Below are 288,358 nucleotides of genomic sequence, written 5' to 3' on the forward strand. Positions count from 1 at the left end.
ACGTTGCTGGTCAAAGAGCAATTTCAAAAAGGCCTTTGGAAGCATCAGCAGGTGGTGAAGGACAATCCCCTCAGTTTGTCCTCCCAAAAAAGAAAGAACTCTCATTCCTAAAATCATCTGTATTATTTCTTGTTTGAACATATCCTGCTCGAGCTTCCCCTTTGATGTCCTTTCCCTGCAGGACCTGCCTGGTTCATGAGCCCTGCCCAGGGTTGTCCTCTGTGCTGGGGAACAGGTTCTGGTGGGTTCTGCCTGAGCCCCCCATGAAGGTGCTTCAGTGACATCCCTGTTTAATGGAGCCCCCTTTCAACAGGAAACAAATCAAGCCCTTGATTTCCCATGGAGATGCATTTACCTCCTCCAGTGAATTTCTGCTTTTTCTCAGATTATATTTCACAATATAATTTCACAACTATACCTCATGAGAGCTTGGCATGGATTTACATCCCCTCTGACTGCTGCAGGTGCCTGTGAGGATCATGGAACTCTTTCTGCTGGTTCATCCTCTCAGAGCTGCTGTCCCTTTGCTGTGTGGGAAACTAAATCATTCCCACTGGGATAAATTCCAAAGTCCCAACCTAAATTTAGCATATATGGCCTCATTCTTGTTTTCTAAACATATCTTTGGGTGTGACTGTCCTAAACATTCTCATTCTGGAGGAAGGTTAGTGAGGGATCCAGGCTGCTCTTTATTGTTTCTCTGCTCTCATGATTATTTACCTTCACATCAATCTTCGTGTCATCTGAAACTTTTACAAGCCAATCATTACTGAAGATGATTAATAGCAGCAAGCAGATACCAGCAGAATACCAGCACTGCACTTAATTATGATTCCCCTCTGATGGCTACATTTCAGATCCATTAGCTTGCCCATTTTTAATAGATTCAACCTCTGTTTCATTGTTATTGAATAATCTTAATTTTTAATCGAAATATTCCCAAGGCTGAGGGAAACACCACACAAAAGTTGTTTAACATCCTCAATAGTTACTAGATGACTCCTAAATACTTCATCCCCATATTTCTTCCAAAAGTAGGAAACAGGAATGTTTATGGAGCAGTTCCCCTTTCCCTGCATCATTATTAACAACCTTGTAACCACTACTGTGAAGTGATAAACTCAGAAAATCACCAGGATTTCTTTTGTACAAAAATATATTAATGGCATTTTATTTTCCTCAGCTCTTAGGAATGGATTTATCCTGAGAATTTTAGCTTTTCTTTTCAGCTTCCTGTACTTCCAAACTCCTTCTACTTTCTCATGCTTATATACTGGATTTTTTGATTTCACACTTCATATCTGATTTCATTTTATATGTTCCACACAAGGTCCTTTTTCCCCCTGGTTAAAAAAATCAGCTTTTACCAACTTCTTGAAAAATGCCTGGCTTTCTTGGCTTGGATATACAATTAGGCTGTTGGAAACCTCAATAATGCAAACTTAGGAGCAGTGCCTGGAAGTGAGGTGGAAGGTAGGAAACATTAACTACAAGTTTTCAGCAGATAACCTGGAGTAGAAAACCCAGCCGAGAAAACTGTCAGGTTTTTTTTTGGGGCAGCTCATGCGAGGAATAAAAGACAGGATTGCAGCTGACAAACTGTTTGTTGTGATTGTGTTTCCAGTTCTGCTTGTAACTGAAAACAGGAAAAAAAACAAACCAAAAATTGATTCCCTTTAACATTTTGTCAGTTGTGACCACGGCCCAGTTATAGAGTCACAGAATCTCGGGATCATTCAGGTGGGAAAAGCGCTCTGGGATCATCGAGTCCAGCACTGCTAAAATGTAGATGTGTGGAAATAATTTCATGGCTTATTTTCCCGGTGTTATCATCTCTCATCCTGATGGTACTTCCACACTAGAGGGTTGCTGCATGTTGGAGAAGTTGCAAGGTCTGACACCTCTCCCCTGGAGAGGAAGAGCTGAGAAACAAAGCGCTTTGAGGAGTCTGGAGAAGAGCAAAGGGAGAAACAGGGCTCATAGCAAGGAAGGAGTGGTGGCTTCTCCACGTCTATCCCATGGAACAATGACCTTAAACTGAAAGGGAGATTTGAGTCAGCCAAGGAAAACTTTTCTCAGTGTAAAATGAGTTGATCACTGGAGGAGCATCAGGAGCCTTTGAAACCTTGGTAGCTGGAGGCTCCTGGAGCTGATTCCACAGCAAACACCATCAGCAGTGGTGAGGAGGGTGGATAAATTAGGTGACCTCTGAAGATGAACCCAAAGTCCCTTTCAGAGCAATTTTCTGTGATTTCATGTTGCACCTTGAAAAGGTTGTTTTTCCAGAGCGAAACCTCCGGGAAACCAAAGAGGGAAAATGATTTCAAGGCTCAGGGACATTTATTGCCAACAACAAAACATGACATGTCATAAAAACTTAGTGAATATATATTAAATATGTCATTATATTTATTATAACAATTAAAGTAGCAAAAGCTCAGTAAGTAATGAACATAGAGAGAACTCTGCTTTCAAATATATTTGGTGATAAAGGATTATTTTTGACAGCAGCATTTATCACGGGCTACCTAGAACTGTTATAGCTATTTGTTGTACTTAATAAACAATGATAAATATATCTTTGTGCAGGAGAGCAGCTTAAATGTGTGTTGTGCAATCTTCTCCAGAAATTGTAGCCAAGACTAATTAAATGATTCTAATTAAAATTGTGTAGATAGAAAGGAAATTAATGGCTTCATTTGTACTATTTGTTTATTCCATTGTCAAGTGTACTGGATATAATTGCAGTGCAAAGAAGAAATCATCAAAATTATTTTTTCCTCTGTTGATTCCCCGTTCCATCAATTTATTGTAGAGGCTTCATTTTCTCTGTCTTTACAGAGAAACAATGCTGGCAAAATGCAAAACCTCAACAAAGTTATTTTCTTGTTTGGAGCTGTTAGATGGAGAACACATTTATTGAACAAAATAAAGGTTAAGCTTCAATTAAGCATTCTAAATATATTTAGTGAGTTATTGAAAAGCCATAATGTCTCAGCCCACGTGGTTCACCCAAAGCTCTGAACAAAAGAAATGATAATAGAAGCAGAAGGAGGGCTCAGATGGTGAGTCCCTAACACGTGACTCACAAAAGATTGTGATGTTACACCAACCATCTATTATGCTGGGATCAGATAACGTAGGAACAAAATCCTTGTTAATGATATTTTCTTTGTTTAACTGCAAACAGGGTCTCACACACCAAAGCAGAAGAACACCTGATTGTTTTTCCCAGGGTAAGGTTTTTATTTCACTCGTTCTGCTGGGACTCTTCAGATTCAGGGGCCAATAAATCAGATTAATAACCCAGCTCTCACGTTCTGTTTGCTGTGCCTGGAACACCTTCAGCTGGGACCAAGCTGGGCTTTTCCAAGCAGTTTGGAGCAGTGTCACCTCTCATTCCTCCTTCCCTCCCCACCCACAGGTGACACAGAGGGAGCTGTGGCCACCCTGGAGCCCACTGGTGACCCGCGGTCACCATCCTGCCCTCCTCTGCACCAGGGAGTGGGGCTCTGCACACACAACTGCTAATTCACTTTAACAAATTTAAAGAGAGGCAGAACTGTTTGAGAATTTCATTTCAGCTGCAAGACACGGAAAGGAAAGATTCCGAAATTCATGAGCTTAAAATGCGTTTATATTTGGCTGGACTGTGCCCATGAAATCCGTTTCTCTGACATGTCAACATTTCCTACAGAAAGCAGATGTTCTTCGTGGAAGTTTCTGATTAATCAAAAATACAGTTTCCTTTTTTGAATTAGTTTCAGTCGAGCAATTTTGACAAGTGAACCGTAGCTAAATCCTTTATGCTGAAAATAAAATCCGTCTTTATGTTTTTTGTCTAAATGTGCTTCTGCAATGCCACACACAAACTAACTTTTATAGCCTTGATAAGTGGGAATACGTGGGAAATGAGAGCATATTTGAAAATACTTCCATTAGAGACATTTGTTAGAGCTAGCCAGACTAATGGCTTATTTTCTGCCTAAATCAGAGAGATTAATCTATATCTTTAAAATCAGAACAAAAGGAGTCTCTGCTGAAATGTAAAGTCTTCAGTAAAACAATTTTCTTGGAGAGTAGGAGACTCATTGTCCTCTCAGTGAGTGCCTTTTCTTTCCCTCCCCTTCTCTGCAGCTCACAAATGCCAGTGTGCTCAATGAAAATCCTGGCATTCCCTGCTCCTGGTGGTGTGGGAATGTGATATCTTCCCTCCATGGGAGACCCTTTTGGGATGCGAAATAGAGGCCTCCTGTTTCCCAACAACACGCTTCCAGAAATTAGAGGTCCTGGATCTGGGTGGGTTGGTAAAATAACTGAAAATGAAATTAAAATGCATGACAGATGAGTGTGGAGGTGTGGAACAGCACCCTCACAAAGCCAGACTCACCTTCTCCTTCCCCACGATGTGATGAGCTCACATGCTCATAACCTCCCACATGTGCCGTGCAGGAAACCTCCAGCTGCAAAGTGAGCCACACACTTTGTTTGAGTAACTTGGTAAGGTGCCAACAGGCAAAAAACTCCTCTGCAAGTGTCAAGAGAAAGGCCTTTGGCTTTGTGTCACCAGCTCCTGCTCAGACGGAGGAGAAAGGTGAAACCGAGTTCTCAAACCTGGGGATGTTTTCCTATTAATTAAAGTTATTGTGCTAACCAGCTTTTTTACTGGCAGAAGGGTGGAAATTACACCCTGCACATCCAGGAGCTGTTTCCTACCAGCTGAGAGGAATAATTGCTCAGGAGCAACCACAAGATCTTACTCCTGCTTGTTGGAGTAGCTGTGATGAGCTGCAGTCCTAAGAGCACACCAAGTGTTGTGTCTTGAGAAGCAGAACAAAACCATTATTGCAAGGCCTCCCTATTTTGACTGGAGAATCTGCAACAACCAATTTGCTTTATAAATTTTTCCCCCTCTTAATTGTTTGAAATCTTTCCAAAAATCAAACAGATTTTCCTTTTTTTATAATTCTTTTTGGCTCGGTTTATTAATCCACTTGCCACTCACTGTTCTGCACTGAATATTTCCTACAAGCCAGCTTGGGAGTATTCCTTTGTATCCGTTATGATTATTCCTTTAGGCATTTATTGTTCACCATTCAATATTGGAAGGGGTGGATTTGACACCTGGGTCAAATGGAGACCTTCAAGAAGCCACAGACCCCTCTTTTCTTGATGCCAGCCATGAGAAACCTCCCCAGTTTGAGATGTGGCTGGAGGGGGTCAGCAGATGCTCTGAATTCTAAGAATACCCTGTGTTTACTATGAACCCAAAGGCAGCTATTTTGGAGCAAAAAAGGACTCCATTTTCTATAGATAGACCTGCATGAGGGCATCCAATAAGATAAAAAAAAAAAAATCCCTGGTGTTTGGGAACCAACTTCTGATGGCACAGAATTGAGGGGCCAATACACCTTGCTGTGGGATCACCTCCCCTGACCCCACTGGGAGCTTCTGCCCTATTCACTGCCCTATTTTGAGAAGGGAACAAAGATGACTCAAAAGAAAAACTGGAGTTCCTTAAGAACCAATGTTACTTTTCCTGGATCCTTAAAAGCATCAGAGGTAACTTTAGTGTCTGCATGGCTGTAAAAAGAACAGCAGGGATCAGATAAAAGGAGGGCACTTGCTTTTAATTGTCCCTTCACCCTCTCCCCACCCTTATTCCACAGCAATATTGTCCAGCTGAGTGGTTTTTTTTTTTCTTTATATAACTTTTTTTCTCTGATACTGGATGACAGAAAATAGTATATTATAAATACAGTAATCTTTCCACTTTCCTATTGAGCAAGAAAAACACGGAAGGAAGGCAAAATGTGCCAAATTAGCAGCTTGCTGGCAGGACTCAAATGCAGGTTTGTGTGCCAGGTACCACATCCCTGGTTTTGTGCCTCTGTGGGGAAGGGGCACTGGAATAACCAGGGAATACTGTGGTGCAGAAAAGTAGGAAGCTGCCTGAGTATTAAATAAGAGGGAAATCAATGCAGTCCAAAGGTTGCCTCCAAGGAAACAAAGCAACATATTTATAAATAAGTCCCTCTTGCTTTTTTCTTGCTGCCAACTCTGCTGGTTTTGCTAAAGCACCTCCTAGGAGATGGATGTAGCCCCCGTGGGCTGCTGTGGCCAGAGCTCCTCCTTGGCCAGAGGTCACTGCCCCTCCATGTCCTGGCCAAAATACTTGTCTGTGCTCTCCAAACTCGATTTTGATCAATCTGAGCAGATCTGGCTGAAGCAGCAGGTGGGAAATGGGTTATTGGGTGGGCCAGAGGAGAAGGTGGGTGGTGGGACAGGGAGGAGGGACCATGGAGGAGAACCCACAGCCCCTTGCACAGAACATCTCCAGGCATCCCCCCCAGCACAGGATTAACACCAGGAAGGACAGGCTCCAGGTTATCAGGGATAAAGTGGTCCCCACGTGCCCCTCAGCCCCTTTATCTGTCATCCCTTTTCCCTTTAGGCACCTTCTCTCCAGTTCTGGGGCTGACTGGTTGTTGTGAACTCATTTTAGACTTCCTGGTTGCCACGTCTGGGCCACAGGAATGGCTTCAAAGGCCGCCCACCTGCATGAGTTCATGGCCAGGGGTTTGCTTCCCTACAGGTTTTCCAGGTGGGAATGAAATGTGATGGAAACCAAGCAACCCCAAGTCAATTTATCTCCATCATTTTATTTTATTTGACTAGGGAACTGCCTAAATACAGATTCAAGGACTCTGAAATCTTTCTTTGTGGCTTGGCCTCAAAGCAGATTTACATTTTATTACATAGATCATATTTTTTTTCCCTCCATGTTGATGACCATGGAGTGTGAAAGTGAGAGAATAACACTGACAAAACAAATACATAGATCACTAAAGCTGCCTCAATCCCACAGTTCAAAACAAGCCCCTGTTCATATGCAGCTCACAGGTAGCACAAATTTTCATAGGCATTTTTAATACAGATGATATATCACCTAATTACATAATTACATGATGCTTTGTAATGGCTCAGTGATTTGGGGGGAGATAAAAACTTCCCTGGCAAGCTCTGTGTGATCATAAGCTTTAAAACTCCAGAAGGGATTGCCAGGTTCTGTATATGTTTTTGTCAGCTTTTTAATTTGCTATTTCCCTGAAATCATTAGACTATAATGGGCTATAAAGCAGGAAACACACTTTTTTTTTTTTTTTTTTTTTTTTTTAATGCAAGCATCTAAAATAGATTACCAAAATAAAAGTTAGTTAAATTTGATATAAAAGGCCAAATTCATCTTTTTTTTGTCTGGATAAATAGTTCCAGGATAGTAATTAGGACAAAGCAGAGAAAATATACTGAATGGAACAGTCCATCAGAAATTAAGGGATAATGCTGTGGTACAAACTGGCATTTAATCATTGCAGTACAGGATAAGTGCAATGGAGAACGAGTTAGTTTTGTAAAGGTCATGTCATACCTTGGGACCTTCTTGCCAAGCTCTTTAGTTGTGTGGATGACCCCTCCAGGCCATCAGCTGGGGAGCCCACCAGTGGCAGCAGAGAAAAATCTGTGCCATTCAAGGGTGGCCAAATCTCTTCTGCAGTTTTAACTGTACAGTAATGTTGCTTTTTCCATGTCACACTGTCCTGTGTCACATCTCTGCTGGTTCACAGCCCTGAAGATGCCTGAAGATGAACTTCCCATATCCTGTGAGTCTGCTGAGTAACGGGCTCTTAAATGGCACAGTGCCTTGGAATCAATACTTTTCACAGAATGATGGAGTAGTTTGGGTTGGAATAAACCTCAGAGGTCATCTTGTTGCCCTCTGCCATGGGCAGGGTCACTTTCCACGAGCCCAGGCTGCTCCAAGCCCCTCCAACCTGGCCTTGGACACCTCCAGGGATGGCGCAGCCAGCACTGCCCGTGGTGTGCCCACCACATTTCTTACAATCACGCTGTGATAAATAGGCTGGTAGATGTTGAACTGTCTGTGTGGGAGATAGTTGTTATCTGCTTTGACTGATAGGTTAATTAGCACTGAAAGTGGTGGGTTAGTTTGGGGGGGGAGAAGAGGAGGGTTCTGATTAACAGATTAATGGTGTTGGGTTACACACTTTCTTAGATGCTTGCCTCCATGGAACCCTGAAATGATCCATTAAATCATGCCTGATCCTAAAGGTCTGGAGGTCCCTTCATGCTCCTGAGAGAAGCCAAAATCACCCTGGGCTGCCAGCCTGGCAGGTGCCATGCAAAGCCCTCGGTCCCTTCTGTCACCTCTGTGGTGAGGAACGGGCAGAGTTGGCTTCCCCACTGCTGTTGTGTGTTTGCCACTTCAGCAGAGGTTTGGGAGAGCTCATGTGGGATGTTAAACTGAAAATAAGGGGGAAAAAAGTTGCTCTACTACTGGGAAATACATTTTCAAACGAATGTGCCACCAGGAGAGTGAAGGGCCTGGTTCCTCGGCAGATATTCAAATACTGCCACTTTCGTGACAAGTCAAGGCAAACCTGTTCACTGGGGCAAACACAGGCTCGTTAGTGCCTGGGAACTTAATTTGCTGAGGGATGTGCTGCAGAGCCTTCACCAATTGCACCCACACCTTCCCCAGCTCGGGATGGCACATCCTGGAGCGAGGGGCTGGATTGTAGGATGCTCTGGGCATGAGGACTGTTCCCCTCACAGACACCACAGCACCCAGGACACCCTGAGCCTTGCCAGCACTAAACCTTTTAGGGAATTAAAAGTGAGCTCCTGGGGGGAGTTAGATACTGCTTTGTCACTCAGATGCATTTCTGGGTGTATGACAAACATGGGGCAGAAACTATGATTATTTCTCCTGATATTAAAGTATTTCTGGGTTCATTTAACAGGTCTGTAACGGTGTCTGATAAATTGAGTTGCCTTTTGTGCAGCTGCACCGTCCTCATGTCTCCTCCAGAAAGCTGAATTTTACTGACAAGTGCATGTCACACTTCCATATCTCACATTGATTCTCCATTAATCTGCATTTCCTTTCACACTTTAAAGGGAAGTAATGCAGAGCTACATGGTGTCCTGATTAACACCTGAGTGCAGAGGCATTTGTGGCGTGCTTGATTATTAATAGAACAAGTGGAGTTAATTGCACTGGTCGAATCGTCCCTGTCACTGATTAATGACTAAGTGCACTCCTCGTGTTTTCAAGATGGAAATAGAAAAGCACAGAGATTCATGTACTATCTGAAAGGAATTTTTTTTTTTTTTTAATGATAAAGACAACTGTTTGGAGAGAGAACATTTGATGTCTTATTATAGACTGTAAACATACACCATCTAAAATTAAACAATTTTAGTCTTGGCTTTTGTTGCAGTCAGAGCGATGTGTGACTGATGCAGCTCAGTGTGATACAAAGTGCTCTCTGAAAGATTTAATACAGCCCTTCTCCTATGCCTGAATTTAATCAAACTGCATTTTAAACAATGCCTTGCCAGTCATGCAAATCACTGGAAAATGTAGGAATGAAAGTGTTCTATGTGAGGCATTTATGCTACAGCAGCCTCTTACAGAGCCTCCCTCCTCGCTAGTGCAGTGTATGTTAATACCATCATCTCTCTTTGAATTTTAAAGCTCAGGGAAAAAAAAAAAAAGAGGTGGGTAAGTTCCCCACAGAACTGCTGCTATTTTAAATTGTCTTCTTTTGCATTTTCAACAATTGCCCTCACTATTCAGTGGTATTCTTTGTACAGCCCTGCCAGAGTTAAGTACTTGCATTTTGGAAGGTGCAAAGAAATCAGAGGAGCGACAGCGAAAACCTGAGTGAAGAGCACATCAGCCTGGGATATGGGGCACCAGGGCTATGGAAAAAACACTGCCTGACAAATAACTTGATTCAGAATGGGAAATAACTGAATGAAGGAAAATGCAGGCCAAAGCTGAGGCAATTGCACCGAAACCACAGAGATACCCGAAAAAAAGAAAGATGCCATTGACACAGGGTACGAAATCCACGTAATTCAGGAGTCAGGGTGTATTGAGAGAAGAAAATACAACTTCAGTGGTGTTTTGGCTGAATTTGACAGAAACATTTCAGCAGATGGACAAGGAACCACAGCCTTGAGCAGCAATATCTACATTTTCAGGGATGATTCTAAACCTGCTGAGGAGCCATTTTTGGAAACGCTTTAGAATTTACCTCCCTTCATCATCTTCAGCTCATAGCCCTGCACAGCAATTATCCCTCCAGCGCTGGAGATCTTGGCTGTCTGATGTCTGCTGGGGAGTCATCTCATCCATCAGGTGCCTGTGGTCTCCAAGAACATGCCATAACCTCTTAGAGGCAAGTTCTATTGGGAATATTCCTAATTTCCCACTGCTGAGGAGCTGCTCCTGCAGTGCTGGATCCTCACAGCCGCGATTCCTTTGGGAATCCAGCGTGACTTTTGGCACAGCTCTTGGCAGGAGGGTACAGAGGAAGGTCCCATATTTGGGGCACGCTGTGGTTCACCTCCCTGAGGAGGGATTTGGGCTGGCAGAGGTTTTCTCCTGGTTCAGCAGCAAATCATCCTCCTGATGGTACATGTTGGCATTGTCGGGGTGTCATGTGCAGAGCCAGGAGTTGGAATCCATGTCCCTTCCAACTCAGGATGTTCTATGATTTTATGAAACTCTTTTCCTCCCTTCTGTTCATTATGTTGCCAGGTGAGTGGGGAGAATAAATCTGTTTTTCTGGCCAGCTCCTGACTACCTCTGTGCACATTCTTTAAGTGAAAAACTCATTCCCAGAGGCTGGTGAAGTTCCTACACCCAAACCAGCTCTTGGGCCTATCGAGTGGTCTCAAATATAAATTCACAGGCACAACAGTGCCCAGAAATTGCTGTTTTCCAAACTGAAACCTAAGCCTCCCTTTTCTCCCCCAAGGGATGCTCTTTGTGCATTTCTGTTGTACCTCCATGATTTTGGTGCCTCAGCAGTGTGTGGTGTTATGGGAGCCACATGACAGAGAAAAAACCTCCAAATAAATGTCAAAAGCTCAGCAGAGAGTGACTCAGAGCAGGAGAGTTGGAGGAAGTGGGTGGAGAATTACCAAGTTTCCACACATTTATCAGGCTTAGTCATAATCCTGCTGCTGAGAAGCCAAACCATGACAAAGCCTGGGGGAAAGGTGGGGGTGTGAAGTGGCACTCCAGGTGCCTCAGCAAACTGAGGAACACCAGAGCTGGTGGCACCTCTGGAGTGCAGGTGGGGGCAGAGCAGAGTTCTGAATGTCTCTGCTGGATTAAGGTTAACCCTGACATGGATCTACCCAAATTAGGCACAGGGAGACCTTCACCCCCTTCAAACTTCACCTGAGGATGGGGAGACACCAGTGGTTTGGCTTGGGATCACAGGGGCAGCAGTTCAGCTTGCTTCCAGCAGCAGCTTGAGGAATGTTGGCTCTCACAAACATCTCCGTGGAAAATCTAATTCTTACAGAAACTGTATTTCACATTGAAGAAAAATTCTGTTCTGCCAGGAAAAGAAAACTTGTGGGAGAAATTTCTCAGCATGTTGGTTGGTCCTCATTACTTATTTTATATCCATGGCTTCTTTTTTTCACTGGAAAAGAGATCTACAGGTTTCTGAATGTTTGTTTTGTTTGTTTGTTTGTTTGTTTTTTGTCATTAGTGGTAGAAAAAGCTTGCAGTGGAGACTCAAAGCAGACGGAAGGAGTGGATGGAAGAGGTGATGGTTCATGAAGAAAATGACATGCAGTGATAATTATTTAGACATGACCCTCCCTTTTTTGCCAGGTGCAGGGGTGTGACTGCACTGTGTCACATCACAGACCCACTGCTCTCTCTCCTGACCCACAGGGAAACCCAGAGATGTTCTGGCTTTTCTGCTGATGCTGAAATTTTCATTCCCATCCCTTCAGCAAAGAGGAGAAGGGTGCAGAATACTAATGGAGCTTGTGGAGTCCAGGATCAGGGCATCTCAAACCCTGCAGCTTCCTCTGATGGATTTTGAGGGCTGAAGGGGCTGTTTTGGTTGCTGAGTTTTGCTTTGTGAGCAGCACAAGTTGGCAGGATTGCACCCAGCACTTCTGTCATCAAGCCAATAAATCCTCTTTGAGCTACAGCATCCCAGGACAGTTTGGGAAATCAGTCCATGCATCAGTCAGGAATTCCAGAGCGGGTTTTGAGGTCTGTGTTACCATGACCTGGATCTTTACATGTCCAACCCGTGGCTGGTATTGGATCCAGCTGGGGAACAACCCACAGGTGTCCACCTTGGAATGAGTGGGTTTTTAAAGACATTGTGTGGAACAGACCTAATTTGGGGAGAACAAAAGAAGAACAGAATTGTCGATATTGCTGCTTTTCTCTGAGCTCTCTGCAGGGTTCTGAGAGCTGAGAGAGCCTAATTTCACCACATCCATGCAAAGAGATGGGTGATTAGTTCATGCCTGAAATTCAGGAAGCCTGCAAAACTCAGAAGAGATGCTCAGAAAGAGGGGGAAGCAGGAAAGAAAACTGGTGGGTTCTGGTTTTAGGCTCCTTCAGCGTTGGGATCAGACAAAACAGAGAAGTTTCTTTGTAACTCTGGGAAAAGGAGTGTTTGTATCTTTGTTTATGAACCTCTTAGGCTTCTCTTCAATTACCCAAATACATTAGCGAAGGCAGACAAAAAAATCAGTGGCAAATTCAGACTCCATGAAATGCTTTTTAATTCCCGAGTCTCTCTCCCTGCATTCAAACACAGACAGCTGCAGCTCCGGGCTGAAAACATTCGGCGCTTTTGAAATTCATGGAAATTGCTGAGAAATTCATGGGAACTGCTCCCTCCTGTGGAGCAGCTGCTGAGCAGGAGCTGTTCCCACCTCCTGGGATTGCAGCCACCACCCAGGGACCACGGGCCACCCTTGGCATCATCTCTGTGCCACGGCCAAGGGGCCGGGGTGCCGTGGGTGGGGATGAAACTCCAGCTTTGGGAAGGGCCATCGTGTCCAGGTGGAGAGCTCAACACAGCGACACCCAAGAGCAAGCAGGTGGAAAAGGGAGAAAAAAAAAAAGGAAAATGGCCTTTACTGTGTGGCAGCAAAATGATTAATTCCTCTGCAAGAATTAAGCAAAACCATTGTGTTTGCCAAATCCAGGCAGGAATGGACAGGGCAGCTTCCACCTCTCCGAGCCAGGGGTTGTGCAGACCTTGCAGTGAATTTTAAGGCTGGTTTTGCCATGTGAAAGGCTGGATACAAATTGCTGTCAAATGAAAATATCAGATTTCACAGCACAGTTTGGTGTCATTGTTCGCTGGGGGGAAGTCAGAGGGCTGGAACTTCAGGAACAGGTGGGTTGAACGTGTCCAAAGGCACAGTCCCACACATTCCCCAGTGGCAATGCTCTCTTGCCCTCCTTTATTGTCCAGTGACTCCCTGTGCCACCCTGGTTGTGTCCATGGCAATACATGGTGCTTTAGGGAGCATAAAAATGCCCTGATGAAGGAAAAAACTTGAAATCCAGAGCATTTCCAGAGCTCACACACACTGTCCCTTGAGGGGGGTGCTCAGTGAAGTGGGAACCCTCTTGCCATGGGGGATGCTGCATCACAACATCCTCCACTTGCTCAGTTCCAGTTCATTCCTGAGCTCCCAGTTCAGGGTGCTGGGACAGCCACATCGTGCAGGGACTCTGTGCAGGTTCTGTCACTGCAGCACAGCCCTGGTTCATCTCCTCCCCACCTGCAGCTCCTGCTGCTGCATTAGCACCCCACAACTCCTCCACCTCATACCAGGGAGCATCCTCTGAGCAGCCTGGCCTGTATTTAGGATTTTATTACATATTCCCCTGCCTGAGGGAACTGGGAACCTGCCACTGGCTGAGCAGCCTGGCAGGGAAAGCCACAGTGAGCAGTTCAGCTGATGAGGAGCCACGAAATACAGATGTGCCAAGGTCACCTTCAGCCTCAACAGCCCCTCCTGTCTCAGCACGTTTCAGGCTGTCCCTGGTACCAGATGAGACCGGCTTGGGAGTGTAAATCTGTTTCAGAGAGGTGACCAAATATCACTGGACACATGGAAGTTGTCTGATCACATTAAATACATCATTATTACAGTCAACCTGCTGTTGAATCTCATCTAAACAGGTTCTCTCTCCACCCTCTCATGAGCAACAGATCCTCCTTGGGCAAGTTCGAGTGTAAACTGGGCAAGCTGAAAGGAAAAACAGTGACTTGAAGCAAGGTACTCTGATTTCTAATTCATTTTCCAATTATTCTTTCCACTTCCCCTCCTCTTTCTCTCTCCTCCCTGAGCAGCAGTTAATCAGCACCTTTGAGCATTCATTTCCTCCATTCCAGAAACTCTGTGGAAAGGCAGAAGTATACAGGGAGAAAAAATAACACAAAGGAAAATATATGATATCAGCATCCCTGTGCCCAGCAGCATAATTCCTAATGTATTCCTGCTCTTGTCAAACACAAAATTCAAATTTAGAAGCGTGTGCAAGAGGCAGGATAGGAGAGAACTTAATAAATATATCTTCTCAGGGGCAATGAAGAGACCAGCATGTCCATGCCCCACAATCTAGTAAAAGAGTCCAGGCAGAGTTAAAAGGCAGCAAAGCAATTTTCTGTGCAGAATATCATGGTGGGAGAAATGGTGGGAAACAAATCAGAGTGCAGGCTCGTGGGTTTGCAGTGGGAGCTCTGACAGACCTCTGGGCAGAGGCAGGGTTGGAAAAAAGCTTGATTGCTGACTAGGGAGGATTGCAATGATTTTGAGACTCGTGAAATGAACTGGAAGGATTTCAGGAAAGTTGTGTGTCCCTGGGAAAGGTCAAGAGCTGTCCCAGTGCTCAAAGTGTCAGACAAATGCCAGAAAGAGGTGGGTTTTTCAGTGCTGAGAGGAATCAAGGCTCAGCTCCCAGACTATCAGAGAGAAGAGGTGTCTAAAGTCATGGAATTCCAGAATCCCTGAGGTTGGAAAAGCCCTCCCAGCCCATGGAATCCACCCTGTGCCCATTCCCCACCTTGTCCCCCAGCCCAGAGCACTGAGTGCCACAGCCTGGACCCCTCCTGGGATGTGAAAAGCTTGAAGATGATGTCCTGTCCAGGAGCTGCTGTAAAAATTAACAGCTTGAAAGGGGAAACTCAAACATTAAATTGGAAAGTAGCTGGTTGACCTCATTATTTAAAAAAAGAAAAAATAAAAATCAAGGTGTATCCTAAAAAAAAAAGGATCAGAAAACTTCACATAATTTTATATAGAAATGTTGCCAAAAGTTATTTGAAGATCACATAGGGAAAAAAAAAAAAAAGCAGAGGAAAGTCTACAGAATTAAATACAGTCAACAAGATTTCAGCAAAGAAAGGTCAGGCTTCAGTAGGTTTTGCAAATTCTTCAAAAGCATGAATCGCCCTGGGGGTTGCAAGGACCAAATGTTCAGGTTTTCATAAAGACATTACCAAAGGCTTATCCTGGGAGTTTGTGTCGAAAGTGTGAAACCAAAGTCAGAAAAATTCGAAGCAGATGCCATTTTACAGGGCTTTGCTCTTAACTGGGGGGAGAAGCAGTGAGTGCCTTCAGCAGAGTGACAAATGGCCAGGGACAGCAAGAGGAGCTGAGCCCTCCAAAACCCAAACAAATACAGCAGCAAACAAATCTCTGAGTTGTTTACATGATGTGTTGTTGTAGACTTCAGAAAAAATCAGTGAATTCCATTTGAAATGCATTTGAGAGGCTGAAGGATTCAACATAAATTTGGGACACCTGTGGATTCTGATGGGTCAGAACGTGCACAGTGCTCATATTTATCATATATGACATCAGAGCTACATGGAAATAACAGTGATTTAATTGTGTTCTTCTCTGTACTGGATTGTGGCAACCCCAAATTCTAATTAAATAAAGACCTGGAATCAAACTGGGATCGTGTCAAGCACATGGTCATCTTGAATTTTAAGTTTTCATTACTCATCTGGTCCTTACAAATTTCAAAAGGAAAGACGATTTCAGATTAAAATTCCAGTTGAAAAACGAAACATTTTACTCAGAGTGTGGAGTGGGATGTCTCAACAGCTTCAAAACCAATTCTTTTTTGTGGAACAGGGAGGTTTTTCCATGCTTGGTTGGCCACAGCCCCTGCTTTCTGAGGGCTCAGAAACTCCTGAATGATCTACACAGCACTGGCAGTTTATCCCAGGCTGCCAAGCTCATCCCAGAGCACAGGGCAGGATTTCCTGGTGACATTGGCCATGCCATCAGATGTTACACACAGGCCTTCAGGGCTCCAGCAAGGTCTTTTGGGCTTTTTTTTGTTGTTCTGGCGCTGCTTCTTGGAGCTCAAAAGCTCAAAGCTGCTGGCAGTGAACCCAAAAATTCCACCTCTGGTTGGTGTGGGGGGCTCAGTGAATGCCACAGCCCTGAGCCCTATGGATCCTTCCTTCCCCATGAGAATTCCATCCCCAAGGGCTTTTCCCACCTGTAGCACAGCTGTTGGCAGTGTTGGCAGTCTCTGGGTGGCACACACGTGTCCAGGGCACGAGGCAACAGCCGGGCAGCTCCACACAGGGTACATGGGATCATCACCCGGGCTGTGCTCTCCCAGTGCTCCATCCCAGCAGAAATCATCGTACAGAACACATTTCTGCTTCAAAGCCTCCTGCAGACGCAGAGTTTTGTTCTCTCCAGGCATCTCTTTACCCACCTCTGTCCCTTCCCCTCAGCCAGAGCAGGCGGTTTCTCCGTGTTGTCCCAGAGATGACTGGAAGCAGATGGAGGAGGGCATGGAGTCGCCCTCGTTTTCCATCTGGCACCATCTACTTTTAGCTCCACCACTCCCTGGAAGGGTTTTAAAGCCTCCTGGCTGGCTCTGTCTGCTCCAGCACGGCCGTACCCCCCGGTGCCACCGTGCCTCACGCACCCCACGCTGCACAACTCCAAAATTCCCAGGTCCTCTTGGATGTTTTATGTTAAAATAAAAGCACAGGATGGATTGAAGGTTGCTGCACTTACATAAAAAGTGACAGGAATTCTTGCTAGTTTTCTAAAATACATTCGATTGTGGTGCAATAAAACCCAAAATCTTCTCAAGGGGAGATTCTAGAAAGGCACCTTTTCTTTTTGTCTGCCACAAATGCAGACCTGTTGTGTTAGAGCAAGAAGTAAATACAGACAATAGAGACACTTGGATTTCTGGATAAATATTTACAAATATCCTCATCAAGCCAAAATTTATAATATCATGGTGGGACCTGCATTTACTAAACCAGAGCAGTCTTGAAATGCCTCTTTTTATTTCACTGTTGTAACCCAGTGAAACATTTATTTATGTTAGTGGGAGGGCATTCATTTGAGCAGACTCTCAATGACTACACATGCAAAATTATTGTTTATTTACTCCTTTGTAGCTGATTTACCCATTTATAAACTCATTTGGAAAAAAATCTATGTATTTCTTCTGGGTTTTGCCAGCTGAGGACTGATCCTTATTTAGGGAATATAATGATAAACACTTACAAGCTTATTTTCTCATGTGTTTTTTCGTGGTCCCATGGAAACCTAGACCATGAGAAGAGAGAACATAAGAGAACATGAGAGAGAACAAAGCAGGAACAATCAGGAACAATCCTAGTGGTACTTAATTCTAAAGTTATCTACAATTCAGCAACCTGGGAACACATAAACATGTAAAAACCCTCAGCAGCACTAAAAGGCTTGAGTTGTAACTGTTGAGGTATTTATGACCAGGACTGTGATTATTGTCACTGTTGTCATCAATTATTTGGGGTTAGGAACAGGTTTAAAATCCCACCTTTTAAATTTGGGATTAACACGGTGTTTGACACATGTGGTGCCTGCATAGTGTTTATATATACAACTAATGTTATATATACAACTAATGTTATATATACACAACTAATGTTATATATACAACTAATATTATATATACAACTAATATTATATATACAAGTAATTAACTGGCACAATTCTTTAAAGAAATGTATAGAAGGACTGAAACCTCATTCTGCTTGGATTAAACTACAGAAAATCACACACTGAGGGTCTTTCCCCACTGGAATAATTGCTCCAAGTGTAGACAGTACCCAAAAAGCAGGGTATTTATGAAGGCTGGACCCAAAGTTTGATTTTTATTTAGGCATCCTCCTTAAAAAAACGGTTTTCTTATAAAATTTTAGTTCAGGATCCATTTTCAGGTGGAACTATTCATATAGTTTCCTTCCTTCCTTCCTTCCTTCCTTCCTTCCTTCCTTCCTGTTCCCATCTCTGAATATCAAAATAATTTCAGTCTGGGTATCATTAATAGACTTTAAATTGGAGTTTGGCTTAGATTCTTTTTAAGTATCACTGTTCTAATAAAAAAAAAAATAAATAAAAGAAAAAAAAAAGAAGAAGAAAAAAAGGAAAAAAAAATTAAAAGCCAATTTATTTTGATCTCTCCCAACCTGAGAGCACCCAGTGCATGTGCACAGGTTGAAGTGGCCATTTTCAGGCTTTCCCATTTTCCATCATTCAATAAAGACCACGTTTCATTCCCATCCCTGATCCACATATTTATCACTCAGTTTTTCCTGCTCCAAAACAGGGGAAGCAGCAGCTCGAGCTGGGAAGTGGCAGCACAAAGAATCCATGAATTCTGCCCAAGGGAGGCTCCCCCTCCTCTCCCAGGGTGACCCTTGGCCACTTTGTCACCTCTGTGATCTCCGGAGTTTCACACGAGCGTGGCTGAGCAGAAAACGCTGGTGTGTCCCTGCACATTCCCCAGCTCAGCCACCTTTTGGCAACTCTGATAAACCCTCTCTCTTCCCAGGCTCGTGTTTAATTTAGACACAATGTGTGAGGCTGAAAGAAGGAGAAGAAGAAGAGAAAAAAAAAAAAAAAAAAAAAAGGAAAGGAAAACAGGTTTTGGCTTCGAGAACGTCAATGTGTGAAATTGGGCTCCTGGCTAAAATAGGACATAGAATTTAAAATCTTCCAAAAGATGAGTGGTGTTACAGTCATTTAGTCCAAACAGAGCCACCAGAGGTAGGTGGGATAGAAAATTTTCCCTATTTGCTGGATAAAGCAAAAAGGATAATAAATGTTTTTCAGAAGGGCTCTTTCCCCTCATTAAAATATGGGTTCAGTTTTAATGCCATGAATTACAAATTGTGCTTTCTTTGTCCTAACGACTGCTAAGATTGCAGATTTCAGTGACACTTCCAGAGCAATTCAGATTTTTAATCTAATACCTTTTTCTTAGTCTGAGTTCAAGAGAGCAATGAAAATCAGAAAACAACAGACTGAACATTTAAGACCGATGATGCTGGATCTCATTAACCACACATCTGTTTATGACACCTCTCCAAAATGTTTTTATTAAGAGGAAAAACGCGATTTGAGAACAAGTCTTCAACCTGGAGTTTTAAATCTGATCATTCGCAATTTCTTTCAGCTGGGTTCCTTATCCTTAAAAATCCTTCCTGCAGATTAAACAGTGCAGGTTTCTCATGACATGTGGGAGCAAACATCACAATTTCATGCTCATAATTACAGGGAACCTGTTTTGTTTGGTAAAACTATGACACCCTGGACAGAACACATAACCCATCCTGAAATATTACAGGAGAATTTGCAACGACTCCAGGAGTGGAAAGAGCTTGAAGAAGAAACAGCCAAAACCAGACTCATAACACAGTGAAGCCAGTTAGATCCTTTCCCTACTGATCTCTGAGTTTTTGGCCAGCATTTGGTTTGGTCAGATATCTTCTGATATTTGGAAGATTTACCTTCCCATTTTCTACCTATCCATTTTCCTTTTCCTTATTTTCAAGCTATGTGAGAAACAGAACAAAGATCCAAGATCTCCTCAAAGTGTCTTGGATTTTTATCACAAATCCCTCAGTTCTTTCATAGAGTTGGTGAATGATGGTTAATGATGGGTGAATGATGATTGATTAATTTATTTTGAAGGAGCCTGAGGTTTTTTTAATAAGACCAATACACCTTTCAAAGAGCCAGTTTAACAGAAATTAGGCCTGCAGATTTACCAGTAGAAACTTCAGGAGAGGTGGGTTTGTTCAGCCTGGAGAAGAGAAGCTTTGGGGTGACCTAATCACAACCTTCCACCACCTGGAGGGAGATGACAGTAAAGATGAAGAGAGACTATTTACAAGGGCCTGGAGTGACAGGACAAAGGGGAATGGCTTAAAACTAACAGAGAGTAGGATTAGATTGGATATTAGGAAGGAATTCTTGGCTGGGAGGGTGGGCAGGCCCTGGCACAGGTTGCCCAGAGAAGCTGTGGCTGCCCCATCCCTGGAAGTGTCCAAGGCCAGGTTGGACAGGGCTTGGAGCAACCTGGGCTGGTGGAAGGTGTCCCTGCCCATGGCAGGGGATGGGATGGATGATCTTCCAACCCAAAGAGTGGGAACATCCCCAGCACTTCAGGACAGCCTGGAGCAGGGCTGTACATGAATGTCCACTGGAGAATGCAAGATAAAGACAAATAATCCTGAAGGCTGGAGCAAATGGTGCCAGGTGATGACTGCTGGGTGTCCTGGGAAGTGAAAAGGATTTGAACTCTGTGAGATGATCATTTCTAGCGCACATAAGCGATGTGAGGAGGCAGTGGTTGGGTGGTGGGCAGATGAAGAAGGATGGCTCCAGGGAGCTGCTGCTGAGTGGGAATGAGGAGATCCAGACTGAGCAGTGTCAGGGAACTGCTGCTTAGTGCAGATTTGGGGAATGAAGATGAACAGTGTCAGAGGAAAACTGCGAAGGAAATGTAAGTCAAACAAAGATATATAATAGCAAAGGATTATTACAGAGACTATGTAGGGAATGAAGACAAATAAAGTCAGTCACTTGCTGAGCAGATATTAGACAAACAAAACTGAATATAGTGAGATAAGAAAGATCTACAGCACAAACAATGTCTACAAAAGATTCCTTTGAATTAGTTAAAGAAAAGAACAACTGGTCTCTCCTTACAAACAGATCTTTCTTTCCTTCCCCTCCTGTTTCCTGCACAGATTTCCATTTCACTCCTAAATCTACTAGTTTTTACAATTTTCTTTCTCACTTGCTCAGTTGCCCTCAGATATTTACATATGGTCATATTTGGCCAAGAAAAGATCCATAATTTGGGACCAGTTTCTTTTTCCCTCTGTTAGTAGCATCACTGTTAAAGTCATGATGCACCAAAACCAGAATGATGTGACTGAGAATGAGATTTGGCACAACTTGCTTTGGACAGAAGTAATGAACAACAGAAAACACAGCAAGAGCAAGAAGTGCCAAATAATTATATCAGCTGAGAGGAAAAAAAGAGAGAAACTAATTGCACTAATTACAGAAGGCTCCAAAAGAACAAAGTGGAATCACATCTAGATTCATCTGTCCCACACATACAATATTTTCTCCTGAGTTTACAGTCAATAAGAGATATTAGATCCCAGGTTTTAGGGTTTAGAACTGGGTTTGAATGAAGTTCTACTGTGCAGGCAGGATTAAAAGGTGCCCAGAAATAGCTGGATTAATCATTGCTGGGCCAGAGGAAATGGCTGCTGTGCCAATGTCAGGGTTTGTCAACAATTCACGGTCAGCACAGGAAATGGTTCAATTATATACAATCATCTGCTATATATTGCCCTTCTGAAGTGCAGCAGCCCAAAAGAGGACTATAAATGACATACAAACCAAGTGAGGGTTCTCATTGGCTGCCTAAACAAGTGACTTTTGGTTCCCCATGGTAATTTAGTTCATCTGTTATTAAGGAACAGCTCTCAGGGATGTGCTGGGCCAAGTGCAAGGCTTCATTTGGAGCCTTGGGGACAGAAGAGCTCATTATCAGCATCTCATCTGACTTTTCCTTGAACAAGGGCAAACACTTCCCCCGATCACTTCTCCTGGTTTGGATTTAGATCATCATCATCCTCATGGTTCATTCTGTTTTTAAGCCATCAGTGTCTGGGGAAGGAAGCTGGGAAGCAACAAAGAGGGGCCATGAGGGGGGAACGCTGTGAAGGAAGGATAATTGAATGGGGGATCCAGGTGAGGTCAAAACTAGAGGAGCCAACTTCTACCTTAATAACACAAACTTGTTGAGATAATCAATAGGAGCTCCAGAGATTTTCTTGCAACTGGACCTCCAGGTTCTTTGGAAAAGATCAAGTGCTGTCCCTCAGAACAGCAGCCAATTAGTATGAAAGAATAAAGATTTTGGAGTGCAAAGTTTTTCTTCTATATTCATTCCAAATTGTGTTTTCTTATAAATGATTTTACATCTCTATCAGCAATGCAGAATGGAATTTTACGCCACAAATTCTGTGACTCTTCGGGCTGAAACAAACTTCCCAAATTCTCTTCCCGACAAAACACAGAGAGTTCAGATGCGTCCTCTGCGCTATCAGTTTTTTAAGATTACTCAAAAAGCTGATATATCCACACCTCCAAAGACAAGAGAGAGGCAGAGCTTTAATCGTGGCCCAATTAAAAGGAACCATCCTCTAGACAAGGCTGGCTTTGAGCTTCTCATTGTTGTACCACTTCTCTCTTGAGGGCTTTCCCCTTTCTTCCTCAGCACAGCTGAAATCTGTGCAAGATGAACTTTTGAACCTCTGTCTCATAAAAAATAAAAAAAGCTGGAGATATTCTCAGCTTCGCTACGGGGAAGACAAGATATTTGTCTCAGTGCAACATGACCTACCCAGAGTGAGACCTTGCAATGTTTCTGCCCTGAACAGAGCACAGAAGGCAAAAGTGGGACAGATTCACTCAGTGTGTGAGTGAGATGGATGAAAACTGATTCATGTGAAAATGCCTTTTGCATTTGCTTTCAATACACAGCAATGAAAAGGAGTTTGCAATTGGACCCCCAAAGGTTATTCTGACCATTTTCTAGTCTTCCTCTACTGCAGAATCAGAAAAAAAACCCCCAACACAGAACTCAGCTCCCCAAACCCAATGGCCCAAAATTTGAGCTTCAGTGAGCTTAGGGTGTTTTGTTTTGTTTGTTTTTTTTTTTTAAAGGTTCACTGTGCAAATAAAAAGAATAATTCTGTGCATATGTGACACCAGAAGGACCTGCTGCAACCAAACCTGCAACCACCAACACCGAGAGAGGAACCAGGGATGCTCCAAAATGTTTACAACTGCAAGGAGGAAGCTGTTGCACTCACTCAGTGCACTCTTATCACCTATATACAAGATAATAATGAGATTAAAATCCAGGGAATTGTATCTGTTATTATGGAAAGGAGAAAGGCAACTGTTGCACAAAGAGAATGGCTGCATTCAAACAGAGCTGAGCATCAGTTATGAGCAGACAAGCCTTTATTGTTTGGTCTTAAAGAAAACTCTCTAGCTAAGTGGTAAATTAAATAGTCCCCACCTCAAGAAACTACATGGAAACATAATTATATTTATTCAGGCAAATATGTCATGCCCACATTACTTTTTCTCTACTGTTGCTGCTGAAAAAAGCATCTCAATGAGATGGTGTGAGGGCCCAACAGTTACTGAACATCACTTCAAGACACGTTTAATAAAATACATAAAAATAGATGGGAGCACACAACAGCTTTGCAGATTTTTAGGTCCAAAGATTCTTGATGAAATACTGTGGCTCACTGCTCCTCAAGGGTGATTTTTATGTGATGTCAGATCAAAGCTGCTCGCTACAAATAAAGCTTTTGATAGGCACAGTATTGAAACGGGTGGGGAAAAAAAAAGTTTGGGTTTCCAATCTTTAAAAGAATATTGTCCCTGCATAAAGGGAAATCATAAAGCCACTTCTCTCAGTGATGATTCCCTCAGAAATATATTGCTTTTAATTCTCCTGAACTCTCCCCCCACCGCCCATCAAACTCCAGAGCAGTGCTTTGTTCACGGTGTTGTGCGTGTCTCGGTTCTCGCACTCAGGAGGAGTTTCTGTGCTCACCCAGCAAAGGAATGAATGATTTGCTGATATTAATTAAAGCTGACTGAAGGGAGAAACAGCATCTGCCCGAGGTAGACTGCAGGGGTACACTTTTTCTACCAGTTTGACAAGAATGGCCTAAGTAACTCATCAATAGGTTCTTTTAAAATGACCTTTTAAGACTGAATTTTAGCCCAAAGCCTTTTTCTTTGTATCGTGAGCACCTCAAAGAGCAATGCTAAAGGACTGGGGAACTGCTGCACAGAGTTCTTTGATATTTGCTCACCTTGCCTCTAAATCTCTCTTTACTTGAGGTTTACTTTCAGGCAGGGCTCAGATTAGTCTCAGTGAGCAGCTCCTCAGATCCATAATATATTTGTCTCAGCAGGATTCAGGATTGGTTCTCTGCTCCAGAGGCTAAAAATGACCAAATGACTTCATCTTCTAGCTGGGATGTCCATAGCTATGGACCTGGACCTCTCCTCCCACAAATAAATGCCTGGATGAGACTCTTCAGGACTGTTTGTCCATCACAAATATGAAAGAAATTTTAGCGGGTGCCAAATCAAATTGACCCTTCACAAAAAGTCTTCAAATATGGAGATTTACATTACAGATATAGAGGAAATCCTGTATTACAGAACTGCAGCTGTGGAGTTTCATACAAGTTTCTTTTGCCAGAAATGCTAATTTTCCTTCAAAGCACTGCTGGGGAAGTTTTCCTGATGATGTGTGTCCAAGACAACCGATTATTCCTAATGGAGGCTTTTTATTTTCCCAAGTAGAAGTTTATAGACAGTTTTCCAATCAATGCCCCTGATACCAAATGCTTCTCTCAAGGTCTGTTAAGTTCCATTTCACTTTCAGTTGGGAATATCCTGGTCCATCTACTATCAGAGGAGAAGAACTGACTGCTCTGTTCCTGCACTTGCAGAAGAGGGAGCAGATTTTATTTCTTTGCATCCCATCCATCCTAAAAGAATTACATTAATGTGTCCCAAAGGAAAGAGAGGATAAAGAGAATTTGTAGCCATTCTTCCTCACCACTTGTTAGCTGTGGAACCTGATTAATAGATTATGAGACAGCGTCATGTGAGTATTTTCATTCAAACCGGTTGAATTTGGAATTGATTTATTTTCCTGTACTGCACACAAGGTTTCCTTCCCAACAGACCCATCACTGAGGATATCTGATGAAAATCTCTCACTGCCTGGTCCGTGTTCTAATCCCTTTGTTTGCAGGCTGTGCTGTGGTGGCAGTTCCCTCCTTGCACCATTGTTATTTGCCTTGTGCTCCATTGTTTACTCCTTGTTTACTTCTGCTTCGTGTTTCTTACTGAGCCCTTCAGAGACTTTCATGAGTTGCCAAGAAGACCTTGAGAATTCGCTTTTGTCAGTTTGGAGCTTAAGTTTGAATTACTGTTTAACTTCTCCGTGGCTTCTGTACTTTTATTCTGCAGGTGGAACAAACAGAGCTGTCCTTGTCTTCCTCTCTTTATTTGAGATTTAACTGCTGGTAAATCACCTGACACGAAAACGACTCTGTGGAATGTGCTGAGGTTTAAATGAACCAATGAATGCAAAATGCACCAGATCATCTGAAAACAGGAAATGAAATTTGAAATGGTTTTATTTGGAAAGACATCCAGAGGTCAAGGATATTCTGAGTTTTGAAGGGCTGAGTGTGGGAGGGTTGGTTTTGTTGTTTGTTTTGGTTTTTTTTTTCCCCTAATTTCATGATTAAATCCAATTAGAACAGAGATCTTTGTCACTGTAACTGCTGTTGTTCAATGCAATATGGGAAGGAGGGGAGCAGAGCAGCCTGTTCACGTTGCTTTGCCCAGCCCTGGTGGGATGAACAGGCTCAGCCCAGCATCATCCAGGTCTCTTTGAAGGGTGTGCAATCCTTGTGACAGCCCTGCTCCCCCCTGCTGAGCTGCAAATCAAAATCTGGTGGCCAAGAAACCCGGGGAGCGGCTCTTTCTCTGTTCCTGGGGGTCTCAGGGCAATATTGTGAGCGAAGCATCCTTGGCATGTCTTTGTTTGGAGTGCAGGAGGCCAGAGGGTGAGAGGAGCTGTTGTCAGCTCTCTGTGCGCAGTGTGGATGATCCACACCTTGCCAGGCTGGGTCACCTGCACTGTCTGGTGTGGAGGTCACTGGTGTCCTCTCTTCAGCTCTGCTGAATGCTGGGAAAAGACAAAACACCCTCAGGTTCTCAACTTTTATCCTAAAACAACAGGGGAAGTGATTTATTACAGGGGCGGACAGTGATGGGAGAAGGGGGAAGGGCTTTAAACTAAAAAATGAGAGATTTAGGCTACATGTTAGGAAGAAATTCTTCCCAATGAGGGTGGGCAGGCCCTGGCACAGGGTGCTGCCCCATCCCTGGAAGTGTCCAAGGCCAGGTTGGATGGGGCTTGGATCAATGTGGGATAGTGGAAGGTGTCCCTGCCCATGGCAGGGGGTGGATCTGGATGGGTTTTAAGGTCCCTCCCAACCCAAACCATTCTGGGATTCTCTGATCCCACAGTTTGGGCCTTTTTGGTAATTAGGGAGTAGAACTGGAGGAAGCCCCTTTTGACCAGTTTTGGTCCTGGAGGGGCTCCTGATGATAATCTATACGAGACTGCAGGAATAAACACTCCCTGTTTGTGCCACAGGTCACTGGGAAACAGAGGATTTCAACCAAAACTCTACAGGTAGAGATCTCTCCTCTAGTGGAGAGGTTTGCTCTGTGTGAAGGGCAAAACTAGGCATTTACTACCAAATCAAAATTAAATTGGAATGCAGACCTTGTTGGAAGATGTTTTCAAGGAGACCAATAGTTCCTTAGGAGGTGAATTTAGATCTGAAACTCTTGGGCTTCTAATGGGTTTGATTTTACAGTTGTGCAAATATTAATAAAAAAATGCTGCGACAGTTTTAATCTAGAAACAAGATGTATTAAAACATTCTTCTTCAAGAGAGGCAAAAAAAATTATGTAATTAAGACAATATAATCAGTAAGTTCAAATGGTGAACTGTGAAAATTAGGCAAAAAATTACCTGCAGTGAATAGTTTACAATGCACAGATTATGTGGGTGTTGGTTTTTTGTAAGATCTATTAATTAAACCATTGCAATTAACGAAACAATTGAGAAAACCCACTTCTTTGACACCTGGGTCACAAAGAAAAAAAGTACTAAATAGCACATTATTTATTGCAGATTTTCCATTGGGAACAGCTTTTTATGCTTCATGGCTCCCTTGGATGCAGCTCCACCTTCCAGCACTGCTTGTTTGCTGCCTTTTTGGAAACAGGCATCATTTCTGGTTAAAGCCAAAGCTCAGTGTCCATCAATATTCATTTAGAGGGAGTAGTTCATGCTGCATGATCATTTTGACTGAAGTCTTAAACTGCCTATCCATTAATTAATTAAATTTACTCATAACTCTTCACTTCTCCTCATCCTCCTTAATTACCTGCACGTGGACTGAAAGAGGAATGCTTTACAACTTGGAGCTGAAAGACTTTTGGAGATGAATTTGGAAGCTTTTCACCCCAGCTGAATGTCACTCACCAAGAAATTTGCCGTTTAATAAATGACCAATAGAATGAAAACCTTTTATTTCCCCTTTTTCCCTCTATTCCAAGGACTCCTATTTTATGTAGGTAAATATTGCTGCCATGTTTGTTTTATGTCATACCAGCATTTTTTTTCTTTGTTCTCCTGAAATACCTCGGCCCAAGTTGGTTAGAATCAATCCACCTATTTTTTTTTCTTGCACACAGGCATTTATAAAATGGCAAAAATTAGATGATTAATAAAGAAATGATAGTGGGATTCAAAGCAAACCCTCATAACCTTTGCAGCCCTTTACAGCAGGATCTTGAAATGAGTTTTTTAAAAAGACCTTTAGAAAACCTTCAACGAACAAACAATTCAGGTAATATTTGTTGGCAGAAGAATTTGAGAGAAGCAAAAAAACCTAAATGAGCTATTTCAGATTCCTCATCCAGTTTTCATCAAATGGGCACTTGACCTAAACAACCAAAGAACAATTAACTCTGTTCTCAAGTTGGTTGCATGAAAACTTGTCACATCTTTTCCTTTTCAGCTCATTAGATCTATATGTCTTCTAAAATCCAAAATGCTACCTTTTCTCTTCTTATTATTTATCCAGATTTAACTCTAATTTATTAGATTCTTACATTACATAATCACTATTCTCTTCCCCTTATTTACCCAGATTTTGGCTTCTACTGGCCACCAGTATGGGAACCAACAGCTTTTAGGAAAATCAGCTCAGGAATGGAAATGGAAATCTCACCAAAAAATAAATGGATACAGGAGTTAAAATGAAAGGACCAAAAAGCAGCAGCAGCTCATCATGTCAGAGTGATCACACTGCCAAGCTCAGTCCTCATGGGGCTGGGTGGCTGCACCTCCAACAGCTCCATCAGTGGTCTGGGGGAATTTGGAGATCAAGTGGCTCTTATCAGTGGCCATCCCTAAAAATGTGAGTCAAAACAACAGCTCAGTGCAAGGAGGGAGCTGGAATGAAGGCACTTAGACAGGCGTTGAGCCAGTTTGTTAAGTGCAGCCTAACTAATCCTAGGACTGGTTCCTAAGGAGGTTGGCCCATGGCAGGAGGTTGGACCTGGATGATCTTTAAGGTCCCTTCCAACCCAAACCATCCTGTGATTCTCTGGTAATCTGTCCAGGATCTTTAGTTATCAGAGAAATAACACCCTTAGGAAGACAAAGAGGTGCCAAGTGTGGGGTTGACACCTAAAGAACTGCTCTCCCATAATCCCTGGATCCATGGGATGCATGGCAGTGTCTCCCTGTCTCCAGGACTTTGGAATCCTTGACAGCACCACGAGGCAGCTGTGCAGCTTCAACCCAAACACAGAAACTCCTGCTGAAGCAGTGGAATTAAGTGAAGAGAATACAAATTAGCCACCAGATTTATTTCTCACACTGACACAATAAACAAATATTGATGGTTTCCCGTGGTGTAATACATCCTTATTCACTGCTTCACAACTCACTTGGAGCTTCATCATTTTCCCTTCGCTGCTTCTAAATGGCTGATTTATCCCATACTTCTGGAAATATTAGTCTGTTTACAGTCTTCAGATAGCAAACAGATTGTGCATCACTGGAGTAACAACGTGGAGACTTGCCATGGTTGATTGTTGTGCTGTTCACCTTCATTTTCTTCCTTTTTTTTTGTGCAGCAGAGTTTTAAAGATGAGAAGCAGACTGCATCAGCTTCATCATGAATGGAGAGATTGGGACTGTGGGTCTTTGTAATGACTTTGGAATGACTTCAGCACCACAGAACGGCTCCTGCCTTTGGAAAAATAGGATTTTATAGGCGCATGGCTCAGAGGAAGAGCCAGCTTTGCAAACCCCACAAAGAATGATGGGCCCCAAGCTGTAAAGTGTGATGTCACAGTGTAAAACTGAGCCTGAGGTTTCAAATGAATAGGATCATGGGATCATCACAGGATCACAGGATGGTTTGGGTTGGAAGGGACCTTAAGGATGATTTGTTCCACCCCTGCCATGGGCAGGGACACCTTCCACCAGCCCAGGTTGCTCCAAACCCCATCCAACCTGGCCTTGGACACTTCCAGGGATCCAGGGGCAGTCACAGCTTCTCTGGGCAACCTGTGCCAGGGCCTGAGACATTCATGGATGATAAACATTATTCCCAGCTCTTTTATTTGCCCTCAGAATGAAAAATACCCTCACACATTAAGCATTTAATACTTCTCTTTCATAACCAATTTCCCCTAATGTTGAGAAATTCTTGGCAGAATTTGTAAATGGAATCTTTGTGTCTCTGTAAGTTGCCTGAGTTTCACTGTGAACATTCCCAAAGCCTTCATGGGAATGAAGTGGCAGAGTGGTTTTAGTCCAGCTCTGGACCTGCACAATCTCACTGAAATTAAAACATTCCCAGTTAAGACCCATAACCATAAAATTAATTTGAAGGTTTTGTACAATCCTGAGATTTTAAAAAAATAGAATAAATCTCCCCTGTGATACAGTATTATTGAAATTTAAATAAATAAAATGCAAGAATGCTGTAAGTTTTCTGTGCAGAGAGAATAGTGCTCAGATAGCACAAGTGTAATGGATTTTGATTGAAGTTATTTGACAGATTTTATTCCACTGTTTTCACCTTATTATGTAGAATTGCCTCCAGATTTCTGATTTAATTTCTCAACATTAACACGGAATATAAATTAGAAGTCACTTTATAAAGTGAGTTCTGCTGAGATTTGAGAGTTTGGAATCAAACTCCACGCAGATCAAAATACTCACAATTTGCTCTGTAGCACTTGAGTTTTACTAAATGAGTTAAATGCCTAAAAAGTTTCTCCCACACTTCCAAAACTTCAGACATGAAACTGTGCCTAATTGTGTTATTTTGTGCTGTATTCTAATATTGTCTTTTGAGTTGTTCCATGTAAGATGTGAAATGAATCAAAGGCTGCCAACAGGTTTAATTTGCTTTTGGAGCATTTTTGGAAGCAATATGTTAGGAAGTGCAATCCACACTTTGTTTTAAATGAGGGAAAAACCAGATATATCAACAGAAAGTAAAACCATTTTGCCTTGATTACTGATCTCAGAAAGAGGAACATTTTAATTAAATCTTCCATTTGCAATGTAGAGCTCCAGTTTTGCATGAGCAGTGGTTGGTATGAGATGAAGGATGTCTGTGGAGATGTGCAAGTCCCACTGCTCACAAATGTGGGGCCTCTTTGCTGCTGAGGAAGAAAAGAGCCCCTCGTGGCAAAGCCTGGGAGCCACTGTTTCCTTAACACCTGCTTAGAGTTTTTTGGGCATTTTTTACCTTGCTTCAAGGGCTGAATGATTTAATCCACTGAGAAAATTAGGGTTGGAGGAAGATTCTTCCTACCCGTTCTCATCCTTCTCCAGGACAGCAGGGACATCCTCACCAGCACCTCTGTCCTGGCAAGGAGCCCAAAGCCCAGTTATTTCCCTTATTTTTTTCACTGCAGGTGACAGTAGCTGGGATTTCTGGATGGGTTTCTGTCAAGAAATACAAATGCACATCTTCTGATGTAGCCTGAGGGAAACACATGCCCTGGACTGAGCTTTGGCAGCTCTGCTTTGGCAAACACCTCCAACAGTCCCTTTGGCTTCACATCCCCCTTGCTTGGTTGGACAGCAATCCTCTCCTGAAGGTTTTTAATCCACAGGAATATTCCAGTTTTAACCTCCCTGTGACTCTGCCCAAAGCCCTGCTGACAACTCTGATCTCTGCAGGGGTTGTGTTGTGGCAATCCCACATTTCCTCGCTCAGAAATCTGCCCTGATGACTTCGAGTTCCACAGAGCATTCTGTGCATCACCTATAAACCTGTCCAGTGGTTTTTTTGGCTGCTCCTTGGTCTGAGGGGCCTCTACAGTGCAGTTTGATTTGATGAAAACCACATTTATACAGCAGGGACCTGATCTGATCTGATCTGATCTGTTTGTTGGAGAACTGGGCACATGAGACAGACAATTTTACCTTCATCATCACTGTAGGCAGGTAAATCTGCTTACAGGGGAGAATCTGTCCCTTAAACATGCAAACCAAAACATTTAGGACACTGAAACTGTTTTGGCAACAAGTACAAAAGCCCAAGGAGTTTAGTGATCAACAGGCTCATTAGTGCTGATTCTCTTACCCTAAAATTTTCAGGTTGGAAAAGCCCTCCAAGATCATCAAGTCCAGCCATTCCCCCAACACTGCCAAGCCCACCACCAATCCATGTTCCTAAGTGCCACATCTACAAGTCTTTTAAATTCCCCTGGGAATGGTGACTTCCTTGGAAAGCTTTTCCCAACACTTCTGGTGAAGAAATTGTCCCTGATACCCAATCTAAACCTCCCCTGGTGAAGCTTGAGGCTGTTTCCCCTTGTCCCGCTGCTTGTTACCTTTCTCTAAAGCCCATAAAAACTCCACCAGCTCCTTCCCAGCTGCATTTTTCATTTTCTAGGGCAGAACTGAAAAGAAACTTGCATTTGCAGCAGTGCCTGTGCTGTGATGCTCCCATCATACATTAATAAATATAATGGGATTGCCAGGAGCCCAAATAACATCTGTCAGTACATCTTTGTTTGTAGGAGCACCTCTTCCCCCCACATATTTTTTGCTGCAGGATTTAGTTACAGCCTTTTTAGCTGCATTCCTGTTCCAGCAGATTTAATCCCACAGGTACCTTGTGCTGCCTGAGGAGCACAGTCCATATCCATCAGGAATTATTATTTTGGACACTTTGGTGGCTGCTTTCAGCCTCACCCAGCAAACCCCACACTGCAGGAGATGTAGGGATACATCTGTAAATTGTCACAAAACACCCAATTCCATCCTTTCCCTGGTCTTTCTCATATTCTGCAGGGAAAACCACTCAATTCCCAGAACTGCTGAGAAGGTGAAACTCCCCTGTGATCAAGTTGGTGCCCATTTCCCTGAATTATTTCAAGTGGCTTTTCCATTTCTGCAGAGCTGTAGATTTCCAGCTTCCCTGTACAAGCCCTGCCAAACATAATAATCCTGCTGCTCTCCAGCCAGCTTAATAACACCACGAGATTGGCTACTAAATCTCCTTTTTGAAACACAACACATTCCTGGTTATTTTGATTTGCTCTCTCCTTTTCTAGATTCGATCTCTCCTCCTTTACATTGCAGTTTTTCTTTTCTCTCTGTATATGTGGGACGGGAAAACACTTGTTTTTCTTTAGGCCAAAACTGAGATTTAAGTGAAAAATCAGCAGCTCAACCTGTAAAGACAAAACCAGTTGAAATCATTAAAGCTGTGGAATATTGCAGTAGTGGAGACTGTTTTCACAGTCACAGAAATCTTTTGATAAAATGGTGTTTCAACTCATTTGCAACAACACATTTGAAGCCCAAATGTCTTTTTTTTCCCTCCTCCAATCTAAATCATGAACATTTGTGATTGGAACCCATGGACTGAATCTTTGGAAATAAATTATTCAGGGAACTGAGCTCCTTTTCTGCTCACGAATTCCGTGATCTGCCCGGGGATTGCTGCAGGTGTATTTATTATTAAGAGCTGTTAATAATATGTTAATTAACAGGCCAGACCTCTCCCTGCACTTGGCTCATGCAATTATTGAATATTTGCTATTTAGGGAGGAACTGGTCACCTGAGTTACATGGGTTGCTCTCATTTGATAACAGACAATGCAGAATAATAACTAAGAAGTGGAAAATATTTTTTTACACAGGAGTAGAGACTTATGAAGCAAGAACACCCCCATCTCAATGATGCACAAAAATTATTCATAAAAATATTAATGAATATTGAATGATTAAAGGACTGGAATAAAGCCAAAACCAAACTGGTGTTTGGAATTCAAAGGAGCATATTCAGAATTTGTTTGCAGCAAGCCAAGAGCCACATTAAGGAACTACTGGCGGCTTTTTCAGTGTGTAACATCCCTTGTAAAATTAGTTCCTGCATATGTGAGCTCATGTGCATCCAGAGGAAAGCCAGTCCTAAGTGGATACCTCTCACTCCCTGATTTGCTGCTCCGTGATTTTTCCTGAGTAACGGCACTTTATCAGCAAGCAACACACCAGGATGAAACCCCACCACGATGCCAGTGCTTCCCCACTCCTCAGGACGAGCATTCCCGGGCTCTTCTGCACTAAACTGCTGTGAATCCCTGTCCCTGACACAGCCCCTGGCCTCCAGATTTTAAGGTTCCATCACACCCCTGTATTTAAGTTGAACACAGAACTCACATATCTATTTTTCATCTGATTTTGCAGCACTGAGGTGGAAGTGAAGAGCCTGGAAAGGAGCAAATCTGACCTCAGGTCTCCTGGTATTTTCTCCTGTGCTCACTCTGGGACTTCAACCCAGTTACACTGCATTGATACTTGAAAAAACAAATTTGGCTGGGATTTGGTTTCCTCTTTTGGGGGGTGGGAGGGAAACAAGTGAGTTATTGCTCTGGTAATATTTGTAAATGTCTAGAAATGAAAAACCAAATAACTCCCTTTGAATTGGAGGGTCTGGATTTTTCTGAGGTTTGCAGGAGGTTCCCACTGACAGCAGAGGGTCAGGGGCTGCTCCTGGAAAATGTGTTTTATACCCCAGTGAATAACTGTGGTATCCAGCTCCTACTGGGATGAAACCCTGGCAACAGGAGTTGTCAGATATATCTAATTGAAAAGCAGGAGAAACAGTAAACAGCATTCAGCACCTGTGGGAACAATTCCTTCCCATGAACCACAGACAGGGAAAAATCTGTACCTGAGCTACATTTCTGAGCCAGTTTTCTATGGAAACAGATAGATCCAGGTGGATACCAGAACTGCATCTCTGGGGATCACTGAGCCTGCACACAGAGGGCACCTGGAGCCAGGGGCTCTCACAGGTCAGACCCCAAAGATATTGGCACTGTGGGTGTGATGTAACCTTGACTTAAATATACCTGAGCACTTGGAATGTTTCTCTGCTGGTGTTTCTGATCAAGGGGCACCATTACTGTGTAATTCCCCTTTTTTAGGGTTAGGACCGCCAGGAATGGTTTTAAACTGAAAGAGAGTAGGTTTAGATGGGATTTTAGGAAGAAATCCTTCCCTGGCACAGGCTGCCCAGAGAAGCTGTGGCTGCCCCATCCCTGGAAGTGTCCAAGGCCAGGTTGGACGGGGCTTGGAGCAACCTGGGCTGGTGGAAGATGTCCCTGCCCATGGCAGGGGCTGGGATGAAGGGCTTTAAGGTCTCTTCCAACCCAAACCATCCTGTGATTTTATGATCCAGACCTGTTTGACATCAAAGCAACATTTAATTGAAAATGGTATTTATCCAACTCTCACCTCTGTGCAATCCCCAATTGGGCTTCAATTCATCTGATTAGATGCCTATTTAAAAAAAAATAAATTAATATTTCTGGGTCATCTACTTGTGTTCATCGACAACACTAAACATGACCTCTATTCCTGAATGTGCTGAAATCAATATATCCAGAATCAATGCTGCCATTCACAGCTCTGAGCTTTAGAAATGCAGCTCAAGGTTGCAGTGGACTAAAAATTTACCTGTTTCCTTCTCTAAGTTGGCTCCACTCTGCTGATATTTCATTTTGGCTCTGCACAAACTGCAGAGGAACATTCCAGAGCCCACATCTCCCCACCAGCCTCCACGAGCCATGTGCTCCTGGAAAGGATGACAAAATCAGTGCATTTCAGCTTGTTAGAGGTTATATGCAAAAAGTTAAAGGAGATGAATGAATAAAGATTTATTTTTTCCCCCTTGTTCTGAATTCCATGGAGCAGGAAGAGGGGCCATTTGTTATTTTGTGGCTGGAATAGAGCTGGCAGCATTATGGAGGCAGGACTTAGATAACCCCCAGGAGAGAGAAGCAATAAAAAGTGCCCTGCAAGCAATATTGCCTCCTAAAGCACCATGGCCAGATGGATATACAGCTGAATTTCATAGAGCATCAGTGATAAATTACTTCCAATTTCATGTGTGATTTACAAATATTCTTTGGAGACTAAAGAAATGTCTTCTTATTTTAATTAGCCACCATTTCCGTCTTCTCAAAATAGGGTGAAAATCTCAAGTGCATCTGATCCAAAAGCCTTTCACAAAAATTTGAGCTATTAGCTCAGAGAAAGTCATAGTTATGCCTCCTTATCTTTCTCAAACTGGATTTGTTCTGGGCAAATTTTTAACAGATGGTTCCCAGTATCTAATGAATACAGCAGACCATCACAAATGGGACATGAGATACTCTCAGATAAAGCAAAAGGAGTTTGAAAGAGTCTTTCAAAAGACTTCAGAAGTTTAGGAAAATGTGGAGAAATCAGACCCGGCTACAACTAATGACATGAATCAAAATAAAAAGACATAAAATGTTTTCAATTCGAAATGAAACTCATTTAGCACATCTAATTATCCTCCCTCTTGTTTGAGAGCTTTGCCAGAACTCCTGGAGTAACTGAACAGGAGCTCACTTTGTCCTTCCATTAAATACTCTGGGGGGAAATGGAAGAGTAATTTCCTTTTTTAAAGAGAGTATAAAGAGATGGGGGGGTGGAAAGAAGGAAATTTGAGTCATAAGAGTCTATTCTTTAAAAAACACAGAAATAAAGATTTGGGGTTAAAAAAAGGGAGCAGAACTGAGGAGAACTTCCCAGCTGCAGGAATAAAAGAGGTTTCTGAGCAGGTGTTCCCAAAATGCCTGTGCTGGGCTCCAGGTGCTGATGGTCAGATGGAAAGGGACAGAAGTGAAGGATGTGCTGTGCCCCAGGGGTGGTGTGAAGGGTGGCCCTTGCTCTGGGACTTGTGTTATCATGGTACAGGTGGGGATTTCCCCTAATTTACCCCAAACTCTTTCAGTCTTATCCTACATATCAGTGGTGAGTAGAGCACAAAATGAGCAAAAGGCTCAGGATAAAACTGTGTGTGAAGCAGCTTCTCTTTAGGCATCCTCAGGATGTGAGGACTTGCTGTTGCAAAGTGCCAACAGGACTGCTTGGAAACTCTCTCTTTTTGCAGCCTGTGTTAAAAAGACCATCAGAGGCTCGATGGTCTTTTGCTGCCTGGTGGAAACCAGAAAATGAGGAAACTGAGCTTTGTACCTGCCATAATGAGCACCCAGATGGGTCTCCTGCAGCTTCAGGGGAGAAACTATTGTTGACATAATGAAATATAAACTCTTGGAAGACTTTCCAGCATGGAAAGATGTCATTAAACTACTTTAAACTCCTCAAACTTCCACACAGGACTAGTGGATACAACTCAGCTGCTGTTTGGGCAACACTTCCCTCCAGGGAGCTGTAGAGGGCAAATTCTGTGGCTCCTCCAAGACCAGGCAGCCCTGGCTTGGCCAGGCTTGTTGGAAGCCTCAGTTTGAAAATTTAGCCCTGGTTTAACCCCGATGATGATGTCAGTACTCACCTCAGCGTGGCCAAAACCCGAGCAGGCAGGAACCCTCCTGCTGGGACTGAACAGAGCTTGGGGAATGAATTAATGCTGCCCTCTTTAGTCTTGCTGGCAATTAATGCTGCAAACCTTGACTGACACAGCAGCTCTTAGAGATCCACCCCATTTGCTGGGACTGTTTGCTCCTCTCAGGCACATCACTGTGCTGCTGTTTAGCTTTTTTTTTTTTTTTTTTCCCTCTCCTTCCCCCCTCTTTTATAACCTTTTTGGTTATAAAGAAGTCCCAGGGCCCTGCATGGAGTGTTGCCTTGTTGGAGAGGCCCCTCTAAGGGTCCCAGACAGCCCCAAATAAAGGGCTCGAGGCAGCGCTTAAACCATCTGCACGTGTCACTAAGCATTTGTGTCATCTGCAAGTGACACTGGAAAACTGATAATACCTGCTTAGAAAAATGAATGGCAGAGGTGTAGTGCATTTTTAATGACAGCAGCTGGAATTTTCTAAAGAGATGGCTGCAAAACCTGCCACAGGGGAAAAAAACCCCCAAAAAAACCAAAAAAACCCCACAAAACCCAGTAGTGCCTAATTTGTCGTTTCACATCTTAAAAAGTCTTCAGATGAAAAAAAAAATCCCGGTGTGGTGTGTGGGATTAGAATCTCCCATTGAAGTGTATTGACAATGAAACTGGTTTAATCAGTTGAACTATCATTTTGCACAAAAAAGAGACAGATTTGCTTAATAACCTCCCTGCTCTGGGGGAGAAAGAAGAAATTGTCAATAAAAGCAATTACATGTTATGTGAGAGAGTCAAGCACAGTACAGGAGGGGTCTGGCCTTTTTTTAATTTATTTATAATTGCAAATAATTGTCCTGCCACAAAGCAACTTCCCCTGTGTCTCATACAACAGGTCAATACTGGGGGATCACCATTAAGATAAATATAGTCAGGTAGAAAAGGAAATCTAAGTGATTTTTCTTGGACAGGACTCTGTGCAAGTGGGAAAGATTTGATTTGGCAGGGATTGGCATAAAAAAAAAAGGTAATTTTTATGATGCCAGATTTAAATTACAAAGGAGGGAGACTTCTTGAAGGATTTCAGGCATTACTATTAACACAAACCCTAAAAGAACACATTTTCTTGCAGTTCATAACCACTTTTTACCTTGGGAGCTGCTTCCTCAGCAGGTCCATCCCTCCCCTGCCATTGGGAATTCCCTGGAGTGCCCAAAACCTCAGTTTAGTGATGCCTTTGGGCTGATTTCAAGTGGAAAAGAGATGATACCTCTGTAACCTGAGATCCCATACGGAGAGCAGGACTATAAGAACCAGTTCAATCAGCTGTGGTTATTGTGGGATAGTATTCCATGGGGAAGGAATATTTCTGCAGCCTTTGTGGCAGCTGAAATCCGTGTATATATAGGTGAAAACTGGACTTCAGAATCGTGGGCTCCACTTCAGCTGCAAAAATCTCCAATTTCCAAGTGAGCAGATGACAGGAGAGCCTCAGATGCTGATGAGTTTATGTGCATAAAGCACTGAAGTGCAGATAATTAGGAACTGCACTGATCACAGGGCTTTAATGCCACTTCAAAGTGCAGGGGGAGGCTGCACAGACACTTCCCCCCCACCGGCAAAGCCTCTTTAAGCCTTTCCTGGCTCCCTCCCTGCTGCAGCCTCAGTCCCCACGGGGCAGATCTCGCAGGTTTGGGGGCTGTGCTGGGAGCAGGACAGATGTAATTACGTGGATTAAGAAACTGAAAGCACAACAAACCTTCAGGTTGGGTTTTTTTAACTCGGATCATTTGCTGATCCAATTTCCAGCACAGCCTTTGAGTTATGGGGAGAGGGAAGAATCAAGGGAAGGGGGGGAGGAGAAGGAAGGACCAAGAGCTGATGGTTCAACCTGAGAAAATGCCCTTCTACCCAAACCCTTGTCTTAAACTCTGCCATTAAGACATAGATACTGGGGATAACAGCTGGGCTTTTTTTTGTTTGTTTTTTTTTTTTTTTGGGGGGGTGAGGGTTTAGATAGTTTCAAAGAGCAAAATTCCTCTATATGCTGGAGTTTTTGGACTGTCTGTCTCTTCAAGGCCAGGTTGGACAGGGCTTGGAGCAACCTGGTTTAGTGAAAGGTATCCCTGCAGTGGCAGGGGTTTGGAAAGAAATGTTCTTTAAGGTCCCTTCTGACCCATTCTGTGACTCTTAAATGCAATGTGGGTTTTTGTTTTTAGCTCAACCTTTGCACACCCATTGTTAGAGTCAAACTTCTACCCCTGTGGAATCAGAAACCACGGGGAGGATGAGGGGGTGAGGGATGAGTGGGGTAGGGGCACTTTCCCCACATCTGCAGCTGTGACCTCCCTTCTGGAGCACCACGGGCTGTATTTAAGCAGAATTTATCCTGTGAAAAATGTCCTTCTCAGGGTAATCCTGCCAGGTGGCTCACAGGAGATGGAAAACAGCTTTGGATGTCTCAGATTCTTCTGTTTCCAGTATATTCAAACCCACCGGAGGATTCTTTCAGATAGCTCAGAATGAATAAGTTTCCATTCCAGGTGGCTTTTGCTTTTTTTGATTACAAATGAGTTTTCAGTCCACCTGAAGCAGATCAAACATCACCACTGGGAACTGTCAGTGGGGCTTGGGCACTTCTGGAAATCCTGCTGCTGTGAGTATTATAAGAGCAAGGCAGCAGAACTGCAAACCCTGATTGACATTGGTGAACAGAAAAGGGAAAAATAAACTATTTTTTAATAAAATTGGAAATGAAGGTTGAAAGAAAGCTGTATGTTCCTAGCAAGGAAAAAAAAAAAAAAAAAAAGGCATGAAAAGAATACCCATTATAACAGAAACTATTGCAAGTCCAGAATATTTGTTCTCAAAAATAGAAAAGATGAGCTGGCTCAAAGCTCTGAGCTGGGCTCCCTGTTGATGGATCTGTGTCTTTCCTTGCTTTGTTTTCCTCTTAACATTTATTATCCCTTTAAATACTGGGGGAGAGAATTTTAAAATTTTTTTTTTCTTTTTAAATTGAAGCCTCAAAGTGAGAATGTTTGGACAATTTTGAATCTACAGCTCCAAGACCAAACGTGGGTTTTTCACAACATTAAGATTGAAGGGTTGGGCAAAGAAAAGAGATTTTTCACCACCTCAGCTCTTAGCCAAGGTGATATTCTCTTCCCAGCTCCCAGGAGTGCTGGGAGCCTCTCCAGCCTGGTACTGGGATGGTGTTGCAACACCAGTTTAGCAGTTTAGAGCCTTCTCTGTGCCCCCCTCACCCCGAGTGTCCATCACTGCTGCCTTGGCAGAAGTTCCTGCCCCTCCAGATCTTCCCCTAGAGCTGCAGTTTTCGTCATCCCTCAACCCAATTCTGTCAAGGAGATCCAGTTAATTTGAGCACTTTTAATAGTAGAGGTTTTTGGTTTCCTTTCCCAACCTGGGTGATTTTGACAGACTGTGGAACTGAGTGGGCAGGGAACGAGTTACACTTGGACAGATGGTCCCTCAGCTCCCGGTGCTGTTGCTGCTGCCACGGTGGGGCTGGGACTGTGGCTCCACAGGAGAGAGGGAAAGAAATCCCAGCTTGGGAAAAATTCCCTCCCTGAAGATAAAATATCCAAGAGGACAGAGAACTTTCCCTTTCCCTCTTTTCTCTTCTCTTCCTTCTTGGAATGGTGCATCAACCTCAGCATCACAAGCAAGAGGGGAGTCCAGATCCTATAGGAAAACCCCAATAAGAGGAGGAACTCCCAGATTTTTTGGACAGATTTGAGGGGTTTGTCACCATGCTGCTTTATCCTAAAAGATAATTATAAATTAGGCTCTTCTGGACAATTCCCTGGGTTTCTCCTGTTGGTGCTGCTCGTGGGGCTCTGCTGCAGGGATTAGTCCCAGCTCACAAATGAACCCTCTGACAGGACCAGAAACTGAACTCATTTCTACATCTACTGCCATAATCACAAAGCCAGCAGTTCCTGTGGCCAGCAGAGCTCTTCCAAAGCTGGATAAATTCATTTGACTGCATTAAGGGGATGCAGGGATATGAATACAATGGATAATATTCTAATTATCTTCATTGTACCTCAGTTGGTTTGGGTTTTTTCTTTCCCATTATCCCCTAAGCTGTGTTACACTCCCAGAATGTGTAATCCTTCCCTAATTGCTGATTGATCACTTTGCCTTTATTCACAATTTGGCCCTAGGAAATCTCTCTCTGTTATCAGGGAAGGGGTGAAAACTTTGCTAGATAAGGTCAGGAATTTCTTTGACAGGTCTGTGTACCTGGAATACCAATCCAGGCACATCAATGACTAAAAGGGGAATGGGAATAATCACAACAAATACCATATCCCAGCAGCTTCCTTGGTGGCTTCAGCTGGGTTTTCTCCTTGCACTGCTGTTTAATTAATGCAATGCTATATGATGCTGTTAGCAGGGTTTCTTGTTCTTCCTTTGATATCTCAAAGCAAACAAAGCAGGTTGTGGGGGTTGAACAATTATGCAATTAATGGCTCAGTGTGGTTGGCAAAAGAGGGAGAGAAAATTACTGTTTTCCAGGGAGAGAAAATGACTTTTTTAATTTTTTTTGTTTTTAATAGGGCTGTAATTCCAGGAGTGTCCTGAGGAGTTTTGGAGTTCCCACCTCGTTTGCTGTCATCCTGCTCCAGATGTCATAGTGAGACAACCTTGCTCATGTTGTTTTGAGAGCACAAAGGAAGTGGAGCAGAGAACATCTCAGTGTATTGATTTTCACTTGTTTTTGCTTTTTTTTTCCATCTTCCTAAAGAATTTTCTGGCCTTTAAATTTCTCTCTGTCATCATGTTCTTTTCCTTCCTGTTGGAATAGCAGTAAGATGGTCTACATAAATATCTTTATTATATAATTCCCTCAGTCATGCTGTTGTCTGTAATTATTTTCTGCTCTTACTCTTGTCTGTAAACACCAGCAGGAGGTTTTCTCTTAACTCCTTTACATTAACAGGGCTGTAATTTTATTTCCAAGGGTATCAGGTTTAAACACTCCTGCTTAGTATGACACAGAGGGTTTGTCCATGACTGTGGAAAAGCTCAGCTTTAGAAGCTGCTGACTATAATTATGCCCAGCCTAGGACAGGTTGACTCCTGTGGTGGCTCAGGAATAGGGAATAGAGGGGATGCCACCCTTAAAGGTTCCTACAGCACCATCCACTCACTTCTGGCTTGGAATTTATTATATATGATGCTTAAAGCTTAACTTTGCAATTTGCACTCCTTTGTCTTCTGATTGCTCTGAGAACTTCGGAGGAATCTAAAGAGGACTCCGAGGAGGCTTCCCAGCAAATTCCCCTTTCGTTGACCTGCTCTGCATTTGCAATTCCACTCTCTCAATTAGCAGGAGCCTCCTGGCTGATGGTTTCAGGCTCTGAGGGACTTGTTTGTGAGACACTGAGGCTCCTGCTCCAGGCATCCTGGGATTCTGTGGTTTAATGACATGCCAGAACGATGGTCTGGGGCAACAGAGAGCCAAGGACAGGGGGGTTTTGTGCATTGAACATTTTCACAGCGTTTAAGGCACTCACAAAGATTGCCTGTAAAACCTGTCATATTTTCCAGCAAAAGTTCTGACTTTTGGGAAATGAAATTTCTACTCTCCATCTAGTCCTGGGAGGTGGGATAGAAAGTGAGGATGGATGGAATGGATGACACTGAAGCACCTCAAATCCACGATTTGGAGGTGGGATTTGAGGTGCCAGGAAGACAATCCAAGGAGAGATTTTTGCAGATTAACACAGACCAAACTACAAAGGGTCATAAAGCTGGGGGTGCACGTCAGTGAAACACCTGAACATCCACTGCCACCTCAGGGGTTTTGTTTTCATTGTTTTCCTTCCGAAGGTACCAGAGAGATCAGAAAGAGAACTGCTGGAGGATGATTTGGTATTTCTGGACAATGTGGAGATGACTAATGCAGCTATTTCAGATGTGAGCAAACACATCCCATGGACAGCAGGAGCAGCCCTAGCCTTGATTCTTTCTGTCAGGGCTCGGTGGGTGCCCAGATCGCTGGGCTGTTTGATTTTAAATGTCTCTCATCAAGAGCTGTGAGCAGAACAGGGCCAGACCCTGGGATGAGGAACAGAATCCTTGCGTGGAGGAGTCCCCCTGTAAATGACAGATGAGTCACATCATTTTGATCTTAATTGATCTTGTCTTGTGTGTTTGTTTATTAACAGGAAACCACTTCCTGCTGTTCCCAGTTTGCTTTTGTGTGGAAATGAGGGTTGCAAGTGGTTAACAGCCAGGTTGCTGTGGGACTGCACCACCAGGTGCTTTCAGGTGGATTTGTGCTCAGACAATTTAAACAGCTTTTTTTTTTTTTTTTAATGGCAAGCTAAATAATAATATATATAAATAATAATTCTAGGCAGTCACTGCTTGGGGTTGAAGGTAAATCTGTGCAAATGGTAGTGTTTCCAAGAGTCTGGACTACACCTAATGCCTCTACCTCCAGGCATCTACCCACAGCACTGCCCCTGACTCAGGAGCTGGCTGTCCTTAACTCCTTTTCAATCTGCATCAACATTTTTCTAAGTTCTAATACCTAAAAACACCTTTTTTTTTTTTTTCTTTTCCTGAATCAAAAGTGGTGAATCTCCACTGGCCAAATGGATGCTCAGAGAAGGTCAGTGGAGCTGGGAAGGGGCTGGAGCAGCAGGAGGGGCTGAGGGAGCTGGGGGGGCTCAGCCTGGAGGAAAGGAGGCTCAGGGGGGACCTTCTGGCTCTGCAATCCCTGACAGGAGGGGGGAGCCGGGGGGGGTCGGGCTCTGCTCCCAGGGAACAGGGACAGGAGGAGAGGGAACGGCCTCAGGCTGTGCCAGGGGAGGGGCAGGTGGGACATCAGGAGGAATTTCTCATGGAAAGGGTGGTCAGGCCTTGGCAGGGGCTGCCCATGGGGGGTTTGGAGTGCCCAGCCCTGGAGGTGTCCAAGGAATGCCTGGAGTGGCACTCAGTGCTCTGGGCTGGGGACAGGGTGGGGATGGGGCACAGGGGGGATCCATGGGCTGGGAGGGCTTTTCCAACCTCAGTGATCCTGGGATTCCCTGATTGTGTTGCTGCAGTGGTGGCACAGCACAGAAATGCCCCAGAGCTGTCCTGTTCCACTGAGCTGCAGCAGTTCTGCTCCACTCGGTGTCAATCCCACCCTCTGAAATGGGATAAGAAACAAATACTCAGCTCCAATTGTCTGTGTTTCTGAGGGGGAAATGACATTCCATAAATACTCAGCTATGCTATTCTCAACATCCAATTTCCTATATTGGATTCATTTCTCAAATCTCCTTTCTTCAGGAGGCTGAAATGTTAATCTAACAAGTCCTGCAGTTTTAGAAGCAGCGTGGAGCTTTTCTTTTCATCTGACAGTTGCATTTAAATGACCCCACAGCTTTAGGGCATTGAGACGACCATTATTTCATTATAACAGTTCTGTACAATAATAAATAACTCCATGCATGATAACTCTTGAAAGGAAACACCGTGCATATGGTATGGCTGGAATCAACTATGGAATTAATGTGTGTTTTTATGACAATTTGTCTACAAGCACCACAGGAAACCAGTTCCCAGAGGCCAAATATCAAGTGTGCAGTAAAGCTGAGCTGTTCCTCACACTATTTCCCTTTTTGACCTCTGCATTGGGACTGCCAGAGAGAGAAAAAAAAAAAAAATCTAGTTAATGACAGCTCTGGTAGATTGTAGCATTTGCAATTTCGGAGCTGTACTGAGCTGTGCACCACTGAGCACTTGTCAGCTGTTAATCAGCCCAAGTCAATTAGTGCTCTTGCTATGGATTTGTTCAGGGTATGACAGCGCTGAGTGGTTCCATGGGACTGCAGAGCAGCGGAGAAAGAGGAACGAGACATTTCCAGAAATTCCTGCGCCGCAAAACTCAGGACGCTCGTGAGAAATTTCGACCCCAGCTTGTAAACTGGAAGTTCTAACTGGTGCCAGTGGGCCTTTTTATTTAGAAATCTGAAAGGAATTCTGAATCCTAAAGGATGGGGCAGTTGGTTTATCCTTGGAATTGTCATCTCCAGTTTTTCCCTCCGAGTGCTGGGAGAGGGATTGCCCAGCAGGTGAATGTGAGGGCACCTCAGTGCTTGCAAAACACCTTTATCTCCACTGGCTTTTTTGGGGTCATCTGTTGCACCCAGGACTTGTCTGTGCCCAGGGATGCTGGGGAACACCAAGGGGCTCCAGCATATGGATAATGTGGAATAAGAACAAAAAAAAGTGTTGGGCTAAAAGTTTTAATTTTGTTTCAAAGTCCCTCTTTTCTTCTCTCAGGAGGTGTATTCTGCTGAATATCTGAGTGTACAGGGACAATGGTGGTTCATTAACTGGATGAAGTGTGGGGACTTTGCTCTGTTTTGTTGACACTTCCTTTCATATGGAAAATCCAGTGCCAAGTTTCCATCTATTCATGTTGTGTCACCTGTTGGAAAAGTCGATATGTCACTATTTTCTGTATGTCAGCTGAGACTGATGGCAGTGCTGACTTTAAAGACAGGTCAGGAAGGCACTGGGAGAAAAAAAAAGCACCAACCTTTGCTGGAGCAGAGTGATGCTGAATGTCAGAGAACAAAGGTTTGGATGCAATTTAGAGAGCTGACATGCAAAATGTGTGCACTGAGGACTTCAGTGGCCTGGTTGAATCATAACTAAACCTGCAGTGTTACACCCAGGTACCTGATTGTTCCTTCATTCTCCTCCAAAGCTCTGAGACACCTTTTAAGGCCCTGAGCTCTCTCCTAGTGCTGCAGCTCTGCAGCAGCCAGGGATATGCTCAGTGGACTTTGCAGCCTGTTGTTCAGCTTTCCCATCAGCTGGAAGTGTTTCTACCCATACCCATACCAGGATATTGTCTCCTTTTCCATTAGCCCACTGGTCCCGATGGATTCAGACTGAAAGTTTGGCTTAAAACTGCTTTTGGCTACTCAGATCATCATTAGAGCAGCTTGAGGAGAGAGCAGAGACTCCCACTGGAAGTGCTTCCGAGCTGGGAACTCTCTGCTGGCGTCAGCCCCATTTCCACCCCTGTCTCCTGCTATTTTTTTTTTTTTTTAAATTCATGCATTACCATAATGGTGCAAAGTACTACAGAAATGTGTCCTTCAACACAAAAAAAAGTTTAGTCTGAGAGCTGAGCTGGAAGAGCCTTATTCATCCGAGCAATTGTCATCACAAAGACCTTTCCTCCCTGCAGAGAATGGGATGGAGGGATTGGGATGCAGATATCTTTGCCTGTCACTCTCCAGAGGTCACTATTTTGGATTGATGAATTGGGAACCAGAGGATCAGCCTGTGTACAGTTTGAGACCTGATTTTTTGTCTGTTCTTCCCTGTGACCTCTATTGTGATGCCTGTATTGCGACTTCAGTGCTGGAAATCAAAGGCAAGCACAGACTAAAATATACAATAAAAAAAAGAAAAGAAAAGAACTTTAATAACTTGGTCTTACCTTTGCATTTCAAAGGATCTGTCACATCATTCCAAGAGCCCCTCCTTTATAGAGATAATGCCACCTATGCCAGAGACACTCTTTTATTCACACCAAAAATTATTGATATTTTAACTGAATATGAGTGAAAATACAAGTGAAATAGATACTCTCCAGTCCGGTGATGTGCTGTAGAATACACCAGTCCCAGGTCACTTGATTTTATATATTTATTTAAAGGGATATATTCCTTCTTTCCAATGTTCCTCTGCTTTGAATCACTCACATGGAGGAGCAGCTTTTTGGTCAGGTATGTCCAAATTTCTCCTGCTGAGGTTCCCAAAAGATTTCCCCAATAACCCCTTCCCAGGGCATCTGGTGCTCTGAGTGCTCAGAACTTGTCTCAGATTTACACACACAGGTCCTGGAGCTCAAAAACTCATTAATTCACATCTCAAAGCATCATTAAATCACAAAGTTTTCCTGGCTGTTAATGGAGGGTTTTATGAGAGCTTATTTATAGGAGGGTGAAATAAATGAAAACAATATTCTGTCATTTCCAGTTCCACGCTGCACCTTTTCTGGAAAGTAGGAAAACAAAGCAAACCTGTCAAAACTGTTTAAAACTAAAAGATTTTACTTTCAGCTTCTGATTTTCCAAGCTGCTCCTGGGGAACTTGTATCTTACATCCAATATTTTAAGAACTTTGATCAGCATAATAACATGGAGGAGATTTTCTAGAATTGGAGGATAATTTCTTGCTTTCTTAATGTACAAGGGTTCAAATAATTGTGAGTGACAGCCATAATTATTTAAACTATTGCACTGTGTAGCCCCACCTCCCCTTTAATGGTTCAGGGAAGAATATATGTATCACATTAGCATAAATTTCATTTACTGTCTCATATAAAATGCAAATCAAGAAGGCTAAACTTTAAGTAGCATTCATTTAGTTTTTCATGCAGGACAAGGATCCTTACTGAGGGGGAGGGAGAAACAAATCAACATAAAGCTACAAAGAATTTGAATTAATCCATGAAGGTAGAGCACAGTCCTGAGTGTCCCTTTGATGCTGGTTTAGGTATCCTAATTTTTTTTTTCTGTACCTGCCAATTTTCTCAGGTGAGATACAGCCCCCCTCAAATTCTGTGCTAAAAAAACCCTTATTTACACTCATTTTGAGGGCAGCTCTTCAGCAGTGCCAATGAACTGTGACTGAGGGTGTGAATTCCTCAAATATTTTCAATCCAAGACCAAGATCTTTCTTCTGCTGTAACTCTGACCCCATAACTCCTCAGTGGACGATCCATTTCCTTCCTTGGGATGATGAACCCAACAATTATCACGGATATGAGAGTCAGGAGCCAGCCCTGGATCAACATCTCAGAGGTTTGTGCCTCCAGCACTCAAACCAGCCCTCTGAAGTGCTGCTCTCCTGTGCAAAATCTCCCCTTAGAACCTTGTTTTCTGGCAGGCCTGGAAAAATAAACAGGCTTTGAAGTATTCCCTAAAATTCTTTCCAAACTGTAAGTCAAGTGCGACTTTCTACGGCGTGACAAGAGTTTAACACGATTCCTGTGCTTATAAATATATATATTTTAAGTCAGAGTTCTTTATTTATCATAGGAGTCGAGAAACAAAGGTCTCCTGCCTTTGATTTCCTGAGAGAAAACATTTTACAGATGCCTCTCCGGAGTTCTGAGGGTTGTTTAAAGAAATCTGCTTTCCTCAAGATGGGAGTTCAAGGGAAATGATTTCAAAGAACCTCAGAGGGGAGAAGCTGCAGTTGGCAGATCTTCTCATTTGTATATTCCTCAGCTCTTTTTTGAAAGAAGAAGAAGAAGCCTGGTTGTTCTGTGGAGACAGAACTGAGATGGAAACTGCCAAAAACATAAATCAGCTCGGAAGGGATGAAGGTTTGCCCTGTCACCTGGACGTTGGTAACACAGGTGGAATTGTAAGCAGAGGTTAAAGCCAGAATATAACGGTTAAACCCCTTCAACCTCATCAACCCTCTATTAAAGATGCAATTCAAGGCATTTGAATCAAATGTCTTGGGGAAAATTGAGTAAAACTGGAATATTTGTGGAAAAAAAAATATGGAAAAGTGTCATTTTGATAATTTTCTTACCAGTTTTAACTATACATTTCTATTTGTGTTCAAAACAATGCTCTGTCATTATTTGCCCTTTCTTTTTTGAAGGTGTTGGAAATAACTAATAATATCTAGGACATTTTCTGGAATTGGAAGGTAATTTCTAGTTGTAACTTGCTTTTTTTTTTAGCGTGCCAATAACATTCCTGGAGCAGCAGAAGTCAGAAAGAGCATTCTGCAATCCCTTTCCCCAGGAATCACTTGACCTTTTGAACAGACACTGTCTGGGAATCTGCTGCTTCTCCTCAGGGCTCCATTTAGAAACAAATCCTGCAAAAAGGCTGCACCTTTACTGAGAAATGTTTGTTTTATTCACCTACTGAAAAACTGAACCTGCAACAGCAGCAAGAGACTTCGTAAACAGACTGCAACAGGTCTTGCTGATGATTTCTGCTTACAACATGGTCTGAGATTATTTTATCATATTGAACTCACAAAAATAAGACAAAGCTTGAGTTAATTAAAATAAATTGATTGCTTTTCATTTGAGTGTTGACAGGTCCCTCATCTGTGGAACTCCCTCCTGAAGAGTCCTCAGCAACATGACACAATAATTTCAACCAGGATGAAGTGATTATGTGATCTAATTTAGGATACAGTTGCATCCTGGGAAGGCAGGTTATCAGACAAAATGGTGTGTCAGCTTCGTTCACAAGAAAGGAGAATTCTAGAGATTATTTTGCCTTCAGATCTAATATCTCCTGTTCACAGTTAGTGGCTGTATTTTCTTCTTGGTCACAGTGAATTTTCTTTCTGTTTTTGACATATTTTCCTGGTTTTCAGAGAAATACCTTGTGTTATTCTACTGAAATATCTTGTGTTATTCTGTTGTCTATAAAACCAGGTTCTGTTTAAAGGTAGTCCCTCCATTTCATTTATTTTTGTCTTCATCCAGCTCTACCTTTTTTCCCAAAGTATTTAGGGCTCAATGTCTTAAGAAGCCTCTCCAGAACACTCCAATGAAAGTATCTGACAGCTCATTTTAGGCCTCTCTAAGCCAATCTTCTCCAGCCTGCACATCAGATCCCTGCTCAGCCAGAACTCTTGGCTATCAGCCTGGATCAAGCCAGACCCTCTCTGGATTTAAGTTGTAGGAAGACAAGGAGAGGATAAATTACCCTTGACAAACGTGAAATAATTTACTATGATGATCAGAATAGAAAATGAAGAATTATATGTTCCCAAACGTCACTTTACTGATTAATTTACTGAATTGTTTCAGTAGACCAAACTCCAAAGGGGGTGTTTTTGCTCAGTGTCCTCGTTCTTGTTGCTTTTCTGCCCCTCACACTCCCCATCTCACCCTCTGGCATTTGATGTTGGATCAATATTAGCAGAAACCTGAAACACCAGCAAAACTTTCTTTTATTTCTTGACTGGAAACACCACCAGGCTCAGATTTTTTTGGTATTTTAATTACCAGGAGGTTTTAAAAATGAGCCTCAATCTATCTGACTTCACTTAATCTGTGTGGTGACCCTTCCTGGTGCCCTCACGGCCACGTTTGAGAGCCTTGAGGTGCAGGGAGAGCCCTTTCCATGAGGCCAGAGGAGCAAAGCAGTAGAAGGACAAAACCCCCAGCTCTGAATATGCCCCCAAAACAACAAAGAATCCAACTAATTAGATTACTTTATGCTATTGAATCTTTTCAAGAGGTTTGAGATCTGTTTTCCACCTCCCCTCCCTGGTGGTTTCTCTGAGCTCTACAACATCCCTGTGCTCTTTGTAGCTGCTGTTCCCCAGACTGAATAAAACCCTGGTGAAAATGGCTAAGCCTGACTTTGTTAATCCACTGGGGCAGCCCAAGGTCTAACCTGAGCTCTGCTTTCTGTCCAGCCTGCCTGGCATTCTCTCTGCTGTTTTCAATGCACCTTCATATAATCACTGGTCCCAAAGAAAGGATTAATCTGTCATTTCTTGAGATTAATTCCTCTTATTTAAATCCTTCTTCGATAAATATTTGAAATTAAGACGAATGTTGTACATAAGGGATTTAATTGACAATGTGGTTTTAGTGTTCTTTTCCTTTCAGGTTGGGTTTGGTCTTTATGCTTTCTGAAGTCTGGGGAGATTATTCAGTTTCTCTTGCAATCTTTTAATCTCTTCTATATGAAATATTTAAACTTTCAACATGTAATAATTATGAGTAAGATCAAGATTGGAGCTTAGAGCAACTTAAGGGAAATTCCTTCATTTCAGCCTGTGATGGCCTGAGAGCATTAAAGGTACAAAATTAACATTCTCCTGTTTCCTTTAAGGCCATATCGTTGCTGTCCTTTTATATTGAATTTTTTTTTTTTTTTAATGTTCTTATCATATTTTAGACTCCCTGACTGAAAGATCCAAACTCTACCTGGTTGATTTGCCTATAAAATATGGTTCTTCAGGTTGTTATATCTGAGCTGTGGGTTTAGGACTGACTTTAGGTCTTTGGGTTTCTTATTTGAGCAGGGGATAAGCAGCTGTGTCCTGTCCGTGGGCCCCACACAGCCTTCAACCAAATCATTGGAAAGATTAATTACTGAATGGGAGCAAGTGTTGAGGGACAGCAATCAGAGGAGGAACTGAGGTATCTATCACAAACCTTCCCCAGTCCTAATCTTTTAGACATTTCAGAGAGCCCAGGTTTAAGCGGATTGTGAAAGAGCACAGCAAATTCCAAAAATGGAGCTGAGGGCCTCAAAATTCCAGGGCATCCCTCAAACTTGGGCTTGGCAGTGCTGGGTTAAGAGTTGGACTCAAGGATCTTAAGAGTCTTTTCCAGCCTAAATGGTTCTTTGCCCCTATTTTAAAATGGACCAATGGCTGTGTCTAACATGAATGGCTTTAACCCTTTCCTTTTCCTTCCCTTGTTCCACTTTTTTCCCTGAAAACACCTCATTATGCCAAGATGAGGCTCCTCTGATGCTCCTTTTTATCACCCCAGAACTTTTTAAAGCTAAAGCAGCTGCAGGTTGCTCCTTCAGGAGGAGCCTTGGTTATTGCAGCTCTGAGGCACAAACGCATCGTTGGCTTTACGGATGGTTTGAGCTTCTTGTTTGTTCTCCTTTACCTTCTTTTCAAATTGGGGATGTAAAACCAGCAAATGTCTTCCTTTGGTTTGTGCTGATTTCATCACTACAGGAGCAAATTCTTCCCAGTTTTGTGGTTTCATTTTGTTTCTTAGTCAACGTTATTTTGCTGTTTGATCTTTGTCGGTCGATGGAAGAAGCAGTTTTGGTGACAATCTCCCTGTTCCATATTATAATGTTTATTAGTTATAATGGTGTGGCTTTCCTGCAGTTGTCTCAGCAAATATGTGATGGACAAGGTGCAGAACACTCAGAAGGCATCCCCTGTCCTGGTGGGGCCTTCTCCTCCCTGTGCCCACAGGAGCACAGGAAAAAATGGGAAAAAAGGTCTGAAAGTTTCCTCTTTTTTCCCCCTTTTTTTTTGGTAAACTTTGTTTCTCCCTGCCTGGCAGGAGGGAGAAGCAGCTAATGTCTCCCTGCTGAAAGCATTAACTGATTGCATTGTTGCTTGAGCACAGCAGCTGTCCTTATACATTTAGACTCCCAGTGACAACAAAATTAAGGCAGCCTCCCCTTCTGTCAGGCAATAAAATGATTTTCTCAACTTCTTTATCTCTTCTGAGAACTTCTCAGTGCCTGCCTCTCTCTGTCTGCTCCGTCTGAACTGATAATAACGGAGGGCACCTTTTACTCAGTGTTTTCCAGAATGAAAAAAACAAACAAACAAACCAAAAATAATCTGTATTCTGGCGTGTCCTGAGGGCTGATTTCCTCCACTCTTCCATTTGCTTTGAGCTGGTTGGTGGTGTGGGTGGGTGTTTAATCTTATTTATGTTCAGCAGTTGGCCGTGGCTTTTGTGATGAAACAGCTCTTGTTGTGACACCCCTGGCAAAGCTCGGTTCCCTGGCTGGCAGGAAGGAGGGTGCTCCTGCAAGGGCTTCACTGCTGAATTTTGGAGCCTTCTGTTGGATAACAAATCTAAATTAGCATCCAGAATGTTTCTAGCAAGCTTTCTGGGTGTTGTCACTGTCCCCTGGCAGGTGAAGGGCTCCCAGGTGGGCGTTGGAGCCAAACTCCATCTCCTCTTGCTCTCCAACAGGGCTGGGTGACACCAAGGGGACAGCCAGGCTTTGGATGTCCTGCAGCAACTGTGCTGATCTTCTACCACTGCTCCAACCTCTGCCAGGATCCATCTCATCAGGCAATTCAGGATTTCTGTCGGATCTGGAGGAGGGAGAGGCCTCAGGGAGGCAGCCCAGGACAGCCCTGGGCTCATAAACCATCTCCAACAGCCCCGTGGTCCTTCTCAACAATTTTACACTTCTATTTTCCGGGGCCAAGGGCTCCCTCTGACTCATTTTTTTCCCATTTTGCCCTTTGTACAGTGAGGTGGCATCCAGAAGTCCCACATAGTTCCCCCTGCCAGGATCTTAGGATGACATGGAAGCAACCAACTGACTAAGAAAATAATTTTAAACTCACTCTTTTCTTCTTTCAGTGACCTATTTTGGACCCTTCTCTTGCAGCAGCCGTCCCACCTGCAATAAAAGAATCAGGAATTGAAGGTGTGTCACTGCTGCTGAATAGCAGATTTCTGGTGCGAGTATAGATCTAGATTCTTCTGATTTTATGTGTATTTCAATTTAAAATGTATACTTAAATGGAAATATGTATTGGTTTTAATGGCAGAATAACTCTTCAATCTTTTAATACCTTGTTTTGCCCAGAGCTGATCGTTTTTACATGCACTTGCCAGTTCCAGCTCAGTGTTCTAAAACCACCAACTCCAACTTGGAGGCTGCAGGGTAAAAGGCTGCATCATCCAAATTTACCACAGCAGGATCCTTCACCTATTTTCTGAAACATTTAGTTTCATTTTTTCCTCTCCATCTGACCCTTGCAGCTCAGCATTGGTAATTAGCCCCCTGCTTCTTCCAGAGCTACTAAAAACCAGGGAAAAATAAATGTTTCCATTTGAAACCATTATTGCAGAGGCAGCGCCGTGGAACACTGGAGACTCACTCCTGATGGAAGGGCAATTTTCATAAAACCACACTCAGGCATTTGGGTTCAAGCTTTCAGAATTAAGAACAATATATTTTCCTTTCTTTTTTTTTTTTTTTTTTTTAAATGAAAACTTGAGGCAGTGCCATCTCTGTGTTTCAGAGTATGAGCTCAGCTGTTAAAATCTCAGCTGGAGATGCTCTCGTCCTAAAATCCCTGATAGAAACCCCTCCAATCTGAAAGAATTAAAATTACTATTAATGGAAGCAAAGAAAAAGCCTTTGGGAACAACACCTCTTCTCCAATGGCACCCAAAGGAAATGATGCTTGTATGGGAGGATGGTGAAGCAAATAACTGATTTTTAAAAAATTGTTACTTGCATAATAATTTACCATCACACATAGTCCTAACAGTGCTTTTTGTAGGAGCTCCATCAACAAAATATCCCTCCATTTACTCCATCTTATGCCACTCAAATCAAATTCAAAGTTGAAAATATCCAAATCAAACCAGAATTTACCAAAATCTCCCAGGAAATATTGCACTCTGTAACTTGGAGTCAGCTGCTCTGCCTCTGGTTCAATCTATGGATTGAAATTTAAATCCTATTTTCTTCCTCCTGCAAGGGACACATTAGAACAGATGTTATTGACTGAGAACCTAATCCTGCAATGACACCACGTCCAACTCATCCCATTTTCTTATGAAATCTGATGGGTTTCTTTAAGCTTCAGCTGCTTGTATCACCCAGTTGTTTAAGGAGCTCAGCCTTTCATCCATTCCAAGAGAATTCCTGACAAGGAGGATTGAGGGCTGGAGGCCCAGAAAGCCCCACGTATCTAAATGTCAAGATTATTGCCTGTTTTATGTTACAGCTGTGATTTTTCCAATGTGTTCAGCCAGAAATAAAGGGGGGTGTTCAGGGATGGTGAGCAGGAGCAGCACAACCCCCACCTGCCAGGCAGAGGTGGAGGTGGATTTTTGGAGGGCACTTAAATGACAACCAGAAAATCATCATGGAGCAGCTCTGGTTGGAGGAAAGAGTGAGAGAACTGGGTTGTTCAGCCTGGAGAAGAGAACCTTTGGGGTGACCTCATGAAGTTTGCAGCAACCTGGGCTGGTGGAAGGTGTCCCTGCCCACTGCAGGGGGTGGCACTGGATGGGATTTAAGGTCCCTCCCAACCCAAACCATTCTGGGATTCCATGATCTTGCAGTGTCCACTGGTTTAGCTTGAAGGGTCCAACTTCCCCTTCCTCCCATTTCTCTTCTACACTTGTGATTTTCAGAGATGAATGGGAAGTAGTGTTGTCTCTTTGTGTGTTTTATGGAGTTCCCCTTCTCCTCTAAAGCTTTTATTTACTCCTCTCTTGACTCAGTGCCACTCTGCTTCAGAGATTCTCCTCAACTTCGACATCTCTTGCAGCACAAAAGCAACCTGAGGGCCCTTAAATCCATCATTAAAATGTTTCTTTTCGTGCCTTTCCAAGCCCCTGGAAATACATATTATAGTACTATGGCACTGTTGTAAATACCATTTCTCTTAATGCAATGATCTCAGCCTAATCTTCCAAGGGTGTGAATATGCTTAAAGAGATGGATGCTAAAGAAATTAAAATGAGCTAAGAGAAGATGCTTCATAACCCTGGAAATATTGCAAGCATTATTTAAAGCAGTTAATATTTTTACAGCCTCGTGAATGCTAATCTCTGGGAAATCTCAGGTACCAAATATAGTTTTAATTCTCAATTTTACTTATCACAAACTGGAACTGTAAATTAATTTCAGCACTATAAAAAGTAATAGAGACGTTTATTTTCTTAAGCAATCTGGCTTATTCAGCTGCAGACTAGAGCTGAATTAATGGTCCTGCTATGCTGAATGCAAAATTAGTGATAATGGGAAATGCATGTAATGATAATATCTGCTGGAAGAGTTATAATGCTGGGGTCCAAATTTTTCTCATTAATATACTCCATTACTATTAAAAAATGATACTCAGGTCCCTATCTGGCACTTGAGTGCTTTTATGGTGAGTTTTTTTATAAAATATGGCCCCTTTTGCAGTATCAGTACAGCCTGAGTGGGCTTCAATCTTCTGGGGGTGTGTTCAGGGTAGAATTATGGTGCCTGTTGTATTTCCATAATCCAAAGTCAAGATAAGATAAAACCTTTCAAAAGTCACTGGGTGTGACTCCAAACTTCAGTCTGCAGAGAAGGAAGGAGTTGCTAAGCCTTCTTTTGCTCATAAAAATTGAAAAAAGCAGAGATCCACAGTGGATCAATGAGAGCACCCTGCTTTCCCCATCCCAGAAGAGAAGTTCCTTGATTATAAATTGAGGATTTATGTGGATCTGGATGAATGTGTGCAGGAGTGCCAAGACAAGAGACAAGCAGCAGTCCAGAGAAGTGCATGAGGAGTCTGAAAATGTGGGCAAGAAAGGAAGCGAGGAGACTTAGAGACTCTGGGAGATACACGTGGAGCTGTGAGGAGGAAAAGCAGCTTCCCATGTTGGATCCTGCTGTGCATCAGAAACCAGAGAAAAACCTTTTCATTATCTATTTTATTTTATTTATTTTGTCTGTCATATTCCCTATGAGTGATAGGGTATTGCCAAGGAGATTTATTGCTTGGTTTCTCCCCCTAAAAGAAGCATCTCCCAAGACTTTCACCATCCCTCGACTCGCTCAGAGCTTGTTCTGAAGGAGTTTTACTGCAATGATGGTGTTTCTCTAAGTGTAGCTCTGACAGCTGCATGGAACAGGAGTGTCCAAGCATGGTGGGAGGTGTTGGACCTGCAGGAGGAGGTGGGATGAGCAGCCCAGTTCCTCACACCAGGCCCCCATGGTGAGCTGAGCCCTTTGTGCTCCAAGGTTATTTTCGAGCTGTTCCGAATGTGAATTGCCCTGAGCTTGTGGCATTAAACAAAAGTCAGAGCAAACAGCAGAGCGAGAGCAAACTGATCCTCCAGCATTAAAGATGACCAGCTTTAATGTGAGAACATGCAGAGAACCACAGAGTCATCTGAGCTGGAAAAGGTCTCCAAGATCATCGAGTCCAAATTTGGGTCCCCACCTTGTCCCCCAGCCCAGAGCACTGAGTGCCACTTCCAGCCATTCCTCAGGCACCTTGAACACCTGGCTCCAGTTCAGAAATACTCTCTATCAGAACAATTCTGCCAGGCCACTGAGTTTCACAAGGCTTTGAACATTTCTCTTAAAGTCTGACTCGTAACATAAACCTCATTTAAAAAAAAAAAAGCAGCCCCCACCAGTCGTTCCTTGAATACTTGGTTCCAGTTCCTTGAACACCTCCAGGGATGGGGACTCCACCACCTCCCTGGGCAGCCCCTCCCAATACCTGACAACCCTTTCCATGGAGAAATTCCTCCTGATTTTCAACCTGAACCTCTTCTAGGGCAGCTTGAAGCTGTTTCCTCTTGTCCTATTCGTTGATCCCTGGGAGAAGGGCCCGACCTCCACCTGGCTGCAACCTCCTGTCAGGTCATTTTGCTGTGGCCCAAACCAGCTCAGGAAGAATGCTGGGATGGAGGGGAGGGCATCAACCTGCTGTGGTGGTGGCACCTTCTTCTGCCTAGAACACAGTGGCTTCCAAAGGGTTTTGTATCTCAAGGTGGTTTTGTGGTGAACGTGAAATATTTTGTGCTCCTCAGCATTTATTTTGTTTTCTTTACTTTGGACTAACTAGCCTGAGTCAGGAAACCATGCAGGGAAAATCAGTATGCACAGTGCAAGCATCAATTTAAATCTACAAAGTTGCAGTGGGCTATATAAAGATTTATTAATCAAAACATTTGCAAAATATTGACTGTGTGTGTGCGCTGTTAGGCCTGAGAGATCATCTCCAAAGTAAAGCTTGAATTAATCACTTCTTCTCAGCCATTAATCTTTGAAGAATTAAAAAAAAAAAAAAATTCGTAGGAGATATTTGTGGATAATTTTCTAACTGTGTTTTTGGTAATTTCGTTCTCTAATTGAAAATTATTTCCACTCAGTTGTCGTGTAGAGCTCAGAAACAACAGCTTGGGGTAATCAGCCAAAATGTGGCTCATGGAACAAACGGACTGTGGTGATTCCTGGCTCCTCCCAAATCCCTGGAGGAGGAACCCAGGGCCTGAAGCTCCCAAGAGACCAACCATGTGGCTCTTTTGGCTTAGAGAGCCCTGTGAACACAGATCTGGGGAAATCTGGTGAGGAGGACCTGGCAGTGCCTGTTCCCTGCACAAATGGAGTTGGAGCACAAGAGTAAAGAAGAATAAAATGTGTTATTGTTGGGGGGAAAAAAACCCCGTGTTTTAATATCCAACCAAAGAAAAAAAACTCCCATTTTTCTTTTTAAAATTATGTTTTGTTTAAAATGTCTGTCTTGCATTATCTGGATGAGAAATATTATGCAAAAGCATGAATTAATAAATTCATTAATTAAAGCATGTAGTGACAGGACAAGGGAGAAAGGCTTTAAACTGCCAGAGGGCAGGGTTGGATGGGATATTGGGAAGGAATTCCTGGCTGTGAGGGTGGGCAGGCCCTGGCACAGGGTGCCCAGAGAAGCTGTGGCTGCCCCTGGATCCCTGGGAGTGTCCAAGGCCAGGTTGGAGCACCCTGGGCTGGTGGAAGGTGTCCCTGACCAGAGCAGGGGGTGGAACTGGAAAATCTTTAATGCCCCTTCCCACCCAAACCATTGTAGGATTCTGTGGTCCAGTAAATGTTCGAACAGGAAAACACTCTTTGCTGAAGAATGGGAAATTTTAGGTTTTATTCCCAACCAGAAACAAAACAATAACAACAAAAGGAAAACTGCAAAGGACTAAACCCCCACCTCTTTGTGGCCACATCGGGCACCTACACTTTGACAGCTCTTTACCAACATGAAGGCACCCAAATTTCTGTCTGGGAGTCTCTGCAGTCCTCTGGTTACCAGCAAATTGCTTTAATGAAGACTTTGCATGGAAAAATATGCAAATCTCTGGGTGTTTTGGTTCACATAGATCTCACAAACAATGCCATAAAAATGAAGTTTCTCCCATAAAGTGGACTATGATGTGTTTCCCATCCTCTGAGGGCTGGGAGAAGCCCATGGATACAGCACCCTGCCCACCCTGAATGATGCTGGAAGCCTTAATAACCCCTGATGCTGTACTGATTAAAAAGCAGTGGCATCATTTGGGCTTTAGTTATTTATTTTCTTTTTCTTTTGTATTTATATTTATTTTTAACTTTAATTTCATTAAGTGCCAAGGTCTGTGCCAGCCCAGCCCAGAGTGCCCATGAGTCAATAAGTGCTTATTTTATTTAAAGTTGTGAAGTGCCACAGAGCAGCCCTGCTGTATTTGATGTCTTTAATTTAAAAAAAAAAAAAAAAAAAAAAAAAGAATCAATTTGTAGGGCTGGCATGATGGGGAGCAACAGCCATGATTTTATTTCAGATGTGCCTTTTAGTGGCTTTATGAGGATGTTTTATAAACAAGGTTTTAAAGTGCAAGGCGTGTTGTTATTTTATTTCCTCCCAACAGCTCATAAGTGAGAGAGCCAGGGATGTATTTATAGCTGGATGTGTTTATGGAAGGAATCTTCCAGCCACTGGAGGAAGGAACACACATCCCCTAATGCAGAGGAATGATTGGGAGCTCCTACTCAGGAATGTGGTGCCAGAACTGAATTAGACAAATTATTACAGCAATGTCTGCTCTGCACTACCTGCTACTGCAGAATCACTCTCATGATTTTCAGTGTCAGGGAGAGAGGAAAAATAAGAAATGTGGTGCTATTTTCATTGCACAGCTCTCTATTTTCTGCTCCTCATATATACATATATATAAATATATTTGTGAGTGTATATATATATATAAACATATAGGTAAAGCTCACTTAGTTACTCTCTTTTCTTTTTAATTTTTTTTACTTTTATTTCTAATTTTATTCTTGCCAAGAGTGAGCAGGTAAAGCTGCAGGAGATGTTTGTGCCCCTACCACTGGGTAGCACTTCAGAGCTGGGCATTCATTCCTTGGAGAAAGAAATTCCTTCTGAGGAAAGGAGTGAAAATGTAAATCCATAAACCCAAACTATTCCCTGCATTCAATCCATTACTTAACAGAATAAGTTTCACCTTTTGCCAAAAATAAAATAGGTACAGAACAGAGTTCTCTCTTCTAACATATAATTGTGATACTTGGATATAGGGAGAGAGGTTTGTGTATATTAAACAGGAGCAAAGATCTATTTTAGGAGTCAGACTTTAAGAGAAGTTTTCAAAGCCTTGTAAAACTCAGAATTGTTCTGTTAGGGAGTATCTGCTAACTGGAACAGAGTGGATTTATAGACCTTCTCTATAAAGTGATTTATCCATCTATAGTAATTTTGCTTTGCATATTTCAATAGACAATGCAAATATACAAATATATCAATGTAATAATACTGATTTATAAACTGCATGCAGAACAGATCATGGGAAATAAGAGTAAAAATATCTCATGCTCCAGAAGGGAAACGGTGATTCTGTGGTAGGTGGTGGGGAGCACCTGGTTCCTCACCCCAATTTTTGTTGGGAAGTGGGATTTGCTTGGCCAGGCTGGCCTGTTGGGGCAGCTCAACCAAGACAACAGCAAAGAGCTGATGGGATGTAATTAGTCAGATGTTTTAGGATCGAGGAGTTCTTTCCTCAGTTTGGGAAAACCTCGGAACAGTCACCATAAAGGGCTGTTCCATGCACTTCAGGTCACTGCAAAGCCACGTCAGCACCTCCCGGAGCGCCGGGGAAAGCTGGAACCGCAGGAGCACATTCCCTAAAACAGCAGGAAAATCAGCATTCCATCCTCTGGGACCCCGGGCTGCCCTGAGCCCTTCCCAGGAGCCCAGCTGCAGCTCCCAGTCCCTTGCTGGGTGAAGGGGACAGTGACAGCAGCGTTGGGAAGAGCAATAAGCTCTGAAAAAACAAGTTCGCCAGTTGAAGTGAGAAGCAGCAGCACCAGGATAATCCTCCTCTTCAAAATTCAAGTGCCTGACTGCCTTTTTACCAGCCCAGCCAGCCAGTCTGTTACCTGGCTAAGGCTGGGGGCTGGATTTAGCCCAGGCAGGGTAATTCCACAGGGGTTAAGCCTTGTAACTTCTTTGCTCTGCTCTGCATCAGCATTTGTCTCCTACTTTTCTCTGCTGGAAGCAGGAATACAAAAAAAAGTACTTCCAGCTCAGCCAGTGGATGATTTTTATCAGCTCATTTTAGTCAATAAAGAAAGAAGTCAATCACTCCTGGAAAATAGCACTTTCCAGGGCTGTATAAACCCAGGCAGTACAATCACAGGATAAATCAATAACTGCATTAATCAATAGGATGTAAACTGCTGATCTCTGTGGATAAATTGTACGGGTGTAAGAAGGCTTTCAAATAAATTCTGAGCCCACTCAAACTGCACAGGCTTTAAATCTACTGAGGGCAGTGGGACCTGGGGAAGATTTGTGCTGTTTCTCTTTAAAATCTCTGGGATAGCAAAGCTGCAGAGTAATGTAATTAAATCATGTTAGTAATGCTCACACACTCACATACAAAGTTTACTGGAGTGAGAGCTCCAGAAAATATCCCTTCACTCAAATCTGCCTGGAACAGGAGATTTCTGGAATTGTGTGGCACCTGTGGAGGAAAAGGCAGGGTGAATAAAGTGGGCAGGCCCTGGCACAGGGTGCCCAGAGAAGCTGTGGCTGCCCCATCCCTGGAAGTGTCCAAGGCCAGGTTGGACGGGGCTTGGAGCAACCTGGGCTGGTGGAAGGTGTCCCTGCCCATGGCAGGGGGTGGAATGGGATCATCATTAAGGTCCCTTCCAACCCAAACCGCTCTGTGATTCCACTTCTGTAATTTCTATGAAGAGAAAGGAGTGCCCAGAGAAAAGAAGGGACAGCTGAGCTGCCACCTGGTTATTTGACAGCCCCAAGAGCTGTAGGAGGTTTTGCCTCTCCAGGCACCTCCTTTTCTTATAAAACCTCCAAGGAAGCACCTCAATTTTTATTTAACCTGTTACCATAACATGGTCCAATGCTGGGCTTGTAAGGGAAAAATCAGGTTGTACCCGAGGAGAGGAGACTCCTGACACTGGAAAAGAGGCCGGAAAACCACCACAAGGAGGTAAAACAGGGAAATAATTTGGGAAAATTTGCGTTGGATTTGTCACTGTGGGTCTGAGTGTGTTGTGCAGAAAGAAGGAGGTGATGAAAGCCATGGAGTTGCACACAACAGCAGTGGGAATGCAGCAGGGATGGGCACAGGTGGTGGGGATGGGCTGAAGGGAGATTTCAAGCTTTAGTGCAATAATTAATAGATCTGCACTGAGCAGGGCAGGGTCACAGCAGCCCGTTCTGCCAGAGCAGAGACCAGAGCCAGGCACGGCAGTGCCTTAATTAACCTGGCCCACCTCCCACACCGGCTGTGGGAAGCTGGATTTACTCAAGTGCAGCAATTCCAGAGCCTCAAACGTGTCTTACAAAAAACTTCTGGTGTCCTTTTGTGTTTCAGAATTGCTCCAATTCATCCTCTAAGGATGATAAACATTTTTATCTGTCTTTCAGTGTTTAAATATATTGGTGCTTATAGAGTGGATTAAGTGAAGAAACAATACATAACACATCACACATAACAGTGTGATTAGTATGACATTTTAATTGCTACGTCAGGCATATTTTCAGTGATTAAGTGCTAGGAACTGATAAAAAAAATTTTCATATTAAAAAAACCTGCAATGATTGAGGCCCTTTAGAGGCCCTTGCTGGACAATGCTGTCAAAATGTCCAACTGACCTTTTCCTCGTGGTAAATTTGTCCAAGGGAGATTTTATACAAGCTGTTTTAATTTGATTTCCCCGCCCTCCCCCCTGGTTTTTGAATTAGATAATGGTCAGAGCAAGAGAAATGTCAAATCCTTACATATACTCTGCAGATGGCCAGGGGCCATTCTATATGAAGTCTCTGCAACTTTATTTAAATTTTTAGAGATGTATTTCTGGATGCATCATTTGCCACTCCTTCACATTTTCAGTTCAGAACAATCCTGGAAGTGTCATCCCTCCATTAACTCCCAGTCAGGAGCAGGAGGGAGCATGGAGGGATTATCCCAGCTCAGTGGAGGTAGGATGGGTCACCCCTTGGCATCAGCAATGCACAGACCATGGGCAGTACATGTTGCTACACGACCTGTGCTTTGAAGAGCTCGTCATCCTTTAGAAACAGCTCAGTAGTCCACTGTTGGTATCATCACCCCTCAATCCACACTCACCCAAAGGCAAACACAGCCCTGGGAGTGTCCAAGGCCAGGTTGGACGGGGCTTGGAGCAACCTGGGCTAGTGGAAAGTGTCCCTGCCCGTGGCAGGGGGTGGCACTGGATGAGCTTTACAGACCCTTCCAACCCAAACCAGTCTACCATTCCATTTTCTTGTGGCTACAGTTACTTGAGACATCAGATCTGGGAGCACTGAGATGCAGCAGCTCTTTGCCACTTCAAGGGAAATTGTGAGGGATGATCCTTGGAGGGGATCAAAACTATTGGTTTATTCAGGACAGGGCAACCTCTGCCTTATCTTTTGACCAGGGAAAGAGAAGAGTTGGAAGTGGGTTCCCTGAAGAGACAAAAATCCAGGGAGGGGTGTGGGGAGGGAGCTGAGATCCCCTCGGCACATCCCCAGACCTCCCCGAGTAGGTGAATCCTCTCCTCCACACAAGCCCTGCAAGCCACTGGGGGGAATTCTCTGTCACTGAGGTACATTCACATATTAATACAATCTTTTTCCACATTTACAACACATTTATTCCTAAGTGTGATTTAGAGCTCTGTGTCAAGTCGTCACCAGGGTTGAATTCCAACGACACGCTGGAAACACAGGGAGTTTCTGCACTTCAGGATAATGTTGATTTAGGGGCTGGTGCAATAGCCCACATGGGCTATTTTATTTAGTTTCTTGCCATTCCTATTCAAAAATTGCCCTATAAAAAAGGAAGAAGGTGTTAAATAAAGTTTAAATGCTCATAAATCTCAAAGAAACATCGTGTTTGGAGTGAAGGGAAACGTTTGGATAGACTCAAAATTGCTTTTTTCATGGAGAAATATTTTGTTGATGTGTTAAATTTAAAAGGAAAATCTCTGACTGTGAGTCTCTTTCATTTTTTGGTACTTTGCTTAGGTTATCAAAAGAAAATAGGTATTACTGTTCCAGCTATTTGAAAACTTTGGCTGTGATTTGATCCGGTGCCTCTGAAGTGTGGTGATTTTAGATCTGGTGCCTCTAAAATCTGTTAGAACTGGGCCCAAGTTTTCCTAATTTGGGTATCTTTGAGTGGAGCTTTTAATGCACATAGCTTGGTGCTAAAAATCAGGGGCACTGCAGAGTTTTTTGTTTGACTTTTTCCGTAGTTTTCATTTTGCCTTCTGGTTTTAGGGGATTTATGCTGTTCCTATTTCTGCAGTTTTTCCTGCAACTATGAGTGACAAAACTGCTTTTTGACCCTTTTTCTTTCTTTTTAATGAAAGCTCCCAGCCACCTGAACTCTTCCAGCATCACCTGCTTTCATAAGTTTTTCACACAACAAGGAGAGCTGGAATTCCACTGCTTTGGGCAGTTTGACCTGGTGAGGCACCAAAAAGAGAACTGGGGAGCTGAAGAGAAGAAAATGGACCTGCACAAGTTAGAGGGGTACAGGGATTTAGGGAGGATGGGCTGTCATGATATCAATATTTAAAGGTATTCTCCTAAAGACTGGTTTGTACTCCTCTCTTGAGGCAGAATATTCCCTTGGAAGTCCTCTCGAGGGGAGTTCAGCAAGGGAAGAGCTTCACTCATGTTCGTGGTGTTCCTCGGCCATTCCCTCCTTTCCAAAGGGTTTCTCCCATGGGAGTAACAGAACAGGCCTGATGTAGAAATGATGAGCTTAAAGAGCCTGATTTGGCTCCTCCACAGTGAGAAAAGAACCTCAGTGCTGCTCACAGAAGTGAGCACAAATCTGAAGAGGTGATTCATTGTTTGCTTCCACCGCAAGGAAAAATGTTTTTACTTCATTAAGGTATTATCCACTTCTTTCTAAACCATTCTCTTCTTTTGAAAGCTGTGTTAAACCTCTTCCTAATAACTCCTGTGATTATCATCTTTGCAGAAATCCCAGAGGACAGCCTTCTAAAAGTGGTATTTTATTTCCAGAGCCTCCCAGTAATTAAGCATCTCTCAGACCTTCTATTCAGCTGCATGTAACTGCTCTGCAGAAAAACCTCTTTTCACTTGAAGAGAAAGATGTTTTGTGTACACTTAACAGAAGCATTTCAGTTATGTTATGAAATACAAGAGTTTTAGATGGAGTTTAATGAAGGAAAATAAAGTGTACTCTTTGCTTAATGGACACGAGAAGGTCTGTGAGTGAACAAAGGTCCTGCTGGAGACCTGATGGGAAGGGATGATATAAAAAAAGCTCTTTAAAACTCGAGCAAATAATTGTCACCTCTATAAAACATTTTATTGAGTTCAGTGTGGGGATTGTTGAACATCATTAGGTGTAAGTGATCTTTAAGGTCCCTTCCTACCCAAATCATTCTGTAATTCTATGATTCTAAGAAGTGATATTTGCTTCCTGTGTTTTTGCAATGTTTTTATAATTTTTGATTTTATTTTATTTTATGGAGTTATCTCTGGAAGTTCAACTTATGGGGTCTGTGAGTGATTATAGAATCCTAGAATGGTTTGGGTTGGAAAGGACCTCAAAGAAGGACCAAAGTTTTGGCAGCTTCCTCTAGGAATTCACATTTTAGAATTCACATCTCCCTGTTAATTTGGCCTCCCACATCCGTGGATGAGAAATATATTTATTATCCTCTTTGAATAATTATCATGTACAGATGAACCTCCTGAACTCATTCATGTGCTTGGACAACACCACCCCCATTCAAAGAGATTCTTTTAAAACTATTGGGGGGTATTCGATTCACTTGTGGTTCTAATCAGTTACAAAGATGACACAACATGGAGTTGACAGTGGAGAAAAGAAAAGCTACTTGAGAATACGGTGAGGAGGAAGAAGAGCTCTCCCAATAATGATATCAGGCAGAAAAACCACCTTTTATCAGCCGTAGCTCAAGTTGACAGGAATGGGACTTCAAGTTTCGAGCATCTACTGACTTGAAAGCCACACTCTGGTGTTTAATTTGTCATTCTAATAACCCAGTAGATTGAAGGCCTTAATTAGATGTTTTTATTTATATTTCAAAACGATAAAAACCAGTGTTCTTCTCATTTCCCTGCATCCCCTGCCCAAAGATGAAACCACACTTTCAAGCTCCAGCAAAGAACATCAGGTGAGACACCAACTGAACCTGCTCGAAGGCAGATGTATTCCAATCCTCATCCAATAAAATACATTCAGCATCTCTCTAGTTTCGTTGATCAGAGCAGTCTTTGCATGAAAAAGTCCTTTGAAATGTGTCTGAGAATGTGTAAGTGTCTGATATTACTAAAGGAGGTTTCATTCAGGTCTGGTTCAAGGCTTGCTGATGCCACTGAAAGACTTTCTCTGGATTTCAATGGTTTTGGGTTGGTACATTTGATTATTTTTGTTTAAGTTTCCCTTTTCTGTAGAAAATAATCCAAATAATGCATTTTACAGCACCCTCTCTAATGCAGACAAGTGTAAAAAGTAAACAAATAGCTTTTATTTAATTGAAAATTGGAGGTTTTTTAGCAGGTTACATTGAAGAAGAGGAGATAAATAATATCCACATCACAAGAAACTGCAACTCTCTTTTTCCCTCAGTTCTAACAGCTTAGCACAGCCTTTCATGTTCAACACACCATTAAATGGGGTTTCAATAAGAACTACTTGTAGAAACTTCGAGACCACCCTCCTTATAATCCCAAATTATGTTTGGCACCGCTCCACTTAATTAATGAATGCACATTTTATCCAGTAACTTCAAAGCTGATTTTTAAAAATTCGTGTCATATCAATAATATTTCCTTAATGACAGACCACTTGTGCCTCCCTCCCCCAGCCCCAGTTTGTTCTGTACCAGGAATGTTGGTCATGGTGAAGGGTTAAGATCAAATCTACATGTTTTATTGTTAAAAGTCCATGGCTGAGCACTGCTTTAATCATCAAGGAAAAGGGATAATAAGAGCAGAGCTCAATAGCAGGATCCCAGATGCCAATATATGGTTTAGCCTTTGGGCTGCTTTTATTGTTCCAGAGCTTAAACCTGTAGAAATAGAAGCAGATAGAGGTGATTTTGTGTCACAAACTGGTTTTTATCATGCAGTCTGACATAATAATAATTGTCCTGGTTTCAAAATGAAACATCGGCCACAAATATTATATTTATTTATGTATGAAGTTGTAGCAGCACTTCCATGGAGTGGAAGTTTATCTTTCCACCTTTCCTGAGAATATCTGTTTTTAGAAGGGGTTTGTTGCAAAACTATTTATATATATATATATATATAAAATACAAAAATGCTTTATTTTTCATGAAGAATAAGATATTTCTGAGAGCAGGGGCTGGACCCTGGGCCACCCCACCCCAACCATGGATCAGGGCTGAACTTCTCCATCCCAGCAGAGCTCCAGAGCAGATTTAGAGCTGTGTGAAAGCTGCAGCTTTGGCTTCTCATTTAGCAAGAAATCTTCTTTCTGTGCCCTCCCCTGAGCACTACAGGCAAGGAGAGATGAGGAACCACACCAAAAATAAGGTGTTGTGCAAAAGAGTTTCTCCTCCACTGAATCTCAGAGTATCAGAGATTCATCTACACGTCCCCAGCATCGGCGAGCACCAGCAGGGAGGACACCTCTGGCCACAGGAAGGCTGTTAGTCTGTTGTACTTTGAGGCACAGGTTTCTTCTTATGCAACAGCATTCAGAGGGGAAAAAAATGTCTCACTTACTTGATATTTTTGGGATCCTGATTTCCTCGCTGCTGCTGCCATCCCCACCATCACTGACTGTCCTTATTTCTATGAGATAATCTTCTTCGAACGGGACCAGAAGTTCAGCTGAAGTGTTGTTTGTCTCCAGGATGTGTGTTTTGCTGTGTCTGTTTTGTCTATACAGAATCTGAGGAAAAATGGAGTAGAAAACAAGAGTTATTTAATTTATTTTTAAGTTTTAATGGGTTTTCTCTTTTTGCCTGAGAGATTCTTCTGTCCCAAAGTTTTCAGAGCCCTTTCAGCCTCCTGAAGAGCATTAAAAGCAATTTAGAATATGGAAATATATTCTGCAGGATTTTTTGATGGATACCACAACAGCCATTCGCCCCAAATTTTATAGAATCCCATAGAATCATGGAATGGTTTGGATTAGAAGGGACTTTAGGGATAACCCAGTTCCACCCCGTGCCGTGGGCAGGGACACCTTCCATGATCCCAGGTTGCTCCAAGCCCTGTCCAACCTGGCCTTGGACACTTCCAGGGATGAGACATCCCCAATTTCTCTCAGCAGAGCCTGTGTCTGCACAGAAGTACCTTATTAAAATTAGGATTAGGAAATCCCTATGCAATACACTTGTGCTCTTCTGCAGCTATGGAAGTTGGGCACACCTTTAAACAAGACTTCACCTCTTCTATCCAGAACTCATCTGACCCCTCAAGAACTGCATTTTTAAGGTGTTGTTTTTTTTTTTTCTTAATTTTACCTGTTGGTAAAATTTACCTGTGGTGAGAATTTATAGTCAAATAGAAACATCCACATGGACTTTTGTCTAAAACTACCACCTGCTCATGAAAACCTGGGACCTTGCATAGTAGATTGTTAATAAAGACCTGAAGAAAGGACAGAAACATGGGTAGTAGCATCTGGAATTCCACATTTCTACAACTATCCACGATGGATCCAGTGTTTTTTTACACTTAATCTTTGTGCTAATGAGTCCTTGGGCCAAGGTTTGGGGAGTCAAGACAGGATCCCACCCACCAGAACGGCCTTTTTCCTCCAAGAGGAGTTTCCTCCTTGCCAGCAATTCCTGACAGTTTAACTTGACAATCTTGTGACATATTTCTGCCAAGAAGAGCAGCTGAAGAGCAAAGCAGAAGGAGAATCAGGGATCACAGAATAAATACCACAGCATGAGACCTTTCCACAGCAAAATGTGATGAATGAAGGGAGCCAAGGACCAGGGGGGTTAAACACAAAGGCAAAAAAAAAAAAAAAAAAAGCATAATTGTCAAGTTTTGTGGTTTTCCCCGGTGTGTGGAGCTACTCAAACACACTCACTAAGGTGTAAAAGAACATGATCTCAAGGAAAATTGCAAGCTGAGGGGTTTTGTGCCTTTTTCCTCCCCAGACATAAATAACTGTGCAGACACTGAAATGCCTGGGAACATGAGGAGCTAGATCCTGAGCAAATTTCCTCGTGTAAGAACCCTCCAACTCTATTTTTACCACCCTCCAGCAGCAAAACAAGTCTTTTCAGGAGGGTTTTCAGACTTTTCAGTGCAAACAAACTTTAAAATAAATTTTTATTTCCTTTAAAAATAGATTTATGGGGGTGCTCTTTAGTTCATTCACATTGATCTTTACCTGAGCATCTTCCAACCTCTTTTCAAAGGTACATTTACAAATTGCCAGAGAGAGAGAGGTTTAAATATGTTTTATGATTGTCTTTAATGTTTAAGAGACTTTTCTCTACTTCTTATATAAAGTGTGAGACTCCTTCTCTGGAGATGTGAAAGCAAAAATCTTTAGGAAAATAAGATTACAAGGGAAAGGGGCAAGAGAAATCTGGTGTTGGGGACAGAAGATCCCTGTGTTGGGATAAAGAAACCCTATTCTGAATGAATATTTGTATAAACATTAGCCAATGCTTTACATACATATATTTATATATATATATCCCAGTATGTCCAGAAAAGTCCCAGTTTTCCAGGTAATGAACACTCACCTTTCACCAAATCTCTGGTTTTACCTCTATTATAAATAAATTCTCTGATTACTGAGGTAAAGAAGTGACTTACTTTGTAGCCCAGCACCTCTGACTCGTTCTCCATTGTCTTCACATGTTCCCAGTTCAGGCAGATTTTGGAATTTGTCAGCTTCCAGGCAATGTTTGCTGGGGGTTGACTTGGTGCTTTAAAAGAAAAAGATGCTGATAATCACAAGCCTACAAATGAACATTAATTTGATGGTGTAGTCCAATGAGCTGCTGACACAAGAGTAGCAAATGCATGGCGGGACTGAAACCTAAAAGAGTGAAAAACCCACTTTGCAGTCCATCATTGCTCTTGTACTGCTCAGAATAAAGATCTATTCATAGCACAGAACCACTTACTGGGAGGGTTCATTTTCAAAATTAGGAACAGCCTGCGAGTGTCTGACAGTTCGAGTTATATTTGATAGAGTTGGTTGAAGTAAGATGTTGTTCCTGTCTGTATTTTAATACACAGGAGGAGGTTTTGCTTTATGGGTCTTGGTGAAAGCCAAAACTAAGAGCAAACAAGACTTTTCATCAGCCACGAGGTCGCAGAGAGCTGCACATTAAAGCCTCCACGTGATCCAGCAGGAAACATTGCAGGATTTTATAAATTCCCAGCACAATGGGCTGAGAGGAGCTTTTCAAAGGCTTTTTGTGCCTTAAGTGCCAGGGCTTTGAAAATTTGCCTACGAGTGACTGAAATCCCGTGTGAGCAGGGGAGGTGGGAGCTGTGCCTTTGAACTGCACCTCAGGTTTGGAACATCATCATCATCATCTGCTGCTCCATGGCCTGTCCTCCTGGACCTGCCAGAGAGGAGGATGGCACAGGGGGCAGGGGGGTTGTTACAGGAAATAAGGATTTGAAAAGAATTCAAAATAGGGGGAGAGAATTTGGAGAAACACGTTATGAGTAGCCCAGCCCTGACTTTGAAATGCTCAGCTTCTGGAATCGTTCTCTTCTCCCCACAGTTGGTGATTATTGGATGCAACTTGGAAAATACTGTTTGTTTGGTAACATTTCCCTAATTTCTTTCATTTCCCATGGACATAAAATAAATTGGTGGAGCCTGCTGTTTCGTGTCTCTCTGCCTCATGAGGGTGCAGAAGTTTAATCCATCCCACTGCAAGGGAAAGGAGGTGGTGGTGGAGCTTCCAGGGGAATATCCATGGATGTCCTTCCATCAGCCACACTGCCAATGTGGGACAAAGATTCCTTTTCTTTCTGAAGGCATTTGTATACATTCACACACAGAAAATAATGAATTTATTTAAATGTTGCTTCAGACCTCTCTGTTGCTTTCAGCACATGTTTTATAAAAGAAATTGGACAGCAAAATAATCACAAGAGGTAAAGAATGTCAAATGCTTCATTGTACTCTGAAAAGTCTTGAAATCACCCAAAAATGGGTGAATACTGCCTTGGTTGAAGCTCTTTAGCACAGAAATTTGAAGATATCCTAATTCATGGTCTTTGGGCTGAAAAGCCACCACAGTAGCATTTTCAAAACAAAATTACCTGTTTTTTTTAAGCCAGGAAACAGAATAAGTGGTAGCACAGCACTTCCCCAAATCCATAGTAATATCCTCAAACAGAACTTCAGTAAACAGGTCTAAGATTAGCAGATCATTTCCTCAATTAATTTCTTGTAATCAACATCATCAAAGATAATAGAAGTCTCAAGTATCTGCTTAAGTTTATTAAATTAATGAAGTTCCTCTAATGGTTTAGGTTACACTTGGCTTTGTTGCTGTACTGAGCTGAGCTTTATCCAGGCAAGTTAATTCTAATATCCATATAACATAGATATACTACAGGGATATATGTATATATTTGGAGAGAAAAAGGAAAAGCAAAAGGAATTTCTGAACCCCACCACTAAAGAGGCTGAAGAGAACAGCTCCTAATGGAGCTGTGTGTCCATGGAAGGACATCAATTCCACTTGCCTAAGTAGTTTTAACTTAAACCAGGATGTCAACTTAGACCTTAAATTGATCTTAGATAAGTATGTTTCAATCAGAGTTGCACCTACCTGGCCAGAAGGACCATTTTAGCTTTGCTTAGTCTCTGCAATAAATGGGCTGCAGAGAATGTTGGGATCCTGGATGCTGAGCAGGAAGACAGAGCTATTACTTTGGAGCTCCATCTCCTGCTGTAGATGCACGTTGTTTGTATTCTCCTGACGTATTATCTCATATTGAAAGTGCTTGCATCTTGCAGAGACAGAGCTTAAAAATTTAATCTATATATTTAAATATTAAAAAGGTTATTTTGACTTTAATTTTTAAATGAACCATTAGCACGATCCTGAATTTGACAGAAGATAAAGTCGATGTAAAACAAAAGCAAATTTATTCCTTCTATGTCTTGTCATTCCACTGCCTTGTCTTTAACTTGTCTTTCTTATGCACAGAAGAATAGAGAAAAATTTCCAGGGGTGAGTCTATTTTCCATTGAGAAATGGACTGTGAGAAGATTCATAAAATGATAGAATGGTTTGGGTTGGAAAGGACCTTAAAGCCCATCCAGTGCCACCCCCTGCCATGGGCAGAGACACCTTCCATCAGCCCATGTTGCTCCAACCTGGCCTTGGACACTTCTAAGGATAAGTCCTCCTTGAGTCCTTAAGAAATATCTTCTCTGGCTTTATTTGGGTTTATTTTGTCTACATTAAAGATGTTTTTTGTGGTAAGTAAAAGTCAATTAATTCATTTTACACTTGGAGTAATAACCTGGAACAGCACATAGACAAGAGGAAAACTGGTGAAAGCTGGGAGAAATATTTCCCTTTCATGCAAAAGGGCTAGTCAATTGTTTACTGGGAAAGTATAGTCCAAGGAAAGAACCTCAGTATGTGGTTTTGTTTCTACAATCGCAGAAAATTAAAAACAAATAATAACTAAATAGCATTTATATGAATTTATCCCTTATGCTGCCCTCTGTAGTGCAGTTTAGAGGTCTCAAAAAACCTCTGGCTTTGGAGCAGTCAACAGTTTTCTTTAAAAAACCCCAAACCAACATATTCTCACACCCAAATTTATTGTTTGACCTGTGGAACATCTTTGCTTTATTGACTCTGCATGTCTTTGAAACCCCCTGAAAGCGAGTCTCCTCTATTCCAATGGAAACACAAACCCTTCCCAATGGAAGAAGAGACTCATTTCTTAGCCACAGATTGTGTTGTTTAATTTTTATGATGGAATCTGGGATCCAGTTTTCTCTGATGTCGAAACATTTGACGGGGGATGGGCTTTACTGCCCAGATTAAAGTACTCACGTGACTTTTTGGTGGTGACATTCACCGGGGGGCTGGAGGGCCCTGTCCCTGCAGTGTTGTAGGCCCTGACTGTTGTAAAGTACAGGGTGTTAGCTCTTAGTCCTGTGATGTTTTTGGCTGTCACATTCCCGCTGACTCGGACTTTCCCGGCCGTGCTTTCCTTGGGATCGTCCGTCCAATACAACACCTGGAAGGCGAGGACAAAGAACAGGCGAGTCGTTGTTTCCCGGCAGTTAGAGAAAAATTCAAGGAATGTTTCAAGGAATATTTTTTTGCACTCAAAACCAGCAGGATGTAGAACCTGATGGATCCCTGAGCCCCAGGCTCACCTCGTAGCCCAGCACCCTGCCCGTGTGCCGGTTCCACGCCAGGGGCTGCCAGGACACCTCCACCTCCGCCGCCGACACGCTCAGCGCCGACACCCCCACGGGAGCGATCTGCGGCTCTGGGACAGGGGAAAACACAGCTGGTGGGACATCAGTGGTGTTACAGGGAGGGAGAGTCAATAAAACAGGGAAAGGTGTTGGGGAGCAGCAGGGAGAGGCTCAGGAAAGCCCGGCGTGATCTCTACTTATTATGAAATGTCAGCAAAACCTGGTTTTAAAATCGGTCTTTACCCGTCTGCTGGGATGGATTTTCAGAGGAGATCAGCTGCACTGAGTGGCCTGAAAAACTAGACCCTCTGAAAGCTACACCTTTGAAGGTCTCCTGATTTTCCCAGCACAGTCAGCAGGAGCACCCTGAGAACAAATCATTAAAATATGCCCTCTACTGACAATGATTCTGAAAATCTGCCCCTTGTTTTTTTAACTTCCATTTCCCATCTTCTGCCTCATGTATCTTGTCAATATTCAATGAGCAGGTTTAAACAGGCTCTTTAAATCCCTGATCACACCTGGGACCCACTGGTGCTACACACCCATTACTAATAAGAATAGCACATTACCATCTTCTCCTGAGTAGATGATGGATATGGAGCTCAGGGTCCCTTCTCCCTCATCGTTGTAGACACCAACTTTCACTTCAAAAGGAGACAGAGGTGTGATGCTCTCGTTCCTATAAACATATTTGCTTGATTCCACCGAAGCCACAGCTGCTTTTGTCCAGGTGGCAGAACCCAGAGGTCGGAACATGATGATGTAGCCAAAACCTTCCCCATTCTGGAGCTCCTCCGAAACTGGCTGCGGTGACAAGGTGGGCAGTCAATAAATGTTTGCAATTATACACTGCTTTAATTGAATCTTCATCCTCTGACTATATTTTCCTGGTATTGATTTAGTTGACTTGTGCCTTCGAGGAGATAATAATGTTTACTCCATCAGTCAATGGGATATTGAAGCAAAAAAATCAAAATAATAAATCTATCGAGGCAATCAATTCAGAAACAAAAGATCTGATCAACTCCATTAAAGTTATTCTCTTTCAGGCATGAAGTTTGCAAAATTAAAAGCATTTTACTCAGTAAATGTTGTAGCTAGGGTTTCTTTTTTCCCCAAAGGAGTATAGGAATGTTAATTTTAAATAAATTGTTTTAGAGGGAAAAAAGACTTGGGAAAGGAGCAAATGTATACACAGAAATATGTGTCAGCTGTATAATTGCTGCATAGGAGTACAGTACTTATGTCTTCTTTTTTAGCAGAGAGAAAGTCTCAAGTGCAGGGACACATTCTTATTTAAGTTTATAGAACAGGAACCTTACTGCAAGTCAACAAAATTAATGTTTCTATTAATAAAACCTCATGTCAAGATATGTAGGAATGTCTCATCCTGAACAGGCAATTACATCAACACCGTGTCCAGCAAGAGCTTCATTGTTGGCATGGGATAAAAATACTTCCACATGGGCTTCTCAAAGCAAGAGAACATTTCTGAAACAAACCCAGTGGGAGGAAAGAAGAGTTTCTCAGTAAAACTTCATTTGTTTCAGGTGCATGCATAAAAGTGAGGGGCATGGAAAAGCAGGCATGGAAAAGGGTGCAAAAGGAGAGGAAGACACAGGGGCAGAGTCTGGTTCCTGGCTCCAACCCCTTCACCTGCAGAGAAACTCCTGGGAGCATGAATGGGGTAAGAACACGGGAGAAAAACCATCAGGAAACACCTCAGAAGTTTTCAGAGCAATTATTTTATTCTTTTCTCCATAATTTCCTTCTAATTCTAATAACAACTCACATATAACAACACGTGTCTCTCCTTAAGTGTTTTGCAAACATTAATTCCCCAGTGTGCTCCTTTCCATCTCTTTTCCAGCCCTGAGAGAGTTAAGTGTGAGGGATGATGGTGCACTGGGGATTTATAAAAGTTCAAGCTACTTTCTAGAGCATTTAATTTGTTTCTGAGGCTTCTGTGACCTCAGATTTAATCAAGATGCTTAGTGAGTGCATCACAGAAAGCTGAGAGTCGTGTTCAGCGTTGTTAGCTGGGCATAATTAGTATTTCTTCTGACTATTTTTCACAACACACTATGGAGTCCAACAGGATAATTTGATTGAGATCTCTCAGGCTGGTTTTGATTTTCATGTTCTTTTGCTCCCAAAGAGTAAATCAGTAGAGGAGAAAAAAAAAAAAAAAAGTGTGAAAGATGCAGATGGAGGAGAACTTAGTCCAGGAAAAGTGAAGTTTCACTGTTTGCAGTGTGGGGAGGGCAAAACATTGGCACTGACATGGATTATTTTTTCTTTTGAGCTGATTGTTTTCAGTTTGACCAAGCACCTGTCCCATCAGTGCCCAGAGGCTGCCTGCCTTCCTCCCCACGCCTGTGGGAGCTGCTGGATGGCTGGACAAGGAGGGCTCCTTCCCACACCACCCACTTCCCACCCTCTGAAATGACCTGTGTTCACCCTTTGCCACTTGTATGGTATTAAATGTTCTAAAAATGTGTATTCTTTGCTCTCACTGGAGTGCTGGAGAATTAAAGGGCTCATCTCCTTTAACACATAATAGGATATGTCTTGTCAGCACAGCGTTCCAGAATGGGAAACATGTAAACAAAAGTGGGAAAAATGTAAATGCAGAAAATGGCCAAGCAGATTAGTGTGTTAAGCACCTGCTGTACAATGGAGATAAGAGGGTTATACAGACTTCTAAACATCTTCACAACATGCCTCTTAAAATGTTTATTTTTATAAATTGTTGGCTGTAACGCAGCAAACTTGCTGTATATCTTACAGGCTGTTTTCCCTCCACATGCAGGGGGAAATGCAGGCTCAGCCACAGCCAGTGACCAAAAAAGCCTTTGGATTTCAGCAGGCTTGTGATTTCACCCAGGGATTCTCCCCCATTAGCCATCTTAGGTTAATTGAGCTAATTACCTCCCATGTGATGACCAGCTCGGAGCGGCTCCCTCCTCCTCCGCTGATGTTCGTCGGTGCCACCACGGGAACTGGAGGAGAAAAGATGTTGGTACTTGTGACTGGTTCCCCAAGGCTCAGGACTGGGGCCAGTGCTGTTTAATAACTTTAAGGATGATCTGGACAAAGGAGTTGAGGGCACCCTCAGCAATTCAGATGGCACTAAGCTGGGGGGGATTGCTGCTCTGCTGGAGGGCAGGAAGGCTCTGCAGAGGGATCTGGACAGGCTGGATCCATGGGATGAGGACAACCTACAGCACTTGCATCACAGCAGCCCCATGGAGCACTCCAGGCTCGGGGAAGAGTGTGTGGAAAGCTGGAAAAAGTCCTGGGGGTGCTGGTCAATGCAGCTGAGCATGAGCCCAGGTGGGCAAGAAGGCCAGTGGCACCTGGCCTGGGTCAGGAATGGTGTGACAGCAGGACCAGGACAGGGATCATCCCTCTGTGCTGGGCACTGCTGAGGCCACACCTCAGTGTTGTGTCCAGTTCTGGACAAGGTGGTGATCAGTCAAAGGTTGGACTTGATGATCCTGGAGGTCTTTCCAGCAAGGATGATCAGAGCCTTTCCCAGCTCACATGCAGCTATCCCACCTTCCAACAGGTAGAACAGGGATTCTACTGCACAACAGCCTGTTTTAAATGAACTGAAATTATGTTTACACATTTTCAAGTTTCTAAGGCTGAAGCCACAGATGTATTTGATACATGAGTACCCTGGTTCAAAAAATTAATTAAAGAAGCTTGGAGCATCAAGTATCTGACATTATTATGCCTCATCAACTAATTGGCAAAATGATGTTCCATTCAGACTGTAGCTGCAACACTACTGATTTACTAATTATGCATTTGTTCGGTAAACATGTTGTTGGAGCAATATATTAATTTTTTTTAATTGGCTGGATGCTTTTCTTAGGAAATTCAAAGCTCACACTTTGCTTTTCTCCTCCCAAGACTGTAAGTGACCAAAAGTTGGTTGATTAGAGCTTGATCTCCCCAGCACTGCCCCAGGTGTTTGGCACCAGGGGTGCAGGGTTGAGATCAGGCTCTGTGTTGGTGTTGGAGGCTGAAGGGGCTTCTCATCACTCAAAAGGCTCTTGGGGGAGGGGCAAACAGAATATCAGCATTTCCTGCCTCTTGCTCTTCCCTGGGAGAGTTCAAGCCCACGGTGGATGGAGCTCTGAGCAACCTGGGGTAGTGAGAGGTGTCCCTGCCCATGACAGGGGGTTGGAACTGGATGATCTTTAAGGTCCCTTCCAACCCAAACCATGATGTGACTTTGTGATTCTGTGATACCATGTTTATTGTCACCTGCTAGAGAAGCATAAAAAAAGAGGACAAGCCTGGAACTGGCAGAGACAGGAACCCTCCATAAGACCTTTGGACTGGTGCTGTCTCCAAACCCTCAGTACTGCCCTTAGAAATTCCAAGATTGTTCTATCCATCCCTTTATTCAGCTCTCACCATTTAAAAACCTGACATGTCGAGCCAGGGCTGAAGAAGGGGCAGAAATAGGTGGGATATTTGTACCTCAGAAGTTTTTTCAGAGATTTTGGCAAGTTTTGCCATATCTGCTTGTCTTTCCCATTCATCCACCCAGTGTTAGCCCAGCCCCAGGGGTGGCAACGAAACCAACAGGACTTGAAGTTCACAGGAGTTGATGTCAACCTGCTATCACTTCTAGATTCCAGTTTCCATATATTCCAGATTCCACACACAAACTTTATCTGATTTCATCCTCCCTAAAAATGCAGGAATTTCGGGTAGTTTTGCTGTGCAGCCATAAAAGTGAGTGCAAGTGCAAACAGTCTGGGCTCTCTTGGAGGGTTTTGTCACTCACAATCAATGTCTCTGTGCACATCAGAGGCAAATAATCTAAGACTGACAAGAGCTGCATTAAAAAGGCAAAACAGACTTTCAAGCCTTGTGTTTCCCTGTTTCATGATCCAACTGATGCTCAATTAGCTCATGTGTTAAATGTGTTCAGTACTTACTACATTTGCATGGGGGAAATTTTGTACCACTGCTCAGTGGAGCCTCAACTGGGTCAGAGTTGAGAAACAGATGAAAATTCACAGCTGAATGCACCAACAGAGGCTCAATTAATTCACAGCTCCATTTTAATGAAATGAACAGTGGCTCATTTGCATCCACAAATCTACTAATGCTCAGATTTTCAGCTGGCAAAATTGTCATTACAACAGTGAAGCTCAAATTCTCCCCTTGTTGACCAGCTGTTTGCTGTCCCCACTGTCCTACTGCTCTCAGTCTCCTGTCCTGGCTAAAAAATCAGGATAATTTCACAGCAATGTTTTGAGACACAGTTATTTACAGCAGTGGAGGGGTTAAGCAACTCAAACCTGAAGAGAGGCTTTCTCTTCCTTTTGTTAAACTTCAGACAGTGCTACACTGTAAGGAAATAATGTTCCTTGTGTTATTGCCATGATAAATAATACTAATTTTATTGTCTCTTTCTCTTTGTAGCCCTAGCCTTGTGAATCCCTCTAATAAAAAATAAGCACATTAAAAAAAAGCTTTAAAAGTTGAAAGCTTTTGCTGACTTTATAGCTGGTTTTGAATGTCACATTTTACAAAGCCCTTGGTAAGAGCAAGGAAGACTAATTTTGGCTTCATGTGATGGAGAATATATATCTGTGATAATCTGCTGGGAAATTTAGGAAATCTACCCCCTCTGGAAGGTGACCCTACAAGAGTTTGGGACAAGATGGTTTCAAAGGTCTCTTCTAACCCAAACCATTCTATGACTCTACTTTGAGAAACAAATAGATCCCCCTTTCTAAGGAAAATGTATTTTCTTCTGTATAAGGTACAATACCCAATTTTGAGTCCTGTCCTGAAATGCAGTTTGCCAAACTTCAGGGCTTGGCAAATGAGAGAAAGAGAAAGGAGAAAGTGGCTTGTAGAAGCTGCTTCCATTTTAGTGCTTTCAATCCTACAAATACTGATTTTAGAGGTGGGAGAGAGTTGATAAGCAGGGGGCTGGAGAAACATAAAACAGACCAAAGGTTTGGGCATCAGATGAATTGTACCAAACTGAGCAGGTGACTGTGAGTCACCCAAAAATGAGTCTGCTTCCCATGAGTTTCCAAGCCCCAGAAGATAAATGGGTAGAGGTTAGACAGTAAGGATCCCGTGCTGGAGTCAGTGGGATTTGGATGCTGTAAGTTATTTCCTCCAGTTAAAGCCAATATCCTGCTCCTCCTGATGCTCAGATATCAAACAGAGGTGGGCTATGTCAGAGAGCTGGTGTTATCATTTCACATGCAGGTCCCTGAGCAGGGGATAAGCTTGGTTTTGATTGGGAGAACACAAATGTTGTTCCTCAACTGCTCGAGTGAAAGGTTGTGTTCAGGTTATGGGTTAGATATATTTTGGGACATGTCTAAAGGAGGAAGCATGGGCCAGCTCCAGCCTTTATCACAGGATGGTTTGGGTTGGAATGGACCTTAAAAACCTCAAGTTCCACCCCTGCCATGGGCAGGGACACCTTCCACTAGCCCAGGTTGCTCAGAGCCCCATCCAGTAACGTGCCCTAGGGGAAGGTTCCTCGCCCATGGGACACAACCCTGTAGGAGTGAGTAGCTCTGGTGCAGTGAAATTCCCACACCTGGAACCTGCCAACCTGTCTGGGTGGAAAAAAACTGCCAGAAAGCTGGGAACTGACCTGCTGCTTTGGTTTTCAGTAGAGCTGATGGTCTGCTTGGCTCCCCAATCCCAACACTGTTGCTGGCGACCACACGGAACTCGTACTCAACCCAAGGGCTTAAATCAACCACCGTGGCCTTGTGAGTCCTGCCATTAATGACTTCAGGGGCTAAAAAAAACCAAACATGACGATGACAGTGGATCTTTGAGGTACAAATTAATGGCATACATAAAAAATTCCAGGCAGCTCCCACATTTCTCACCTGTGGAAACCACCTGCCATCCCACCGAGAACGGAGTCCTGGTCTGGACGCTGTAGATCTGGACTGGACTGTTATTCTCTACTCCAGGCTTCCAGGATAACACAGCAGTAGTGCTAGAAACATGTTCAACTTTAACATCTTCTGGTGGACCTGGGGGGCCTGATATGATCAGCATTTTAAGATGAAGGCATTGGGAAGAGAAGGTTCGCTGCTGGAATGGGTTGGGCAAGTCTTACTCTCTCAAGTCACTGGAATTATTCGTGAAGCTGCGGTGTCATAAAAGCAGCACAATCTCTAAGTGATGGCTCCTTCCTTGCCTGAATTACATTTTTATAAGGAATGAGGGTGTGTGAGTCAGGAAAATTAATGTCTTTATGTTGCTAACATGAAAACTACAAACAAAGGAAAGGGGAGGGGGATTTTTCTGACAAAGAAAGTTCCTCAATGTGTCTGTTGTTGAACCATCCAGCATTCTCAGAATTCCTACTGAATTCAAACTGAGGTTTAGCAAGAATGCCGGATGGGTACCCTACGGAGATCTCTGATTTCTCTGAGGGTTTAGAAGGTCTACCCCATCCCAGCATTTCTCTCCCTGCTGGCACTAAAAGCTGAGTTAGTTGCCCATAGAAAATATTTTTCATATTATCTCCAAATAGGGGAAACAAAGGAATGAGGCCTTTTCATTTTCCCAGCCTGCACAGGGACCCAGAGACACCTGGAGGAAGTGAAATGAGGGGACCACCTGGACCTGTGTGGCCAGAAAATGTTGCCTTCCAAGGAGCCCATGGCAGACCTGCACAAGGTCTGGATGAATACCAGGACCATGTTGGCCACAGTCTGAGTCAATTCTGGGGCCAAGATACAAAATGTAAAGCATTTAACTATTGAAAGGTTGAATTGATATTGGGATCATTTAAACAAGAGCTGATGGTAGGAATTTCTGGTTCCTCCAGAAGATGGATGTGTCTCCATTTCACAGACATACCTCTCACAATGATATCTGCTGCTGCAGATTGACTGTCTAGAGTTGTTTGCACCGTGCACACATATTTCCCAGAATGATGGAGCTGAATATTTCTTATCATCAAATCCCCAGCAGATTCCTGGAGATACAAAAACCAACAACAACAACAAAAAAGTAAACTAATCACTCACAACGTGCTTTTCGGACTGGGCATTTTTATAAATTGCTCAATATTAATGAAAAATTCAGCTTTTAAATTAAAATATTCATAGCTCTCATCAGTTTCTTTCATGTGGACATTTTTATTATGGCTCCACAAATAACTCAAGCGCTTTTATGAAATTTAGGGCAGAGAAATAAATGGCTGCAGCCCTTGTAAAGGAACAGTGATTTGCCAGGCATATAAATAGGGATGGGAGAATTATGGTAAACATTTGTGTGGTCTAAAGACAGTGGCAAAGGGTTTCATCGAGGAGTTGGGGAAACTTACTCTTCCAATCCTTTCAAAGTGATTTATTCCCCTGCTCAGCTGGATTCTCTGGCCATTGAATGACCATGTGAACACCACGGCAAGGGAGGGGTCGTGGGACACCTGGCAGGGCAGGACTATGCTTTCTCCAACTGTTGCATCCGTGTCAGAAGGTGGAATAGTGATTACAGTCCTTTCTGCAGAGACAAAAACCAGATCATTTTGATTAAAAATGCTTATAAAAATAGTGAATCCCGAAGGAGTTCTGTCCCACTGCTGAAATTATTTCAAATTGGCCCAAACGTTCCATAATAAAGGGAATTGTCTCTAATACAATGATGATGTCAGAACACTCTTGCCTTGTGGTAGCCCCTTGCTTTGGCAGTACCAACCCAAGGAGCCTGGTGTGCCTCTAGGGGTGAGCAGATGTCCAGGGCAACATTCTGAATGAGTCATATTGTATTTTGCAAAGCCCATAGTCAATAGTTATGATCTCAGTTAAAAAAGTACAGGCTTCATTAAGACTCTTAAAAACATCTTCAAACTTGAAAATCTCTCCTGAGCAGAAACTGCAGCAAAAGCAAAAATTGCTGTTCATCTTCACTTCCTTTATACATGGACATCCTTAACCTACATTAATGTTAGTGGTGCTTTACTACACAGCACTGCTTGGGTTACAGCTTCAAAGATACTTTCCCAGGCAGGAAAACTATTTATTTGATCATTTTTAACCCATTACACTGAGAAACAGACTTGCAGCTCTTATTAAGGGAAGTATTAACTCGCTGAAGGGGAAAGAAATAGGTTTACATGGCTTCACTTGTGTTGATATGAGTGGCAGGCAGATTAGAGATAACAACCACTTTGTTGTAAGCAATTCCCTTGGATAAAGCTTTTGTGTGTGCAAGTGTTATAAAATAGGGAGAATTTAGACACCTGTATGAAATGGGAGCAGAAACAGCATTAATTTGTTCTGAAAATAATGTGAGTGGAGGAGAAGAAAATGTGCACAAGCTGTGTTAGTTCAGTGTCCTCACAGCTTAACTCTGTGTCAGAAATCATCAAATCCCAGGCTGGTTTGGGTTGGAAGGGACCTTAAAGATCATCCAGTTCCACCTCAGGGACACCTTCCACCAACCCAGGTGGCTCCAAGCCAGCCTTGGACACTCCCAGGGATGGGGCAGCCACAGCTTCTCTGGCCAACCTGTGCCAGGGCCTCAGGGGTTTGGTTTTCCCAAGGCCCTGGTTCCAAAGGGTTGGTGCCTGAAGGGGATCCAGCCCCTGACCTTCAAACCCCTTTTCAACCACACTGTCCCCATCTTTGAAGTCATTGATCAGTGTGTGAGTGGAGGTGGGAACTGGCAGGGTTTCTTCCCAGGATCTGGGCTGCACTGGTCACTGGGTGAGTGACTGGGTGGCAGTGGGCAAGCAGAAACAAGGGAGAGTGTTGCATTTTCTTCTAACTTTATAAAACAGAACAGGGTCTTCCTAGTTTTGGTGGTATGCTGTGATACAGCAGAGATACACTTGGTGCACTCATCAAGAAACATTTTCGAAGGAAAACAAAGAAGGAACTTGTCTGATTTGTATTATTATGGACAAATTAATTTGGGGGTTTTTGGTATCATCAAGAGAGTGTCTGAGGTTCCCCTCGGGAAGCTCAGCCCTGGAACACACAGATTTGTCTGCATATTCTGATTGCTCTTCACAGCCTTGTCATCATCTGTGGCATCTCCCCCAGCAGCTGAGGACAAGGTCTGCAGAAATGCTGTGGCCTCAGATGACTGTCTTAAAGATACTCCATCATTAGTTTAGAGAGATCTCTTCCTCTCCCTGGGAGCAGTGTGTCACATGCCATAAATTCCAGACGATTCCAGGGCCCTGTTCTCTCTCTGCTGGCACAGCTCCACCGATTTCAGCACAGGCTGGCAAAAAACTCAGCTCCATAAATCTCAAATGAAGTAATTCCACTGAGGAGTGCAAGGAACCTTGAATATATAATTTTGAAAAGTATCTGGGAACTACAGAGAAACCTCTACAAAGTTTTCTCCTCTTGCTTGTCCTCCTGCACTTCTTATCCTCACAGCTGAAACAGAACTGCATAAATGACACTTAGAGGGGAAACATTAATATTATTATGGTATTATCATCTTCTTGAACCTCTTCTTCATCCTCCTCACACCCAGTGATCCCACTGATGCAGTGTTCACTTCTGTGATATTTTCTGCTTCTTTTAAGGATTTGTCTCCATGACTTTCACCCCAAATACTTTTAAAAGCTTCTTAAAAGCTCTTGGGTCTGTGTTATCTCTCTTGCTTAGCAACAGCAGACATGCATTATATGGCAAATCCCATTTCAGAGGAGAAAAGGGAGAAGATGTTGTGAGTGCTGGAGGTGTAATAAAGACTTCTTCCACAAAGAATAAACAACTCAATGAGCAGCAATAAACTTAATTTGCACATTAGATATGCTTTTCCAAGTTCTGACATTTCAGTTGAAAATAATGCTGAAGCAATGAGGCCTATAATTGAACAGCCAAAACTTCTCCAGAGGGGAAACAAAAACAAATGTTCCCTGCAAACAAGATCATTTTTATACCATGTTGTTACTCAGTGTTTTAATAAACTTCATAAATGCCAAACTAAATTTTTTTTTTTCATGTTTTAATGTGATTTTTCCATAGTGCTCCAATGTATGTGACACGTGAAGTGGTACAGAACCTTAACAAAGAGCTGCCTAAACCCTAAACTTCTTGGTTTATTCATTGTTGGCTGTGCTGTGGCATCATCTCAGCTCACACCTTGTGCTGCATCAGTGCTAATTGATCTTTCAGAAGATGAGTATGGAAAAGATTTTCCATCACCAGCTGCAGCAGGCTGGGGAGGAGCTCACCCCTGCAGGCTGCAGTTACTCTGATAGCACTGAAAACAAGAATATTAAGGAAAAAAGAGAGTTGTAAATTCGAATCATAGAGTGGTTTGGGTTGGAAGGGACCTCAAAGCTCATCTTGTTGCACAAAAGAAAATCCCAAAGTACCTTTCACGATCAGGTTCCCGGAATTCCTGGCGGCTCCAAACTGGTTTGTTGCTACACAGGTGAACACTCCAGCATCTGCCCTGGTGATGTTGGAGAGCCTGAGGCTGCCATCCTCCAGGAACACCACCCTGGGGAAAACAAAGAGAAGAGAACCATGGAATCCCAGAATGGGTTGGGTTGGAAGAAACCTTAAAGTCCATCTCGTTCCACCCCCTGCCATGGGCAGGGACACCTTCCACCTGCCCAGGTGTCTCCAAGCCCCTTCCAACCTGGCCTTGGACACTTCCAAAGATGTGAAAACCATGGCTTCTCTGGGCAACAATAGAAAACCAGAATAGAAAAAGACTTTTGTTAGATGAAAATGCCACACTACTTTTAATATTGAAATGTTTCCACTTTTTTTCTCTCCCCCAGCCAGCTGAATATGTATCAACCAATTTTCACCTCTGCTTATTCTTGATTTCTGTATTAGCAATGTTATATTGACAGACTGGGATTGATCACTAACTTTTCCAGCTGACTTTCTGGCAGCAAAATCTGGAGTCTCAGGAGAAAGAAGGAAGTCTCAACTTGTTAGTTAATTGTGCTGTATTTTACCAAGGGGACTTTTTTTTTTTCAAGCCTTACTAAGGTTGTGTCTGAGCCCAGTTGTCTGGATAATTATTAAAGGATATTAACAGAGTGGCTGAAATGTTGAAATGCCACCCCACAAGCCAGGGAGCCAAATAAAACACATCATTATCTCACAGGCTCTCCAACCCCCTTTATCAGTCACCAAGATGTTTGCCCCAGTTTCCAGAGTATTGGGGAAATTGCATTTAATAGTAATTTCAGGACCATTCCTGGGTTTTATGGACAAAATTAATTTTTGATCTTGTTCCTAGGGTTCTTCAAGTCCATGAGATGCTGCTTTAGGATGTAAGTCAGTCCAGAGATTGGAATATGATTTCCTGGGATAAGCTCTCACTCTTTGCCTGGCACCTTCCAGCTGTTACCCACAAAGTATTCAGGATTTTGGGATCTTCTTCAGAACACACAGAACACACATCTTAAAGCAGAGAATTTGAAAATGAAAACTGAATTAGGTAAACAATGAACTTTTGCACAGAAAATATTATCCTGTGGTGGTTTGTTACTGTTTTTCTCAGTTCTTCATCTACGTGTTGCACCTGGTGGAGGTGGACGTTCTTGACCAAATTTTTATCTGGGTTTAGAAGAAATTTAAGACATGAAGCTCCTGGAAGTTTTATATAAATGGGTTCAGGATCCCAGCTCCTCTTGTCAGTAATCACACTCCATAAAAAAATCTGCCCCCAACCACAGAAGAGCTGCCTTCAAATGCCACACTTCCTGACACCTGTCAAAATCCAGCCACAAATCCACAGGAAACCAGGCTTCATTCATTTCAGCACTCACAGCAGCACTGCATCATTTTTTATATTCCTCTTTTAATTGACATTTAACTCTAATACAAGAATCCTTTTATAAAATAGAAGATATCTCATTCATGCATCACAGCTTGGGCATTTAATATTTATTACTAACAACATAAGATCGGGTGATTTAATGAATTATTAAAGGGAATGAACAATCACAGGAGCAGAAGTTGAAGCTGGCAGTAGAATCAGAACCATTAAACACAGAAAAAAAACCCATCACACTGTCTCCCTGCTTTCCACTCGGGGATTTATACACTTGTAGCTACACGAGGAACACACATCAGTCCTTGTCCTGCTTCCCTGTACACCCTTCCAGCCTCTCAGGATTGAAGACAAGCACTAGACTTGGATTTCTGGGGAACTTTTCACTTAGATCCCCCCCCAGATTCATGTCCCCCACACCCATCTGACCTTACCCTGCTGAAAGATCTGCCCCTGAGCAGGGCAAGGTGGATTTAGGAATGAGAGAAGCCGAGATGCTCCTGTTGTTCTGGGCATGCTGTGACTGGGCTGTGGAGCTGAGAGGGAAAAGGATTTAGGCTTCAATGGAAAATCTTTGTTTCCTTGGCAATAATCACCAGGTACTGCAGCAGCTGTTAGCTGAACATTTGTAGAACGGAGAGGAAATAAGTTCAGGTTTAAAAATCCATTGTAGATCCATAGTAAACTTGAGCAGAGCAAAATAGGAAGCAAAAAGAAAAAAAAAAAAAAAAGAATACACTCTTCAATCCGGTGATGTATCAAGTAAATGACATTTTCTTGGATAAGGAAGGATGAATGAAGCTGTGTCAGGGCAGGCTCAGGGTGGATCTCAGGGAAAGGTTCTTCCCCCAGAGGGTGGTGGGCACTGAACAGGCTGCCCAGGGCAGTGGGCACAGCCCCAAGGCTGCCAGAGCTCCAGGAGGGTTTGGATGATCCTCTCAGGGACAGGGTGGGATTGTTGGGGTCAGGAGTTGGATTTGATGCTCCTTGTGGGTCCCTTCCAACTCAGGATGTTCTGTGATCCTGTGATTCCATAATATGAGGAATTCTGCTGCTGGGACAACTCTGCATCAAGACAGGACACGTGGGTGTCTCTCCCTCTTGGCAGGGGGACACACAGTGAGACACTATTTTAAAGGCAGGCTTAAATATGAAGAAATTCAAGTATTCCACTCTGCCTCTGCCATATTTTTTTTGCATTAATGATGCATTTCTTCCCATCAGCTTTCACCAGCCACCAGAAAACATCATCAGTAGAAATTGCTGGTGATAAAATAGTGGATGCAACCGAGTGGTTGGGTAACATATGGTGTTCATCAAACAGCATCCAAAGAGATTCGAGTGTGAATCAGCAAATGTTCATAAATTGGATACCTGAATCATAAGTTATAACAAGCCACTGTGGTGTCTTTCTCTCCATCAAATATTGATGACCTGTTATTTTTACTGTAGTTGCACCTAAAAGCTCTTAGGTGCAAATTAGAATCCAAAAGTGAGCACGAGGCAAAAAGGGAAGAGAATCTCAGTCCCCAAAAGCTTCAATGGAGATAAATACAGAGGAAAAACGGGCTGTGAAATATAGAATAGCAAAGGGGACAAGCTTTGAAAGCACAGGCTCTGATTGCAGCTTTTCCACTGAAGTTTAGTCATGTCTCACTCAGATTTTTCCCCTCTGTCCTTCACGTGGATTTGAGCCCTGAATAATTCCCATTTTTCTAATTTATCCGCTAAGAGTGGTTTGTACCCACTCAAGAGCTGACAAAGGTGATGTTTGATCTGAAGAAATGCTGTTCTGAAACAATATTTCAATGGCTGGGCAGGCTGAGGATGGAATGGCTCTTTCAGTGGATCAAAACAGAGCTTAGCAGAGAGAAACCAGGTGCTAGGAAAAACCTGGGAGCTGTTTGAAACGGGTCAGGCTACCTAACAACAATTAGGGAGTGAGCAGTAAATAAGACACTCAGGCAGAATTTATCTTAGAGCACAAAGGGCTCCAGAGTGATTAGTGTAGTGGGGAAGGGGATTAAAGAAAATAAAAAAAAAAAAAAGTGAGAAATTTCCAGCTGTCCTGAGGTCTGGGTCAGGAGAGGGATGAGAAACAGAGCCCGGACAAAAGTCAAGATGATCCATTTCAGATGCAAGACAAAAAAAAACAAACCATGAGCCACGATTCGACACTCTGGGTGGGTTCAGAGGGGCTGCACTTTGTCCTCTTCCATTTGCCTTTCAAATAAGAGAGCTGGGATGCAGCAGGCAATGGGAATATTTCCTTTAATGGGCTTTGGATCAAGCTCTAACAAGTGGCTTAAAAAGAAGCTGTGAAATGCTGTCTCACCTGCTGAAAGGCTTGCTGAAAACCAGCGCTTTTCACAACATTTTAGGCTGTGTGAAGGCTGGAGATAATAATTCTTAGCAGCTGCATCAGAAGACAAGGTAATTCCAAGACAGAAAAGTTGAACTTGTCCAATACAATGCAAGGAGAGTATTTTGTCTGCCAGGAAAACTGGACTTCTCTCTATAAATAAATAAGTGCCTGTGGAGGGACAAAAAGCAGGAGATCTGAAGTGGATCTAATGAATGGATCTCCTCCCTGTGAAAGGAGGAGAAGGAAGATCTCAGGACACAGCTGTTCATAAAGCTCTGATGGAGCCAGGGATTGCTTGAGCACAAGCCTAAGTCTAAATCACCCTCTTCTAGATTAAAACTATTATATGTGAGTATTGAAAGTCCCCTCTGAGTGACTCCACCAGCAGAAGGGATGCACACCAAGTGCAGGAAGGGAAGACAAACAGCCTCCCCAGGACCTGCTGGAGTCAGAGCTCTGTGTGATGTTCAAAAAGAGGAGTCTGCAAAGTTTGTGCAGGAGACACCAGGCTGGGAAGAAGTGAGAGCTCATTAAAATTGTCACACATACTTTTTAAGTTAAGAACTCGAGAAATCAAGCAGGGATGATAGGTACAGCTTTTAATTAACCAGGCCAAACAAACCAGCTCCCAGTGTGTTGTCTCACGTGAACAAAAGATTGTTGATGGCTATTTGCTTTGATCTTAAGAGCACGAAAGAATAATATGTATTTAACAAGGCTGAGAGAACAGTAAAATCTGAGGAAAGAAAGAGGTGTCAGGTTATTAGATTTGGAAGTGCAGCAGGGGTAGGCTTGGGCACAGCCAAGCTGTTTTGGGGAGGGTTGGGATGTTAATTCATGGATGTGAAATGCATGGATCCAGTCCAGAAAATGCCTTTGAAATCCCCATCCAGACTGGTTGAGGTGGATTGGTGTAAACCTGGGGGTGAATCGAGCCCCAGATTCCAGCACTTCCAGGAGGGCACCGATCTCTCCAAGGGCGCAATTCCTTCCCAAATAAAGGAATGCTGATTCTTCCTGTAAAGATCCCCTCTCCTGGTCTCCTGTCTGCCTCTATCCTCTGACACCTCCCGAGGTTAGTGCAGCCACTGAGCAGATAAAAGGGAGGCATCTGATCTGATGGAATCAGAGGCAAAGTAATTTTTATTATCTGAGAAATCCCATTTGAAACCGTGTCTTCTCAGCCCCTCTTTGCTGCTCAGGAGCAAACCCACTCCTGCTTTCCAGGCTGTGCAAAGATATATTGTTTATAAATATCGGCAGACACGCCAGCAGACGCTGAGACAACATCTGACTTGTCTAATTTTACAAAGACTGAGAGGCAGGAGAGAGGCTGAATTAAAAACTACAAAGGGGAGAGAGTGAGGGGCAGGAACAGCACAGCTCCCAAGAGGCTCAGAATTACAGTGATTTATGCAGATGGAAATGTGAGCAAAGTTTGACTGAGTGAATGACTTGTCCCTGCTGATGACAGCCCTGGTATTTTTGAAAAGGTCCCACTGAGTCCCATCTGAGATCTGACTGTCTGTATCATATGTTAATGATCTTTGTACCTGTTTATTCTATTCTGAGGGTAATTTGTATGCTAATAGTATTGCCATTTAATAAACTATGCTTAAAAGATTTTCTTTATCCGCATGCTGATATAAATGAGCTTCAGGGTTGACTGACAATTAACTGGAAATAAAATAAATGCCATTATAATCTTTTAACTATTTGGATCAAAACAACATTACACAATCTTGCTGAATACTCTTATTAAAATAGTTGAGAAAAGAGCACTATTAGAATTTATACAAGGTGATGCTAAAACACTGTCCCTTCCTATTTCTAGAAATTCCCCTCTCTTCCTAAAAACAGAATTAGTTTTGCATCAAATCTCTGCAGTTTGGGACCACAAATATTTATTTATGTAAATATATACAGACATCTGAACTGAGCTACACTCCCTCACAAGGCTTCCAGAGAAAAGCCAGTATTTTTAGGAGCTGCAACTGCCTTTAACACAAACCAGCACACATTGTTTTGCCCTGTCTTTAACATACTCAAGGATTATAAGTGAGGCAGATGTTTTTATGTGATGACCAAAGAAAAAAAGCTTCAAAAATACCATATCTGTAGAGATGTGCCTAAATCTATTGTAGTCACACATCTCAGAACTTGCAGCCAGGGAATACTGGGCAACAGCACCTCTGTGTGTGTGGGAAAGAAAAATAGAAAGTGAACTGAATTGCCAAATAAAACAGTTGCCAAATTTCTGTCTTCCTACAAGTTCTGCTGGTTTTATGAAATCTTTTGCAACTCCACTACATCAGACAGAAGTTCTTTCAGCACAGGATGGTCTGGCCACACTACCAGGGTTCTAATCCACCATTAATCATCATTTGGATGCTCCAGACACCATTAGGAGCTCAGACACAGCCACTCATACAGCCAAATTCACTCCAGATGTAAAACTAAGCTCTTAATATGGGACTTAAGTGGAATTTAAACAGTACATAAGGCTCTGAATTACCCTCTGCATGGGAGTTTAATTCAGTTACAGGACACTTCTTCCCTATCTGCTTGTCAGAACCTGTCTCAAAAGGAAAAGCACAATAAAACCTGCTGTGAGGTTGAAAGGATTCTGTACAAACAAGGAGCTGACACCAGTGTGGTACTGCCTTGATTTCAGAAATCCTGGAAACTCACCCACAAAACAGAATCAGAGAATCCCAGGATGGTTTGGGTTGGAAAGGACCTTAAAGCTCATCTTGTTCCACTCCCTTTCAGGGACACCTTCCCTGGCTTGCAGAAAACCCTCCCTGGGCTGGTGAATTTATACCTAATTTGAGACACAATTATAGGCACCATATATAGTTCACTTAGACCCACATCCTTGCTCAAAATAGCACAGAAATTTTATGTCTTCCTAATGTGCGAGTCACGTTCTGTCACTTGTGAGCGTCCCTTAAGCTTTTCCTTTCCTCTCTCAGATTTCCCTCTTAGAGAAAAATCTGAGAAGAGTTTTAGTTCTCACAGCAAAGTATTTCCTTGTGATAAAATCCCGTGGCTAAAGCAGAGCTGTTGGTGTCCTCCTGCAAACCTCATGGCTTTGTGGCTGGTGCTTGGCTTTATGTTGGCCCAACATCAGCCACTTGTTCAAGGTGCTGTTTCTGTGCTGTCACTTCACACTCAAAATGACCCCAGAAACTCCTCCCTGGAAGACTCTTTGTTCACCATGCCCAGTCCGTGTTTGTCCTGTGCAGGGCCAGGAGTTGGACTGTGATGATCCTTGTGGGTCCCTTCCAACTCAGGGTATTGATTCCACGGGAATCAGTATCTCATTTTATATCCCCCCCTCAGCATACCCTGATCTGTCACCTCTAAATTCCATTTTGCTTCAAAATTTTGGGATCAAAATCTTTTATTTGGTGCCTGTGCCACACGTTTTCCATCCAATCCATCCAATTTTTGTATGCTACAGCAACACACCCCAGAAGAGTGCAGCAGTAATGATGTGCATGGCAGGACAGCTTGGACTGCAGGAGAAGCACAGAAGGCTGCATTCTCTCATTATTTTTTTTTTTGTACGAGCTCATAATTAGGAACCTTGATTCCCAGCCCACTGAAGTCAATGGAAAAACTCCAAGGAGATTATCTGGCTTTGGATGAAGTCCTGAACATCAATCAGAACATGTGCATGAGGCAGGGACAGGACAGGAGCTCAAAGGGAGAGAGGGCACAGCACTGGTGTTCACTGGGGCTGGGTTATTGCAGCTCCACGTGACATGGAAGAGGGACAGATTGCTTGGGCCAGCTTGGCATGCAGGACAGCCCCTGGAAAGGCTCACCTTAGCAAGGTTCCCAGGATGAGTGGGAACAATCTAAAATTGTAGCAGGGAGGTGTCACGCAGAGGGGAGCTGTAATAAATCCAGCATCAGGCAGGGTTTCATCCTTTCTCACACGCAGAACATATGGTTCATCTGCTCCCCCCGTGCTCACGCTCTCTCACGTGCTAAACTCGCTCTGAGTAGTCAGCAATAAACAGAGAAATTAGGTTTATTGGCTTGTTCCACTGTGAAACTGTCCAAGGAAGGAGAAAAGAAAGGAAAAAGCCCTTTTTGGGTGTCTTCCACTGCACTAACACCCTCTGCCTGCTGCCCTCCAGCGTTTCGTGGGGTCAGGTACCAATGGGGGTCCCCTCCTGCCTTCTTGTGTCTCTGCAGTGGGTTCACTTCAAATGCAAAGAGAGCAGAGAGAGGGGGGAAACAAAGGGAAATAAGATAAAGGAGGAAAAATAAAATATTGTCTTTTTCTTCCCCTCATCTGTGCTCATTCTTCCTTCTCCTCATGTCTCCCTCCTCGTGTTTCACTCATGTTTTCCCTTCCTCTGCCTTCACCCTCGGCGTGGGGGAGAAGACAGAAATAACTGGAAACGTGGAGAAGGGAAGACTGAAGGTAATTCAGGACAGTCTGAGGTGTTTTCTACCAACCCTTGCGTTGTAAAACTTTTCTTGTGCCAATCTCACTGGACCACCAAATATTCCTGTGAGTGCTGCCACGTGTGATGTGCCTGCTGGAGATTCAGTGACACTGTTCCAAAAGGAAGCACAGGCAGATGCCTACAACTGCCACAAGCAGAAAAACACCACTGCTGAGAGCAAATAAATACTCAGTAAATGCATTAGAGCTGCCTCACTGGCGTCTTGCAATACATTTTCTGAAGCTGAGAGCACTGCAATGTGAGCATGGGATATTTTTTTAGCTAGAACACAAAATATTCCTTGTAGCTCTCCCCATTCCCTCAGGAAGGGTGTCATGGTGGGGTTTGCCTGGTTAGAACCAAATGTGCTGCAGATGAAAAACAACTCTAAACAGCAATCTCAGGTTTTGTAGGAGTTTTGATATCCTAACATGGAAGTTCAGAGCAAGCCCTGAGAGCAGGAAGGTAAATCTGCTCTTTTGATTCCTGTCAATCTATCTGTCAGTAAGGAACGGGGCTGAAGTGATTAATCAAATTTAGCAGATGTGGAATCAATTCCATTGGTTCCCTAAGCAAAAGCAGAGTTTCATCAAGAGATAAGCTTAATTTGTATTCATGTTGACTTACAGCAGTGGTGTCTGAGATAACTGGAATTGCTCTGATTGCTGGTGCCCACACTTCAAGTGCTCTATTTAAATACTAAAATAGGAAATGAACTTCTTTACAAGCACACAGACACTGATAAGATAGAAGGGTTAAGGCAGCTCATCAAAGCTATGCAAAGCTTCTCGTGCTAGGAAAGCAAGAAGGATAAAAACACAGATACACTTAATCCAGGCTTCAAAAAATCAGACTTAAAAAATAAAATAATAGTCAAATTAATATCCCATTGCTATTCACCTGGAAAGCTGGGAATAAAATGGTAAGTGCTGGAATAGCATAAGAAAAATATACTCTATATAAAACTTGCTTCCAGCATACAAATATCCAGAGTGTTTTCTATGCACAAAGCATTGAAATATTTTTTTTTTTTGTGGCCAAATATTTTGGTTTGTGGCACTAAACAGCCTGACAACTAAAGCTTCTCTTTGCCTGTGCTGCTCATCAGTTTGACTTCAATACAGGCAGAGGGGTTTTTTTTTTCAGACACTGGGGAGAAGTTTCATTCCCCCAGCTTTGCTCAGCTAAAACTTCGGTGTCTCATTTGAGATGGAGGCACCTGCCAAGGAAAAGTAAATAACTCCCTTAGGCTGCATATTGACTTCAGCTAAAGAGAAGTTAAGTGACATCAATCTCCTCCTTTGTTAGCAGACTAGTGCAAATTTTGGAATTTTCCATCCATTTTGTCTCGATTCCTCCACAAGCAGAGGGGTTTTTTTTTATTTATTTTTAAAGATAAGGGATATTGTGGAAGCTGAACCAACAGAACTGACATTCTGGTAATTGAAACGTTTCACTGGAGTTTGCTGGACTGCCCTGACACATTTCTGCTCAAATTGGCTCCAGCTGAAATGCTGTTTCACAGGCAATATATTTTATATGTTGTATTTGATCAGTGGATTGAGGGCTTTGCCTGTTTACCAATAATTATAGAATCATGGAATGTCCTGAGCTGGAAGCGACCCACAAGGATCATCCAGTCCAACCCCTGGCTCTGCACAGACACCCCAACAACCCCACCCTGTCCCTCAGAGCGTTGTCCAAACCCTCCTGGAGCTCTGGCAGCCTTGGGGCTGTGCCCACTGCCCTGGGGAGCCTGTTCAGTGCCAACCACCCTCTGGGGGAAGAACCTTTCCCTGAGATCCAATCTGAGCCTGCCCTGGCACAGCTCCAGCCCTTCCCTGGGTGCTGTCCCTGCTCACAGAGAGTTTAAATTATCTTAATTTTTAGCTCCCTATTTGTCTAATTCCATCCACAGAAACACGACAAATTTTTTTTCTCCCCAAAAAATAACAAAAAATCTAAAAGTGTTACAACTCTCCTGTTTTTGGAACCTGGCTGTGGACAGGGGAGCAGCAGAGGGAAGGCAGGAGCAGATGGTGGCCAGAAGAGCTCAGAAGGTGGCAGGAGAAAGGTCCTGCCCAGGTGGGTCACAGGGCTGTGAGCAGACCCAACCCTTCAAGGAATAAAACCTGCTGGCTCCTTAGGTTTGCCCTGGGATCAGGAGAACCCCCCTGAGTCTGAGCCTCCAAGGGGCAGCTCGAAGAGCTCAGCAATCACCAGATAAATCCCCCACCCAGCCCCGACATCTGCACAGTCCTCTCTGCAGATGACTGGTTGCAGAATTAAATGTTTTGCAGAGGGTTGCTGAAAGACAGCTTTTCATTGCGGTGCTCAATCATTCTGCCCTGTTTCCTCTGAGTAATGGCAGCAACTTGAGTGTAAAGCACCAAAACCAAGTGGGCCACAGGAAAGAGAATTCACCACCTGGAGCAGCTTTATTTATGGCAGAGAATCCCCAACCATCCTTCACAGAAATGGGACTGAACTGTGTCCTACAAGCAAGTCTTGGAGCCAACAAGAACTGAGCATATTTAATTGATTCCCTAAATATCCCTCTTGCCCAGTCCCCCCCCCCCTTCAACACCTTAAATTATGAATATTTGCTTATTACTGATTATTAATGCATGGAAAGTGCTGTATATGACTAATGCACTCCTTCAGCCTCCCTCATGTCTCAGCTTTCCCTCCGCTGTCCTCATTGAAATTCCGAGGGAAGCGAATCCCATATGTTTGTGTGCATTCCCTGCAGAGCTCGGGGAGCCTCAGCCCGTGCTGGAGGAACAGCACCTCTCCCTGGCAAAGCAAAACGAACTCCAATCCCCCTTTTATTGAAATGCCTCAATCAAAAGGAGTTTTTGTGAGGTGACTTTTCCACGAGGGGCCTGATCCCGAATTCGCTGGAGGCGCTTAAGGCAGACGTTTGTGAGGGGAGCAGTGTCTAGACTTGAAAATTTGTTTTATTTAGTGTATGAATCGCTCCCTTCCAGCCTTTCTTTCCCTCAGTGGACACCAGATGATAGAAGTGAGGAGAGAGATGATAAAAAAACCCTCCCTTTGCACATACTGAGAATATGACACACATGAAAATTGCTGATGTCTGTGTCAGACTCCACAGGGAGGGAGCTGGGAGCGCAAAGCTCGTTCTTTGTTGCATTTTATTTCTGCACTGAGCTAAAACACCCCCAGCACAGGCCAGGAAAAGTCATTTCTTCTGCAAAGGGCAAACCAAGAGTTGACCATTTCATCACAAACCCCCATTTCTCAAGATTCTGACCCAAAGAAGGAGGTTAATTGCCCAAAAGAGCACCCAAAAGTGTCCTGGCAGATGATCCAGATGAACTGATTGGGGATCACGTGGAGAGGGAGCAGGTGAAACCAGCCAGGATTAGCCAACTGGGGGATTTCTTTTTGATTCCTGCAGCTGATAACCTTGAATTCCCTCTCTAAGGTGGCCAGCAGGATGGACCAGAGATAAATCCCATACTCAGAGATTAAACCATATCAGTGAGGGTGAAATGAAGCTATTTCTGAAAAATTTGAAGGAGAATACTCCATGGAGAGGGTTGGGAACAATAAGCAGATCTGGTACTGGTATATTTAGGCTTTGTTTCACTATCTAATATAAAAAAATTATTTATTTTGGCATTTTCTGAAGGACTTGCATGCTGCAAGTGCAATAAAGTATCTCACAGTAACCAGAGCAAACAAGCTGTTGAAAATCTGGGGAATGATGTGTTTGAGCTGCAGAGAAGATGGGAGAGACAAGTGGGGCTTAAGGAATTTCCAAGTGCCCCCAAAAGGGGATTGAGGACCTTCTCTGCTGGATCTGGCAAGAGATGCAGAAAATTATACTTCAAGAAATTTTAAGATTTTTTTTTTTTTTTTCAAATAGCAGGGGCCGAAATACAGCAGCTTCATGAGCTTAAAAATGATTGATTAAAAAAAAACCTCTGAGGAAATCCAATAAAAACAACATTTAATGGTGCTTTCATTAATGTGGGTAATCTATTTTAGAGTTTCCTATTTAGCACACTTCTCTTTACACACTTACCAACTAAATTTATTATAAAGCAGGGTTGTCTTGTCATATCAAGAGCCCAGCTGAGCAGGGAGAGCAGTCACCACATATTCAGGACTATCAGGAATAAAATATTGTCATGAATTAAAGGGAGAAGGGGAAAAAGAAAGAATGTTCTTCCCCCTTTGGGTGGAATAGTTTGAGTTGCACTATTTGTGTAACAAAAGATTGAATTTGTCTTAATTCTTCCAGAGAAGTTCCATGATCTGACTCATTTAGCAGTGTGTCCATCACAGTTTGGCTGCCAGAGCTGGGAGGGATTGGTATTTCCTTTTTTAGCACCTATAACCCAACCAAATATCTAAAAAAAGCCTACTAAAGGAGTCCATAAAGATGATAACTGCTGCACAATAAAATGGGAGCACAAATAAGCTGAGCTTTAGTTAAAATAGTTAATCTGTATGGGACATGGCAGGGTTTAATCACATATATGGAGAAAGGCAGAGCAGGTTCCTTCTCTTTTTTTATGACCAAAGGCCAATGTAAATGGAACACTTTAATTAGCCATGTATTTACAGCCACAAAACCCCTTATTTCACCGTGGTTTCTGTCACAGATCTCTGGAATAACAGTGGATAGATGATTTATTTCCCCTCCTTTTAAACCACAGCATTAGCTGTTTTGTCATTTGATAATCAAAAAAGCCTCATAAATTCCACTTTGCACCAGTGGACACCCTGGTAATAATGTTTTGCACACAGAGAGTTTAAACACTGTCTCCCTTTGTAAATCCTGCTCCTGTTGTTTACTCCTGCAGAGCTACAGGGGCCTTCTGGGATGTTCAGAAATTACAGTGTGCTTAGAATTATTGTTAGGAAATTAATACAGAAGCACAAGTAAATACTGTGAGTAATGTGTAAATATTTTTTAATAAGTAAATCAGATGGGGAATATCAGAGTACTGGAACCTCAAGATCTAGGCTTAGTTCAGCCTGTTGAATAGACCATAGAATCAAAATACAAATAAAGATTTGACTGAATACTAGTTACAAAAATATTTTTCATCATAAAATAAAATTGCCACTTCTGAAAGGGGAAAAAACACTGGGAAGTTTTCTGTGCCCTTGGCATGGATTGATCACTCAAATTTTTCTGTTTCATTGCCAGTACCAATGTAAACTTCTTCTCAGATTTGCACTGTCATAACTACTCCTCTGATTTACTTTTATCTGCATTGTACATTGGTGCAGCATACCATAAGTAAGATTTCTTTATGTCACAGCTTTGGATAATCTTCTAGTGAATTATAATAATTTTAAGTCTTCTGTGACCCAAACTGACCTCCTTGAGCAACTGGTCCTGTGTGTGTAAAATGTGGTGTTCAGCTCCCAGGGCTTTGTGAATTACTGACTGTGGTTTTCAAAGCCTGACAACAGAATGTGGCAAGAGAGCCTTGCTGTTATGTTGGTGATCTGAAGGAGAGGCTGAGAAGGATCCTCAGCCCTTCCCAGCAGTTCTGAGACACCCATATCATCCATCTGCCTGCATTTGTATGTGGAAATACCTTCAGGGCTGTGTGTTGGGTGTGATATTCACAGCCTGTGTCAGTGACCCACTCTGATTCTAATGTTTTACCATTTCTTTGGCACTGTTTGTGATCACAGAATCACAGAATATCCTGAGCTGGAAGGGACCCACTGGGATCATCGAGTCCAGCTCCTGGCTCTGCACAGGACAACTCCACGTGCCTGAAAGTGTTGTCCAAACACTCCTCGAAATATAACGATGTAGGTGGTGCTGGCAACTCAGAAATAAGCTATTGCTCATCACTGAAGGCCATGTGAGCCCAAACCAGTTGGTGAGGAGAGTACCACTCTGCTGGGCCAGGGGCTAAACTGGGCCTAAACGGGATTGACAGAACAGAGTGGCCGATTTCGCTGTGGGTTATTGCACAACCCACACAGCAGAGCAACCATGCCACAGCCTGGGGGTGTGTTTTGCCTCCCTGAAGCCTCCCCTGATGGCTCCCACTCTGCAGCTCCGTGTGTGGGAACCATCAGCTCTGCTGAGGTGCTGATGGACGGGATCGCACGGATCGCGCCATTCCCCGCGTGGGTTCGCTCGGGTTTGTTCTCCCCAGCTTCACATCCACCCGTGGCCACTGCCAGAGACAAAACAGGCCTCTGGCATCAAAGCTTTCTGTCAATGAGCTGTCAGAAGCAACACCAAGCCAGCTGTGCTTCAGTGAGGTTTAAATGATGTTATGAAAGCAGCAGTTTGTGACGGTACCTTTTGTTGTGGTGCAGAAGCTCCGAGCCCTTTCTCCAGGTGATGACAGCTCTGGGAGAAGCACTGGGCTTACAACCGATGGTAACTTCACCTCCCACTTGAACAACTGACGTTTTCTTCACGGGATTTTTGGAAAAATCGGGAGCTGCAGCTGAAAACGGAGAAAGAAGAGGAAAGGAGGGCAGAACAATATTCAGCTGGCGAGGTACTAAATGAACTTACTGAATTCTTCTCTCTGAGTTACACAGCAGGTGATGTCAATAATTGCTTTGCTTTTGAGGTTCCTGCAAAATACATATAAATCTACCATGAAAAATGTATTTGAGTACCAAAGAATTAAATTCATTGTGTCTTATGCAGTGACTTTATTTATGCTGTTTCTAAACTAGAAACTGGGTGGCAATCTTTCCTGAGGTTTATCTGGAGACTGGGAGAACAGGTCTGTGATGAAGAACTCACTCCTGATCCAGACACCTTTACTCATCTGCAGAGAATATTCTATTACAGCTTTACTGTGGCTTTCTTTTCACAAATATCCCCTGTTTCCTGAAAATATGCTTATTTTCCCAGCATTTTCTATGAAAATTCACTCTTGGAGAAGGAGAAAACACAAGACCTGTGCAACAGTTGGGTGCTCTTGGAGTCTGTGTTTTACTGGTTTCACTAATATTTGGCTGTTGAGCAAACTTTATATTTGGATATCTGGATGAGAATACTTTTATAAGAACAAATTCCATTTCATCTGCATCTCTGGCAAACATTAATGAGATTCCTTGTTACATGTTATTTCTTTATGTGCATATTTGCCATATGCTCTTTGTTTATAGCTAAAACTATTTTTCCCTCTTTCTAAAGTGACTTTTAAACCTGCAGAATAACTCTTAATAACTCAAAATAAGCAAGAAGCAGCATTCATTAAACTTGTGTGCATGTGATAAAAAAAGACCACACATAGATTAAATTCTACCCCCAAACGAGTCATGAAATTAAACTTAAAAAAAAAAACCAACACATTTACACGTGGGTGAAGAGCAAACAGCAAAGAAATATCAACAGGCTTGAGGTGCCAGGTGGAATTTCATCTATTCTTAAATTCGGATTTTTTTTTCAGAGTGTCCTTTAGACTCATTTTAGTGACATTTACTCACCCATCACCCTCAGCTCAGCGCTGGCATAAATCGTATCGTACTTGTTTTCTGCCACGCACTGATAGAGGCCAGAGTCTGACACATTCAGCACAGGTATGATAAGAGTTCCATTTTCTATTTGGATTCTCTCCTGACAAAAGAAAAACACAGCAAAACCCTGAGTGTACGAACCGACGCTTTTTTTATTCTCACTCCGATGCACCTGATTGCGATTCAGAAGCAGGAACGTTGCTTTTCTGGAAGCAACGCGGGTGAACACACCAGAAATGTAATTTACACCTTGCTGGGTGACGGTGGGTGTTTTTTCAGCCCTCTCAGCTCTTCGAACTCGTCAAGAAATCCAGGCACACGTTGCAGTGGTTGCTTTGGGCGGGTTTGCCCAGATGTTCCAGCTGTCCATGTGTCTCCCTGCACTGCTGAGCTGTGGATCTGTGGTGGTGCTTCACCGTGAAGATGACACAGAAGGAGCTGCCTCAGGGCAGGGACAGCTGTTCCTCTCTGGAGCATCTTCTACAGGGCTCTCAGTACCCCAAAAAAGATGATCAAAAAAAGGCTCCACGGGAGACAGAGGTGCTCCAGTAATGGGGGCATTTCAAATGTCTCCAGACCAAAAAGTCACAGAAAATTGAGCCACTGGAAAAGCTCTGCTGAAAGCCAACACTTAAATTCCAATTGGAAACCCACAGGAAGCCCCTCAGAGCACAGGGAGAGCTTTCTCCTCCGAGCTTGGATTTCTATACACACCACCTTTCCTCGGTGCAATTCTGCTGAAATAGAGGGGACTGCACAGTAGGTAAATTTGGAGCAGAGCTTGGAGTTTGCTGTATTAAAAGAAGTTTTATTTGCTCTACTTTGGAAAACAGAAGAAAGCCTGTTTCATGCTGCAATCATAACTTAAAGCTAAATATTTTGCGATTTTACAATTACTACCCTCTGGGGACAATAATAGTTCTGCTGCAAAGTGTAGCACTGAGAAAGAGAAAAAAAATCCCAACATTCCCCAAAACAGATGACTTTGGAAGAAACCCAGAGGGAGTATAAATTCCATCACCAACTGCAAGCCTGAACAACAGATATTACTGGTATGATTATTCTGCTCCTTTCGTCTGGCTCTCCCGCCTTGGAAGCAGGAGTGGAGGAGTATTGAGTACATTTTTAGAGTACACAGTGCAGTCTCTGATCAGCAGCTCCAGGCATCTCAAATGTCTTTGTGAACTGCTAAACTTATGCTATAGAATTCCAGAATGGTTTGGGTTGGAAGGGACCTCAAAGCCCATCTCATTCCACCCCTGCCCTGGGCAGGGACACCTTCCACCAGCTCAGGGTGCTCCAAGCCCCGTCCAACCTGGCCTTGGACACTTCCACGGATCCAGGGGCAGCCACAGCTTCTCTGGGCAACCTGTGCCAGGGCCTCCCTACCCTCACAGAGAAGAATTTCTTCCCAATATCCAATCTAAGCCTACTCTCTGTCAGTTTGAGGCCATTCCCCCTTGCCCTGCCAGTCCAGGCCCTTGTAAATAGTCTCTCCCCGTGTTCCTTGTGGCCCCTTCAGGCTCTGGCAGGACATAATTAGGTCACCCTAAAACTTCTCCAGGCTGAACAATCCCAGGTCTCCCAGCCTTTCCTCCCAGCAGAGCTGCTCCAGCCCTCTGATCCTCTTGGTGCCTCCTCTGGACTCTCTCCAGCAGCTCCCTGTGCTCCCTGTGCTGTTCCCAGGGCTGGAGCAGCTCTGCAGAGGGGTCTCCCCTGAGGGGGCAGAGGGGCAGAATCCCTCCCTGCCCTGCTGCCCACGCTGGGGGATCAGCCCAGGGCACAGGGTGGGGGTTCTGGGCTGGGTCATGTCCAGCCTCTCACCCACCAGCACCCCCAAGTCCATCCCCCCAGGGCTGCTCTTGATCTGTTCACCCCCCAACTTGCTGAGCTGCCTCAGACCTGGCAGTTCCACGACCTGTTGGGGGAATTTCTCTGCCTCTTGCAGAGGGGGAAATACCACATATTGAGCCCTGGAGCTCTATTTCCCAACACTTCAGCTTTTTCTTGGAGGTCTCCCAACCACGAAGTGACCCAGCCCAACCTTGTTTAGCTTGGAAATGTGATGAGAGCACAGCCTGGGGCTGCGTGGCTGGTGTGTGGCAAACTAATTAACAACATTACATTACTTAGCCACTGATAATGGGTTTTTTGAGCCTCTCACTCCAGATATCTTCTGCACACTTAGTTTTACCTCCAGGCTGTTTGCTATCCTCTCCATGCATTCTATTTTTACAAACATCCTTTGAATATAAACCCCCCTCTGAAGCAACGCTAGTGTTCCACATATATCCCAAATTCCCCACTGTTCTCTGCAGGCTCTTTTGAGCTGGGCATTCAAAGAGAAGAATAAAGCACCCCTTGTACACAAGCAGGAACAATGCTGGGATGACCAGGGAGGTGGTGGGGCAGAAAGGTTTGACAAAGAGCAAAAAACACAGTCACAACCAGCCCCGAGGTGCAAAGCATATGGAGTTATTCTTCCTGTGAGGATTCCAACCAGCAGGTGCTGTGACAAACTGAATATTTTATTACACCTCCCTTGTCCTTTCACCTCCAAACTGTCCATTTTGTCCACTGAGCAATAACACCCAGCATTTTTGTCGCCTGAAGTATTGCATTTACAGCACACTGTAAGTACTGGGAAAATGTTGCTTGAAAACACGTCCGTAGAGCATTTTATTCTTCTTTATCGAAACGATGCAATTGAAGAGTGGCAGATTCTAAACACTGCTCCCTTTTAAAGAGAGAGAAACTGGAGAATCTTGCTTAGGCAGAGGGGACAGTGAGTAGAATGATCAGACTCAGGAAAACTGCAATCCAAGGAAATCCTGGCTGTTCTCCTCAGGTGGAAGTTGGGTCTGTTTAGAACTAATCCATGGAAGATTGCCCCCCCCACACCCCAGCTTCTTCAAATAAGTACTACTAAATCCAGTGAGTGCTGGTTTTGCAACCCAGCAGGTGCTAAATTTGCCCCACATGTTTTGGAAATTATTCTGTGTCTGTTCTTGCTGAACAGAAAGGAATCACAATGTCGTTTTTCCCAACCAAGCAAAAATGCATTACAGGTAAGTCCAGGTAAGTCCTGCCATTTTATGCCCAAGAGATGCTGGGTGGATGTTTAATAAAGAGAGGAAAACTTGGCCTCACACAGTGCAAACCCAGCCATTGTCACAGAAGTCATTCTCCAGGAGGTTGCCAACAGCTGAGGGCTGGAGGGTGGATGTGCCAAAGCTTGGCCACCACAGAAATGGAATTATTGTGCCTGGAAGCTGGGCTCTCAAAGAGCTGGCTAATTAAGGATCTGATCATGTTTCTTAAGTGTTTGAGCTCCAACTGACTTCCCTCTCCTTCCACGCTCCCGCCACTTCACTAATTCCCTTTCCACTTAGTCCTTGGTTTGCTTTGAAGGGAGATTTTGCACTTATTCATCTTTTCATTACAACTTTATATGGTTTTCTATTGTCCCTCCACACAGCACCAGCAAATACTACCCTCAATATTCACTGATTTTCAGAGCTGACTGATTAATTAAGTTTAGGGATTAGCACAGCATGAGAGCAGCCCATACTGCAGGAGACCAAAGGTCCACCCAGCTACAGACTCAGAACAGAAACAGAAGAAAAGTGCAATTTAATGCTGATCATTTTGCAGTTCCAGCTCTGAAAAGCTCTTCCAGTCCATTGGCATCTTTCCAGTTCCCCAAATTACAGGTCAAGTCTAACAAATGTATTTAGTGTTTCTTCAGCCCCTCTTTCACCAATTATAATTGATATTTTTAACCTACTGCCATAACTTGGAGCAATTAGATGCCCTGTAAGATAAATTACACTGAGAAACTGTTGTTTCTATCTATAATGCAATAAAAATGAACTTTGAGAACCAAGGCTTTGTGTTGCAAAGAGTTTGCACTATTACACTTATTTTGATATATTAATCCTCACCTATTTTTTTTGAAACTAAATTAATGTACCGTGAAATGAATTTCATGACTAAATGATGGAAAAAAAAGCAAAAAGATAAGGAAAAAAAAGCCAAGAAGACAAGAGGAAGCTTACCTCTGACACCAGGGGCTGGCCATTTTTTAACCAACTGTAGGAAGGGCTTGGTTTTCCTTTTGCCTTACATTCCCAAAATAAACTGTCATAGAGAGACAGAAAGGCATTTTGGATTTTTTTATCCCATTCAGGGGGTGCTGAAAAGAATATGCAAATCATTTTGAGCAGGAGAAAAGTGATTTTGCTTGAGGTATGTTGCCATTAATTAATGAACTGAGCAAGGCTAATTAATATCTGTCCAACACATTCTTCTTATAGTGCAGGTGAATTCTGCACAACAATTCCTTGGCATTAAATTTCAGGACAAGCTTGGGAAACTGTTAGAGGTCAAGTGACCTGAGGGAAGGGAGTTTGGTTAAGATATTATCCATTTTTATAGCCAAAATTTACAGAAAGAGTGCTGTTAGATGCCTGAAATTCAAGACATTCTTGTCTTGACACACTGAGACCATTAACTTCTGACAAACAAACTTTCTCTAAATGAATACTTGTACCAGGGATATGTCAAAATCTTTGGTCAGTAGGTAATAAAATCAGGGATTGTGCAAAAATTACCTCCCTGTTTTGCCCACACACCTGAGACAGTGGGCTCAGAGCACGAGTTCTTGGGTTGTAATTCATACCACAAATTCTCCCCAGGGGAATTAGGGCTGCTCAGAGTGGAAAAACACCTCGTGGACACTCGGGGAACATTGACATCAATCCTCTGCAGCGTGAAAGGAATCACATCCCAGCTCTGCAAACACCTGAGAGCCCAGGGCTGAGCCGAGCAGGGATTATCTCGAGGCAGGCTGACATTTAGAAGACTTGTCAAGATAAAGGGGAATATGAGACCCATGGAGAATAATTAATATCCACCTAAATTTGGGGCAGATCAAAGCCACAGGGAAGGAGGGGCTTCCCTCTGCCTCTGGCACAGGTGGCTGGTGTCTTGACATGCCATGAGAAGTTTTTAGTTGGGTTATGAAATCATAATACTGAAGTCTCCATATAAAGTAATATATAAATACACACACACATACTTGTAGTTCTTACATAGAATAGTTCAATTTTAGGTGGAGAATTATTATCCCTTGTGACCACCAGAGCCAGCCTCCCTCTGGAGCTTGGCTCTGGGGGAAGATGATGATTGTACCCTACAAAGTACCTTCAGATGTCCCACACCAGGTTAATCCACTGCCAATGAGCTGCTTCCCAGAGCGGGAAAGGAGCTGGGAGAGGATCCCAGAATAGTTTGGGTTGGAAGGGACCTTAAAGATCATCCAGTCCCACCCCTTGCCACGAGCAGGGACACCTTCCACTAGCCCAGGTTGCTCCAACCTGGCCTTGGACACTTCCAGGATGGGGCAGCCACAGCTTCTCTGAGCAACCTGTTCCAGGGCCTGCCCACCCTCCCAGAGAGAATTCCTTCCCAATATCCCATCTAACTTTGTCTTCTGTCAGTCTGAAGACATTTTCCCTTGTCCTGACTCTCCACCCCTTGTCCCCAGTCCCTCTCCAGCTCTCTTTTTGCTCCTTTAGGTACTGGAAGGTTTTATAAGGTGCTATTAAGGTAGGGCTCACTGTGCCTAACAATAATTTTAATTCCACGTCATTTTGATTGCTCTCAGAGCCCAAAGCACAAGCTGGAGGCATCACATACAAAGCAGCAGAAAGTGTCCAGGAAAGGAACCCTATTTCTTGGAGACAAGCTGCATATGGAGAAAAAACACCCCAGCAGAGAAATGAAATCAATTATGTAGATAATCCACCAGCCCACGCCTAAAATGACCAAAAAAATCTCATGCAAAAGCTTCATGAGGCATGTTTATATATTTCATAATGAGCAGCTATTAATTAATGTACAAAGCACATTTAATAAGCACATTGGTTTAGATTGAATTAACTGATCATAATTTTGTAATTGCCTGTGCTGTTCTCAATCACGTCCAGGTAATCCACTGAACTTCATTTTAATGGAACTGCTGGATGGGTGCTGGAAAAAAATTAGTGTGCAATGAGAGCAAAAATAACCCCTTAAAAGCCAAGAAATAATTAAATATTCACACAAGCAGCAGACTGTTCTATTCCTGGCATATATCTTGATATCAGCCATGGCTGCAGGAGGCTGGTGGCTCATCAGCAACGCTGCATCTCTTCATTAAAAGAGATTTACTTTAAAAAAAAAAAAAAATACTTGCCAAAGTCGTCTCAACAGATGTTAATTGTAGGCTCAGTCTCTCTTTCTGTGATTTTTCTTACTCCTGTTAAGTTTAATTTTTTTTTCCTTCTCCTTTGAAAGATTTATGAGGTAAAGGGAAAAAACATCTCTCCTCTCGTTGCTGTCAAAATATGTTGCTTTCCATGGGTATTAACAATGGGACTAAAGAACATATAATTCACCTTGACCACCACGTGTGACTGTGATCACAGGAAATTAATGCACGTGGGAAGTGAAAAGGGGAGGGAGAACAGACCCCCAGGTAAATTATTCTGGACTTTCGAAGGGAGAGCTGTTTCCCAAATCTATTATTCTCTCCTTTTAGCCAAGCAGGAAGGAGAGGGAGGAATGGAATGAGTTTCTCCTGCTTTACCCTCATCTGCTGATGGAGCTGAGCTCAAATAGGAGGTGAAATAACTTTCCACTGCCATGAATAAAACTCCTGAACCCTCCCCTGATCTGCATCTGGGGCAGCACAAATTCTGCTGCTGGGAGTGAATCTCTGCCTTTAATGTTCCCTGTGAACGTACCAGGGCTTTCTCCCTGCCTTTTATTAACCTTTCCAACTTCATCATGGCACAGCCCACATCTCCAACCTGAGTTTCAGTGCAAGATATCTTTATTTGCTGAGGCTGTTGTTCAGTGAAGGTCACTCCAATCAGCTTTTAATCAGCTTAACTTGCCCTGCATTTTATGCCTCCAATGAGGGGCTGATAAGACCCCATCTGCAAAACCCAACTGAAGGCCACTGTGCTCTTTAAAAAGAATAAAACCAAAATTAATCTGCTTACCATAGACAAATAATTGACCTCTTGCAATGTTTATTCCTCGACTGTTTCCTGCAATACACTCGTAAGAACCTTCATCTTCTTGCTGAGCATCGGGGATTTCGAGAACTCCTTTGGTTTTGTTGGGTTGAATTTTCTTTGCCAGGGAATTTCCATCAGACCTCTTCCAGCTGATACTTGGGACAGGGCTAAATAATTGCATTTCATTAGGGAAAAACAGAGAACATTGGTTATAGGAGGGAAATAAAGAATGTTAAATCCTGTTATGAGAGCAATAATATTTTTAAAAAGACATAATTTCTGTTTCTAAGCATAACTCATAAGTCAGAGATGTTCTAACCTGCCCAACTTATTTAGGAGCACGAGTCCAACAGTGAGATGAAATGCACAGTCTATTCTAGAATTTCTTTTCTTTGGTCAATCTTTATTTTCCCCTTAGGAACTTACTTGGGGCTCAAACCTTCTTTTAAACACTGAGAGACTGTGAAACACCTTTACAAGCCAAAGAAACACCCCAGAAGCACCGAATTATTGACTGGTTCTCACAGCAAACTAATTCCCTGTAGCATTAGAGGTATTTTCTCACCCAAAAATAGGAAGTATTGGCCAAGAATTCAAAGGATCTAAAAATAACAACAAATCTGAGTGAGAAGAGGAAAGCACAAGACACTGAGGCTGAAAGGAGGTAGAGACAAAAGGGAATATTTCTTTTTTCATGTTTTTGTAGCTTTCTGTAATTTTTGTTTATATTTGGATTAATGCATCCTATAAAACAACAAAACACAGTGAAGTTTGAAGGCAGCTATAAATGTTTCCTGGATTTCTGGTAATATCCCAAACCATCCAAGCCTCACTTTCATGATCTATTATGTCACCAAAACACTTTAAAATATTAATAGTCTTGAATTTCACAGTTTCTGTTTCTGCAAGCTGAAGTAAGTTGCTTTTTCTAACAACTTAGATTTTGAACAGCTTTTTCCAGAGGCTTTGGCTAAATTTCCCCATTTCAGTTCAAGACCTGGATAGTTGTTTAAATTTCAACTCCTTCTGGCCAAGAGCTGTTGTCATTACCACCTTTATTAATTGCCCTTTGCTATGAGACCAAAAGCTATTTCAGGTGCAAACTTGTTTGATATGGTTTCCTGCACGACATTATTCATGCAGAATTTCTGCAAAGCCAAGTTAGTTATTTATAAAGCCAGATACCTTTAGTTATTTAAAAGGAGCACAGCTCCAGACTAGGTCTATCTCATGGTTGTCACGCTCCAGGCAGGAAAACAACCAGAGGAGCTTTGCAGCCTCGTGGTGGATTGCTACAGACTGTTGATGACATGAAGAGGAGCATGGCTGGCTTCTCAAATCCTGCTGCATATTAAACAGTGGGTGAACAGCTCCTGGAGAATTTCAGAATGCCAGAAGCGTTTAACTACTTACTCTAAAGGCATCTATTTGGGATTTTAACTTGTTTATTTTTATTATTTTTTTTTTTAATAAAGGAAGCTAACAGCCACATGGGAGAAGAAAACAATAATTAGATGCATTCATACCTGAAAGTGCTTCATCTCACTATCTCCTGTCCTGTCAGCCATTCGTTTTCTCTCAGCACTGACTATTCATAAACGAAGGGAGTCTGTGCTGACACCAAGGCCAGAGGCAGCGCTCGGTGGGAAAAGGCCCCTTCTGTCAACTTGTCAAGTCAAGTTTAGCAAGGTCTGAGCTGAAGGCACTGTCCTGTTTTCCTTCTCCACACCACAGACTCATAATGACATCCTTGGGGGTGTTTCAAGGCGAGCTGGGCTCTTTGGCTCATTTTTGGCTGGAGCCACCGGTGTTTGAAACACATTCTCTCTAAATTTCAGCTGCAGCAGGAGGGGCCACGAAACCCTCAGGGTCTGGTTCATCAGCTCTGCTGTGTCTGAAGGCACAACTGCAATAAACAGTTATCAGCTCTTTGCTCTCCTGCCAGGCAGTCTGGCTCTGAGGGCCCCAGGTTTGTCAGGAGAAGGGAGTCACTGGTCGGGGCAGCAGCTCCTCACCTGCCTGAGCTCCAGGTGGAAAGAGCAGAGTGTGGAGCATCCCCAGCTCAGCCACTGCCACCACCCACGGGAAGGACCTTCTCTAGAGATCTTTTCTCGTTATCACAGACTTCCCAGCATCTTCAGTCAGTGCATTTTGCAGAAAGCAGCTTTTTTTTGGGCTGGTTTCACCTTTTTCTGATGCTACTTTACGTCTTTATAACCCAGTTTCTTTGGAACATCTCTTACTACAGGCTATGTGAAACCTTTCAAGGTAAAAATAAAAAAATCCAAAACAACAACAGAAAAAAACCCACAACAAACCCCTGAATGTAAATTTAAAATTTAGATTGACTATATTGGGTTTTGGAACAACTAATCTATTAAGAAGCTGATGCTTTAAGAAGTGAAACATTCCTTTAAGCATAGGTAAATATATCTTAAAAAATAGTTCAATAAATACAGCCTTGTGAGTTTTTGTAGGATTCTGCTCCACAATCACATTGACATTGCAACACAGACCAGTGTCTTCCCATGCTGATTTGGGGTGTTCCTGCCACTGGAAGGTCTTTTTTTCTTTAGTCACTACCAATAACTAGATTAAAACAAATAACTGCTTGAGCCTAAAAAGTTTTGGAATATATAAAGAAACAATGAATGCTCTTCTCAAATTTATTACACTTCACAGCCAAAGTCTGGCTTTCACCTGAGCAAATAAGAAAACAGCACATAAATATGAGAGTGTCTTTGTACATAAATCTGCAGTTTATTTGAAACCTTCAGAGCATCTAGGAGGACTAATTTAATTTATATTCCACCATACAGGCAGTAGAATCGCAAAACCATAAGTTACTAACTCGGAGAGAAAAGGAGATGGAAAATATTTTGTGGTTGGTGACAAGTGTTGTCAGAGGGAACATGAAATTAATTTGTCTGCAGCATTAGAGCCCACGGTGATGAAGGGGCCACCTTTTTTTTTGCAGCCAGATGATGCATTGAGACTGTGCCTCATCCTTTGTCCTGTGCATCTGGGGGCCCTTCAAAATGAAATTAAATCTACAGTTTCAGTAATGAAGCCCATGGTTTGTCAGACAAATGAGACAAAGCCGAGGTCTGAAAGCTGCCCCAGTGTCTGCAGCGCTGCTGGCCCGGGGAAGGATCGGGATCTGAGGAATTCTGTAGTTAAAACACTCCATTTGGAATTATCTTAATGTTTTAGCTGGGAAACAGCAAAGTTTTTGAGGCCTGGTGGTGTGGCTCGTTCTCCTGGGGGCACAAGTTGCTCCCCCCAGCTGATCTGCTGAGCCCTGAGAACACAAACCTGCAGGCATTGGTTTTGTGGGGGATGACAGCAGCAAACTGCACTTGTGCTGGCAAAAGTCCTTCCCATGGATATGATTTTCGAATCCTTTTATAACCTCCTACATAAACAACTGGAGAATACACCAGAGGTGAAGCCTGGGCTTTTTATGTAAATTTAGTAAAGATGGTTATTGGAACCCCCCCCTGTAGCTCTGTGATTATCTCCTTATAACAACAACCACTGGAAAAACCCTGCCATGAATACATTTAGAGGAATAAGCGGGGCCTTCCCATGAAAAATGAATATTCTGCGTTGAAAGAAATCTTGTTTTATGTTATTCACATATGCTTTTTACAACCTTAGCTGGCAACAGCCCATCTGCAGGGATTTTGAACAGATTATTTCCCTACCTTCGAGGAAGGGAATGAAGAAAAACATAAACCACAGACAGAGTTTAATAAATGTGTGCACCAGACATGGGAAGTACTGTGCTTATTTTCATTCCAGGAACTGTTCTTATTTGTGCAACAGAGGGAAAAAAAAAAAAAGTTATTTTGGGAGAAATCTACTGATAGAAGCACAGGCAGTAAACTGAACATAATTCTTTCCATGGAGCTCAATCCCCTGAAAGACACAGGGAACAATAATTTGGATATATGGCATGATTAATGCAGCTTGATCCAAAGCAGAACTTTTAATACTGGCATAATATTAAACACTGTCAACATAATGAATATTGGTGCAGAACACAAAGTCTCATCTCTTCTATTAAACTGCCACAGGCTGCAGGATTTGAAATAGTGAAGCCACTATTTCATATTTCAGTTTCCCCCTTTTTTCTAAAGAATTAACTGCAAGGGGCATTTTTTGGCTTGTTTAGGTCATCAGATAGTTGGACTCAAATTAGAGAACTTTTTACTCAATTATATTTCCGTCCCAGTGAGGACTAATTTACTTTGCAAAATCTTCCCTTCTATATTCGTGGTGTCTGTTCTATAAAACAAGGTTCAAAGGCAAGAAGTGCCCCAAGCACATTTTGGGATCCATCCCTCCAAACCCTCATCCCAGGGATAAATATTGAGTCTTTAACCCTTTTATACTTGTTTTCCTCAGAACAAGAGTTTATGGGGCCGATTTGTGAAAATCAGGAATGATATTTTAATGTAAAATGCAAAACGAGCTTTTTGGAATGTACCTGCCCCAGGGTGCCCCACAGCCAGGTTGAAGGAGACAATTTTGAGTTCCCCCAAGGAAAAAAAAGAAGCATCTTTAAAGTGTTTTAAACGGAGTTTGAAACTCTGGCCTCTTGTACCTGCATTTGAAACGTGGAAGTGCCTTTTGAGCAGAGTCCAATAGGTATGATTTGCTGTTCCATACAGAAAAGAGATGCTATTTCTCTAAATACCACAAAACTACTTTCATTTAAGACTTTTGGAGCCCAAAACCCCAGCAGGTTGTCTATAATCTGCCTTTGATGTGAAAGATTTCTGTTATTCATAGAACACAGGTAGCAGCAGCCGCAGCATTGTCTGAACCACCGGACTAACAGTGTGAATATAGAAAATTATGGATAATGGGAAAGCAGTTCTGAAATCCAAGTGAGATAATAACCCTCAGTGCTTGTGGCAGATCAGAGGTACAGCTCAACAAATGCTGGGCTGAATTGATTTTAACATAAACAGACAATGGTAGGGGCCAGTTTTAGTGGAATTTCAGCATCCAAAGGTGCTCGTGGTCACGCTGCTGCTTTCAGATGGGTCTGACTGCAATTGCAAACAGCTGGAGGCAGGAAACTTCCAGCTTTTCACAATACCACTAATCACCTGCATACCTGTAGAAATCTGGCCTTATCTAATAAGTTACTTCACCTGCAAATCTGTTTCTCTTGCTTTATTCATATAGAAATGCCAGCTCTGAAATAAAGCTCCTGCATGCATTGATGTGTTGGTGCAAATGTGGTTCAAGGCTCTGTTCAGGGAGGAAAGAAAGCAGGAAAAGAGGAAAAAACCCCACATTTCTATGGGAGACATCCAAATTATAAAATATAAAATCCAAGAAGAGAAGTTCTCCAGTGATGCCACTGAAGGGCCCCTGCTCACAAACAGCCTCTCAAACTCACAAGAGTTTGTGGGTGATGGATTTTGGCCCATGGATCACTGGTGTTTCAGGCAGTAGAACTCCAGGGAGGTATGGCAGCACTGCTTGCAGCAGTGAGGAAGAAAAAAATACATATTTGAAGAACAAAAAGTACATTAAAGCTTCAATAACCCTCTCAGCAATTCCATTTCTAAGCACTACACAGAAAATATTGTGCTCCCTGAGGGATCTCATTGTCCATGTGTCCTTTCAGTCCTTTTGTCCTTAAGATGTTCTTAAAATGGTAAAATCTGTGCATCATTTTAACATCACCCATCTTTACCCCTTCAGTAAGGTATCACTGTTTCCAACATCTCATTTACTCTGTTTTTTAAACACTTTTCTGCAGCCAATATCTCATTGTTCCACGCTTTCCATGCAACAGATGGGAGTATGAAATGACAACTTGAAATGTAAAGCCTGCATGGACTAACACACAATTAAGGAGGTATTTAAAGAGAAGTAGCTTGACAGTATTTAGAAAAGAAAATCAGCTTTAACAGGACTGCTCCAGTCTGGTACTCGTTTTGAGCCAAAAAATGCACGTACCTTTAATAAAAATTAGCTGTAAAATTAGTTTATATAGAAATCTCATCTGAAAGGCGAGGCCATTTCAATCTTATTAACTTTTTATTTGCTTTATTTTTCTCCTTCCCAGCGTAGGTTCCAGAGGAACATTTGATTAATTTGTGCTGTCTGCAAGTCAGGCTTTTAACCTCTGGGAAAGCACTAAACACTTTAAAAGCTTACAGCCTTAAAAGGGATTGTCAAAGTGAACTTAAACTAAATAGAGGTCAACAATCTGAGGGTTATTCTGGCTTTTCCAGGGAAAAGGGATGAGTTTTTGGGAGCTGGTTACACTGATTCAGTTCACCACCTGCTCCTTGAACACAGAGCAGCCCTTGCTGCTGGGAATGGGGACAACAGGGTAAGTAAACTTGGAAAAGACTGCAAGGAAGGTGGATTTGTAGAAGGAAAGGCTGCTGTTAGGGCTTCCCAGGGCTCCTCAGCATCACTGTGAGACAAAAGTGTCTGAAGGATCTGTTGGATCCATCCTGCAGAGTCCACGTGCTCTTGAAACACAACCTGCTCCCCTGCATTTAATTCTTAGAGACTCCAGAGGAGGCCCCAGGATGATCAGAGGGCTGGAGCAGCTCTGCTGGGAGGGAAGGCTGGGAGGGCTGGGATTGTTCAGCCTGGAGAAGGGAAGCTTCAGGGTGAGCTAATTGTGGCCTGCCAGAACCTGACGGGGCCACAAGGAACACGGGGAGAGACTATTTACAAGGGATGGAGGGACAGGACAAGGGGGAATGGCTTCAGATTGACAAGGAGTGAGTTTAGATGGGATATGAGGGAGAAATCCTTCCCTGTGAGGCCCTGGCACAGGTTGCCCAGAGAAGCTGTGGCTACCCTTGGATCCCTGGAAGTGTCCAAGGCCGGGTTGGATGGGGCTTAGAGCAACCTGGGCTGGTGGAAGGTGTCCCTGCCCATGGCAGGGGTTGGAACAAGATCATCCTTAAGGTCTTTTCCAATCCAAACTGCTCTATCACTCCATGATGTCCCACAGACAGAAAGAAATCCTATTTTGCTGTATATCAGATGTGAATGTGCAGTTACACTGAATCTGGAGTCAGGTCTCATCTCAGAGTTAAAACTGCTCTCAAGGAATATAATCCTTGTTCTGGTTTCCCTCCCCTTCCCACACCTCCTCCCCCTGCTTCCAAGCTGCAGTCCAGTGAGCTGCAGTCACAGTGCAGTTTCCTTTCTCATTTCCTTGCGAACACATTGCACACAGACCACCAAACCAAGGTTAAACAAATAAGTTGCACGGAGTCACACTCCGCCCAAAAAAAATTCCAAGGTGCAAATTCAAGAAAACCAATATTTCTCCTCGTGGAAGAGTGCCAGAACCCCCACTTTAATGAAAGAAAAAAGTCTTACTTTCCAAGGGCAAAGCACTCCAGTCTGACGGACGAGCCCTTCGCCGCGTACGTCGTTTCTGGAAATCGAACTTCAATCTTTGGTTCATACTCCCCCATCACACCTGTTGAACATCAAAACAGCTCACTCCAGTTGAGCCCCAGACCTGCCTAGTACAACAGAATGTCAGTGTAAAAGAAAGGGTGGTATTAAGCACGTCAGAGCCTCATGTTCCACCCGTGGCAATCAACACAGGATGGAGCAGATTTAACCTTGCGGGTGGAATTCAAGCCCTACATCGGTAAATTCCCTGCATTTAGGAGTTGAGGAACGTGACTTTGTACAAGTCCTACATGCAAAAGAATTTAGTGATTAGGGTTTTAGAGATAATTTAGGCTTCACACCTCTTGCCTAGAGGTGTTAACAAGCAATGCCTTTAACCTTAGTCACTTCTCAGGACAATAAATAAGTTCTGGGTGCAAGAGAATTATAGAATTCTGCGTCCAAAGTGCTTGCAAAGCACTTCAAACTTCTTTAAAACACCCAAATGTGAGCTGCAGACTTGAGAAAGGCTGCTGTAATTAGATGGAATTATCACATTTGAAAATCTGGCTGAACATCTGATAAAGCCCAGATAATCCAGCATCAATTTAGGGCATTTAATTTTGCAGCAGATTTGGGAAACTAAACTTTGAGCTGAACTTCTTAAATGCCTTTTATGCATCTTGCAGTGGAACTCATTGCAACAGTAGGGATGAATATAAATCAGGTCTTTTCCTGCACAGTGTCTTTACCCAGACCCCACATTGAAGATGAACCAGTTCTTATTTTATATTCTCGTTTATATTATTTTATATTTTATATTTATCAGGCATCTGGTTAATAATGCAAATTTCCACTGTTTCTGCCAGCTTTGGACTCAACCCAGAGGCCATCAAATTGAATGGGAGAAGATAAACAGGCTGAGAGAAGGAGCCTGAGAAAAGGAATAGAGTCATGAAAAAGAAAAAGAAAGAAGAGTCAGAAAAGATCTCAAGAATTTACAATCACAGTTTGTACCAAATTATTAACTTTTGAGCCCGGGAATTCCAACTTTGCTTTGTGATATCTGATTGTTACAGAACAGCAGAGTCTCATAGTGAATGTATTATTCCATAATGCACAGCTGAGCTTTATTTATCCTGGAAATCCAACTCCACACAGAGTTTTGTTCCTGACTGTCGCCACTGCTTTGCCAACAGCGCAGGTATATTGAAATTTAGGTGGGCAAACTTTCAGAACACACTCTGTGTAAAGATTTCCCACGTCCGGGTTCCTCACTGCGAACATTTAACTGCAGGGGTTGCCAGAGAGGTATTTGCACCTGTGCAGGTGAGATTCTCACCTCAGCCACTCATTTCGAAGCAGCTCTCTGGGTTTGATATTTCAGCTCTAGTTAGATTACAAATTTAGAAAGCTTTGTCGGATTTAAACCTCGGCACAGGCACGAGATGAGAATTATTAATGTACCATGTGACACTGAGCACGGCTTCCTTTGCATGTGTTTATCTCATCAGCCCTGTCCTGCCAGTTCAAACCTCCCTTCAGTCCAGCACGTGCTGTGGGATCGTGTCCTGAGGCACAGCCTTTCCTGGGAGCCTCCACAGGGATGCTCAGGGGTATGAATTCCCAACAACCAGAGCAGGACCAATTGGTTTTGTGCAGCTGACGCCTTAAAATAGGAGAAATAATTTTCTGGACTATTTTTGAGTATTAAAAGACAAAAAAAATCCCTCCTTTATTATGGTGCCGAGGGTGCACAGGAATATTTTGCACACCCTGAGCTGCATAGGCTGTACAACTTTATACTATCATCTAATTACAATATTCAGATCCTAATTACAATATTCAAATTCTAAGTGCAATATTCGCTTTCTAATTGCAATATTCAAATTCTAGCTACTATGTTCAGATTCTAATCACAATATTTGGACTTTCCCTCATGTGTTACACCCCCTTCCAAAACCATCCCTCCCATAGCACCTCCCTTGCCACGCCACTGATGCACCTCCCAAATTTCAGTCAGAGGTCCCAGAAAGACCCCATTTTCACCTTCTCTTCCTCCTCCTCATCTCCTCTGACACAGTATCACACCTTCTGGAATGGTTTTAAAGCCCCTGAGTAGCTTTGACTACTCATACCAGGTGTTATATCTCTTCCTCAGTACGTTTTTACAGACAGAAAACCCTTGGCCTCGTTCTGCTGAAGCTTCACAAAGAATGATGATGCTGCGTTTTAGGTGGTTTGTCCAAAGGTAAAACAAGCTAAAGGGAGCAGCAAGCTGGAATAAAACTTATGGAGTACAGGTTTTATGGCTACACTGTCTGTTTTTAGGTAGACAACCCCCCCCTCAGTGTCTTACCATCGCTGCGGAGGGTGAGGGGGGTGGGAGGGCCCCTGGCACTCTGCTGTGCCTCCGTGTTGGTCACCACACAGGTGTAATTCCCCACATCCCAGGGCTCCACCTTGGCCAGGTACAGATTCCCCGTTTCCTGGGAGACGAAGCGGCGCCCATCTCCCCGAAGGTCCAAGGTGTCGTTGTTGAAGATCCACGTGTAGGACAGGCCTGGGAAGCACCAGACACGTGTCACACATCGCTCCCCGTGTCACACATCGCTCCCCATGTCACACATCGCTCCCCGTGCCACCCCTTGCCCTGCAGAGCGAGGCCCCCCCAGGGCAAACCACCGGGCACGCACAAATTAGCAAAGGCGAGGTGAGCGCCGCTCGGGTTTTAAACTCATTTCAAGCCACTTCGGGAGGTCACAGGAGTTTTTGTCCCCTGCTACTTCTCATTTCCCTGCTCTGCCTGTTTCTAAGCAGGAGTGGCAGCGCTGCAATGGCATTAGAAAGCTGCTTTGGGAAATAATGTCTGCTTATAGCATTTCCCCCTGAAAATCCAAGGGGCAAATTGTTGGGCAGTGCCACAGCTCCTTCCCTCACTCTGAGTGTGGAAAAATGAAACTGGGAACATGGAGCTGTGTCATTAGATTTTCATGAAGTGGAGAGCTCAGCTGCACACAAGTATTTGGGTGATTACTTTGTATGTGATCCTATCTCCTCATCTTCCATATTTAATTCTACTCCACAGTTTTCTTCCTATTCTCACTTCCTGGACTCCTTCTGCCAACTTTTTCATACAGTGTTTCACAATGCAAACCTCAATAATGTGTATTTACAGTCCAGGCTACTTAAACTGATTTATTTGACTATCCCACTCTGGAAAGGCAGATATGTCTGTGAGTTTGCCATCCAAGAACTCTGCATTTGGGCAAGATATTTTGGCCAAGGCTTGGGTGCTGAGGAGCAGGTTCAGAGCTCATCTCTCAGCTGCTGCAGGGTTGGGACATCCAAGGTGTCCTGCCAGCCCTGCTGTGCTGCTGCTCCACATCCCTCCAGCGGGAGCAGGGCTGAAATCCTGCCTCTTATAAGCCACAGTAAATCAGAAGTTTCAAAATCCACCAGTTTAGCTTTCCTTAATTAAATGCATAATTCATAAGCCAGCAGTGTTCTGCCAACAGCTTCATTTTTCCACATTTCCCCCATCAACAACCCCATTCGGAAAAGATTATTTACGTTCCTTCCTCCCCCCTCAGCTCCAGCCTGGGAACAGGATGGTAATAAGTCTGCAAACTCCACTAGTTCTGTGGAGTTTTATGTTATCAGCTTCCAACATTTTAGGACTCTCATTAGAAATGATGCATCTCCAGGGAGCAATCAATGACTCTTTCTATACTCGGCTAAATCCTGCAACAGGCGCTCTTTTATTACAGCTTAAAGTTTTTTTGTGGTCTACAGTAAACCTGGAAGATGGAATAAATAATTCAGTGCAACACAACACATGTGCACATGAACATGGGCTCACACACAAGACAACCCCCCCCTGTTTCCACATTTAATGCCCATGAACTTTCAGGTGCCTGGTTAAAGCATCTTTTTGCAGAAGAAAATCTGGAGAGGGATTTTCAGCCCGAAATAAGTGATGTAGCCACGAGCTGATACGTCTTCCAGACATATTTTGCTGTCTCAGGCACAAAGTTTGCTGACTAAAGTCTGTCTGGACAAACAGACAAAGTGACTGCTGTGGGCAAAACTCTGATTTCAACTCATTCTTGGAAGGTCCCTAAACTGCAAGTTGAGAACTCTACAGAAAATGCTGAAGATTTGCAAGGTAAATACTTTGATGTGTGTTCAATTAAACAGCTTGGGATTTCTGTGAAAGAAATATCTTGGATCTGCCATCTACTCAGATTTCACCTGATAACTTCTCCTGCCAGCTGGAACCCTTGTTTTCCTCCTCACACAGACCTGCACCAAGGCAAGAAATGGGCAATAAATCCCCCCTCAGTGGTTGAACCCAACAGTTGGATGCCCAGACTTCCAGGACAGGATTAGTGCATCTAATGAGAAACTGGAGATCATTTAAAAGGCGAGCTAATACAGCAAAAAGCACTTTGGATGTTCCTCTGCCCAAGTTCTGCTGGTGGCAATCCCAGGGCTGGAGGAAGGCCTGACCCCCTCTCTAACAGGGCATCCCTGCACCTGCCACGACACCAAAAGGATTCCCAGGAAGGATCTTGAAACCGTCTGATCTTATGCAATCAAAAAGCAGATTCCTGCTGTAGGACCTGGTGATGCAGCTGAATTCTCTGTGCCAGGGCAGATTATAATAAAACTCTATTAAACCCAACTTTATGCTGTGCAGACATCTTTCAGGAGGTCAATCTGTGAATTAATTAATCAGCAAAGGAGAACCAGACCTTTTCTGTCCTGATTTCAGTTCTCAGGGGGTTCCAGTTGACTTCATTTTCCAAAGTTTCTGTGACTCCCTCCCTGCCTGTGCTCCACCATTGCTTTAGGGCCTACTGATGAATTTTCCCATTAACTGGGAATAAGCACAAGCCCCTCCTTTTCATATTTAAATCCCTTTTCCCCCCAGCCTAAGGGATATAAACACTGTATCTCTCCTAACTGCAGGTTAATCCTCACCCATCCCTAGGCCATGTTTGCCTAGAGCCTAATTCAGCTCCACCAAAATCTGCAGAAACTCTGATTTTAATTGACTTCAGTGGGAGTTGGATGAAATCTCGAGAGAAAGGAACTAAACTTTGGAGATGGAACTTTTTTCCCCCAGCTCTTTTAAGGCACAATATCAGCAATCCCTTTCACAGTGTCATTTCTTAGAAAGTTAAGTGACTACATCAACAATGTGATAGAGTAGAAAATACAATGCTGCCCTGGTAAAAGAAGTTACTATAACTTAAACTTTTCCATTTGGGGTCGATCTGAAGAATTCAGATTGTGGCAGATCCATCAGATGAGCAAAAGAAAGGAGAAAAAGTCCCATGGTATCACTTTTAGGGCCCCATTCCTTTCCATCAGTGAATCAGAGCTGGGGGAGGTGGTGCTGAGCAGAAGGTGGAAGAGGCAAAGAGGGAAGATGACAGAGATCACAACCTGCTAATGAAGTAGCTGAAATGAACTTGGAAATCCCTTCTGCCAGCTGTTTTAGGGGAAAACAACTAAAGTTACTGCTATTTTTTTAGTTTGCTCTTCAGTTTCCATTCAGCCACAGGATTTCTGGGATGGACAGCAGATGGGATCACACATCATACCTGTGATGGGCTCAGAATTATTGAGTTTCAGAGACCAGTTGGAAAGGGCTTCAGCATAAAAGGGCTTACACAAGTCACCCAGTAGCAACAGCAAAGATTTTGGGGCCTTTTTTTCCTCTATTTCGTTTTTCTTTTTTGGCTTTAACCTTCCCTCTGGAGTCACCACTTTTCATGTGATGTTGAAGATGCCTGAAGCAAGTTTTTCTACACAGATGAATTATCCCAATTTTCTTATTGCTCTTTTCACTGTGGGATGGTTTACAAAAACAAATGTGTGAGGTACAGCTCTACAGTGGGAGAAGATGCTGGAGAAGGGAGGCCTTCCAGAGATGTGTGTGGAGAAAAGCACATTGGAGTAACTTTGGGTGAGTCTTTACTTGGTGGTGCTTTAGAATTTGGTCCCAGATGGTTTCCATAAATTTTGAAGGAAATTGTTCACAGTAAAAGTTGAGCTGGTTCCAAAGATAGAGAGAAACTATGATTTATCTTTAGGCTAAAAAAATTCTGATTTATAGCCAGAGAGAATCCCTCTGATATCTGGACCTATAAAAACTGACACTATAAATACCAGAGCACTGTGAAAAGTTTCAGGATTTAGTTCACACAAACTAATAGAAGCTATTATTATCAAGTAAAAAATTGAGGATAGAAATAAACACTTATGTGCCAAGTTGTTTTCCAAGATGGGCTTCAAAAACATTAATCAGGTAATAATTTCTTTTTAATTCTGTGTAGCTATGGGACAATCAATAGCACACTACCCTTTCCACGTGGTCAGCTGATGGGACTCAGCCCAAATTAACATATTTGAACACTGGAAAATGATGTTTTCTCTCAAAAGGCAGTTTCACGTGCACCTCCTTCCCCAGCCTGAGGATTTGGCACATCCCCCCCTCTAAGCAGGTCCACAGGGCTGCTACTTCCTTAAGAGTGTTTTATTTTCCTTATGCAGCCTCAATGCAGTGGTGTCAGCACAGAGAAATCCCACAGCCTCAGCTCCCAGCTCTTCTGCACAAATAAATGCAAATGCAGGAGTGATCCTGCTGCTCCTAACAAGATTAGCAACTTCCTTAAAGCTCTGCGGGGAGCCAGCTTGAAGGGAACAGGCTTTAGATCAGCCTTCACTTCTAAGAAAATAAATGAACACCAGTCCACCCCATAGTCTGGTGTCAAGTATTACCATTTAGGCAGCAGCTTCTTAATCAGAGTAAGGTCAGGCTCGTGCGTGGCTGCAGAAATTAAGGCTCCCTCCAGCTTCCTCTACCTCACAGCTCTCTATAAAACACTGTTTTTCAACAGTTAAAAATATTACTATGTGCTGATTACACAGGGAAAACCAGCTGACCTGAAGATCTCAAGCCACAGAAGTGAGATGTTTCGGGGAACAAAAAATACCATTTACCTGCCCACCCCTGAACTCCTGAGCCTCCCTAACAAGCAGAGGGACGTCAGACCTTGAACTTTGTGAGGTGTGTTAATGAGCCTCATAAATAACAACAGCAGAGGCTGGGGCAGAAATAGGGGAGGGGAGGGAGGGTTTAGGCTGGATCGGGTAACCTGGGGCAGCTTTGCTCCGGCTTTTGAGAGCTAATTAGAGGCTATGATTTTTAGCTCGTTAACTGTAACTAATTTTTAATGTCTTAATTGATCTAAGATATAAACGTAGGTGGGTCTTTTTTTTTTTCTTTCACGCTTGTCCTAATATTTGTTCACAGCAATGTAACGCAGGTTCTCTTTTGGTTTAAGGATTTTTTTAGTACAGTTCTGGAGGAGTTTTGTTCTCTGAGTGGTCGTTTAAGGTCTAAAGCTGATGTGAAAACTGCTGGCGCAGCCCTTTTGTATTTTTTTCTTAATTTTATTTTTTTTTAGCTGACTAATATATTCTTTATTTTGTCTTCAATTGAAATAACTCATTTCTCCTCTCTAATCAAGAAAAGGTTATCAATGCAGTCTCAGTTACGAAACGTGTACAGAAAAGAAGCAGCACATCTTGTCAACTATATTGGAAAACTAAGTGTAATGACACAGAAGCTTTAAATATTTGAAACAGTTTTTTGATCATGGAAAGTGCTTTAACAGCTGAGTGACCCAATATCTGCTGAGCTTTGCTGTGAGCCCAGCAGGGAGTTTAACCACAGGTTGCTGTGGTGGAGGATTAGATAAGCCTGGTCCCTGCAGTGAAGGGTAGAAAGAGAAGTGAAACACTTCTCCAGAGACCAGAGATAGCAGAAAAACTTCTTGAGCTCTCATTTCCACCTGCCTGTTCCTACTTCTTGATGTTATAGGGGAGGAAACTTCAATTAATGAAGCCTCCCTGTTTTTTGGGGCTCCTGCCTTTCTGTCACATCTAAAGTTAGAGGAAGCAGGTCCAGGTTTTTTTTTTTAGGTTGGCAGGAGGTTTTACTTAGTGTATCTTATTTCAAAATAACTGTATTAATAACAGCTGCTTCAAACAACTGCTGCACAGAGGTTTTCTGTCTTCCTTCAAGTCATTACATTATAGGAAAGGCAATTCTTTCCCTGCTGCTGTGGTTTATCTTCCAAATTCCTTGACATCTAATTCCTGCCAAATTTAAAGTACTGTACAGAACACTTGTAGTGGGAGCTGTAAGCACAGCCAGTAATCCTTTCTCCTGCAGGTATTGTGAGTCAGGCAAGGGTTCCAATTAAAAAAAAAAAAAGACCTAAATATAAAATCTTTTCAATAAAAACAACTTCCCAAGAGTCCTGAGATGGCATATGACTTGTCAGAGTTTACACCATGTACTTCCTCCCCATGGTATATAATTTTGAGTCCTAAATACAGTGTTTATGGATGACAAAAGAAGTCGGTCTCTGTTCTTTGGAGACTTGTTATTTCAGATAATGCATTTCCCAGGCCTGTTGGTCAGCAGCTCCAGGAACCCCGTGCTAAGGGCTTTGTTCCTGGATAGCACTTTGTCAGCTCAATTAGTGTGGGGGAACTCACCTGCTAACTATCTGTTAGTTCTGAATGTTTTCTTCTACTCCTTCCTCTTTGTCAAACCATAATTTCCCCCAAAGCAAGGGGAAAAGTATATAGTTCAGTGGCTCAAGGATGGATGTGTTGCTTTTCTGTCTGTCCCACTGATGCATTTCAGGGACTCTTCCCAGCTTTTTCTGCCCTTGAGGGCCAGTTTTCACTTCATCTCCTTGATTATACACTCCTTCCATTTGGCTGGAAACACTCAGTGTTTACCCCAGTGAACTGACCCTGCCTCTCTCTTCACCACTCGAGGGCTTTAAATTGATTGAGGGGTTTCTCTCCCTCTCTGATATCCTGCATCCTCTTTGCTGATCACTGTTTACCCTCTCCTGGGAATTGGTCTGATAACTGTTTCTCTAAGAAGAACTGAGGATTTTGGAAGTAGCACAGGTAAAACTGCAGCTCCTGTGGGTGTGTGGTCACTGCCAACAGCAGGACAGAAGTCATCAAAAAAATTGTGATTTTTTTTTAAGCCCAGGACAAGACAATTTGGTAACTGTGTAATTAATATTTCCCCTTTATTATTATAATATTTGCTATTCCGAATTTCCACTCCTCTTCAGGTAGCTCTGTTAGGAAAACATCGTTCTTATTCCAGACTTCCAAAGATCTGAACCGGTTTTGTTCCGGGTTCTAACACCCCCTAAGGAGGTTTGTGAAGGTATCTGGTTCAAAACATGTAGAAGTCAAAGTTAGGAGGGGGAAAATTAAGTCTCCAAAGATCACTCCAGAGTTTCTCACTTTTGGTAGGTGCAAAAAATATTAAGAAAAAAATCCCATACATGTTCAGGCTTTTGTATTGCTCTGGAAATGCTGATGTTGGAGGTGCTAATAGAGACATAAAAAAAGGGAAAAGGAAATTTCCACCCCATACTTATGGTTGCCTCAGATGAAAATTCTGGAACACCGTGCTCAGGCCAGCCCTGATTCATTTTGTGTCACCTGGGCTTTACCTCACCCAGAAAGGAAGATGTCAAAGGTCTTACAGTGAGGAAGCAGCAGTAGGTAATGCTGGCAGATGTAAGGCACCCCCAAATCAGTTCATCAGAAAACTCCCTTTCATTCTCTATCTGAAGCCCTGAAAATCATCAAGAAACCTGATCTAATCAGCCCTCCTTTAATCAGGCACTTTAGCTCTCCAGAAGCCCCTTCCAATCTAAATTTTTTTATGATGATCAGGAGGCAGAAAATCAGGTATTCAAGAGCAGAAGAGAAATCTAATGTGTGTAATGTGGGATTCCAATTAGAGCATTGAAGTAACAAGCACCAAAAGGCAAAAAAAAAAGCCTTTCCATTCAGACCTGAAGTGGTTTTGATGCAGGAGGAATTGCTGATGGCTTTTCTTCTGCCATTCCATGTGGGTGATATGGATATCACAGATGGTCTTTGAGGCCTCCATGCTTTCTTTGCCACGTCACACCCAAAGAACAGTGACACCTTCTAGCCCCTCAAGTAACCAAAGAATAATAAAAAGGGACCTCTAAGAAGTGTCATTTGAAGAAATGAAATCCAGATTTGTTGTAAACCCATGCACAACTTAAATTCCAGTGCTAGCCAGGCAGGGAATTGCCTGGGCTGCTCCCAGTGTAGATTATCCATCCTACCTCCATGGTGTGGGGGAGGCCCACAGAGCAGGACCACTCCTTGTCCTTCTCTCACCGACACCGTGCTCCTTGTCCTTGCTTCAAAGCTTTCCAGATCTTGAGAGAGAAGGGGAAAACAAGACCTGGTTATCATTCTGTCAGATTTAACTGCTAATCCCATCCTGATAAATCCATTAAAGCAACAGATCCACACATTCAGTGGCACGAGGTGAATTGAAACGCTGCACAGAAAAACAGCTCATCCAACCTCTTATCATGGGATTGTTAAGGTTGGAAAAGACCTCCAAGATCATCCATTCCAACCATTATCATCCAGTCCTTTGGTAGTCCCAAGATACTTCCTCATAAATCAGTTCTACTCTAACCCCAGGAGTCTGTATTTCTGATTTCTCCTTGCCAAGCCAGTGCATTATTCCATTACTTTCTCCAGCATCATTTTTTGGAACTCACAAGACTCTTAAACTACAGGAGTTAGGAAAAAAAAAAAGAAAAAAGAAAGCATTTTGTGGTGTTTCCTTTTGTATAGAAATAAGAAGCAGGTGTGTTCCTCTATATATACAAGTGATAATTAAACCTCACCAGGGCTCCCACAGAGTGGATGTTTAAGTGATGATAAAGGTATGTTGTCTTCTTAATGAGCCTGCTCTGTCCCAAACTGGCTGCAGCACCTGGATGGATTTTAATTGACTTGAAATTTAGCACTGGTTTTAAGGGGGAGAAAGAGGGTACTTTCATAGGAGATAATGTGATGCTTTAGGGAAATCTCCTGTAAAAACATGTCCATGCCCATGCCCCATAGGTGATTTTTTATGGCTATTAATGTCTATTTTTTAAACAAATCTAACACCACACTCAGTCTCTTCTGCTTTCTCACGTTTCACTGAGATGCTGAAGAATTATTGGTCTGATTCCCTTTAACTAATTCAATCACCAAACATGGCACAATAGATGTACTCTAAAAAAAGCGATTATTTCCTTTTCTCACCCTTATTTGTCAGAGTCATTTGGGAAACGACTGCTTGAAATACATTCAAATTATGCTTTAACAAAATAAATATCTGCTTCCCCTTAAATCTCTTTATACCACAGTGGCACAAACTGCTTGCCCTAAGCTTATTTTATTTACCTTGCTGCAGATTCTTGTTTCAAACAATTGTTCCATTTTTCATCAGCTGAACAACACCCTGATCCAGAGTTCAATAGGGAGGAACAGCTCTCGTTGGTCAAAGCAATAACGATTTCTACCTGCCCAGGCTCAGCTATTTATGTCAATATATCAATTTTCTCCCCCTTAGTTGAACTTTACACAGTTAATTTTTCTTTTTTTCTCCTCTTCGTCTCCTGGATATTGGTCTCCTATGAAGACTTTGTCTCCTCAGAGGGGACTGAATTGAATTAACCAGCTGTAGCCCCTCCTTGTGCTGTCACAGCCACAATAGATGGCTCCTGTCAATACACTGGGAAAGTGGTTGAAACTCTGATGTTCTTTTAATTGCCTGCTGGACAGTTCTCTGTCTGCCTTGCACTCTGGGTAGTCAAAAGAGGGGGGAAAAAAACCCAACAAGAAAGACCAAGAAAAATAGGGAGAAAAAAATTATTTAGTTGTATTCCACCCTGTAATACTAATTGAAAGAGAAAACTGTAATATGGTTAATTAGAGTTTGGTTTTGTACCCATCCTGGTCCAGCCTCTGAACTTGTGGATTTATTTATTTATCTGTTTTGAAAATTCAGTCTGAGAGAATTTACCATCTCATTCTTTTCTTTCCTGTGGGTTCAGTGTTTTCTGAGAAGGAAAAGGCCAGCACAAAATACTGGTGTGGAAAAGTGGTCCCTGGGACAACTGCCAAAGGCTTTGGATGGGGATTTGCTTGGGATGGTTGCCCTGAGGCTTTGTGCTCTGGGAGAAGGGGTAAAAGGACCCTCAAATTATCCTATTTTTATATTAAATTAAAAAAAAAGTTGGGAAGGTGCTAAGTATTCAGATTCTTTAGGATTCAGGAAGGGTCACGTCTCCTTTTGCCATCACTTTCCTTGAGCTGCTAATACAACACAAACTGCAATTTCTACTTAAAATGTGAGTTAAGAAATACCCAAAAAACCTCTTGAGCAGTATGGAAAATCTGTGCAGCCTAAATAATGCTTTCCAATACTTTTCACTAAGGAAAATCAGGCCTATTTTTTTTGCTGAGAACACAATTTCATTTATGAGACACCCAAGAAAGGAGGAGGGGGGGATAAAAAGGTGCTGTGCAGGAGCAGGAAAAGGTTTTCATGACAATTGAGAATTAACTATGTAATACTTAACTCTGAAATTGGAATAGGTTTTGGGAAGTAATGAGTTGCTGGTAGCAATTTTTAGTTTAATGGCCCAATATGTCATGTTATCATTTTTACTCTAATTTCAGGTGGTGTCACCTGTCTGTGTTTCTCCATTAAAACCGTGACAAGTGGCCCTGACTTGAATAATTAAAAAGCAGTAGATCTCTCAGGGGGTCCACTGTTTCACAGGTAACAGGACTACTTTTGGTTATCTCATAGATTCATGGAATGGTCTGGGTTGGGAGGGACCTTAAATCCCATCCAGTGCTTCCACCAGCCCAGGTTTCTCCAACCTGGCCTTGGGCACTTCCAGGGATGGGGCAGCCACAGCTTCTCTGGGATCCTGTGCCAGGGCCTGCCCACCCTCACAGGGAAGAATCTCTTCCCAAAATCCAACCTAATCCCACTCTCATTTTAAAGCCACGTGGGGAAAAAGTTGGGTTTGCTTTTTTGACCTCCACTTTTCAACCTTGAGCATCAAAATCTCTCTGCAGGAGTTTGAGCTCTTCCCCAGCATGTTTGTAGTTGAGTTCTGCAAACCATCTTGGATTTTCCAGGGCTGGAGAGAAGATTTTCATCCCTTAGTCAATCACAGTGTAAGAAAGGAGCTATGGAGGCACATAAACAGTTATTTAATCTATTCATCTCCCTCATGACAGGCACAACCACATGATTTCCTTATTTAACCCATTTTTAAAGACTTCTAGGGGTAGAAATTTTCTTTAGGCAGCCCATTCAAGTGCTTGACTCTGAAGTCTTCATCACACTGCATCTTTTACAAACTCTCACCCTCCCAAATTTCATAGGCTTAGATAGAGATTATCTTTTTTTCTATATTAAATTTATTTTGACAGATAATTGTGCAAAGTGAATTTATTCAGTGTCTGTCTCTGCAACAAAGAATCGTTGCAGAATAAAATTTAAAAAAAAAAAACAACTTCCAAGAGAGCAAAGCAAAGGAAAATAAAGGAAAAAAAATTCATTAGTGTTTCTTTGTCTTTATTGGACCCTTTATCCAGGCAGGCAGCATCTCCCGTGGATTATTATGACACCACATTCAGGTGGTTCAGTAATGAGTTATGGAATTGTGTCCCTTTGTTATGAATCCAGGGGGATAAAGAAGAGTTGGACCATCAGAAATAATGTTTCTATTTTGTCCAAAGATTCCTTCATCTGTTTCCCACCCCATGGGTTTGTGTGTATTTTCAATTATTACTTACAAGCTAAAATGTGTTAAGTAGACATAAAAAAATTACCTGAGTGTGAATATAAATGTAGATATTCTATTTTTTTCCTTGTTATCCTGCAATTCTGACTGCTCTCAAAACCACTTCTCTTTGCCCTGGGTGGGAATTTACCCCAACAGAGCACAACCAGTGATCTCCTGTTCCCTAGCACAGCTTTATAACATGACATGACATAATCTAATAAAGCATAATGTTGCTTGTCAAGAAGAGTATCAAATAAGAGCTCTAAGATCAGGTGTTTGGCACACATTTAGATTGCTAATATGCATTTAGGAATAGGCTGACTATTTAACAGATGGTATATTTGCTAACGTCAGTGTTTCTGCAGAGATCTATAAATAAATTATCACCTCGTTCCTACATAATTCCTTTCATTCTTTGTCTGTGTTTATCTCACTTTAAGAACAACGAGTTCTCTCGCACTCTGTTGCTCTCTCAGCTGCGAGTTTGAACAAAAAAACAACTTTTTTTTTTTTAATTTTGTTTTTTCCCCCCCAGATCTGCGCATGTTGGCAGACTGTTGGTACAGAACAATTAATCAGCTGGGTGTGATAATGAGGTCAGGCTGAGCAAAATGCTCAGATGAACAGGATTCTTCCCAGTGGAAGGTGGGAATTTTGGACTCAGCTGTGTGTGGCACGCATGGGAACTTTTGCAGAGCTAAGTGAGGAAGGGCTGTGCTCAGAACACCCAAAACAAGTGGCATTTTGTGGGAATGGAGTTAGGGAATGGCAGGGCTTTCTCTGATAAAAGTGGGAATACTCAAAGTGAGGGAGGTTTTCGGAATGAGGGGAGGGATGGGGAGAATGTGTAATCCAGTGGTACCTCAGTGGGGTCAAGGATGTTATTATGGAATTCCAGGATGGTTTGGGTTGGAAGGGACCTTAAAGATCATCCAGTCCCACCCACTGCCACGGGCAGGGACACCTTCCACTAGACCAGGTTGCTCCAAGCCCTGTCTGATTGCCGACTGTATCATTAATATATTCATTCTAATATCATCAACAACCACTATTACACACATCTGGGTTCCTTTTACAAACTTTTTTTTAACATAAAACTGCCTTGCAGATGTTCAGAGTGGCAGATTTAACTGTCCAGCAGAATGTCTGAAGATTTCCAGATGCCTGAAGATCCCAGTTTTCCTGGGATTAGGAGAGCTGCTTCTTAAATATATCTGATAGGAACAAAAACCTAATCGAAAGTAGCAACTCATCCATTTCAACCTCACAATCATGTGTTTGAAATTCCTGAGCTTCCTCAGTAGCACTTCCAAACCAGGCCATCTTAAGAAGGAACACAGGACAGCTCTGCATTACTGAGAAGCACAAAAATAAAAGGAAACTTGGGTGTTTTAATACATGAAATCGTTACAGACAATTAGAGAAACTCCAATTTATCACCTTGCATAATTACAACAGTTCATCTGAATTAATGCAATTTCATGCTTTCTTGAACTTTTGATTTTATTTCATTTTTTTCTCCCTCCTCATAAATGTTTCGTCATTGCATAATCCCAAATATTACGGTCGGAATTACTCGGATTTGGAATGTGCAGGGAATGTTAAGGCAGCAGCAGGAAGAGCTCTTTACAAATCAACCCTGCCCCCCCCCCCAGCCAAATCAATAACACTGCTCCCATTTCCACGTGGCTGGGGCAGATTGGGTCCTGTCACTGGTGTTGCAGTTTGTCCTGTGTCCCTTGCTGCCTGTGACATTTTGGGTGGATCACAACAGGAATTTTTTTTTTTCTTCCAGATTTTGGGTTTGTTTTTAGTTCTTTCACATACAGGAAGTCCCAAAAATTCTGGGACTAAAGCCCTTTTATATACAAACTGTGCCTGTTCACCCCAGAAAACCTCCTGAGCATCAAGACCTGTCTCTTGTTCCTCTTCAGTGTGGTTGCACTGAATTGCTGTGTAGGGGACCGGTACCTTTTGCAGGTGTGTGGTATGGAAATATCCTTCTTTCCCCTTATATCTCCCAAAGGAATGGCTAATCTCATCTCCTACAACTTTTCACTGGAAAGTAAACTCTCCTTTCCAGCTTTCAGAACTCGCTGAACAAACCCTCTGACAGTTCCTTTGTCTGGGTAATACTGTCAATACATTAATCTTTTCCTGTTAGCATCTAATCTCAATTTTTTAAATGTTCTAATTGATTTTCTGTGAATTCAATTCGGAGATGAAGAGGGGTGTTATCTCTAATTAAGGTGTCTGAAAGCCGCTTAGCAGCTCCCATTTCCTCCTCTTCAAACACTTGCACTTTCTTCTCAACACCTGCTGAGTTCTCTGCTCCTTCCCCTCTCTGAGCCTTGAGGCATCTCAGGTCTGCAGGGTTTGAAGCTCAATCAGCCTGGGCAAGGCCTGAGTGTCTCCTTTCACCAGGACAGGTTAAAAATCAACTGTAATTCCCACTTTTGTTCTCATTTTCCACCTGAGGTGAGCACTGCATCCCACTCTGGTTAAAAGGGAAAGCTGCCCTGTCCCCCCCAATTCCTGCTCCTCTCAGGCTGATGGAGCAGCTTTCCAAAACAAGAGGGAAAAGGACAATCACTGGGTCTTGTCCTTCTCCAAAGCTATGTAATCAGCCAAGGACCTTCATCAGTGCTTCTTTATTTAGTTAAATTGCTTTGGAGCTTCCAAGGGAGAGGACCTGTAATTTCCACATTAGGATGCACACGGGGCCCGGGGTCTTCAATTCAGCTTAAATGACATGAATAGCCAATCCAGGCACTAATTTTCAAGGTGGGGAACAATAATTTCTGCCACAGCCTGATTGTCTTTTTCAATTAAAGAGTGAAAATGCCCTTTACAAAGTAATATCAAGCTTCTCTAGAGGAAAAAATGGAAGGTCACAATTAAATTAAACAGGGAGGGTGAGGTGGGAGGAAAAAAATAAACCTTAGCTGGTTTGATTTTTGTTCATGCACCAAGAAACTCAGAGCTGGTCTACATCTGGTTTTTGTTATATTTCCCCCCCTTTTTACAGAGTTAGCAGCATAAAATATTAAAGTTCTCTTGTGAACTGAGCCCAGGACTTGCACTGAGCAGTAAGTGTTGATGCAGCCTTAGGGCTCTTACTCCAAAGCCCATCTGCGGGCCAGAGGCACAGCTGAGGAGCTGCCCCTCTCCCAGGGAGGGGGATGTAAGGAATACATTTTTAATATTTGATATTCCCGAGGAGTTTTCTCGCTTGTCACGGCACAGTTCACTTGGCACTTGTCAGCACCGCAGTCACTTCGCCGTCTGCAGGAGTTTGCTCCAGATTGGAGAGCTCTTAAAAGCAGATTTCTCTTCCTGGGCTGAACCTCCAGGGCCAGATTTATCCCTGCCAGAACTGCACCTGTTTGACTGTCTTACACAGGAGATGGCCCTGGGTCAAATGTCGACTTGGATGGTAATTCTTATCCAAAACTTTCTTTCCTTTATATTTCCCCTGCTCCCACCTGTTTTTTGAGTACCTGGAAATGAGTCATGAACTATTCCCTTCTCATGGACCTCGACCTGGTTGTTGGCAGGGGGGAGCTGTACCCTGGTCCTGCAGGAAGAACCTCTTGCCTCCATGTCCAAGGTTCTGATGGTCACAGGCTACTAATTCCTTTTTATAAAACTTGTGCCAACATGATAATAATACATACAATTAAAAAAAAAAAACCAAGGAAGAGAGAGCTTTTACACACTGCTGGAAGTGTGTAACAAGGATGTCTGTGCACATCCCAGCTTGTTTCCAAATTCCTGCCCAGCCCTTTGGAGATCTTGATCCAGCACAGGATTAGTTCTTGCAGAATCAGCCTGTGTTGCCTCCAGCTTTATCTCCCTCATCTCAGCTGCAAAGCCCTCCCAGAAATCCTTCCAGCGGGAATTTCAAGATTTCCCCGAGGGAAAGACGCAGAGGATTTTGGAATCTTGTGAGTGGGATTTCAGGTGTAGTGGCCATTATTTGTGGTTGTTTCAGGAGCGTTTAGAAATGGATATTTACAGCTCAGGGCATTCCCTGTGCCAGATGTGGTTTGCCTGCTGAGAAAAGCTGTGCCTATGACCTCATTCCTTCACTCCATGGAAAGCCCCAGTGACACCCTGGTCCCCCTTCTGCAACACAAGCTACAGAATAGAGAAGTTCATTTGTACCTTAAACCCCTGGCATTACACAGGATCAACCTTCACTGCAGAAATAATTGATGAATTTCATTATTTTTATTCCCTCAAAACCTCTGCCATGGGTTTTTTGTCACTCCAAAGAATGAGGAAGCTCAGGTGAACATCATGGATATTCCACTCAATAATTTCTTGGAATCTGTGTCATATTGTCTGCAATGAAAGCAGAGTAGATAAAAAAGAAAATCACCCAGACTGCAAATGCAGACTTGGTTTATCCTTCCAAAATATTACATTTTATCAGTCAGAATCTGGCAGCTGCAGGACCGGTGGAGGGTTTGTTACCCACCATATCTCAATCACATATATTGCTTTTTCAATACAGCCTGCAATGGGTTGATTTAGGATAAACACTTTTAAAGGAACTATGGGAGGGTAAGTAATAGAGAACTCAGAGATAATCTGGAAAGACTTATATGTTCCCTATTACTACTTTATCTGTAATGCTCCTATTACAGATTACAACACCTCTATAATGTATAGATACATTACTTATCTCCATAGATAAAACCCTTCCTTTTATAATAAGTTTAAGCAACTAACCTATGGAATAAAGCAGATTTAACCAAGTGTTCTGATACAGCATTGCCTTGAACTTTGTGGTTAAACACCCCGAGAGAGAGATGTTTAAACCATCTGAGGGGCAGAAAAATATAGTTTCTGATGCTGCTTGGTCTGCTAGGACATAAAACAAATGGGAAATGTTGTTACCACGAGCTGCAGGTTGTGTGTTTAACAACAGACAGCAGGCCATGAGTGCATTGAGTGTCCTGGGCTCTCAGAACATGGAGAAGACTCAAACTTTTAGGGAGTGATGGAAAAAGCAAACCCCCTTCGTTGTGCAGACGTGCCCACATCTTCTGTTTTAAAGATTCCAGGCTGTTCTTTCAGTCATCAGGGATGGCAGGAGATTTGCATAATCCTATTCTTGTGCTGTCTGAGCTTTAAAATAGAAGCTGCTATCACCCTGCCTTGTCCTGTCAGCAAGCAGGTGGAACCCTTCCAGCCTTCCAGCTCCAGCTCTGGTGAGTGGTGGATGCTCCTGCTTTTCCTGTGAGAGCCTCTGCGTGCACAGAATTCCACAAATAAATAAATCCTGGGGGGCTCAAGAGAGATGCAGCAAAATAAGCTGAGTGTAGTGAGGTCTTGCAGCCTTTGGGGTCTTTGAGTGCATCACTTCAGTGGTTCTCTGCAGATGTTCAGCTCAAAGTGGCCTTGAAGGACACACAGTGTCCCACTTCAGAGCAGGCAGGGCAGAGTACAGACCCCCTCCAGCAATGCCTGTCAGGTTCTCACCGGGTTTTTACATGGAAATGTTGTGAAAAAGAGGGGGGAAGAAAAGAAAATATGCCTGAGGCTGCTGGGTCTGCTCCATGGAGAGCATCCATTAAGCAAAGGCCTTGATGTGGACTCCCCACCATGGGAAGTGCTGCAGGGAGAGCTGGAGCGCTGGCACAAAGTGTCCACAGCAATCAGAACTGAGAAATGGAAGTTCTCTTTCTTTTTACTCCAGGCAGAAGTTCGTCAAAACACGGGGTTGATTTCCGAGTAACAAACTGATTTCTTGGAATATTCCTGGAACTCATTCCCTTCAGAACTTGGCACTCCAGCTCCCCACACCCAGGGAGGGTGGCTGCTGCTGCTGCTGCTGCACTTAGATTGGATTCTGTACCTGCAGTTAGAAGCTCAAAAGGCAATTTTGAGCTGTAAGTCTATTTAGTGACACATGGAGAGGTGACAGCAGCATTTCCACCCTCCAGACGGGATCGATCTGCACTGAGGGTCCCTGCTATGGGCTGCATTTTGTCCTCACCTGCTCTCAGGAAGATTCAGACCTTGAGGAGCTGCCAGGACCACCAGGAGGGCTGTGCAGAGCCTGGAAAGGAGACTTTAGTAGCTGATTCTCCATAGATCTGCAAGCTGAGATGTGTTTCTGCATGAGGGGAAGTGGGGTTGAAACAAGGTGAGCTTTAAGGTCCCTTCCAACCCAAACCATTCTGTGATTCAGAGTGGCTTTAAACTTATCCTAAAGAGGATAAGGGAACGCAGTAAATAGTGTAAAACTGGGGGATGTGTCTTTGATGACGAGCTGCTGCTGGCACTGCCAAGCTGAGCTCTTCCTCCTGTTTGCTCTTGTTATCAGCTGGTCCTCCCTGAGTGCTTGTTGAACACTGAACTGAGCGCTTTATGCCTCCTTTTGAAAAAGAAAGGCCTTTCCAGGGCTCACTCTTGCACCCCTGGCTGCCAGGTGATCAGTATGCCAGCCCTCACCCTGCTGATGAATTAACAACCAGCTCAAAGACCCAGAGAGCTTCCCTCAAGGTGGTAGTTACAACATCCAGCACACCTTTTAATCAAATACAATTGTTACACAGGGATTTCTGGACACACAGAACAACAGAACCAATCCAGGAGTGGTTTTTAGCCTAAAATTCATGCAAGGCCAGCCTTTGCAAATTCAGCCTATCTGATCTAAGCTGATTGATTTTTCCATTTTCTGTTTCAAAGCATATACCGGGAGTGAAAAGGGTTATGATACGTGGAGGCATTGCTGGATTGCTTTGTGATGTTTCTGCAATTTGTGTGCAGTGGAAGGTAAATAACACGATGAAGTAATCAGATGAAAAGTGGGCTTTCATGCTGGCTGAGCATCTCCCAGACATCCCTCTAACAGGGCTCTGCTAACGCTCAGCCTGTCACCATCCAGCAAACACCAAATGGATTTGATTGGGTTTAATACATTTCTTCCCTAAAATGGTTAAATGCTATTTTTTTTTTTTTTTTTGGTTCAGAATGGCAAAAACTCTGTCCTGGAGGAATTATTGCCTCTAAGTTGTTGTTTCAGCAAAACTGTGTCATCTGCCTACGACAAAAAGCAAGTGAGAGCTCTTGGGAGCTGGAGATTTTATTCCAAGTGCTCCAGCACTCTCATCCCCACTGCTACGAGCACATCATCACTGGCCAAGAGGAGGGAGGATGTGAGGATTAGAGAAATGCTGTTGAGAATAAGCATCAAGCAAAACCCTTGAGCACCACTTAGAAAACATGAGACTCTGGTTGGAGCCCAAAAAGTCCAAGGAGAAATCCTTTCTGGTCTGTAGCATTGTGGGGAGCTTTAAAATACATGGTCTAATGGCCCCACTGTGTGCCCTCCTGGGTGGTTCAGGGCAAAAGGACAAATTCTAGGCATGAATTTAAATTTTTTGTCGTTGTTACTCAGAATTCATGGTTAATAATGGGGGCCTGAGGTCTGAGAAAGCCACAATCATGGCAACTTCTACCAGTGATGGTAGAACAATTTGACTGTGAATCTTTTTTAAGATCCCTAGGCAACAAGATGCTTTCAATTAATATCAAATTTTCTGGGTTTATGCCCTGTATTATTATGAATTAGGTGCAAACATGATTCTTTTTCATGGTGGAGCACTTTTTTATCCTAGTTTAATTGCACATCCTATTTCTCCTGCATATCTCCTAATGTCTCTGTTACAGATGTGTACAGGAACTAAAAGAACAACTAACAGCCTGGACAGGCTGTTTCACTGCAGCTACTTATGGGGATTTCCCTCAAGACCAGTTGTTTGCACACAGTTATTTTTGCTTAAAACTGAGGAAATAATTAAAACAAATCCCCTGCGTGCCTTGGGAGGAAATTCTGGTTGAAGCTGCATCGAAGCATTTTCTCTAAAAGGTTTTTTTTGGGGTTTTCTGGTTTGTTTTTTTTTTTAAGGCATAAAATGCCTTAAGAAAAATGCCTTGGGAAAAATGTCATCACTGAAAGAGTGGTCAGGCATTGGAACAGGCTGCCCAGGGCAGTGGTGGAGTCACCATCCCTGGAAGTGTTCAAAAACCCAGCAGATGTGGCATTTTGTGCTGGGGTTCAGCAGAAAGGGTGGGATTGGTTGGACTTGGTGATCTTGGAGGTCTTTTCCAACCTTGGTGATTCTGTGAGCTGTGTGAAAGCTGAAGGAAATCCATGACCTCACGTCCCTGGTCTTGAATAATTCACAAACTCCTCTGACTTGTAGAGCTGGAGTTTTCTGGGTGACCTCGTGCTGGGCATCAACACTGAACCTGGAGCAGGGAAAGCCCTGTGTGGATGGCAGGTGGTGCCACCCTGGATGGGGATCCCTGTGCCTGTGTCAGGCTCTGGCTGCACCAGCTGGGCTCTGACACCAAAGCTTTTTAACAAGTTCCACATCAACAGCTCCAGCTCCTGCAGAACACGCTCGAGCTGTCCACAGTGGGTAGCGAGAGACATGCAGGATTTAGAGGGAGCTTTCAAGTTTATTTATGACAAAACAAACCTTCTGAAGGAAGCAGGGATGGCACAGGACTGCCAGCCCCTGCGTCCCGCTCCTGCATTTACGCGCTCTCTCTCTGCTCCCTCTCCCTGATGCTGCAGCTCATTTGCAGCTTGTAGCTTTAATAATCTATGCCACTGCCTTCTGTACAATATTCCTCCTGCAGCTTTCCTTTGACAGCTCTCTTTTTAATAGAGGATAAGCACGAAACTCCAGCTGAAGCCCAAGACATATTTCTAATCTGGCCCCGCATTTATTTTGCTCGGCGCAGAACTCACTCTCTCGAACAAAGCAAAAAGTATTTCTTACATATTAAGTTGACATCTACAATGGGTTTCTGGAGGTATCATTAATTCAAACCCAAACCCAGAGCTAGTTACCTCGTAGTAAAAAGACAAATGCAGGTAAACCCCGTTACTTGGATAATAGGCTTGATTCAATTCTTTATGGAGGGGTTTGTAATAATATGCCAGGAATTCCAGCCCAGGGAAGAGTCCCAGTTTTGTAGGTATTGAATGAAAGTGTCATAACAACAACAAGCCTGCCTGGATTTTAAGATATAGCCTGAAGTATTGGTTGAAACAAGGGAGTAAATTGGATGGCAACACGAAAACAAGAAACAAGGAAATGTTAACTGTGAAATGAGTGTTTCAAGGTAATTTGTTCCACTATTCTCATCAGGTCATTATGACATTTTCCATGTACTGTGAGGGTTTTTATTTCCTATTGCAAGACAACTTAAAACTCCCAGTTTCACAGTGAGGCTGCTAAATTGAAGCGTTTTCCTGTAAGTTTGTGTTTGTCACTGTAAAAAACAGGCTTTGATTTGTCTGTCCTCTCTCTTCTCTGTGGGAAAGGACATAAATATCTGTCACCACTAATGAAAAAGGAGTGCACTGCTTGAAAATGGGATATATTTAGCATTGTGTGGTTGTTAAGAGCTGGAGGGCTGAAGCAGGATGGCAGCTGTGGGCCAACCAGCCCCAGCTTTGCTGTGACCTGCTCCCTGCAGAGCTCTGGGAAGTGTCTTGGTGGGGTTGGAAGCCTAAATGAAGGCACTGCTTGATGTTTAGCCCATTTGGATTGTTTCACACTGGCATGAGACTTCCAGCCATCAGTGAGTTAAGTGCTTCAGAGGGAAAGGTCACCTGCACTGAGTATTATTAAAGGACTGGCGTTTTAACAGCTGAAAATACTTAATTTCATCAAGAAAGTCCATTTTGTGGCAAACAGGGCTTTTAGCAGCCAAGTGGCATCAGCTGGGTCTGGCTGGGATGAGTTTTGTCTCAGACAGGCCAGATATAAAACATTATCAACAGGAGTGGGAGTTGAGGATGGGGCTCTGCTGAACCCCCTCTCCATGGGGAGTTTCACACCCCTCTTTAGATCCTTGGGAAACTCAGTCTCAGACAGAAAGCTGGGAATTGTAGTGAACAGCTCCTCTTTTCTCCAAAGTGCTCCCAGGAATTTGAATTAGGGGTAGAATTTTCCAGGAAAAAAAGAAAAATTAAATCACTGATTACTCTAATATGCTGAACCATCATCAGAGCCTTCATTCTTCCATAGATATTCCTGTTTTTCCTTCCCCTCCCTGTTTTATAAATGTATTTTATACCTCCTTTGTACCTTCCTTTAAGGATATTCCTTTTCTTTAAGCCTTTTCCCAGCTCCATTCCTGTCCTGGCTCCTTTGGGGATTACAGACTCCACAGACAATTTTGAGGTGGTCACCTCCCCTTGCTTCATTCTAAAATGGGATTTGTTCTGCCACAGAACAATTTTCACCTCCAAATCTCGCAATAATTTCCCACACAAGGAAGTTTGGCTTGGAAAGATGTTTCACAAAAAAAGTGGGAAAATAATGAATCAACTTTTTTTATATTATTATTTTATATATATATATATATATATATATTTGACCAGCTCTTGGTCAAAGCTCTTTGAGAAATTCGGGGTAAAACATTATTAAATGAGGTTCTCGTGACACACCCTTTGATCAACTCTGCTGAAAGAGAATCTGTGAACCAGCCTGACCTCCAGTGTCTCCTTTGGATAACCCCGTGACACGAGGTTTGCTGGGAGAAATGGAACGAGATTAATAATTAATCCGCTTGCTGGTGTCTGAAACAGCGACACGAACTTGGCTTTAGACACATGTTTTATTAATGAGATTTGAAAACAACTGCAACACACTGCTCAGAGCTTCAGACTGGGGAAAGGAAAAAAAAAAAAGGGAATATTTGGGGTTTTTTTAGTTGTTGCTGTTGTTCCCCCTCCTCCCCAGGGCATCAGCAGAACTCGGTCACTGCCTATAAAGGTTGTGAAAAAAAAGATTGTGAAGTTGTGAAATGGGGAACAAAGATAAAATCAATTTGAAGTCATCTCAAGGCACAACGTGCTCGGCCTGATGGGGCTGAAATGTGAAATATTTCAGAGCTGAATTTTCAGAGCTCAAATATGGGACGTTTCAGAGCGTGGCTCACAGTTTTACACACTGTGGAAGGAGAGAGGGTTTCTTTGTTAATATAACCAACTATCACTGTAGCAATTAGAGGGACGATGTTTTTGTGCCTCAATTACACTTCAGGAACTATAAAAAACTCAAGAAATAATTTTTGCAACATTTCTCTCCCCCACAGTTGTAAATACCTGCAGGATAACGATAAAACCACTGTCCTAAAGGGTGGGAACACCTTTATTAAGTGAGAATAATTGTGCTCATCTTCCTTGACCTTTCAATTTTCAGATGCTTGTTCCTGAGGAAAGCAACCATCAGATGTCTGGTTTTGTTATTAATATTTACCAGGAATGTTGGGAGTTTTTCAGCAAAAACAGTGGAAGTGAAACCTTTCAAACAGCGTCACCCATGATATTTTAATTACCCAATTAATTACAGTCCATGTGCAGAATTAATAGGAAAATAATGCTCTAATAAATATGAGCTTCCCAACTTACATGCAAATTGGAGCTTGGCCTTCCTGCTCAGAATTGTTCCAAATGAATTTGTGGCCAAACACTGGTATGTTCCAATATCCTGATTTTTATGTGGGTTATTGATTGCCAAGCTGCCTCCAACCAACCTGTAGTGATAACTCATGGTAAGATCAATATCTGTGCCATTTTGCTTCCACCTTTGAGGGGAAAAAAATCAAATTATGCTTATAATTTACAGAGCCTATTCATATTCATCTTAAATAGTGTGCTGTAGCATACCTGTAATGATAAAAATGGAGTTAAATATCACCAAATGATATCATTTTTCACACCAGACTGCTCCTTACATCAATCTTAATGATAGCAATAATTGTATTCCTTGGAAAATCTTTACTGTTAGTCACCAGCGCTCACCCAAATGTCCAAAAAAAGTAATTATAACTTATTCATACAAACTAAGTTATCCATCCAGTTGGGAGGGGGGTTATACCTTGCCTACAACTGTATTTTATTTTTTTTTTTTACAGTATGAATGTGCTTTGCAGCCCTTGCAACTGATAAATCATAAAGTTGGCTACAAAAAAATGATCTGGTGATATAGATCAGGAAGGGTTTCACTTCAGAGGGCACAACAAAAGCTGAGAGAGAACTTTTTATGATAATTTAATGATGAGAACGCTGCTATTTTAAAACCTAATTTGCCCCTTAGTCCACTAAGCAGAAAATGGATTGTGTCTGCAACATTACACAGCTGCTTACAGACGTCAAAATCAAATCTGTGTCGCAAAGAAAATACTTATTCAAGAAGGGGGATTTTGTGGCTTTACCATCAGTCACATTAGGGCTGAATTTTCACTGCCCACACGAGGTCCAAGGGAAGAATGAAGGAGTCAGCCACTGACACCTGCAAGTTTGGGGTTTGTTAAAGGCACTTTTTACATTGTCAGCAACCCAAAGACTACCCAGATATGTATTTTTTTCCCTGGTTTTATACCCCAGCCATCTGTATCATTTCTATTGACCTCTGTGGGTATGACACCAACCCTTCCTTAGGATGAAAACACCACACAAGAGTTGCCAGGGGCTCACTTCGGGTTCTCTATCCCAGGCTCAGGATTTTGCCATATTTCAGGATTTCCATATGCTTCCTACTGTCTAAAGCTTGCCATTTTCTAATCTGAGACATTCTGGTATTTAGTTTGCCAGTTCTCTTTAATTTCAGAATCAATCACTGAAATAACTGCTGTCATCATTACACAGCTCCCAATTAAGATCTATAATTGTTTTTCCAAACAAATGCAAAGACATTGGCTTGGTTGTTGCAAATGAATTCTTCACAGTATCCCCATAATCATTTTAATCACCGTGGTACAATGATTATTAAACTTTGCATATAGATCAGGGGTTCATCTCCTGGTGTGGGCTTTCTCCTAATTAATATGTTTACATCACCAAAGGAAGGGAATTAATGAATTCATGGGGTAGGCAATGATTTAATGACTGTGTGTGTTTTGCAGTTTACTAAGATACAGAATTCTTTGAAGAGTTATTTTAGGGATGTTTTAGCAAAGCCCCGTTAAGGCAGGGATCACCTCTGTATTTCCCTAAATTTCTTCATGCAGCCATTGGAAAATACTTCCATCAGTTATAGAACCAGTTGTTTCAAAACCTAAATTTAAAAAAAATATTCTATATTCTGATGCTGAATTCATCAGTTCCAGGGGACACACGGAATGTGAGTGGATATGTATGCTTACATGATTCAATAAATTATTTTTCAGTGTACTACAATAAAAATATCTCTATTTTAAGGTTTCATTGCGTTCTACGTTTCTTAGATTATTTGCATTCAAATGCAATTGTCCTGCCAAGTCACCTGAGGCTTTCTTGTAATTGGGAAAAAGATTTGCAACCCCCCCCCTTAATGTACAACATTTCCATTGAGGAAGAAAAGGAGAAGTTTAAAAACTATTGACTGCAAAAGGCACAACAGAGGTTGAGGGAGTTTTTAATTCTACCCCATTTTTGAAGCAGAACCTGCAATAAGCCAGGGAATTTCAGTGAACAGGGACAGCAGAGCAGGGCTGCAATTTGTTTTTCAAGGCTATGAATAAGACAATTATATTTTGGAATTACTGGCAATCATTCTACGGCTTTATGCAGTGATTATAAACCTATGTGATGTCATTTGCAACCACTGTAGACTTTATCAAACACAAATGTGCTGTGCTTCCATTTTCCCAGGTTTTTTACCAGCTGTTCTGTGGATTCAGAATTAATTTTAAAATATTTTGGGGATGATTTTCAATGATGTGTTTTGGTTTAGTTTTGTTTTGGTTTTTTTTTTCCCCTGGGTGAATTTTCTCAGCAGCAGGACCAGACAAAATGGTTTTCCCTAAATTTACGAACATCCTTGCTGGGAGTGCTCCGTACATTTTGTGGGATGTAAAACTCTTCACTCCTGACTAAAACCCAGCTCAAATGTTCACAGGGAGACAAGACTTTCCCAAAGTTGACTTCACCTGTAGTGTGGGGGTGGATATCCTTCAGCTGTGCAGTTCAGCAGGAGCTCTGGGTTTGCTGAGCCCATGGAATAAGTGATATCATATGGCTCTTGGATAAAAATAGGACCACGAAGGGTTTCTTCCCCTGTGAAAGGAAAACAATAATTTCAGATTAGATGTCTTTAGTGTGTCCTTACACATAAAATTGCCCTTTGGAGTCCTTTACTCTCAGTCAGAAGTGAAGGTCTGCTCTGATATTCAGCTGAGGATCCACCTCCAGACTGTTAAGGAGGAAATATTTCAAGGCTGATTGATAATAAAATCACAAATCCTTGGTGCTGGTGATTTATTTTGCAGGTGACAGTGAAGATTGGCTTCTCTGCATATTTTCTATGGAAATTATGAGGCCAACTATTAAATGTCCCCATCTACCTCAGAGTTGTTCTTTAGGCAACAACAGGACAGGATGGAATTGGGGTTTCTGTGTTTGGTGCTCCCTCAGTCTAATGGAATCAGTCACCTCCTTCTCCTCCAACCCTTCACATCCTTTGAAACATTATTTTATATACTTTAAGTGGCCTGGTGTCAATATTTGGTTTGGATTTGTTCACTGAGATTTTATTCAGTTGTTCTGTTTGTTTGTTTGCTTATTGGGTTTGGGGCTTCCCTCCACCCCCCCTGCCCTTCCTTTTTGGGTCCCTTTAAAAAATAAGTGGCATTAAATAATCAACCTTCATTTCATACTTGCAAAATGGAATGATGGAACTATTTCTGGTTTTCATGGTAGTCTTTCTGGGTGTGGGGAGTAAAGGGCCATTTGTTCAGCAAACCAAGGGACAAAGCAGAGCAGCTCTCAGAGGTGGTGGCTGGGCATGGTGAAATAATCTTTTTGGGGATTATTTCATGCCACTCTTCTGGTTTTAATCCCTTGACAAATTTGAAGACTTCCTTTTTCAGTGATTCTACAACTGACCCTTTGACTTGTCTTTTCTTTGGGAGGAATTTTCTTCCCTTCTGGGTTAATTTGCTCAGTCCTTGTTACCTTCCCAGTGAAAAGCTTTTGTGAAGCATCAGAATGACCCAGAGATGATTATTGCACATTTTAAACCCATGTAGCTGGGTGGGCCAGGGCTGAGGTGCCTGATGTACATAAAAATCGCTGCTTCATCCCATAAAAATGTAAATATTTTGGTAAAGCTGGAATTAATTTCCCATGTTTTGTTCTAAATGGAATTTCGACTCATTTGTCATTTGTAGACTATTGAACATCTTAATTCTTGTTTCCCCTTTCCATGTCCTTAATACAGGAGAACCTTCATGTGTGGAAAAGGACACAATATTTTGCATGTGCTCAAACAGCTCCTTTGCAGTGTCACAGTCCCCATCACAGAAATACTCCCCATGAATTTCAGTAAAGGCACCTTCTTGCTATCAGTTTGTTTTCTCTTTAATATCCTTTTCTTATATAGCACCAAATTTGCGAGAAATGATGTGCACTTTCAGAGCCAATGGTGTCCTAGGAGTCCATCTCTTATTTATAGGAAAGGTCAGGCTGGTCATTTCTAATTTCCTGACACATCCTTTTGTGTTTCCTATAGAGAGTGGCCCTATATTTCTGCCCCATCCTCCAAATTCAATACAGTCCCCATGATTTCTCCAGAGATATGTATGACAAATGAATCTTTGCAGGACTGTTTTTTTTTTTTTTTTAAACTTTAAAGAATTCAGATTTTTTTTTTTAATCTCTTGGAATATTTTATTAAATGTCTCATTTTTATACATAAAAATTCTGTGAATCCTCAGCGTGGGGCTGGAAAGCAAATATAAACTCTCGTTATGAGTTGTATTATAAGAAGTTAAACTGTATTTCTTGATGATGCCAAATCAGTTTGATCACCATAAAGACCATAATTATGTCAGGCTGAATTCAAATGTAAAGGATGAAAATGAATCAACGTTCCTTCATTCATTACATGATATTGTCTTCAGCCAATGCAGAGATTAACACAGTGCCAGTGGAAGAGGAGGATCCCTGTTTTCTCCATAATTATGGATCAGCAGGGGAGATGACAGTGCTTTGTGGGCAGTGGTGAGTTGTATCAGGCTGTGATATTCATGGCAAATGTACTTAAAGAGCTTTCAGTTAGTCACAATAAATATTGAAATGTTTATCTGTTGTCTCGTCCAGACAAGGATTAAAAAAGCACAATTCACATTTAGTCATCTTAATTTCCAGCCAAATCCTTCTCCCTGCTCTTTCCCGTTGTCCAGCTCTGGTTGGCTTCAGATTCACCTTCTTCTGAGGGTTCTGCCCAGCTGGAAATGCAAAATAACACAGCCTGAGAGCAAATTTAGGCTGGCCCAGCCCCAGGCTCAGGGTGTGTATAGAATAACTCAGTGGAACAATATTATAAACCAGCTGACCCCTTTCCTACCACAGATTTCCCTTCCTATTATGATTTTTTTTTTTTGCAAAGTGGAGTTTTAATTACCATTATCCCAAACTAATCAGTAATACCAGAGAAATTTGGCTTGGTGAACCTGAGAGTGTCCTGGAAACAACATTCTCCATTTGAAGAGGAAGATTTTAGGTTTGCCTGGGTGAATCAGCTCCAAGTGGCCAAACTCAGGAGGATCCACTGCTCCAGGACCAGGAAAGGACAGATCTGTTGGGCTGACAGCTCCAAAGTCTGCAATATTTGCCATTTCTCTGACCATTTCTCTTGCCATGACGTTTTGTGGAGCTGGGGATGTTCTGCTGATGTTTTGTGGAGCTCACTCAGAGGTGATGAGCACTGGAGGGTGTAGAACAATTTAGGTTTGCATTGGAGAATCCCAAATTAGTGGTGGGCTGGGGCTGTTCTTGCCCTCCTTGGGCTCTTGCAGAGAGGGGTTGTGCTGCTGCCTGGGAAGGTGAAGATTGTGAGGGTGGGCAGGCCCTGGCACAGGGTGGCCAGAGAAGCTGTGGCTGCCCCTGGAATCCCTGGGAGTGTCCAAGGCCAGGTTGGACAGGGCTTGGAGCAACCTGGGCTGGTGGAAGGTGTCCCTGCCCATGGAACTGGATGATCTTTAAGGTCTCTTCCAACCCAAACCATTCCATGATTCTACATGTACTGTATCAGTGAATCCTCATGGAAGATCACCAGAATAAGGAGACCAAAATAACAGTAAGATCCCAGCTCTTAAAAGCTTCTAAATGCAAAACTGCTATAATTCATATAAGCAAACCAGATAAGGAGGAATTTATCCAGGCTATTAAGTGCCAGGAAGGCTGTAAATTCCAGGGGTAGTGAGTTTCTAATGAATCTTTCTTAATGTGCCTTAGATAGAGCTTCATATCTGATCCAAAACATTAATATGACTTTATGGGCCAAAGCTGACACCTGATTAAGAGGCCTCTTTTAAATCAGCTGGATAGTAAAACACCTGTCAGTTCTAGCAAAAAGGATGGGACAGGATAGTTAGGCACCTCCTACTCCTCATGACAGCAGAAAAGTTATGAAAAATCCAAATTCCTTCAAAATCTGTTGAATTTTCTTCGCAGTTGAAGTCATTGGTAATTTTTAATTGGAAGAGGGGGAGTTTATAGGGTCCATGTCATGGAGTCTTTTCCTGCAGATAACACTGGGGCTTTTGACTGAATCTTGTCAAGAGCAGAACAGGATGATTGTTTTCAAAGGCCTGGACCAGGGAGCTGAAGGACTTTAAAAGGAGCAAAAGGAGAGGCAGAAGATGAGACACTGTGTAAAGCAACACAGGAATTTAAGGCTGAAAGAGGAATGGGAAAGGAAGAAGCAGAAAAAGGCCACGGAAATGTTCTGTGAAAAGGAAAACAACTTGTCAGTGGAACAGGAGGAGACAGGAGACAGGCTCCCCTCCTCTCCCTCTCACTGACATCCAGCTCAGAGAGTGAAGCAGGAGACACACAAAGAAAGGGAGATTAGATGCTATAGGTTTGAGCAGAAGCAATCTAAAAACCTGTAGGATTTCCCCAAAGGGCCTTGGGCTTCCTGTGTTTTCTCCCTGCAGACACTGATGTGCAGAGCTCCAGAGCCACAGGGCTCCTTTCAAGTTGGAGCTGCTGCTGAAAGAGTCAAATTGGATGGAGTGGTGAAATTCCACATTGTTATCAGACACCAAACCCAGGGAGACACCTCTCTCCCTGTGATGTGGGGAGAAGGGGAGGCACTGAGGAGGGGCAGGGGTTGAAGTCCTGGCACTGCTGAAGTCAGAGGAACTCAGTAATGAATTGGAGTTTGGTGCTCAGGCCCAGGGTTTCTATCTGAAACTGTCTATAAAGTGACAGCCAACACTGCAAGGCCCCCCTTTCAGAGAATCAGAGAACCATGAAAGCTGGAAAATACCTCTGAATCATCAAATCCAACCCTCCACCGTGGTCACCACTAAACCATGTCCTCAAGTGCCACATCCACGTGGCTTTTGAGCACTTCCAGTGATGGCAACTCCACCTCTGCCCCAGGAAAGCTGTTCCAAGCCTTTACAACCCTTTGCATGGAGAAATTTCTCCTAATATCCAATCTAACCCTCCCCTGGTGCAATTAAAGGCCTTTTTATCCAGACCTCAGCAGGCTGATGGAAGGACTCCTTCCTTGAGATTTGAAAAATAGGAAGACCAGAAATATTTAGGGCTCTTCCAGCCCTGGTAAATGGCACAGAAAATTTAAATGTTTTCACTGAAAAAGATTCTGTATCCTCTCAGTTTTATCCCCTGAGGAATTAGTCAAATATCCCAGTGTTTTCCCTGTTATTCAAACAGAATCTGTGGGTGGTGCAGGTTCTGTGGCAAACAACATGCTCAGGTTAAGAACTGACTGCACGATTTCCTGAAGTACTTGAATGAGAAAACAAACAATAAAACTATAAAATATGACTTTAATTACTTACATAACCAGCCATTGTCAGACTCTAGCGTATAAAATTAGGGTGTAATATATCACAGGTAATAATTAAGGAAATATTATGCAAAAAACTACCACATTCTTGAGAATTATGAGCCTTTTTCAATTAAATATATTGAGTGACAAAAGATTTTGTCAAAATCTGATGCTTCCAACATATTTTAACTGTTCTATTATGGTAAGCAGTATTGTTTCAATACTTTCTGTGAATATAATTGGGTATCAGGGAATTTATCACCCATCTAACAGATACACACGTTCTAATTCCAAAATAATTAATGAGAGATCTCTAAATGCCAAAATGTGATGTTCCTCTTAACATCACCCTGAATTCAGCAATCAGACTCTTAATTCAGATTTCCACGATACTCTGTTGCACAAAAACCCCCAGATATTCCCTGGAGATTCCAGAGCAGGAGTTGAAGTTGCAGAGAAGGAAAATTGCTCCTGATGGGTTTGGAGAGCATTCAGTGGAGCTGCACTGATTTACACCAGAGTTGAGCACAGATTTATGAACAATTCATTTGGGGATGTGTGTAAAGGAACTACAGCCTGAGTCAGGGCAGGGGTTATAAATGTGTCATCTGTATTAATAATGCAATAATTTATTTAAAAATAAACAAACGTGAGTAACAATGCTCTGATTTTTTTTTTTTTTGGCTTTATGAAGAGGTTTTCTGATGGTTTTGTCCTACTGTGCAAGATGTAGACAAGGTAAATAAAAGGTGAAAATCACCTTTTCATTCGTGATTTCGTTTCTGTCCCAAACTTTGGCCATGTCCTTCAGTTTGAGAACTCTGTGGAACAGATATCTAATTATGGAGACAAATATCCCTGAGGAAGCTGAGGGGCTGTGCCTTTCTGATGTCCTGTAATCCTGATGTGCCCCCTTCCTTATTTCCTAATTTCAATAGTTTTTTGTGTTACCGGGCAAGATGAATAAATAATAATGAACAATTCATTGGGCACTGCTACCAAACTGACTGAAGGCTTCAGTTGATAATTTACAATACAGGAACAAGATAACAGCTGTATCAGTTAATATCCTGCCACTTAAATAAATCCACCACTTTGTTTCTCTCTCCCTTTGTTGGGTGCCAAATTGTGCTTTACTGTCTTAGAGGATGGTGATTCATGAAGCTCAGATAGTTTTTCCAGCTCTGGGGTTTTGTGTGGTGGCTCCAGAATTTCTTTGTGACTATTGAGAGATGTTCTGTGGAGGGGGAGAGAGTGGAACACCGACTGGAGCAGGCACAGCACAACCTGATAAACTGCAGTCCTGCTTGTACATAAAACAAGGCAAAAAATAAAGAAAGTTTGGGGAAAATTCTTCCAGCCTTTAATCTCCATCGCAGCCTCATTTGAGGCTTTTCATGGCAGCTCTTGCAGCCCTGCACTCCCACCCAGTGACTCTGGATGCAGAGGGAGACAAAAGAGGATTGCTCCATCCCCTCCCCCCTGGAGATCCTGAGCAAGCCAAGGGGACTAAAGGCTCTGTCTCTCTTTTCTCCATTTTTGTGTGTTAAAATAAACCCTCTGAGTGGTTTCAAGGAGGTTGAAATGCCTTATTCCTCCTCCCCTCTGTTCCTGGGCAGCCTGAGGTGTCTGGGACAGCCAAACCCCTTCACCTTCAAGGCCATTCACACAAATCTTTACCACCTTTCATGGCACTTCTCTTCCTGCTTTTTTTCTTTTTTTTTAATGTGCAAAGACTGAGCCAAAGTGCTTTGAAATCAGTGAAAACCTTTCCTAGACTTCAGAGGATCAACTTCTACTGAAACAAAGTACAAGCAACTGATACTCCATTTTTTCTTAGACTTCCCTGTGGGTGAAACACTATAAAATATAACCTGTGTTTATCTTATACTGTATATAAATATATAGTGCACATACATTTTTACAAGCTATTACACACTTGTAGTTAAAGAGGGAAGAGCTCTGCTGATAATTTCTCATTGCTCTTCTATTTATGTTGACTGCACCATGTAATAAATTACAGCTGATGGTCTAATATGCTGGTGTTGGAGAACTGTGCAAATTCCACGTGCAGCACCTGCTGGCAGCTGCCTCATTGTCAGGCAGGTATTTGGCAGCAAAGATTCAACCACTTTGGAATAAAAAAAAAAAAAGATACAATGGGAAAAGGCTGGCTTGGAAATAGTGTGAAGATACCAAAGCAAACAATGATTCCCGTTGTTTCCACACCTCATAATTGACATTTATGTTCAACAGGAGTCATGCAATGTGAAGTAGTATCATGTTTTTTTTACTGCATTGTGAGTCCCAGACCTTGGAGAAAGACAATCACCATTATAGGTACTATAATGCAGGTGGATGTTTAAGCTCTGTGTACACATAATTTAAATTTTGCTTATTTATTTTTGGGTAACTGGACCAAAATGGCTCCTTCAAGATGCTTGTTTTCCCCACTAAGGCTTAAATAAGAGGCATGAATAAAATAGTCAGGAATTAACTGTGAGAACACACCCCCAGAAATGATTTTATGTGTAGATAAAAAGGTTCATATTCCAGACTAACAATCAGAAATAATTGAGATCATGAAGATAATAGAAAACCATGTGGACACCATTTATTTTTGTAACCCAAAAATTACTCCCCCAATAAGAAAAATCCTCAGGACACAGGAAGATCTGATACAGAAAGTTCAGGCTGCCACCTACTTCTTGCTGGTGGATGATTGATAACTTGGGAAGAAAATCTTGGAAAATAAATCATCTTAAGCAATGATCCAGGCAAGATTAAAAAGGTCTTTATTTTCTTGCACGTAATTGAAGAGGAATACCAGGGGTATTTATAACATTTTAAATCTAAGGCAGGTCCTGATTTAAATTAGATTATTCAGGCAGGATATTATCAAAATATTTATTGTCTTGACTGCCTGATTTACATATATTTGTCATCACAGTATTGACATCCATTTAATAGATTGAAACTAAATTTAGAACTTCAATTTAAAGAAAAAAAAAGATCTTTCTTCACCAAAAATAAGATACAGCCTTCTGCACAATTGACTGTTGGCCAGTGAAGATTTACCCTTGGTGTGAGGGAGATCAGACCTGGCAGGGCTGTTTTGATGAGATGAAGTTTCCTGTCCAGCAGCACCTGCAGATCTGCTTCCCTCTTGGAATATTTCTGTTTAATTATTGTTTTGGCATCTTGGCCAAAAAAAAAAAAAAAAAAAATCACAACCATCATAAGCAGCAGAAAAAAACCAGTGATTTAAACAGCAAAATCTGGTTGGGGTTTCATGGAATGTAGCTTTACCTTTGGACACCTGCTCATTTCAGAAAACAGGGAGGTGCAAAAGCTCCCCAGAAAGGGCATCATCACCCTCTATTGTGGAAAATATTAAGCAAGCAAAATATAATTAATGTTGGATATTTTGTCATTGTGTCTGGCACTGAGAGCTCCCAGGCACTTTAAAAATAACCAGAATAAAGGGAGATGAATGGAAGTGAACTCTGCTGAACATCATCAATGAAGATCTGCTTTATTGCTGGCAATTAAGCAGACAAAGTCAAAACACAAGCTATCATTATCACTCATTGATTAAAACCCAGTTAGAACATTGCAATCCCCACTAACCCACTGCTTTCTGCATTTCAGCACAATATTTCAGCAATAATTAGGAACACAGTGTAAACCATCAGCCTTAATGTTCCCAAATAAAATTGCCAAAGCAAGTGATTATGGATCAGCCAAAAACCTCCATTTGAAACCATCATCTTTTGTGACTGTTTAATATCTTCCTGATGATCTTTTTTTTTTTTCCCCTCAGCAAACACAAATGAAGTTAAAGTCCTTCCAGTAATGGCATGCTAAAATTTAGCCTAAATAGGCATAACTTGGTAAATACTTATTTTTTGGAGGGAAAAAAAAAACTGCTGGCAATTGAGTTGCTCAGGCAATTTTTTGTCTCTAGTCTCTCTCTTTTTAAAGGATCTAATATCAACAGTTCTGATGTACAGCAAGCTGGGAATGTCTCACTGTCAAAATTACTGTGCTTTTCCATTCGAGTAAAAATGACCTTTATCTGATGTAGTCTCTAAAAAAAAATAATAAAAAAAAAATGACAGCATAAACAGCAAAACAAAACCCAGCTGGAAGAATGTCAAGGCTGCACTGAAATTCTGCCTTGGAGCAGGGGTGGGAAGGGAAGGGAAGGGAAGGGAAGGGAAGGGAAGGGAAGGGAAGGGAAGGGAAGGGAAGGAAGGAAGGGAAGGGAAGGGAAGGGAAGGAAGGGAAGGGAAGGGAAGGAAGGGAAGGGAAGGGAAGGAAGGGGAAGGAAGGGAAGGGAAGGGAAGGGAAGGGAAGGGAAGGGAAGGGAAGGGAAGGGAAGGGATCAGCAGGAAACTGGGAGCCAGGGGCACGGAAAGTGGAAAAGCTGCTGGTACGTCAACAGTCTGGAGAAAACAGGGAATATTGGGAAAGTGGATTATCCCTTCAGGGCAGTCCCTTCCCCTCCTGGTGTCGATGCCTGACACCACTTCAGTGCTAAACAGAAACATCAGTAGCCCAAAATACAGGGATTTGAGGTGTCCCTGTTAATCCTTTCCAAGGCTCTTGCTCCATGGAAGAGCCTGTGGAGTGTGGGATGAGAGAACACTGGGGGAACCTTGTATGGTTTGTCCTCTTGTACCTCCTGTGCATGTTTCCAGAGGGAAAACACAACCAGAAATGTTTTTATAAGTGATTTTCATAACTCTGGTACCCGTTCCACGGCCTGTGCCAGTTTAGCTACTTCACCACCTCTTTAGCTCATTCCTTTTACCTCATCACCTTCTTTTTAATCTCTACTTTCATTATTTATTGTAATCTGGCAATTTTGACAAACAGGAATGATTTATCAATAAAAAAACCCTTCTATTTTCATGCAGACCTTAAAAGCTGTCATTTCCAATCCAGCTTTTACCTCTGATATCATCAAAATTCTTTTGCAAACCCATTTTTTTCTGGCTGGGATTTGCAGCGATCCCTCTATGCTGCTCCTGTATTTAATGCTTAGGGCACACTTGGGTTTCTACCCTTTATTTCACTTAAACCTCCTGATTTCTAGGAATCTCCAAAAAATGAATCTAAGCTTTATGCCTTTTCCCCACCAGGAAATCTTCAGGAAGGACATGAGTGGAGGCAGAAGAACAGAGTCCAGGTTTAGGACCTCTCAGTCCATCGTGTCCTCTGTGATTTTGTAGAATTTTACAGCTTGGGCTGGCAGCAGAAATAGGATCAGGCAATCTGCATTTGGAACAGCCTGATGGGAGCTTTAGCACGGAGCCAAAAATGAAATGCAGGGAAAACATTTCATATCTCTTACTTTTGGGTAATTTTTCTCTAATCCAAAAAATCCCAAAAACGCTGAAATTCTGCAGAAACCTTGCGTGCTTGGATGGCATATTTTTGCAGGCTCTAGTAGGAACTGATAACAGGCTGCTGAATTACTGCTTAATAAACCACTAAATGAGTGCCATCCAAGATAACGGGGCATTAAATGACGGCCATTCAGGGAAAAAGGAGAAGTGCAGAGAGAAATGCAAGAGGGCTCTCTGCAGAGAGGGAAATTGGATTAGTTGTCTCATCTATGCCACTGCTGAAATTCAAACTGAAGCAGATCTGGAAAAAAAAATAAAAAAATAAAGAAAGGGAAGTGTTTTGATTCTGTGATGTGGCAAAGGAAGGAGGACACTCGATGGCTTGAGCTGGGGTAGGGAGTGTTTAATTATGGGGGAAATGTGAGCAGATGAATGTGATACATGCAAAGATAAAACAAAAAAAATATGCAAAGGCAGAATCCAACAAGCTAAAATAATGTAAAGATGATATTAGAAATAAAAATAAATCAGAAGAGGTGGAGCTGGTGGAGAATTTCAGGTTGTAAAGACAAAAGGCTGAGAATTACTTGAACTCAGGCTCTTGGTCATTGAATCATGGAATGGTTTGGGTGGGAAGGGACCTTCAAGACCATCTTGTTCCTGCCATGGGCAGGAACACCTTCCACTAGCACAGGTTGCTCCAAACCCTGCCCAACCTGATCTTGGGCACTTCCAAGGCTGGGGCAGCCCCTGATTTCAGTGGGATTTCGGTGTTTTAGTCCCTGTCCTTCCCTAGGGATCCTGATCACACCAGTGGAAAGGCACCACAGAGAGCTGAGGGACTGCTTTGTTCCAGCCCATCCATCACAACCTGGTGCCATCCATCTCCAGGAAAGCTCATCCCAGAAGGCTGGGAACATATTTGCTTGACTTGTAGCGGTTGGGAAATTGTATCATGGTGAGTGATGCTGCCGTGCCCGTGTGGAGCATCACCAGCAGAGTTATGACAAACCTGCTGAAGGCCATATTTCTGGGAGTGACATAATCAATGATAGATGCTGCTCTAATTTAGGCAGGTTTAGACTGCAGACTTTTAAAGGAAAGCAAGTAGGGTGTTACATGTTCCCTCCCTCTCAATAATTGTATCCAGCCGAGTTTACAACACGTTTTCTTTCAACACGTTTATTTTCCTCATGTTTGTGTTTTCCCATCTCTAATGTCTTGAAAGATACACAGATATTTAAGTAAAATTTCAGGGCAACACAACATATTGTTGTTTTATTATTTTGATTTGCAATGAATGTCCACCTTTGGACTCACAAAAATCCTCTTGTCTCAGCTTCTCCCTGTAAATTATGTAAATGCACAAGGCAGCACTTTGCACATAGACTGGGACATAAATATTGGTTCAGGTGAGGTTCCCTTAAAATTTAAATGAATTTCTGTTGATTTTTCCAATCATGGGGTTTCGGTTTTTTATTCCAAACTATAAACACAAGTTATTTTAAGACAAAAAACGTAAATTGGGCTGGATTCTGTTCGTAGGATTTCACTCTTTTCCACACAAATGACCTTACAGATCTGTAAAACACAGTGGTGTTTTTTAAAAATTAGGACTTGGGCATTTGTCTGGTGAAGGAATTCAATTCAAAACTTTTAGTCTGCAGCTCTATATCTCTGGGGGTGTGGAAATGCAGGTGTATCCTGTTCCTAAAGTTGTAATTCTGTCCCTCTCCAGAAATTATCAATTTAAACATTCCATCATGGAAAGGCACGACAACAACTATGGAAACAAAAATGAACCTGCAATCCAAACAAACTTCACGTGGTTTCAGATTTCAGAGGGGATGCTTGTTTATTATTTGCTAGAAAAGAAAACTTCCAAGAGCAGTTACAAACCCATGTCATTTAAGAACACAGAGGTTGAATAATATATGATTTAATGATGTTCCTGGTCTCTAAATCTCACTGTGCACTCAGTCTAATGTGGTAATTCCTAAATTCTCTGAAGTGAAGGCATTGTTGTTCCTCTTGCAAGTCAGTGGCATCACTGGCAATAAAAAACCATTTCAATTTGCAGTCAGATTGGTGGGATATTAATGAGCTTTACCTCTTTGAGGTAAATGTGTGCAGCACCCATTTAATTGCAGTACCACTCACACACTTTGGTGTATCATCAGCTTATCTCCTGGAGAGGCTGGGGGTTAATTGAGTGAATAAAATAAATGTAGACTAATTAAGAGATGACAAGTTATAGCTGATAAGGTCACTTGTCAGGCAAATATGAATTCAATATCTATTGCAGAAATGGTTACATTTTCTCTGCCTAGAGCAAACTATTTGTGTTTTGTAAACCCACACATGTTTACCGGAAAGACACAGAGAAAACTCTTTTATTTCCACTATATTCAGTGTAAATCAGAATAAATTTAAATAGAAAGAGTAGTTTGAGGTATCATGTTATATTCTGATTTAAGTTGTGTTGTACCATCAGTGATTTCAGTAGTTTTAGACTAATATGACTGAAATATGAATCTGATTAATGCTCAACAAGGAGTTACTAGAGATTAACCCCTGCAGTTTTGTTGTCATTACCTGTATTGATACACATTTTTTTCTAAGCTGTAGGAAAATTAATAAATCATCAAAACGTGTTTGGCATAAGTGTATAAAGTGAGACAACATTAGAGGATGATGAAATTGCATTCCATAAATCACTTTGGGGTTGGGGGCAAGGCCCTCTGAGCACGTGAGTCAGAGTTTGGGTAGATTTTAGTCTAAACTACAAAGTCATTTTCCGGGGTGAGCTCAGGACACAATCTGTGAGATGGAGACCATCCTGAGGTCTGGGAGGAGCTCAGCCTGGGTAGTGAAACAATACAAAGCCCAGGCTGGCCAAGGGCACGCAGCAATTCCACAAAAGAGAGGCCAATTCCAAAGGACAATGTCCTCTGATTTGATAACGTGCTTCTGTTCCCCCAGACAATCCTCCCAAATGATAACGAGCTTTGCATCTGCTTTTAAGGAAATCTTTTGGCACAAACACTGTACCCACAGAGGAGATCAGTGCTTATAAATAACCTCCCCCTGGCTTTGCAGGGATGCTGGAGTGCCTGAATCCATGCCTGCCTCAGAACCTAATTCTGTAGGATGCAGCTGCTGGTAGAGCTGGGGGTGCTGAGGCCCTGGCACAGGGTGCCCAGGGAAGCTGTGGCTGCCCCATCCCTGGAAGTGTCCAAGGCCAGGCTGGAGCAACCTGGGCTGGTGGAAGGTGTCCCTGCCCATGGCAGGGGGCGGGATGAGATGGGCTTTAAGGTCCCTTCCAACCCCAACCATTTCATCATTCTGTGATTTTATGATAAGAGAAAGATTTTTATGAGAAAAGCTCCAGCACAGAAATTTCACACAAACATCCACCACCTTTTTACACCTTTTTACACTCCACCAAAGTGCCTACACAAAGAATTGCACAGAAACAGTGGGTCTGATTTTCCTCCATCTGTTCAAAATGTCTGCAATGTCACATTGCTGTCACTGGAACAGAATCCTCCTCTCTCCGGACACGCACCAAGAAGCCCCCTGGCCATTAATGTGAGTTCTCCCTCCCGACTCAAGCATGACCTTTTTGTGTCTTCTGTTTGTTTGGCAGCCAAAGTGAATAATGTTCCTGGGGAAATAATGAAGTGATGCTGCCTCTTCTTCAGAAAAAAAAAAATATTATCCCAGGGAGGAGTGTGACAGATCTGATCTCACAGAGCCTTGTGGAGAGACGACAATTCAAAGCCATGCTGACTTTCCTCGCCGATGCCTCGAATAGTTGGATGACTTCAGTAATCTCTCACCTTTCCCTCCAAACCCTCCTCCTTCTACTGTGCCCAGTTTGGAAGTTTCAAGTGCAATTACTCTGTTTCTAAGGAGCTGCAGTGAAAGGTGAATTTGTCATTACAAATATGTCTGTCCACGAGAACTTTTCATTCCCACCAACAGCAGCTCCCACCACGGCAAAGCTCAGGAGTGGGGATTAAAAGACCTGACTTACAGGTAGAAGTGAATGAGTTACAGGGAATTAGAGCAGACTGAAAACCAGGAACATGATGTTTGGAGCTAAACAATGTCACAGATAGTGCCTTAATTAGCAGCAAAAGTGATTTAGCAAAGTAATATTCTAATACCAATCCAATTGCTACAAATTATTAATAATGATAAGCATGGAATAACCAAGATCCACTAACAGGGAGATGCAATATCTGTCAGAGGAAAACATAGTGCCCCTTTAATAATGAGATTGTAATTAGAATAGAACAATAAAGCTTGCATTAATATTGAACAAAGGACACAAGACCCTGACATTATGCTATGCAAAAGGAAAAAAAAAAAGAATCCTATTGCTGAAATTCTAAAAGAGTCTAAAAATCAAATATATCAAAATATAGGCACGGAGATTATAATTAAAATCTACAATTTTTGCCTCTCTGCTGCAAACCTGGGCTTAGACAGTGTCCTCCTTAGGATGACCTGTTAGGACAGGGATTGTCACCTCTGGGTGGACAAACATTGCTTTTAATTTTTAATTTTATTAACCCAAAATATGAATAAAATAATACAGAAAAGTAGTGTTCTGGAGGGTGAAAAACAAACATAAGGTCAATAAAACCAATCCATTTGCATTAGTTTTTGCTGGTTCAGGACTATGATCCAGTCTCCTGGAAAATGTGATTTTAACTGTGCTTGGAGCTGACAGAGCCAAAAGTAGGAAAACTCAAGGATGTGAACGTAAGAGCAGCGAGAGAAGTGCTTTGCAGATGGAAATAGCTGCAGGTTCAGGGCTATCTCAGATATTTCCATTCATCCAGCCCCTACACATGCCCCCACTAGGCTAATCCATCCGTATTTTCCCCAAATTACAGATCAGGATGTGTCTCAGAGCTGCCTGCCCATGCACACACACCAGCAGCAATTTTAGTGGCAATCACAAGAGTTCCTCTTCCAGCCAGTGATGAAAAAATGCCTCCCATCCCTAAGAGGTTTATTTTGTCGTGCAGGCACCAGAACCACAGCCTAAATAATACTGGGTGGTTTGGAATCACTCTGGGAGCTCACACTCTGTGACAGCCACATTTTCTGTCCAAGGCAAGTGCCAACTATAATAATAATACATATAAAAACCAGGATTTTGTATAGGAATCTTTTTTTGCTGCCAAGAGATTGGAGGAGAAGATGAATCAGAATTTTGAGCCCCCCCAAGTTAAAGTGGCGGTGGTACCTCAGGAATGTCAAGTGGGTGCGACTGCGGTGAATTCCAAGAAGTTTTCAGTGTTAATTCCTGCTCAACAAGAAACACACGCACATAAACAGCGATCAATGGGCTCTAAATGAAAAAGAAGTGGCAAATCAATAACTAGAGACGTTTTATTTTCCAGCTTCTGCAAACAATGCGGGGGATGATCGGCCTGTGATTACGGGGAAGCAGCAGATATTGCTGCAGCTCTTGAAAGCTGGTGGGCAAGATCTTCACCTGTGCCAGTGTGTGCAGAGCTGCTGGCTGGGAATATCAAACAGCATGGAAAATTCGGGCTGGGTTTCCATTTCTAAGTAAAACAGATTTTCTTTTCTTTTTCTTTTTGTTTTTGCATTTCCAAGGTGTGTTTTCTGCAAGCAAAATGGAATGAGATGATCTCTAAGATGATCTCTCCAACCCAAACTGTTCTAGGATTCCATGTCCATCATTCTCTCCATAATAAATTCTAAGGTTTTTGTGTGTCAATTCTTTAACTGAGGCATCAGTTATGAAGATAAAATATGATGGATTTGATTATGAAACTCCAAGGGGTTCCATGTTGTAAGTCTTTGATGACCAAAACGTGTTGGATCAAGGTAGAGCAGCTCTGAAGTGGGGGGGGAGGGGGGTCTCAAAATCCAGCCCTGTGGAATTAATTTAACATTCCCAAACAAAACACTCTGCTCTAAGAATGTTCTCTCAAGCAAATGTCTTAAAAGTCACCTGAAAAGGGTGACATCAAAAGCCATTACTTAAACCCAGCAATTTTGCTTTAAAATGTTGTGCTTCACTAAACTGTTTCAGTGATATATTATTGTGCCTTCTCAAGCTTAATTTTTTTATACTTAAATTTTCCATTGCTGACAATAGAAAACGCTCAAAATATTTGAAGTGCTTAATCACCTGCTAATTTCAACTTCTTGGCAGTGATAATAAAGTAAAATTGAATTATCTTTGAAGCTGTTGCAAACAAAAAAAAAGGAAAAAATAAATAACAACTTCTAAAGTACCAGGATGTTATTTTACAAAGTTAATGAGCCTTTTGTACAGGGAGATGAAATGGCTTGATATGAAACAGAAGAAAACCATGTAAAATTTAAATAATAGGGGGAAAAAATCCTGTAAAGTAACTAATTGAAGAGATTAGAAAGCAATAATTACTCAAACCAGTGTAAAAATAGGTTAGGTCTTTCAAACTATAGAAGAGACACATACACTAGAGCCATATAGAAAACATAAAGCTCTGGTAATGATTTCCATGAATTCCAGCATGCTCCAGTGAACTCCAGGAACTGTAAATACCAGCTTCCTGACAGCTAAATCAATGCAAGCTCCAATCTGAAAGTGCACCCTCCAAGCAGTACCTGAGCTCTAACCTCCTTTCCACCACGTGTCTGGGCACTCAGGGGGATTCAAAAAAGATGTTTTTCTTAGAGATGAAGGATAATGAGGAAGATTCTCCTCTAAGGTGAGTCCAGCCCGTGGTACAGAATATTAAACATCATTCCCTGTGTCCAGCAGGTGGTTTCCTTGGGAAACACGGCAGTGTTGCTCTGTTGTCCCCTCAGAACGAGAGCTTTGAGGTGGGTTTGTGTCTATTCAGGGAAAAAGCTTCAAATCCACTTAAATCCACTACATATAAGGGTTGAAGTTTTCAGAAGGGCTGAGCTTTGCCCTAATTCTTGGCCTCTGGAAGGAAGTGATCCAACTGCCCTTGGAATCTGAGCAGGCACAGCAATGCCACTGCTGAGCCCTTCTCAGGGTCACTCCAGCTCGTGCTCCTGATGCAGGCTGGCACTTCTTTACTGGGGTTATTATCATTTTTTGCAGGTACTTCGTTACCAGGGCAGCTGAAGTCACAAACTGGTGTGAACATCACAGAAGCACAGGATGGCTTGGGTGTGAAGGGACCTTGAAGCTCATCTCATTCCACCCCCTGCCATGGGCAGGGACACCTTCCACCAGCCCAGGTTGCTCCAAGCCCCATCCAACCTGTCCTTGGACACTCCCAGGGATGGGCCAGCCACAGCTTCTCTGGACAATAATATATCTCTCTTTGAATTGAGCAGTGAAGGAAATACCTGAAAACTCCCCAGGGCTCTGTAACATCCTCCTGGTCAAGTGGCCAGCAAGTGACAGAGCCAGAACTGCTTCCCAAGCACAGCCCTCTGCCACCAGAAGATTCCTCCTTTATTTCACCTTGCCCTGAGGTCAGAGACTCACTTTTCTCACATACTGCCTTATTTTGTCTGGGTTTTGCCCTCGAGCTAGAAACAGTTTTTCCTTCTGATAAAAGAGAGAAAATGCAAGTACAGAAATTGCTCATTCTCATCCTTGAAATGAAATACAGAGGGACCAGCTCTGTGTAAGACCTTCCAGGGCTGAACAGGGACAAGCCTCTCTGCCACTCACCCACTCTCCAGTTTAAAGCAATATTTGGGATGATATTTTCCAAATGTGATGCCTGTAAATCTGGGTGATGGGTTAGACAAATGCATTAATTTCCCTTCCTGTCTATGATGGCTTTTCCTCCACCTTGCATACATTCTCTTGTCTTTTTCTGCTAATAATATTTTCCTGGTAATTCCATAAGTATTAAGTCTTGCTTGTGTAAATAATTTGTTGTCTCTGAAAGGCAGGGAAGAGCTGCTGCCTCTCTGTGCTCAACACCCCTCTCCTGCCCGTGCCAGCACTGAATCTTCAGGGCATGGTGTTCTGTCTTCTGCTGGCTGGGGTGTCCCAGAGGTTGGTTGTTGTTCACTGATGCTGGGAAATGAACTGAACCCATGGCACCCCACAGAATGGAAACAGAGGCTTCTCTTTAAGTGTCACTCCTCACTCTCCTGAGAAGGTCACTGCAGTGTCACCCCCCTCCTGCCAGATGCTTGCAGGTCGTTTACAGAAATACAACTTTCAGGGTGGTTGTTCCCCCAAATCACGAGAACTCCCATGTTGTCCAAGGGAGACCTGATCATTATCATACTCTGACACATCAGCAGGTCTCTGAAGGCCTCTGGTTGTTCAGAGAACCCTGAACAATTCCAGGCTGGACTAGTTCATCTCCACAGTTTGCTGTTAGAAATAGCAAAGATGTCACTTGTCTTAAAATATATGGTCTGCTGTTCCCTTCCTAAAGGTGCTGTTATGCCAACAGTAAATCTGCAAGAGACTGCAGGCAGAGAGTGGGATGTGATGTACTCAATATTCATCAGGCTGTGACCCAAAGGAGGATCAGGACACTTCACATCAGGCAGTTTCTCTCCCCAGTTTAGCAGTTTCGAAATAATGGGCCAAAACACAACCCCGGAGGTTGCAGTTGCACCTTCAACTGATTTTAAGAAAATAAGCCAAAGGGCTGTGTAAAAACACTGCCTCATTTCCAAACTGCAGATCTGACTGGCTGGTTGGGCTTTGAATGTTTATATTGTCCGTAGATAATTTTAAGGGCCTGGTGGCATTTACTGACATTTTGCTTTTTCCTTATCTTTAACCCCAGAAAACCCATTTGTTTCCTTGATGGGGTCAGGACCCTCAGCAGTGCAAAGGACAGTTGCAAAGGCCACCTCTCTGTGTATCTATTTATTGGAAGCTAGCAGGAACCAGGTCTAAGAGGTTTCATTTCCCTGCAGAAATGGGAGGGGCACAGAAAATCTGGATAAGCTGTCCAGGAGGAAGACAAACTGCAGAAATGATAAGGTAACTCCTCCTCTTCCTGAGCAGTAAAAAACCTTGGAGATTTGGAAGAAGGAAGCAGGGAAGCTCAGATATTCACTGTGATGGGGATGTAAATTGGGATTTTACACATCCTGCTGAGTAGGGAGCTACCAACAGACCTCTTTGTTACCCCAATACCTGGGAAAATCAAGCAGTGCCTGTGTCCCTCCTTATCTAAGCTCTGCAACCTGTATTTCTCCTGCATCCCTAAACTGGGTGATAGAAAAGGGTGGAAAAATGGCTTTTGCAATGTATTTATGATCAAATTATTCCCTGCATTGCAGAATTGAACAGAATCCATGAACCCTGATTGACAGAGGAGAGAATGGAGGGACCAGAGAGACAGAGATGAGGGGGCTGTTAGTGATGGAGAACCAGGCCTGGAACACACATCCAAAGAACAGCCTGAGGGGCATCTGAGGGATGCTTAAGACAGCAATAGGAGGTTAAAACTTAAAACAAAATCTTCCTTCAATATGGTATTGTTGGCAACCCATGTTGCACAACAGCAGGAGTCAGGAGCAGCCACAGGAGGAAAACTCGAGACAGTTTTGGTGTGAAGAGACAATGATTTGATTTTATTCAGCACTTTGGACAGTTCTGTTCATTCCAGCTTCTCAAACCCCTGTCTAGATCTTTAATCCAGAAAGTGAGTGCTCTTTCTTAACATATTCCTATCAAATAATGTTTAAATTTCAGCAGCAGCAGCAGGAGCTGCTTTTCATATATACCCAAAGCAAGTACACAGGATTTAAAGTAATGATCTCTGAGTTTATCTTCATCACCCTTCTTGCCTCTGGTGTTGTGCTTAGATCAGATTATCTCATTTAAATAGCAATGGGTTATGGACATAAAAAAAGTCTAATCTGTTCCCTTGCTGTGTCACTGTGAATGTTTTACTCTATTTTATTTTGTCCCCTACGGCACTTGCAAGAAAACCCCAAAGACCCTTGTTGAGTCACATAAAAAAAGCTCTGCTGGAAAATAAGGGTTGGAGGGAATACTACTCTTTCCACATAAAGAGAATATAGAGGGTAGTTTGATTTCTGAGTGATTGAATTACCATTTCGAGGGGTAATAATACCCAGCTCTGCCTGTACAGGACGTTTAATCCTTAGATTTGAAATTAATTTATAGGTCAAAACCGTTTTCATTCTACATGTCTGGTGGAATTGAGGCAGAAGCAAAGAAGAAATGACTGACCAATGTCATTTAACAACCTGAATTACCTTTCAAAGCCCAGCCCACAGAACTGCTCTGCTCAGCATCGAGACTAGTTCCTAATTTTCCCACTCAGTTCTATTACTCCTAAATTGATGTGAACCATCCATGTAATAAATCAAAGAAGTTTTGCCCATAACTGCAGTTTGACTGTTGCCATCAAACATATTTCAGCATGTCATGTAGTGAAAACCAGCAGAGCTCCACTGAAATCAATGGAGTTAATTTATACCCAGGTATAAATTAACTTATCTCACTGAAGTCAGTGGGAGAATTTGCTGTTCCTTTAATTGACAGCAGGATCAGGACAAAAGGGCCGTTGTGATCTACCCCTGGTGCCTGGGAATAGGGAAGATTTAATTTTTTATCTATTTTTAAGCCTTCAAAAACCTGAACATGCTCATGTAAAAGTGAGCTCCCAGGATCTTTTAACTCAGCTGGCCCAGGACACTGGTCTGGTTAAAAGATGATCCCTCAGCAAGAAAATGATGAAGATGACAAAAAGTTTGAAAAATGAAAGCTTTGTGGAAAAAAAAAAATACTGAAGGAACAGGCTATATTTGGAGCTACAAAACATGGGTGTAAAAATATCTTGTCTATCACCAGGCTGTGCTGCTCCTCCAGTGATTCATTTTCCAGGATCACCATCGATTTCCCAACCTAAAGCAATCAAGGAGTTATAGGGGAATTCTTGTACCCTAAAAGATTGGTGAATTGGGAAATAAAAGGGAATGCTGGGGCACTAAACAGGTGTTTGTTGTGTTTAGTTCAGCAAATCTGGGCTTGAACGAGCCACTGCTTGCTTGAAATATTTTATATATCAAAATAATTTAATATGAAGTCCTGACCATGCTGGTTGTTTGTTACTGAAATGGGCATTTAGTATTGATTTAATGGAAAGTCTGATCCTGAGATTTACATTTTTTATCCTGAGATTTACATTCCACATTGAGATAAAATGGCATCGAGTTTAATTTAAATTGTGTTTTAATATACTACTGAAGTCTGCACTCTGCTCTGCTTCTTCATTTCAAACAGCTGCTGACTCATGCACTACATAATTAATTTAAGTATCATTTGAGGTCACTTTAATACAATTTCCTTGCAAGTACATGAGTAATATCCTGGCTATTTAGAGTTCAATACATTAATTGTAGACAAAAGTCAGTTGTCATGGTTTCTATCACAGCCAAGTGTGAGGGGTCAGTTCATCCCCAAATTCATTATAACCTCAAAGAGTTCAGTTCCCATTCTGTGCCTGTTTTCAGCTGGGGCTGTAATGAGTCACATGAGTTAATCCCATTTAGATGGTTTTATGAAGCAGGATTGTCAAGTTATATGCTTTTAATTAGAAGAAAGGTTGAAAAAAAAAAAAAGAATGAACTCAGAATACCAAACCCTCAGTGCGAGCAATGCCCAGCCAGGCAGAAAAGAACATTTTACCTCACAATATGTTACCAACTGTTGATATTTTAATTAAGCACAAGGGATATTCAAGGAGGAGAAGGTGGGAGCACAGTCCTGCCTCCTCCAGCCACCCCGTGTCCTCTGCATCCAACCTGGGCACTGTCAGGATGCCCAGCACTTGGATCAGGGACAGGGTGGGTGGGTGAGGCTCTATCATCACACCAGCAGGAGGCAAAGAAAGAACCTTTACACCCACTTTGGGTGTTCAGCAAGATTTCCTTTCATTTTTGTGTATTTATATTCTGATTGTCCTTATTCAACACTCCCAAACTGGGCTGGTTTTCAGCCCAGCTCCATTTGCTGACCTGGGGCGTGGTGATGTTGTGGCCAAGAAAGGGCTCTCATGGATGTTGTTACCCAAGTAACAGTTGTGTTTTAGACTGGGTTTTTTAAGCTTTTTTAAGCTGGATTTCACCTTTCTTATGATCTTGAAACGTGTTTTCCTGGTTCAAAGACAGAACCAGGAGTTGCTTAAAATTACAGCATGTCCTAATGAAAAGCTCCTTAGTCACCTGTTCATACAAATAAGTCCTGTTAGTTTTGGTAATTGCTTCTCCTTTCTTGAAGAATTATGACACTGATATAGATTTATCAATCACAAGCACTAATAGTGGAACATTTTACCTGTGCTGCAGCTCATGAATGGCAGCAGACTTATTAGTTTCCATAGCAACACCATCTCCACTTTCCAAGGTCAAAAATTCCTCCCATCCAATCAGTGGAAGAAAGTAAAGTGTGTCTTCCTGTGACTACCTTGATGTTCTGCAAAAACAGGAAGAGACATTGGGTAATTAAAGTACAGATTCCAAACAAATACCCCAATTTCCCCTCTGTAAAATCATGTTCTACCACACCATTTGAAGACTCAGACCCTAATAATGCAATAAATAGTCTAGCAGGATCATCCCAGCATAAAAATAATTCCAAAATGACACAAAGCTGGTGATGAGATGAGTGAAAATCAGGAAATGTTGGAGTTTCATCCACCCCTGCACAGAGATTCCTTGCACAGGAGGGAGTTTCTCCAATCAGGAAAACAAAATCTTCCTGTGGTTCCTCGGCCAGACATCGCTGGGGTAGAAAAAAAGGCGTTTGCAAAAATGGGCTTTTCTCAACTCCTGAATGTTCATCACACTTTGTGATGTTTCTTGTCCCATCTCAGGGCTGGAGCACCTCTGCTCTGGAGACAGGCTGGGAGAGCTGGGGGTGAGAGGAGAGGGTTCCAGGGAGAGCTCAGAGCCCCTTCCAGTGCCTCAAGGGGCTCCAGGAGAGCTGGAGCGGGATTTTGGATGAGGGCCTGGATGGACAGGACAAGGGGGAACGGCCTTAAGCTGGAGGATGGTAGATTAAGATGGGATATTGGGAAGGAATCTTTCCCTGTGAGGATGGGCAGGCCCTGGCACAGGGTGCCCAGAGAAGCTGTGGGTGCCCCATCCCTGGAAGTGTCCAAGGCCAGGTTGGACGGGGCTTGGAGCACCCTGGGCTGGTGGAAGGTGTCCCTGCCCATGGCAGGGGGTGGAATGGGATGACCTTTAAGATCCCTTCCAATCTTGTGATTCCATAATTCCACAGTGGTTTGGTTTCTGATCCCAGAAATGATCCTTTGGTGAATTTATTGTGAGCTGAGCAGACACTGATGCAAAATGTGATCTCACATGGGAGCAGAAGGTAACACAAGTCATGTGTGTACCATGTAAAAACCACACCTTTTCTGTGCTAAGCTTCATCATTCAGCAATGAAACATCCCCCCATAAGGATTTACATAACAATTTCCTTTAATTTCCTTTGACATTTCAGTCAACATACGATGAATTAAGCCAGGAAAAAAGATCTGTTTGGCCTGTAGTCCCAAAGGGCACACGAGTAGTTTACTGTTGGGAATCAGTTCATAAGCCAGCTGCAACCAGAAATCACTTCATCAAATGAGTTTACAAAATTGTGAAATCATTCCAAACCTTTTAAGTGCTGAAAGTTTTCTGCTGAGAAATTACATTTATGATCCATGTTTCCAGGTCCATATTCTCTTCTCACTTGTCTCACTTTTCATATCAGGGTGAAAAGATATCATATAGGATTATCCTGAAACTTATTGCTGATACCTCTGAGGGAGAGGCTTTTTAGAAAATTAAGGAATTCTACTCATTTGGAACGCATCCCTCTTCTGTAAGGGATCTCATTCTGTTCATATCTTTTATAAACTTCACTTAAAAATTTCAGGAGGTCTCAGAGGGAACACTTTTAAACCTGGGGCACCACTGAAAATGGCCATTTCAGGGTAGGAAACTTGACAAGTTTCTATGTTTTGAAAAAAGGATTGAAAAAACAGTTTCCTTCAGCCTTTTGTGATGTCCTACTTCACACACATCTGGGGTCTACTGAAGCCCATTTGCATCATTTATAGGTGTTTGAAAGGAAAAGTATTTAAAAAGTGCTAAATTATAATTCTTGAAAAGTAGAAAGAGAACAAGGAGCTGGATGGTACCTTCAGACATCAACCCTGCCCCAACAACAGTGACTGCACTTAAATATTCACTCAATACATATTTACTTTCTTTTAAATACTTTTTTTTGGTGTTTTTCTTCAATACTTGCATTCAGTTCAGGTTCCACTCTAACCCCTTCTTTAAACCACCTGTCGATACTGAAGGTGGGCATTGATTATTTCTGCTTAAGTGTAAAACCTTGTGCTTTTCCTTATTGAATCACATCATATTTATTTCACAGCCTTTCTCTTGCTTGTCAATATTTGCCTTGAAGCTGCTGTGCACATCTCTGATATTTAAGACAACAAAAACCACTTTCCCTTTTTTCCTCCCCTTGTCCTTCCTAAACAGAATGTGTCCCTTCGGATCAAAATGCAAGAGTTTTAATCATCCACTTAGGTGTCATGTTAATTCATCTTATATTACTTTTTTGACTATCCCTGTGTCACAATTTTGCCTTTTTTTTCCCTAACTGCAGGTCAGCAGGAGTGAAAAGATCCCCCAAACCACTATGACCTGAGTGTCCTGCAGCACTGCAGGTTGAGGAGGCTCAAATTGCCCATTTACTGGCAAACCCTCCTGCTGGGTGCCAGTGTTTGCTGTCAGTGGATAACAACCAGAATTTGCCTGCAATTTATCCTCTGTTGCTGCAGTTGTTGTGATGAATTTTGCACATTGCCACGTGTTTCCTTGGTGTTTCTGTTTCAATTCACCTCCTGTGCTTGGTATTTGTCTGTGGTTGCTCTTCTTGCCATGGACAGACATTTCCCTGTGCTGCCCACGTTGGTCCCACCCAACTCCTTTCCCTCAAGATCTCTAAAACTGATCCTTTTCCTGATTAAGCCACATTTGTCATGCGAATTATTTTGTGCAGATCACCTGAAATCCTATTTAAGGGTTGCCAGAGAAAATTATGGCTCAAAGGAAATGATTTACACCCTCCAGGATTACTTATGTACTTCCTGAGGGGAATATTCTCAACAACAAAAAATAACCAATAAAAGCCAATTAACTGACCATATCCAGTATTTTGCAAGATATTTGTACTCTCTTACAGGGGCAGATCCTTCTGAAAACCTTCCTGTTTTCTGTTCCCCTCCAGCTGAGTTATAGATGAGTCTTTTGAAACCGAGAAGCTTCTGCCAATATTTAGAATACATAACTCAGATTCTTTGTATTCATACAAGGTATTGATCAATCCTCAGAACTGTAATTCTCCTGCTTCTAGGACTGCAAATTATGGAGCATTACTGTAAATATATATATATACACACACATATTTCCTTTAAGTAACCCAAATGTTTTAGTCCTTTCCCCCTGACAAACACAAGGACCTAACTGGCAAGCAGGCACTTAATAATTTTTACAATGTCTTTCCAACAGCAGCTTCCATGGGATTATTTACTGTCAAACTAAATCAAGAATAAATGAAAAAACTGAAATATTTATAGCATAAGAAAAATCTGGTTCAGACCAGAAATCCCAGCCTGGCATTAAATCAAGAAATGTAACAAGATTCTGCCATCATACCCTTTGTTTGCTGGATGTGCTGCTATCACTTAGTTTAATTGTTATGCCACAGTTTGAGCAGAGAGATGGATGGAAAAGAAAACATGTTAAATATGATCATGGGGGAAACATTACATTTTCCCCTAAAATTACTGATTGGATGTCCATTTGTCCACAGGATGTAATTTATACAAATATGTTTGTTACAGGAGCAGTAAACATCACTTTTTGTTGTTTTGCCATTAGAGAAAACAAGTCCATAGGAAAGTATTCAATCCTCAGATAACTTTATACCTGTTATTTTTCCTTCTTATCTGTGGGGGAAGGAAAGATTTCTGTTCCTGAGACATCCAAATGTGCTGTGTGGGACATCCCAGGGTGTACAAGAGACGAACTGATGGAAGGAAGGTGGATGCAACAAGGCATGGAGGGGGTGTGCAGCATCTGCTTCTCATTGCAAACACTCTGGGTGGTATTATTGGAAAGAAAGCTCACAAAAGTATTCCTTTCATCAAACATTTCTTTCTGGATAGCTGGAATATTGAAAAGTTCGTTCTAAACATGGGATTTCAGTAGAGTATTGACTTAGTGACGTTGTGCTTAGCACAGAGGGGGAAAGGCTTTCTTGAGTGGTTGAAGCCTGAAGTTGTATTGCTGTTTCCTTGGCACTGGAATTTAGAAGGAGATATGTTATGGATTCATTTATTCATTAAAATGATCTGACATCTCTTTAGTGCATTAACAAAAGTGCCAATACTTCGTTCTTCACTGAGCTGAGGCTCAACCTGCTGCCCAGGCTTTGGCTTTCACGACTTCCACTCTCTCCAATGGCTTTTTTTTTGAGTAACAAAACACTTACCAGATCAAATCTGTGACAGGGGACAAAATGCTCTTGTGGTGTCATCTGAGCTTTTGTGAAAATAGGCCCCATTTCACATTTCTGCCACAACTGTGCTGGTTTTGTGAGAGCAAGAGAGTGTCAGTTCAGGTGGTGATCTGACATCGTGCTGGGGTAAAACTTGTCAGGCACTGGAATGATGAGATTTTGCTCTTAGCTAAATTCAAGGAAATGGACATTTTTCCCCATGGCAAAATGCAGCTGTGTTTGCAGAAATAGCAGCTTTCTGAGCTGGTGAAAGGAAAGATGTTTAACCACAGGGATTTGGGGCTGAATCCCACAGTGATGTCAGTGGTGGAGCTTCACTCCAGGGCTGGTGCATTGGTGTAGCCACCTATAGAATAAGTTCTGTTGAATGTATGTAGAAGGGAAGGAATAAAAATGTGAAGAGAAGAGGCTGAGATCCGGGGAGTGCATGGACAGCCTTTTTTTCTGCAGCCTCAGCTTTCCCTCCCACCAGCTTCCACACATCTATATTATCTTTTGAATTTGGCCTTACATACTTTCGTATTCTTCATCTGCCAGGAAATAAGCCAAGTCTGTCCCAGCCAGGCTTGAATTCTTGGCACACCATTGCTCCTGATCTCTATATTGTCTCCTGAGCACCTGATTTGAAGGCATCTAATGTGAATTTTCTCATGAATGCCAATGATATACAGCTACATTTTTCTTTTCAAACTTTTTATCCCTGAGGCGCTTTCTGCACTCAAACTATTTCCCAGATATCCATAACAGACTGAATAGCAAACACTTGCAACTACCAGAGCAGAAGCAGAAGAGACCAGTCTTCCAGGCTGCAGCAAGATTTACTTATGCTGCTGCAGTACTTACTGCTTATTTAGAATTATTGAACCATATTTCGAGGGAGAAAAGTGCCCCGTGTTATTTAACAAAGGTTTCCGATACCGATCACTCCTATTTTTTCCTCTTGCACAAAAGGGCTTGGATTTTCATTTGGTTTTCACTCCTGACTGCTATTGCTTGCTTTTCCTAGGGAAACAGAAAATATTGTGCCTCATTTGCAATTCAAATTCAGTACATGAAGCCTTCGGGGAGGGTTTAAATCTTGTGTTTTGGAAACATTTTCCTAAAATCCAAACAAACAGCTCGTTGTGTTTCAGGTGACATTGAGGCTCCTTCATGGTGGGACACTACAGAGGCTTTTCTTTCTTTAACTCCCCAAATTAAGGAGTCACCAGCACTGAATGGCCCTGGCACAGGGTGCCCAGAGAAGCTGTGGCTGCCCCATCCCTGGAAGTGTCCAAGGCCAGGCTGGACGGGGTTGGAGCAACCTGGGCTGGTGGAAGGTGTCCCTGCCCATGGAACTGGATGATCTTTAAGGTCCCTTCCAAACCATTCTATGATTCTAAAGACCCTGCAAAGAACTCCCACCTTCTCCTAACAGCCAAGTACAAGACACTGCAGGATTCAAACACCTTTAAAATAATGTCGAATTTTATTTTTACACGGTTTCATCTTCATAGCAACAATCAGAGAGCTTAAAATGAAAAAGCTGAGAGAGAAACCCTCCTCTGCCATCAAGGCACTGCAGGACATGCCCATGTGCCTTGGCATCCCACTGGCACTGCTGCTCAGTGCCCAGGGAAGGGTTAGTGAGGGAATCCTTTCATCAGAACATCGTGAACATATGAAGTGGTTTAGTGCAGAAGCACAAATGTTGTGTGGGGGGGCATCCCAAGCTGGAAGACACCTTGTCTCACCAGCAAAGAGCCAGTGAGAGAGTATATAATGTGTATATATAAATATATAAATTTATAGATATGTGTCTACAAGTATGTATGTGTATGATTCTCTGCACATACATAGAGTGCAAAGGTATCATTTGATTCTATAACCTCAGTTTTTGGTTGGGTTTTTTTGTGGATGTTTTTGTTTGTTTGGTTGGTTGTGGGTTTTTTTGTTTTGGTTTGGTTTGGGTTTTTTTGTGGGTTGTTTGTTTTATTTTTTGTTTGTTTTTTTAATATAAATGAATGTATATATAAATATATATAATTTTATATATATGAAGTTCTGGTGCTCCCTGCAGTGAAACCTATGATAAATAAATACAGAAATATCTCACCCAGAAGTTGGTTTTGTTTGATAAATGGTAAAGTCTTTTTTTATTCTTTATAAACTCTGGCTGGTCTCTTGGTCTCTCACTCTGGGCCATGTGGAACAAGAACATTAGTGTGGGGAATGTTTGGGTGCCCTTGCACAGCCAATATATTGCGATTTAAGGTGTGTTTGCACATCTGCAGCTGTGCCAAGGCTTGGTTTTAGTCCAGACCCATCAGCAAATCCTTTTTGGGGGATAAAATGTTCAGCCAATTCAGGTACACTGCAGTCAAGTAAACTCTTATCCCATTACCAGAGCTGTGGGCCTGAATCAATCATAAATAAAATCCCAATGACTACATTCCTCTCTATGACACCTTTTCCATGGCTTTTCTCCACTTCCCCTGCCTGGCTTTGGATACAAACATGTTTTGAGTCAAGTCAATCAAAGCCAATCAAAGCCAATGTATCAGTTGGCAGTGATTTCTACTCTGCAGTCCCTATCACACACAGAACTATATTTTGGAACATCATTTATCTGTAAGAATGTCCAAATTCAGGCTAATATAAAATATTTGCCCCTGATTTAGGTGAGGCACATCACTGCATGTGTCCCTTAAGCATTCAGTGAAGTATGTTTGTTAGTCACCCCATTTTACTCTGTGTCACATGAAGAGAAATTGTTTCAGTTGAAGTAGTTTAGAAACATGTCATGAGCATTACTACTCATTACTGATATTCCAGGAGGCAGCAGCCACTTACAGTGATTAGGTTCCTCATCTTTTAGATCCTGAAATGTGATATCAAGAAGCTGAGCTTCAGTTCCAGCTCTGTGTGGCTCAGTGCTGTGTTCTCTGTGTCTGGCAGAAATTATGCCTCTGATTTTTGGAAGATGTGTTTTCCACATTAAATTTGTAGCTGGGATAAGCACAGGTGCCTTTTACAGCACATTTCTAGCTTGCAAGTCTTTTCATAAACTAAGCAGAAGCGAGGCAGGAGTAAGAGTGGGACAAAATAGAGCAATAATTCATCTTATGTTGTTTGATAGATAGAAAAATGTCAGCCAAAAAGCTTCCTGGGGCAAAATGGATAACCTTAAAGGAAGATTTGCAGCAGTGATAGCAGCATTTAGCATTAAGTGCCATGTTTGCAGCAACTGAGGGAAGGCAAATCGGATTCAAGCCTCGGAGTGTCTGTAGGAGATATGTAAAGTGGCTCCCCAAAAGCTGATGTGCTCTTGTGCTGCCATCTCTTTGTGTCTGCAGATACACAGATCCTGGGGCGTGCTGGAAGAATTAACCTTGTATTCCATTTCCCATTTCACTTCCCTTTTTTGGGCAGTTTAAGCCTCTGTTGTATCAAGTGCAACAGGCAAAGCAGAATTTATTACATTTGTGATAAATAATTTGTAAAGAGAATTCTAGATAAAGCAGAATTCTCTATCAGAGCTGCCCAAAGCCCAAATTCTCAAGTAGAACCCGTTAATCAAAATGCTTAAAGACATGACATTTGCTACAATGGGATGGCAACTCCACCCATACCTTGGCTTAATGTAAAGGTTTGGGTTGTGACTACAGTATTCCTGAGTCATTCCATTCAGTCACCCTGCTATAGGAATTTCCAGCCCTCTGCCAATAAACCACAGGACTGCAAGAGCCAAACACAAGAGCTGCTGTCATTTAATCCCTAATGTGTGGGAAGGGACATTCCATCATCTCTGTGAAGTCTGTCCTCTCTGAGTTTTGGTGGGATGAAAACTTCAGCCTAATCTTCAGGGATTTCCATGAACTACAGAAGTTATCAATTGCCATGTAAATTAGAATTTTCAATTCAATGCATCATCAAATACATTTTTCTGAAGAGATCTGGAAGTGGTAAACTTACCAAACCTGACAATATCATCTGTAAACAAATTACCACATTCCTTCTAACGTGCTCACAAACACTAAAGCTGCTTGTCTTGATTGTACCCAAATACTGGGAGTGAAGAGCAGACGTTATTCTTCACAGATGAAAAGTTTAATATCTACTTCATATCTGTGAGTGAAAGCTTAAGAACTCTAGAACACCTCCTTCCAAACATTATCAGTGTAATGATGATAAAAAAATCACTCTATTTCAACTGAAGTTAGTACCAAAATTCCCATTTCTTCAGCAAAATAGGATCAAAATTAGAATGTCATCAAAAGATACTGTGCAGGTTTCTTCAAGGATATGGATGTTAATAAAGGAACTGCTGATAAACCTTTACAATAGTATCTTGAAGACTTCATCTCTCTCAAGATCTCACGCAGCAGTTGTTTCAATATGAGCCTCATATCACAGGAATGCTTTAATTTGGGCCACCCTAAAGTCTGCTATTCAGTGTTTTCACTTTAATCTTCTGCTTGCTCTGCATTTAATATCCCAGATCTTTTTTATTAAATCCATATTAAAGGTATTGTGATCTCTTTATGGTCCTCTCCTTTCAAATAAAACAATATCCTCGGTAACAAAGCCCTTACTCCTGAGTTTCTTGCAAAAAATCTCGACACCCTCCAACCCCTGAGTGGTGGAATAAAGTTGTGAGGAGCTGGAGAAATGCTCTTTTCAACCAGACAATTCAAGCCTTGGAGAAACACCCTCAGAAGGGCACCGGGGTGTTCCACCTGCCACTCCTGCCTCAGAAATTCATGGGGTGGAGTTAATATTTGCAAGCAAACAACAAAAAAAGTGAAACCAAAGCTAATTTTTGTATAAGAACCTGGAAATCTGCCAAATTATTAACAACTGGACTTCATCCTGGCAGGAAATATTAACAGCACCATCAAAGGAAATCATTAACTGTAGATTTCCCCAGAGAGCTGCCAGGAAATATTTAGATTTATTTTTTTTTAACAGCCATACATTGCTGTGCAGCAATAAATAAAGAGCCCAGGACCAGTTCTGGGGTGACCTGGGTGGGCATGGATTGAAACCATCTGGCAGTGAGATTAGGGTGAGTAGTAACTAATAAAAGCAGGACCAAGCAGGACTGGGGTGCCAGGGTGACTTTAAGATGAGCTGAACCCCACATGACCATTAATTTTGCCCAAAATGAAGCCTCCCCTCATTTTATTTGCATATGTGCCTGCCTGGGTGTCAGGAGGGAAAGTTAATTTCCAGGCTTATTGTTTAACAAGTAAATGATTCAGTGTGAAATGATGATCATTCCCTTCCTCCTTGGTGATGCTGTTGCTGTTTATTGCTATCATTTAGAATCTCTTTGATAATGAGGAGAAGAAGAAAATAATCAGTTGCTTTCTGGATGAAATTGGACTTAATTCAGCATAATCTATGTATTTTAAGATAGGGGATATAGCCAAGTGGAATAATCAGTGCAGCAAACAGATTGCTTTAGTGTCTAGACAGGTTTCAAGATGATCTGGAGATGGGAACAGGCATACAAATGATTTACCTCCTCTGCTCCAGCGAAATGTCTGGATGCTGGTGGAATACAGAAGGAAAAAAAAAGAGGAAGAAGTCCTTTAAACAAAAGCCAAGGAGAAAAGAGCTGGAGTTTCTAAAGGTCCCACCACAGCAAACAACTTTGCTGTGAGGTTTTGAGCAGGGGTTTCCTCTGAGCACATGGAAAAGGGTGATGCCACCTGAGGGTTGTACCTGCACATCAACCAAGCCAGGGAGGAGGAAAGGCAAGGATCTGGAATTTGGGAGATCCTTCCCTGCCCAGGAGGGTCTGAACAGGCTGAACAGAAGGTCCACAATTCCCAGTTAAAGCTCTGAAGATAAATGATTTATCAGGGTTTAATAAATGTAAATAACCTTGTCTGTCCTTAACAGCTTTAACAACATTAAACACTGTCTTGATTTTTACAGGATGATCGTGTTTCAAGTCATAGAATAACCTACAGATTTCTCTTTTTTAAAGTATCTAAATTGGTAGTTTGAAAAGAAAAGTTGATTGTGAGCTGTGCATTTGAATATATATGGAGAAGCACATATTAATGTGATCTAAATATAAGCATAACTTTAGAGATTTCTTTTATTGCAGAGAGTGATTTGTCACATTTAAAAACATCTATTTTCTTTTTCCTGTAATTGTGTTTTATTTTTTGTTAAAAGTTCTCTAGACACTTCTAAGTTCCTTCACATTCAGTTCACATAACATATATCAATTGTATCAAGTTGCTTAAAATTTATGATGTAATTTTAGGCCTAAAATGAATTGATTTGCAATTGTTTATTTGGTTGTTATTAATTAATATCTTCTGCAGTTCATGCTGTTTGCTAGGGTTTGTTTGTGAGCTGTTTGCTCCTTCAGAAGTCAGACTTTTACCAATGGGTGAAAGAAAGAGAGATAAACATTAACACATTTCATTACATTAATTATTACTAGAATCCTGCTTTGCTCATGGCAGATGATTTGTTCGATATTGATTTTATTTCTTGATAATTATCTTGAACTCCAAACAAGTCCCACAAGCAGGTATTGATGCATTTGCATCTGCTGGATATGCAGCAGACAATTCATATATACACTCAGAGTAGGTTAGAAAAGCAAAATGTTAGCTTGAATAATAATCAGTATTTATGGATGTTTTCTCTTCCTGGGTTCACTAAAGAGATTTGAGCTTGAACTTGCTATTCTGGAGGTGTTTTGGGGTTTTGACAGGTAAACAGGGTTGGCTGCTCCAGGGGTGGGAAACTTTGAGCTTCATGGAGAAATGCTAATTTACACCAGTGAGGAGCCAGGACCAAAGATATTTGGAAAAAAAAAAAAAAAAAGCCTTTAAAATTATCTATTTTATGATAAGAATCACAATTTTACTTAGGAGCCAGCTAATATTAAGGATGCACTTATTTATGTATGCACTCATTTAAAATATATCAATTCTAAACTTCTAAAATGGAAAGGGCCCTGAAAGGCCAGGACTGGATATAAATATTTAGCAAGAGGTTTTTACTGGCATTGCAATTTTTTTTCCAGAGCCAGAACTTCCTTTTCATTTCTGCTTTGTTTTCTCACCCATTAGACTGAACAGGGAAAGCTAATAGGACTTTAACTTGGTTTTTTTTTTTCTTTTTGTACCATCAGTGCTCTGAGAAGCCTCTTTCACACCCTTCTATTCAGCACTTTCATTTAGACTCTCTTTATGCACCAAAATATGTTGTTGGAATCACAGAGAATAATGGAGGGGAAATCACACAAAGCCAAACGATGTGTTCTAATACAGAAAAGAAATGGGAGGGAATTAAACACTCCCTGTCTCACTCAAGGCCGTTTGAGGAGCATTTACTTGGCAAAGCACTTCTGCAAATGATTCTGCTGATGAAATACCCCAGAATACACCCGGGTGCACTACAATTACAAGTAGAATAAGTGAAATGTTCTTTGGTTTCATCCCTGCATCCAAATGTTTGTTGTGAACTCTTGTGATTGTTGGTTTAACAGATTTTAAAGAATACCAAAATCTGTCTCTCCATAGTAAAATGGACATTTCCTTATCCCCTTATCATTTCTTTATCCCTTATCAACAGCAACTTTTGCCTCTTGGAGTCACTATTAAAGCAGGTGATCCCCCCAGCCCCCTCAGAAAGGTTGTCCTTTGTTTTAAGCCAAACCAACTACATTTGGAACATGAAAAAATGCTCTGTCACAATAAATCCCCGTGTCCATTTGTTAATAAGGAACCACAGTTGCATTTCCCACATCAGTGAAAACAAAACAAGCCCACAACCCAAATTTTCCCTGCATTTTGTAAAGGTGCCTGAGATAAATTGCCTTCAAAACTGGAGGCTGGCTATTTAACACTGCTAATATTTCCAGCCAGAGGACATCAAGAGCAACATAAGGACTTGCTCAAGGAAAACACTGAATTTAAAGGGTTTTTAGGCTGTAAGTTTGGGGTCTGTCCAATGCCAAGTTTGTGGAATGGTTGGTCCATAGCAGCAGCAGTTACTAATTAACATATTTTCAGTTGCTATCTTTGCTGCAATTGTAGGATCACTCTCACATTAACTGCAAAATATGTATTAAGGTGTTTGGCTGAATTGGGACTACATATTAAAGGTAAAAAGAACATTTCCTTTGAAACAGTAGTTTGATTGGTGAGCCTGAACAGTCAAAACCCCGTGGTTACAAACCTCCTTTGGGGAGGGTTTCCATGGGACAAGGATCCAAAACTTTCAAATAATGACATTTCCATTTGAGGTCTTTCCAAATCCTTTCCTGAAGGCTCCTGAAGGCTGGTTTTGCCACATTTGAGGAAGGCTCAGAGCAGTTCAGCTTTGACACCAACACCAGTCACAGCCCAGCCTTGGAGGGAGTTGTGCCTTTGCCAATCCCAGGACTGTCAAACCCAATGACTGCAGAGTGAATATTTTGTGAGCAGTCTTTCCAGTCTCACAAACCTGCAAAGCTGCTCTATCAACAAGTTGCTACACATTTCCCTGGAATTGCATTGGCAAAACCTCAAAATGGAGTTTGGTCTCTGATGGGCTTAAAAGTGCTTCTTGTTTTGAGGGAGAGACATTGAGGAGGGTCTCGAAGTGAAGTGTCTGCAGTTCTGCAAAGCTCATCATACCTTCACTGGAGTGATGTTCCTAATAATGCAGATTGTTTCCTGGGATACTGCAGCTCTTCCCGGGCTTCTTGTCATTCCCATGTCTGATTGAGCTCATAAATTGCCCATGGGCACTAATAACTTCTGCTGATGTTACTCTTTGTGTCGTTCTGAGCCTTGGCTCACCCTCCCTCCCAGTCCAGGGTGTGTTACAGGTTCAGCAAGAGTTTAGAGATTGAATAGGGATGATAACAATGAGATGGCCCCGCATTTCAGTCTTGGAAACATCCATTTACTGCTGCTGATCTAAACAATGGGCTATTTCTTCTCTTTCTTGACATATAAAACAATGTTGTTGCTACATAATCACACAAATCAAATTTTTCCCCACTTCTAGGCTAAGAGCAACACCCAGATTGATTATATTCCTTTCTTGGTCTGCTCCTCTTACTAAAATCTGTCATCCTTTAGGGGAAATAGCAAGTTCTAGGTCTGAAGGGATCCACTGCCTTTAGCTTTTATTTCTTTAACAAGCAAATCCGTCCTCATCAGTGTGCAAGTTCATCAACACCTATTTCAGTTTCTGTACAGTCAATATATCAGCCACAACTGCATCATGGGGAGGGCAAATCACACAGTAATTAATGGAGCTCATAAACAGCACACAAGGTCTGATTCAGGCTTGTGAAAGAGAAACTCATCCCAGGCATTTCAGCATGATTGAGATCAGCTTTCTGAAGAGTTGGCTCTACACTGAGCTTATGATCCAGCCACATGTTACAGCAAACAGGTTTTTACTCTCTGTGTATCTACAGGTCAGTGCACTCATATTTCAAGCAGGACCTACTGAGGAAAAGCTTCTTTTGTGTTTGTGTGTCTGGCTCAAAAAAAAAATATAAAACATAACCACCCCCAAAAATGGCATTTGCTGCAAAGTTCTGCTCCTTTGCTTTGAAATTACACTGGGAAAAATGATTTTGTGTACAGGCCAAGGGATATTGCAAAGAGAAAAGTTGTATTATTAGAAAAAGCACATCTTAGTCATAAGCACAACACATTGCAGTGTGTTCCCTGGGGATGGTGGGAATCATTCTTTGTGAGAGGTTTTCCAACCCCCTTGATCCAAATCAGCAGATGATGGTCTCTGAGCACCCCTCAGGCTGCTGCTCAGCTGGGCTGAGAAGAGAAGGAGTAAGGTTTCCTTCCCTTCCCTCTCTTTCTCCCATCCAGCAGAAAGTTCCTACTAGAAAATAAAACACCAAATATGCAGCTACCCCAGAGCATCTCTGCACTCACACCCTGTCATGTGGGATTCAGGGGTGAAAATATCCCTTTCACAAGCTTTACAGCCTCCTCATTTCCTTGGATTATTGTTCAGAGCATCTGATATTATCCACTGTCACATCCATGTGGCCAGCCTGGGAAGCTACAGGCAAAAGACTGATGGAAGTGAAAGTTGTCCCTTCAAGACAATTTCAGGCAGTTTGTTTGTGTTTCCTTTGGTCTCATTAGGCTGCCACTGCAAGATAAATGGTTTGGGTTAAGGGTAATTTAGTTTATGGCACAACAGGTATGAAAGGTTATTCCTTCTTCTGCCCTCCTGCCATAAAATCCACCTTAAAGAAAGGCAAGTCTTTATGTCTCAATAAACAGGAGCCACACAGATATTGTGTAACAAATTACATATTGGATAACCATCTATAAAATTTTAGTGGCTTATGAGGTTTGCATTGATTTGAATTTTACCCAAAGCGTTACAGTTCCTCCGAAACACTGAAATGAAAGGAAAACAGAAATATCTGTTACAGTGGGTTTTAACAGTTTAGCCACCAGAGATATCTCTGAAAATACAAATTACTGGCAACAGCCAAGAGATCAGGTTGTCCCTTCCCTGTTTGTGACACAGGAAACGCTGCAGATCAGCTCCAGGGAGGAGCTCAGCTCCACCTTCCACCAGACAAGGTTTTCCAAGCCCCATCCAACCTGGCCTTGGACACTCCCAGGGATCCAGGGGCAGCCACAGCTTCTCTGGGCAACCTGTGCCAGGGCCTGCCCACTCTCAGAGGGAAGAATTTCTTCCCAATATCCCATCTAAACCTACCCTCCTTCAGCTGAAGTCCATTCCTCTTGGGCTATCACTGCATGTCCTTGTGAAAAGTCCCTCTCCATCCTTCTCGTAGGCATGAAGGAAAGGCTTCATCCAGGGAAAGGCCATTGATTGGATTCCTAGGAATGTTTGTCTCTGACTGAATTTATATCTATATCTATCTAAATATATACAGATATCTTGAAAGTAGAAGGACTTTATATATATAATGTAGAAGGGCTGCAATTATTCTTTACAGAATAGCAATTCTTTACAGAAATGTGCAATAAAAGCCACTGATCCTTAAAGCAAGGAGGTGAGGCACAAACTGGCATTAATTAGTATTATTCCAACTAGAAAAAGGCAAGGCCAGGTGGGAGAGAGCTTGGAGCAACCTGGGGCAGTGGGAGGTGTCCCTGCCCATGGCAGGGGGTGGAACTGGATCAGCTTTAAGGTCCCTTCTCACCCAAACCATCCCAGGATTGTATGATTTTGGGGCAATAGTAGCTATGCATTTGACCAATGAGTCTGAGACACCAGTATTTCACACTCAATATTCCAGGATTCACTTTAAACAGCACAAAGCATCCCATCAACAGCAACCACCTTCCCTGCCCCCACATTTGTCGTGTTTGAACCTGGCTGTTGGACCAGGCCTTGCCCAGGGTTGATCACCAGGCCTGTGCAATTATCCACTTCAATAATCAGTGTCTGCTCCTGATGAATTATAGCTCTGTCCTTCAGAATAAATGAGCTGGGGGGAGAGGTGTGACAGGTAACATTGCATCTGTAATGGTGGATACAGCTATTAGGCTTGATGCAAAAAAAATGGACCACTAAAACACGTGGGAAAAAAATAAGCAGAAATTAAGCTAAACATCTATTTCAGGCCACAGTTGTTGACCTGGCACGAGAGACTGAAAATTAACCCCATTCTGCATAAATGCAGGAGGATTTCAGGCAGAACAATGTGGCCATGCTCAGGTCAGCTCTCAGGTCACTTGTAGTCTGCCACGGATAAGTTTTGGGCCATTTGAGGTGGTTGTTTGTCCTGTGATGGTGTAAATTTTGGCTGCTCCCTCAACTGCTTCATCCAACACTGATAACACTGCTCGGGCTGGCAGTGGACAAAAGGTACAAGAGATGGTTCCAGGATGGTCTCTGATAGTGCTACTGCCTTAACCAGGCCCCAGAGATTTGGGTTCAACTCTTGCTTTCCTCTGAACCCCTTTTATAACCCTGTCCTTACACCCCATTCCACGCTCAGTTAAAATATAGGATAAAACCAGTCAGTTAAGAAAGGGATCCCTTTGCTGCTGGGGAGAGGGTTGGGTTTAGGAAGCAAATTTAGCCTCTTTTTATAGTAAAAACAGCTGGATATTTGCAGTCCCCACAGAGGAGCTTTCACCCACCTCAGAGGAGCGAGATGGGTAGGAGGGCACAGCCTTGAGGAGTCTCCTCTTCCCCCTCTCTCACCCCCAAATGTGGGTCACTTTCTAGGGTGTCCCCACATACAGACAAAAAACATAGAATTAAGATTATTCACAAGGTTTTGTTTAAATTGTCCTTCTCCTGATGTATTTTCTTCATAAATTTTCCATTCTCAGCCTCCTGATTTGTCCAATATGGTTTTGAATTGTGAGGTCCCATAAGGAATGTCACTAAAAGAGATCTCACCTGGTTTTACTTTGGTGTCATTTGTACTTAGAATCACAGAATCATTAGGGCTGGAAAAGCTCTCTCAGACTGAGTCCAGCCTTTCACTCAGCACTGCCAAGGTCACCACTCACCCATGTCCCCAAGTGCCACATCTACACAGCTTTTAAACCCCTCCAGGGATGGAGACTCCACCCCTGCCCTGAGCAGCCTGTTCCAAATTCCATTTCCTTGCTACTTTTAACTCATTCAAGTGTCACAGGCATTCCCCAGGTATTCCTGATACCCATCAATGTTTCATGGTTGATTTTGGCCTGTTTGCCAACCACTCTGTGATTCTATGATTTTATGACCTCAAAAAAAAAAAAAAATTCTAAATTGGGTTTTATTCTCTTAAAATTCTTCTTTTGCTTCTGTGGGTTCAGGTGAGAGATTTGTGTGACTTACTCACACTCCACTGAACTGAACAGGCCCCCTGGTTAGGCAGGGCCTGGGCTTTATTTTTGGGTATTGCTGCTGGTTCTCTGGCTGCTCGACCCACCCCCTCAGCATTGTCATACAAAGTGGTTTCCTGCTAATTCCTTTCAGGGCTTAGATGGATTTTGAATCAATCTTGCTGAGAAAGTCAGCCAGACAAAGAGGCAAAATCGTGACAGGGTTAGTCATTTCTATTTTGCCTGAATCAGTGAGTAAGGTGCTTTTTGTCAGTTCTTGCACTTCAAACCTAACTTTTATTCTCCTGATTTTTGACAGAAGTTCAGTTTTGGGTATCTCACACCTATGTCTTCCAAATCAATCCCCTGAATCCCTGTCCCAAAGTTTAATATCATGCATTATTCAGCACCTGCCATAAGACTAACTTTAAAACTGGTAATCTCCCAGCAAAGCTGTACAATTAACACTGAAATACATCCAGTGCAGAATAATACCAACTAGCACTCCCCATGGCCTTCCCCAGAGCATCCCAAAATACCAACAGCATTTCCTGAAGTCTTAGTTATCAAGATTTCTAGAAGATATAGGAGTAGACCCTGGCTCACCTTAGGGGAATTTTGCATTAAAATGCAAAACCACTTTCCCTGCAAATTGAGCTCCACATCAGCTGAGAGTGCACCCATTTCATGCCAGATGTGAACGATCTGAATGCACCTCCAGTGCTGCTCCTTGCACTGAGCTTTGCCCACTTTGCTCTGTCATTTTAATCCCTCTTTGATTTGCCACTTTAATTGCTCTGTAGGCTCTGCCCCCCCGTGGTGCCCACCCTGAGCTGGCAGGAGGGTGATGGGGAGCACCCACCGTGGTGACCCCAGCACCAGCCACAGCCCCACCTCCCCCTCACTGGGGAAGGGGAGTTTTCCTCCCTCTTGAGGCATTTTTTGAGCTGCCTTCGGACAAAACTTTTATTTGGGATGCCTTTACAGCCTCTCTAGCTGCAGTAGTTTATGCTTTATTTGAAAACCTTACATTTACTACAACACAAAGAGGTCATTATTGTTTATCTGTGCTCACCACTGTTCTTCTTTCCCTCCCCTCTCTTCCCAACCGCTTTCCCAAGTTATCCAGTGCACACCAGGCTCACTTATCCCTGCTTGCACCAGATACAGCACAGTTATGTATCTTCCCCCAAGCTCAGTGTCCTCAGAGGAGTATTTAGGTTAAGAACAGTTTATTCCTGGCTGGAAGTGCCGCAATTGTGAGCAGGTTCATAAGCCAGGATTCTCCTTTGCTTCAGGCAGCTACTAAAAGCCAAGGTGATGTCTCAGATGGAATCAAAACTGGAGAGGAGCAGCAGTGGGGGAGGAAACATCCCTGATGCTGCAGCAAGGACGGTCCCTGTGGCACTGATGGCCCAAAGTGGTGTCTGGGGCAGGGCAGCAGCACAGGGGGTGAATAATCCTATTAACAGGCAGAAACATATATGGAAAGTGGACAAATGGTGCAATAAACCTTTAGCTCAGCTGCCCCCAGCAAAGAGAGGAAAGAAAAGCTTGTGTGAGACCTGGGGATCCTGGAGCAGGAGTCTTTGTTGGGCAGTGGAAAGCAAGAGGACATCGAGGATACACCAAGGACCCAGTCACAGCTCTGGTTCCTGCTTCTCAGGGGGCCACACCTGAGCAAGGAGCATGTCAAAGAACCACAGAACTATTGAAAAAGACCTCTGAGATCATCAAGTCCAACCTTTGAGCCATCACCACCTCGTCACCCAGCCCAGAGTGCCACGTCATGGGACGGAGATTCCACCACCTCATCCTTTCTCCCTGTACCTCCATTTCTCCCCTCCTGCCTGGGCCAGGTGTGTTCCACAGGGAATGTTTACACAGGCACAGCCTGGCTTTGTCCTGCTCAGAGCTGCCTGGTGCTTAAACAGCAACGACAACAAATATCCACAGTACATTCAGTTCCACCAGAATTCTGTCCTTGGAAAATGAGGCTGTTTGTTTGTTTATTTTATGTGAGGTTTATAAATCATAGAATGGTTTGGGTTGGAAGGGACCTTAAAGATCATCTCATTCCAACCCCCTGCCAAGGGTAGGGACACCTTCCACTAGCCAAGGTTTTTGCAAAAAGAATACATGAATAAAACTGTTCCTATTCCAATTATGTAGGAAAACAGAGATTTTTCCCTGCAAGTAAAAGATCCCTCTGACAAGTCTTTGTGACTTTATCCTCATCAAAAAGATGCATATGCAGCTGCTCAGGCATTACACAGTTATATGGTTAGTAAATATTGCTATTCAGTTTGGGGTTTTTGGGTGGGAAAATTGAGCTAGGACTGAAAATACAGTGGAATGGAGGGACCAGAGTGGGGTTAGGGCAGTGAAATTAGACCTGCACCTCCAGTAGCTTGAGAGTGAATAACACTGGAAAAGAGAGGGTTAAAAATATATATAAAAATATATATATGCGGCTTTCAGCTTTGTGTGACAGCTCCAGGAAGGGCTGGGTGAGCTGTGTGGAGAGGCCTCAGCAATGTGTCATCACTCATGATATCAGAGCTGAGGGGAAGGTGGCAGTTTAAGCGAGCACAACAGGGGTGAAACCTCCAACCCGCCCTGCAGCCCAAGAGCTCTCGCTAAACCCCCGCCAAAACAATCCCTGGGAGAGAGAAATTTCCTCTCCACCCGGATCCCTGGTGACTGCACAGCTTCCCTGCTACCACCAGCCCCAGGAAAACAAAGCCTTGTGGGGCTGAGTGGCTGAATTCAGGAAATGAGCGCGATGTCATCAGCCTGGGGAGAGCTTAAACGCCGCAGGACCAGCGACAGTGCCAGGTGTAAACCAGCTCCCAGCAGACACCAGCCAGGGTTCATCTGACTCTGAAGCACCAGAAGGAGCTGTAAGAGTGGCTGCTGACAGGCATGCCAAGGAACTGAGGCACGAGGGAGGATCAGCAGCTGTGCTGGGGGTCAGTCTGGATGCCCAGCGTGGCTCTCCAAGGCTGTGTGTGCTGGATCTGAGAACGGCCCCACACTGAGAATTAGATGCTTATTTGCCTCAAGAATGGACTCTTTGGAATCTCAGAATCATGGAATGATTTGGGCTGGAAGGGACCTTAAAGCTCTTTTCAGTCCAAGCCCCTGCCATGGGCAGGGACACCTTCCACCAGCCCAGGATGCTCCAAGCCCCGTCCAACCTGACCTTGGACACTCCCAGGCATGAGACATCCCCAGTTTCTCTCAGGAGAGCCTGTGTGTGACTCAGAAAACCCTGCAAATCAGTTCTAGAGAGGAGCTCAGCTCCACCTTCCATCAGACAAGGTTTTCCAACCTGACCTTGAACACTCCCACTTCACCACCCTCACAGTAAAGGGTTTCTTCTTAATTTCCAATCTAAACCTACTTTTTTTCAGTTTGGACCCACCCTTGTCCTACCACTCCAGTTTTTTATGGACAGTCCCTCTCCAGATTCCTTGTGGGTTCCCTTCATGGAGCTGTGGGACACTGGGAAAGCAGGATTGGACCACAGATCACTGCACACAAGCCCAAATTCTGTTTTACCAACACAGCTGGGAGTTTCCAGCCGAGGGGTGGGAGCTGGATAGCCCACGTGGCACAGCTGCCTAATTTAGGTGATAAAAATCGACACTTTATCTGGACTCCTTTACAAATGGAGGAAGCACAATTTGCAGTGAGGTTTGCTCTGGCCCCGCTGGTTTTGTAATTTCATGGTAGGATTATCAGCAAGTGCTTGAAGAGATGAAGTTGCAGAAACTTCAGTGCTTTTAATCTCTGTTTCTCTCACCAAAAGCACCACTTGTATACACCAAACTCACTGCATGCTCTGCTTGAGAGGGAACATCTGGGAGAAATGGATTTGTGGTGGTGAAGTACATGATGGGTTTCAGAAACAGTGACAAACATTTTGTGCCCCAGACAGACCTATTTTTAGTGGGCTGACCTCATAACAGACAAGGCAGTGGGACAGGACGAAGCATAAAATGCCTGCTGGCTCTGTGGGCAGCCCTACCCCAGGCTTTGATCATTTTGCCTCTGGAAAAACCCTCAAGAGAAAGGGTTTGATCTACCCAAGGCAGACTTGCAAATGAACCACTCATCTTTTTTTCTTTTTGCACATCAAAAGTTTACAGAGGTGGGATGAGAGCCCTGACTGCTGGACCACCAGCTCCTCTGGGACAGGATACTTCAGCCCCTTCCATGCTGGAATGGGAATGGAGGAAATTACACCATTTTTATAGCAGAGGTTCCTTGTTTTCCAGCCAGCCTTCCACTATTTAATAAGAGACAAGCTCAATAAGAGATTTTTAATAAGTTTAATAAGAGATTATTCCCTGCAGATATCACCAAAGAGAGGGACTTGGGATCCTCATGCTCTGGTTACAGCCATGGGAGAACTTAATTCATTATCAAATATGAAACAGGTCTCATCTTTTTTCTGAGGAGTCCTTTATATAAAATGGATCTTATGGGTGTCCAGAAAAAGATGAGCACTTAGTTTATAAAAATTAGGCAATCTGGTTTTATTTGTTTGAGAAGCCTCTGGTGAGAGTGTGATGAGAGTCCAGGGAGGGTTATTGTGTACCTGGGCAGTGGGTCACTTGTGTTTGTACATGGCTCATAAAAACAGTGATCTGGAAGCCAATTATACTCATTCCCACATTATTATGTTGTGTAAAGAGCAAGGACATAACACTGTTTCTCCCTCATCTTTCTGATGTTTTCCATCTCTTTTAACAAGAGCCTTGCAGCAGATGCTGTCAAGAATTTTAATAAAACAAACTGCCTTTCTGACTGACTCCATCCATTTCTTCTTGTCTTTATAGGCTAAAAATATATTAGAGGGTGTAAGTGAGGGAAATTCCTCTTCTCTCCAACTCCCTCCTCCCCCTCCCTCTCTCTCAGACATTCTCCTGAGCACTGCAGGCTGTGGAGTTTTTCCTCTTGCAGGAAACCCAGAACACAAAGACCCCCAAAATGAATGAAAACACGAGATCATAGAATGATAAAATTGTTTGGGTTGGGAGGGACCTTAAAGACTATTTTGTTCCAATCCCCTGGAACCTTCCACTAGCCCAGGGTGCTCCAACCTGGCCTTGGACACTTCCAGGGATTGGGCAGCCACAGCTTCTCTGGGCAACCTGTGCCAGGGCTTCCCCACCCTCCCAGGGAAGGATTCCTTCCCAATATTCCATCTAACCCTGCCCTCTGGCAGTGGGAAACCATTCTCCCTTGTCCTGTCCTTTCATGTCCTTTGTCCAAAACCCCCCTCTGGCTCTCCTAGAGCCCCTTCAGGGACTGGAAGGCTGGGATAAGATGGGACAATTATCTTTGCACTCCCAGAACAAGTGGGTGGAAACACCTTTTACCCTCAAGAATAAAAGCAGCAGGAAGTGCTGAGCAGCTGCACCTGATTTACCAGACACACTCATAGTTGGAGGTGCTGCAGTTGGGCTGGGAGCCCAGCAGGACCTTCCTGGAAGAGAGGAGACAGAGCTGGGAGCAGAAAGGTATGGAAAAAAACTCAACCTTTTCCTCTCTGCCTCTTTCTGGAGCTCTCAGATCCTTTGGTATTGATGTTTGCAAGTCCCCATGCCTTGTTTTGTGCAAAAACATCTCGCTGGCTCTTTGTGCTGCCCTGGTCTGATTGGAAACCTCCCAGCAGTGTGGTGGGATCTTCCACAACTCTGACGCTTTGTCTCATGCTAGTTTTGTGTGGGTTTTTTTCCTCAAAAGCTGTTAAGTACAATATCCTGATCTATTTTGCTTGGGGTTGTTCCTATTTACTGTGTTTGAGGTACTTGAGGATACTTTGCTCTGGTTTTTTTTTTTTTCATGGTGTTCTTATCTTGTATATCCTGCACTTGTAGAGAGATTTTGTGTAAATAAGAGATTTGTGAGATCTGATGTTTGTGGATGAAAATAAGGTCACCTAATCATCTAAATATTGGTGTGTTGCTACAAAGCAGAGTCCCAGAGGTGGCATTTACCACACGGGGGGGTGGCAGCTGTAAAACTGTGCCTGAAGTTCTTTGTGCCTTCACTTCTCCAAGAGACTTTGCCTCTCACGTAGAAAATTTAAGCTACAAGTGGACATAGTTATAGTCAGTTCTGAGTGGAGCCTTTGGGAGGAAGGAATGAAGGAGTTTTTGAGCCAGACTTCCTGGTCTAAGAGCATTCCCTGGGATTCTGGTCCTTCACAGAGGTCAGGAGAGCTGGGTCCAAGCAGGGACAGGGTGGGAGACTGGGGGAGCAGCAGGAAGAGGTTTGAGTGTCTTGGTTTCCCTGAGCAAGCTCCAAAAAGGTGAGCAGCATTTGAACAGGGGATAACAGAGGCCAATCTGTGGCAATCTTCTGGAATAAACTCAGTTTTAAGCAGAAGCGATTTTGCCTTGTAGTAACATGCAGCTAACACGGTTCTGGGGGGAAAACACAAATTTGGGGCTATTTTGGAGAGCTGATCTAACCCCACCTACAAGACAAACATCTAATGAACATCTTCTGTCCAAACACAAATAGTGCCTTGTGCCCACACCGTGCAAACACACAACTTTGTGTTTTGGGTCCCCCTGGGGACGCTGGCACTTTGTTCTCTAAAGGAAATATTTGCCTCGATGGCAAGAAATTAATTTTAGAGGAGCTTATTATACCCCACAGACCTTTTAAATAGTGATAATAAAGCTGGAAGAAAAGGAAAAAAGTCATGTCTCCTGTTTAATTTAAAGCACTTTAAGTTGTTAGATGTTATTTACCATTTTATCCTCAGGGTGGAAGGTAAAACTTGTAAAAAATCCGTGGCCATCAGTAACTCAGCAGCATTTGAAAACTCCAGCTGCATACATAGGTATACATTCTTTTTTACACAATAAAATGTGATCTATGGTTGTTGCTAACTTCATACAGGTACTGATTTGGGACTTTTTAGTGTCATAAAACCTCTGAAGCAGAGACTCCTGGAATGTGAAACACTGACATAGTGCCTCTGGAGCACCAAAGCCAAAGCTGGCTGATGAAGATGGGTTATTTGTGGGCAGGTGGTGCCTGGAATCACAAACACTGCAGGCTTTCCTTGCACACACATAAAAATTCTCTGAACTTTCAGAACTTTATGAATGCTGAGTGTGGAAGTGAGAGGTCTCCTCTCTTTGGAGGGTAAAAATAAAAAGAGGGGAGAAGGAAATGCTCCTTCAGAGGACTAAATACAGTGATTTTAACTCCTAATGTTTATCTGCAAACGGTTGCGGTGCTGACAAAAGGCCAACTCAGTGTTATTTGCACAGGCTGCAGGGTGCTTGCATCTTGTTTAATCATTCAGCTCCATAAGTGCTGCAGGAAATTGTTAACATGGAGCTGCTTGTGCAAAAGCTGCTGGAGGAGCCCTTTTACACCTGCCACAATGGTCTGAATCCAAGGATTCACCCAAAAAGCACCATGGGAATATACTATTTAATATAATACCTTAGTCAAGCAGTTGCTTCTGCAACCACAGACTTCCAAAACTTTTTATACAGTATTACTTTTCCTTTAAAGCTGTGTCATACGGTGTAAATAAATAACAACATCAAAACTAACACTCCTGCAAACCCAAAGTTCAGTATAGAAGCTGTGAACTTGCTTTGTATTTTTCTTTAATGGTTCAAATGAGCAACAGGGAAAACTTTCCTTTTTTAGGACTTACCTAAATTTTCCTGAAGATTGATGTTTATTGCTTTGACACCTTCAGCTGGCAGGAATTAGGTTAGGCTCTCATTACCCACTTCATCTTTTAATATGCCGTAGAAAGTCATATGAAAGTGCCAAAATTAGCACTGTCATCCTCTGTGTTGTCCGTTTTACTGCAGCACAGAGCCGTGAGAGACTCCAATAAAATACCTGTGGTGTCTGTTCCTGCACAGTCTCTCTGTTTGCCTCACATGAATACAAATTCATTATATAGGGCTTTTTTTTTCTCCCAAGAACGTACACATTTGGAGCACCAGCCATTTCCAGACACACAGCAGAAATAAAGCAGCGAATTTTCTTCCTTCTCTCCCCCTCATGCTGATGAAAATCACTGAGGAAGGAGAGAAAAACCCACCCCAGCACAGGCAGCTCCCCAGCATTATTCACATTGCAGCAGACAGCACAATTCTGTACTTACACATCTGAGCAGGGAAATGTCTCAGGATCTTTACAATTTTCTGCAGGACTGTCTCAGGCTCTCAGCAAGGCACAGTGTTCATCCAGGCAGAACGGAGCCGTATGGAAGGTCTGTGCAGCTGGGAGATAATGGAACTGTTTTCCCAGCTGGGACTACAAGCCTTTTATCCACCGAGCATTGCGTGGCTCTTCCCCTGGAATTAACCGTGAAACACACGGCTTTCCCGGTGTGCTCCAGCCAGGACCCACGCAGCCAGTGCTCCAGGCAGATAAACAGCTCCTACAGCTTTGGCATATTCCTGTCTGGAAATTTGGGGTGGATAAGAATTAGCTCTGCGTTGCTCATCCTTGGAGAAAGCTGAGCGAGCGAAAGTGCAGCTGTCGGACCAGGAGCATGAAAGATTAAATGTGCTCTTGCTGTTCCTCTCCTACAAATATGAGCTCCTGTCAGGTAATCACGAGCCTCTCTCCCCAAAAACTGGGTCAGGACTCGGTATTAGGTTTAGATGAGGAATGGAAATGATTTTGTTTAGTCCTGGGTCTCCCCCTAAGATTGAGCTCATAGAATGAGTTGTCACTCAGATCCCATCCCAGCACTGACTGACCCCATAAACATTTAACTGCCCCTCCAAATTTGACATATTTAAACAAAAAAAAGGAGGGACTTGTTTGTTTAAAGAGGCACAGACGTAGATTTTGATAACAAATGAACCTCAGAACTTCTTAAATTCCCATTTTCCCTCTTAGGAGTTTTTCAGCAGGGGTCAAATGCAGAGCTCAGGCAGGAGAATGTCCTCCTGTTAGTGAGCAAAAGTTGGTTGTATCATAGAACCACAGCATGGTTTGGGTTGGAAGTGATCTTAAAGATCATCCAGTGCCACTCCCTGCCATGGGAAGGGACACCTTCCACTAGCCCAGGTTGCTCCAAGCCCCACTCCAACCTGGCCTTGGACACATCCAGGGATGGGGCAGCCACAGCTTCTCTGGGCAGCCTGTGCCAGGGCCTCACAGGGAAGAACTTCTTCCTAATATCCAGAAAACATCAGTTATTGGAATATTTCTGTTGTGAAAAGTGCAATTATGCCACAGATGTTTCTTCACGATGTTTTTATGTCCTCTTGGTGTAAACTCCTTAGTTAGTGATGGATTAAATGCCTGCCTGTCCAAGCAATGGCAAGTGGAAGGACTGGATGTGACACTCAGTGCTCTGGGCTGGGGGACAAGGTGGGGATGGGGCACAGGGGGGACTTGGTGATCTCAGAGGTCTTTTCCAACCTGAATGATTCTGTGATTTTTGGGCAGCTTCTTGCCTTGCCCAGGTGTGGTCTGGATGTGTTGAGGGGCAGGGAGACTGAACCCCTGTGCTCTGTGTCAGCCCACACACAGGCCACGATGAGGCTGCTCTTACCTGAGGGGGCTGATAATTGAGACACCTTCGGAGAAAGATGAAGTGACAGGAGCAGGACAGAAAGTGAGGGTGATGTTCTTCCTTAGAGGAGAGCAAGAAGCTTCTATTTGCAGAGGAGGATGGTACACTGACCCTGATCTAAGTGGCCTGGATTCAACCCAACTTCCTTGAAGGACTTATGACCTTGGAAGCACCTCAGCTGTCCTGGCCTCGTATTCATTTGTAAAATGGGGACAACAGGACTGTGGGACCTCATGGGATGTGCCCAGAAGTCCCATTCCATCCCCATGGTGAGCTCTCCCCTCCCATTCCAGAGCTCTCATAGCCATCCTCCTGATTAACATAAACAATTTTCCACTTCCATCCTGTGAGCTCCTCAAATGAGCTTTACCGACAATTAATTAAGCCTTGCAGCACCTTCTAAAGGAGATAGGCATTATAATTAGCAGCTCTATTTTTAATTAGGAATGAAATTTAAAATGGAATTTTAGGTATTTCCTCATTAGAAATTTCTTTAAAATAATTACAGGGCTTTTTCTAAGTGGTATCGAGAGTAAATAGACAAAAAGTTGCTTGCAACAAATTTAACCTGAGCTTCTCCTCACCAATTTTAAAAGTTTTTACAGAAATCTAGTCTTTTCTCTGTCAAAATAAACTATTTTGCTTATGCCTTTCCTGTCTAACAAGACTGGGAACAGAATCTCTCAGTTGCTGAGGAAAGTAATGCTGTTAAAACTTTTCAATTTCCAACTGAGAATGGAGGAAAATATTTTAGAAATTCCTCTTCCCTGTGAGGGTGGCCCTTGGCACTGGCACAGGTTGCCCAGAGAAGCTGTGGCTGCCCCATCCCTGGAAGGATTTTTTCCCTTTTTCCACATCAGAACAGGTTTCAACACTTTGTGTCCTGGTTCTGACTGGTGTGGGAGATGCTCCAATCAATACCTGGGTGTTTCTCTATAATGGAACTGGAAGCTCTTTATCCCCTGGGACTGGAATGGTAGCCCTGACTGGAAATACCTGGACAAGGAAATTTAAAAAGTATAAGCAAAAAGGATTATGAAGACTTTTATTGAAGTTATTTTTGATATGTCTGGTTGTGTTACTGGATTCAGTTTGTGTTTTGACAACAGGGACAAATGCAATTATCGTTGAACAGCCTTTGTTATCAAGACAATTACAGTGACCTTCATTCTACATTTCTTTTTGTTTTCTTCAGGGTTTTGTGTGGAATGTGTCTATTGGTTTTATTTTTGTGTCTGTGTTTGTTTTTCTAATTTTTAATTTTATTTCTTTTAAAAAGAAAAAAAAACCCATCTGAGAAGATACCACCTGTGTGGTGTCTTCAGATTTTTAGGGTTGTGTTTGTGGTTGTACCTTCCTGGATGTGAGATATCAGATAAGTGGGTCACATTTTTGCATTGATTTGCCTTGAGGGAGAGAAAACTAGGAGCACAGAGCCTGGGAACTGCAAAGAACTCTCATTACTTCACCTCCCAGTTGTGCTGAATGGTCAGTGGATCAATGTCCACCATCTGTGTGCAGGAGAAGGCTACACAAACATCCCTGGCCGTAAGTGCAGGGTACCAGATGTCACCTAACGGGCATCAGCTGCAAGGAGTCACTCAGCTGTGAGTTAAAGAGCTCAGAAAACCAGACTAAAACAGGATCATTCAGCAGACCTCTCAATTTACAGAAGTTACTGCAGCTACACATGAAGTTACTCCTTTCAAGCGTGGCTTTCTTTTATCTCCTACTTGGCAGCTCTTAGAGGGAAGAGACAGAGGGAGAGGACACGGCCTCAAACTGTGCCAGGGGAGGGTCAGGTTGGACATCAGGAGGAATTTCTCCCTGGAAAGGGTGGTCAGGCCTTGGCAGGGGCTGCCCAGGGAGGTTTGGAGTCCCCTGGAGGTGTCCAAGGCAGGCCTGGCCGTGGCACTCAGTGCTCTGGGCTGGGGACAGGGTGGGGATGGGGCACAGGGGGGACTCAATGACCCTGGAGGTCTTTTCCAGCCTAAATGACTCTTTGTAGGGTCATGCTTTGGGAAGTGCTTGCAGAGTGTCCTGTTCCCTCTGCAGACCCATCTCCTGGTAGCACTGCCAGTCTTAGTGATCCACTTTCCAGTTTTCCATCATTTTCCTGAAGTGGCTGCAGCTTTTGATGCACTGACTAACATAATTTGTTTTCAATGTATTTATTTCCCCAGTGGCTCTGGATCATTATTTTATTTCTCTAGTCAAGGCATAGTTTCTCCCAGACCTCTGGGAAACCCAAATGTCAGTAGGTACCACCCTGTGCTGTTCAACAGAGTCTTATAAAACTTACTTATGGCACTTCTAGGAGACCTTCTTAACTCTTCCTCCTCATGCATTTTGCATTTTCCATGTTACATGTCATTAGCACAATGTAAGAAATTGTAAGTAATTTCTGTTCTAATACTGAGCATTAATTCTTGAATTAATGAAATGGGAGAGGATGTGCAATTCCTGCCAACCTGCCTTAGGACACCCTGCTCCATTTATTCCTCAGCAGTTTCCTGCAGTCCTACTCCACTTGTACCTTGAATTCCATGGGGCATTTCAAATCTCATATATTAGGCTCTTTTGCCAGATATTTGTCCCCCATCTTCTGTTCTGTATCAATTTCACTTTAGAAAAAAAATTGGTTTTCTGAGGAAAACTGGGTCTGCAATAGCTGAGAAGTCTTGGCTGGGGAGTGTTTCTGCTGATTTCTATGTGCACTCAAATCAACTCTATAGTTCTTAAACTTCCCACCTTCCCTGAGAAAAATCAAATGTTGCTGTGTAAGATGAGAGTTACCTTTGAATAACTTGTAAATCCAGCTTTTTATCTTGATTTTTAATATTTTGGGGGGGTGACTGATGCTCAGAGTGAAAGCAAATTAAAGGAAGTGTGCAAATATTAAAGCTAGTGAAAATTGTAAATTATTTTAAGCCTTTGCACCCATATTTGTAGTTGAATATCTAAATAATAAGGGCTTAATATCTACTCTGAGCCACAATCTCAGCTCCTCTTTGAGCTGAGGTCCTGTCAAGCTCCTTCCCTCCACCATAGAGGTCTGACCAACACATTTAGTGCAAATGAGCCTGAAAAAGAGAGAAAAGTGCTCAATACAGTCAGCATGTTTCTGTATTTGTTTTTCTGTAGGTTATAAACCAAGCTCCCAAAAAAGCACAAATCAAACAAACAAACAAAAAAAAACAACCCTCACCAAAGAAAATATTATTTAATTCACATCAGGAATGTGAAGGGCAGCAATGATGCTTTAATTCCCAGGATTTACTGGCTAAAACTTGCTGAAGAATAGAATATGAGCTGTAACAATGGTCAGGAGTTGCATCAAGGAAGGATCCATCACCAGTAAGATATTCAACCAAGCAGCTGCTTCCCTGCTCTCCATCTGGAGCAGGAGGGCAAGGAAGCAGGTAATTGTTGATTGTGGAGACACAGTTTGGGGATTGTTAAAAGTAAAACTGATAGGGACAATAATGTAGCTGTACTTGACCAGGTAAATGACTTAGTATTATAGGTAATAGTAAGGCATGTGGAATGAAAGCCTGGTGTTGATGTCAGTGCTCTTAGATCAGTGTGAGAAGGAATTGCCCCAGCTCTGTTCATCCAACCACTTTCCCCCAGGGCTCCCCAGGCCCCTGTTCGTGCCTTTAACACCATTTGATCTGACTGAAAACATAAACAGTGGAGAGTCCGTGGCACAACACTTGCTGTGATATTGGCTCTCCTTTTAGGCAACCAGTACATAAAATCCACTTATTAAAAATGTATACATGAGAACAGTGGGTGGAATTTTATAGATCTGGCTTTACTGCAGAAAATGTAGTTACTTGGACATCTCCAAAGCTGTAAAGCTGTACCTGGGTTTTTACAGCACTCAGTGAGCTTAGATGAATTAAAACATAACATTTTCCTGCCTCCTCCTTTGGATTATGGTTGAAGACATTTTTCATTTGGTTATTGTTGTTTTGGTTTTTTTTTTTTTTAATTTCAAGTGACAAAAAGAAAATACTCCTCTTTCTAGTTGTAGTTAATTTTAATGGGGAATATAATATTCAGACAGGGATTGTCTGTACAGAGCCACTGTGAGATGCTTTGTATAGAAATACCCCCGTGTTGTGACACACTGATTTCTTGTTTTCTGACAGTGGTATAATTTGCTTTAAGAATTGTTTCAGTCGTTTCCCAAATATTTCTCGTGCAGCCTTGGAAAGAAATAATTGAATTTTGTAAAGTTATCCCAACTCCCATTAGGATGAAAAAGAGCTCTCTTTATGTAATCCCATCAACTTCCTCCTCAAAGATCAGCTTAATTAAAACTGCTCTCTTAAAGCAGACCATCACTTATGATTATAATGAACTTGAATGAAAACCAACTAATGGAAACTAACTGATGCAGGTTAGTTTTTGCAGCACAAATGATCATTTCTTGTTGCTGTTGCCCTGTAGAAGTTCAATAAGAGGTGCTGTAATCAAGGATCAGTCTGGCTTTCTGTTTTAAACCCCCAATATATTTCAGGGGTTCACATAAGCCTACAAGGATAAGTCTTGCAAAGGAAACAGCTTAGTTGAAGGCAAATCTCAGCTCAGGAAGGGTTTTATTCCTGCAGATTCTTCCCAAAATGGTAGAGAAAACCTACAGGAAGTTTGCTGTGGGTGTCACCCCGTGCTCGTTCTCCTGTTTGGGGGTTTCCCAGGGGTGATATAAATAGATAACAAACCTTACAAAGAGCAGCAAACAGAGAGAGATTTTGCTTTACTGGAGTCAGACACTACCACAGTTTTCACAGAATTACAGAGTCATTAAGGCTGGAAAAAAACCCAAGATCATCAAGTCCATCCTTTGGCTGAACATCACCATGCCCTCTAACCCTTATCACCAGGTGTGTTTGTAGAAAATGATTTTACAGTTTTAGAATGCACTTATAAAAGTGGCTATTTCAGAAGGATATTGAACCATCTGATTTTCATGGACTCCTTAAAACAACTGTATTTAGCCCATTCTCTTTAATTCGAATGGTTCCCAGCAGTTTAACACCCCATCACTCTTCCCATAACACAGCCATTTGTGTAAATCTTTGTAGGGGAGAGTCCTTTTCCACTATCCAAATCTTTATGCATCTTTCAACAGTGCAATGGATTTTATCAGACTATTAAAAATAAATTATGCAGGCTTGGTGCCACACAATCAAATCTCTGCTTGTTAAGCATTTAGTGCCAGTGATCAAACCCCCTAAATGTCAGAGAGGTCAGAGCCTTGCTGTGTTACCTGAATAAAAGAAAAGCTTGTCCTGTGGGCTGATGAGCATTTTCATGCAGAAAAGTGTTCAGAATAAAACAATTAGGGGAAATACTCACTCAGGAATTGTGGGGCTTCTTCCAGAAAACTGCAATTGCAGCAGTTGGGTGAAAAGTGTGAGGAAAGGTTGGATTTGATCTTGGTGGTCTTTTCTGGCCTTAGTGAATGTATGAAATGAGGGGCATTTGGTCCTTTTATAGGATGTTTTCTAATCTCAGGGTTGATTCTAGACCCTCTGAGGTTTAACATTGAACACTGAAATCCAGAGCTCCCCATCTTTGAACAGTTTCCCTTCAGCCTGTGTGGCTGCTGTTCTAAAAACTTAGTCCCCAAATTTCTCCTGATTTCATGAAATGTTACATTTTGAAGGAGTCAACCCTGCACCTATTAAACAACATTTTGCAACCTCAACATGAAATGAGCAACCTGGTCTAGTGGAAGGTTCCCTGCCTGTGGTGGAGGGTTGGGACTGAGTGGTCTTTAAGGTGTCTTCCAACCCAAACCATTCTATCACTCTATGAAATGGCACAAAATGTTATCACCCACAATTAAAACAACATTGATTTAACTTATATCAGTGCAACTAATCCTGGACAAAATCTGCCTGCCTCCTTCTTCAAGAGAAGACAGGAATGATTTACCAGGGTCTCTTTCCACACAGGATGTTTATATTTAGTTGCACCCATCCCCTTAACACCAATTATTTCAACTTGCTTAGGGGAATTGTTACACCATTTTTTTCTCCTCTTGGTGCATAAACTGTAGTGGAAAAGCAAACATCTCAAATTAACTTCCCAGTAGCTCATTTTAATTTTGTCTTGTGCTACGAGAGGGCTGGTAACTTAAATCAGCCTGATTGTTATTTCAGCCAGTAAACACCATATATCATCCTCTACATATCCCTATAATAGCTCCTGCCTAATCCTTTAGCCTCTGTTCTCCTAATAATTTATTCATTATTGCTACCATTGTTGAAGCAAGAGGGGAACACAGAATGGTTTGGGTTGGAATGGACCTCAAAAATCATCTAGTTCCACGGGCAGGGACACCTTCCACTAGCTCAGGTTGCTCCAAGCCCCCTCCCACCTGGTCTTGGAAACTTCCAGGGATCCAGAAGCAGCCACAGCTTCTCTGGTCTGTTTAAAACCACCAAGAAGTAGAACAAGAGAGGTCACTGTACAGCCCATGTGACAAATCCCTCATCCAGCTTCCCATGCTCTGCCTCACTCCAGCAATAGTTCTGGGAGTCCCTGGCAAAGGATTCACCAGATCCCCTTGCAGAGACTCGGTGCATAAAAGCTAAACTATTATTACCACCACTAATGGATTTATTCCTTTATCTCCAGTCATAAACGCCTGTAATTTGGATCTGTGATTGAAACCTTGTTCTGGAAAAGGTCAGTGTTATGGAGGTCGTAATTGTCACCACAAAAGGGAGTCCTGGTGTGAAGTCTTCAGCTAAAATTGATGAGTGTTTTCTTTATTGCCTCGATAAAGACAAGGGAATTGCCACAGATTTGCACTGAAGTAGCACATCATTACATTCACTGGAAGCAGGGCATCTCTTGGCTACTCAAACTTCCTCTGATGGCAGCAGAAGATTAGAACTAAATGTCTGAAAGTGGAATTAAATCTCTTATTCTCAACTTTGCCGAGCACAGAAATGTGGTTTCTGCTGTTTGGTGTTGGGGAGAATAAAGACAAAGCTAAAAGCCCCCAGTCTGACTGTCAATAACAGTGGGCTAGAGAGCAATTGGAACAGGTCATACTGGGATAGAAGATTTGGGGCTAGTCAGGAATGTGGAATGGGCAGAAGGAGGGAGGGAATGTGTGTCTGTATTATTGTGTGTTCGTGCAATTAGATTAATTCTTCTCCACTGGTTTCTGAGGAACAAGTCTGCTTCAACATCAGACCTGTGTCCAGGTCAGGGATAAGCACCAGGCAGGACTAAAGCTTGTGAAATCCCTCATTAGGGATGGAGATGGGGCCTTTTGTGAGTACAGTGAGCACAGATCTGCAGCTGCAGCTCAACAAAGAGGAGCCACCTTGTTCCTGAAGAGCTCCTCATGAATGGGTTTTATCATTCTCAATCCCATGGGAGAAAAAACAACCCAAATGTGTCTATTGATGGTGTGAAAAGCAAGTTGTTTGACATCCAACCCGTCTGGCTGGAGTTCCACCAGCTGAGCGATGTCTGCCACGGGATGGCTTTTCCCCTTTCCTGGGCTCCACATCCCAGGTTCTCAGGGGCTGGGCTGATCCCCAGAATAAACCACCCTGGAGGTGGCTGGGTGATGGTGATGGTTGTCAACCACCATGGAAACCCCCTTGGCAAGCAGGTCTGCTCCCTGTGGATCGTCCTACTGCTGGGGAGGTGCCAGCTGTGCCATCTGCACCCTGGTGACTCCTGAGCACAATGAAACAAGGCTGCCAGAGGCTCCCCAGATGCCCAGGACTTGATCTCACTCCTGTCACTGACAAGCCTGGTGAATCAAGAGGTTTCAAGGTCAAAATCCTGAATAAAAATCCGAACTCTCTGAGTCCCATGCGCTGCCTCAGATTTTCAAATCTTGGATCGGTGCCTTTTGGGATCGTTGATAACGCTGTGGTCTTAGAGAGGTCAAGACTGCTTGTGAAATGTTGATTAAAAAGTTGATTAGTTGGCTGATTGGATGTGAGGTTTAGATGTGGATTATATTTAAGTATCAGCAATAGTTAAGAGAAATTTATAGCATGTACTAAGCGTCTCAGTCATAGCAGCTAATGATATTTCAGTCATAAAACCTTCCTTTCAGGTGATAGTCCTCACCATTATAACAAAAGTTTAATCAAAGGATTTAAGACTCTTTCTTCTTGGTTTACAATCTTCAATTCTTTTTCCCTCTGGAAACCTTAAAAAGAACTGCAAGAAATATAAATTTTAGGAAAGGATATCAAGCTCCAGTTTTAATCCCAGTAAAATTACTGAGAGCATTCCAGAGAATTTATACACGAGCACATCAAAATACCTTGGAAGTTAATTTGTTTTCATGTCATGCCCAGGAAAAAGGGATCTTCCACAGTCTCAATTTAATGGGAGAAACCCATGGAGCATCCAGGGGCTGGTTTCACGTGACTCTGACATGGCTCTGCCCTGAACTGAAGTGCTTCCCACCACCACCAGATCTTAAAATCACCCAAATTCCACAGGTAGCTCAGAGTTTAGTGTTGAAATTTTCCTACCTCTTCAAAATTAGGACTTAATTAAGTGCAGTTTTTGGGTCTTGAACAAACTGCCCAAAACAAGAGGAAGGAATTTGGAGCTGCTCTTTAATGATGTTCACAAAGAGAGACAAATCCATGTGCCATTTCATATAAACCTCACAGCAGCCCCTGGACACTGGTGCTCCACAGTGCTGGGTGGGCATCTGGGAGTCCTGGGCAGACGTGGAGCAGCTCCAGTTTTTTTTTCTTGGATGCCCAATAATTGAACCATAACCTTGGCCTGGTTTAAAAGAGATCCCTGGGAGAAAAAGAACATAAATTTGAACTTTCTGAAAAACGATTTGTTCCTTAGTCCCTGAGGTGTTTCCTGCCTTTCCAATCAAACCTGAGGCACATTTTAAATTGAAGAATCCCTAACCAGAACCACTACCCAGGAGAAGCCCACTTACACAGCCAGGGGTCGTTTTCCTTGGTGGAAAAACTCTGGGTCTGGGTTTTTAGGAGGTTTTTTGGTTTTTTTTTTCCAAAATAACAAGGGCAAAGTGTAACCAGGCAATGAAACACCAACATTTAACCACCCATTGCGTGTTTTCCCATGGTGATTTGGGAGAGCTCTGGTCACAATATGTAATTCCTGTGTCTGCTCTGAGCCCATGGATCATTTCCTCCCCCACAAAGACCAGGAGCTGTTTAAAATACCTGATGAATATTGAACAAAACACAGAGTGAAAGTTATAAGAGGTTACCAGTAAACAAATTCCTGTTGATGTTCAAGAGCTGATTTAGGTGCAATCTGGTTTTTACTCCAGCAAAGCATCATTTCCCTCTCAATAACCTTAAATAATGGATATGCACATCAAAATGTCGGTTGGGATGTGGAATAACCATCCTGTTAGTGGAAATGGTGCACAGTGGTGGTTTTTGAGGACACAGGTAGGGAAAAAAAAAATCCATTCCAATTCTTTTACTGCAGGTCTAAATTTCCCTTTTTATTGTTGCAGTCTCGTATAACTTCATCACTTACAACCAAGTGCCGTGATACGCAACAGGAGTTGCATTTTTCTGCACTTGAAATTACAAATGACACCTATATTTGGGTGCTTTTTGATTTTATTTCTGCTATAGGTCTTTTTCTACATGCATAATTCATGGCTTTAAATGCAGTTACTGAACATTTTCGCTATAGCACTTAATCCCCTCTCTACCTTAAAGGAGATATTTGATCTTTAGAAGGATTTGTTTCCTGAGACAACTACAGCACTATTTAATTATTTCTGTTTCAAATCAAGCAAACTTCATAGACAACATTTTTTTTTTCCTTAACCTCAGTGGATTTGCTTTTAATAGCATAAAAGAAGTGTGGCTCATGATAAGGCTCAAATTCTTCCATTTTAATCCTTTTTCTGACCTTCTTGTCTTCCGTAATCTTTGGTAACTGTACAAAAGAAGAAAAAAAAAATTCCTCAGTTTCTTCTTCTATAACAAAGTCAGAACAATTTTTTTTTTACCCGGATTACAGTGATTTTGATCCCAGGTATCTGCGTTTCTGATTGCCATTCATGGCAGCAGTGAAAGGAAGATTTAAATGTCTGCAGATCCAGCTTGGGTTGTGCCAGATTACAGGCAGCACATTATGCAGACCACAGTTTACCCATCGCTTCCTATGTGCAATTATGATTTAAAAATATCCCAGCCCATTGAACAGTCTCGGGCATGAATTAGGGATGAGAAATGCTGATCTCTGCCTCAGAGCTGAACGCCCACCTTGGAACACGAGGAGTTCATTGACTGCTCTCGGTGAAATCCCAGCTCTGGTGACACTCCAGGCAAAGTTTCTCACTGTGCATATTGAAACTGAAATTGTCTCTCTGCCACGGCAAAACAGCTCTCCTCACTTCTTGAAGGTCGTGGGATCATCATGACACCAAACATTTTAAAAATCTTACTTTAAAAATCATACTTTAAAATGAATAATAAACACCGATTTAGTGATCACAGGTGCCATGACGAATTTAAATGCATGTGGGAACACGGCCAAAATAAAGTTGATTTTGGGTTGATTCATTATAACATTCTCTTTGTAAAAAGTTTGATTCGTTTTTGTATCATTCCCAGTCACCAGAATATCAACAGGCATGATTCATTCCAAAAATCCAATTCTTGAGGACCTCAGAAGCTGATTCTTTCTCCCTGTTTACTCATTTCTATTCAATAAATCTTCTCGAAAAAAACCTATTCAAAGAGACCAGAAAATCAGTACCATTTTATTTCAAACAAAGGAAGGAAACAAACCCCGTGTTGAAAGCCTGGATTTCCTTGTTTCCATCCCTTCTTTGTTCTCCTTTGGCTCTTCAAATGCACCTTTTCCCAAGAGGAGGAAGACAAATCCATATTGTCCAATTGTCTTTCCGTTAAAACCTGCAAGGAACTCCAACAGCTTTCGAGAGGAGGGGGATCAAGGGAGGGATATTTGCCCAGGTATTGATCCCTCCCGTGGGATATCGGGGCTTTGCTGGGGGTTGGGAATCTCCCAGCGCTCCTGATCGGGTGGTTTCTGCTCCCCACAGCGCTCTGTGGCAGGAGGAGATTGCTGCTTTTCATCCCTGTAATTACCTGGAAGATTTAGGTCGTAGGATTTTAATCTCAGAAGGGCAATATATCTCAGAAAGAGGAGAGGTGGAAAAAAATGGTGTTAATGGGCATGCAGGAAACATCAGAGCAGCGTTTTCCATGGAGCAGACAAGGCTGGACAGGGAGCTGAGATGAGGATGTGGCAGTCCTGAGGTTTAGATGGAGAACCTTGCAATGAGCTCTTCAGGATTTCCATGCCATTGGTTGAAAACTCCCATACAATAATCTCATAAATAACTCTTTAAATATATTTATGTGCAGGGATCTACAAGGCCTTTCACACCTAAGTCCGGGTTGTACCTTTATTCCTTCCCCCCAAAAATGGAAAATTATTTTTCATTTCTTAAACATCAGTTTGTAAGTCACAGTGTCCAAATCTGGAGTTTTAATGCCAACATTAATTTTGTTTTCTTTGCCATTTACTTGGATGTAGCCATGTTCTAGTGGTCTCACGGAAGGTGAGTTGGAATGAGGTGGTGTTTAAAGTCCCTTCCAACCCAACCCATTCTAGGATTCTATGAAATAACACCAGTAGGAAAAAGTCCTTAAAATGATAATTGTGCCTCCTCAGCCATGGGGGATCTGCCCTCCTCACACACTGCTTAGACACTGTAAAAACTTGAATATTTGTGAGCCTGCACTTGAATTTACAGTCATTCCACAGTAAACAAGAAAACTCCACTGCTTTTCTTGGAGTGCTTATTATGATCTGTCAGCTCAATGCACTGCCTTGTCTTCCCTATTGATTACTGATTCAATCCATGGGTAATGTACTCCTGATGCCCTGCCTGGGCTGAGGGGAAATCCCTCAGGGACTATCAAGGTTGTGATTCTTGACTGCAATTTAGATTTTAAAACACAAATTCATAACACATTTCCCCCCCCACCCCAGTTGTTGCTACTGAAGTCAGAGAGTGTTTGAAGATCTGAAACTTTTCTTTTGAGGGAAAAGTTGCCTTCTTGTTCTTTTTCTCATGCTGTGTTGACATGTTTTCATCAGCTACATCGTGTTACCTCTTCTGCATTAAAGCCTAATCACAGACTTGGAGTTTGCAGTTAGCAGCTACAAATAGAAAGATTTCTCCCTCTGAGACCACAGCATTCCTCAAGCAATTTCCCACCTTTATGCAGGGTTTTTTGTTTTGTTTCATCAAGGTTTGCTTGTTTTTTTTTTTTGTTTGTTTGTTTGTTTCTTACCATCTGCCTTGCAATTACACTCTTTAAAAGCACCCACATCAAAGAAGTGCTCTGCTCATCTACAAATAGACCTCACTGCTGCTCTGCAGAAGGGACAAAAATAATCTCCCCAGTTCCAGAATTTATAATTATGAAATAAATATTTTTCCTGTTTTTTTTTTTTTTAATTGACTTACAACACAAAAAAAATGTGTCTAAATAAAACAATTCTCTACTGCAGAAAACATAGTTGGACAATGAAAATCTATCCAGCAGCATCTATATTTTTTTTTCTGCATGCATAAATGATATTATAAAATTCATGGCAGTCTTTATATTTCTTATGTTTTTTCAACTCTTTTGTTGAATTGATTGCCTCTATTAAAACCGTGATGATCCCATACCTATACTACATTTATATTTATTTTTTATGGAGAAAGCTAATTGTGGTCTGAATGTTATTTCTGGTGTTCAGGTTTTATGGAGTGTGGAGAACAGGAAGCTTTGAAGTAAGAGGTGGAAGATTAAGGTTGAAGAGCAAATTTTAGAATGCTGAGCCAGCCAATATTTCACTTGAATTGTTGTTGTAAGGGTGTTGTAGGGATGAGCTCTTCAAAGGATGCAATGCTTAATCACCAATGTTCTGCTGAATGTAAAGGCAAAGGAAACAAACTTGATTAGAGAAGCTGCTTAAAATAAATGTATTTTCCCCACTTCAGAGAATAGATAGTTTGGGTTGGAAGGGGCTTTAAAGATCACGGAATTCCAAACCCATTCCATGGGCATTCCACTAGATCATGATGTCCAGCCTTGGCCTTGGACACTTCCAGGGATGGGGCAGCCACAGTTTTGCAATACAATTATATATTATAATTATAGTAGAATGAAAACTCGTGGAGAAACAAGAAATGTATAAAATTCTGCATCTCAGGAAAAATATTTGCAAAGCTGAAAAAGTGTAGATGGTTCCTGTGACGTGACAACAAACCACCTGTGTAAAAGGGAGCAGAACCTGCAGGTAGTTTGAGTCAACGTTTCATTGCCCAGGTGGGTGATTTTTTTGGAGTGACCTCCCTGAGCAGTCTGAAACCAAGCTGAGAAAATGTGATTTTCTGTTGTCTTCCTCACTGACCTCTGCTGTCAGCTTGGAAGGTAAGTAAGTTAATCAGAGTGTGTTTGCTTTATTCAGAAGTAACGTTTTCCTTTTGGCACATTATGTTTTATTTCAACAACTAATGATTCAAATTATAAAGCAAAATACAGGAATTTTGCGAATTCCTATTTTCTCATTATCACCAGATGAGCTGACTGAATTGGGCTCTTCCAGCTCCCCTGTCACAGAGGCACAGAGTGGAGCAGGTCATTGTTTTAAACCTGATATTCAATCATCAGGTGCTCCCTAAGGATTTCAGATCAAGTGTCTGTAGGCTGTTCTTAAACTGGGAATGAGCTGAGATTAGAGAGGTAAACCCAAACCTCTTTGCTCTCCTTTCCTCAGTGAGTGACAACACCATTTTCCACTTGAAGCTTTGTTTTGGAGCTTCAAGCATCCTTTGTTTTCTAATTTAAATTCCCCTGGCTGCATTCACACACAACTCTCCAGAATTGGCCCTGATTTATCTAAAGGACTAAAGGAATTATTTTCCACCAGCAGCTTTTTCTCTACCCAGCAATTAAAATTTCTGCCATCCTTCTGACCCCGAGAGCAAAACTTCAGCCTTAGAAACCATTTAAAAATCTTTAATTTCCTAGACATTTAGCTGTTCTTTTCTATTTCTTTTCATTCCAAAACCTTCTGCTGTCTTCTGTACCCCCCAGGTGTGAAGCCAGTTGTCTGCAATGCCCCATCCCTCTCCCTACTCCTGGGATCACTCCATAGTCACCACCACGTTGTTCCCTGATGGAAATCACACTGTCCTTCCTTTGCAGTTGCTGAACAGAGATCAGTCACTGCATGGAAGTTCAGCCTGTGGTGGTGTGAGGGAATTTATCCAGCTGCACCCTTATGATCTAAGCCACTTGGAATCACCATTCCTGGGGATTTGACTCACTTTTGGATTTTTATCTTTCCATGGGCATTTGACTCGTAGGTCCCACCAAAATGTTATCAACTCTGAAGCAATTAGAAGAGAGGCTTTGTAATTTCTTGCCAGCTTTGCCTCATTACACTTTTGCTCTTTTTGCTTTCCTTCCAGTGATTGCAAGTTACCAAATTTCAATTAATTGTCAAATTTTGAGAGAATTAGGCTGAGTGTTTTCAAAGCAATGTCAGGGCTGTGGCAATCACTTTGTTGCTGTGTGGTGGCTGTCTCAGAAGCTTCCCTGAGATGCAACTTCCATGCAAATGAAGGAGCTGGTGTTTGAAGAGCTCTGTAAAAGCTCAGATCAGAGGTGTCGTCTCTGTGCTCTTCTCCTCTGATGTCACTTCACAATGAATTTGTTTCCACACGTCATTTTCCTTTGGATTTCTCCCTTGTACTCCAGGCTTGATCCAAAGCTTATTTCAGGCAGTAGAAAGATGTCTAATGATTTCACTTGTCTCCATATGAAGGAAAAGGAGTCAAAGACTTGTTCCTGTTAACGCTGTGCTCGTGTCCTGTCCCATCAGCCTGCCAGGATGACCCACGTTGAATTGTGCTCCCTCCTCTTCTCTGAGATTTCCTCTTCTAAAGGAATTCCCTTGAAAGGGGCTTATAAAAAAGAGGGAGAATGATGTTTAACACAGGAGAGGCTTAGATTGGATATTAGGAAGCAATTCCTCCCCGTGAGGGTGGGCAGGCCCTGGCACAGGTTGGGCAGAGAAGCTGTGGCTGCCCCATCCCTGGAAGTGTCCAAGGCCAGGCTGGATGAACTTGGAGCAACCTGGGCTGGTGGAAGGTGTCCCTGCCCATGGCAGGGGGTGGGACTGGATGGGCTTTAAGGTCCCTCCCACCCCAACCATTCTATAATTCTTCTTCAGAAGTCTCTATTTTGCAGTTTCTCTCCTCCCCAAAATCTTCTGCCTTTCAACCTTGTGATATTTCAAATATCTCAAACTGCGTCAAGTGAAAAAAAAAAACCCCAAACTATCCCTTCTCTTTCAAGTAACTCTTACATGAAAGCAAAAAGAAAGGCATTGTAGCCTCTGTACTACTAAAATTGCACCGTAATGTTCTCATTTGAAGGCAATGGGGCTGAAATCTGTGGAGCTGAAAGGGTGGAAGCAAGTGCAGGGTTTGCTCCACTGATGCCTGTGATACATTGAATGTCTGAGGTGAATTTTCAAATCTCCTTCAGCGAAGTTTTGCAAAATTATAAGTAAAGGTTGCCAGGATGAGGACCATAAAGTTTAGCAGTACTGAATAATGTAAATGAATACGTATCTTAAAATAATAGTGTGTCTAAAAAGTCATGAGGCATCACCACGGCTCAGTGCTGGACTCGTATTCAAGTGGTAAGGGATGAAGTTACTCTTCAGAGGAGCCCTCCAGGGCTGCATCTATTACAGGGACCAGCAGGATGCAGCTGGAAGCATAAAACTGAAAGCAACTCTTGTCATTCACTCCCCCCTAAAAAAAAAGTTTTTAAAGAAAGAGCAAATATTCAGAGTGGGCTCTGTGGTGTCTCTGTTACTGTGTAATGTGCACTTTATTAGGCAGGTGTTAATGAGCAAGTTCTAAAGACTGATCCATTCTCTCAAGACAGTGGCTGCTGCAGAAATAAAACATTTGAATATAAACAGAGTGAAAAAACTTAAATCTTGACTGCATTTGGAACTGCAGCCTGGCTGGGAATGAATAAAACCCAGAGAGTAACCCAGTACTGAAAGTTTGAAAGATTTATATAATGCAGAAACCAGGGGGTATTGGGGATGCTGAACATCCCAATTCTGCTGAAGTTATTAATGAATTGAGTTATTCACTTCCTACCAGGTGAACTCAGACAATCAGAACAGGACCTGAGGGGAGCCTGCAGGAAAAATGGGGAGACACTATTTACAGGGGCCTGGAGTGACAGGACAAGGGGGAATGGTTTCCCACTGACAGAGATTAGGGTCAAATTGGATATTAGGGAGAAACTGTTCCCTGTGAGGGTGGGCAGGCCCTGGCACAGGTTGCCCAGAGAAGCTGTGGCTGCCCCATCCCTGGAAGTGTCCAAGGCCAGGTTGGACAGGGCTTGGAGCACCCTGGGCTGGTGGAAGGTGTCCCTGCCCATGGTAGGGGGTTGGAAATAAATGATCTTTAAGGTCCCTTCCAACCCAAACCGTTCCATCACTCTATGATTGATCAGAGATATGCAGAGTGTGGTGGTTTGACTTTTCTTTCAAGGTTAATTTCGACTCCAAACATATAAAGGTGGTTTTCACATAACTCCTTTCAAAATGAACCACTGCAAATCCCAAATGCCCGTGGCTCCAGCAGAGCTTGAGCAGGTGGAGCAACAGCCACAATTCATCAGGAAAAGCAGGTGTGAAAGGCAGAGGAAAAACATAATCAAAATGAAAAACGAGCAGGCATTGTTAGGAAAACTGTTATCACTAATTTAATCAAAACATTATACATTCATGCACATTTTTAGGTGGGTTCTTCTAATGTCCCCCTTTAGTAATCTCCATATTCTGAAGAAACGCTGGATACACCAGCCTATAGTAAAAACAGACATAATATATCTTCTATCTATGGAGTCCCTGTAAGGATTCTCAAGGGATTCATCAACTTCACAAACCACATATAAATGAATCCTATACAAATTATATTTCCCTAGGCTATCACTTCCTTCCCTGATCACATCCCATGAAAAAAAGAAATCCCTGCCTTTGCAATAAAAGGCCTTAAAGCTAAAAAAGTTGGAACATGCAAGACCTGCATGAGGAAAGGGTTAATAAACCACTTGCAGCACAGAGGCAGAAAGCAGGACTGCAGCTCTGAGGGCAGATAATGATAATAAAATAAACAAGGTGATTTCAGCACAACTAATTGTCAGAGATAAGAACCCAGTGTCAGGCAGGGAGGTGATTCCAGAGCTCTGACACATGGAACATGTTAAACACCTTCCCTGCCTGAGCAGCCCTTCCTCCAACCTGACCAGAACACAGAGATTAAACCTCATTTGCTTAGGGAAGGACTGTGGATGTGGCTTGGATTGAAAACACTCAGACAGTGCTTCAACAAGGAACCAAAAAGGAAGGTTCAATGCCCTTTCCCCTCCAGGTTTGGGAAGAAGCCTTTGCCCAGCTCCAGAACGAATCCGAGCTCTGTGCAAATAAAGCAGTCACAAAAGTGTGTTTTCTGTCATTAGCCAAACCACTCACTGTTGCAAGTATTCCTTGGAGGACCATTTTATCCCAGCCCCAGCAACATGTTTGTGCTACACAAAGTACTTATTAAAGCCAACTACACAACATGTTAAGTGGAAACCATTTATAAATATAACCAGACAGTTAAATGCCATTAGTCATTTTGAAAGTATTGACAGAGCCTCTTATTAGAACTATTAGAGATATTACTTATCCAGCCACTTAGTTGGGAAAGAAAGGGAGTGATGGAGCAGAATTAGTGCTGCTCTGCTCACTAAAACCTTTATTATTACACAGAAGTTGTCTACAAGCAGGATTTGACTCAGGGAATATATTCCCAATGTGTTTAGTGCATGCAGACTGATCCCAGGTATTGTTGTGGTTTAAATAGTCCATTTAGGACATTCAGGAGTCACAGAATCACTGAGGTTGGAAAAGATCTCCAAGATCATCCAACCAGTGCCCCATCCCCACCCTGTCACCCAGCCCAGAGCACTGAGTGCCACGTCCAGTCCTTTCTTGGGCACCTCCACGGGTGGGGACTCCAAACCTCCCTGGGCAGCCCCTGCCAGTGCCTGGCCACCCTTTCCATGGAAAAATTCTTCCTGAATTTCTTCCTGAAAATACAGGAGAATCACTGCTTTTCCCTACACTCTATTTACACACCTCACGGGCTGTGCAGAAAGGTTGCAATATTATAAGTGAGCAACATGTGAACTGAAAATAATTCTGATTTTTTAATGATGTTTCTGCCTATTCCAAAGCCAACTGCTGTCAGACAGCGTTTTTCTGGGCAGAATTCTTCTTCAGGTGCTACGAAAAGTAATAGAAGGTTAAAATAAAAGTTATAAGAAAGCACAGCACAGCAGGGCTGGGAGGAACAGGGCAGCAAGCAGCAATCCCCTCTGGACTATGAAATGAAAAAGGCTTACTAATTCATAAACTAAAGGTGTCTGAGCTTTAAAAGAGGGAACTTGTGGGACCAGTGCTTCGATTTTTCCATTTTATTAACCATAGGATGTGCTGTAGGCATGTAATTTCCTGAGTTTGGAATTCACTCACTTCCCCAGCTCTGCCTTACACTACCTGCCAGCACCTTGAAATAAGAGCATTCCACAGCAGCAATATCCAAAAATTTCTGTGGGGGGAAATGCATTTCGTGTTCTGCAGGGCTGGCAGGGGAGGAGAGGAGTGAGGGAGCAGGGAAAGGGAAAGTGATGAAAAGGGAAGAAAAGCATTTCTGGTCAATACTCTACTGCTCATCTTTTCTTTTTAAAGAGGTGCTATTATTGTTGTTACTGTGCTGTGATCCTCGAGGAGCTGAGTGAGGTGCTCTCCACTCACCTGCACCTTCTGCATCCTGAGAATTAGGTCTGGAAATAGAAAAAAATCCCACCTGGAATACAGGAAATATTGTTATCACCTGTCCACAGGCAGAAACGCTGAAATGAGTGCAGAGAGAATAAGGAAAGAGTGGTAGCAGACAGATCAACTTCATGTCTCCTGGGTCAGAGTCTTGATGCTTTCCTTCTGACAGCTCCAAACGGACAAAATTTGCCAGTGATGATTTCCAGGAGGAGGAAGGATTATTCTTTACCTGTCATGTTATTAAATCCTTCCATAATCATCACTGCCACAGAGCAGAATCTTGCTAAAAATATCCTTAGCCTGGCCAGCTGTAGCTGTTCTCATGCTCTTAGTGTTTTTTTTAAGTGACATCAGAAACAAGATATTTCTCTTCTGTTTGAACCCTCATTAATTTTTAACCCTGGCTTTCAAAAAGACCATATGATGAGATTATCAATTGTTTTAATCATTTGAATGCTGCTTTCTAATCTGTGTCTGAGGCATCACTGTGGAGTGTTGCATCACTGCTGAAGAGGAGATGTTTGCACAGGGTATGACTGGCAACAGCTCCAGGTGATCCCTCGGTTCTTCAGGAGGTGATTTATGGAGCCTTCTGGCCAAAGGAGTGTTAGCAGCAAAAAGAGGCTCCCTGGGGAAGAGTAAAGCCACAGCAGAGAGTGGGGAATGGAGAGACACTGTAGAGAAAGATTATTTCACTTGATTATTCTTCTCAGTCCAAGGGCTGGCTCCCTGCACGGATGGCGAGACAGGGAGAGGGACACAGCACCTCTTTCCTGTGGATGTGTCTGAAAAACACACAGGCACAGTTCATCTGAGCACCTGGGAGACTTCCTGGCTTCCTGCTTTACCTCTTTATCCAGATGGCACGTGACTACCTAAATGCCCAGCAAATCCCTGCCAGTGCAGACAAAGCTGGGCAGGGTTTGGGCTCGGCCCACGTGGCTGGGGCAGCTGGGTCTGGAGTGAAGGGAATGAGCAAAAACTGCCTGGCATTTACCACACCAGGAAGAACACATTTGGAGGAAACATGTTTTAGAAGTTGTCACGCTGAGACTGGTGCCTTTTGGAAGGGTGACCTGTGGTCTGGCTGCTGCGGGAATTGTCAGGTGCCATCAATCCACAAGGAGGTGGAGATTGTGGAGAAGAGTTTTGGGGAGCACTCAGCTCCAAATGTACCTGCTGAGCCAAAGCAAGACTTCTGTGAGTTTAAACTCTGCCCCAAAATATGCAATACCCTTGATAAAGCATTTTCAACCCTTCATTCCTCCTTCTCTGCACCATCCTGGGAGGGTTGTTCTGGCATAAGGTAAAAGGATGCCTTGAGGGTAATTGCCTTGCTGATGATAAAATCCTTGAATGGTTGGGGTTGGAAGGGACCTTAGAGCTCATCTCATTCCATGGGTAGGGACACCTTCCACTAGCCTGGGTTGCTCCAAGCCCTGTCCAGCCTGTCCTTGAATTTACTGGTTTCATTTTGGAAAGCCTCCATTTTAAACCTTAGATAAAGTAGCAATAGCACCAAAGTTTAGACAACAAGTTAAATAATTGCACTACCAATTAGAAATATTTTTAAGTATTTTCATGCATTGTCTTGCCTGATGAAACGTTGCTGTGACATTTAAAACTGTTAATGTGTGCTGCTGGTAAAAGTTTGCCAGTTAAATGTAAATTGAGACCTTCAGGCTGAATTGTAACTAATTATTCAAAATATTGCTATTAGTAGGCAAGAGTAAATTATATGAAAATGAAAATGTGGCTCAGATGTCTAAATTTTGCGCTGTATAAGTGTAGCTCTCAGAGATTTCCATGCACAGGAATTGACAGCACTGAATATTGCTGGATCTACTGAGATTTTGCAGGAATAATGTTCCTATTGCTGACAGCAGAGGAGGAATAAGCCCCCCAGCTTTCAGGTGGTGGGATTTGACATGTAACATCCACTTGGCCAATAAAGGGTGCATTTTATGAGCTGTGCTGTTCTGGGGAGAGAGGGAAAGAGTGTTCATCCCAATTTTATGGGACTGGATCACCATCAAAGCTCCTTGCAAAGGGCGACCTAAGAACTTCAGACCAGGGTATGGAAAAAACATTTTCACTGTGAGGAGGAGCAGCTGCAACTTTAATGTAACTCTAAGACAGCTCTACAGAGATGGATTTCTACCATTTCAGACCTGACCTTGAGTGTGTACATAATCTGCAGCACTTATTTGCCCTCTCTGAACCGCAGTCCCCTTTCCAGTGGCCGACAAACCCATGGCCCAGTGGCTTTGAATAGCTAAGGGGAGGCTGCAGAAATTGGGCTGAAGTCACCACAGGTCAAAACTTTGTGATATTTAACTGGATTTAGTAAAAATTTCCTTGGTTCACGTGGGTTTTAATCTGTATATGCCTAAAAGGAAACAAGGGTTTCTGTATGAAGACACGAGGCAATATTTATGTGTCAAAAGCAAAGGCAGGCTAAGCCTAATTAAGAGAGAAATTTGAGTGATTTCCATATGTTAATGGCAAATCCTTGCTTTTTGCAGTACTGCAAAGCTGATGGAGAAAATGAATTGTCATAATCCAATTTCAGATGAGGAGCTCTCCTATAATTCTAGAAAAACAACATTTACTAATCTGTTAAGTCACTGATGTGATAAAAATTAGGCTTATTATGATAAGACTTCATTTTGCATTAAAGTCTCCCCTATCACAGGGGGGAATTCCAGGCTCACTAACACCCTCCAGAAGCTTTATGATTTAAATGACTTTAGGTTAAGTAAAACAAGATATGCTTAATGATTTTACAGCCATTTCAGTGCAGCAACATTAGTGTTATCAGTCAGTTATCCCCAGCAAACAGGGAATGTGCTCAGCTAAGAGAAGGACATGAGACAAACCAGCTCTGGGATGATGGGGATGGGAAGGTGGAAGTCAGGGAACCTCTCTGGGATGATGGGGATGGGAAAGTGGAAGTCAGGGAACCTCTCTGAGCAGCCCTTGACCTTCAGCTCAACTTCCCCAGTGAGCTGCAATGAAGTCTCTTACAAAAGATTAATTGTCCCCCGTGGTTTTGATGTAAAGACAAGCAGAAAGGAATGGATTTGAGCTTTCCTTGAAATGTGGAAACTTTTTAGAACCACAAACCAGTGCAATAATGTCAAGTTTGTGCTGGTATTTTCCACCCCTGACAAATGGGATGTGTGATGGGACATGAGTTTGCTGTGGCACTAATGCCAAGTTTTTTGCTGTGTAGATATAGGAATTCATTTCCTTCAGATCCATAGTCTTTTATTTCCACATTTGCTCTTTGACAAGGAGCTGGCACTGTGTGCTTTGGAAAGAAGTAGATGTCTGCAACATGCCAATTTGGGATGTTAGGCATTCCATCTTCATTCATAATCATTAAAGAGGTGGCTCTGAACCCAGATGCAGGAGGCTTCGTGTCTCTTGTCCATTTTCTAACCAGATATGCTCTAAATATACCCATGTCTTCTTATTAACATACAAAAAGATAAAATAGTATCATTATATGCTGGGTACTTCTGCTAATCCTGTCAATGACTGGCTTTTAGAATCCATCTACATTTTTTGCATCAATTAATTTCACTGACTAATCAAGCACTACACGAAAACAGCTCCTTTTTATCCACTTGGGCTGTGTCACTGTTCAATGATCCCTCGTTTTTACAGTCTGAGATGACGGGAACATCTCTCTGCCATTCACTCTTTGATATAATGCCCCCATTTTTCTGTATCCAAAGTGAACAGCCTTGCTTTGGCAAAGGCCTCGCTAATTCCCAATCCCTTCATTCCCAAGGTGTTTCCAGAACTAAACCAGAAATATCAGCAAGTGGTCAGCAAACCTTTATTCTATGAAGTTGCTGGATTAGTTTGCACCTTTTCCAATAAATTTATGTCATAGTGAAAATTTGTTTTGTGGCTTATCCTAAATACTCTTCTCATATGAATCCTAGAGGTGTGGCTTCAGTAAATATCCTGTTGGGGAGACAAGGAAAGATATTCATCTAGAACAATTAATAATAATAATAATAATAATAACAACCTCAGGCAGGCTGAAGGAGAGTTTTACTTTGAACTCTGGCACAGAGGACCAGAAATACCACCCCTACTCCAAGTTTGGGCAGCTGGGAGCTGTCAAACCCTTCAGCATCTCTCCCAGAGCTGGGCTCCCTCTGGACCAAAGCGAAGCGGGAGGTTTATCCAAACTCAGGCTGGGAATGGAAGATGTCACAAAGCTGTGCCTCTGACATAGTCCTTGTAGGAGCCTGTCAAACAAAGCTGAGGAGGACTGTGAAGGTTATGTTAGATTAGGAAGATGAGATGGGAGATAACAGTCACTGTGTCAGATAAATAAGTCATAATTCCTCCAAGAGAAAGGAGTCTAAGAATAACTCAACCTAGAGCTTAGAAAGGGAAATGCTAATGAGTTCAAATCAAAGCTCATTTGCATGTGAAAATGCAAACTCTTTAAGGAGCAGCTTTGTAAGCTGTGCAATAACCTCTTGGAGACACTGGGGTTGTGTGTGGTGTCACTGGGAGATGCTGAAGGGCATTTGCTCAGAGCGGCAGGCACGGCAGCAACGGTGCAAAATCATGGAATTGTTAAGGTTGGAAAAGACCTCCAACATCATCAAGGCCAACTTTTGACTGATTCCCACCATGGCCACCAAACCAGGTCATGAAGGGCCACATCTACTCGCTGCCTGAGCACTTCCAGGGGTGGTGACTCCACCACTGCACCCCCGGGCTGGACCAGTGCCGGTGCCTCCCTGGGACTGGGCACCCTGAGTCACCTCGTGCCTCCTCCTGTATTTATTCCAAACAAACCTGGTCTCTGCCATTTGTTTACCCTTGGATTGTGCCTTGCCTCCTCAGTATGCATTTTTAATTAGGTGCACTCCAGTTGCTTCCCTGCTTGCTCGCACTTTAATTTGGGAAGCACAGTTTTCATTAGCTCTGCAAATATCCCCCGTTCTTTGCAAAGTCAAATCTATTACTTGCAAAATAACCTTGCTTAGCCCTGGTTATCAGTTATCCCAATATTACTGTGCTCTCTAATTAGTCCAGCTGTTAACTGTTCAAATTCACAGGGCTTGGCTGCATTAGGCAGCTCTGCATCAACATGATCAATGCTGGCACTTGGGCAGATATTTTCTTGCAGAGAAAAGTGGTTTTTCTGAGCTTCTGGAACAGGTACAGGTTTGGGGGTTTGCTTTATACATCGGGATGATTTTCTCTTGTGGTTTTCACTTTCCTTGGTAATCCCACTGTAATGTACTGCCTGTTCCTAATGCCTCTAAACCTGCCACCAAGAACTGAGGATTTCCCTGGCTTCAGTATCTCTTCAGAACTACTCACTCCCAACATAAAACACAAGTGCTGTAATCTTCCCTCCCAGCCCTGGGCCACGTGCAGCTTCTGGCTGAGGGATTCAGGTGCCTTCATTCCCTGCCTCTGACACCCCATAATGACCAGACACTTGTGGGTGCACTGGGGGGATCAGGGTGGGTTGTCCTTTCTGGCCTCAAGAGCCTGACAAGGGTAGAGCAAAAAAATGGATCCCTTTTCTGCTGGAAATTTGGGATACCCCTGGTTAAGGACTCAGTGCAGGTCTTTCACAATTACAAGGCTTTATCTACCATTTTATATTTTTGAGAGCATTTTCAGAAATCAGTCTTTTGTGTTACCTTCTCTACCCTGAGCACCAAAGAGCTACTGTTATATAAAAAGGGCTATAACTATATAAACCATAACCCTTCTGATGGGCCATTGCAGAAACCTCACAGACCTTTTTAGAACCTGAAATTTGTATTAAACCAGTAATTTTTGCCAGATTGAATTGCTCAAAGGAAATTAGGGTGAAAAAAAAAAACCCCAAACCAGTAAAACACCAGGTATATCCACACTTTCTGCAATAAATGCAACATGATTTTTTGAATTCTCAGCTTCAGTGTTTACTTCCTGAATGTATTTTCATCTCATTTGTAGCTGTTTAAGCAAGTTTCAAGTAGAAAAGGGCATTTAATTTTGGATTTGAATGGAACATTCTGTTCAACCCAGGGAGAAAGCTTAATTATTATTTTTAAATCTGCCAAAAGCTGAGACAAATTTTCATGTCGTGTTGACTGAGATTTTTATTTTTATTTTTATTTTTTTATAAATTGAAAATAAACTACCAAATCCTTTCCCAAGCTGTACCTAGAGTTCTTCCTTTCAGTTAGAAATGAGATGCAGTGTGAGTGTGCAAAGGTGGATGGCAGGGGGGGTTAATTCCCATCCCTTTTCCATCCTCGTCTGGTGTCACAGATTGGGAACAGACCCACTGGTCTGGGTGGAACCTGTTCACTAAATAAAGTGTCACTCTCAGCAAACATATGCTCAACATTTGATCCTAAATAAGTAAACTCTCCAAAATGAAGGCACAGGCTGTTGCTTCCAGAAGAACAGGGTGGATTGGGAACCCCTGTGCAGAGCCAGGACATGGGGGAAGGAGAGTGAGGTGCCTCCAAGTGCCCTGAACATGCACAGGGAGAAATCAACGTTCAAGGGCTCCTGTTATGAATGAACTGGTGGAAAAGTTTGCTCAGAATGAAAGCAAATGCTCTGCAGCAGGGAGATATTTGCTCTCGTGGTGCATCATCACCCAAGAGCATCAAGTGATGTTCCTGCACGTTTTCCCACTGAAGTTCCTTCAGATAATGCTCAACAGCAGCAAAGACAAAGCCTTGCCTTGATGTAGCCAGGAAGTCTGAGAGAGTTCCCAGATGATCTGAAAGATGGATCTGATTGGAATTTAATTTTTAAAGATAAGTCCAGCAGCACCCCCTGAGGGAGGGAGGTGTCAGCCAGACCTGTGGTGTGGACCAACAGGACACTGTTCACTAATCCAGTCCTCTCCAAAGCTTAAGGGTCCATTTGGGGTATTCAGAGCACATTAACAGCTATTTTTTCTTTTTTTAAGATAATGATTCTCTCCACAGCAATAGCTCCTTCTTTTAACTTTCATTTACTGTGACAAGCAAGGAAGGATGAAAGTTCCTGCTGTAACTTAAATAAATACCCAAAAGCTTGAATACTCATCAGAGACTATGCAGGTCATGGGGAATTCCTCCAGTTTGGAAGAAGACAGGGAAAAGCTGCTTTCCAGGACTTACAGGGAAAAGCAGAGGGGTGTCTGTGGCAGAACAGAGCCCTCTGCTCACCATACTTTCCTTTCCCCCAGTGCGGAGCATCTCATGAAGGTTGGAGCAGCAGGTGACTTTATTTGAGTAGACCAAGACATCCTGTGCTCCTCTTTCCTGAAGTCATCATTGTAGACGGTTTGGACAAATCCACATCAGAATTTGGGGCAGATCAAGGCTCTGCGTGAGTAGAAATATTTAAATTTTTCAGGAAAAATATGGAGAAGTGCTTTGGATAGAAAAGTGTGGGATAATGAAGGTCTTCAGCCAAAACTGTGTCAATGATTTGTGTGAACAGTCAGTAATTGTCCTTCAGGCATTACTGGAACAACTTCCCTGTTCTGGAGATTTAATCCAGCCCTGACAAATCTTCCCAAGGGATCACTGTAGAAGGCAGAGAGATCAGGGAATGTCAGTGACAGCTTTACAGAAATACAAAAATAAGTGTATGGGCAATTTCAGAACCCCAGTGATGTTCAGCTCAGCCTCAGATATCAAACAAGCAAAAGCCAATATTCTTTTCTCTTTCTTTGTTAAGGAACAAATCTTTTACAATGGGGGTGGGAGGTCCTGGCACAGGTTGCCCAGAGAAGCTGTGGCTGCCCTTGGATCCCTGGAAGTGTCCAAGGCCAGGTTGGATGGGGCTTGGAGCAACCTGGGCTGGTGGAAGGTGTCCCTGCCCATGGCAGGGGGTGGGATGAGATGGAACCCAAACCATTCTGTCGTTCTATGACCATCCCAGGCTCCTTCTGCTGGGTGTGAACACGCACTGGAGTTGTGTTTGACAGCCCTTTGTGGTTCTCAGGTCATCATCCTGCCACTGGAATCAGGCAATTAATTAAAAAAGGTCTATCTGGAATGTTGTTTTCCTGCTGCCATGATGAGTCGTGCCCAGAGCTCCCACCCAGGGCAGTCCTGCAACCCTGAGAGCTCAGGAGTGTTTGAGACCCTAATCCAAAGTTGTCCCCACTGATGTTAAACATTCATGGTCTCCTGCCTGGGAAAACACTTCCTTACTAAAATCAGACTCCGTGGTCCAAACTTTGGGCACTTTCCAAACCGCTGTCTAGGGCTGGAGTGAGGAACTCACCGTAAGCTGCAGGATTTGGGGCAGCAGCTTTTAGGGCTGGTGCTGGATACACCCCACCATTGGGCAAGGAGAGGAGCTGAGCCCAACCAGCAAACAGCTCAAAGGAGGGAGTGCAGAGAGATTTTTTTTTTAAGATATATCTTTGCTCTTCATATCCACCCACACAGAAGCAAAATGCCAGCAGGGACAAGTTGTATTTCTCCTTTATGTAAGATAGATGCTACTGTGGTCCCTGTTACCTAAGAGCCTCAGCACCTCCTAAATCTGTCACTTATTTCCCAGTACCACATTAAATTGATATTATGGGGTGTGGATGTACCAAGGGACCAAGCAGCACAAACAAGTCTGCACAGGGGGTCTGGAGCCCACGGAGCAGGGAATTGGTCCCTCATTTTCTTCATTTTCTGACTATCTGAAAATTCTTCCCTCTGTGTTTTCATCCTTCTCCCAAGATCAGATCAGCCTCTGTTAAAGCACATATTCTTCCATTTCTTCCTACTGTTTTCTCTGAACACTTCAAATTTTATCCAGGAGCTTCACAGATTTGAAGTTTATTTGCTCCAGAGCACCAAGATTGTGGGCTCCTCTTTTTTTAATGCACCTCATGACCATTAATTAATTGCCATTAATTTATGGCATCGTTACCTAGACATTCATCAGTGTTTCATTAAAAATAAAACCTGGGAAAAGGTAAGTTTAAATGACTGTAGCCCCCCAAGTGACAGTATACCTCAGGAATAAAGTGATGATGCCTTTACACTTCTCAGTGTCCATGATTTGTGACTCTGTGGGATGCAGTGTGGAGACAGACCTTTTTCCTCAGAAGAAATCTTCTTTATGATGCTCTTTGCATGAGGGAATAGTGGGGGCAGCGATCCTGAGGGCAGTTTTTCTGTGCTGCCCCAGGGAGGGTGTCAGCACAAGGCTTTGGAAATACATCTCCAGCCGGCCCTGTGCTCGTTAGTAAAACAAAGGGACCATTTCCAAAGGTGTTATAAATACCCAGTGTTACACAAAGCTCTCCCTCTATTCCAGCCCTCATAATATGGCACTTTGTCAGTGAGTTGCAGAATAAACCTGAGAGTATCGCTGTATAAAAAGCTGTTTGTGCTTTCTCGAGACAATTTGGAAGATTTTTTTGGAAGATTTCTTTGCCTGCAGAACCACGTCAGTCCAACACATTTATTCCTCTCTTAGGAGAGCACAGATCCTTCTGCACAACTGCAGGCAGGGAGCAGCAGTGGGACTAAACAGATGTGCCAGTTTGGTGCAACTAAAAGTGCTGAGGAGATGGGTGAGTGAAAAGAAAGATGCATGAGGTGGCTGCAGGAGGGAAAGCCAAGGGGGCCTCAGCATCCCTGCTCTGGCAGCTGGGGCTCCATTGCTGGTGGCAGAGTTGGAGACTCATCTGGACTCTAAAGCACCGTGCTCAGTGTTGATCTGACAGCCCTTTATGTAAATACTTCTGAAAATATTTGAGGGCAAAACCCACTTCAATCTCCAGAGTCCATAAGCCTGAAAGGAACTTGCCATAAGGCTTTTTCTTCTCTGGGTAATTTTCTTTTCGCTCCCCTAAAGGCAGAACTATTAACCAGACATGAGATCTTTATTGTTTTTGTGTCATTGCTGGAGGAAAGGATCCTACACAAAATGCTTGTTAAGAGGTAGGCTGCTCTCATGCTGCTATGCAGGGCTTTATTTATTTTATTTTTTATTGTTTATTGGGGTTTTTTTTAATGTAGACTTTGCAGAACATGTTTCTGCAGTTCCAGATCTACTTTTCTTTGTGTAATTGAATTATTAACCTGCTACAGGGTCAGCAGAATGGCTTATTTCTATAGAAGCAGAGCCCAGACCCTAGGATCATTATTCACATTGAGAAGCACCATGCTCAGCATGAGGCCTCACTGAAGGATCTACCTGCAAAGCTCTGCTGCTGCTGCTGGGAATTAAATTAGGAGTGCCTAATAAATGGAATCACAGCACAGGCTGCAGGAAATCAGGAGGGGTAATACAAGTCTGGACAGATGTAAAAAATCCAGGTGCAGTGGGATACAAGTGACCTCAAGCTTTGCTTATTCAGTAAGAGTAAATCAAAAAGAAAACAAGACGCCCAAAATCAGCTTTTGGAAAACCTCTAATCATCCTGGGAGGGACTGAATTTCTGTGCATTAGTAGAATCCCTTTTCTGTTTCAAATACCTGCTGCAAATCTTATGAAATTGTTCACTTCCTAAAACTGAATATTTCAGTCCCCAGCACTGCAAGGGGTTGAAACTTTGTGTGTGCCTTAATAGAAGATTCCCTGTAATGCATCTTCCTCTGCACAGCTTTTTGTTATATCCTGATTCTTTATAAATTCTGGGTTTTCTTTATGCTCTGTTCTCCAAAGGAAGAAAATTTAATGTCTGGTCTCTGCAGCCTTTTCTCCACAAATAAAAAAAGAAATAATGCTGAGGTAAATAGCAGATGTCAGTTCCTGTCATTGTGTTACTTTGAGATGGGAAATGTGGTGTCAACCAGAGAGTTGACAAGTCATATGAGCTAGAGGGCAATTAAACACGAGCATTGCTAATCAGATGTGTTTAGCAATAAGGCAATGAATGAACTAAAGAATAGATGGAAATCAAAAGCACATGTCATACACTCACCTGAAGCTCCCTAAGAGCCATTGACGTAATGTTGTCCTGTGTAAAGGCAAATACTGTCGCCATTACTATTATTATTGTTATTAGCATTAGTAGTGTTACTAATAGTATTAATTGCTTTTGCTGGTGTGGGTTTGCTCTCTATTATATTCCAAGGAGAAAGAAGGGTTGTGGTTTTTTTTTTTAATTTAAAAAGTGTTTCCTGAATGTCAAAACTCTTCTCTGTTGTGGTGTGTCTCTCTGGCTTGGAGGGGGTTTCCTGCCAAAGTGGGAAGATTCTGGGATGGGTATCCCAAGAGTGTGGCCCCTCTGGAAGGGCCCAAAGCACCTACTGTGTGGTGGGGGCTGTAGCAGTGAAGTTTTTTAAGTGCTACATAATTCAGCATTAAAGCGCTCTGAAATTCTTTCTGATCTCCTTCGAAGGAATTCTGACAGACAGAAAGGATCCTCAAAAAAAAAAAAAAACAACACCAAAAAAAACACCTGCCCAAAGACTTCCACAGAGTTTTATGGCTTTGGAGGTCTCGCTCTACCTTAAAAATAATCACAGCATTCCTTGTATCCTGCTGGATTTCCTCACCATTCAGCTGAGGTACAGCCGTGGAACGAGCAATTAAGCCAAGCTGAGAGGAAGAGCTCCGTGGGCTCTGCGTGTGGGAGGGTTTCCAGGTGGGATGGCTTTCATAAGTGCCTTAAAAAACATGCTGCCACATGGTTCTTTAGAGGCCTCCCCACAGAAGCAGCTCAATTATTCATTCAGAGCAGAAACTGTTTTATTACACGTCTTGTAGTTCGAATGGTTCGACTGAAATGTGGGACGCTCTGCTCTCAACGAGGTTCTGGTATTTGCATTTGTACTTGCACTTGTCCTGCAGAGCAGTAAAAGAGTTGCCAGCACCAGCTGGGAGATGGGAATATCATTAGCACATATTTTGGTTTGTATCTTCAAGGTTAGTACAAATCACAAAACCTCTGCAGCTGAAAGAGAGGGGGGGGGAAGAAAAAAGCACAGCTCTGGAATTGAACTTATTTTTCGAATCAGCCAGACAAGTTTTAAAATGTGATGGAACATTTGCCTTTGGCCCAGGGGAAGATCACTGCTGTGTGGCACCATCTCACTCAGAGTTTGTTATCATCCTTGCTTGAAAACTGGTCTTTCTGCCCCCAAATGTGTATTTTTCACTCTCAGATGGTTTATCTGCAGTGGGCAGTCAGTGGTCCACTCCTGGTGTCCCTCTGCCACCTCTCCTTACCCAGGGGGACATTGAGAACTCGAACTCCTGGCCAGTGTGGGTTCCCCTCCACATGTTGCCAGTTTTATATCCATCTTTTCTGTGGATATTCACCTGAGACTGGGGAATTAAAACTGCTTTGGGTTAAAAAAATATTAAAAAAAAAAAACCAAAGAAAAATAGCATTTTTCTAGGTGAAGAAAAATGAAGTTTCCCCCTTCACATCCAGCAGGAAGTTGTGTGTGTTCAAATTAATATTGTGCCACGAAGGTGCAGGGCTGGACTGGGGGCTGTGTGGTACCACTGCATGAGCAGTGAATGATTCCCAAAGATTTTCCTTGAACTAACATTGACTTAATTGTGTAACACATTCTTTATTACCATATGTACACATTACCCAGGCTCTTGATTATTTTCTAATTTGAATTTCTCCAGCAGTTCTCTAAAGGGCACTAATTCAGCATCTCTGGGAACATGGAGATCCTCGCCTGGAACCATCCAACCAAGCTGGATATCTCCCCACCCATCCATAACTGTGCCTTTCCCCGAGGGGAGAGTGCCTTGCTAATTGTGGGCAGTGTTTACACAGCCAATGAGCCTGATTTCAAATTGTTCTGCTCTCTTTTAACACTGGATTAGCTCATGATTCTTCATAAAGCCGCTCCATTCGGCCAAGCTCGTTTGTGGGCACTCCAGGGACAACCAAAGCAGCAAATGAATCATCTCAGCAAACACAGAAACTGATTGTGCCGGGCCATGAGCTGTGGCATCTCCTGCAGACAGCCTGAACTCTTCACCTCAAAGGGCAAGACTGAGCCCAGAAACCCTGCCAGCAGGACACAGTGGTTCCCAGATGGGATAACAGCACAGGGAAACACATCCTTGTTGGCACAGAGCTCCCGGAGCAGGTGGAGGTTGGTTGGCTGCAACTATGTTTTATAACCCTAGAAAAGAGTTATTCCAGCTCTGAGACAGCACAACATCTGCCTTCTCCCACGTTTGGGAGCTGGAGAAATTAGGGAAAGCTCTAACCCTACTGGGCAACACACTCAGAGTTGCCACTAGCATGACTCTCTGCCCTTCATCCCGAACCCAGGGATCCACGGGATTTAGGAAGCTGTGCCTGTTCTGCTCCATTATTCTGGATTCTTCTCCCGTGTTTGCCATGAGGATCAAAAGTTTCAGAAACTCTTCACTCTACCAGAAGAATTAACAAACAGAAGGAAGGACCAGCACAGGCTTCCTGCTCTGATCTTCCCAGCACGGCAGCGTTGCCTGGAGCTGGGCAGCTGTGGGTCCCCGTGATTTGTGAGTGTCATTTTCCTACCTGATCCTCCCAAAATTACCTTCCACTCGCTGATCTGGCATTGAGGAGACCAGCAGGATGTCAGTGTGTATAATTCAGGCTGCAGTTTTGTTAGGAACACAGAGGTCCCTTGTTCTGCACATAAACAACGGGATCTTTTGCACACCTGCACCACAAAATAACAGCAAATTAACACGGGTTCACCCCAGAGCTCGCTGAACCTCCAGGAGTTTTTTCAAAGAGAGTGGCCTGAGGTTTTAATTTATGATCTAATCCAAACTCAGATAAGCTGCAGCTTCATGATTTCATGCCCAGCATGAGAGCTCTGCAGTCAGCATGCCCAGCACCACACATTTAATGAATATGCTAATAGGGAAGTTCGGGGTGGGAAAGGAAGATGGGAAACTTCTGGCTACAACCAGTATAGAATTGACATGCCCTGTTCTCTGCCTGTGCTAACACACACCTTTCCTGCCACTCTTTCCATTCCAAGTTTGGATCAGTCTTCTCATGACAGAAATCATCATAATGGAATAAAGTGAGTGTGAATTACAACATAGACGAAGATCACAATTTAGATTAAAGGCACGGGCATTCCCTCACCTGGGGGAGGTTACAGCTCCATCCTCCTAAGCAGGACTGAACTTCACCTCTGAGCAGTCTCTTGTCCTGCCTGGAGATGTTGGTAATTGAAAAACAAGGGAAGGGTCAGAGAACACATTTTAAATGAAGACACGAAGATATGTACAAATGGTAATATGATTATTTAGCATCTGAACTCAACTGACCTCATAAAATACATACAGAAAAAAATGGCACATGCCTGAAATTCCAGGCCCTGTTGTCTTTTGAGGGATAAAACATTATTAACTCAGAGCAACACCTGGATTGCTGTATGAGCCAGACATCTATTGGATAACTGCATGGGGATGCAAACACACTTGTATAGATACATGTATTGGCATTTTTTGTGCTTTATCACTTTCTTCCTGTCCTGTTTTTACAAAATTTCCAATGGTTTGCGTAGTGGAATGTTCTCCTGTACCTAAAATGTACCCAGACCAGAGTCTCTCAGAAATACATTAAATTTTGACACTCTTTGTTTGCTGTTAAACAAGTGTTTTTAAACCCTGTTGACTGTGAGTTTAAACGCTACAAGTGAAACATAAATGTTTGGTCTGTAGCCCATTTTGTGTCTGAAATGAGTTTATCCCAAGGATTCTGTTCATACGGGAGAAATTGCCATGATCAATCACTGCATAGCCAGGCATCAGAGAAAACGCTGAATCGAGGGCTGCATTTCATTTTAACCCTTCAGTGACAGCAAGGAGACACTCCAAGGGAGCTGCTGGATGTTCTGTAAGGAATCTACAATGAATTTCACATATTCCCTCCTTTCTACACACCCTGAGTCCATCAAAATGATGGGAAAACATACATATTTGATTTATTCTTTCCTTCACATTAAATATTTGATCCAAATATGCAGGAATTTGAGTTCTTTGATTGTCCACTGAGCAAATAACACTCCTCTCTCCTTCCTTCCACATGTCAGGTTTTTCTTAAAAGGTTCTAACACATATTGGAGCCCAAATTGAAGTGTCAGCTTAGAGGGAAAATTAGCCTGATTTGCATGAAATTTAGGCTGATGACAGATCTAGCTGGGCCCATTTCCTTTTCTAAACTGCTGCAGTGCCATCATTCCCTCCTCCAAAACTGTTGGACTTGGATGTCAGGTGGAACAAAAGTGGGGCTTCATCCCAGAGAGAACTTGGATAGAGAAGTGTATTCAAAGCCCCTGGTCCAACACAGGTGTGTGTCCCTACCCTATAACTCTGTCTTGTGGACAATGTGGATGTTTTAATAGACCCTGGTGGAGAGCAGAAGGCTGACAAAAGCCCCAAATCTGCTTTGCACCCACTGGGACAATTTACTGAACTAAATTAACGCTGCAGATGTCTGTAACTGTGAGGCAGGAGGGGCTCAGGCACATCCCCAGAGTGTGGGCACTGCACCATTTCAAAATTAAAATATTTTTAATTTGCAGCTCTAGAGGCAAAAAGGTAGTTTAATTAACCCCAAATATCTCATGTTTCCTGATCCTGATTGTCCCAACAGCATCCAGCACCTCAGTCCACCAGAGAGAGATGCTCTTGCTATAACTCCAAGCTCAAAGCCTGATTTTACAACCAGTTATTCCAGAGGAATACATTCCAAAGAATGACTACAAACACAGAAAGCGAAGATTCTCCTTTTTTTTCCATAAAATATTTCATTTTTCTATATAACAAGCAGCAATTCTCATTGAGGCCATAAAGTGGACAAGAAGGAAACAAGAGGAGGGAATTCTTTACCACACTTATTTATAACTTCCTCCCATGGAGCACCTTCCTGGGGAGGGAGAGAAATCCTGAATTATATCACTCCATGTGGCAATGCAGATATGGAAACTGAGACATCTCCCAGCAGAGGAATATAACATTAATAAGGAATCTGCTGGAATTGCCTGGGAGGGGCCTCAGGAGGTGAAAGACTGTAGGATTAACTGCTTTGTTAGTAGGGTTCTCCTTCTCCAAGTGGGTGAGGAAATTGTGAGCATAAAAGAGGGAATGTTCTGTGCAGATTAATTTGGTGTCCCAGGCTGGGTAAGAGTGGTTGAAACCAAGGAAATGCATTAACTGGCAGCTCCAAAAATGTTTATCTCTGCCTTCTCCCCAACGTGGGGTAATTATTCAGCTTCCTGGAGACCCAGGGACCCTCTTACAGTGAGCAGAGGGTTTCCACACAGAAGTACAAATGCATCAGGGACAGACTCTGATACCTTGGAAAAATTGCTGGCACAATTCCTATTACAGAAACTGAGATTTTTCTAACAAGAATTTGGTCAGCAATTTTTCCAAGGTATCAGCCTGGCTTGGAGCCAGGGCTCCATATGCACATATCATCCCAGTTTAACCCGTGGAATCCAGAATTCCCATTTATTCAGGATTTTTACCTATTCCTTGAATTCCAAAATCTCCTTTTGGGATGTTTTTAACTTCTGATCTATCAAGACACTCTCTGACTGAAACTGGGGCTTCCTAATCAGTTCATCCCTGGTGCATAAGCAGCTTTAGACCAGAACATACCAAGGTGAATTAACTTCTGTTCACTTATCCCACCTCCAGTCCAGTGACTGAGAAACTGAAAAATTCAATCACAGATTGACTTATATTCAGAAAGACTCCATTTGATGTCTCTCTATGAGACAAGTGTGACATCCCCCAAATAAATATGAATTTTAACACCTCCAACAGCCACTTCTTCTAAGCTGTCCCCAAAGAGAAGGCTTCAGGGAGAACCACATTGAGGGACCACAGCAGCCCTGAGGGGGCAAAAGATGCACATTGCAAGTATTTTAAATGTCCTGGGTGTCTTTACATGGTCCATTTTACAAGGAAAAACAAACAAACAAACAAACAAACAAAAATACTTGTGGGGTTTTTTTTCTGGAACAGAAATTAAAAGCAGAGGTTTGGCTCATGAGGATATTTGTAAGTCCACCCCACATTCCAGCAAAGCTCTAGGAACCCGTAATGAACCTGAAATATAAAACAATTACACCCATCTCAGTTTATTCCATGTCTGCACCCCCATCCCTGCTCTGCATTTCCAACAAAGGATTTAAATGACACTCACAGATTCAAGTCAACACCGTATCTGTGAATGGAGCCAAGAGCCAGTGGCCCTGTCTGGGCCATTCCCAGCCCTTCACTGGTGTCCAAATTTGCAGCAGGCTTGGAGATTTGAACATTGCCTGACTATTTTGTGTCACTCCAAGACTGCTCATGAATGATTCACGTAGTGCAGCCAAACATGAAAGGTTTTACAAGAAAGAAAACAAAAAGATAATTCCCAAATTAACCCCCAGACGAGCTGTCTGATGCTGCTGGTCATGCTGGGCTGTGGTACAGGGGTGATGTTTGGAGAGCACCCTCCCCCTCCCAGAGCTGGACTTGTCAAGCCCTGAAATTAAAAAAAAAAAAGAGGGATTTTGATGAGCAGAGCAGCAGGAGCCATCTCCCAGCTCTGGGGCCATATGTGCCTCCTGCACATTCCTGGTGTGACTCCAGCGCTCGGGAGCAGTTGGATAATCTGAATTTCTGGCTGTGGGAGCAGGTGTTGTGGCCAAGGATGTGCTTTCCCAGCCATGGGCAGTGGCTGCTCCCCCCTGCCCAGACCCAAAGCTGGAAGCTGCTGTTCCCACCAGCCTTTGAGCTGCTCATGGAAACTCTCAGCACTCCAAGAGCTGTAATATGGATTTTGGCCACCCCCAAGATGTTCAGTGAGAGGGTCAGGAGCTGTCACTGGGTGTTTGCTGTCACTGAGGACCTGGTGGCACACGAGGAGCGCTATGGGCTGGGAACTAGAGAGAAAAGGTCAGTGAAATTTGAGTTTCTCAGGGGATTTAATTCGCCTGTTTTACAACTCAGGCACTTAAAAGGAGAAAAACTGACCAGAAATCTTAATTAATATGCCATGAGTTGACTGCTAAATTAAGCACTTCAGGATATTGTTTGAACCTCACCACATGTTGTAGCACCAGTTAAAGGGCAGTGAGCTCTTGAAAGGGAAATCCAGGCTCCTCCTTTCCAAAGGCAGTGAGGTCAGGGTTATTTAGCAATTTGCTGGCTGCTGGTGAGATGATGAATCACTAAACCTTACTTTGTGTAAAGCATCATTTGTGGGAGTGAGCCCTGGTGTCTGGTGCTACCAGAAAGGAAGATCCTTCATCTCTCATAGTTTTTGCTATTAAAGTCCATGATTTTTCAGTCATCCAAAGCATTTCTGTGCCCCACAATCCCACTCTTCCTTGTCATCAGATGCTCTTTACACACATGCCTTTGCTTAAGACCCACAAATCACTGCTGTTTGTGTGTGTTCTCCCTCCTCCCACCCTGTCCTACAGCTGGAATGTCACTGCTGCAATCCAAGGGAACAGGTCCCTGGTGCTCTGGATGCTGCACAAACACAGATAAAGAGAAGCACCTGCTTTGGAGAGATAAAATCCACACTCAGGAAGGATTTTTACCCCCCAGGTGAAGTGTGTTCCTGCAGGGAGGCCACGGAAAGGTGAGGCCATCACGCGGATTTAGGAGATGCAATCCGGCCTCGGGAGACTTTGGTGGGGACAAAGAGCCAAAGCTTTGCCTTGTTTGTCATCCTCTACTTCCAGGTCAAGATCAGGCTCTGTTTGCAGATGGAAGGACACCCTGACTTCTGTTGACTCCTGTGAAAGGACAAGGGGAATAATTTTAAACTAACAAAGGGCAGGATTAGATTAGATGTAAGGAAGAAACTCTTCACTCAGAGGGTGAACCTGGCACAGGGTGCCCAGAGAAGCTGTGGCTGCCCCATCCCTGGAAGTGTCCAAGGCCAGGTTGGACGGGGCTTGGAGCACCCTGGGCTGGTGGAAGGTGTCCCTGCACATGGCAGGGGGTGGCACTGGGTGGACTTTAATGTCCCTTCCAACACAAACCATTCTGGGATTCTTTGACAAATAAAGGGTGAGTTTTGGGAGGGCTCAGAACTGAAGCTCAGTGCAGCAGCATTAAGTAGCTTATCTATTAAGAGGCTTCATACCTATCATAATAATGTATAATAGAAAATATCGACTTTTTGCAGCTGTTCCAAGAAAATACCTGCACTCCACAATACAAACAAGTTGGTTTTACTTTGGGCAACAAGTTCTGCAGCGGTTGTGGATAAAACCCCCTCTGCTGCAAGCTCAAGAGGTTTGTGCTTCTCTCATCCCCCCGCAGCCCTGGCAGGGATTAGAGCTCAGCTCGATCCTATCTGGAGCTGCAGCTCCTTCTCTGAAGGGCAGCACTTCAGAGGTGTTTGTTTAATAAACAGCCACTGTAAACCATCCTCGGGAAGTTTGATGAGGGATCAACCATCCGCTTTGCAGCTTTTCATTCAGCCTCGGGAGGGGCAGAGGATGGTCCTGGCTGCTCCTCACAGGGGGCAGGGGGCTGAATTCCCTCAGCCTGAAGGTCATTTTGTTGGCAATCACAAAAAAAGGGTTTAATTCTGTTTAATTGTTCACGACCTGACGAGAAGAAAAAAAAAAAAAAAGACTTTCCACAGACCACTTCGGGGTCTAATCCAACCCCATCTCAATGATCAGTAATAGTAAAATCCTGGTAAATAAAACTTCATTATGTCTTTTGTTTCAGATACCGAATAAAGTGGGGGCAATTAATTAGCACTATTAGGCTGATCCTCCCACAGTTAAGTGGGAGCATTGGCCTAAAGCTGCCTGGGAGATTTAGGAAGTGGTTAATTTTTTAAGGGCGACCTCATGGAGGGTCCTCCCTGCTGCTGGGGGTTTCCCAGCTAATGAAGCTTTTCCCTCAGGGTAACATCCCTAAGGAAACTTTGGTGTTCCAGAGGCTATAATTCTTTGCCCAGGTTTGACTTTTGCTTGTGCAAAACGTGCTTTTATCCCGAGTGGTGAACTGGAAATGATTATTGGGATATAAAATCCTAATGGGGCGAGATATGCACAATTTTTATTCTCATGTAAGTGATTAAATCAATAATGCATCTGCCTCCCCTGATCTATTCAGCTACAGAGGTTACAAATAATCTGTGCTTTGTTTCACAAAAAATTTTAGACTAAAATTTGCTTAAAGACACTGTGGGGCTTCCAAATCATCTGGAGAAACCTGGGTTACACTCCTGCAGATCCCACCGGTTTTATTTGTGTATAAATCTGTTGTGGAACGGGGCTGTAAATTGTTGTGTTGCTTTTCTGCTTGTTGAGCACAGGCTCCATTTCACCTGCGCTGGGGGATATTTAAGTGGCTGATTAAGAGTCTGTGAGGATGGAAGGTGCTTTACAGCCCAAGCCACCCAGAATCTGCATTACAACGGAGTTAAATGCTGTGGGAGAGGCGTCGTAAATCTGAGTCTCCCCCAGTTCTGCAGGTGCGACTTCAATACTTTTGACAATTAAGGTGTTTAATTAGAAAAGATGGGAGTAGATAACTCTGTGTGTCATGTGTGCATTTTTATTATTTGGGGTTTTTTTAATTGCTTACAATGCATTCTTGTGATTAATTTCGCAACGTCAATGATTATCATTATGTGTGGTGGGTGCAGAGCTTGCTGGCTGAGATGCTTTAAAACGTTTTAATCGATGAAAATCTTTGGTGTCGGCACTAAAAGCGCTCCTGGAGAGATGCTGAATCAGGGGGGGAGTTTGTCTTTATGTTCTACATAATTTTTACATAAGCAACTGCTGCTTGTGCCCGAGTTCCATTCCATCTCCAGTGGTGAGACAGCAAAGCCCTGCTGAATTCTGCAGTTAGGGGAGATGTTTTGGCTTTGAAAAGTTCACCCGGGGTTTCTTGCTTTTCCCTCTGCCCTGGCAGGAGAAGGGCAGAGCTCTCCTGCCCTCCCTCAAAGCCAAAATTCTGCTGTGCAGGTCCTGGGATGGTAACAGGGCCCCAAACTCAGCTGTGCAACCTTCCCCCCCTGCCCACTCGCTCTGTTTTTAGCTGCATATTTAGGTGATGGCTGAATAAATCCCTCTTAAAAATATTTTAGCAAATTAAAACGTCCTCCCTGTGTAAGCCTGTTATCCTGCCCTGTCGCTCCTCAGATTAATTATTGCATAAACAGGGGGCAGGGGGTGGCTTTGCTGCTCCTCTGCTGCCTCAGGTGACCCCGGCAGCCAAAGCTGACTCGTTGAGAAGGACAATGACTCACGTCATTCATCTCGAGTAAATAACCCCTCGTTTTTAATTGTGTTCAAAGGGAATCGGCACCTTCTCCCCATCTCTACTGGCCCTGTGGGAATTCTAAGTCAAAACCTTGCCAAAAATCTCCAAATTGAAAGTTTTGGGGGCGATTTTCAATTTTTTTTTTTTTTTTTTTTTTGCACTTTCAGCTGATCGTGTTTGGATTGGAATTAATCGAGATGGTACAAATTTAATACAGCCAGAACTACAGACATCTGTCTAATTCTCTCATAATATGAGATACTTTAATATGAGAGCTCATAACAGGAGGGAATGCTGCAGTATTTTAATCAGTATTTCATCTCATTATTTAGAAAGGTACCCAAGGAAAAACTAATTCCAAGAGCCCAAAACTGTGCTAGAGGAGATGGAAAAGTGGGCTGAACCCCAGGGATGTCTCTTGCAGTTCCTTCAAGCCAGTTCTGGTGATTACAAAGAATATATATATGTATATATGTGTTTGTGTATATATATATATATATGTATGTATTTGAAACACATATTTTTGCTGCAAGCATACAGGAAAATCATGACTCTCATCCCTCCAGATTAAAAACCAAACAAACCATTAGATAACACACTATTTTTAGGGTTTCTCCTCTGAAGCACAGATGCTACAGTAATAGAAAGAGACCAAAGCACAATCTTTGTTTTCAAAGACATTAAATAAAGGGTGCTATAGAGGTTCATTAGTGCTCTCTCCTCATAATTAGCAGAACTAATTAAAGTTACATCACACCTGTATTTTCCTCTAACTCAGCTGCTCTGAAATAGAATTGCAAATATGAGAAGGGGGGCCTAATTTAACCCTTTAATCTCGAGCCTAATTAAGGTCAGCTCTGTGTAGCCTCAGCTTAGCTGGTACTTTTGTTTAGAACCATAAATGGAGGCAGGAAGGGCACACAAAGGTGGGAATGGGTGATCCCACAGGACATTTTTATTTAGGATACACCCTTCAGCATGGCTAGGGATGCCTGTGGAATATTGCCCAGGAGTGCAGGGTTCCTTGTGCCTTGGCCTGTCCCCGTGTGTTGGGAAGTGGGAGGAAGCCTCCAGACATCATCACTGTCACCAGCAGTGTCACCCTCAGGTCAGGAACTCTGTGCCTGTTTATCCATCCAGGGCACAGAGGATTTCTGCTGGGAGCTGGGTTCATTTATAATTAGACTCTCCAGGGCCTTGGTTTTTAGGAGGTGTTTTGATATTAAAATCATGCAGGAAGGGTGTGGGCATGATCACACCACATAAAAAATTGTTCCCTGGGATGCCCATTAATAAAATCTCCGAGTTTAGTTCATTGCTCATAAAGTCAGTCACTGATTTTTGCAAAAAAAATATTTTATTTTGATATTTTTTTCATGGAAAATACTTTATTAAAAGAGGGGAAAACCCCTCCTAGTGCAGTGGTAGGAGCTTTTCTTGAGGAAACACTTTTGGGATCCTGAAGTGCTGCTTAGAAATAGATATTTTTGGAGTTAAGTGAATAACCTGATGATTACAAAATCCAGTTTAGCTCTTGGCAGCTTGTTCAGTCGTTATCCTGCCTTTCTTTGTCACACCCCCTGGGATGCTGGGAAAGCTCTGATGGGCTTCTTTTATTTATTAAGCATTTAATAAAATGAAGCAGTTTGGCATTTCAGAAGGTCTGGGTGAAGGGAGGATGAGCAGCAGTGTTTGCATTTGGGGTAGGATAAAGCTGAGCAAAGGAAGGGGTAATAAGCTACTGAAAAGATATTGGAAAGAATCACTTTAATTACTGCATTGACTGGTAAATACTTATTTTTTTCACATCAAGTTGTTGTGTCAAATTGTTTCATTGCAATAGAGCTGAGAAGGGCAAACTTGAAGTAGGAGCTGCCCCTTTTGTGATTTTTCTGTTTAAACAAAAGTACTCCTACTAATCCTTGGAGGGGAAAAAACCCCACCAAACAAACAAAAAGAAACAAAAAATAACAAACCAAGATACCCCAAACAAAAAAACTACACCAAACCCAAGCAAACAAAAAAAAAAAACAAACCACCAAACTCCCACCAAAACCAAACAAATAAAAAAACCCCAATCAAAAACTCCACCAAAACCAAACAAATAAAAAAAACCAAACAAAAAACTCCACCAAACCAAGAAAACAAAAAAACCCCAAACAACCCCCACAAAACCCCCAAAAGAACCCAAGCAAAAAAGAAAACAACAAAAAAAAAACCCAAAGCACGTGTTTTTAAACAGTGTTTCTGTCTAGTAGAAAACATGATTGTGAGCAGCTTGGGTGAGCTACTTTGTTTGAGGCAAAATCTGCTTTATAAATATTGAATTTTTAAGAAAGTTTACTCTTTCTTTTGGTAAATAATGCCCTTATTTTTATTCTGGAGCAAATCCCCAGTAAGAGTGAAGCGACACAGCCAGCAGGAGGGCCAGGCAGGGGGAGGTAATGGAGGCTTTAACTCAAAGAAAACTTCCAACCTGTGATTCAAGAAATGAAAATAAATAGGATGGCATATTTTATCTCGTGCAGTTTTGGAGAACTGAGTGTTTTGATAGATTTTAAAAAATATATGTCTTTAATACCTCAACAAGAGTGAGGAGAATAATTCCCTTCCTGTGGCAAGGCTGCTTGGAATTGTTCTTCAGGGGAGGGAGTGAAGGCTTTAACCAGAGAAAGAAAGTCTTTCTTTGCAGTCCTAGCATTGAATGAAATAGTTGTAACAATGAGATTTGCTTTTATTTCTCAGGACAGAGTAGCAGAAGCACTGAAAGACCTGAATCCTGATAGAATTACAGGAAAATGGGTGCTGGGAGACCTTGGTTTCATGGTGGTGTGAGCCACCTGATCAGGGCTTTGTTGTTGTTGGCTCATTGTTTTAATTTTATAGAATTAACAAACAAACAAACAAAAAAAAGAAAACACCAAAACCAACAAAACGACAAAAAAAACCCCAAACAAACAACATAATGACCTGATAAAAATGACACAAAATTTCTACTTACCAAGACTTCCAAAGCTCAGTGAGAAGGAGTGAGAAGAACTGAGAGGTTTTGCATGCTCATTGGCCTCATTGCATTTTGAAAGCTCATTAGCCTTTTAGTCTAGGAGGGACAACCCTGGTATCGAGTGTTACCTGAAGGTCTGCAAGCTGCCACTCTCACCACGGTAAAAGTGTTCCTTAAACCAGAACCTGAACACATAACTTGGCCTAAAAGATGGGGTGGGTTTATAGTTTCAGTAAATGAAAAATAATAGCCTGCACTAATTAGCAATTCCTTGTAGCACTTCACTATAAGAAACGACATTGAATCTGAAAGCTTCATAGTATTTAAATATATTTCCTGACAGAACACTGGCAGTGTTTAAAAGGTCTTGGGTGCTTTGAGTTCCTGATTGCTTTGACAGGTTGACAGTGATTTGTGAAGCGAAGGTGTTGGCACAGCTTGCTCTGCTGGCGGAGCAGGTACAAAGTTCAGGCTCCAGACCCGTCACTGCTTGAACACAGAGATGAAAAATTGCTCTGATAAACATTTTCACTGTGGGGGAATCGAGCTTCTACTCCTGCAAACAGCAGGACCTGGTCTGAGAATGATTCAGACCGATGGAAAGGCTCCTGTTGATTCCCACGTCCCCTGGATCCATCACCTCCCGTTTTGTGGCATACAGGGTGTGTTTGGGGTTCCTCAGAGCTAAACCCCTGTGATCCTGCACCAAAATGAGAGATTTCACCACCATTAAAGAGAGAAAGAGGCAGGTAGATACAGTGATTTATAATCTGTAATCACATAAATTGGGCTGAACATCAGATCTGAATATTCTTTTCCCTCCCTCTCAATCTTCCTTCCAAACGTGAATTCATATTTTCTCTTCATACCAAGATCTGAAAGCATTTTATTTCAATTTTCCTGAGATTTCTCTTTCACACCCCTAAAGCATAATTCTAGCTGGAACAGGGCAACTTCCCATACACATATTTGTAATTTTAAAGAAAAGAATCTCATTTTCAGAGATGGTTGATTTCATGATCTTCTACTGGGATCTCCCCAAACCTAGAAATAATTAAAGGGGGCAGCTGAGCGTGAAACACCACACCTGCACAGTTTGTTAGCCATGAAAATTTACAGTTGTTTCCATTGCAGTGCTCTATTTTACACATTAAACTGAACCCATATTACACCATGAAACCATAAATTTTCACGGCTTGCAAACTTTGCAGGTGTGGTGCTCAATGCCCAATTGCACCGGTTAATTATTTCAGTGATTTTTACCACCCTTGTAGGACGCTTGGAAGCTGCACATGTGGGCAGTAAAACCCAAGGAAAAGGCTCCAAGGTGTGAATATTTCAATTAAAACCGTGGGTGTTTTTTGACAGGGCTCTATCTTTAGCTGAACTCTGGAATTTTTGGCAAGGGATTATTACCCTGCAGGGTGGCAAGAAGGCCTTTCAAAGTGGTCAAGCACTGGAATTAAGAGGTGTTAAGAGCCATTCCATGATCTCAGTTTTCTGGCTCCTGGCTTGCTGGGAGATGGTAGAACCATTCTCAGCAGCTTCTTCTCTGTGTTCTCCTCCTGAAGGGCTTCCTCAGGTTCTCCCTCTTCCAGGGGTGCCCTTGCCCCGAGAGCTCCCCAGCAAGGACTGCTGAGCTGGGAAGTGCTCATGGAATACATTCCCCAGATCCAAGCACCTCTGAGCTCCCAGCTCTCAAGAGGGGAGCACAGTCCTAAAACTGGCTCCTGATCAACAGAATATCCTGGGGGAAACACAGAAAAACGGACCAAAATTACCTGTTGAGTTCCCTTCTCATTCACCTCTGTCAATGTGTCAGAGACACAGGCACAAAATACACATTTTTAGTGTATCAACCATCTGGCACAGTCAAATCCTGCAAGTTCATATAGAACTTCACAATTTTTTTTTCCCCTCTCCCTTTTTTAAGATAATAAAAGTTTTAAGTATGATTTCCTCTGTGTTGGCAGCCTGGGAAGCAGATGCAAAGAGCAAATCCGTCCGTGTTCTCTCAGCATTAGCTGCAACATTTCAATTTCTGTCAGTCATGTCCAATTTGATGTGATTTACCCACAAAACAAGTCAGTGGTGCAAGTAAAAATAGAATCAGTGTCCTAAATCCCAGCCCCACGTCTATCCCTGATTTATTCAGGCTCAGTAAGAAGGGGTGCTGAGCACATAAAGACACAGCAAAGCCTGAGTTGCAGCCTGAAAAAAAAAAAACACCACAGATTTTATGGTGAGTAAAATGGAGAAGGTCATGGAAATGTGCCATATGTGAGAGGCTTTCTTTTGGGTGCTTGGCTCCGCTGCCTGAACCATTCCTCAGCTCTCCATTAGGCTAATGGAGAACAATATTAATGAGGGAACCAAGGTGTAATGTTCTTGCAAGAATGCTGACAGGAGCCAGCCCAAGTTTTAAGCAAGGATTGCTTGCTTTAGCATTATCTCTATTGCTGTTAAACATGCTCTACATTTCCTGGGCAAATATCATTTGGAATTAATTGAATGGAAAGGAGGATGTTCAGAAAATGCATCTTCAGGGTTGGTGAAGTATGACTTTTTAATCAAACTGAGCGATTGTAAACATAAATTAGTTCTTGTTCTTGCTGCTGACTTGGAAAGGGAGAAATGTGAATGCTTTGAGGTTAAAATCTTTTCCTCCTGAGCCGGCAGTTTCAAACCTTGTAGATGTTTTGCTGGTCTGGTTGAACCATTATGTAATGATTACAACTGGAATGTTACTTGAAGTAGAATCTCTCTATATCTACTGTTGGGTTTATTATTTTTTAAGCTTTTATTATATTCCTTCACTCTCCACGTTCCCAATATGTCATCTTATGGCAAAACTCTTCTTGTCCTTCTCTCTCCTTCCTCTGAGAGGACAACTTTTCAAGGTGTCCTTAACAACAATTTCTGCTACATTTTCTTCCTAAGGAGTGACCTCAGGTTTTAGGCCAACAGTGAGCAAAAACACCAAGTGTGTATTTTTCCATTAAGTGAAGAAGCCTCTGTGGGGCTGTGAGGGAAAGAGAACACGATGTGGATGTTCTGGGTATCCAATTGTCTAATTAGGTCTGAGCTGTAAAGCTGAATGATCTCATTTAATATCTACTGGATAGTCTGATTAGAGTTTGGTCTGAAGCTTGATGGGAGCAGAGGGAAATCTGAGAAGAAATGCCTTTAAGGAAGGAAAAAACCAGCATCCAAGGAATATTCCAAGGTTTTATACTAAAGTGCACTTCCATTTATTTGCAGAGTACTTGTTAGATAAAGGGGAATTAAAGGATCTTAAATATGTCACTGCTACATTGACAGAACACTGTAAAACCCTCTCAAAGGTGTTCAACCCCTTCAGCCTGCAAGATACAGAAGGAATGAGCAAACTGTTGGTGGATAAAAATAATAATAGGAAAATCAGACATGATCTTTGGGCAATTTCAGATATTTCCTCTGCTGTGCCCAGAGTGACTCTGCATGTGGTGAACACACTGAAATATTCCTTCAAAGGGATCAACAGCACAATTTGATTTAAGAGAAAATGATTTTACTGGAGGTTCAGAAGTCCACTCAATGCACATTTTGATGACCATGTCTTTCTGAAGTTTAAGGGTTTCTTTAAACATGTAGTTTAGCAATGATTATTTCCAAACATATAAAGTGTAGTTGAACAAAGATGAATGACTTTAAAGGAGAACCGAGAGGGTGGCTTTTCATTTGGTTTCTTAAAAGGGGGGAAAAAAAAAATAGATCCTCCTTTCACCCTTCCTAACAGAAAAGTCAAATAAAAAAGAGCTGGTCAGCAGCTGCAACCCACAAAATTCACTGCTGAAATCCAAATTAATGCTCTGCTCTTGTGCTCTCCCCACCTGGTTGTTGTTTCTGTTTCTGTGCTTGCAGAGATCTGGGGGCTCAGCTTTGGGCCCATCTCTTTATTCCATGGCTGGGAGGTGTCTCCCAGTGCTCATTAACAGCCTCCAGATGTGTTTCACCGTCTTGCAGCTTTTTATTCCGAGTCTTACAATCTCTGGGATTCATTTTGTTCTGGCTTTTAAGCCAATTTTACTACGAGGTCTTTTTTTTTTGTTGGGGGGGAGGGTAGAAGGCTTCTAAAGGGGCTCCTGACTCATTATTTAGCTGTGTATGGGCTCCTAGAGACAGAACAAACGCTTGTATTACATTACATAATGTCCTGGCTCTAATAATTCACTCCAGGCCCTTAACTCTGCCCAGCCAGTACCCATGGGGCACTCCAAGCCCCACCTAATCCATAAATTCAACCTGTGGAGCTGCAGCACTGACTGCGGAGTTTCACAGAGCTGGGAGGGACATCATTAAATCAGAAGGAAATATTTCCAATAAACTTGAAGTTGGTTGTTCCTTGAGGGAGTGACTTACGGGATTCCCACTGGAAGAAAGGGGATCTAAGAGAAGGAATTATCTGGTAATTAGTAGCTTGAGCTGGTTTAGATCTCACCCTCTGTCACATTCTTGCACTGGAACACATGTCAACACAGCAAGTGAGGTTTTCCTTCTGTTTAGACTGTTACAAAACTCTCTGCCTCAAAAAACCCCTCCCTTCTGGCATGAGTATTGTACTGCAAATGTGAGTCTCTGGTAATTCATGTTTGTTTAAAGTCATTAAAATCTGTCTGTGCTTCAGCTTGGTCTTCTTTTTCCTGCCTGAGTAAGCACTTTGTCCCAGTTTTACCATGCAAAGCATGAACTGATTAACCAGTAGGCTGTGCCATTAAGTGATATGGGAAGCACTGCAGCAGTGCTTTTTATTTATTTATTTTAATTATCTTAACAGTGGACGGCATCAAAGCCAACAGGGACACGATGAGTTCGTTGCCTTTCTGAGATTTGGTAATAACTTGTGTCATTTTGGGCTCGGCAGGGCTGAGTTAATGGTTGGATTCCATCTTAGAGGGCTTTTCCAACCTTAATGATCCTGTGATTCCGGCTGCACCGGGAATTGGAAAGCTGGAAATGAAGGAACTGTCTGAGAGCAAAACCTTCCACTGCCCGCTGCTTTCCCTTTCAGCCTCCCACGGTGGTGATTCTGCCCTGTAGAACCATTTTATCACCAATTTCAAACAGCAAAAGATCTCAGATGGGGCACAGGTCACCTTCCAGCAGTCTCTGGCATGGGGTGATCAAACACAAGCGGGTTCCTCTTTGTCTGGTTCTCACCCCACAACAAGGACATCGATCCTACCTTCTGGACACCCATGAAGAGCGAGTATTGTCCCTCTCTTTTTGTGGCTGGCTGATGAGTGTCGTGGCAGGGTGAAACAAAGCAGCAGAATGTGCTGTTTACTAACAAGTCAAAACACCTTATTTTGTCTTCGGCAAAATCAATGTCGGCTCTCGGGTCCTGTTGCTGATAAGAGAACACAAACGTCAGGGAAACTCATGCAGTGCCTTCCATAGAAGTCTTTGAGAGGTGGAGTTTATAAACTTTCAAGCTAAAAGCTGCTGTTTTCTTTTGTAAAGGACAGGGGGTACTTTGGCTTTTATATTTTATCGCCTGTTTTAGGAGAGTAAATGTGGTGGGTCCTTAACAAAACCTCAATTTACCCTTAATTCTCCTCCTGCCCCCTTCCCTCTGCACCACTGGGGGATACTTGGAGATGTTGAGATGTGGCAAATGGTAATGGAAAAGTTTTTCCTTTCCAAAAGAAATAACTCTGCTAATTAATGTGTTTTAATCCCTGGGCAAAATGCTGTTATTTGACCCTCTGGTATAGGAACTAAAATCCTACTACCTCTAACAAGAGCTGCAGGCTAAAGGACATATCTAAAGTGAAGGTGATGTTTTTGAACTCCTTCTTTTTCATTTATTTTAGTGGAGATTAATGTAAAAGTAAATAAACCAGTGCTGGCAATGCAGTGAGGATCTGCCCATGACAGAAACAGGTGTTAGAGGGTCAGGGGAAAGAGCTGACAGTCAACTGGGGACAGCACTGGGGTGAAACACATCTTAAAAATACTGAGGAACTTGAGAATCCTGGGGGAGAAAGCAGCACAAAAACATCCTTCAAAAAATAAGAGAATGGCAAATCCTTTCTCCTGCCTTAAAATTAACAGGAACTGAACAGGAGTGGTTTAGGAGTGAGTGGAGTAAATCTGGTTCCAGAGACAGATCCAGTCAGATTTAGTTTAAGGACATAGAGACAAACTAATGGAAATTCAACTGTTGGTACAGAAACAATCAAGCCCTTCATTCCTGCTTTCATTATTCCCAATAAATAATTCAGATTGTTTCCAATTCAGCTCGTGAGTTTACTTTCAACAATTCACAGCACACCCCAGTTTGGGTTTGCCTTTGAGAGGGGAAATCATAAATTATCCTCTGGACTGTTAATGTCACACACAACTAATCAGACATAAAATCAGGTAGGATATAAGTTCTGCTGTACTGAAATAATGTTAATTATGAGGATTTCATTTATTATTAATGTGGAAATACGTAGTTCTGTATAACTGAAGTTAATGGACTGTAAATTTTGACAGGTTACGAACATCATCTTTTGTGTTTCTTAATTAGTCACATGTTGTTTCTCTTTTTGGCTGGGAAAGTTTATGCTGTTTGTATTATACTCTTTTTATTGCCATAAATCAGAGCTAGAAGATCAAAATGAAAGATTTAGGGACAGAATTAATTCTTTCTTGGAGATCATCTTTCAAAGTCAAGAATTACTTTTACAGAGACTGAAGCTAACACAAGTAAGGAAAAAATACATTATAATTGAATTTATTTTATAAAAAAGCAATAATTTGATTATTGATATTGCATGAAAATCCTATGCAAATTCACTATGAAAATACCAAGGCTGAGCTGATACACAAGGCTGGGTTAAGAGCAATGAAAGCAAATTTCCAGTTATCAGGATTAATATTCTCTCCTTTTTTCCCACCTCCCTACATTGGGAAAAAAAAAAAAAAGGAAATTAGACCATGTCAAGGATATATTTTTGTCTCACTTGAGTTCCTTCAAAAAAATCCCATTAGGGACTTTATCAGCATCTTCACATGCCTAATAACTCATGGAATTTGTTCTGAGTGGTTTGTCCAACGAAACACAGCTCAGCTCTGGCATTAGCAGAAGATAAACCCAAAGAAAGATTCCCTGCCTCCTTACAAAACAACATCCAGGAAATCTGGATGTTCTCCTTCTTAAAGAAGGAGAAATTCTCCCCCCTGAGAGTGGTGAGGCCCTGGCACAGGTTATTCCATGGGTGCTTCATCCCTGGGAGTGTCCAAGGCCAGGTTGGACGGGGCTTGGAGCAACCTGGGCTGGTGGAAGGTGTCCCTGCCCAGGGCAGGGGGTGGCACTGGATGAGCTTTAAATTTCTTTCAACCCAAACCATTCTGGGATTCTCTGATTCTAAGAACAGCCAAAGTAAGCCCACACCAAAGCCAAACATTTATTAATAGTACAATAATAGTAATAGTAACATCTATTAATAGTAAAATTGAAAAGAAACAAAAATTGCTGAATTAATGATGGAACAGAACTTGCAGGCAGCCAGGATGCTGGATCTGATCTGGAGTTCCTGTTGTGCTCAACAAACTCTCCAGGCTGTGCATATTAAACACTGTGAGCAACTGAAAATGTCTTGGGCAAGAAAACAAGCCTTGGTGAAAGGAAAGTACAAAGTCATTATGATTTTCAAACTTCTAGTCAATCAATCTCTTCCCTGCTGCTTGACCTGGTGCCAGGTACCAAGTTCCCCCATAGTGGAATTATACTTGGGATGGAACAAACCTTCAAGAAACACTTGCCAAAAAAAAAATAGAAACAAAACTCCTGCTGTTTAAATGTCCTAAAAAGAGACACAACGTGGAACAAAAGTGGTGTTCTTACCTTTCCTAAACTGTGTATTCAGCAAGGCTGAGTATTGAAGCTTCCCAGAGATATCCTGAATCTCAATTTTAGCTTTAGACACTGAGAAAGAGACAGCTCAAAAAACCAGTTTTGTGCAGAATTGGATTTCCTTAAAATGTCTTATCTGTTAATGTGACTTATGTTCTTGAACAATGTGAAGCAGAAAGCATGAGAGATTTATTTGTTTATGGGGTGGTTCTTATTTTTCCAGTAAAAAAACAAAGATTGACTCTTTGTGCAAGACAGTGGAATTTCTGATACTGGGCACTGTTTATTTGAGGACCTGTGGACAGGAGCTGTCAGAATTGGCAAGCACAGCCCAGTCTGGGTTTTCCAGAGTTTCCTGACATTTCTACAGCCAACAGTGGGAAAATAACTTATAAATCCATGTTCCAGGAGTAAGAACAAACACCAGAGTTACTCCTTGGTACTTAAGGCTTAGACAACGTGCATCCCTCACCTCTGTGGTTAAAGGTCTCCCCCATTTACAGAATTTGTGAGTTAGTCCACTAAAATCTGGTCCTTCTGAAGATGGTTATAGTTATTACTGGAGTTGCTAAATTCTCTGGGACTTGGCTTTGGCAAGGAACTGCTTATCTTGAAAAAACAAACAACTCCTTCACTCTTGGGCTGATTTTTCAGAGGTACTTTGCTTTCTTGGAGGACAAAAAAAAAATAACCTAACCAAGCAAAACCCAACCCCTGCTCTGCTTGGGAGCTGAAAGCTCTTCATTCCCCCAGTCTGTGGTCATGGAGGAGATCTGTGTATGCAGATTGCTTTGGGGGGTGAGGGATGAAAATCCCTTCTGTCAAATGCCCCTCCTGTGCAATTATAGAAAGAAATCAATCATGAAAGGAATGCATCAAAAACTTTTATGCAAAAGAGTTGGGAGTGACAGATGGTCTGAGCCTGGAACATACGGATTTTGTCAGACAACAGGAAAAAATATATATAAGATCATGTTGTGGAAAAGTAGGTGTAACCTCTGTGTGTGTACTCTGAGAGGGAAAGGAGGCGGTGGAGTGTTTCAAAACTTATCATTTTTTCTTTGACAATGATTTAGAGAAAAGTGGAGGAGAAAACACTTGGTCGTCCACCTTTCTAACCTCCCAAGAAACGCTGGAGCCAGGAAAAACAGATGGCACTCAGGTCTCCTCTGAAATGATAGTTATTCCACTCCTGCCAGATCTCTGTGGTGTGCAAAATATATGGTGTAAGTCACTATCAGGAAACAAGTCATTAATTAATAACATCTCGCTGCTCAAGGATCAGGCAGGTGAGGCAGCTGCCTCCAAGGAATCTGCTTGGCCAGGGAGGAGAACGGGCACAGTGAGGGATCACTCCCCCCACCTTCTCTACCTGCAACTTAGACATCCATCATTACAAGTAATCAAGCCTAAAAGTATTTGTCATCCCCAGGGCATGAAGCTGTTGGAGGTTCAGAGTATAAAGAGAACATCAGTGAAACAACAAAACAATCCATCAAGTAAAAGGGAAAAAAAAAAAAAGGTGGTAAAAGCAGAGAGTAGAAGAAGAGAAAAATTCTAATTAAGTCCCTAAGTGTAATTAAATTTGGTGTGATGTGACAAACAGCACTTGCAGGGTGATTTTTGCTGTTGATTCATTGAGGATGACATGGCTGTGTTTTTCCTTCATGGGGACCACAGCACTGTTCTTTTGGGGAGTTTCAAGCAGGACTTACCCCAGGAGCACAAATTACGCCTTCATTTCACTCCCAGATTTTTAGTGGGTGCAGCTCTACAGGTGGTTTGAAATCAGGGCTTTCCAGGGAAAACAGGACCTGCCCTTACCCAAAATAGAGCCCAAGGCATTTATCATCATCTGCCTCACTCTTACACTGACACACATCAGTGCAAGCAGGGCACAGTAGGCTTGGCTGCAAATCAGGAATTTACTAATAACAGCATAATTAAAAGGAGAATTCCTTGAAGATCAGTTTCAAGCTACCTTTGGCAGTAACTGCTCCTAATTAAACTCAACAAGTCTATTGCTTTTCATGGCTTTCAACTGACAGAGAGTAGAGTTAGACTGGGGAGGAGGAAGAAATTCTTCCCTGTGAGGGTGGGCAGGCCCTGGCACAGGGTGCCCAGAGAAGCTGTGGCTGCCCCAGCCCTGGGAGTGTCCAAGGCCAGGTTGGAGCAACCTGGGCTTTAAGGTCCCTTCCAACCCAACCCATTCTATGATTCTATGAACCTCCTGGTGGCTGGGAAAGGCAGAATGGAGTTAGAGGAATATTTGTTTAATGAGGAAACAATTTCATGAGCGTGCAGAAATTAATTTCCTTTCATTTTATTCAGCCTTAACCAGAAATAAAAGCGAAGGCGAACACTCAAGAAATATCAGCTTGTTAGAGGGAACAGATGGCAGCTCAGTGAAGATTGGTGTGAAGAAGATCACCAGTCCTTTTGTTTACAACACATCCATGTCCTGTTTTGTTTTAATTATAGTGTTGTTTTTCCACCCAGGCTATTCACTTAACAAAACAACAAAAACAAACCCCTCCACCACTGTGTTTATGTCAGCAAAGCTAATAAGCAATTCGCAAACTGGAACCGGGGAAGCAAATGCTCATGAATATCGAGGGACTTTCTGATAGATGTGGTGTCTGCCTGTGTTGTTGGGATCCATCTTGATGTCCCTTGTGAAGTCAAAGGAAGCAAGAAAGAAAATCATCTTCAATAGCTGTCTGGCCAGGAGCTCGGGGCTTTGCTGCCTGGTTTTATGTTATGCTTTGTTAAATCCATTTAAGAGTCTTATGTTCATGAGACTGAAATATATAGGGGAGGAAAAACCAAATGCTTTCCCTTTTGTCAGAGGCTGTAGGTTTAAGAGAGGATTTAACCGCTTTCTAACTCTCTTATTGTCTCGCGTACTTTACAGTGTAAATGGCAACATTTAATTACAGGTAATAAACACAGAAGCCACTAATAGGATTATCAACACCGGCTTTCAGTGCCTTGTGCTGCCTGGTAGAGCAGGGAAAGGTGTAATCTGTGGCTGCAGCCTCAGCAGAGGGTCACAGGACATGTAAAAAATCATCAGGGGAGGGGCTGAAGGATGTGTGTTTGCAGAGAAAAAAAAAACTATTTCAACTATTTATTCAGCTCGGTTTGAGCCTCATTTGTAAGAACGTTCTGCTGCTTCCCATGGCTGTGACACCCTCTAGTGACACAGCATCTGTGATTCTGTGATTCTGTGACAGAGCTGCTGTCCCAGTGCAGGGGACACGGGGGCTGTGTCCCTTCAAAGGCCAAGAGCTGGCACCGCTGACCAGGGTTTGACAGCTGAAAAATTAGCCTTAAAAAACGCCATCAGCGTGCTAAACCTGCACTAAATTTGGGAATAAATCAGGTGAAATCCACAGCTTTCCAGAACCTTAGTCTGCTATTCTTTTTTCCTCTGTTCAGAAAAAATCGTATCACTCTTCTACTTAATTTCTAACTTTTCTCAGTGTTTTATATAAAACCCCTGAGCTGCTGCAGTCTGGAAATACCCACATTCTAATTGAGCTGCACCTCAGCTGCCAGCTGCTAATACTCTTCAGTCAGTCAGTATTAAGCAAGGTTTAACAACGTTCTCCCACATAAAAAAGCCAGAGCAAATGACTGGTTACGTTCGACTTAAACCAACACCCTCACCGAAACAAAAATGTGAAGTCACCGCGTTCTTAGGGTGATAAATTTCTTGTGGTCTATTATATATTACTTCTATTAAAATAATTTAATGCTTCAGAGAAGCACTGGGAGCCTGCAGAGTTTCAGAACTCGTTGCTGTCAGCATTACTGTCACCAGTATATACAGGGCACCGTGTGCCTACACTGTATTTCATGCCAGGCTTCTGCTTCTTTCGGTGAACGTGAGGGACAGAGCTCATAAAATTAACAGCTACTTACTCTAATCTGCGGCTCCAGGCCTCGTGTAGGTTGTAATCTAAGTCCAAGTGCGAAATTGTTTGTTTTTCATCAGTCTTCTGGCTGCTTTGCAGCAATTTGGGGTGGTACAAACGGTGAGCTTGCTGAGGAAAGGTGTGCTGGGTGTGGAGATTCACGTTCCTCCCTTTTGCACCTCAGAAACTGAGGCACAGTCTCCTTTAGATTTTGACAGCAGTTTTAAAAACACACTCCAATTCTGATTGCCAGTGTGGGAGATCTATGGAATGATTATTTCACAGTATTTAGCATTTCCCAGGGCTGTGGGAATAATTTTAGTCTACTTCAGTTGCTCTGCTCTTCTGAAATATGACCTCAGACATCAAGCTGGGAACACGTACAGTCCAGAGCAGGTACTCAGAGCCCATCTTTCACAACTCAGCTTCAGTGATTTACTTGTCATCACACGGTGAATCTGAGTTCCTTCAGCTGTCTTGCTCACAGAGGCAACCTTCCTCCTCCTAAAATCCCTGCTTATCCTCTTCCTGTCTGCTGACTCCATTGAAAATTCCCTGAAGTGCTCCAGACACTCTCTGCCTTCACCAGGAGAGGAATTTTGCAGTTCCTTTACACACGAGCTTGAAGACTTGGAGGGAAAGAAGGAGAAGAGAAAGTTTTGTCAGGTGATACTGTTGTGTCCTTCACAGGTGGGCTGGCAGCCCCAAATCTGTCTTTTCTCTCTCCTGCTTGAAGCCTCCTCTGTGTTATCCTTTTAGTAACACTAAACACGGAGCAAAGACCAGATTGTTTTTGCTGTTGGTGTCTCAGGATACTCTGAGTTGTCTTGGCAAGGATTTAGGGCTTGTTCTGAGCCATCATGGCATGTCTATGATTGTTGGGTCTGTTCTATCACAAATTCTGTCTTTGACACTGATTTCAGCTACTTTATGGTATGTTGGACCAGCTGTACATCCACAGCTGTAGGAGAAAAGTGATGTTTACTATCAGGTGTTTAAGGTTTGATGAACTGGTGAAGCTGAAGGCAAGGCCTACCTTCTATCATGATTCGTGCTGTCTTCAAGATTAGCTCACTTGCAGATTACTCACCAAAAAAAGCCCTGGATCACTCATAAAGTTTACTTGTGGTGCATGTATTTATTAGACTTTTTTGAAGGAAAATATAGCAAGTTGCTCCTTCTGTTGCACCATCCCTTACAACTCTCATCAAATTGTGAACAAAAGGTTTGGTTGGAAAATATTGGTGACATAAAAGGGAATTTTCCTGTCAGTGACTTTCAGTGGGGAAAGGGGGATGCCCAACTTATTTCAGCAGGGTGAGTGGCCCATGGGGAGACCAACAGAAAACATTCTTCTTCAAAAGAGCTGTTTTTCATTGTAGCTCAGTCAGTAACCCAGTTCAATCATCCCTTGGCACTTCCCACAGGGAATACCTGAAATGACCCTTCAGCTTCCTGCCCTGGGCTCTCAAAACCTTCCCATCCTGCTGTTGTTTGCAGTGCCAGACGAGAAAGCTGGAGCTTTGGTGAAGTTCTCTCTCATTAAAGTGCTGGTTTTAGTCAAAGGCAACGAACACTTGACCTGCTTTATCCTCCCAGTTCCTCCCTTTACTCTCCTGCTTTGGGGAGCTTCTGTGAAACCATCACGAGGCTTTACAAGAGCAAACCAGCCTAGGAGCCCTCCATCAAAAACACCAGTGACTTGTTTTAAAAGGTTGCTCAACCCTATTTCTCCACAACAACTCACATCAGAGTCTGAGCTGTTGCTGTTCCATATTGATTTTTTTTTTCCCCTCCAAATGTGAAAACTGTGATTTCTCCTGGCCCATCTGCTTTTATAGAGCCTCACATTCCTGTCTCTGATCCTGTAACAGGATGTCAGCTAAGGCTTAATAAACTGCTTGGTTAACCAGACACAATAAGGAACTTTAGGTCTTGTAGCCAGGGACTCAACACACCTCCAAAAAAACCCAGGCAGTGTGGAACCCTCATGGCTATGGGGATTTCAACTCTATTTTTGTCAATCTTATATTCTGGTGAAATTCAGAGCCCAACAAGTAGCGAAGCTGAAGAGAGATTTTGAATTGACAAAGGTTTTACCAGCACAGAATTTTGTTTTAAACTGCACCAATGCAAATTTTCTGACGCTGCTGGAAAAAAAAAAATCAGTGTACAGAAAGTGATGGCTAATGTTTTACTAAGTGCAGTTACCTGGTGGTGTAGCCACTCCCACCTGAATAACTTTGCATTCATACCCATCTAGATGACATTAAAAGCATATCAATGCATCTTTTTTTATCCTATGAAAAACACAGAACGTCAAAGGAAACCCAGATCATTTCTTTCCATAAATGCACTTTTTTTGTTGGTTTTTTGGGTTTTTTTGCTCCAGAAATGTAAAATTACGAAAACCTCAATTTTCTCTACCAGTCACAAGTAGTAAATAACTTAACTGTACCACATTACAGCCATTTAACAAATATTCCCAAACCAGCAGCAACACTTAGCTCTGTGAAATAGATTTGTTCTGGATATAAACTGAGGAGAGCAGAATATGTATTTCTTGGCCCTTGTGGATAGGACGTGATAGAGCCGGGCGAGATGACTTGAATTAAGATGGAGCAGAACGAGTATCCCCTGCACAGGGATGTTCATATACATTTCCTCCCAGCCTCCCCCTTTTCCCTCCCTCCCTCCCAAATGCTGCTTATTATGCCTTTTCTCCCCCCACTGATAAGTGGATTTTAAAGTTATGTCGCAGTTTCCTCACTCCCGGATAAATGTGTGTAATGTATCTCTCATAAAATGTTACTACACAGATGGGACTGAGAAAACTTTCTGGTTTTGTTTTGTTTTGTTTTGTTTTTTTCCCCCTAGTTTATGAAGCCATCCTTAGTAATATCTGCCACTTATGAATAATAAAAGAAAAGGGCCTTTGGCAAATTTGAGAGTTTTGTTTTGCTTTCTGTGGAAATCCTTGAAGGAGACGAAAGCTCAGAAATGGAGTGATCAAAGCCTGTGATAGAAAATTTCCTCAGGTGCAGCTGCTGTGATTCACATGGGTGATATCTCCTGCACGTGCAGCAAATCCTTTTCTTGTCTCTTTTATTTTTGCCACTGCTCTTATACCAACAGACAAGTCTCAGCCAGTTCTCCACCTGTATTTTTAATGAGTAAACAAAGATGAGCTTGGGTAGTACTTCACTTGCATTTGGTTTGATTAACAGATCATGTATCCTTGGCTATCTTTGGGATGGCAAATGAAAGGAGATATTAGTAATAAATGGGAATCACAGACACATTGTTACCTCAGACGTGAAGGATCCAGGAATTTCCTGCGGGCTTGGGAGATTTAAGCAAGTTTGAGATTTGTCCCAAAGTCTTCAGTTTCTAAAAGGAAAATGAAATATTTGCCTCCTTGTGTCTTTGGCAGTGCACGAAGTTGCTGTTGTTCATGTTTTGATTTACAGAGTGAGCTCTATCAGGCATCTGTTGCTGGATGGATTAACAACACCCAGTATTTATTTCTCAGCATGTGATGCAAACTCCTTATTGAGTGAAAGAAGAGAGAATAACAGTGGCTATAAATTGATGCAGTATTTCAAGGAAGAAAAAAAAAACCAAGTTCACTAATCATACAGTAAATTATTAAAACATTCCTTTCACTTATCATAACAACAAAGGACAAGGGGCAGAAGGATATATATTTCCAAAAAAAAAAAAAGAAATATATTTATGTCTATATTTATATTGGCGTGTTCTGCTACTAATTTACTGGGTATTGTGATGGAGCCTATGATCAAATCAAAGTCATAACTCTGCAGAGTCAAGGATCTGTACCTAATTTTAAGCATATGAATAATATGACTGACTCAAGTAGGCTTACCTGGAGGTTTGAAATTGTGTTGCAAATTCTTGTCATAGCTGGAGCCTTATTTTCTTGCTAATCCACGAGTATATCAAATATCAAGCCTTCATCTAATTTGATTTAATTACTAAGGAGTGAAATGAATGGTGTCAATATGTGAGGTAAGAGGGGGGTGAGGTTAAAAATATGGCACTTGAGACAGGAACCTGAGTGTTCTGACTGAGAATTCAGAGTGATTTGCAGACATGCAGTTTGGGGCTGTTGACTTCTGATGTATATCTTGTCTGAAACGGACTTTCAGGACCAGGATTTACTCAGTTCTATCCAAATAGCAAGCAAATCTTAAGCTCCCATTAATTGAATGCAAACAGATAAAATAAATACCACAGATGATATGACTTTTGTGAATTTTGGGTGCTTGCTGCTGAAAGCTTCCTGATCATGTAGAGACAATCCCCTTCTTTATGTCATTTTTCTTGCTGTAAAGGGAAACTAAACTTAATAACACCTATAAAATGACTGATGATGCAAAAATTCAGATATATTTGTGTATACACAGGTGGGTACAGGCAAATCTCAGCTCTTCATTTCGAGCTGGTTAGGCTCAGTTCCACTCTGAAAACCATGTAATGATCTAAATGGAATGAATTAAATCCTCATCAGCCCAAGGACATTTGAACAAAAGCCTTTCACACACGATCTCTGGAGAAAAGGAGGCTCAGAGGAGAATTTATCCCTGAAAAGAGGTTGTAGCCAGGTGGGGATCAGTCTCCTCTCCCAGGTAACAAGTGACAGGACAAGGGGGAACTGCCTCAAATTGCACCACAGGAGGTTCAGGTTGGATTTTAGGAAAAAAATCTTCCCTGACAGGGTGGTTAAGCCTTGGCACAGGCTGCCCAGGGAAGTGGTGGGGTCACCATCCCTGGAGGGTGTTCAGAAAACAAGTGGACGTGGCACTTCATGACATGATTTGGTGGGCAGGGGGTGTTTGGTCAAAGGTTGGGCTTGCCAGTCTTGGAGGTCTTTTCCAGCCTTAATGATCCTGTGATTCTCTGAAGAGAGCTGGGATGCTGGGCCACCTCTGTAAACCATCCTGAAAATTTCTAATCACGAGTGATACAAAAATTGAGCTAAAATTTCCGTCCTGAGCTTTTGTAGATCGTAACATTTTGTAGATCTTGAATGACCTCATCACTGTCTACAACTTTCTCATGGGGGGCAGAGGAGGGGCAGGACTGAGCTCTGCTCTGGGGGACCAGGGACAGCCCCCAGGGAATAGCTGGAGCTGTGTCAGGGCAGGCTCAGGGTGGATCTCAGGGAAAAGTTCTTCCCCCAGAGGGTGGTTGGCACTGAACAGGCTCCCCAGGGCAGTGGGCACAGCCCCAAGGCTGCCAGAGCTGCAGGAGGGTTTGGGTGATCCTCTGGGGCACAGGGGGGGACTCTTGGGGAGGGTCCTGTGCAGGGCTGAGGGTTGGATTTGATGGTGTTTGTGGGTCCCTTGCAGCTCAGCACATTCTGTGACTCTGTGACAGTAAATGGCTTCATGGTGGTGGCAGATTTGGCTCCTGAAGGGGTAATGGACATGCTGGGTTTCTAACTTGTACTCTCAGTTGTCCACTTTGTTTTAAAAATCTTGATATGAAACTGGTCAAGCACAACTTTCCCTCTTCTTTACTAGCAAAGCTTTCAGAAAATCACTGTCAGTTAATTAGTAAACATAAATAACTTCATCTTGAAGCTCTAGCACCACAACCTGGTTTGGTGCTGCTTTTCATATTCATAAACCTGGAGGACAGTCCTGTGTGTTGACCCTTTTTTAGCCATTCTTAGTGCCCAGGGCTCAGTGCTGTTGTAATAATGTCCCTAAGTCATACAGGTGTCTGGGCATGTTCATGGCTATTGATCCAGCAGGAATCCAAAGAGGATTCTCCCATCAGCTCAATCAAAGGAGTTAAGGCATTCACAGGAGAGTTAATTGCATTGCCTGATCTGTGTTCTCTGTGTACAGAGCAGAGTCACTTTTTATGGCAGGATTTCTCATAATCCACCTTCCCTCTTCTGCTACAAATGATTTGTAGTAAAACAAAATTATTTTCGAGAAAGGCTCCCTACATTGTTTCTAGTCAGTCTTTAATCACCTTTAGGTTTTTTTTTCCTGTATGTCTTGTTATAAATTTTCAGCACTGAGAAGATTTATATACTGAAGGTTCAGAGATACCTGTATAACAAATTCCCATGTTCTTTAAAACTGCTAATCAATGAAGATACATTTTCCAAATGACTTCCCATAACATATGTTGTGTGCTGCTGGCTCCTGAGAGATTCTGGAGATTTATGGGAAACATAATTTTCAGACTTCACGAACTTCCAAAGTTACAGATTGCCTTTAGAAGAGTTTTTGTTACCCCAGTTGTGCTCAGTCATACACTGCACGATCTTACATCTTATTTGTGTATAAACATAAGCAGAAGCCAGGGTATAATATTTTATTACACCTGGCTTTGATAAATTCCATCCAAATTGAACAGCAGTGAAAAGAACATCAAATTATTACTTATTTTATTAATTTCTAGTCCAGCTAATAAGAAACAAATCTTCTTCTAGGACCCACATTCTTTTGTTACCACAGCAGTACTTTAACAGCACTTCTCTGAAATACTAAACAGACACTGAAGACTTTATTGACACATTAGCTTTTAATTTCAGCTTAGTTTTAAATTCCAAACAACAGGGAATATTTTTTGAGACAAATCTCCCTGTGGGAGTGACAGGATGAGAGGAAACAGCCTCAAGCTGTGCCAGGGAAGGGGCAGGTTCGACATCAGGAGGAATTTCTCCCTGGAAAGGGTGGTCAGGCCTTGGCAGGGGCTGCCCAGGGAGGTTTGGAGTGCCCAGCCCTGGAGGTGTCCAAGGCAGGCCTGGCCGTGGCACTCAGTGCTCTGGGCTGGGGACAGGGTGGGGATGGGGACAGGGGGGATCCATGGGCTGGGAGGGCTTTTCCAACCTCAGGGATTCTTTTTATTGAATAAATTAATTGCTTTTTACCAGCATGTAAGAATATCTAAGTACAGACCGAAGAAAAAATTCAAATAAGGTAAAGAAAAGCACTGGGAGAAGAATGGGACAAGCACAGATTCAGCAGTTATGAGAATATTAGGATGTATTTCCTACACCCTGTGTCTGTCCACCCTCATGTTCAGGGCTGAGAGACAGCTGCCCCACTGAAAATTCTTCTTCATAAAGAATAACAAATTCCCTTTCAGGATCTTCTGATCTGTTGAGTAAGGATGGCATTTATGAGAAGTAGCTTCTCACATCCCACAAAGGCAGCTGAATTTTCCTGCAGAAAATTTTCCTTGACCTTGTACGTCAACAGCCTTTGTTTTAATGGAATTCATCCTCATGGTGCCCCACTTTGATGGCTCTAATTCAGCTGTAAATGTAACTTTCTTTGATGACACATGTTATTTATCCACTGCAGAAAAGAAAGAAAACAACTATTTTGGGAAGCAGGTAGTTTTCCAAGAAACTGGGCACGAGGGATTCATTTACATGAGCAAAACAAATCTACTTTGGAAAGAGAAATAAGAGCAAGTTTACATAATTTTCTCAAGGCAAGGCTGCTAAATTTAGTTCTGAAGATTCTCGAGTTTCTGGGGCTTTCAAAGCCAGGATTTTCATTTCATCATTAAGGGTCTTTCAGATCTGCTGAAAGCAGAGTTAATTGTATCCTCCTTGGGTTTGTCAACCTGGGTTAAGTGTAAAGGGTCTTTTATAGGGCATTGCAGGATATGTACATGACATTTGTGGTCCATATTCTGTAGCAGAGAGCAGAGCACAGGTCTCACCAGTGCAAATTATAGAGAGTGAAAGGGGTTTTTTTTGCTCATCAAAGTTCAAATGTTTTATACAGACCACTTTTTATCAAAGCTCCTCTAAACTAAATCAAAGCCTTGCAGGCTTTGACTCCTCTGCAGCTGGAATTCCTGTCTCCTGTGCTCTCACAACCAGCACAACCAGACCTTCCAAGGATTCAGTCAGGGAGCCACTGGTGCAGCTCCAATTCCAGTGGTTTTGGTTTCAATTGGAAGCAAAGCAGCACTGTAGCAGGACAGTGTAGATTATCCAGCTCTAATGGAAGCAGAGGATGCAACAGAACCGCTCTGCTGGCACAATAAAAGATATTAACTGAGGAAAATGACCCTGCAGGATGTACTAACTCTCACTCACCGTTTCACACTGCCAGTTTCTTTCCCTCACTCTTTCCATGTGATTAGACAGCTCTCATATGCTGGGGGTAACGGATGGAAACCATTTGGGCTCGTTTAAAACCAGGAGGTTTTTAATCTTAGCCCGTGAACAAAAACTTCCATGTGTAAAACAAATGACCCTGAACTCCCCAGAACTGAAACGCTGAAATCAGCATGGGCTGCTTTGAATTACAGCTCATGATCTCAGGGAATCACAGACTGGTTTGGGTTGGAAGGGACCTTAAAGCTCGTCTTCTTCCACCCCCATCATGGGCAGGGACACCTTCCACTAGTCCAGGTGTCCAACCTTGGACACTTCCAGGGATGGGGCAGCCACAGCTGCTCTGGGCAACCTGTGCCAGGGCCTCCCCACCCTCACAGGAAGATGTTTTTCCTAATATGTAATCTAAACCTACTTTGTTTTAGTTTGAAGCCAATTTCACAGAATCCTCCATTCAAGAAGTTGGCAACACTGGAGATCCCTTAACCTTCCATCACTGCTCCTCCCTCTGTCCAGTAATGGAAGTAGAGGTCAAACAAGGCTTTTCTTCCCACCCTGGAAGGAAAGTTTCTCTCTTTTCCCCTCTTGCATTTCCTGAAAGAACTGGCTTCATTCAGCCTTGTCACATCATTGACAAAAGATCCAATCTGACCTCACGGGAGTTCTTTGCAGAGGAATAGTCTGGGAATGTGGGTACTGGAATTGGGCCCAGAGGAAATGCTGGGATCAAACTCTTCTTGTGTCTTCATAAGCACTGTAAATCTTACCCTGGTAAGTGCAGGTGAAGGCTTTGCTCCACAATTCCCCCTCCCACCCCACACAGCAGATCTGAAGCCCAACAGACCCAACACAGCACTAGAAGGAGGGTTGGGACACACGAGCAGAAGCAAGTAGGTCACGTTCCACTGAGAGAAGTAAAGACCACAAATAGCGTAAAAACATATTAACAGTCAGGTCAGGCCATGAGTTTAAAGCCTGGGAAGTGAGATGGAAGTGTGATGCTGATAACACAACAACTGTTCTTTTCCCCTTTGCTGAGAGAACACCACGTGTGTCACTGGAAAGAGAATTTTGTGCCTGGAGAAGCTGGTGAGAGAGGAACATTGCTGGGAAGGAGATTTGTAAGTCTAGGAGCCTTTAAAAATCTGTTATTTCTCTGTGTCCAATTTTTTTGGAGTTTTGGAATTATGCCCCACCCCTGGAAGTGTCCAAGGCCATGTTGGAGGGCTTGGAGAAACCCGGTCTAGGGGAAGGTGTCCCTGCCCATGGGTGGAATGAGATGGTCTTTAAGATCCCTTCCAACTCAAACCATTCTGTGATTTCATGGAAAATGGTATAATAGGAACAAGTAGCAAAGTAATCACTACAAAGCACTGGAAAAGTGTCCTGATTACAGAGATCATCTGACATTCCTCAGTGCAGGTTTGGAAAAAGCTTTACTGAGTTTTAAAATTATTTACTGGTATCATTTACTGAGTTTTAATATTATTTACTGGCATAAATTTTCATCGTTCCAGCCATTTCACATTTAGCTCACCAAACACTGGTATTTTTAATTAAAACTGTTAATTAAATTCTTAAGAATAAATGTGGCATATGTGGAAACGTGCTGATGCTTCAGCAGGTTGTACTGGGATGCAAAAAAAAAAAAAAGTATTTCATAATTCTCTGATGAATAGAAATTCTGATTTTCAGCTTTAATCAATATTCGTATTTTTTTTTAAATCCTCCTTAAATTTACCTTAGAGTTGTGTGGGGATTTTTTTCCCAGGTAAAACAGTTAAATATTAAAGGTATAAATTTTTCAGCTTCCTTGCATTGGATTTGATGCCATTTGAGGTATTTTCCTTATGAAAAAAAAAAAATCTATTAACTATAAAAATGTACTCAGTTTTAGAAATTGGTTTTATGTCAAGGATTTAAATGAGTTTAATTGAGATTTATGCCACCGAAGGTGAAAAAAGGACCAAGAGAATGTTTGTAGAAGAATGTAACAGGCTGAATTCTCTGGATGGGGAGTTACAGTCCAAACCCTGCCCTTTTCAACAGAGGGTGAAGCATTTTAACAGCACAGATCTTGAGGTAGAACATCCTCTTGGGGTAGAACAAATCACTCTGGAGGGTTTATTCCCACCTTCACCCATGACAGGAGACTTTTCGTATTACAGAGGGAGCTCATGAATAATTGAAGCTCCAAACCTGTAACTGGATGAAGGTGAAATGAATCCAAAGCCACCAATCTTCAGCCCACCGTTTCCTAGTGCTTTGTTTCAGCAATAAACCATTGTAATTTCACAGAATTATGGAATCAGGGAATTACTGAGATTGGGAAAGCCCTCCAGGATCATCAAGTCCCCCCTGTGCCCCATCCCCACCCTGTCCCCAGCCCAGAGCACTGAGTGCCACGGCCAGGCCTGCCTTGGACACCTCCAGGGCTGGGCACTCCAAACCTCCCTGGGCAGCCCCTGCCAAGGCCTGACCACCCTTTCCAGGCAGAAATTCCTCCTGATGTCCAACCTGACCCTTCCCTGGCACAGCTTGAGGCCATTCCCTCTTGTCCTTCAGAAAAAACTCTTGGAGCCTCAGTTCCCACTGAGTCGCTTGTTTGTGCCACCCTCCTGCAAATCCATTTTTGGCAGAAAGCCCTTGAAAGCAAGTTCATGTGAACCAGAGATCTCACTGGCTTGCTCTGAGTGCTTTTTCTTCACTCCCCTTGAGAAGAAGCATATGCAGCAGGGGGTGAAGCCTGAAGATGACACGGTATCACATTCCAGGAATGTTCCCCACCGTGCATCACAAGTCTACACGGAGGGTGTGAAATGTCTTGCTCCAGCTCTGTCACTGCTGGAGTACTCGGTTCATGATTCACACTATGAGTGTGTAACTGGATCATGAAATCCCCACAAAGCAGCTCTTACATGAGCAGGAAGCTGCTCTTACTCCCTTGGTTTCAACGGGTTTACTCCTAATCCACATCCTGACGCACAAGAAGGGAATCCAACTCTCCAAATGTACCTTTTCAGCAGACCTTTCATCTGCTAAGCCTGGCCTTTAGCTTCAGTTTTTCCACTTTCTGATATCTCCGTGTTGAATGGCAGGTTTGTCATTAGGGGACAACAGAAATGTTCAGGGAAATACAAGCGTTGCCTCTAATCTTTGGTGTCCTGGTACCAAGAGGCTTTTAGACCTTCAGGCATTCTGTGCCCCATTGTAGGGGTGAAATCCTACCTAAAAATTCTTAAAGAACTTTGAATAAGCATTGAGTTTGCCAAAAAAAAAAAAAAAAAAAAAATCTTCCAAATGCCTGAACCCTGGGATGTCTTCCCATCCCTAATTGGGATTCAGTAGTTCCTTCACCGTGCAACGTGTGATAAATGCCAAAGCAGCAAAAGCACGTTCAGCTCAGTGTGAAGTTAAAGGCGTGTTTGCCTTTAGACCTGTGAATTTAATATACAAGTTTCTAAGCCAGCCAGCTATTCTTTCTGCCTTGAGATCGTTGGTCTGAGGGAAAAATCGAAATATTTTATTTTTTTCCCCCCTTTTTTTTTTCCCCCTGCACACACTATTAGCTTGTCTGCTGGGAACAAAGGCACAGCTTGTATGTGAAGGGAAAAAAAACCAGAAATCTTCTTTTGCTACCCTAAAGTGTGGATTTTTTAATAACACAGTATTAAAAGTTCAATGTCAGCAGCATTTAGTCTCGAGATGATCAAGAATTCAAACAATCCGTGGCACCTATTTGCATATGTAACTGTCAGAATGACATTTCATCTGTCCCAACAAAGGAAATGCAAGATTTGAACACCAATTTGTACTTTTTCCTTTTTTTGAAAACGAAAAATCTTCCACAGTGCTGCCATTAATAGGCTGAAAATGAAGACCTGAAGTTTTTGTAGTCTTTTATTCACCTTTTTTCTTCTTTGTTCAAGTCGAGGAATGTTGTGAAAATAAAATGAGAACCTCAAAGGCTGATCTCCAGATACTTAAAGTTTTGTTATCCCCCATCCACCTTGTTAGAGGCAGTGAGAAGTAAAGAGAAAGACACAGATCCTCTTGTGTGGACGCCCTTTCTGAAGGAAGGAGACCCCTCTCCTGCAGCTGTTTTTCTGGGCATTTATCCTCCTGGAGCAGAATCTCTGGTCAAAGACAGAGAGCCTGCCCAAAATATTCGGGAACAAAAGGTTACAGAAGAGCCAGGTTCAAACACAGGCTTTGTTAGTGGTGGAAGAGATTTGACCTTGAGTATTCCACATCTCAGGTGAGAAAAAACATCAGGTTTTCAGAAACCTCTGGGCATCCAGACTGAGAGAGAAAAAAAAAACCCAAACAACTAAAACATAGGCCTTGCTGATATCTCTCTCTATTCCTTTTTTATATATATTTCCCCCATATTTAAGACCACGTGCAAAAGTCCTTCTCTTTTTGTTGGAAATGGGGGTGCACTTCGAAGCTACCACAAAGCAACCACGACCAGTTCCATGAATCTTGCTCACCTTGAAATGAGGTTGAGAAACTCTGGGGAAAAATGTTTCTCTGCTATTTTGAGCTTAGAAACCCTCCCAACAGCAGCTTCCTCAGGAGATGTTCTGTGGTCCTGGCCTTTAGTGTGGCTCGTTGTCAGCACTGCCTGTGTGGGGTGGCCCCAGCTAAACAGTGTGGGTCAGACAAGGCTGGGAAGCCTCGGACAAGGTGCACCCAAAAAGACTCCTTTTCACGCAGATTAAGAATGAAGACTCACTTCTAAGTGCTTGTAGCAATTAAATATTTGAGTTCTTGAGTGGCTCAAACCACAGTTGTTGTGTGTTATTAACCCTGGGCACAGATTTCTAGAATGGTTTGGGGTGGAAAGGACTTTATTTAGTTCCAGCCCCACCTTCCACTAGACCAGGCTGCTCCAACCTGGCCTTGAGCACTTCCAGGGAGGGGGCAACCTGTTCCAGGGTCTCCCCACCTCTGAATCACCCACCCCTTTCCCTATTTTTGCCCTTGTTCGATCTCTCATCTGCCAGGGGAAGATGTTTTCCCCTTGAACCGTGGTGTGATGTGGCACTTGGCAGCTGTTATCTGTGCCTGACTTTCACCCTTGAAACCTCCAGCGATTAGAGAAGTTATGTGTTACAGGGGGGGCCGTGGAGTGTTTTGGAGATAAGGACGAGATAAGCTGCTAACTACCCAGCAGATTAACAGCCTGAGCTCTTGGAAAAACAGATATTCTCCCAAGTGCCAGCTGATTTGCAGGCAATCTCGGTGCCACTCTCTGTTTTAAAGTGTTTAGCAAATTTACTAAGCTCCTCCAGGGCTCCTAGCAGAGAAAGTTCTTACTGTTTCTTGCTGTATTTTGCAAAGATTTAGGGAAAAGAATTATTTCAGGTTTGTTTGTTTGGTGGTTTTTTTTCTCCTTTTAGGGGTCTGAATAACCCCCCCTTGGTGCTGTGAGCAGCCATTCCATAACCCAACTCTGCTCTAGGAATGCTGCACATGGAGCCAGCTCTGCTCAGTTCTACCAAAACCCTGCAGCTCAACCCTCTGGATTATCATCTCCCTTCCCCACTCTCACCTGCAGCTCAAGGTGCCTCAGCAGCGGCCCCCCAGCCTTCACTAACAAATAAAAAAGGAGACAGTTTTATTTTAGTTTCCAGAAGGAAAGAACCCTCCCAAAACCTTCCACAGCTTGTTCTCTTGCAGACGAAACTTCCTGAAGTGATGTGGAAACTTGAGAGAGGAAGGGTTGCTGAACCTTTGCTTTTCTTTTGGCTTCAGAAGATAATGATGGAGATGGGAAAGCACCCACTGCTGTAATTGTACAAAGGTGGGGTTTGTAATCATTTGCAGGTTGAGATCTCTGTGGGGAAAGTGGGGATTAACCCTGCTTCATCCCACAGCCTCTCAATTAAGGGCAAAAAGGAATTTAAGCCCTATTAAAAGTGGGAAAAGTGCGGATGGTGGGGTTTGGTTTCTTAAATACTTGATTGTTTGCATTTGCAGTCTGGAGCGTTCCTGGAAGGGCAGTGGCTGGGGCTCTCCTGCTGAGAACAGAAGCGCTGATGGGTGAGTAGCTTGGCTGGGGTTTTGTTTGGCTTCTGGGGAGCTATTTTAAGAAGACTTTCAGTTCTGGACTGGCAGACATGCTTGCTGTTAAACTGGAGGCTGTGTAATGCTTTCTATTCCTATGTACTTATCACATGCTGCTCTCCAAGTGATTGGGTAACATTTCTGATTCCCCTGAGGTTAAAAAATTATGACATTCTCCTTTTTAAGGTAATGAGAGAAAACGTAGCCACAGGAAGCAGCATCCTGGTTATTTTCTTTTGGGATTAATGACCCCAATGACAATAACTGGAAAAGCAAAGCAGGCAGGAATCAGAACTGTATAAGCAATAAAGCCTTAGGTTACCTTCACCTCTGAATTCCTGCCTTCTCTGGAACTCCTTGTGTATCATCTCTGAAATTTTCATTATCTACTCCCAGTTTCGTGAGCAGAATGTTTACAGCCACAAAATGACACCCTTATGCTTGTACCCTTTGCATGAGTAAGCCAAGTGGAGTAAGTTGTTTAACTGGGCACAGAAATCAGAGGTAATATTACTTGACCCAGCTGACACAAGCATAAACCACTGTGGGAAGCATCTACTGAAAAAATGGGGTGCTTGCTAAAGAGTGTTCACTTTGAATCATAACAACCTTAAAATAATTGTGTGTGTGTGTCTCTCTCAAATGTATATTTCTATGGACCTAAAGCGCTGCAAATCTCGAGGATTTGTTTGCATTCAGAGCTGTCTTTAACTCTGCCTGCTCTGCTCAGTGCAGGAAGGGCAGCTGGGATGCTTTAGGGTTGTTGGTTGTGCCATGAGGACTTGCAACCTTGCTTTTTAGTCTGAGATTGTTTCCTTCCCCGTGCTGGCTGCAGTTGTGAAGCAGAAATTACTGGAAGGGCTTTTCCCCTCGTGCCTGGGAGAGCTCAGAGGCTGCTCTGATCTTGTAAGGAAATGATGATGCAACAAGACAGGTCCCTGTTGCTCTGAAATGGTGAGCTGGTTGTGGAGCCTCTGGTGAGCACAGGGGTTGGCAACAGAGCTGAGCCTGCAGCAGAGCTGCATGGACGGTGTCTGTCACGATGGCTCACAGAGGATAAACCATCTCTGAGCTGTCAGAACCTGCCCCAGCGTGGGGTTTGTAGCAAAGGCTGAGCTTTGCTGCCTCCCAGACTCAGCTGCTCCCTCTTCACTCCAAACTGGGTGTAGATTCGCTCCAAACTCCGTGAAAAACTCTGTCCCTTTCATGCCACTAAATCAAATTTCAATTTGCGAGGAGACCTGACAGCGGCTGAATTTTATCTTGCTTTATATTTGATTTCATCTTGACTTCAAGATCCTGCTTGCTGCACCATTCAGTTTCGAAAGAACCATCAAATACCTCTTGCAAATAATTCAATAGAGCAGAGCCACGTGTGAAAAGATCTCAGCAGACATGTTTAACCTTGTGAATCAGATTCATTTCCTACATGTTTAGTGCTTTATGAAAATGCATGTTTTTATCTGCATCTCGCAAATTCTTCGTTGTATCGAGGGTTGTGGTTTGTTTTCTTTTTTTCATTGAAAGAAAGCTCAGAAAGCTTGACTGATATTCTAATGAGTTCTTGTGCTGAATGCTGAGCAGCATTAATGGGCAGACATTCCTTGGAGCTGCTGTTTGACTGGAATGCTGTCAAAATAATAGTGGTTGTTACTCCTGCACCTCCAATTTACTCTCGTTAATGGCGCTTTAGTTGTTTCTGAAATCATCCTTCAAAGATGATTTTAAGTGACATCTGTGTAGGCCTAAAGACCTGAATTGCCTTCTAAATCATATCCACTCGTGCCCAGGGATTTAATTAAAATATTTTGAAACACAGAAAGAGGGGGGCAAAAAAAAAAAAAAGCTCTGGAAGAGTTAGAAATAAGATTTCTCCCCAGCCCCAGTTGGCAGCCGTGCTCAGAGACAGGGGACTGCTCATAAATGTGCTTTAATTGCCTTAATGAAGGACATAATCACATGATATTGGGGAAAATAGGATGGAGGTGATCTTTAAAGGGATGAAAGAGTCTCTACTAGTTCTAATTACAAGCTACAATTTCCAGGCTCTCGTGTCTGTCCTGAAACTTGTAAATTTTGGGTACAGGACTGACATTTGATACCTCTGGGTTTTACTTTTTGATAAAACACACAGGCAGCTTACTAGGGTCTTACCCCATTCAAACAATCCAAAATTCCACTGCCAAAGCAGATTATTTCGATTTAGAGGTGAAATAAGGAAAAATCAGACAAGTGCTGACATGATTAGGAATTTCAAGTAGCTCCGACCTTTCCTGTCCTATAAATTCAGGTAAAGCATCGACCAGAGTGGGGTTCTTTGTTATTTAAAAGCTATTTAAAGGCTACTGAAAGGGAAAACTTAAAAATATGGTTTAGTGGGTGTGGTGGTGTTCAGTGGAAGGCTGGACTTGGTGATCTTGGGGGTCTTTTCCAACTTTAATGATCCTTTGAAAGCAGAAGGAGCCAAGATGCAGGACTGGGCTCTTCGTTAACACCTGCTGAGTCAACCAAGTAACAAACTCTTGATTCTTGTGACTGTATAAACTCATTTCTTGAGGAGATCAAGCTCAGACTGAATCCCTTCTACTCCAGTTGTCCAGAATTGCTGGGAATTTGCATGATTGAGGAGGGAAATGTTCCTAAGTTATTGTTGCCAGGGGAACTGCCACCTTCCTACTCACCTGGTGAGAACAAATGCCTCCCCCCTTTGTACCAAGCAGAGGGAATCTGGGACCACTCCCAGCAGTGGCAGGTTCTGAGAATACCAAGAACTGGTTGTGTGAATCCCAGGAATGGGGCAGGATTAATGAAAGGCTTTCCTGGAAGGGAGTTTGTTGTTGGGAGGGAGGGGTGCACCTTCCTAGCAGTGGTCTGAGCAGGCTTTGTGTCTGTCTGATTACATTACTTAAACTCCCTGGCACTATAGATCAGTGTTCATCTGTAAAACATATATATTTCTTTTTTCCTTTTTTTCCCTTTGAGTAGCATTATTCAGTATAAGCCAGCCCAAAGAAATTTATGGTGTTCTTCGGCTTATTTTATAGCTCCTGTCCAGTTGGTTTGGAAATACATCAGGGGTTCTGTTGCAATGTCCACCTTGCATTCACCTCTGATCTTTCCTCTTGCAAACCTGTCACTTGCTCTGACCCAGAGTATCGACCACTCAGCTTGGAGAAGTTCCATGTGTTGATTTAGTGATTCTGGGCAGAGCAAGTTTAGCACCATCTGCCATGAGAGAAATCATGAGATTGTTTCATCTGTAGTTTATTATCATGGAATATTCTGAGCTAAGAGAGACTCACAGGGATCACCCAGTCCATCAGTCCAGCTCCTGGCCCTGCACAGACACCCCAATTGTCCAAAATCCTACCCTGTCTTGTCCAAACCCTCCTGGAGCTCTGGCAGCCTTGGGGCTGTGCCCACTGCCCTGGGGAGCCTGTTCAGTGCCAACCACCCTCTGGGGGAAGAACCTTTCCCTGAGATCCAACCCACAGCTCCAGCCCCTGTGCTTCAGTTCAAGCCCATGTTCTGCCTCAAATGCTGCATTTGCCTTGCTGTGCAGAAATAGTGGGAATGGCCTCACTGTGTTTTCAGAAGCAGAGAAGATAAAATTTGAGGCAACCAATAAAACACTTTCCTTCCATATGTAAATGCCGCTCCTGAAAGTTATTGGTATTTATCCTTCATCCTGTATGAAGGCAATATCCTTACAAGGAATATATTGATGTTGTGGACTGGACTGGATCCACTGTGGAGGGTGTCCCTTTCCTCTGGGAAAGGCTTGCCTGCTCCAGCATCCCTTTTCATGTGCTTTCTGCTACAGAGAGAAATTGGTTTCAACTTTAGTGACATGACAGTTGAACTGTCTCAGCTTGAAGTTTGTAGCTTTTTAGTTGTTTCTTTGCAAATCTCTGTATTCAGTTAATTTTTCTTTAAGTTTTACTTGGGTTGGAGTTTTTTGTTTGTTCATTTTGTTTTGAGGTTCGACACCTTTCACCAGGTTCTTCCTGGTCACAGTAAATGTAATGGGTAGATCCCAGCCAGGATCAGCTGGATGAGGCCTAAATGCAGCTTGTCAGGAAGTGACAAAAATCTTCCACCTTGCTGTGGAAATTAAAAACAAAACAAAAACAAAACCAACAAACCAAACCTCACAACCCCTAAACATTTCTTTCATCCTTTCTTTGCTTAAGGAGACACCTCACTGATATCCCTCTCTGTGTCACAGCATCCACTGGTGGCTGTAGCCTGTAAAAACTCTCTTTTCTCTCCTATTTGAGAAAGAAATAAGGGAAGAGAAAAGCCATTTTTCTTCTTTAGTCTCATCACACTTCCAAGATTTTATCTGCCCCCTTTTTCTTCTCTAATGGTCCTGAGTAGTAAAACTTTCATGATTGTGTTTTTCAGGCACTAACTGTTGGTTTAACAGAAGTCCTCACAGGGTATTATATTCCTGAAATATATATTTTAACCCATATCTATATAACAACATTAATTTTTAAAAAGTTTGGCTGTCTGTCTTATCAGAGAACTGCTTGAAATGAAATAAAAGGAATAAAAGATTCAAGCTTAAGATACAGAACACCTTTTTTTTTTTTTTTGTAGAAATATGGCACAAAGAAGGATATTAATGTTTGAAGTGATTTTAGCTTTCCTGCACTCTTTGTGTGTCTTTAGCATTCCCTGCTCTCTCTAATCTCCACTGTATCACTCAGTTCTTTGAAAATTCTTTTGTGCTGCACTTTGAGCATCAAAAAGTGCATTCGATACCCAGAAAAACCTTCACTCTCACACGTTTGCTCTTCAGCAGAACAGTTTTGATACATGGAAAGGGAACAAGAATAAAGAAGTGCAAACAGTGTAAGGAAAGTCAGGAGTGGAGACAGAAGAAAGGGCTCTAATGAGAAAGACGGTGAAGGTTCGGTGACTGCGCTGAGGGGAGATGAAAGTCCCGCAAGGCTGAAATAACAATGGATTTGTTATTCTAAGGAACTCAGCATCTCTTGGCAAGCAATGGTCCTGGAGCTCTCCTAGGCCCACCCACAGGGCTTCATTTCCATCTCAACTCCTGCTGAAGGAAGGAAAGGGTTTGCTTGGGCTTGAGCAAAGCTCTGGAAGGTGTGAATTTTGCCTTCCGGGATCTGATGTGAGGCCAAGGAAAACTCTGCATCTAAACTCGACCACACCCTGCTCCTTGTCAGGGCTTAACTTCAGTGACTAGCCATCATTCCAGAGCTGTCTTTGAGTTTCCTTGGTCTGAATCACTGAATGGTTTAGGTTGGAAGGACTCTTAACTCATCTCCTCCACCCCCTGCATGGGCAGGGCCACCTTCCACTAGAGGATTGCTCAACAACCCATCCAAGCTGGCCTTGAGCACTCCCTCTCTCCTGGAATATCCTGAGTTAGAAAGGACCCACAAGGATCATCAGTCCAACTCCTGGCCCTGCACAGACAGCCCAACAATCCCCCCCTGTGCCCCAGAGGATCATCCAAACCCCCCTGGAGCTCTGGCAGCCTTGGGGCTGTGCCCACTGCCCTGGGGAGCCTGTTCAGTGCCAACCACCCTCTGGGGGAAGAACCTTTTGCTGAGATCCCTAAAACCCAACCCTCCCCTGGCACAGCTCCAGGCCATCCATGAGTTTTTGCCTCACAACTGAGTGCTCAAACATCAGCACTTTTGTTAATTAATTTAATAACTGAAACGCAGCAGGGAGTCTGTCAGTATTTGGACCTTGAAAAGACAAGACATCTCTTGCAAATAGTCTTTTGTAAAAGATGGACATGAAATTAAGAGCTCAGGAAGGTTTTAGGAACCTAATTATGGGGCACAGTAAAGGTGTATCACCTGGATTATAAAGCTGATCATGCTAGTGCCACAAGAAGGAAATCTGAATTAACTGAGGGAACTATAGGTTTTAATTGCACTTTTTATCACTCAGAAGACTCATTAAAGAAGCCTTACAAAAGTCATAAAGGCTGTTAAAACCATTCCAGGAGATTTCACTTTTTAAAATTGAGAAAAGGAGCAAGACAAGGGGAACAAAAAAAAAAAGCTAGTGAAGCTTTCTTTTTGTCTGAGCTTGTTATCTGCAGGTAAATTTTTAACTGGCTTCATTTCACTTTTAATTCTTAATCTATATTCCAGCCTAAGTGTAATAGCAAGGGGAAAGGAGTGGAATCATGGAAGATATGTCTGCTGAAAAAAATGCCACTTGGTGGATTTCCCCCCCCCCTTATCTGGAGCGAGAATTTGTCCATAAATCAAAGGAGCTTCTAAAGCTTTGTATTCAATTTGGTGCCAGGTTTCATAATATAGATAAAATAAAATAATGCTACTGAGAACATGGTGTAAGAAGGCACATATGTTAGAGAGAGAGCACAGAAAGCAAAGAGAGCAGAAGAGCTTTTCCTCTTCCAGGAACACACAATGATCCTAAACTGAGATTTTCAGAGTCAGGGTGTTCCCTTGAGGAGGATTTCTTGGAGCAGGAAGGTTAGAGGAGCAGATGCAGAACCCAAGGGAGTGCCAGCAGGAGAGACAAACATCACCCAGAAGGTGTTTGGTCGCGTGGCTGCTCCTCTGCTGTGAAGTGCCAAGTCCCTGCAGCTCCTGGGGATTCCAGTGGCAGCTGAAGGCACTTGGTGAGGCTTTCCAAAAAATGCTAAGCACCCTCCAAGGTGAGCAGCATGCTTTTAATAGGCTTTGCATGAGGCTGGAAGCTCTGGGTGAGCTGCAAAGAGCCTTTCCCTTGAAAAGGTCATGTGTGGAGCTGAGAGCTCTTTAATGTGTGACACTCGGTGGAACGCGCGCGTTCGAGCACTTTAATGTCAGGCCCTCAAAGAACACGGCTTGTTCTTCTTCCCAAGAGCAGCAAATAGATTGTTCTTGATCGTGTATCATCCTCCTGTTATATATATATATATATTGAGCTGTTAGAAGTGCATGATGTAGGTTTTGTAATGAAATTATGCCCAGCAACGTCCTCAGAGGTTTGAGTACGGCAAGGCAGGAATATTATACAGAGTGAATTTATTCCATCAAGTCAGCCAGGAGTTGCTGCTTTTCCAGGCACTCTGCTGTGATAGGAAAGAGGTTTGTAGGTGAGGATTCAATTAGCCAGGGCCTTTCAAGATTTACACAAGGTTTGAAGTCAACCCAAATGTAATTCCTTGGACTTTGTGCGTTTTTAGTTGGCTTTGCTCACAGTGGCTAAAAGTAGAGAGAATTGGGGGTGGTGCTGGTGGAGGTTTTTTTACAATGGTAATGATTTTGTGCAAACACCTCACATAGGATAAGAAAATTTTAGTAGATTATCTAGCACAGGACAGACATGTAATTCTTCTTAATCATAGTATCCCCATGGAATACTGGAATGGTTTGGGTTGGAAGGGACCTTAAAGACCAAGGAGTTTCAACCCTTTTCTATGGGAAGGGACACCTTCCACTGGACCAGGGTGCTCAGAAAAGACTGTGGTTCTCCCATTTATGATGGTTCCTCAAGGGGATTATCAGCTTGTGGATTCAGCCACTGAAAACCTCCAAGTGTTTTCAGATATTAACAAAAAGTCCTGAAAAACAGGGTGCTGTGTGTATGTTAATAAAAGCAAGGCCTAAGTGAAAATGCCTTTCATATTCTTACCTACTGCTCATCAAAATAAGACCCTTCAGGAAAACTGTCCTGCTGAAACCTTCAGCCTGTTGTAGAAGCAGGGGTGCTCGTGCTGTTTTCCAGCTTCTGACACTCTCTGTTCCTTCCCATTCCTGCTTTTGTTCCCAGAACAAAAAGAAAATTGCAGGTTGATTCAGAAAGGGCTGTTTTTAATGTCCACGAGCAGCTGTGCATTAATTGACTGCACTGGGATTCCTCTTGGTGCCAGAGAAGGTTTTGTGTGTGCAAAAAAAGGATTCAAGGAGGAAGGGAGGTAATTCTTTGCATATTTGACTGTATGCTGTGTTGCAGTACTTCCCTCTGTCAACAGTGGGCAAAAAAAATACTTTAGGAATAAATATTTTCAATGAGTAGCCATTGGTACCACTCCAGTAAATACAGAGATGTTTGGGGGAGTATGGATTGGGCCTTTCTCTTCTGGAAGTTCAACAAGGGAATCGTCCAGCAGTAAAATTAATGATTAAAAGAGATTTTATGATAAAAAGAGATCCCACAGGATTGTCTAGAAATAGTCATGAGCATTGATTCTCTAGAACTAATATCAGTTATTAGATGAAAAAGGTATATTTATCTATTTTTTTTTGGATACTGTTTTATCTGCCCAGTGAGTCCTCCTTCCTCTCTGTGCTCAGTATTCCAGTGTGCCTGAAAGACAGCAGCAAATAGTTCCAAAAGTTTGCTCTTTCTGCATAAAGAAAAGGCAAAGGGCTACACATTTCAAAGGCAACTTCCCTACTTAGCAATCTGGGAATATGTAGAAAGATGTTTGAAACTGTAGCTCAAGGCAATGAGGAGCAGGATTTCAGTCTGCATGAAATCCCTTCTGAGTGCCAGGCTGTGGACTTAAGATGTGTTTTCATTTTAGGCTCTCAAGTATGCAAAAGAACCATGTTGGGGAGGGAAATATGATGAATAATCTGAAAATAACTTACTGGAATATTAAACCTTTGGGCTGTCAAAACTGGCTACGGTGAAGTGGTTGCTGTTGGTTTCTACAGCAATAACCACACACCTACAGGACAAAAACATTTGAGCTTTTAGAAAATAATATTCAAAGTAGACAAGGAGCCAGAAAACTCCAGTGCAGAGTATAAATTAGGAATATGTTAAAAGTTGAACATATGAGGGGTAGATCAAGAAGTGAATTTTACTTATGGTCTACCAGATGCTAATTAATTCTAATTTTCCCAGTATCCGTTGGCCCCTCAAAACAGATACCCAGGATACTTTGTGGCTCCAAATATATCTTGTTGGTGCAGTATTTTAGAGGAGATTCCAAAATTTGGGCTGGGGGGCTGGCTGTGATTTACAACATTTTTATGTGTTGCTAACAAAGGGGTCTTTCTCATTCTGGTGTGGAATATGACAGGTGTTTATTATGTTGAGATGGCTTGTACTTAACCCAGTGTAGTCCTCAGTGAGCAAAACTGAATGTACTGATTGTGCACCTGAAATTGGTGTGTTTTAAATTAGTAAGAGCTTTCCTGCTCTGCACTGTCCTTACACTCTGCCCTTTGTGTCTTGAGGAGGAATTTCCCTAATGCTGAAAAACTCCCTGCCTATGGGGATCTATGTTGTTATCCCAGGCATTGAAGTGCCTTAATTTCTACTTCTGATTAAGCAGAAGCAAAAAAAGCATTGCACAGTTGGTGTCTGAAGTACAGGTGAATTGGAGATGTTTTGGAACAGTGTGAATATTTGCAGCTCATTGACAGTGGGTTTTATCAGCCTTGTCCAAGCTGCTTTTGAGGGTGATTCCCTCTGTTCTAAAGTAGGATAAGCTTAAATATCTGAATGACTTTTTAGATCATAAAGTTATTTAGGTTGGAAAAACCCCTCCTAACATCATTGAGTCCAACCATTAACCCAACAGTGCCCAACTCAGCACTAAACCATGTCCCAGAGCACCACATCTGCTTTGATCACTGCCAGGGGTGGTGATTCTTGTCCTCTTGTGACGCTTTAGCTGGGGATGTAGAACACTTTCCTTGCACACTTTGCAAGAATCTGCATATCTGTGGCATTAACCTAAATTCAGATACTCCCATTTCTTAGGGAACACTTAAAAATAAAAAAGGCTTTGTGGCTCTTTCAATGCCTTGACCAGATGCATTGTACTCCTTGTGAAGTCTGTTTTCCCCACCCCAAGCTTGCTGAGGACCTTTATATTTAGCTGATGGTAGACCGTTTGTTCTGAAGGGTTTTTTTTCCTTTCCACCCTCCTTGTTGTGTAGGCTCGTGGTGCGAGATTGAACACGACTGTTTTATAGTGGTTTAACAAGTCACCACTTGCCAGCTGAGCTTCCCTCCCTGATTTTTTTGCAAGTGCTGGGAGCTCTACCTCACTGAGCAATAAATGCATTCACCCAAACCATCCATGGCCATGCTAAAGTGGATGTATTTCACCCCCCAGTTGCACTGGCTGTGTGATTAGTAAAGGCAACTCAGCTGAATCCTGTGCCTTTCCTAGACCGTAGCTGCTTGATTTTTTTTTTATTTATTTTATTTTTTTTTAGGGGGAAAGTGTTTTCTCTTTCTAAATTAACATTTTTTTTGAATTGATTCTGAATCTGGAGCGCTGAGAAATCCAGATGCAGTTGCTCCAAGAATGTAGGCAGCTGGCATCTGGGCTCTGCCACCAACAGCTCTGTTCCATATGGCCCAGCTTTAACACCAGAGAATTTTAACAAGTGAAGAGAACAAACAATCCATCAAGCCTAAGTACTGATCATTTCTTTTTTTTTTTTTTTAAGGCAAGCAATTTGTACAGCATCAAGACACATTGTTGTTCACAGGGACTTCTCTTCAGGAGCATTTCTTCCAGCCTGAAACACCTCTATGATTTTCTTTTCCAAGTTTTGCTGGAACAAGAAGTTTGGGGTTTTTATCTCCAACCTTCCTTCAGGAGCTAATGTGTAACAAATAGATCACACAGAAGAGAAATGCCTGAGTAGAATCTAGAGATTATTATTTTCCTATCCCATTATAATAAAAATAGCTAATGTGAAGTGAAACATCCAGTAAAACTATCGAGACTCTGGAATTTGTTACAGGTAAAACACCACAGGTAATTTTTTTCTCCTCTGCCACAGTGGAGAGGCATTAAAATGAACACAAAAACATTAAAAAACCCAAACAAACAAACATAAAAAACCAAACCAAGAAAACAACCAAAGCAAAAATCACAACCCCAAACTTGTGAAAGTTCTTGATTTTTTTTTAACCCTCCTTAACATGAAAGAAGAAATTCATTTGTAAAGTTGAAATTAATGTTATTATATATAAAAAGTTCTGTCACTACTTGTACCTGTGAGCTGTCACTGCTTGAGTGATGACTCTTCTGTTTTGTTTTTTTCAAAGAAACAGGTATTTTGGGCATTTCTGTATCCCTCTAGAACTCTACTTTTTGTTATCTTAACTAATAACGAGACAAACTGTTTAATGCAAATATGTCCTAAGCTGCCAGATGGAAAATGTAGTTTGAAGTTCTCAAATGAAGCAGCATCTCGTCAACAGCAATACCACAAAGAAAGTGTTCTTTTACTAGAGAATATATTTTCTATAATTTACAATAACTGAGTAACGATGTGGTAAGGATGCAATTAGATCTAATTTGCTTATGTGAGTGAGCTGAATAAAAAAGATCAATATTCAGTCTACACCTAGTGTGAAAAACAGTTTAATTGACAAAAAGCCTTCTGCTTCAGCTAATTACATAAAAATGACCTAATACTCATGCAAATTAGGATTATTAATAGTACATGAGTATTTTTAATTACATAAATCATCTTTACCTGTTAACTGGTATTTTCTCTGTAAACGTAGGGATTTAATTTTTTAGGAAAATTCAGTTTATCCTTGTTTTCAAAAAAAGTTCTGTACTGCTTCTAAATTACAAATGAGGCCATTTCTCTCAGACTGAGATGCTGTGGAAACAGTGGGGCATCAGAATTTGTTGTCCTGACTGTCCAGCTAATTATTAATCCAGAAACGAAGCCAAGCAAATCTGATGTCATGATGATGTCGTGTTTGGATTCTCCACACGATTTCAGTTTTCCCAGAGCAGACAGTGATGGGAAGGGGGACAGAGCTCGTTCACAGAGCACAATTGGGTTTCTGTTTTGAATTATCTCTGAGGGAAAGTCTTGCTCCCTCCTCAGTCAATGGAGAGGAGACACCTTAATTTGTGATTTTAATCTATAATTAGGCTGTGCTGGACTCCCCATAACGTGATTGAATGTGGGGACTGCAGCTCTAAATTATTTTCTAATTTAAAGATAAGTGCCACACATTACCTAGCTGCATTTTGTCTTGATGATGTGTGAGTACAACCTTGCACCTCCTCAGTGACAGGAGGACAAGTATCAAGGCAATGTCATCTTTAGACTCTTGGGCCTGTCATTTCCAAGGGGAAAAGCTCCCAGCCCAGCTCTTCACAGAACCACAGAATAAACAGGGTTGGAAAAAACCTCAGAGATTGAGTCCAACCCTTGATCCAACACTGCCCTGGTTACCAGACCACAGCACTGAGTACTTCCTTCTTATTAGGGGTATTGTAGGAACTCCTTGCCCAGAGCTCAGCACCTCAGGGTGGTCTCCAGGCTGCACTGGGCTGCTGCAACTCACCCACACCCCTTTGAAAGGGAGGTGCTGCCATGGAGCTCCCCAAGCTGCTGGAGCAGGGATTTCCTGGCCAAGTCCTTCTCCCAGCTCAGCTGATTGACAATCTTCTAGTGCAAGGAAGGAGTTCTTGTGGAATCACAGACTGGTTGGGGTAGAAGGGACCATAAAGTCCATTCATTCCCACCCCTGTCACAAGCAGGGACACCTTCCACCAGCCCAGGTTGCTCCAAGCCCCGTCCAACCTGGCCTTGGACACTTCCAGGGATGGGGCAGCCACAGCTTTTCTGGACACAGTTTAGATTAGGAAGGGCTGCAGCTCTCAGGGGCAGGACAAGGGAGGATTTAACCTTTCATAGGAGCCATTCATCAGTCCAGGGAGAACTGCAAAAATTAGTGCTGCTCTAAGGCCTTCACAATCCCTACTAAATGTCACTGCTGTGAGCAATGGATGTGGTGAGAGGTGTGAAGTTTGGGGGGGTTGATTAAATCTCTGTGTAGAAACAGAGCTGAGCCTTTCCTTGGGATGTAAAAGAACTTGGATTAAGTCCCAGTCTCTCTCACCTTACCTTCCAGTTTCATGGGCATATTCTATACATTTCAGGAAATTATGCAAATATAGGACAGTAAAATTTTGGGGGGTCATTTTACTGATAAACACTCGTTTCCAGAAGTGCTCAGATCCTGACACCTATAGATACAGGAATATACCCTAAATTTAGTTACATTTTTTACAGCCCCTCCTCTCCCCAGGTCCTAAGTACATGCAATCCATTGAAGAGGAGACTTTGTAAAACCCTTCCCAAATTACCATCACTCATTGACCCATAATGTGCTGCTCCACTCAGAGTTCAGGACTCAAAACTCTCCCAGTCTTCCACTCTTGCAATCCAACAGTGTACTCTCTTTTTTTTTTTTTTTTTTTTTTTTAATGTATGTACAGGTCTGAGTGCAGTTAATAGATTTTTACCCTGTAGACAACAAAATCCTCTGCAGAACAGTTGGTATTTTCTGGCTTTCAGCACTGTATGGTAATGTAAATGTCAGCACAGCAGAAGGTAATAATTATGAAATCATATTTTGCTGCTTTAAAGAACTAAAAGGTTTCTAAAAAGTAAATAAAACTTGTCTTTTACATTGCAAGCTCTCTCAGCCAGTGACTCTATTTTTGTATGTTTGTGGACAGTATTTAGTGCTGTCTGAATGCAAATGGTATTTATTAGAATAATAAAAGCTGTTTCCTAGTTCTCATCTTATAAAAGCTTATAGTGGTCACTACCTACAGCACTGCAGCTTCTTAGGAGGGCAAAAGAGGCAGCTTTTGATGTAATGTCTGTCTCATCTTCCTAAGAATAGAAACATCACAGAATCCCAGACTGGTTTGGGTTGGAAGGGACCTTGAAGCTCATCCAGTGCCACCCCTGCCCTGGGCAGGGACACCTTCCACCAGCCCAGGGTGCTCCAAGCCCCGTCCAACCTGGCCTGGGACACTTCCAGGGATGGGGCAGCCACAGCTTCTCTGGGCAACCTGTGCCAGGGCCTGCCCACCCTCCCAGGGAACAATTTCTTCACAATATCCAATGCAAACCTATGTGCCTAATACCTAAATATTAGATAAATATGAATAATATAAATATATATATTAAAAAATACAATATGCCATTTTAGTTAAATCACTCTTTATCCCAGAAGATAGGCTGGGCCAGTTAGTTAATCTCACCTCTGTCTTGCAGTGGAGTGAATGTTGTTTACACCCTTTTCACCTGCCAGCAGCAGTACTTACAGCTTAATATCTCCCAAAATAGTACAGAAATAGGAATTCTCCTCCAATGTTTTGAGCTTGTTTGTCTTATAAGATTAGACCAAGAAATACAGGTAGAAATTTCAGGTGGATTGTAAGAGGTTGCAGAAATCAGGTAAATTTAAGTTCTATGCCTTGTATTTTCTCTGCTGGAGTCACTGCCCCTCCTTCTCTCTGCCATACAAATGAGAAAACCTGGGAATCAGAGCCATCCCTGCAGAGTTCTGTGGAGTCTGTGTTGGAGCAGAAACTTGTATCACCATTCACTCACAGAGCAGTGATGACAAAAGGCCTTTTACTTACATTTCTGCTCCTCCTTCTTCCTCTTTATCAGCTAAAACTGTTTTACTTAATGCAACCCTGCTCTTCTGCATAACACACCATTAGTATGCAGGGGAGATCTGGAGCATATTCCCACAAATTAGAGGAATGTGCTAAGCGTGAATCCCCACAGTGCCCAAGAGCCTTTTCCAGCAGCTCCAGTGCCAAAGTGAGCTCTGTTCCATTTTCTGAAGGGGTGTTCCTCGGAGAGGAGAGAGAGTTATGGGCTGTCAAAAAGTCTTGATGTGTTTCTAACCATGAGTTTCACACTTGGAAGAAAACAGAGCGAGGTGTTTGCAGGGAATGCTGTGACCTTGGGCTGGCACAGAGGGGTGCATGCAAAAATATGATGGTCAGACCCTCATGTTCTGCAGATTAGTTACCACAGGAGGAATAAAATAATGCCAGAGAGATGCCTCACCGATGCTGAGCACATTATCTCCCGCTCAGCAAGCCGTGGGACCATTCCAGGCACGCTGTTTAATTCCTCCTCCTCATTATGGCAAATATTTTCCTGCCAGTCTCACAAATATTTACATCCTTTGAGGTACCCTGGGGTCTCAGGTGGAGCTGTGACCTGCTGCACTCCAGGGGATGTCTCTGGGGAGCCTGGGTTTGTCTGAGGAATCCAAACACTTGTTCAGCTTCTTTGCAGGCTCCACACTGAAAATTCACAGCTTCTCCTCCTCCCCCTGGGATTGTAAAGCTCTTTGTTTCCGCTTCATTTGGAGCCAGGCAGGGTTTTGTGGGTTAAAGCCTGTGCTCTGTGGGTTTCTTGAAGCTAAACAAGTGCCCAACTGCTGGGGCAGAGGTTTCTGTCTTGCTTTTCCAGAGATGTCTGATAGAAATTGGATAATATCTGCTCTATAACCATTGCTAATTCTGTTTATTTTGATTCTTCAACTGCCTGATCCAAGAACTCTTGGTGTCATTGGAAGCAGAGCAGATTGTGCTGGTGGGAAAATAAGGGGCACTCCAAATGTGTGACCTCTGCAACTGCCTGACAGGAGGTCGTGGCCAGGTGGGTTGTTGGTCTCTTCTCCCTGGTAAAGAGTGACAGGACGAGAGGAAATGGCCTAAAGTTGCAACAGAGGATGTTCAGATTGGATATTTGGAAACAGTTCTTCCTGGAAAGGGTTGTAAAGCATCAGAACAGGCTGCCCAGGGCAGTGGTGGAGTCACCATCCCTGGAAGTGTTGAACAGATGTGTGGATATGGCACTGAGACGTGGTTTGGTGGTGAACGTGGTGGTGGTGGTGGTGCTGTGTTGACGGTTGGACTTGACAATCTTACAGGTCTTTTTTAATCTTAATTATTCTTTGATTGTCTGGTTCCAAACTTTGCCTCCCTCATGCCATCTCAGTCAGGGCAGCAGTGGGTTGCTGGTGTTCCTCGGGTGTGACTGGAGGAGCTGTGCCTTGAATAAGAATAGTCACTGATCATTGGTGATCATTAAAAATGCCATAAAGCTCTTCCCAAGCACTACATCCGTGGCTTATCCAAATTCTGAGTCAGGAATACCCTGGTTATCTCCCAAGCATGAAAATAAATTCCCTCATGGTTTAAAAAAGTCAAAGTGTTCATGTGTCTCAGACCAAAGGAGTTTCTGAAACTTGGCATTTGGATTCAAGGCTAGGGATGAAACTCTGCAAATGCCCTGAGCACTGAAATCTGTTTTACTCCTCTCTCTACACCTTCAAGAGGCATAAAACTGTAACATATTTAAAGGAGCCATTAACCCCCAGGGTCTGAACCTCCCAAATTAATGGTGTGCACAAACCTACTTTAAAATGTAAACCAGGCTGAATTCAGAGGCAAAACCAATTATCTTCAGTTATTGAGGTAAAAATATCAATAAAAAGACTTTGGCCAAGGACAGAATAAGTATTTCTCCAATAGATTGCAAGTTTTCTGGAAAAAAAAAAAAAAAAAAAAAAAGGTGTGTGTAGGGGGAAGAAGTTTGTGTCTATGAATTGGAGGTGGCCTCTAAAATGCTTTTACAGCTTTCAAAGAGTAAATCAAAATTAACGCCACTTCTTGTTGATTGGGAGCTGCATCTTTTTGTGCCTGTAAATAAGAACAGATGTGTTGTTGCTTGGAACAGTTCTGAGGAGGGATTTCCCAAACAAAATCTATGTTTGTGGGAAGGTTGGTCCTGACAAAACAGTGTTTTCTGTCAAATCAAGACTTGTCAGATCGGATCTGTGTATTGCCTTCCACGTCACTGAAATGGAAAATGCAGATTTCATGTGCATTTAAAAAGAAAATTAAATTGTTCTTAAAATACATCAGTCACTAAAAAAAGAGAGAAAAAATAAAAAAGGCAGGGGGCAGGTCAGAGTAACATTTAATTGCTCTTATTCAGTAAACAAATCTTCAGTGGGAGCCTCCATGTTTGGTTGAACTATCTACTTGTCTTTCAGAGCTACTATTCCTACTTTATGGTTTCATTCATCACTGCTCTGTTCTGCCAAATAACTGTCCTCTGCTGAGAAATAACCAAAACTCAGACTTGCTTGCTGGAAACTTTAAATTGTGGCCAAGTTCTCAGTCAGCACAAAGTGTGAGCTGCTTGGTGCTGTGTACCTGCTTTTCCTGACTCAGCCTCTGAGGCCACGTTTGGACCTTTTGGGACTTATGGAATCTTTTGAGAATAGCTGGTGTTATCAGATATTAATGGTGGTTATTAGTGAGAACAGGAATGCTGGATATTAAGAAAAAATACTTCAGCCTTCCTTTTATTTCATGTTCAAACTTTTGCTTGGAGAAGGGAAGGTTTAAGGCAGAAGGAAGTAGGAACTGAAGGACACACGACCCTGAGTCCATCCCAATGCTCTCTGTACGGATTGGGCCATGAATTCCACTTATGTTTGCCTTGCTCCTTGACTCTTTTTGAAATGCTCTTCTCTCCCTCTTCCCTTCCCTTTCCATGACTGTTGGCACTGAATTTAAACGTTGCAGCCTGCAATGAGCATCCCCTCTGTGCATTATCATGCAGGTCACATCAGCCCCTCCGCACGGAGCTTGTAGGGAAGGAGCTGTTAATGAGAATTGTCAAAGTGAGGAAAGAGAACCTTGTTGTGAGCAAATTCCAGGGCTCGCCGTCTATAAAGGACTTGGCTCCTTCAGATGTACTTGCAGGCTGGTAAATGGCGAATACAAGCTTGTAAACTTGCTCCACAGATTATTGTTTTACAGTCAGCCTTTTTTTGTTGGGGATAAATTGGACAACTTTCCCTGTGATGTGAATATTTGTGTTGTTCCACCACCCTGAGCTGGAAAGATGTGCATGGGGCAGGGGGGATTTAAAAAACATGTAGATGTGGCACGTGGGGATGTGGTTTAATGGTGGGCTTGGTGGTGCTGGGGGAACGTTGGACTCGATGATCCTAAAGGGCTTTTCCAACCTAAATAACTCTGTGGTTCTGTGTTGGCCTTTGTGCATGTTGAGGCTGATAACAGGCACATCTTGGAGGGGATTGTAGGAAACTCTCACACTTGGGGTGAGTCAGGAGCACCTTGAGAGCTCTTGGACTAATCCCTGTTTGGAACTAGATACATCCCTACTGCTCCTGAGAAGGTACCTGAGCTAAAGCTGCATCACAGAAGCATTGGGAGTGTTCCAAGAAATGTGATGCTGAAAATAAATGGAAAATTCAGGTTGGTTTGATGACAGGTGGATTTACAGTGGTTTTCATCAATGTTGTGTAAGGGGTGAATATTTAAGATATTAGGAAAAAAACTAGAAGTATGGTTAGTTTGAAGAAAACTTCTGTTGGAACTCTTTCCATTCCTTTTCATAACAATCACCCCTAAAAACTACCAGGAAAAAAATTCTTCATTCTTCTAAAACAAGAAATATGGTTTATTTTAGGCATGTCTGCTTAGTAAAATTGCAAAGGATTTCCTAAAGATTCACATTTTGGATTTCCATCAGAACTCCTCTATTTATTTATTTAAACAAACAAACCCACCACAAATGTTTTCTTTTCAATTAGTTTTCTATGCAAATTGCTCGAGTGGCAATGGCTGTCAGAGGACAAAAAAAGGCTTTTGGCAGCTTCGCAAATAAAAGGCTTAAATTCATTTTGAAGGGATACCTTTTAATGTGAGTAGTTACCAGGATTTCACACTCCTGTGAAAATAGATCTGCTCTTTGGAAATCTGGTTGATGTGGCATGGGAACACACTGTGACAATTCCCTTTATCCAGAGGGAATTCTGCTCATCCATCACAATGGATTTATGCTGTGGATTTATGTTTTTCCTTAATTTTTATTACTGAGCTGATTTGCATGAAAACGGGGCCTTTGTTCCGTCGGGATTCATCGGATCCAGATGTTTGTTTCCTATGTCAAGGCATAATCCCATTTGTGACACTGCATTTGGTTGTGGCAAAATGGTGATGGTGACAAAGAAAGGATTATGAGTTTTGCAAGGGATAAGCACCAGCTGATGGATTCCGATAAAACAAAGGCCACGTTTCCATGCAAATTTATTCTGTGGTAGGAAATTCTGAGCAAGGGTGGAAGCAAAGGAATCCTGGGCCACCTGTGCCAGGGCCTCCCCACCCTCACAGGGCAGAATTCCTTCCCAATATCCAGTCTTAATCTACCCTCTTTCAGCTTAAAGCCATTAATAAATGAATTAATTAAAACTATGCCAAGCCCACTGAAGTTGTTCCTTCTGTCATTTCCACATCACCTTGTCCTCTCCATCACCTCTCTGAAGAGAAGATGATCAGGCTTAGTATTTTATCCAAGTCTTTTAAAGTAATTTTAAAGTAGTTTTTCATCTTTATTCTTTTCTAACCTTTATTTCTCTGAGTACAACTTAAAACAGCTGATCTGTCCAACCATATGTCTGTAGGCACCAGTCTCTTGACTCTGGTGTCTTCCTCTGAGCTTTGATTGCAGTGTACACCTAGATTTTTATTTATTTTTTGTTTAAACTACTCTCCATCTTTTGGCACACAACCATTCTTAATTTTCCTGCTCCTCTCTGCAGAGAATTCCCAGTTCAGTTAAGTCCTTTGACCTCTTCATAACTATATGATCCTGTACAACAGAAATATATTTGCTCATGGATTCTTTTCAGGGTTTTTTTCTGTAGCTTAGCAAAAAAAAATAAAAAAGACTGAATTCTTGAATGACTCCAACCTAAATATATTTTTTTCAATGCTACACAATTCAAGAATTAGAAGAAAATATGTGATAACGCACCTTGAATCCATTTTTAGCCTTTAAATGTGCTTGCAGCAGTTGTTAGTCTGGACAAAAAACCACGTTAGAGTTTATAAAGGCAGCCTGGTTTAGAATTGTTATGCAGAAGATAAATCTTGGGCTGCGTGGTGTAATTTGTAATCCTGGATATTTCATCTTTATTAGGTTTAACGATATCAGATATTCCGATTGTTTTAACAACTTTGGTCAAATGTCAAACCTAGTTAGCATCATTTATCAATAGAATTCAATTTTTTTGCCTCCAGCTTTGGCCTGGCAATTTTATGTGTGTTCATGTCTGTGTATAATATATAGAGATTCATTGGGAGCTGCAGAAGGACTGAGACTGAGGTTTTTAAATATAAAATAAGAAATCACACTCCACAGAAGGCTTGAGGGAATGTTAGAAACAAGGAGCATTTGTCACTTCCAAGCTCTAGCAAAGTGGTTATAAATACACGGCTCGCATTAACATCACGCTTCCTTTCGGGTGGGCTGTGAAGAAAGGCTTGAGAATAATTGAAATGAAGAAACCAAGTTTCCAAGAACAGTAGAATTGCTGATCTCAGGTAGAAAGGCAGATTTTAGGGAGTGTCAGAGTCGGAGGGATTGTCACTGGAGGAATATGAAGAGGGTCCTACCCCAAGAGTGGTCTGATGGGTTATATCCCCTAAACAGGGTAAATAATGGAGTGAATTAAAATGTCATCTTAATTGCATGGTTTTATAAGTGCAACAGCCCAGGAGGAGACTTTTTTTTGTACTCAGCCACTTGCTGCTTCATAAAACTTTGGGATAATTATGGCAGAAAAAGGAAGCAGTGTGGAGGGAATTTAATGCTTGAAGAGCATTAAGTCACCCCCACCTCGTATTTCTCCCACCCTGTTGTCCCTGAAAAAGCTCACAACGTGCCTAAAGATACTTTTACTGCGCTGAATTAACCAAAAATACACCTGTAAAAGGAGATAAAACATCCCCCAGGGTGCTGAAATGTGGAAAACCAAGGAATGTGTTTTAGGAAGGACTCAGCTATTGTTTGCCTCTCCTTTTCTTGCTGTGGTGTAACCGCTGCTCTGGGCTGAGGGCATCCTGCTTCCAACCACAGCATCCATTTGGCTCTTGCACAGATCAATTCCAGGGCATCCTCAGCCTTTCCCAACTTCCAGCACAAAAGCAAGTCTGACTCTTTTAATCCTCCATCAGGTCCAAAATGATTAACATTTATTATGTAGCCACTTAATGGCCGGTGGCCATCCAGTCAAAGGAGATTTATATCTCCTTACAACAGCTTAATGTGGACTTATGCTCCCCCAGGGTCCCTTGTCCAGCTGAATGGCCAAAATGAGCATGTTCAGACTCTCTCACTCTCAGCAAACTACAGACCCAATGGCTACTTGCACATTTGAATCTATCTTGTCAAGGATAACACCAATGCCAGACTGACCTGGACTAACAAATCTTGTGCCTGCCTGCAAGAAACTCTGTTTTCAGAGGCTGCCCCGAACTGTCAGACCTGGTGGGTTTGCTGTGGAGAGGTTTGTGTGACACTGTGTTATTCAAAATGCAGCACGTCTCTGTCGAATTCTGGCTCTGGGGGATTGCTGAGCAGCACTCCCTGCCCTCATTTAGGGTTAGGAAATGTTTAGTGTGGTCATAAGACCTTCAGGTGGCCTTGTGTGAAGCTCAGATGCAGGGCACTGAGCACTTGACCTCAAGAATCGTGTTGGCATTGAGTGCACAGTACATGTAACTTGTTATTTTATGTTAAGTATGATTTCACAATGTCCCTGAGTATAACTACAGACAGCCCTACTGGGGTAATGGCTGATCATCACAGCTACACAGCGTGGCAAATATTGCAGCTAAAACGAGTGTCCTTAAAGAAATCAGCTAGAGACAACATTTTCTTAAAGGCCCACTCTGAAAGTCCCCATATTTGCTTATTTTTACACTCTTTATGAGGGAATCATCCTTATTCATGATGGAAACATTCTCTCTAACTTCTTCAATACTAGAAAAAAATCCAGTAAAATTTTACTATTAGATTTTTTTTTCCCCTGGATTTTAAGTTTGAGAAAGAACAGGTGACCAGTGTTTTCTCTATTGCTCAGGAGACAAGAAAGCAATCTGCTACTTGCATGGGCAGGGAACTGCATGAACTCGTCATTCTTTCTGTTGCCTTTGACTCGTGCTTCGAGAGCAGCAAAAGGTGAATGTAATCCTTGCACAGTCTTGTAGATCAGATCTTGTAGAGTCATTTGAATCCCAGGCCTTTCTAATGAGTGCAGTCTAATCAGCAGGACTCCCAGGGCCCCCTGGCTCCCTTCCTTTGGATCCTCTGTTATCCCACAAAGTCCCTTGAACTCCTCAGCAGTCAGGGAGAGCTGTGGCAGCTTTAGCTGAGGTTTTTCCCGGGGAGCTTCCCCAAAGCACCTCCTCCTGCACTGCCTGGAGCTGAACTGTTTTGCTGTGAAGCATAAAGGACATCAAGTTGTATTAAAAGAGAGCTTCTGTCCTGATTCCAAACGTGGGGAAACATGTTGAGCCTCAGTGCTCAGAAAGAAAAGCAGAGTGTACTTTGTGTCCATAATCAACATGTTTTCCAGGAGACCAGCAAATGCTTTATGGTATTATTCACAACCATTGCACCATCAGGAGCAGTCCTGCATTTCAACTTAATTGAGCCACTGCTATGACACAGCCAAGCTTTTCAAGTGGTGAAATTGTAATTATAGAGAGAGCTTCTCTGGCATTTTCCATTGGATGGCTGCTTTCAAAATATTAAGCCTTCTGAATACATCTGTGAGGAAACTTTGCATTCCTGTTTCCTTTGCCAAGCTCCTGACTCCTTATGAGAGATGGTCAAAGGGTGGACTTGATGATCTTGGAGTTCTTTTCCAGCCTGCAGGTTACAGATTTACCCTAGGAAAGGTGTATTCAACCAAAGGTTGTGGTTTAAAGCTGTCAGTAGTTAATTCTGAAGAATCTATACATTCAGGGGAGAAGCAGAGTGGCTCAAGTGCCTGTTTTGCATCAAAAATATAGAATAAAAATTAAAATGAAAGGCCTCCCATCTGCTGCACTGAGTAGAGCTTGGATATCCATGCAGGCTGGAAGAGTGTGGAGGTGAATAATGAAAATAGGGAAAAGGGGCAACAAGGGATCTCCTTCCTTTGCTTCATCTGTTCGTGTTAGAGAACAGACCCAGTGGTCAAGGTTTGATTTCCAGGGGTGCTGTGGAAACCATGTGGAACAAAACTGGCTTTACCCCAGTTCCCCAGAGCACAGATCCCATAGAAGCTTCTATTCCAATCAGCTGCCTGCCTCTGCTCCAGCATGACAGAAACCGCTCATTTTTGTGGTTTAAAATACGCTCCAGCTTTTGTTGGTTTGGCCTGGATTTTTATTTTGGGTTGTTTTTTCCCCCTCTTTCCCTTCAGCTGTTGTGTGCAATGATGCTCCATTGCTGTGCAAAGCTCTGGGACATCACCTGACAGCCCCTTCTCCTGGTGCTCTATCAATGCAAATCATTGCTGGCTCTCCTTGCCTTTCATCCCAGACAGTCTGGCATTATAATTGCTTGGTTCTAATATTTCCTGTCCCAAGGCTATCAATTTGTTTTCAATTTCTCCACCTGTTGGGTTGGCTCAGGTATCCCACAGGGTTTTGTCCCAGACATCCACCACTTAATTTATTATGCTCCCAGCTCTGGAACACAGACCCCCTGAAGCATTTTTACAAGCAGGATTGTATTACAGGGTTGTTTTTGTTTTCCAGAGGTTTTTGGCAGGAATGGAGGTGAGTTTTCATCTTTATTTTCTCCGTGCAAGCCTTGCTGCGAAGCTGGTTATTATTGCCCTGCATAAATCTGAATTCTTTGCCCAATTTCCTGGTCAGCAGCGAGCTCTGTCTGTCCCCTGCCCCAGCACACGCTGAGCAAATGGACAGGATTGGGAAAAGCACCTGAAGAAAGGTCTGTTCAGGTGATTGTTTCCACATAATTCACCTGCCTTTCCTGTGGTTAACCTTGAAAATTACTTTGTAAGATGATGGAAGGAGGCCAAATTTTGCTTTCTGCAGCGTGGATTTCAAAAGGCAGAACTTAGCCCAGGGGGAGGCACTGGGAAATAAGGTGGAATAGCACAGCCAGAAAAAGGAGGAGAAAAACAGTCTGTCCTCAGCCAGAGCTCAGGGCTTATTGCTTGTCTTAGTAGAGGCTCAAATAAGAATTGTAAGAAAACTAGCATTGAATCACTTCTGTGCTTGGCATTTGAGGCTTTTTAGGCACATATCTGTACCTACACATGTAAAATATAGTGCAGATTAGTGTTCTGAAGGTTGGTGTAGCAGCTTGCTGGCTGGAAAAGACCTAACAACTAGAAATGGATGAAATCTGGAGGCATGAAAGCCACACAGCTTTTTTTTTTCCTGCCTTGTCCTGCACACTAGATGAGACATTTTACCTTTATATAGGATGTAAGATGTGCTTTGCATGAGGGTCATCTTCACTCAGAGTTTACAGGGAGAGGTGAAGAAGCAGCTGCTGTTATCACTTGGACAATTTAAAATATCCAGAATAGGGTTCCAAAACTTTCTTCTAAGCTCTGTCTAAGTATTTAAGCAATCTAAGGAGGAACTTTCCTTCTTATGTGTTTAATAAGTGGACATAAGTGTGAAAAATGTCATAGGGCAGCACAAGTCACACATCTGTGAGTTAGGGAAGCACAGCAGAGAGGAGTCTAAGCAGGAAAACCTGTGTTTATATAAAAAGCAGTGGGAAAAAAACCCAGCAAACCCACTCCTTGCAGGGTCTGCTCCACAGTCTCTTGATAAAAATGTTCAGAAAATCACTTCTCACTAAGACAAATCTCGGTCACCTTGGTGACAGCGTGGACGCTGCTAAATTGCACCCGGTACAACCTACAATTTTTTACTCTTCCTACTTTGATATATTAATACTAAAATATTGAATACTTTGTCTTATCCATCTTCCTAGCAGATGGAGAAAGTAAAAATAGCCAGAGCACTGGGCTTTCTGGTTTTGCTGTGGTTCAGGCAATTTAGGTTTTGATTTGTGTGACCCAGGAACTTTTGGGGCAGGAGGGCTGAGTAAGAGAGGGAATGAAAGCAAACCTTAAATCTCTTAGTAAAATGCTTGTTCTGCTCTTTCTGCTGAGGGGGAAAAGGAAGGAGAAAAAAAAAAAAAAAAGATAAACAGCAGAGCCATTACAACTTGGCCTGAGTCCAATCCCTAAGTTACATCTATGCCTTTAACTCTGCCTGAGAAAGTCATTTTAAAGAAATACAGTTATTACATGCATTAGTCCTCGCATCCTGGGAGGTACATCTGTACTCTTCAATCTTTCTGGATTACCTCGAATGTTTCCTGAAGGCTTTTAAATCCAGTGAAGACCAATCTGAGAGAACTGTCTCTGCAATCCTTTTCTTTTTCTGGCTTCACAGTCAGAAAAAAATCTGCAAGTGGCTCACAATCTATGTTTTAGAAAACAGGAAACCTAGCAGGAAAATTCCAAATGGTCTGTAAAAACGCTGCAGACAGGGAATTCGACAGAAGCAGAGCTTCCCCCCCAGAACAGTGTGATTAACTTTTCAGACTGTTCTCAAATCAAAGTTTTCTGAGAATACAGGCTCAGCTGGTCAGAATTATTGTGGCTTCCCTGATTTCTGTGGATATGTCCCAGTTTGCTGCCGATGAAAATGAGAGCCAGCAGGGTAAGTGTGCACAGCCTTTAAAAATACAGCCCAAATCAGGCACCTCATTCTGATAACACTTTATTAGTGTTTCACTGGTGAAACTCAGTGATGCTGCTCTCACTCTACATCAGTGTGAACTGAAACAGAATCAAGCCCAGCATCAATAATAATTCGGATTCTGTGTTTGGGCAGAGGTTCTGAAATATGGTCAGAGATAATTGGCCACTGTTTGGTGGTGTGAGGTTCGAAATGAGCCAAAACTGGACCCTTTGTCCTGAAGCACTTCTCTATTTGCTTGGACTCATAACAAGATAACAATTACACTCTGTGAAATGATTAATCCAAAGGACAATTGTCAGCCGATGCTGCTGGTCCTGCTGATGCCACTTGTGATGCCTCTGAGCCTGTTCCATGTCCCTTCCCCTTCTGCTGGTGCTGTGGCACGTTGGAATTCTGGGTCTGGGCCACGGTGAATGTGCCATCTGTGCAGCCTCTGGTTTGGCTCCTCTCCTTGATGTTCTTGTCCAGGAAGAGGCAGATAATGAGCAGGGCCTGGTGATGGTCAGTTGAGCCCCTGGAGAAGGTGGTTGGGCCACTGGGTTCCCCTCCATGGCACACAGATCTCTGCCCTCACCCTGCCAAGAGGGAGCTCTGAAAGGCTCCTCTCTTGTTCAAAGCAGATGGTTTGCCTCAATTAGTGGAGAAACATGAATTAAAGGACGGTCCTTAAAGCATTAGAAATGCAAAGAATGAGAAGATCCATAACCATTGCTTATTGTGGTAAATATTGTGTTTGCTTTTTCTTCTGCAATATCCCCCAAAACTGGCAGTAAGGGACTTGAATCATGGAATTTTTGAGGTTGGAAAAGACCTTTAAGATCATCAAGTTCAACCATAAACCCAGCACCACCACTACATTTACTATTGAAGTCACCTGTAGCATAACCTCTTTCCAAGGGTTCACTCCTGACTCTTCTTTCTTTCTCTTAACACTAAATGTTAACTTCGATAAACTAAATTCATGTGCCACAGACAGTATTTTCTTTTGGTAGATTACCTTCAAACCAGCACTGATCATTCCATGAGAAGTCCTGTGGTAGGATTTCCAGGCATTGACGTGTATCCAGTGGGTTTTGGAAACTCAGGAGAGAGCTGAAGTGTGTTTATGTGTGAAAACTGTTGTAGCACCAGAATCATGGTCACTGCAGACCAACTCACCCACATGGAATAAAAATTAGAGATTAAAAATAGAAAAAAAATAGAGATACAAAAATTGAAAGCAGCAAGAGAATGATAAGATTAGTTTTTACATTGGTATCAGGGAATTCACACACACTATTCACTTATTAACAATATCAACTTGTAGCTTTACAGCCAGCTGTTCTTATGATGTCAGCATGGAGCTTCCCCCCCTTTGGTTTAGTTTACATGCAGGGCAAAAAAAAAGCCTGTGTGGTTTTTTTTTGGTTTTTTTTTTTTTTTTTTTTTTTGCTTTCTTACAAATTGTACAATTCAAAGGTCAATAGTGGGATCATGCATCACGAGTCGCTTGCCCTGCCACCTAATGCTTGAGGGCACATGTTTTAATGTGACCTGTCAGCCCCTTCTTAACAGATTTCGTACTTCCTTGTAATGGATTAGTACTTTCATTTTTAGATTTAGCTTTCAACCCCCAATAACAGTGGGAAATTGATTGCCAGCTCAGTAGTTCCTGAATGGAACCAGCTTGCTGGGCATGAGTTACAGCCACAGAACTCGCAGCGAGAAGCCCGGATGGGATGTGATATAAAGGGGAGATATTTTGTCCCTGGACGTACCTGCTTGTCATTAGGATGGTGTAAAGGACAAGCTGAATTTTCAGACTGAAGAAAAGCTCAGCTGGGTGGCTGGGTTTGCACTCATTTGCAGAGAGGCACCAGGAGAGACAGGCACTGTTTGCTTCCCTTTGTGCTAAGAGGCAAAGAGTGAGTGTCACACAGAGCTGGAGGCACAGCCATCCCCTGTGCTGGGAAGTCAGGATCAAAATTCCATGGACTTTCCAGAGGCCAGGATACTTCTGCCCATGCTTGCTTTGATAATTGCTCCAAGTGAGGAGAACAGGGGAGCCCTTTGCCAATGACCTTGGTGTGTCTGCTTGTGTTGGGTTGGGAAAGGATAGGTTATTTACTAATTTCTACCAGGGGATCTTAGTTAAAAGGGAAAATTTACCCTTCTGGGCTAAATAGTGTTGGAACTTGCTAGTAAAATCATCTCTCAGTGGTTAATAGAAGTATTACATTCATCTACAACTCAAACTAGTACATCAGTTCTCTTTACAAATAGTGAAGGAATGAGGATTGTGAGTCCATGTAACTCACATTAGTTAATCATGG

The 288,358-nt window shown here is 42.6% G+C and overlaps 1 protein-coding gene across 4 annotated transcripts; it reads right to left on the reverse strand.

Annotated features, from left to right (window-relative positions):
- Positions 1-66,088: 66,088 nt before the first annotated feature.
- CNTN6 (contactin 6) lies at positions 66,089-190,599 on the reverse strand. 4 transcript variants are annotated; one of them, XM_050313247.1, is made up of 23 exons: positions 190,020-190,599; positions 164,816-164,953; positions 142,281-142,407; positions 139,780-139,904; positions 124,797-124,892; positions 116,936-117,139; positions 114,556-114,658; positions 107,164-107,348; positions 104,173-104,309; positions 100,085-100,214; positions 98,937-99,087; positions 84,375-84,502; positions 81,360-81,535; positions 80,891-81,008; positions 79,906-80,064; positions 79,662-79,811; positions 75,941-76,011; positions 73,579-73,813; positions 72,962-73,077; positions 72,633-72,819; positions 69,400-69,512; positions 67,336-67,504; positions 66,089-66,653 (listed from the first exon to the last, which is right to left on the reverse strand). In XM_050313247.1, exons 2-23 carry the CDS (start codon positions 164,868-164,870, stop codon positions 66,553-66,555), a joined length of 3,036 nt encoding a protein of 1,011 aa, XP_050169204.1. In that variant the 5' UTR covers positions 164,871-164,953; positions 190,020-190,599; the 3' UTR covers positions 66,089-66,552. The 4 variants fall into 4 exon arrangements, with proteins under 4 accessions (XP_050169204.1, XP_050169203.1, XP_050169205.1 ...); XM_050313246.1 differs by having other exon boundaries at positions 139,780-139,955; XM_050313248.1 differs by lacking the exon at positions 164,816-164,953 and having other exon boundaries at positions 139,780-139,955.
- Positions 190,600-288,358: the final 97,759 nt, after the last annotated feature.

The sequence above is a fragment of the Myiozetetes cayanensis genome, unplaced genomic scaffold (genome assembly GCF_022539395.1).
Source record: "Myiozetetes cayanensis isolate MyiCay16 unplaced genomic scaffold, myiCay2020 scf18, whole genome shotgun sequence".
Taxonomy (NCBI): domain Eukaryota; kingdom Metazoa; phylum Chordata; class Aves; order Passeriformes; family Tyrannidae; genus Myiozetetes; species Myiozetetes cayanensis.

Coding starts and splice junctions, on each gene's coding strand:
- CNTN6 (XM_050313246.1), bottom strand. CDS start 164,870: ATGGTGTTGCTATGGAAACTAATAAGTCTGCTGCCATTCATGAGCTGC. Junction 107,349..114,555: donor GAGTGCTTTGCCCTTGGAAA/GTAAGACTTTTT, acceptor GCAATTATTTAG/CCCTGTCCCAAGTATCAGCT. Junction 100,215..104,172: donor GCCAGCCCCTGGTGTCAGAG/GTAAGCTTCCTC, acceptor TTCTTTTGTCAG/GAGAGAATCCAAATAGAAAA.